A 276,247-nucleotide genomic window follows, 5' to 3' on the forward strand; every position below is an offset into this window, starting at 1 on the left:
ATAGCTTGTCTCTTTTTAATTTTTGAAGATAATCGCCTGAAACAGTTAAACAGGACAGGGTACGGATGAAATAAAGCAAACTCCGTTATTTTTGTTATTGTCCCTACATGTCATATCATGAAAGCTATATTTCAGTATATGAAATCAATGTTTAATCTATTCTGATCAAACCTTAGTATGTCATCACCATGTACAGTAAGAAAATTTACAAAGGAATCCTCGTATTTTTGACAATGTGAATCATCGATGGTTTTTAAAAGTTTACCAGGGATAGCTTAATATACATGTATTCTACTATCTGTTGCTTAGGTTTTCTTTGCTGTGGGTGTTCTTGTAATTTCAGTGCATGCGATTCTACTCTACCAAAAACAGATTTTATATTACTTTACTCATTAACAGCTAGAGTTTTGGTTTTATAGTTATTTTACCACGTGATTAACCATGTCCGTGATCTGATTGCTAACATTGCTAAGGTTTTACACTTTCAAAACAATTGGTGTTTGTATTTTATAGGTTTGTGGGCACTCGGAATTGTGCAGGTGTGACCTGTGGCACAGGCAAAGTCTGGTACGAGAGGGTTAACTGTGCTTCCGGGGCAGCCGTATCTTTCTCTAATTGTTTGACCGGTTTGACACCGTCCGATTCCGATGACCATTCTAAGGACCTGATTGTCCAGTGTCAAGGTAATATATATCCTGTAATGACCTAAAAAAAAAATTATATACGTGCTTAGATCATCAAGGAACACACTTGTACATGTAGTCAGAATGTCATCGTGAAAATATGTCATGTTGGACAACAATTACGGCGATCATAAAACACAATGGTTCGATTAGAGAATTAAAGCACAGCTATTCAGAGACACGCAATATCCATTACTTCTAGGCTATGACTAGCAAGTCATCTAATTAGAGGTTCTTAATTCAAAATTTCTAATGATGGAGCTCTTTGCAATTAATATTGTTCTTAGTGATCATATCAATATGAAGCAACCTCAGGAAGTGCAGATCAAGAGATTTGAATGACACCCCACCCCCACCCCCAGGGTAGTTATAAAAAGTTTGCTTTGGAATGGAATATATGGAAAAAAATATTTTTTTCCCTCAAGGACTATGATTAATCATATCTATATGCAAGCATCTTCAGGTAGTGCAGATTTAAGTTGTTCAAATCTTGGTCCAAGCAGGATGGAGCCACAATATATGGGGTACAATTTTTTTTATAAAATTATATAGGAGAAAAACATCTGTAATCAAGATAAGCAGGGCTAATGTGACTCAGGTGGACGTTGAGGTGCATGGGCCTCTTTTTATCCAATTTGTGTGTTTCCTATCCCCTCGCCAAAAGCTCTGGGATAAAAAAAAAAACATAACTCGTTTGATAAAAATCATATACAATCACAAAGTAGGGGGGGGGGGATAATGAGCAGAGGGTGGTTCTTCGTTGGAGAGTTTCGGTACTTTTATTTCTTCTGAATGTACTTATTGGGTTTGCATTTCAGCTCCGGAGCCAACAACCGCTCCAAACCCGATTTCAACGATGCCAATAACCTCTGACAATAACGTCACGGGCTGCAACTGCACTGTGACAGTTTACGTAACACCGGCGTCATCAGCATGCTTGACAGGTAAATAAAAGATGATTTTCTCAAATTTAAATGCATTTGAAATGGAACAATTCTTATAAATTTTGATTGCTTTCTGTTGATTAAGGTAATTCTATATTCGACACTTAATGGGCTCAATCTTTAAAAGACTTGCTTTTGTAAGAAAAACAAATTATTATAGAAATTTACATCATATAAAAAGGTGTCCGATTGCTAATAATATTCATTAAGACGTATTTTCAAGGTAGATAAACGCAACAAATTTAGGAAGTCAAAGTATTATGCTTCTTTTCACAGGTAACAATACAGCCAATCCTAACACCACCAAAGTTAGTGTCGTGTACGACGCCCTGCCAACCTTCAACGCAAAAGATACAGCCAAATATTCAATGAGGACGCGGTATGACAACCGAGCGTCTGCAAAAGCCATGGGATCATTCGGCATACTCATTATCATTGGACTCATGTCCTTCATTGTGGTGATAGATTTATGGAGTGTGGGAATGCGGACGCTTCGGCTGAGGGGACTTTGCAAAGGACTTTGTAAGAAGAAAAAGAGTGTAAACACGGTGTCTAAGAAAATTATCAGAATAGAAAGACTATTGGAACCCAAGAACAAAGATGCACGTAGTTCTTTGTCCACCAAAAAATCACTGACAAAAGCCAGCATTAACCACAAAGCCAAGACATCTTATGTAGAGAAAAATGTTAGCATTAATCAAACTGCTAAGACATCTGATGTAGAGAAAAATGTCAGCGATAACCAAACTGCTAAGACATCCGGTGTTGCAAAGACATCCGATGCTGTTAAAATATCCGATGTTGCTAAGACAGCCGATGTCAGCACTAACCCAAATCCAAATTCAACCGATTCTCAGAAAAATGACATGAAAATTGAATCTTCAGCTTAATACTACGGTTCTCTCAAACAATGATACCCAAAGTTGTGTGAATTTTTGCTACTAGAATCACAATGTTTCTTTGCCTGTTTTTATTTTATTTTATTTATCTTATTTTTTTTAAGTTATTGATTTTTTATGTTATTCATTGGGGAAGGCTTTAGATCTGCGGTCTTGTTGCACAGAAGGGCTAATCCATACCCCATTTGTTCATGTGTCATTATTTTGCGTTCGAACTTTTCGTGCAGTTAAACAGCAATACGTAATCCTTAAGCTAAGATCCCGGTAACATCCGAAAAAGACTTGAATTCCTAGCATATCATACCTCAATTCTTATACCTATGGAGCGCCATATTAAAATGAACTCAAATAACTAAGGTATCATTAATTATCTGAGGATATCATTAATTCAATTGCCCGCAAAAACTGAATTGATATGCGTATCATAGTGTAAAATTCACCGATTCACAAAAAAAACTTTTTGGTCTTTACTCGTCGGTATCCGGTCACATGCGCATCAAATAAATGAATGAGAGCAATAAATAATTTGATGCGCGCATTAAATGAATTGATGAGAGTAAAAAGAATGGAGGTGTACAAGGCGAGGACAATCCCCAACCCGTTCTGAGAAAAGACATTTCTCAATTCTAAAAGTTCACGAAAAGTTACTGTATATTATTTTCAAAAATTGTATTATCAATATCATCTTTTGCATATTTGATTCCTTTATTTTATTGAATAACTTATTAATAATTTATTTTTCAGTTATGTTTTTGATGTATATTAAAAGAAACAAGAGGCCCATGGGCCAAATCGCTCACCTGAGCACTGTGGCTTGGAAAAAAAGCAAAACTCAGTTCAGTATTGAAAAGCTTTAATGCAAAGGTGGTCCCGACCTACCCCTAAAAGAGGAGGGGGGGGGGTATGATTTGAACAAAATTGAATCTACATTAACTAAAGATGATTACATATTTCTTCGACTAACTGCGACTTTTTTCCCTACAAGTTTGAACTTCATTATGGTACCATCCTACCCCCAGGGGTCATGACTTGAACAAATCTGAATCTACACTATCTGAGGATGCTTCAAATAAATATGACCAATCATAGCTTTGCTGTTCTTGAGAAGAAGATTTTTAAAGATTTTTCCTATATATTCCTATGTAAAACTTCGATTGTCCATTGTGACCCCTGGGGGTCATGATTTGAAGAAACTACCTGAAGATGATTCCACCTGAGTTTCATCTTTCCTGGCCCAGTGGCTCTTGAGAAGAAGATTTTTAAAAGATGCCATTAATTTTCACTAATTTGTAATTATCTCCCCTACATTTGAATCCCCTTTACCCAAGGATACTCCGTGCCAAGTTTGGTTGAAATTGGCCCAGTAGTTCTTGAGAAGATGAAATTGTGAAATGTTTAAAACGAGCTTCACACTCTCTCCAAAGCTCAGCCTAAGACTAAACACGTTATCCACAACGCTACAAAGTCTTGAATTCAATTTATGACTTGAAAAGATCTTTGAATTGTTTCACACTTCAAATGAATTGATGATATGTCCAAATAATTAAAAATATCAAGTTTATTTTACAAAATCATGATATACAGCGTATAATATTTAACTTTTTCTTCAAATTCTTCTTGCCAGATTTTGCCTCTCCGAGCCATTCAGCACAGGAATACCATATTGTATTACTTAGTGGATCATTTAAGTAGCAAGTATAGTTGCACTTTTCTTGTTATATGATCTTTAATTTGCTGCTTTTCCTCCTTTTCCTGATCTGTTCCAATTACTTTTGCAAGAAGTCTGTGTTTCTACTGTATGCCCCCTTTCTTTGGGGATTTAGTACAATTTTCTGAGGGAAAAGGGTGCCAGCTTCTGCCAGTTATGTTGCCTTAACTTAGAGTTTCACTGATACTGGGATCACTTTTTCTTCTGTCTGAGAGGAACACACTTTACAAAAATAGCTGCATGCAACACATGTCTAACAGGATGATCATTTTCCTTCATCCGCCACTATTTCCACTTTCTGTGTGTAGTGTATTGAAAAATATAAATTTTACACTCAACGGTATTACAGATCTTTATATTTAACATTTACCAAACATTTAATGAAAATCCAATGAAAAAAAAAAACCCATTAAAATCTAAAAAGTAAAATGGAGAACAATACAATGAAAGAAATTTTCGAATTAGTAAAATGTAACAGAATGATGAAGAAATAAAGCATTTCTCAGGAATCCTCCTTTTCCTTTCCCTTCTGTAATTTCTTCTTGAGCTGTTTTATTTCATTCTCAAGTCTGAAATCATGTAAGGAGAAAACACTACAGAATAAAGCACTGGATAACAGATCTATGTTTATCACTGTACTAAGATCATTTAAAAATTATTAAATGTTTTAGCTATTTAATATACCTCATACTAGCTAATAAATAATAAATTGATAAAACTGTAGTTAGTCTTATAAGATGAAAAAAAATTAATTCTTGTCTGTAGGAAGTACTTATGTGTTGATAACCCTTGATCACAAATATAACTTCCAATAATATGATGCATCTTTTACATAGCAGTAAGAAATATTATGATATACAATATGAAATAAGAAATTTTGCACAGATCAAGCATGTATTTTTCAAATTTCTTGCTGGCATACAGGGGCCCGTTTTACAAAAGAACTTACGACTAAGGGTGCAACGATAAACCGTTTAACGGTATATCGCGGTATATTTTTCCACGGTTCAATTCACGATACATTAAACTGATATCGAGGTTCGTTTCAATCGGTCCAGAATTATCCATTTTGTGCGTTTTATTTCCTTCTTTACTATTTCAAAATGGCTTCCTCGCAAAACGTGAGGTCGCCGATAACGCATTTACGGCAGTAAAACTCCTCTCCAGCATCTTACAGACCTCAGATTTAACACGGAGAAGGACTTTATGTGATTATAAGTTATAGATGTTAAGACAAATGATAAACCCTTTAGATCTAAACGTATTCTTTGGTAATACACGATATTTCATCACGTGTGTATTTCGATGAAAATTCGCTGTCTTGTTGACTAAAACGTATTATCACGAGAAATATGACAACTGGTTTTCTACGTAAATAAAAGGTATGAAAGAATGAATATTTTCCTTTTTCATTCCAATTTAAAAGGAAGATTATTAGGTAAGGTTCCCGTAGTTCCCTGTAAATGTTGATAATTGGTTTAGAATGTTGTCACAACTCAGAGATCTATGTAACAATCCAATTCAAGTTAACAAAATGTTATTTTAATTATTTTTTAAAAAAATATGAACATTTTGTATAACCCTGTCAAGTTTTAAAAAATATATGATGACAAACTTGAAAGACTGTTTAACCTTGTCATGTATCGTGATACGTATCGTATCGTGAACTGAATACCGTGATACGTATCGTATCGTGAGGTTAGTGTATCGTTGCACCCCTACTTACGACTAAGACCAAAATAATTCTGCTTATAACTTTTTAATTTACGTTATATTGAAAATGGTTTTTATCTTTTTGAAAGGAAAGTAGTAAGAAATTATTGATTTTGCAAAATTTTACAATCAACTTAAGTTTTTGGTCTTGGTCTTAAGTTCTTTTGTAAAATGGGCCCAAGGATTTACTGGTGTTTTTTTCTATGTAAGAGTAACTTACCTTTGCACCTCTAGATGGCACTGTTCTTTGGTTTCCTGTCGTGTCAGGTGTGCTACTTCTATCATGCTGTACTATAACACACAAATTCTTTGAAAATTATTTTGTGTTGTTTTCATCACAAACCATCATGTGACAGCACCACTATCTTTATTGGGCCAGTTTAATTATTAAAAAATGGAGAAAAATACTTTCTCATTCCAATAAAACACTCTTTTCATCTATTGCTACTATTATGCTTTGGAAAAATACATCTCATTACCCTAACAAAAATGATAGAGATAACTTATACTTAATACATATCAGGGCTAGACAAATAGCATTGCCTGACGCTGGGACAACAATTTTGTTTGGCGGGCAAGTTATTGATAAGTGGTACCTGCCCATGGACAAGTGCTTGTCAATTTAACAGAAAATAATGTAGTTTGTTTTACCGCTGTTAAAATATAATGAATCACTGCAGAACACCTGTTTTCACTGCTGTTGACCACTACATCGAATACTCTGTCGGAACTCCTCTAGAATTTACCCATTTGTGTGTTGTTAAAATATACACAAGATCGTAAAACATGGCAGCTATTGATGCCATGTCCAAAAAGTTGAGGGTTTTAAACCTTTTAATTGTCAAAACATAAATTTCATGCCGCGAGTACAGACCGTGTTACTGGTATTAAAATTGGAGCTGTTGACTAGCGATCACACATGTAGTAATGAAGCTGATCGCTCAATTGGCATACAGTAGTGTTTTTCACAATGAAATAATCTATGTATTAATTTTGTTTTCATAAATTATTGAAAAAGATTTTTAAAGAGAATAGAATGAAACATTGACTTTTTAATTTTACTACTTAAATGAACCGTGATCATTTGTGCATATTATGCTAGTAATGAAATCCCGTTGATCATGTTTATATTTAGGTTGACAATGTGCACTTTTATTCTAATGCTAGATATTCATATGCCTTGCAATTCGAAATCATCAAATGATTTGACTTCTTCATTTTTTTTGTCTTTGAGTATTCTTGAAATGTTAAAGTATTACAGAGAAATGTAATTGTACATATTTATACACTGATGTGTACATGGATTTAAAATTTCATGTTTAATAATCAATGTGCACATCACATGCTAAAAGTCTCCCTAGAATTAGAATTCCCCCCCTAAATTTCTCCATGAGAGAAATGAGTGATTTTGGGTATAGGTAGGTCCCTGTATAGTGTCTCAGTGGAGAAATAATTTAAAGTTAGTGATAATGCTTTAATTTTGTGTTATTTATGAAAAAAGTGGGACAAGCATATTTTTTGGTAGGGCAAGTAATTTTACATGGTAACCTGTCCGAGGGCAAGTACTGCAAAATTCTATTTGTCTACCCCTGCATATTCTTTTTATTTACCATACATTAACATTGTTTATTGAAGAATCGCTGCACTGAGCTCAAATTAGACTTAACAAGAACCTCAGATCTGCTGCAATATAGTTTGGAGATTGTCAGAATTAAGATAAGAACAAAGTAGTAACCTGAACTAGGCTGGCCTGTCTTCTAAAATACACCATCCCTTCCTCATCTGCATGGAATGGGTGCATACTGACCAAGGTCCCACATGATACATCTGTATTTCTAGAGTCCATTGGGTCCCAGGGTTTTATGGTTATTTCTATCACATAGTCTGTGGCTAAGATACCCTGTAGAAAGAAACAAAAGTTTCTGCTTGTTATGAACTAAACTCATAATGACTTCTTGTAAGAGAATAACTTCCTTGTCTCTAATATTGCCTCACTTTACTTGAGCACTGGGAGTGTGACTTCTACATAGAGGTGAGGATTTAGCCGCCCACTCTTCCCATACATGAGTACAAGTTGATTTATACAAATTCCTTGTCATACCCTCCAACCCTCTTCCAGGCACCCAGTACCAGATTACTTACACAACTGTATTGAGAAAGTGACTCCTTGTCACACCAGCAGTAGAGATGAGTACGGAATTGATGGGGACGTTTTCTTTCCTCAGTCTCATAATACTCCCTACAATCAAAATACCTTACTGAATACTTAAATAAAGCTGTCAGACTTCATGATAAATTTGACCCCTCAATTATATCCCACTTTGGGGATTTTTTGACACTCACCCTGGGTCTGGCACACACTGAAGAAACCTCTCCTCCTCTGTACACTCCTTCTGTATTACGGGAACAAACTTGACCTTGTACCTGTGTGGGGCCACAGGAGGAGTGTATCTAGACATCAGGTCATCCAGACTCCCTATGACATGGTCTTTCTTCAAAATTGAAAAGAATAATCCAAAATCCACACAGACAGAAAAAAGGTACATGTAAGATTTTTGAGCATATCAAAGTTTGAGACAGTGCATTTGTTCCAAAAATAAAGAAACTTTAAGAAACTTCTCTATATATCTGCTACCTGGTATTGGGTTAATGTCAATCCACGAACTTCACCAGAGTCTATAATGCCGAGGTATATTGTTCCACCTTTCCCAGTGTTCACAAACCCATTCAAAGCTCTGTAAAAGTAGGAGGGGGCAGTTAAAGTGTGTATGGCCTATAATCATACAAGGAAAAGGATGACACAATTCCTGTGCGCTGAAGAATCTCTTAATCATTATGCACTTCTGTGTCTTTTTCAAACATCCTAACAATTTAATCAGTTACTTTTTACACACAAGCATATCAATCTGTTTATATCTTCTAGCCCATGCAATCTACCTGGATAAAAGATACTACCTAGATACAGCCTTTCTAGATGCTTTCTCTTTCAGTGTTTCTTTAGTCCAGGGAGGTAACTCTTCAACAGCTAAATTCCTGTGACCTTTAAATTCGTGATACATATCCTCCTCAAATGGAACAACCGAGTCTTTGATGTAGTATCTTAAAAGCTTCGGTTTGGATTGGGCCATTTTATTGCTGTCCAATCTTATCTATACAGAATTCTCTTCACTGCCTGATTAAAGTAAAATGTAATTAAAAGTATGTCTTTAATCAAAGTTTTTATAAGGCAACTTTCAAAGAAAAAAAAATGTCCAGGAAAAATGTTCATCAATTTTCATATTGGATTTTTCATGTTGTAGACAAAAAGTCAAATGCATCTACTGAAGGTCAAACGACAAGAAGGGGGCATGTCCATCTACAACACAATGAATGATAAGCTAATTTTAACAGGTCCAGCACATTCTCATGACCGAGATATATAGCTTGAATAACCTATCCAGATTTAATAAGTTTTTCAAAATAACTGGATTAGCAGATTTTTCACAAGTATACATTTTATATGAAATAAATAAAAACAAGTATTCACTGAAAAAAAAAAGTCAAAGATACTAAAGCTTTTAAAATAACTTTGAACAGTGTTGAATATACAGACATTTTTAAGGTAAAGTTCATTTTTGTTTCTAGAAATGTTTTATTTACAAAAATAATATATTTATGTGTTTTTAAATATATGATCTAGCATCACTTTAGAAAACTCAATCCCCTCTAGGGCTTGAGTAAAAATTACAAGGGAACGACTTTACTTTACCGCTCCCCAGAAAAACGCGCTATTATATAGTGTCGCCGTAGGTGACTTCAATATATATAAGATTGAGCAATCGAAAAAAATAAAATATATGAGGTTTTAAGCCTTTTTGACTCCAAAATCGAATTCTACGGTTAAAAGTTTATGATTTAGCATCACTTTAGAAAACTCAATCCCCTCTAGGGCTTGAGTAAAAATTACAAGAGAATGACTTTACTTTACCGGTCCCCAGAAAAACACACTAAAATATAGTGTTGCCGTAGGAGACTTCAATATGTGCGATCGAAAAAAATGAAAAATATGAGGTTTTAAGCCTTTTGACCCCAAAATCGAATTCTACGGTTAAAAGTTTAGTTTAAAACTTCATTTTTAAACGAAGTTTTTAACCTCATTCTCTGAAAAAAGTAATGAATATTGTTTATTCAGTGAAAAGGAGACAAAAAATAATTGTGAATGAAGCGCATGCGGCACATCCTTAGTGCCATATCTTTCGTACTTAGCAATTTTTTTTTATGCAAACAAACCAATGAGATGTCATTGAAGCTGAATGAAGATCTTGCAAAAAATACAGATGCAACTGATTTTCTTAATTAATCTAAAAGAACAAGACACTTACCCTAATCTCTCGGATAGTATGCGAGGACTAACCCAAATCTCCCAGGCGGGTGCTAGACCATGCTAGACTAACCCATGTGCGAGATTAACCCTAATCTCTCGGATGGATGCGAGACTAACCTTAATCAGTTGAAAACTTATGCAAGGACTAACCCTAATCTTTCAGGTGGGTGCAAGACTAACCCTAACCAGTCGAAAAATGTGCAAAACCAACCCTAATCAGTTGTGACATAAATCTTACGTCATAGTGCAATGAGCGCACGGATCTTGCGGACATGGGGAACGGTAAAGTAAAGTCTACCCATTACAAGTATATGTCACAGTGATGACAATGGATAGGTCCAGTTCAATCAGTACATTTAGCTACCTAGCTAAAATTACCTACCGTAGCTTTATTTAACACCTCAGGTAGCTTAATTTAGCTATTTCAAGGCAACTTTTCACAATTTTCCATTTTATTTCAAAAAAGACAAAAAATTGCAAATAAATGACTACTAATATTTTTATACTAGGGATTACTTAAAAAGTAATCCAAAGCAGAGATAGTTTTAACATTGCTGCATTTGAACACTTTTAAGGAAAAGATGCATTTCCATTTTTGAGTAACTGTACACCACCTTGTGTGCGATGAGGCGGTGATAAGTATGATTGCTTCTCATTGTGCTCATGTAACCAGAACTGGTTTTCTTTGTTATTTCATTCAAGAAGTAAACTTTGGTCACAAATTACTGTTACTGTTGTATATAGCCCTAAAACTTTTAGAACTTTGATTGAAATTGCGCAGAAGAAGACACATCTTCAAGAGTGATTTTTTCATGAATTGTTTTCAGATGAGTTCAAAGTTGAAAATTATCACTGCATCAAAGTGCAATTTTCTGCACTTTCTGGGGAAAATGCTTCTTCAAGAAATAAGTTTGATTTAGAAGTTAAATAAAGCTACTTCAGGTAAGTGAATATAAAGCTATGTAGGTAATTGAAGCTACGTAGCTAAATCTAGTGATTGTACCAGCCCTGATAGACAAACAGAAAAGGTTTAATTATATGTTTACAACCATTTGCTGATCACCTATTCAGCTATCTGAAAATTTGAATGAAAAATGCATGCATTTATTTAACTAAATATCCGATACATTCTTTTACCTCCTTCATCAACAGTAAACGCCCCAGTCCCAGATGGCAGATCCGGACCAACAAAATAAAATAAAAATTCCCGCAATAAACAAAGAAATGGAGAGATATCGAACCCGACTTAAATAGGGAATCTGAGCTCGATGTCTATATGTCTTCGATATATTCTTATCTACATCTACATAGTACAGCGTTCCATCAAACCTGATGATTATACGCTGGCCCTGCACAAACAGACCTCTAAATTTTAATTTAAAAAGTATAAATAAACTAAGTGCCATAGAAAGTATAAATAAGCTAAGTGTTATGGAAAACAATTTACATTGTGCATCAAAAAGGTGTATATCTATATATATATATTTACATTGTGCTCTCATTAGCTCTATAAATATAAGAGCTATGGAACATAGCTTTGGACCAGAGTTCTGAACTGGTCCAAAGAGGCTGCTGCCACGACTGAGTGTGGAAGAGAATTCCACAAAGTCACTGTATGGGGAAAGAAGCTTTTATAATAATCAGTACGTGTACTGTAGGTCTGAAAATGAAGAGGACTGGTATTACGTGTGATGGTTGTTGTCTGAGGTACTAGATAAAGGTTTTGATCTGTAGCCACTAATTTGTGTGTAATCTTATATAACATTATCAGTCTACATATTTTCCTTCTATGATCTAATGCTGGCCAATTTAGATGGTGTAATTAACATGTTGGAGACACTACTTGTATTATGGTATTTATGTGTGACATATCGTGCAGCTCGTCTTTGTACATTTTCTAGTTTATCTTTGAGTTTTTTTTTTGTATGTGGTGCCCAGACTGAAAAACAGTATTCAAGGTTAGACCTGACCATCGATTTATATGCCAAAGATTTTGTTTCTTCATTTTTTATCTGCAAATTTCTTTTTAAGAAACCCAATATCTTATTCGCCTTAGAAGTTATATTATTGATATGTGGTTCCCAGGACATGTTGTAGGATAATGTTATGCCTAAATATTTTGCTGTCTTTATAGATTCTAGTGTGTGTCCTTTTAAATTATAATTATATTTTATTGGTGTGCGAGATCTGGTGATACTGAATGAACTACATTTTTGAGGATGAAATTGCATTCCCCAGACATGTTCCCAATTAGCTAAGGAGTCGAGATCTTTTTGAAGGATTACACAGTCATTTTGATTATGAATGGGTCGATAAAGGATGCAGTCATCGGCAAAGAGCCTTGTTTTAGATGTAACAGATGATGGTAAATCATTTATAAAAATTAAAAATAGAAGGGGCCCAAGGACTGACCCTTGAGGAACCCCACTGACCACAGGCATTGGACTGGATACCTCACCATCAAGGACAACCTGTTGTACTCTGTTGCTGAGAAAAGCAGAAACCCACCTCCAGGTGTTACCACGTATCCCATAATTATCCAACTTCCTCAGCAACTTCTGGTGAGGCACCTTATCAAATGCCTTTGAGAAATCCAGAATGATCAGATCAGTCTGAGTATTTGAATGTAAATTTTCCAGTAAGTAAGTAGCTGAGTTTCGCAACTTCTCTTAGCTCGAAATCCATGTTGGCAGTCTACTAAAATATCATGTTGGTCTAAATGGTTCAAGACGTTTCTGACAACTATATGTTCTAATAGTTTACAACAAATACATGTTAATGAAACAGGTCTGTAATTACTTGCCAAATATTTTCCCCCTTTTTTGAATATAGGAATAACATTAGCTTGACGCCAGTCTGCAGGTACCTCCCTTTGCCAGTGAAATGTTAAAAATGTGTGCAAGATGCGGAGCAAATTCAAATGCTGGTTTCAGAATACGAGCTGGTATTTCATCTGGCCCTGTCGCTTTACTAGGATCTAAGTTATCTAGTAATTTTTGTGTATCATTTACAGTTATGTGTATTTCTTGCATAGACGGATAATTGTCATTCAATTGTGGTATCTGTTCATGTTCATTTTCAGGTGTGAAAACTGAATGGTATTATTTATTAAGAATTTCTGCTTTATGTTTAGTATCATCAATAAGTATCCCTTCAGATCTTAAAAGGGCTACTCCTGAACTGTCTTTTTTGGTATTGCTAATATAATTCCAAAACTTTTTCTGTTTTTGTGATGTCTCTATGTTTTCATCATAACAAATAATATTCTCCAAATAAGTCCAATATGCTCTCCTTGTTTCCCTTTGTAAATGTTGTTTTATGTCTTTATATTTCTTGGTGCTTGTGCTGTTTGTGTGTTTTTCATATTTTTAAAGAGTTTGTTTCTTTTTCTAATTAGTGATTTAATTTTCCTATTTATCCAAGGCAACCTTTTTTTTGAATTGTTTATCATTTTAGTTGGGATGTTTTCGTTCATGATATCCAATACTTTAGTTCTAAATTGATCCCACAGAAAGTCTATATTCTGATCTTGTAATGGATTTTGACTGGTTATGTTCATGTTTTGTATATTCTCTTTGATTTTCTCTATGTTTGCTTTATTGTAGAGATAGATTTTCCTAGGTGGTTTTTTAACTTTTCTTGGTTTTAAGCTAGCTTCTATATACACTATTTCATGGTCGGATATGCCAGGTATTACTTCTACTTTGTTCACAAGGGAACTGTTGGAGGTGAAGAAAAGATCAATTGTTGATTGTGATGTAGCTGTTATATGTGTTGGTTTAGTAACAACTTGTTCAAGATAAAAATCTATAACGCCAGTTACCTTTTTGTGATCTTTGATATTAAATCTTGCAAAAAATGTTTTCTTTTTGTCTTTTATGTGCGTTAGTATATTTAGGAAATGCAATTATTTCTTCTTTAATGTGAATTCTTAACAAAAGAAGAGAACAACACCATCTTGGGTCTTTCCTTTAAGCGCTCTGCCGGAAAGACCCGAGAAGACCATTTATTTTTAATCTGATTAAAATCAGATCCTTTGATCCGCTCACAGAGATCGCTACACAAGGATCGGAAGAATGATTTAATTTATTATAACTGGGCGAGATTTTAGATATGCATATTTTTTCATTGGGAAATATTAGTACTAAAAATTATGAAAAAGATTTCTAGTCGGAACAGATAATGGAGAATAAAGTACAAAAATATCAAGAGAATGTAAATTGATACCAAAACTTGAATTTCCCGGTAATGTTTCTGTCTTTCAAAAATTTCTATGCATCAAATTCCTATGATGTCGGCAAATTCAGAGCTAAATATCGTGTATTGCAAAAAACATAATATTTGCTGTTTTAAATCAGGAGTGGGTGGGAGGGGGACAACCAGTGCCTCATATCACCCCTCACAAAATTAAGAAAGTCTTGATAAAATAAATCCTATAAGACCCACCACCACCACCACCCAATAAACTTTATGGGAAGTCCAGTGGTGATTTTGACTGAATCGGGCTGCAAGAGGAGAAGTAAATTGTAACATACTTCAAGACACATCCACATTGTCCGAACTTTTCATAATCAAAACCAACAAATTAATTACAGGGGCGCATCCTGGAAATTCCACGGGGGCGGGGGGGGGGGACGGGGGTGGGGGTGGGGGTGGGGGGTTGAAGCCTATACTTTTTTAAAATGTTAAATGACAACAGGAACCAACGTTGGGGCGTGGAGATTTTCCACTTCCACGTGTTCCCTACTATAACATTTTTTACGATTAAAACAAAAGAAAGTGTCCAACACGAAACACTTACTTCGTGTGTGTTTCGAGCAGATTTAATAAAAGTTTGCTATATATACGGTATTAATCTTTGAAAAAAAAAATGGCTTAGTTAAAAGTCAAAGGCAGATCCAGCGCTGGCGCGCCGCTCCCATCTCCATTTGATTTTTTTTTGTTGTTGAAATTTTGTTTGTATAACAAGCATTTACCTTCAGTTTAGTCCAGTTTAGTACATAAATTACTACCCCCACCCCCCCCCCCCCCCGTTATGAAATTCCTGGATCCGCCACTTAACATGCTTAAAGTCACCACTAATACATCTTGCACATGCAGTTTCAAATGACTGATAGGGGTTCGCAGGCCAGGTAAATTTGAAGGCGGTGCTTATTTTCTATCCTTTTAATAGGTGCTGGTTAACGAGTTGGGAGGGGTTGTGGACTTTAAAAAATTAAACGACAACAAAAACTTGTAATATTTGTAGGTACTATGAGTTTTAGAGCAATTTTTTTTCCAAACATATTGCCTAAATGGGCGATAGCCCCCGACCCCAATCCACCACTGCTTAATTATTGCAGAATGCTATACATGTAAGTCTACTTTTACCAGTTGTTAACTTTAACAAGTTTAATAATGCTTTGTGGTGATATTAAGGAACTTAGAGTGAAAGTATTGAATGCATATAAGAAATTCGTCTTCATGTCTATGTATTTCTGTATTATTAAATCGAGGTAGGTCTTCGTCATTGTTTCAGGAATGTAAATCGAACGTAGCCAACTTTTCACACATCACGTGACAGGAACCCTGTATTTAAACAAAGCGATTACTGTAAATAGTGATCTGTATGATTTGTTTTGCCTAGAAGCGAGAGGCGATCCTTTTTAAATTGCAGATACTGAAATAGTCGTCAAGTGTAAGTATTTTTGTGATTGAGATATTGGACATAGGTTCACGGTCATAATAAACTTACTGACGCCAGTGACGGGCACAAAGTGAAACTACATTGTAACTTGTTTTCTTCTCCGTTGTCATTCAAGATTTGAGATTTATTGAGATCAATATTTATACTGAAATTGATACTGTATAAATGAATCAGAGATCGTATTTGAGATATTGCATATGTTATTTAATTCATTATTTTTGTCTAGCCTAAATCATATTGCTATACAAGTGTGTGAATGTGGGAGGGATGGAATCGCCAATCCTTTAGAAAAAAAAATTAGGGCCTACGACTAACAAAAGAGACATTGTCCTTGTTATGTTAAATTTTTTCAGCATCCTTTTCGACTGCTAAGATGGCTGCTTCTGTTGCAGTCAGCCAAACTCAACAGCAGCGGAATGTTGGTGGTAAGCAAAGAATGCTGTCCCATTTGGAGAGCAATAAGGAGAACCTGCCATTTGAGATGCAGTCCACTAAAAAGGAAAATCATTTGGAAAGGATGGATGTCAGTCCCTTAAACAGAGGGGAGGTCAAAGGCAAACATCTGTCACAGGTAAAAGGAAATCAGGAGAAAATAAGAAATAATTGAACAATATGTGCCCCTGTATAGCAAAAATAAAAAGGGTCGATTTTTAAATTTAGAATGTCTGTTATGATACTGAGAAATATGAGTTATCTGTACTTATCAGAGGTAGCCACAATACTAAGTTTTATTACATAGACAAAAGGTTCTAAAGACCTTTGACCTTGTGACCTCAATATCAATAGAGTTGATCAACTCCTTGGGGGAGGGACCAATTCTTATTTCTGTCAAGCAAAAGGTTCTCAAGATATTGAGCTGATGATCATATTCTTATGTCCAGAGTAGTTAAATCCCTGGCCTATGACCTTTGATCCAAAAATAAATAGGTATCATCTGCTTCTGAGAGTATACCAGTGAACCAAGTTTGATGTCTGTCATGCCAAGGGTTCTCAAGATTTTGAACAGACAATATCATCCTTTGGCCGGAGTAATTTAATCCCTGAACTTTGATCTAAGGGTGCATCTAGATTGATATCTGTCATGTCAAGCATTAATTCACATTTTGGATATTAAGCAGACAGTGTGGTACAGGTAGTGTAAGATACACGGCATCCTACTAGCTTGGGCTAGTGGGTTAACCCTTTAGCTCAGTCGGTAGAGCACTGGACCTGGATGCCAGAGGTACTTGGTTCAATTCCAAGCTTAAAGGCATATACACATCTCTGTTACAAATGCCTTCCTGTATACCGAGTAGCTGACCTTTAACTCTGTGAACTCAAAATCAAATAGGGATCATCTATCCTTAGTGGGTACCAGTGAACCAAGTTTAATGTCTTGCAAGCGAAGGGTCCTTAGGGTATTGATTGGACAACACGTGGTCTACTATCTACCATACTGACCTACTGTTGCAAACCTCTTTTTGTCAAAGGGAGACATAAAATTCAAAGAAGAAAATAGATGTATGTCAATTTATGATTAAACCCTGTTAAAGGCCATGACAGTGTGAAATGAAAGGAATTACATCTTATATGTAATTATATCTTAGAAAACAGGAAATTTAAAACCAAAAAAAAAATACCCGGTACCTATACAAGCATAGCAGTTGAATAATTTTGTATCAGGTCACAAGATGAAAGAAAAACACTTATTACAGTCAAAAAGAGATCATTCAAAGAATGTAAAATTGGTTTAACAGGGAAAATTTTTAGGTCAACATCTTCAATGGTAAGGACAGGTCAAACAAACTATCACATATAAGAAAATATCTGTTCATTTAGAATTGCTCATGTCACAGTTACCAAAAATTATATGTATATATGGAAATGTCTGCCATATGTAGAGGTACAGTATGTTGGAATTGTGGTGGTGGTCACAGGTGGGTGTAATGAATGATCAAAAGTCATACTGAAATATATACCTTATTGGAGGTAGTTAACAACCTTTTATAAGGAGGAGGGGTCAGGGGGCTTTACTTATTAAATATTATACATATTTTGTGTTTTTTGGTTGTAGGTATATATAAACCAAGAAGTATTATTCAGGATTTTTTTCAGCTATTTAGAAAAGTTTTATCCAAATTTCTTTACACCACTTGAAAGTCATGTTGTGACAAGTTAAAGCTATATATGGCGTATCTGAGCTAAAAAAACAAAAAAAACCGAAATTATGAGTAGATGAACATGATATTTGTTGTTTACATTCAGATTAAAATTTTCACCAATTTTGAACTTGAATAACCCCACGTTTCTATAGTTAAATTGACTTTAAACTGTGTCTGATATTTAAATGCGGAGTCACTAAAAAAAACGGTTATTGTTTTAAATTTTTAATATCTATGAAACGCAATTGATTTAAATTGTGTAATTTACGGGAAAGTCACATCTTTATATAAAGTAATGACACAAATAGAAAGATCTTTTTAATTTTAGTTAGTCTGAACTTATCAAAAATATGCCATGTATGACTTTAATTTATAATTAAAAAGAATTATTGTTACTTTCATGTGAATAAGATGTAATAACCAAATGTACTTTATGTCAAAGGTTAAATATGATATGTTCAACAGAGTGACAAGGTCAAGGAGAAAGTAGCACTGAGGGACAGAATCAATGCCCAGCAGTACAGCAAAGGAGGAAACCAGAAGGTCAAGGCCACATCAGGTAAGCCTTACAACTTATTTAAAGTCGAGAAATTGTCTGGTAAATTTTTTAAGCTACATGTATCCATTATCAGGTCACAACAAAAGAAAAATATTGAAGGCTTTTAATCATTCAACCTAAAAGGAAAAAAATAAGAAAAAGAGAAAACTTAAAAAAGAATCCAACTTTATTTAGATGATCATGATAAGTATACATGTGCTAGCTATTTTATTGATGGTAAAGTTCAAATAAAACAAGCATCAAGTTCACATCAAACAAACATCTGTATATTTTATCTTATGATAAAAACAAGATATTTTGTATTATATGATAAATATCATTTCCTGGTTGTAACATTGTACATTGCTCCATCTTCAGTACTTCAGAAATGTTTGATAGTTTAATAAGAATTGGATACATAGGCTTAGTAATTCATTGGTTAAAGTACCAGCATGGTTAGCAAGTCCTTGTTTGGCACACTCTTTTTCTGCTGGTTACTTTTTGACAACAAAAAAATACAAGTGGTTTATTAGAACTTCACTGTTCTCTGGGAGGAAAGTATCATGGGAGATATTGGGGTACCTATAATAACATTTCTGTGCTTTACAATTTATCATTGAATTTACTCAGCATCCTGGAGCAAGTCCATTCCCAAGTAACTATAAGCCTACCTCGATCAAACTTGCATGGATGATGCATCTAGGGATGGACACTACCACACTTGCTTTGGATGCTGGATTTGACCTAGATTTTCCACATGAGTGACCATGTTAAAGTTTTTGGAGCAGGTCCATTCCTAAGTAACTATAAACCCTATCTGGACCAAACTTGCATCGATGATGCATCTAGGGATGGACACTACCACCACACTTGCTTCGGAAGCTGGACCAAACTTGTTTCAATGATGCATCTAGGAATGGACACTCCACACTTGCTTCAGATGCTGGATCTGACCTAGATTTTCCACATGAGTGACCAGGTTAAAGTTTTTGGAGCAGGTCCATCCCCAAGTAAATATAAGCCCTACCTTGACCAAACTTGCTTCGATGATGCATCTAGGGATCGACACTACCACACTTGCTTCAGATGCTGGATCTGACCTAGATTTACCACATGAGTGACCAGGTTAAAGTTTTGGAGCATGTCCATTCCCAAGTATATATAAGCCCTACCTGGACCAAACTGGCATCGATGGTGCATCTAGGGATGGACACCAGACTTGCTTCGGATGCAGGATCTGGCCTAGATTTTCCACATGAGTGACCAGGTTAAACTTTTTGGAGTATGTCCATTCCCAAGTAACTATAAGCTCTACCTTGACCAAACTGGCATCGATGATGCATCTAGGGATGGATACTGCCACACTTGCTACGGATGCTGGATCTGACCAAGCTTATCCAGATGAGTGACTAGGTTAAAGTTTTTGGAGCAGGTCCATTCCCAGGTAACTTTAAGCCCTACCTTGACAAAACTTGCATGGATGATGCATCCAGGGATGGACAGTACCACACTTGGATGCTGGATCTGAGCTAGATTTTCCATATGAGTGATCAGGTCAAATTTTGGAGCAGGTCCATTCCCATGTAAATATAAGCCCTACCTGGCCCAGACTTTCATGGATGATGCATCTAGGGATGTACACTACCAGTGTGAGACTTGCTATAGATGCTAAATCTTACTTACATTTTCCAGATGATTGAACATAAATTTTTTTAGAGCAAGTCCATTAAATCCTAACCAGACCAAAATTGCATAAATTTTGCATCTATGGATGCACACTACCAGAACATTTGTTTGGTATCAGACTTTGCCTTAACTCATAGACAACGTCATTGAGATGAGTTCTGTAATTTTTGATTTCCTATGTTTTGGGGTTGTTTTCTTTTTTTGTCTGCAGATTCATTATGGGCCAAAAAAGGAGGATTATTGAAGAAGGGGAAGTCCCTTCAGAAGGCTGTGTTTAGTGTCAACAACCCAGAGCCCCTGGCTGTAATGGATGATGGTGAGTGGGTGTTTGTCTGCATCCAACATTCCTCTTTAACATCTATATGGGCTGGGGGAATGGGGATAATATTAAGGGGCACACACTATAAAGAACTATTATACAAAAAAAACTCAATCATTGAATTCCAGAATGTTATTTTTTTCGCAGATTCACATTCAAACATGTTTTTGACTGTTTATAGACTTCCTACCCATGGACATTGATTTTGTTGACCCTTTAGAAAAAATCCGTGAAGTCCAGGTGAAGATCCCAAAAGAAATCCAGGAAATTCAGAACAAACTTGAGGGTCCATTCAACAATCCTGACTATGCAGAGGATATATATGAGTACCTTCAAGTAAGCAATTGCCTCTATCAGAAACAAAACATTCACATCAAAACTCTTATTAGCCATGTAGTTTGAATCAGAGTATCTGCATATTAAATTTGTGTTTAATAGCGATTCTCTGTAACCACTTAAACTTCTTTGCCACGCATGGTCACTGATTTTGATGAAACTTTGCCCATTATTACAACTTGACACCAGAAACATATATCAAACAAAATTTCGTTGCTATGTGTCTTGGTTGCCATGGTAACAGCCAGAAAAGTTGAAAAAATTGAGATTTTCAGCTACTTTCAATCTTTATTAAGCCTTAATAAAGACTAAGAAAAACAAACAAACCATTCTCACAAAAGCATGACACCTTGTTGCCACTTATGCTATAAAGAAACTATTTAGAATTTATCTCTAAGTAAGTGGTAACCATGGGTACATTTGGAATACATTTTAGATGCTGAAAAATGCTGAAAAATGCTCAATATTCACAAATGATAGATGTTACATGATCAAACTCAATCAACAACTTAAGAAAAACAATAAAAAATATATGACCTTAAGTAATCAGGTATTGGGAATATTATTCTAAAAATAAATTTCATGGTTGCCATGGTAACACAGTGTTACCATGCAAAATCTGTTGCTATGATTGGGTTAATGCTACTATCTTGAGGAAAAACAATAAAATTCATGACGGGCACATACACATCCTTAGGACTTTGCAACACCGACAACATAAGAAAAATTGGAATTAATTGTTTTTCTGTAGTGTTACCATGGAAACAACATACTAGTTGTTTAAAGTGATATATTTTTGCTGCTTTAGGAATTTACTTACCATTTAATCAAGAAACATACTATTTGACTAACCTCTAATAGTACTTATCTGGTAGAGCTAAAGTTGAATATCATATATTGATAAAGTTTGTTGAAAAATACAACACTGTTGCTATGGTTACCAAGAAGTGAAAATGTTCGATTTTTATGCCCCGCCATGAATATGGCCGGGGCATATAGTGTTTGTCATGTCCGTCTTCCGTCCTTCCGTCCTTCTGTCCTCCCGTCCTTCCGTCTGTCCTTCCGTCACACTTTGCGTTTAGCTCTGTTCAAAGCTCAGTTTCAAAGAAACTATCCAAGATATTTTTATCAAACTTCATATGCTGATAGATATTGATGAGGGCTATGCAACTGCATCAACATTTTTTGACCTTGACCTTTCCTTTGACCTTGACCTCACTTTTCTTAAATTAGTGTTTAGCTCAGTTTTAAAGATACCATTCAAGATAGTGTAATCAAACTTCATATGTTGATACATACTGATGTAAGCTATTCAATTGCATCAACATTTTTTTGACCTTGACCTTTATTTTGACCTTGACCTCACTTTTCTTAAATTAATGTTTAGCTCTGTTTTAATGAAACCATTCAAGATATTTTTAACAAATTTCATATGCTGATACATACTGATGAGAGCTATTCAACTGCATCAATATTTTTTACCTTGACCTTTCCTTTGACCTTGACCTCACTTTTCTTAAATAAGTTTTTAGCTCAGTTTTAAAGATACCATTCAAGATAGTGTTATCAAACTTCATATGCTGATACATACTGATGAGAGCTATTCAACTGCATCAACATTTTTTGACCTTGACCTTTCCTTTGACCTTGACCTCACTTTTCTTAAATTAGTTTCAAACTTCATATGCTGATACATACTGATGAGAGCTATTCAACTGCATCAATATTTTTTGACCTTGACCTTTCCTTTGACCTTGACCTCACTTTTCTTAAATTAGTGTTTAGCTCAGTTTTAAAGAAACCATTCATAATATTTTCATCAAACTTCATATGCTAATACATACTGATGTAACCTTTTCAACTGCATCAACATTTTTTGACCTTGACCTTTCCTTTGACCTTGACCTCACTTTTCTTAAATTAGTGTCAAACTTCATATGCTGATACATACTGATGAGAGCTATTCAACTGCATCAATATTTTTTGACTTTGACCTTTCCTTTGACCTTGACCTCACTTTTCTTAAATTAGTGTTTAGCTCAGTTTTAAAGAAACCATTCATAATATTTTCATCAAACTTCATATGCTAATACATACTGATGTAACCTTTTCAACTACATCAACATTTTTTGATCTTGACCTTTCCTTTGATCTTGACCTCACTTTTCTTAAATTAGTTTCTGAATCAAACGTCATATGCTGATACATACTGATGTAAGCTATTCAACTGCAGCAATATTTTTTGACCTTGACCTTTCCTTTGACCTTGACCTCACTTTTCTCAATTTGTGTTAAAATGTTGCATTACTCATATACCCTTGGCGGGGCATTCATGTCCTATGGACATATTTCTAGTGTTAATTTTATATTAATAATAAACCCTATGTGCCAGCTTTTTGCATCCAGTTAGTGATTGGGTGGTAGTCAAAATTGAAAGTCAGGTTAGTTGTTCATAAATATCAATCATAAAAGTTTTGGGAATCTACATACAAGGGCATGTATCCAAGGAAACATAATATTTTTCACATTTTTATGCATATTTTTTCGGCTAATTTCCATAGCAACGCTCTATTTAAAGAATTAAATTTGAAATTTTTGAAATGTGAAAATTAGGGTCACACCAACGCCTGTAAAAATTGATCATCAGTTATATAGAAATATGTTTTTTAAAAAGATAGGATAAGATTGAAAACCTAAGAGAACAAATTAAAAATCCCTTCGTAGTATTAAAACTATGGCAACCATTGCCAACCCAAAAGAAATATCATACTTCAACCTTGGCATATGTTTCAAGGATCTTTTGTCTATTATTTGCTTGCATTTCTAGCTATAATTGTTTTTCTTCTTAAGTGTATGACTTTTTAAAATTAAATGAACAGAATTATTACTTTTGAATACTTTGTTTCCATAGTAACGTATATAATAGCTGGTTTACCAAACATGTTTATCAAACATTTAAGACATCAGACCTTCAACTTTCAGAAACAGTCATTGCCACTTCTTTGCTTTGCCGCAAACGTTAATTGTGGGACTCTGAACATGTTGAAAAATGCCATTTTTCAAACTTTAGGACGTGTTGCTATGGAAACCATGACACATAGCAACCAATTTTTGCCTGATTTGAGTTTAAGGTATCAAAGACTTTTATCATAGAGAGTTTGGAGAAATTCTGAGACTATACGTGCCACAGCTCCTATATAAAAGTTCAAGTCATTACAGAGAATGGCTCTTAAACACCATAATATGAAAATATTCTCTCAAGATTCTAAGGCCAATATGAAGTGTTAAGGTAATGGTGGTTCAAAAAAGAAATTCAATCCTGAAACCACAACAAATGTATTAAAATAGTTCCCTTTCCCTATTTTATATGATTTGCACAGCAGAGAAAATTATTGGTTACTGAACATGTAAATATAAAAAGTAAAGAGTAAGAATGTATAATTTATTGAATATTGATATAATTTATGATGTTGTGTTTTCTGTATCAGTTCCTGGAGAGAAGATTTATCTACCCTGATAACTTTCTAAACAACAGTGGGGAAGTTACCCCTCAGATGAGGAGCATACTGACAGACTGGTTCATACAAGTCCAGGTATCCACAAACTGACACACTGGTTCATACAAGTCCAGGTATCTGCATTCTGACAGACTGGTTCATAAAAGTCAAGCTATCCACATACTGACAGTCTGATTCGTAGAAGTTCTGGTATCCACATACTGACACTGACTGGCTCATACACATCCAGGTATCTACATACTGACAGACTGATTCATACAAGTCAAGTTATCCACAAACTGAGATACTGGTTCATACAAGTACAGGTAACCGTATCCATATACTGACAGTATGGTTCACACAAGTCCAGGTACATCTGTCGTGTGTTATGTGTTGTCTGTAAACTTTTCACATTTTCAACTTCTTCAGAACCACTGGGCCAATTTCAACCAAACTTACCCACAAAGCATTCATGGGTGAAGGGGATTCAAGTTTGTTCAATTAAAGTGCAACACCCTCTTTTAAGGGGAGATAGTTAAGAATTCATGAAAATTTGGTGGCATCTTTTAAAAATCATCGTCTTAAAAACCACTGGGCCAGAAAAGATGAAACTTATGTGAAAGCTTCATTGCATACTGTAGATTCAAATTTGTTCAAATCATGACCCAAGGGGATAGGTTGGGGCCACAATGGCAGATTAAAGTTTTACATAGGAATATATAGGAAATATATTTCAAAATCTTCTTCTCATGAACAGCAAAGCCATTACCAGTCATATTATTACAGAAACTTCCTCAAGTAGTGTAGACTCAAGTTTGTTCAAATCATGAACCCTGGGGGTAGGGTGGTGCCACAACAGGGGATCAAAGTTATGCATACTAATATGTAGGAAATATCTTTAAAATTCTTTATCTCAAGAACAGCAAAGCAATGGTCAGTAATATTTACAGGAAATCATTCTCAGACAGTATAAATTCAAATTTGTTCAAAACATGGCCCCTGGGAGTAGGATGGGGCCATAATGGGCAATCAAAGTTTTATAGAGGAATACATAGGAAAAAATCTTTAAAAGTCTTCTTCTCAGGAACAGCAAAGCCATGATTACTCGTATTTATATGCAAGCATCCTCAGGTGGTGTATATTGAAGTTTGTTCAAATCATGACCCCATGGGTAGGGTGAGGTCATAATATGTGAGCAAAGTTCTACATAAGAATATGTAGGGAAAAATCTGCTGATGAAGAACAGAAGAGCCATAGTTACTCAGGTGAGCATTGTGGCCCATGGTGCTCTTGTTTGTTGTATATTTACATTCTGTTTTAATTTTTAAAAAAAGAAATTTCACATTTTTTTCTAAAATTAATAATGGTTCTTTTTTTTAGCTCACCTAAACTGAGAGCTCAAGTGAGCATTTCTGATCACATTTTGTCTGTCTTCCCTCTGTCCTTCTGTCAACTATATTCACATTTTTGACTTCTTCTCCAGAACCACTGGGCCTATTTCAACCAAACTTACCACAAGGCATCCTTGGATGAATGGGGATTCAAGTTTGTTCAGGGCTTCTTTCAAGGGGAGATAATTATCAAGAATTTGTGAAATTTTGGTGGCATCTTTTAAAAGACTTCTTCTCAAAAACCAGAAAAGATGAAACTTATGTGAAAGTTTCATTATACTGTAGATTGAAATTTGTTCAATTCATGATCCAGGGGGGTAGGGTAGGGCCACAATGGCAGAATAAAGTTTTACATAGGAATATATAGGAAAAAAATCCTCAAAAATCTTATTCTCAAGAACAGCAATGCCATGATTAGTCATATTGATTTGGAAGCATCCTCAGGTAGTGTAGATTCAAGATTGTTCAAATCATGACTCCCTGGGGTTGGATGGGGTACAATAGGGGATCAAGCTTTTACAGAGGAATGTATAGATTAAAAATGTTTTTCTCAAGAACAGCAAAGTCATGATTAGTCCTATTGATATGGAAGCATCCTCAGGTAATGTAGACTCAATTTTTCCATAATCATGACCTGTGGGGTAGTGTTGGGCCACAAAGGGGGAATCAACATTTTACAAAGGAATATATGGAAGAACATCTTTAAAAGTCTTCTTTTCAAGAATAGCAAAGCCGTGATTACCCATGGCAAAGTGGAAGGCAGTTATTTAGCAGTTTCTTAGCTTTAACCATTTGAACTTTTTAGCAGTTCTGGAGCAGTTACTTAACCTTCCCTAGACTGCTAATGGATAAACAAATTGCTTTCAATCCTTTTGTAATCTATAAGCAGTTTTCTTAGACTTACCAGTTCGTAACCAGTTCGCAAGCAGTTTACAGGCAGTTTCTTAGCAGTTAATAGGCAGTTTCTTAGCAGTTATTTAGGCAGTTTTTGCTAACTGCTAGTGGACTTCCAGTAAACTATTATATACTGCTTATCTATTTCCCTTTTACAACATAAATACTAATTAGTCAGGAGGACATTTCCTATTATCCAGCCTGAAATAATATGCAATTATAATAGATCTACCTATATCAGAAATGCTTGTTACATTTTAATTTATTGTATTTTGTACAATTGTATACCACAGTCAAACAATTAGAGATTTCTGAAATGTTTAAAAAGTATCAAACACTGTTTTATGCATCTTTTATTATAATCAGCAGTCAGGGGTGAGACTGAAATCCGTCATTTTTAAAATGACGATTTTTAGTCATAAAATAAAATTTTTATTATGACTTAAACTCATCATTTTTAAGAAAATGACGAAAAACATGCAGTCATAAAAATTTAGAGTGTTTCTAGAATACCAAGTTACCTCTCTTTGAAAAATGTTAGATCCACCAACCGAAAAAAGGACAAAAAAAACATCGTAAACAAACTTCATTTCTCTTAAATACAGTTGACTTCAATACTGGTTATGTTGACAGTACAAATTTCCCAAGCAAAAATAAGAGTGGAAGAGTTATTGGTCAATTTATTTGCATTAAATAGGAAAGAAGACGAAAATGACGATATTCTGTCTTTTTTCAAAATGGAGGGTCTGGGCGCACTGAAATATCTCGCTTGTTTTACGCGGCGCACTACTTTTTTATGGCTTTAACTTTTTGTCGAGACTTTTCTCTACAAGTACATATTCTTCCAGACGGTGTACTATATGTTTTTATAGGGCTAAAAGCCATGTAAAAATGGCAAATTAGTTCTACCAAAATTCGACATTTTACCACTTAATATTTACATTTCCAATGTCTTTGTCCGAGATAAAATTACAAATTGTAAAATACTTTATTTCTACATAAATCTACTGGTTCATCGATAGGCGGTTAAAAAAAATCACTTGCGGGGCGGGACAAATAGAGACAGAAGCGGGGCTATTAGCATGGGAATTTGCAGAATCAGGAGCATGTAAATATAAGGAATAACTGTCAGATTTTTTGGATTCATGATGATGATCAATCGATTGGCTTGCGTGATAATTTTATGCATAAATGCCTTCGGCGTTTATGCAAATTATCACGCAAGCCACTCGATTGATCACATCATGAATCCAAAAAATTAGACAGTTATTCCTTAAGTAATAACTTTCACCTTCCATGTTGATGTTCTAATGCACGTGGTCGGCAGTAATTAGTGACCCAGATGAAATGAAACTTGCGTAAACACTCTTCTTTCAGCGGTGAATTCAAATTTCGCTTTTATGTAACCAGGATAGAAGAATTAAGTTGAAAAAGAAAATATGACGATAGTAAGTCATATTGACAAAAATGACGAAAATACGTAGTTAGTAAATATGACGATTATCCATCATTTTTCAGAAATGATGGATTTCAGTCTCACCCCTGACTGCTAAAGTACAGCAAATATTCACTTTATCCAAACACCACAAGGCCACAAATCAATAAATATATTGTACTTACCAATTGTTAAATGTCTACATCATTATTTCAATAAATCTAAAGCTTTGTGGCCAGCAGGCTCCCTCTTCATGATGCTTTATAGCATTTGTCCAACAATACAACATGGCAGCCAAAAATTGAATTTTGGCGGCCTGTTGTTGGGTTCCTGTTGTTTATATTTGTTGATCATTGAGCCCAACATTAAAATTTCTCTTGAACCCAAACAAATTGTACAAGGAAACTGCTCACAAACTGCTTACAAAACTGCTTAGGAAAACTGTCTTCTTCTCAAGCATAGGCGACCAAGATATAACTGCTAGGGAAACTGATTACTGCATGCTTAAAAACTGCTAAGGAAAACTGTTTACTCCAAAGGCACTAGCAGTCACAAAAGAACAGAAAAAGCCAAACTGCCCGAAACTGTTTGAAAACTGCTTAAAATTTTCAAAACTGCTAAAGAACTGCCTAATAACTGCCTATATAGGAAGTTCACTTTTCCATGGGTAGTCATATTGATATGGAAGCATCCTTAGGTAGTGTAGATTGAAGTTTTTTTTTCAGATCATGAGTCCTTGGGGTGGGGTGGGGCCACAATGGGTGATCAAAGTTTCACATAGGGATATATAACAAAATAAAATCTGCTGCTGAGGAACAGCAGGGCCATATTGACTAATTGAGCATTATGGGCCTCTAGATATTGTTTAGTTACGGACTTTTACACCTCCTGCTAGATCTTCCAAGTTGTTAAGGATGGAAAGCATATGAAATGTTCTAATACACTTACTGTTCTAACTCTACCATTCTACGCTCTTGTATACTTACATATACACTCTGTTTTCAACAGTTCTGATGCTATATTTGTCATTTGTAAAAGTCTTTGATGTGTTAGGTTCACCAGGAGCTATCCCAGCAGACCTTGCACCTGACTGTCGAGTTAGTGGATCGATTCCTCACTTTTCGCAGAATTCCTCTTAACACATTCCAACTTGTTGGCATCACATGTCTTCTGATTGCTGCTAAGTACAATGAAAGATTTGCCCCAGAGGTGGGTACTTTGTGTTCAATTCTCAATTTATTAATTTATTTAAGGATATTGCTTAAGTTGTCATAAACAAACATGATAAATCAAAACTAATGTCTTTCACATGAATGTCATCAACAATTTGGTGACAATTTTTTCTATCAAGATGACTCCAGTAGTCAAATATCTTGAGAAATATACAGTCACAACTATAATGTTGTTTTTCATTACGTGCCTCAAGATTCTATGACATTAGCAAAACTTACTGAGACTTTTAGGTTTATTTTATAAACAGGTGCAGACCCTATGTTACCTGACCGATAACACATATGACAAGGAACAAGTCCTAAGAATGGAGAGACAGATCCTAAAAACAATTGACTTTGACCTCAATATTGTGGATGTCACTGTTTTTATGGACAAACTCCTCCTGATTGAGAGTGACCTGCCAAAAGAGGTAGGACATCAGGGAAATATGGGGTTTGTTGGGTTTATATTTATTAAGCTAAGCCTATAAATCTAATTAGTAACTAAAATGAAGATTATCAAACAATGCAAAGAAATGCAAAGAAAGGGTTCTCATTAAAGCAGTTTTACAGTAATACTGAGTCTAGTGCTGAACAATATATAAGTATCTTCACTTAGTTCTCAGACAAATGACTCTCAAGCATTTTGTGTAAGATATTCATCACACATTTTTATTATGCCCTGGTAACTTTTGATTGGTTGGAGCTATGGCATTTATATTTCACATGTGTATTCCTTGACAAGACCTTTCTTTGGATACCATCATATTTGACCTTTTGACCTTGACCTTTGAGTTTGACTCAGTTTTTTGCAAAATTTTACCCAACTTTAATCTTGACCATAACTTTTGAACAGTTGAAGCTAGGGCTTTCATACTTCACATGTATAATTCTTGAGAGAAGACATTCCTTTAAATACCAACAACTTTGACCCTTTGACCTTGACCAAGGAGTTTGACCTTATTTTGAAAAACTTTAACCTTAGCCATAAATTTTGGACTGTTGGTGCTACATGTAGGGCTTTCATATTTCACATGTGTAATCCTTGTGACAATACCTTCCTTTGGATACCAAGAACTTTGACTCTTTGACCTTGACCTTGGAGTTTGACCTACTTTTTGAAAACTTTAATCTTGGCCATAACTTTTTAACAGTTAATGCTAGGGATTTTATACTTCACATGTGTATTCCTTGTGACAAGACCTTTACAGTGTTACCTCGCTATATTGCCAACTTTTGTCCAAGACAGATTTTGGCATTAAAGCGAGGGTGGCAATATAACGAGTGCTGTCATAAATTAGAATGCAATGAGCCTACCTGAAGCCAATCAAAACAAAATGAATACGTATTAATTATTTCAGTTACAATCAAATGTCATGCTTGTGCACATGTGTACATGCATGTATATTTAAGCACATCTTTCATTTCTTTCGGAAAAAGTCATTAATTTGTTTACAAAAATTTTGACTAAATTGAAATGAAAATCTGAGGATATTGAAACACTTATGAATTTTCTAATCTTACGCTCTTTTGTCATGGTCCAAATCTTAAGAATTTCTTAATAAGTTAAAACGTACATGTCTAAATCTTCATGAAGCTAACATAGTATACATGTATCAATTCTCACATCTGCTAGTACCTGAGTACTTTCTCTTCCCATTCTGTTTGATATTGAAACAGAATACGAAGCTATTTTCACGTGTGTGGTATTATAGTAGTCTAAAAATAGAGATGGGTTTTCCTTTCAATCTATAGATGATGGCCTGTTGATCTAAGTGGACAAAAATGAATTTTTGCATTTATTATGGTTAGGTGAATTATCTGTGATAAGCAAATATCGAAGTTTAAAAAAAATGTTGTACAATTATTTTTTTTATCTAAATTTGTTTGCTTTCTCTTCTCAAATTTTTCCATATTTGTGATGAAATAATACTGCCATCTTTTAAAAACAACACCAAGACATTGCTAATTTTGAGTTTTATACAACAATTATCTTTAATTTAGCTGAATTCCTTGTTCAGTCAGTCACACTTCATGCAACCACTGTCAAAGCATGGGTGTGTTGTCCAAATTACCGACACGCGCTAGATAATTGGCATTGTTACCGAGGGTTTTCCTTATATAATTTAAACTTTTGTTTCCCAAAACCTGTGGCGGATGGCAATAAGCGGGGTTGGCAATATAACGGGTGTATTAACACAGGGGAAAATCCGTTCTTGGAAATTTCCTGGCAATAAGTGAGGGTGGCAATATAACGGAGGGCAATATACCGAGGTAGCACTGTATTTGGATACCAACAATTATAGCCCCTTGACCTTGACCTTGGACTTCTTTTGGAAAACTTTAACATTGGCCATTACTTTTGAACAGTTGTTGTTGGGGCATTCATACTTCACGTTTGTAATCCTTACTTTGGATACCAACAACTTTGACCTTGGAGTTTGACCTACTTTTGAAAAACCATAACTTTTGAATGATTGGTGCTAGGGCCTTCATATTTCATATGTGCATTTCTTGTGAGAAGGCCTTTCCTTGGGCACCATTAACTTTGACCTTGATCTTGATGTTTGACTTGCTTTTGAAAAACTTTAACCTTTTCCATATCTTTTCAATGGTTGCTGCTAGGGCTTTCATATTTCACAGGTATATTCCTCGAGGCAAGACCTTACTTTGGGTACCAACATATGAGGGGTGATCAAAAAGTTCACGAACTATCTCTTTATTTAAAAAACCAAAATTCAGATCAGAATGAAATTTGGCACACACATAGTCATACACATGTTCTATAAATAGCAGATATTAAATAATGTTTTGCTCCATGTGTGTGACGTCACAATGTGAAAATGACCTCAGTATGTAGGTCACTTGTGACAAAAAATGGTTGACTTAGTCGTACTCGAGCAACGAATGGCTGTAAAGTTTAATGTATATCTCGGAAATTCCTTTGCAGTAGAATATGATAATTTGTACAAGGTTTATGAAGACAAAAGACTTACCAGAAGTTCAATCAGTAATTGGATTGAATGTTTTAGTGAAGGCAGGGAGATGGTTAAAAATGATGTTTGTTCTGTTGACCAGCGAAAGCAAGCCAGTAAAAAGATGTGTCCTTAGTTGAGCAATTTGTTTTGAAAGATCACCAAGTTACAGTAAGAAAAATAGTTGATAATCTGAGCAATAATATAATTATTAAATCCCTAAAATATCGTTTACTTTATACTTCAAACATATGAGATATGAAAAAAAGAAGGCGCCCATACTTTTTCCACATTGGATAATCGACGCTCCTGAGACAGAGGACTCGGGTTGTGATGGTCACCTTGCTAATTCTGGGAAGGGATATCCTTATCCACCCATCCTATTGCCGAGATTTGGCCATTTCTGACAGATGGTCTGTTCTTGTTATAAAAAATTACTTGCATGGTAAGAAATATAAGACTCGGAAAAATCCCTTAGCTTCTGTGAACAGACCACTACGAAGCATTCACGTGACCACCTGGATCACGTGATTCGCACATGGACAGAACAATGGCAGATGTGCATTAAAATTGGAGAGGACTACTTTAAAAGTAATGAACACTGAAACCTCATTTTATTTCTTTTAAGGAAGTTATTCAACTAGTTCGCGAACTTTTTGATCACCCCTCGTATTTGATTTGCATTTGAGAAAGTTTAACCTTCAATATAAGTTGCCATACAGGGGCATCAGTGTTTCACAAACACATCTTGATCAAATAAAAAAACAGAAATTCAAATTGTATACAAAACAGCAATGCAAGTGTGTCTTTGCCCCTTTAAGAGGAAGCATCAAAATATAATTATATATGCATACATCGCTTATTGGAAAGATTCTACTTTGAAGCAAATTTAGTATATGGCAGCCTTGAAAGTGAAATATTTTACAACTGAGGATGCACACAAATAGTCATTTCATTTCCCATTGTTTACTGGAGCATTTCTAACATAGCATTGCATTAGTTCATTTTACCATATTTTACTAGTAAGAACATTTCTAACATAGGCATGCCTAACATAGGCATTAATTGGATAAGACTTCATTTTGCCATATTTTACTGGAACATTTTAACATACTGTAAAATCACTAATTTTTGTTGGGCTTTGATTTCTCTTGTTTTCATGGTATGAAGAGACCCACAAATTCATGTCCCCCACGAAATGAAACATTTCAAATATATAACAACTCAGCACCCATGAACCAATATTTTTCACTCAAACCATGAAAATTTGACCCAGCAAAAAAATATAATTTTACAGTAGAAATTGCATTGCTTCCTTTTGTCATATTAACTTAGACATCTCTGACATAGCACAAAGCATTACATGACTTTCATTTTGCTGTTTACTAGATGAGACAGATGACCAAGTATATCCTGGACCTGACCCTGGTCTCAGATGAGTTTGTCTACAGTGTGCCCTCCATGATGGCCTCAGCAGCTGTTTGTCTGGCCAGAAAGATCCTGGTCCCTGTGGAGCCCAGCTGGACTCTGGGTCTGTCCTATTTCTCTAGATATGCAGAGAAGGACCTCATTCCCTGTATGAAGAAGATGTTGAGTCTGTTGATAAAGGCTCCAGACTGCAAATTTCAGGTGAGCCGTTATAGGGATTTTATCTTTCAAAACAGTTATTATTCTATTTAAAATCAAATGAGATGGTGTACATCTTTTTCTTTCATATTCTTACATTTTTAAAAATTCTGTAAAGATAAAACTTTATTGTTATTTGTCACATGTTACTTTGCCCAAACTTTAACCTAACAGCAGGCTATATTTACTGTTGACTGGTGAAGTGTAGTATTTCAATGTTTTGCTGAAGGTCAGAGTTATTTTTTCAAGTTGAATCAAGATGATTCTTATGCAGGGTTCTCAGCATTTAGTAGATCAGCCACTCTTGTGACTGATAACAAGACCTTTTAGTGATATTGTTCTTGATTAAGTGAAAGCTGCTCTCCACAAAAGGCGGTAAATAAAATACACATGCATCCAAGTTCGATATGCACAATGTCAAATATCATTTGCACACATAATGTTTTTTATGCAGCATTCTCTGTAATGAAAAAGTACTGCTTCATTAAGGACTAACTAATGTTGGTTTCCATTTATGGGTAGACTGTAGGTCTTGTTCTCTGAATGCATGCAGTTAGAGATGGTAAGAAATATTAAGCCATTTTTTTTTTCAAATGAAAGTACATCTTAACAATTGAAGATCAATTTAACATTAATGGCAATGTTCAGTTACTCTGTCTTCTGGATAGCTCAGTGGTTTATGGAGTTGGCTTTGTAAATTGCAAAGGCTTTGGGGCCATAAAACTTAGATTAGCTCACTTTTGATTTCAGTCTCACTTTTCCATTTATTTCTTTTGTAAAATGAGACTGAGATCAAAAGTGATTTCATCTAAGTTTTATGGCCCTGGACCCAGAAGTTTTGGTCCTAAGCAGGGATTTTTTTTCTGTTGTGATTATAACATTCTGGGGTTTTTGACAAATCATGTTTGTCTACAAGTTTTTTTTTGGCCCCAGCATGCATATGACAGGGGCATATAGTGTTTAACTGTTTGTCATGTCCATCTTCCATCTTTCTCTCCTTCTGTCCTTCAGTTTTTCCATCCATCACATTTTTCATTTAGCATTTTCATTTGTTTCAAAGAAACAAAGAAAGAAATCTTTATCAAAGTTCATGTGCTGATACATTTTGGTTATTGCTATTCAACTGCATCAAAGTTTTTTGACCTCAACGTTCCCTTTGACCTTGACCTCACTTTTTAAAAAAAAAATTTACATTTAGCCCAGTTACAAAGAAACTATTCAAGATATATTTGATACATATTGGTGAGAGCTATTCAACGGCATCAAAATTCTTTTGACCTTGGCCTCCTCTTTAACCTTACTGTTATAAATTTGTGTTGTCTCAATTTCAAAGAAACTGTTCAGGATATTTTTATCAAACTTCATATGCTGATACATATTGGTGAGAGCTATTCAGCTATTCAACGGTGTTAATTTTTTAAATTTGTCCTATACTATGACCTTGACCTTACTATTTTGATTAGAATTTTTTGCTTAGTTTCAAAGAAACTATTTAGGATAGTTTTATATTAATGCATAATACTGTGCATAATGATGAAAACTATTCAACTGTGTCCAAAATGTAAGACCTGGACCTTACTTTTCTTCATTTTGCATTATATAAGCTCAAGAAACTATAAAAGATATCTATTTCATCTAAGCACATGCACTGATACACAATGTTGAGAGCTTATCAACTGTGTTAATATTTTTTCTTAACCTTGCCTATGACTTTTGACTTTACTATTTGTTGCATTTAAAACTCAGTTTCAAGGAAACTATTCATTCAGATAATTTCATCACACATCATATACTAATTAATACACATTGGTGAGAACTATTCAGCCATGTCATAATTCTTAATTGTGACCTTGACCACATGTAGTGTTTTTCACCCTAATCTTAAACAAAGAAGCAAGGTACATTTCTATTCATGTTGCACTACTAATGAACCTTAGTTGGGGCATTCATGTCCTATGGACATATTTCTAGTTTTGTAATGAAAAGATTGTCAAATTTATCCATAACAATTTTTCCTCATTTGTTTATCCTCGCTCAGCAGAGCACCTGCAGACAAAGGGATACATGTATTAATTTTGAATTCAGGTCCTTTTTCTTCTTTTTTTTAGGGAGCCCAAGTGAAGTACTCCAGTGAATCATGTTGCAGAATCAGCCAACACCCAAATCTAAAGAACCACCCTGAAGACATACTACAGGAACTGACTGAGAAGGAGGAAAATTAGACCGGGTCATTGTAATGTCCAGTGGGTCAGGAGTCAGATCGAACAGTATCTCAAGGGTCAGGACTGACAGTTTCCTCAGCAAAACACCAGAAGGAGGATGAGAGATTTAACAAGTACCTGATATAGGGGTTGTTAGTAGCACAGAATGACTTCTCTGTAACAAAAGAAAAAAAATAATACAGGAGAATGAAAGACTAACAAAAAATATTTAGGATTTAAAATATTGAAATAATTGTTATTAGATCCAGTTAACAAATTCACAGAGTTTAGTATATCTTAATAAAAGAATCTACTATTTGTTCTAATAATGAATAGCATGACATTCTGGAAAGTTCAGATAGCAGTGAATTCATAGTAACATAGATTTGATATTAGATATTGTATTGCAAAGATCTCTAATGCTTCATGATGTAAATAATATATAATTTTTTATACAATATTTGAATGCATTATACATATATGAGCCCTTTTGCTCATCACTAGATTGATATGTTTACTTGCACTTATTTTCCTACATTTGTACAAGGTTTTTTTTTTCATTGATTTTGAATTGTTTTGATATGCAATATACATATGTTATAATTTTTTTTATGTTACCTTTCAAAATAAAAAATGGATGTTTGTTACATATTTTGTTGAATCAGTGCTTTAAAGTTGTGTCCATATAAAATTAAAACATTACGGTACGTATGCTAGCTGGCACATACAGAAATTGAAACATTGCTTTGAATTCATAGAATATCATTTCAATCGTGTATTAATTTTCATTGAAAAAATGGATTTCTTATTATACAGTCTTGATTTTGCTCTCATAAGTGATAGGAAATATTGAGAGGGAGATATCTCAGAATAAGACAGAATAGGAATTTTACTTTTGGAAAATTAACGAGCAGCTATAATCAAAATTTAAGATAAGGAACCCCAAACCCCTACCCTCATGATATTTTATTGGAAGGAGGGATAAAAATTTGTAAAACTATCACAGTTTGAACAGACCCTGGAATATGTAACATCACAAAACGCAGAGTGTACATGTAGAATGCCTAAATTTCGCTAAATGCTTGATATGGTATTTTGCCACCCCCAACAGAATTGCCACTGCCATTTATTTAACGAAATACTTTTATTTTTTTCTATTTTGATGAAAATAAAATTTACTCCAGATGTGAGGGTTTGTCCAGATATGACACTTGGGGGTCTGGAACCCCCCACCCCCACTCCACACTGATCCACACATGGAAAAAAAAATTAAAACCTGGTTTAAGATAGTTCAGAAAAGTGATTAATATTGCAACAAAACATATATTATTCTGCATGGTCTTATATAAAGTACCATTTTTTCTTTTTCATACTTACGAAATGACATTAAACAGTTAAATATTCTATTTAGCAATGTTTAGAGAAGACCTACATGTCCTGTCCATATTTCTGTAAAGAGAATATGGATACTACTGGACTTTATATCTTAAGCAAATTGTGTTCTTTAAAAAAAAGATGTGTACATTTTAAATTTTGTTCGTGGAAGATATGTAACTGAATTACAGACGTAGGTCAATGAACTGCCGAGGAAAGCTGCACGAGTCAATATAGAGTTCTCGCCCTTGAAACGCATTTTATTTTCAATCCGCAGAGCTTGTTTCTAAGGGAAATATAAATCCTCTTTTCTTATTCTTATGAATCAAAGTTTATAAATATATCATAGGGAAATTTATCTTCGTGATTCTAGCCAATTTTAACCAATTTTACATTATATAAAAATTTAAAATTCCGAAATTCCGTTTCGAATGGGTTTAAAGTTTAGGTGATCTTTTCAATATCCTGTGTAGAGGCATGGCTGGAAAACTTGACAATGCCAATCCACTGATTTTTGAACAGAGTAAGGAGAGACAGATCGTACCCGAAGAGGAAGACGACGATGTGGCCGATGGAATAGACGACAGAGAAGTGTTTGGTAAAGTAGAGTCATATAAATTTGTTAAACCAGAGTCAATAAGACTTGCTTTAAATGTAATCATTGGTAATATTGTTCTATTATAGGTTTTAATGTTTTTATGCAAAATATTTTTTTTTATTAAGAATATGTTTGCATCTTCATTAAATGGTTTGCAATTAAACAGAAGATCAAATGGTTGTGTAGAGTTTAAGAAGCCTGGGGATGAGTCTTTTCTGAATCTTCTATTACACTTGTGACATGTCATATTCACTACCAGATAGCTATGATCTGATGATGGTGTCATCTATCATGTTGTTCAAGGTGCCTCGTTTGAATCCTTGTCTGCTTCGTCAAATTTTTTCTTCATGTTGTTATAAACCACTTTAAGTTTATCATGAAAAATTTTATTTCTAGATATGATAAGAACCATCAATGATCCTGAACACCCTTTAACCTTGGAGGAGCTAAATGTGGTTGAAAATGCTCGAGTCAAGGTAAAAAAAAAAGTGATTTCCTTCTATGTCATAGATAATTGATTGAACTTGTATAAAATATATTAGATATTTTATGTGAAGAGGAATTTCTCAGCATAAATGACTTTTTGCTTACATTTGAATTGGCTGTTTGTAGGTAGATGATGAAAACAGTCATGTGGGTATAGAATTTACTCCCACAATTCCACATTGCAGTATGGCCACATTGATAGGGCTCTCCATACGAGTCAAACTACTCCGATCTTTGCCAGCCCGTTTTAAGGTATGATACTGGTATTAAATGATTGAATTCAAACTACATGTAAGAGAACATTTAAAGCATGTTTTATTCATTGAGAACCAGAAAACTGGAACTAGAAAGTAGATAGATAATCATAAACATAGCGTACTTCAGAATTTTGAGACCAAACACCTTATTTTTTCATCTTCATAATGTCTAGTCATCAAGACAGGGATTGAACTCGCGGTCATTTCAAAACCTTTATGTTTGTTTTATTAAAGAAAAAAAAATTAATATTACAATGTAATGGGCCACAGCATAGACATGATGTTGAAGTTTATATTCTTCAGGATTTTGGTAGAATTTCATGACTTACATATTGCCAGAGCTTTTTCTCAGACTGATATAAAAGCATGTTTAAAATGGGTTTGTGATTAATTAAGTCTCGATCAAATCCAAGATCTCCTTCTCAGGTACTGAAAATCTGCAGCTATTTGACCTGAGTTGTGTGAATCTGTATATACTACATTGATTTGCAATTTGAAATTTTTCTTGTAAAAAAGTTCTCATTGAATATGTGTTCAGTAGATTTTGCACAGGCAAGAAACTATATATATTTATACCTTTGAAATAGGTTGATGTATCCATTACCCCAGGAACCCACACATCTGAAGTTGCAGGTACTCTATCTAATTGGTTTTGTGTGGTCATAATGATTGTTAGCTAATATGTCTATGATCTTGTACTCATTATAGTTCTTTTCTTAATAACACACTATGCTAATGCCTTATGGCTTTAAAATAATAAATTGTCTAGAAATTAGTGCGGTGAATGTTTTATAAGCTATTGATTTGTGTCAGATATGTTAATTTTAATGATACACTGTAGAATCTTTATGCTAAAATTATTATTGCCATCACTATAAGGTTGCAATACTATTCTATGACACATTATTCAAAGTCATCAAATTTTAAAGTACTATCTTGCATGCTTTTTTACTGTAGTAATAATTATTGAATGTGGCAACAATTTTCACCCACATAATAATATACCGGTACTATACAGTGAATTTGTACATACATTTCAAATGAAGTATTTAATATTTTCTTGTTCTAACAGTAAACAAACAACTGGCAGACAAGGAGAGAGTAGCTGCTGCATTAGAGAACACCCATCTCTTAGAGGTGGTCAACCAGTGCTTAGCAACAAGGAAGTGACGTCACAGACACAAGGACAAAATATATTTCCTAAATATTTCCTAAGCCGTCATTTCCAAGGACTAGAAATTGAAGCTGTCTAGTAGTTATCATTGTTTCAAGTGTAGAGGCAGACTTAGCTAAGTATGGACACTATCTGATCTTATGTCATGTCATTTGGTACAAAAAAATGGAATTAAAACTGTGTGTCAACCCATATCTCTGATTCATGGAAAAGTATCTTGAACAGAAATGTTATACTCAAAGACAAATTATCGACATTAATCACCATTATGATTGTATTGGAATGTTATCCAATTACATATTGCTTTGACAACAAACAACCCAATATTTTGTCACTGTTTATAATATGTATGTATTATACATGTACATAATAAATGTATGTTCGTATTGCTTGGTCATACATTATTCAATATGAGGGATTTTTGATGCAGTGGAATTCTGTGCAGAGAGAGAGAGAGAGATCAATCACTTGAGCTGAAGGCTCAAGTGAGCTTTTCTAATCATAATTTGAACGATGTCTGGTGACGTCTAAACTTTTCACATTTTTGACTTCTTCTCTATAGCCACTCAGCACATTTCAACCAAACTTGTCAAAAAGCATCCTTTAATGAAGGGGATTCAAGTTTGTTCAATTTAAGAGCCAGGTCCTTTTTTAATAATTTGTAATTAAGAATTAAAGGAAAATTAGCATCTTTTACCAAACTTGTAAAAAACCTCTGGGCCAGAAAAGATGAAACTTATATTGTTATATGAGAGATTCATTGCATACCGATACATGTAGGGTAGATTCAAATTTGCTAACAGTTTGTGGCAAAAAAGTTTGACATAGGAATATATAAGAATGAATCTTAAAAAAAATTCTTCCAAAAAACAGCAAAGTATGATTAGTCATATTAATATTGAAGCATCCTAACGTAGTGTAGATTCAATTTTGTTCAGACACCCCTGGTGACAGGGTGGGGCAACAGTAGGCAATAAATGTTGACATAGGAATATATAGAAATGAATCTTAAAATAAAAACTTCCAAGAAACAGCAGAGCCATGATTAGAAATATTAATACTAAAGCTAGTGTTGTGTAGATTTAATTTTGCTCAAATCATGACCCCTAGGGTAGGGTGGGTCCACTGTTGGTAATCAAAGTTTTATTTAGGAATATAAAGGAATAAATCTTTAAAAATATTAAGAACAAGAAAGTCCTGATTAGTCATATTAATATGGAAGCATTCCCAGTTAGTGAAGAATCAAATTTGTTCAAATCATGACCCACAGGATTAGAGTGGGGCCACAATAGACAATAAAGTTTTCATAGGAATATATATATAGCAGTGTTTGAAATAACCAACCGTCCAAGACTCACAAAGGACAAGGTATGGTAACGAACGAATCTGGCCCCTTATTTGATGTAAAAATCAGAACACAGTTAAAATGATGCTTGTTTTAAAACCAGCACTAATTTTGATTCATAGCTTACATGGAGGCCACAAGAGGGTGCAGAAGTAGGACATTTTCCTGTATTTCCTCAATTCTGGTTGAATTAAATCTTCTCAAATTTGAGATACTTTTCACTTCGGGAAACATAGAGCACAAGCTTGCCTATTTAAGATTTTTATACATAAGAGGCATCTGATACTAGTGTATGAAATATATAAATTTGGTAGATAGGCAAGCTTGTGCTCTATTTTTTCTGAACCAAAATGTGTTGCAAAATCAATGAAAATTTGCATAAAAATGAGAAAATTAGGAAATTAACATATTTTCTGACCTTCCTGTGACATCTGTGTATTCCATAACTTCGAAACAATACTCATTTTGTGACAGGGGTGACAACAGGTTTTTAATTGATAAATTGTTGCATCATTCTAAAAGACACCCCAAACCAGGGGCCAAAGAGGGGTCTTGGCCTATCTTGTCCTTTTGCAGCGGGCTAACAGATTTGCACGTACATGTATCAACACCCGACTGGACTTGTACAATTTCCCATTAATTAAAATTTATTAATTTGATTAATCTCTCCTGAATCAACTAATGGTATTGGTTGCAAAGTGTTACAAGCAAAAATTGTAGAATTTGTCAGCCTATAGATTCAAGATCAAAGTTTTGATGATCTGACCCCTGTTCAAATTATTGCATCATTCTAAAAGACACCCCAAACCAGGGGCCAAAGAGGGGTCTTGGCCTATCTTGTCCTTTTGCAGCTGGCTAACAGATTTGCACATACATGTATCAACACCCGACTGGACTTGTACAATTATTTTCTCGGGCTAGTAGATTTTTGGCAGGTAGCAGTCAGCCATGCATGTCTAGCTAAATTTACGGTGAGTTTAAAACACTTATATATAGAAAAAATCTTTAAAATCTCGGTAAAATCCTGATTAGTCATATTAATATGGAAGCATCTTCAGGTATTGTAGATTCAAGATAATTCAAATTATGACCCTGGGGGTAGGGTTGGACCATAATAGATAAAAGTTTTACATGGGAATATATTGGAAAAAATATGTTGATGAAGAACAATGACTCAGGTGAGTGTTGTGGCCCATGGGTATCATTTCTCTATAAAACATTTTACTGTATCCCTAGAATTTGCATATACAGTTGAACTTTGTTATCTGGAATACAAGGGATATGTCGAAGTAGCAGTCCCAGTCACTTTTCTTTGTTTTTTACCCTTGTTATCTTGAATCCCAGTGTCATATAATATATTGAACCCCGTGATATTTTGAACCCGGGTTCAAAATATCGCTGCAAAATATTGAACCCCCCTATAAAATATTGAACCCAGGGTTCAATATACCGGTATTATAGCCTTGTGGCCATAATATTTTGAACCCCATTACAGACATTCTCTGTTTAAAGCATAGGGGTTCCTAAGATTATGGTGTTGAAATGTTGTACCTCCTAGTTTTAAATTTTTGTGTTTGTAGATTGGCGTGGAGGTTTAAGATAGGATTTATGGCTGTAAAATGTTGTACCCTCTATTAGAAATATATGTGTATAGGAGGGTGTTTAAAAATTATTGACCTAAAAATAATTTTTGAATGGTAAGAGGGGTTCAAGATATTATGGCAGTGAAATTAAAAGGGTAGGGGACTCAACATGGTCATATTGTCTTGAACCCCCTCCCTCTTAAATTAAAAGGGTAGGGGACTCAATATATTATGGTCATATTGTCTTGAACCCCCTCCCTCTTAAATTAAAAGGGTAGGGGGACTCAATATTTTATGGTCATACTATCTTGAACCCCCCTCCCTCTTAAATTATAAGGGTAGGGGGACTCAATATTTTATGGTCATCAAATCTTGAACCCCCCTACCTCTTAAATTAAAAGGGTAGGGGGACTCAGTATATTATAACCATAATATGATGAACCCCCTCCCTCTTAAAATTAAAAGGGTAGGGGGATTCAATATTTTATGGTCATAATATCTTGAACGCCCCTCCCTCTCAGATTATAAGGGTAGGGTGATCGACTCAATATTTTATGGTCATAATATCTTGAACCCCCCTCCCTCTTAAATTATAAAGGGTAGGGGGACTCAATATTTTATGGTCATAATATCTTGAACCCCCTCCCTCTTAAATTAAAAGGGTAGGGGACTCAATATATTATAACCATAATATGATGAACCCCCGGGTTCAATATTTTATAAGGGGGTTCATTATATCGCAGCGAGAAAATGAACCCGGATTCAAAATATTATGCGATATATAGAACCCGGGTTCAATATATCGCGGTATCAAAATATGATGCTACACCGGGACATCTCAAAGTTTAATAGTTCCAAGTATCAAGGTTTGTTTACTGTAAAATCACTCATTTTCATGGGGTCAAATTTTTGTGGTTTAAGGGAAAAAATGCCTTTTTTAGGAGATTTGGTTTCATGCTTGAAGAAGAAGATCATACTATAGTATGAAATTTCATCATTTCCTGGGGGACAAAAATTCCTGGATCTCTTCATACCATGAAAACAACACACATTAAACCCTCACAATTATAGAACCATAAGCAATCATGTGAATGTGTTTGAATTGGCTTGCTTTGTTGTACTAGAGAAAATACTATGTAAAATAAATGGATGATGAATGGTTCATTCTTTCTGGAGGTTTATATGGGAATTTTTTTAGTAACATAAATAATTTGAGCAATCAATAGTACATGTAGAAAAATACCCTTGTGCATCATGTACCACCACATAATTCTGTTCAAGTTTGTCTGGGCTGGCCACTAAAATTAGGGATCTAGAGGGGCCAAATTTTTTTAAAAAGAATTCTGAGTTCTACTCTGCTGTATCCAATTATATAAATTTCTCTAGAGATATAAAACCAAATCAATAAAAGATCATTCAGAAAGATTTTTATTCACATATAAAACAGGGAAAAGTGACAGTTTTGTAAAAATGGATTTTTTTAAGTGATGAAAAATAGTGACACCATGACAGTCCAAGTTAAATTAGATATATATTGTTAAAACAATTTGATAAAATACACAACACATTGGCAAACACTGACCACTGAGTGTATTAAGAAGATCAGAACATTTATACTTAACACAAAATATAAATACATGTATCATTTTTACTTTAACAAGTACAAAAATAAAGCATCATTGAAACCCTAACAAACACACAAAAAAACACGATAAAGGACTATATTCTGTAGTGGCCAGTATCTGCCCCCAAAATAAAACTTTGATGGAGAAGTCTTTAATTATGTTCTAAACCAGTGGATATTCTACAGACTTCAAAGCATTAAGTACTTTTATCAACTATGACATCATTAGTTAGATATGACGTCAATAAAATGACGTAAATTCCAAATTGCAATGATTTTGAGAGAAAATAGCGTATTTTACGTCGGTATTTTGATTGGAAATTACCGAGCGCAGGTCTGCTCAGACTAGATCTTTTGATATAATGTGTAGAATGATAATATCAATGAAATATGTGAATATGGCACCTGAGCAGGCTTGCGCTCTATAAATACTATAGTCAAAATTGAACAAACTCTGTGCATTTTGGCCTCTATTTTAAAAATAACGGAAATCCAAATAGTTTGTGACGTCACAGAGACAAGAAAAGCCAACTAATTTTTCCAATTTCATAATATATTGTCTTAATTTGGATTATTTTATACAATATATGCACTTTTTCTCATTTCAAGAGATTTTCAAAATTTGACTATTATGGGGGCAGGAATACGCCCTTACCGTATATAGTTCTTTGGTACGAAAAATGGAAGTATTATATTAATTATGTACATAGTCTTAGATGAGTAAAAATATAAAGCATCAGTGAATCCCATCACAAACAAAAAACTAGAAAATCATAATAAAGAAATAAACAGATGATGGTTGTATGTCTTATTTACACATGCACTTTGTATCACATTAAGTTTTTTTCAAACATAAGGGAGGGGGGTCACTTTTGTAAAGTTTGTCATCATTTGGCACATTGTAAGTACATGTAGTAATAAATGTAAGTTAGATGTATGAACAGCAAAAGAACAACATTAAAACAAAATTTATACAGACTATCAAACCATATCAAAACCTATTAACTACAGTGTATCAAACCATAATGGACAGTACTTTCAAAATTATGAAGACATCTTACTTCATGTTCACAGATTGAAGGAAGGTAACTGGAGGAACTTATGGAATGATCGACTGGATGCACATTAAGTGTGTGTTAGAACTATTCATGTTTAAGTTGTGAAGTTAATATTAGATATATTGAAATAAAGTAGATTGTCAGAAGAAAAATCCAAACCCAAACCAAACTTAAGTTACTGGTATATATCACAGATATGCTTGTAATATGCCATACAGTTTTGCATGACAGTAAACTAATATGCTATAACACACTTCTAGTAAAACTATATCAGCATTAACACCACACAACAACTGACAAACCCTAGAATACTTCAAAAGTTCAGATTTAGTGGATTAAAAAATGTCACACTAACATCTGATGTTAGGAAAATATACAAGTAAAAAATATAAGCTATAATGCCTGTTCCCTAATACATGTAACATGTTAAAAGATGCTGCTGTTCATTGCACTAAATTCAAAGATTACTCATAGCAATTTATATGTATGATGATAATTTAAAAGTTCTCCCTCACAATTAATATGAACATCTTTATATGTTCTTTTTCTTACTTATGACTTCAAGAAGTAGATATCCTAGCTCTGACTATATTGCTGTACAAAAACCAAATTAGTTAAATAACAGCTTAAGTGCAAAATGATTCAGGTTAAACACGGCTCAATAAATTAATTCACTGATTATGGAAAGAAAAAGAAAATATGTACATGAAAGGTACATAACGTATAAAGTATATATCTAATCAATCATCCATGCTCCAATCATACAGTACATCACAATTCACAAAATATTTTAAAGACAAAAAAAATGGTTATATTCATTTGTAAGCATAAATCCTCATAGCAAATCTGTATAAATGACTAGTGAAAAACATGCATGTTCCTTTTGAAGATAATACCAAAGTTTCCTTTGTAAACAGATAACATTAGCTTTCTCCCTCTGCTGGGACAGGATGTAGAGAACGTGAGGAATGCTGGGAGTCTAAGGAAATCTGACTGGCATTGAGGGGTGTCCCAGAATTCAGTGGTGTCCCTGACTGCCTGGGTGTGGTGGCCTGACGTGACCCCGAGGCTCGTGAAGATCTTCCAGTCAATCGACCGTCCTCTCCACCAATGTTTGATGTGGAACTCCTTGTGTTACTTTCGTCCCCAAAACTGATGAATGTGACTGGGCGATTATCATCGATTCCCATTGGACGATTTCCTATCAAGTTTGTTCTTCCCTCACTGTAAATTAAAGACAAAATGACCATGTTTGCTTTCTTCACAACTGGTCTTGCTGTAGTAATTTATTTTCAATGTCACATGTACAGCTATTGCTTTCACAATACCTTGCATTTATTATAATTAAAATATCTTTCCCTTTCTTATGTTCAAAAGTGCAAGTGTACTTACGGAATGGGTGGGAGTCCCACTTTTTTGTAGTGTTGCCATGCCTCCAGAAAAGCGGGGCTAATTTTGCTTCTTTTAGTATAGTGAAGCAGTATCCTCATCAGGTATGGGTCATTACGGCACCTAAAGAAAGGGACAACATTAACTTTCTAATCAGAGCCCCTCATCTGCGCAAACACCTCCAATTTCTTACTACCAATTTCTTTGTCCAACATATTGCAACACAATTCTTTGTTTTATAAGTTCCATAACTTTATGTATATACCGGTAATTGTAATAATTTTGAGGTGTTACATAATTTAGACTTATGAAATATACTTTTTCAATTCTTGAAGTACCAAACTTACTTGTTGAGAAGTTGTCGTTCCCCATTGTGATTGTAAGAGAGGTACCCTAAAGCAATAGCGGCTGATCCCCTTACTTGTTCTGCTGGGGACACCAGCAGCTTACACAGATGTTCTATCACATTGATGGAAATCATGGCAGCTGGCACACCTAGGAATCAGATAAATGGGGTAGATTCATACTAACATAGTCACTGTTATATACTGACATGAAATTGATTATGAATATATATACCAGTTTTAAGAATTTTAAATAAATTCAAAATAATTTTCTCTATATAAACAGTACTCAAATTATTTTGTGACATCTCATAGAAAATGCACTAGATCCAAATCTCTACTGTACACTGCAGCTTACCTGCCCTTGTGTGAGCCAGCCTAGCGATGCAGTCAGCAGCCAATGTCAGGGTCTCGCTTGAGGAGGAATCCTGGAGGAGGTCGACCAAAAGTTTGATTCCTGCTGCTGAGGACAAGGCCTGCTCCTCATCAGGGATAATTCTTGCTAGGACTACCACCTACAAAAATCACAGTCAATGAGTTCCTGGTACCGGTACATTGTATTTATTTTATTTTTTTTATCAGAAACTTACTCAGATAAACTAACTGACATAATGAGGAAGAGTAAAATTTGTAGTAAGAAAACTGATTTTAACATGCCCAATGCCCATTTTTAATAATGAAAAAAAAATAAATACTGAATTTTGAATTTGCACAAAATTTACTCTTTTTTGTAAGTACATAATGTTTCTGCATGTACAAGCATTATTTATGAACAGAAAAGCTTTCCATTTTTCTGAATGGTAATATTCAAGGACTAACCTGGAAAGCTGCCAAACATCTATAATATTCATCAGGAGACTGTAAAAATGGACAGAAGCAGTTAAATCGGACTCCGCCCTGGTCTGCAATCTCTTTCTGCTGGTTCACGTTGTTGTATGCGAAGGTGGCAAGGGCTAGTCCAGCGAGGAGACGGACATCGGGGTCCATGGAATACATCATCTTTAGGATCCTTACATAACTAAAATCTATGTTAGAATGGATGTCCTCTAGTATTGCCTGGTTACCTGTTATAAAACAAAGAAAATTAAGTTTCATTTAAAATTTTAACTTTTATCAGTTTAATATCAAAAACATTTTACAACTTAAATCAATATTTCTTTATGGTCTATTTGAAGGGATGTCTGGTAATTAACATAGAAGAAAGGCTGATTCAGATTAAACTATGCTGCTTGCATATTTAAGTTTTATTAATTTGCATAGTTATGTAGAAAACTACAATGTCAAGGATAAAAACCTTGTAAAATGTTGTTATATATGTATAAAATATAAAATTCTATCTTTAATACCATATGAATATTACTATTTAGCATATGTACGTGCTGAAATTTTTTTAAATCTTTGTCATGATCTATTACATTGTGATATAACCATTAACCTATTTCCATGCCTCTCAAATGTAATAATTAAATGTCAACTTATGCTTAATTTTTCAATATACAGTTAACATTTTAAACCTTTTTTCATAACCACAGTTTTATATAAGATATTAATGAGTCATTTAAACTTTCAAACTGCACTTCTTACAGGGACTTGGAGCTATGTCAAGTGATCTAATTCTGCTAAGATATGCAACAATCACTTGAGTATTTAGGATTATAACTTCAATCTTTTTTAATAAATCATTCACAGAGCACAGGGGCCAAGGCTTAAAATCTGCCATTTATTTTATCTAGCCAGCATGTACAGCACAACATTGTATTGTTAAAAAATCCCCACTATTGTTCTCGTAATAAAAGGTCTTCCTAGGCCAATGGATGTTTCAATCACAGCCAAGTATTAATCCAACCCCCCTTGAATGTTTCTTTGTCATTTCACAAAATTTAAATCTGACAATCGATTTCCGTTTACTTTATAAATTAGCTAATCAATTTGTTCCTGTATTCACTGCTTATAAAAAAGATCTAAAAGTTAGATTTAAATGTCAGAACTTATAAGTTCTGATGCATGAAGTATATTACATAGTAAGAAATTATATTTATTTTAAAGCATAAATATTATCAATTCCTCTTGTGAATATGGTAAAGAAATTCTCAGACTCTATGTTTAAAATTCACACTATGTAAAACATTAATTTAGTTTCCTTGGAGGTTGTTTAAATTACAGAACCTTTTTATGTGTCACTTTAAAAACACTTTATCATCCATTAAATCTCTCTTATATATTATCTTCAAAGAAAGGGTAATCATTGGCAAATGTACCGGTAATACTGACATATATTCATACCTTGGACTAAATTTCATTTCAGACAAATGTTGAATTCATAACCTTTATTAACTTTAGCATTCATCTCACAAACTCTTCTAGTAATTTTGATACCTTTACATTCCTTTCTTGATTGATTGTATCAATTTTTACAAAGTGTATTTTTGCATGCATAATATATCTACATTTTTAAGTATATTACAAAACCACACTGTGAGAAACTGGATTCCAATGCTAAATTAGATGGTGTAGTGTTTACTTCTACCAACTTTCTTACAAATAGCAATTTTGGTGTATTTGTCAGACTGTGGTACTTAGAATATTAACCCTCCTGACACTAGTATAAAGTTAGTGGAATGAGATAATATATGAACATAAGCATACAATGATAAAGTTCTATATTCCTTTTAATATAATGTGATGTATGACAACATGATAACGAATAATTCAAGAGCATTATAAAAAACACTATACAGACAATTCAAAATGGAATGTTTAAACCTATTTTGTGTGGAAACCATGGAAAACTTACTAGCAAAATTAAGGCTGCATGCACATAATCTTTGGTTAGGAAACTAGTACTTTGAACTGCATTATGCTCTTGTGAATAAATTTGATCTTTTGAATTTAATCTCCTACCAAGTGACCTCAATTTTTTTTTAAACAATTTAATCTTCCAGACCTGCTTTGTAATGAATATGAAGTCTTATAACTTGAAATATAATTGATCATCATATGGGTTACCAAACAGATAATATGGACATGTAAATCGCGATCATATATATGATGGATTTCTGACAAAATCCAAAGCTGTCCCCATTAAAACAGTTTTCACCTTAAAAGGAGAAATTAGGTTTGTATATTAAAAATGGTAACTACACCATGTTAATGTGTAATAGTTCAATCTATTGTCTTGCAAGACCTTGACCTTTGACCAAGTGACCTGTAAAATTCATAAATGACTATGATAATAGTAAATATGTCTATAAATTAAAAAAAAATACCTTAGTTATCTCAAAACATACAATGGTAATATTCACAAGTCAAAATCATTTAACTTGACCTTTAACAACTGGCCCTGTAATTTTCTCTCTAGCCATTTTTCCACCTCTATTATACACAAGGTACATTAAAGGTTAAAAATTCCAGGGTTTTATGGAACCTGTATGTAGAGTTTTAATTCATGGTGACCATATATGAATTTGCAATTGTCATAGATATACATTAAACCTTTGATCAAATGGTTCTAATCCCTCTAAATATACCTTAAGTTTGCTGAAAATATGAAAACTGTATGCTGAAACACATTTTTTTGCTTCTGTTATGCATAATGTATTGATGGACATAGGCTGACAGCAAGACAGTGGACACAACAGTGATTACTATGGGGCACCAATATTTTAATATGCCCTATTACGCTACAGACAGACAGGAGAACTAGTACATGCAGTTGTATAGTGCCTGAAGTTACATTAATATCTAATATAAATTTCTCACCTAGTGAAACACATGCTAATGTTAAAGCCGACTCCACCTGGATCATCTGATTTCTAGAATGCACCATAAGAGCCACAATCAGCTTGATTCCTCGGATGGTCATAATGGTATTTTGATTTTTCTTATGTGGCACATACCCCACTCCAACACACAAAAATCTGATGGCACGAATCACACTTAACACAATGTACTCCTTTTCTGATCGTATAAGTCGACCAAGAGGAGCTATACCATTAGCATTGGCTATGTCACTTTGATAGCTAAGTGGACCCTGTGCTAGGACCCCAAGTCCTTCTGAACCAATAAAATTCAAGTCTTCAGACATGCTGTTGATAAATTCTACGAGTGTCCCTACATCCATGCGTTCAGCTATGAACCGTTTTACATCAAACTCTCTCCCTGCAATGGCCCACAAGGCTAATGCAGTCTTTTCCTTCACAACTTCAGCACGGGTGGTGCCCAGCAGCTTCAGGAGGAGTTCTTGCACTTGGTCAGACAGCATGTGCTTTTGTGAGTATGGATTGTTTGCTGCCATTTTACGAATACTCTCCACAGCCGTCACTTGAATGTCTTTGTTTCTGAGGCGTGTAACTGCCAGCACGTGAGGAATAACTCCCGCATCCACAAAACTGTTCTGGTTGACCTCATTGTCATAAGAGATCTTACCAATTGTTCTGCAGGCGGAATTTAGGAAGTCCTTGTCTTTCTGGTCTTCCAGTAGCTGCACTATGGTTTGTACACATCCCTGCTGCTGTCCAACCAGGTCCTGGTATTTCTTTTCATGCTCTGCAATGTTACCCAAACAGTCTATTATCTGGACCAGTACCTCTGGATTGTGAATTGTCTGCATTGCCTTGATCAAGCTCTGCACCCCATTATTCTGTGATATTGCCTCAGCATAAACTTTGACTGTTGCCATTTCCTTTAGGATTTCTGCTGAGAGTTGAATCAGGTGATGGTTTGTGGACTTCAAAAGTTTGATGTACGTAGGAACTCCGCCAGAACTTAACACTTGCTCTTTGACCTCTTCCCTTTCTATGATGTTCAGCAGGGTCTGGAAAGCAGGAATTTTTGCCTCCTCTGAGATTGTGGACTTGGCAACCTTAATTATAATTGGAACTCCACCATGGTCATAAAATGGCTTCCAGTTTGGACTGATGCCGTCTGCTTGACTACCCTGGGTCAAAGTTCGCAGAGACTTTCCAGCAGCTTCTGCTTCTTCATCACTCTCTGATGAAACAAACCTCAACAAATTCTTCCATACTGGAATCTTTTCAAAATCTTTCTCTATGAAATAATTCAGTAGATCTATGAAACCCTTCATAGCACATATTTCCACTGCTCCATGATTCTGAGAATCTATGGCATTGATCTTCGAGCCCAGCTCTATCATCTGATGGACAGCTTCGATTTTCCCTCCTTCCACTGCACACAAAAATGGTGTGAGATTCTTTCCATCTGTGGTCTCCAGTTCCAGAAGAGAGGGGTCATCTTTGACAAAGAACTGTATGGATTTAAGGTAGCCCCTGTTGGCAGCCTGGTGGATCTGGGCCCACCCAGAGGCATCAAACTCATCAGCCATACTGATGGTACTGGACCTAAAATCACAGGCAAACAGTTATTAATGTTGTTTCAAATTTTGTCAAATGTTAAACAGATTATATGTGACATAATTATTATCTCAAAGATATACATGGAACACTACTAACACAACTCTAACACATTTTGTGTCTTAATATATTGAGGGACATGTTAAGACGGAATTTATGATCAAGTGTTTTTAGAAATCGATCTGCATGGTATAAACCTGCACAATTAATTCAGAATCAGTACCACGATGAAAATTATGAAATATATAAAAGTTCATTTTGATACATTAAAGGCAATATGATAGACAGTTTTTCTTTAATTAGTAATTGATTTTAGTGCCTGAAGATTTACAACTCACAGTTTAAAACAAGTAACAGCATTGTTACTTTAATTTCCCAAATGGCAAATATAAACAGAACAAATTGTTATACGCATGCAGGCCATAAATATAAGAATTGATTTAATTGGTAAAATGTTGGGAAATATTGACACATTTATTGTGACTAATTGGTCTGAATGAACTATGAAAAATTATCAATAGCTATATTGTAAGTCCAGCATTATAAATTAATGCGTCTGTCCCTTTTATGGAGCCAGAAAAGGATTTTTCATTTTGTGTACCTAAAACAACCCCATACACCAATTGCTCTTATTAACCACAACCAACATGAAGGAGCAGTTCCACAACATATAAAAGTTTCGATATTCTGCATGTTTGTAGCTTCAATATGTGTCAAAGTGTTAGGAAGTAGAAAATCAATATCAACAGATATTTGATAGGATCGAAACTCAGATATAAAACTAATATTCATAAAAAATAGAGCAAGACTTATGGTTTCTTTTGGTTTAAATGATTCTATAGATTCTGGGTAAATAAATCTGATTAATGGTGTACATCTACATATCAACTCAATGGTACATATGGTACATGTACTATAAATATATAAAATCACCTAAACCACAAAACACAGATATAATGATATACAGATTGATATATAATTTAGAAAGCACCTTATTAAAATTGACATGGACATCTAACCATTCCAAGTATAAGTTTCACACACATTGAAATGTAATTTGTTGGTTCTCTCTTACTTTTTTACTGTGTAAGGAATTGCATATCCATTTTTTTGTTTGGGAGGAGGATGGGGGGAGGGGATGTTTTCATTAATTTCTTCAAGAAATTCATTTGAAATTTTTGATATGTACTTGTGTTTTAAATTTTGGGGAAAATAGAGGAAAACCTTTTTTGATATTACATGAAGGTGGAGTATTATAAAGTTAAATTTCAATATCTTGAACACTGAAATCTTGAATACCAGGATATGTCAAAGTGATTTGGAAGTCTCAACCACATACCGTATATACTCGCCTATAAGTCGGTCCGCCTATAAGTCGGTTGTATTTTTTGAGGTTATTTTTGAGGGATTTGCCATTGACCCGCTAATAAGTCGGTACAACTTTTTATTAGAATCAGTTGACAATTTCAAACCAATGCTCTGATGTTTTATCTGGTTTCGGTTAATATTCTTAGAAATGACAACGATATTTAATTTTAAATCATTAAGAAAAATACATAATGCACACTTTAAATAAAAATAAAGTTATTAAAATATGAAAATACTTGTACTTTATGTATAATCTTAGAATGCATATATGATACGATATACTACATTTCAACGTCCAGATAATACTAATCTTTTATGACTCGCCTATAAGTCGGGCCTAGAGTTTGGGACCAAAATTTAACTCCCAAAAAAACCGACTTATAGGCGAGTATATACGGTATTCTTTAAGTATTTTATGCTTAATATCTCGAATCCTTGGATATATTGAATTTTTTTCTCAGTCCCATCAAGTTCAAGATTACACTGTTAGACCGTATCTATTGTTACTTAGTACAGTCAAACGTCATTATCTCGAACTCAACAGGACCAAGAAAAAACTTCGAGATATCCAAGGATTCAAGATATACAGGGTACAATACTTTAAAGAATAAGAGATTGGGACTTCCAAATCACTTCGACATTTCCATGGTACATGTATTTGAGATATTGGTGTTCAAGATGCCAAAGTTTAACTGTAATTATTATGCAATACCACAGAGTCACTAAATATGTGAAGTAGTTCTATAAATCCATGTTTATGCAAAGTATAACATTGGAGGTGGAAGAAAAAATCACTGTCAGTGACTGGATCTTTGCTAACCAAGTGTTTCTGATCCATTAGTTAATGTGAGGACTGTAGCCAATCAGAAACACTTAGCTAGTGAAGATGCCGTGACTGTGAAAACCAGTACTACTCGCCAGCATTTGAGTTGCATGTGCAGCAAATGCCGTGTTCTGACTGATTTATTGCACGGCTTTATTTTATTGTTTAATTTTCTTCGAACTTAAAACGTGAAGAAATGAAGACTTCCAGAACTGCAATAAATTAACTTTTATTTATGCAGAGCATGTTTTGGTGAAAAATTCATATGAACTTGCAGACATGAAAATTGCATCAGGCCATCAAATATAAATATTTGTACCATATATACACCTATAAAGCTGCTCCAAGCCACATATTTTATAATCACTTTCATATAAACACAGGGGACAATAACATACATGTTACATAATCACTATATATACACTCACTGTATACAAAATGACCTAAAATCAAGCAGAGTGCATGTTATTGCCCCAGTGCATATAGATATTTTTTTCAATAACAAGTTGATCGACCTTTAAATGAATACCAAATGTTTAGTGATCATCGTAAGAAATTCATTACATTGTATTTGTAAGAACACTAATTTGCATTGCTAGACTACTTTTCCTAAGAGGAAGGGTTGGACCTTACAAGATATACTTTTCAAATTATTATATCAATTAAATATGAACATCACTCAGTCCTGTTAAATATGAAACAGGTGAATATATCACCTAACGTGATTTAAAATTTATTCTTTAGTCTTCTTTAAATTATCTTATTCTACATAGATTATTTTCCCAATTTTTGTGTAATATATCATTGAGAAGCAACAATCAGAACACTCCGTATATATACTCCAAATTCTGTGATATACAGCATGTAATATGTTCATAAAGACAATGCACAATGATTTCACAGGAATTCAGGTTGTGCAGTTATACTCTTATATAACCATATGATCATAATTTCTTTTAAATTATTATTATTTTATTTTAAATGAGGTTTGAAATAATGTTAAACAATTGAAATCAGTGTACATTGTCAAGAATCCATCCAGTTGGCTAATATTTATATTTGCAAAACTGCACAATCTATATATTAAAGCTTTTAATAATTTACTTTATGCCAGATCGACTTGCCATCCTTATTAAACTTGTAACTCTGAAAGAATATCACAAATTGCAATCGGTATTTGCATCAGTATTGTAATCTGATGCACAGTGTAGTGTCATAAATTAATATTTTATAGTTATAACGTCAGATATAAAATTGGTCATAAAAAATGGAATTGTGAGACTTACGACAGTCGTAGTTAATTATGAAATTGGGTCAATAACAAATGACAATACAATATTTATGACATTTTTAAATAAGTGCATGAATTTGATGAAATATTTCCTTGTAATGAACAATTAAGATTAAATTGCTTATTTCATCTTTATTAATTGTTTGAAAGACTACCATTTTTTTTATTGTTAAAGACCGATTGTAAACTCTAAAACTGCAAGAAGACAGGAAGCTTTACCTTGCTAACTATGTTTACTTTCCAGCATCATTCAGAGACAATATTTACATCCACTTCCACTGCCCGAGTTTTCTAAAGCTGGTCGTGATTGGTTGCTAAGCGCGCACCTGCAAAGAGCTTATCAGGGCGAATAACTCCGTAGAAATCTTGAAGGACTCTTAGATTTCGTATAAAAAATAAGATTAGAATCTTTGGTCATTGAAATTATTAAGTAGGTGCCTTTTAAACGATAAAAAATTAATGACATTGCCTTTTATTATTGTATGATTAATAAAAATTATGTTCCGTATTTAATTACAATTTGGTTCTGTTTTTAGCGTCCTATAATTATTTCCTTCATTAGTTTACCATGTGAAGTTTTTTCTGCAACTTTTGTTAACACTTTATATGCAAGGTAATAGAATTTATCCCAGTAATTTTCTTCATAAGATACCTTACTTTAAGTATTTGAACAATATAACACGACAATTTTACAATTTTAATTATTATATATATTCATTATTCAATGTAGATTTGAGATTTTTAGAATCATGTGATATTGTGCAGGGGTAGTACTCAGTACTCGGACAGGTTACCATCGTAAAATTACTTGTCTTACAAAAATATGCTTGTCCCACCTTTTTCTTTAATAACACAAAATTAAAGCATTATCATGAAATATATGGAGATAACGAACAGTATTCAAGCTCAAAAGTCCATTAATCAATACAAAATAGGAGCAGAGCAAACACGGACCTCCAAACATCAGAGGTGGGATCAGGTGCCATGGAGGAGTGAGCATCCCCTGCCGACCGGTCACACCCGCGGTGTGCTCCTTGTCATGATCGGGAAATAACAGAAAAATCCGTCGACAATTCAGTGTGTAAATAATGGCCTAACAATTAGTATGAAAAACGTCAGTCAGCATTTGACTCAATGATGAATTGTATTTGCTGACCAGGTCATTGTATCGACCATAGAACTTACGAAATGATGACTTTATACGAGACAGCTGATATTCTTGTTTCATCAACTTATTTGTCAATAATTTACCTCGTTTTAGAAATTGTACATACATAGAGCATGCTCTTGCGTATCGAATCAACTGAGAGATATATACCCCGTATGCAGGTGATGAAGGTATATTGCTGCATAAGTAAGGGAAGTTGACGATTGAAAAGTTAAAGTCATCACGTTTATCATAAAGCTTGGTTGTTAGATTACCATTAACGTCTTTTTCAAGTAAAATATCCAAATATGAAACAGATGTGTCAGACTCTGTGGTATCTTTTATCTCAAGTTCACAAGGATATATCGTATCGACATAAGAATGGAAATAGCCATTGTTAATTGACAATACGTCGTCGATATATCTAAATGTTGAGTTGAAGGCCACAGCAAGTGTTTTCTTCTTTTCACGTACAAGATTTTGGACAAATTCTGCTTCATATGAATACAAAAAAAGGTCTGCTAATAATGGGGCGCAATTGGTACCCATGGGAATTCCAATAGATTGTTGGAAGACCTGGTCTCCAAAAACCACATAGATATTGTCAATCAGAAACTCAAGCATCTTTTTAATGTCAACTTCAGAGTAAAGCCTAGACCCAAAATCACTTAAATCTCCCAATGAGAAACTCTAATTCTTGGGAGACTTCTTAGCATGTGTGGTGCGTATTGATTATTAAACTTAAATTTTGAATACATGTCAATGTGTATACCTGTGCATATATATTTCTCTGTATGATTTAAATAAAAGAAATCTTCATTAGGCCAAATTTAAAATAATGTTTGTTTGCCCTCTCTGAATGCAGGATTAAAAAATTGGGTCAGTAGGTAGGTTAGATAGAATATTCTATCGTTAAAATGATAAATGTCCTACGGACCCAGTTTAACGATAGAATGCGTTCCGTGTATTGTCTATGTAGCAAAGTAAATACGGGAGATAACTCTAACTCGGTGCATTTACTATGAAAAATCCTGAGAGTTCCGAATGTCAACATGGTGTGTAATTTGAAACAAGTAAAAAACGGTGGTGAAAAAGTGTTGAATTCATTCTTCCATTATATGGTTTAGATTTTTAGATGAAAGGTATTTACAGTCTCAAAAAGGTTTGTTATGATTAATTTGACTGTTATTTTCAATGCAACTTCATTAATTTTCTCCAAAATCGTTTTGGAGCAATTCTGCAATTTTCTGCCACATTACGCGTATATGGGAGGCATTCTAACTGTGGTGAGGGCCTGTCCTGAGACACAGTTAGATTATTCTAACTATAGGTAGGTGAGAAAAAAAAATTTTCTCAGAAAATTTCAATACTTAATTTTTAAAATCTATTTTCCAGAATACATTAAAAAAAAAAATAATTGCTTCTTGGAGGTTAAAAAAAATCTTGAGTCGGGCCATTTTTAGCCAGTTGGTCGGGAGAGGGCAACCAAACAATTTTTTATAGGTCGCCTTATTTTGTAATGAAAAAACACTCCTGGATGTTTGTATTTTGTATTCATGGCATGCATTTTACATTTTGAGAATAAGAAGGTCTAAAATCCTCAGCTTTTTTTTACATTGATATACCTGCTATGTTTTACATCTTGTGTAAATTTTAACAATACATGAATGGGTTAATTCTAGAGGAGTTCCAACCAAGTATTAGATGTAGTGGTCAACTGCATTGAAACAGATACTCTGCTGTGATTCATTATATTTTAAAAGTGGTAAAACAAACAATATTTGAGTATGTGATTTTTTGTTAACTGGAAAAGCACTTGTCCATGGACAGGTACCATTGTTAACTGGAAAAGCACTTGTCCATGGGCAGGTTCCATTGTTAACTGGAAAAGCACATGTCCATGGGCAGGTACCACTTACCAAATAACTTGCCCACCAAACAAAATTGGTTGTCCCAGGCACCAGGCATTGCTATTTGTCTAACCCTGTTGTGTCTCATCTTGTGAAATATACATCTAATTTGAATTTTTCAATTAAATAAAGTAATCCAAAGGCAATGTGTGTGTTTTATTTGTGTATTTTTAATTACTGAATGAATTCACAGTGCATGGAAAGCCAGTGAGACAAATATGGTAAATTATGCTGCAATCTTTATGTGTTGTGGATAGGCCTAGTCGCTCTCTACTAATGCATGAATCTAAGGATTAAGGCTGAATTTTTAATTATATTAACCATCTTTACACTCATCTTCAGGTTTTCACAATCATGGTGCTATGTCCAGGATATCAAAAGAATGGTCGTCCTTGTACAAATATTTTAGAACAGAAAAGTAAATTCTGTAAGCTTTGTGGATGGAAGATCGACCCTGATATATTTTTGAAGGAGGCTATTTCTTGTCCTAATGTCCCACTGAACAGTGAGGAGAAGTGTGGAACTTGGATAGAGAGAGACCAAATGTTCTGTGACCAATGTGGATGGGAAGTTAATCATGATTTCTTCCCCAGAAAACATAGTAAAGATGATAAAGATATGCCTGGTGATAGTTATAGCAATCTAAAGACTCAGATGAAAAATCTTACACTCAAACAAGAACAGCCAGAAGCATGTGGTACTCAGCGGAGGTACTCCCCTGATTATCAGACTGATAGGTGTAAGTATACACACTTGTATCATAGTTATACATATGTAATGAAAATCAATGCATAGAAAGATCTGTCAAATGACCATTCATTTTCATGGTGTTTTTCAGTGTTTTTTTAAAATTAATAAGGAGATTGTGTGAAATTCATTTATTCGGAATATATTTTAAGTTTATTTACCATGATAAAATATTTACCAGTAATATTAAAGTACATTTAATTTATATTTTTGATATAAGCTTTATGATGTTGTGTTATATGGTATTTTCTTTTAAGATTTTTGGGGTATCCCTTTACAGATGTGAACCACAAGGAAGACCCTCACTCTCCTAGTTCATCCTCCCAAAATGGGACCTCATCTTCCGTCTCCCCAAGGGAAACCAGGGAGACAAAGATTGGGAAGGTTCTGTTTGTCCACAATTTAAATGAAGAGGTAACATATACCGGTACCTAAACTTGTTGTCCCAATCAGACCAAGATTATGTGATTTATTCTTACAGTTTAAAGGAACTTCAGTCAAACCTGTTATCTTGAACTTGATGGTGCCAAGAAAAAAACTTCAAGATATACCCACAGATTCGAGATATCAAGGTTTAAATACATTTAGAAATAGTGATTGGGACTTCCAAATCACTTAGACATATCCATGATATTCGAGATATCAGTGTTTGAGATACCAAAGTTAAACTGTAATTCAGAACTTTAGCCCTGGAATTGAAAATTAACCACAGGTTAATTTGTACAATATACTGACATTTTTTTCTTTATTTAAATAGAAGGTTGAATGTTATGAGAGATTGTCATAGGCTCTTACTACTAGAGTATGTATATCAAGAGATGTTGTTATACCTTTAAAAATTGTTTCCTACATAAATCTGTACTAAAAAAAAGTTTAACATTTCCAATGTTTTACTGAGCGGTCCAAAAAAAAAATCAGTGTTTGACCGCAGAGTGAGATTTTGGTCCTGTTGATGAGATATTGGACTGCTTAGGTCACACTTTGGGCAGGATCAGCTAAACCTTATTTGCAGTCGTTGGTGTTCGATAGTGACAGAATTGACTTACATTAACCGCAGTGCGGGTAAAGGAAATTTACATCATGGAAACCAGCACAAAATACATGTACAGTTGAACTTCAATATCTCGAACACTGATATCTCGAATACCATGGATATGTTGAAATGATTTGGAAGTCCCAACCACTTATTTTTTAAGTATTTTACCACTGTTATCTCGAATTCTTGGATATCTCGAAGCTTTTTCGCGGTCCCATCGAGTTTGAGATAATGAGGTTTGACTGTATGTCAAAAAAAAATATTTGTAAAAGGTATAACAAAACATTTATTGGCTGTGTTCTCGGGCAAAATGCATTTTGTCAACCCCTCTAACAAAACTGTTTGCCTTCGGCCTAACAGCCTCAGGCAAACAGTTTGATTCTTGGGTCTGACAAAATGCATGTTGCCCTCGAACCCAGTCAATAAATGTATAATATTGAATGTTTGGTTTTGAAAATTTACTTACATACATAAGTTTTTTCTTTATTTTTAGAAAGTGACTACAGAGGGTCTGTTTAATCTGTTTAGTAAGTATGGTCATTCAATGTTCTATACAGAATCCTTATCTCCTGATAGGGTCTTTTTAGGAAATATTTATATCATCTCCTGAGAGGGTCTATTTAATAAATGTTTATATCATCTCCTGAGAGGGTCTATTTAGTAAATGTTTATATCATCTCCTGAGAGGGTCTATTTTGTAAATGTTTACATCATCTCCTGGGAGGGGTCTATTTAGGAAATGTTTATATCATCTCCCGAGAGCGTCTATTTAGTAAATGTTTATATCATCTCCTGAGAGGGTCTATTTAGTAAATCTTTATACATGTATCATTACATCACTTTATCATGATATTGTATGGATATTTTAAATTCATACTTATATGTTTTGAGGAGATACTGGTATTGTTTGTAATGATGCTACATGTATATTCACAGATATTTCACTTTCACTGGGTGATACTTTGTATGAAAAATTAGAAACGAGAAAATTACAATATTTTAATGGAATAAAATTCCATGTTTTTTTCCCCCAAAATATTAGCCAAATTCAAATTTTAAGAAAGCTTCTAGCTCTATCTGAGTACACTATAAAAGAGGAACTTATGGCCATGCATATTTTGGTGCAGATAAGTTTTAGTACTAAATAAATTTCTCTGTCAAATATTTTGAAGTTCAAATAGATTAACAAAACATCATTATTAAAGTTTAAGAGATCAAGGCCCTATTACCGTATTTGGCCGAATATAATACGCATTGGTGTAAAATACGCACCCCCTTTTTGAGCCTGAAACTGGGGGAAAAAACGCAGTTCGGTTGTATTATACGCAGCAGAAAATTTTACCAAGCGGTGTTCTGAACTTTTGAAAATCGCGGTAATTTGCTATGAAAATCGGCGCGGAGATAAAGTGCCGAAAATTTACAGAACACGATATTTTATTCAAATGCGTTTTTAATCTTGACTTTCCATATCACGGCAATCTGGAGAAATTATTTATTTTCAACAAAGCACGAGATAATGTTGCATTAAAGAATTAACAGAGTTTATTATTAATTTTTTTAGCATACGGTTATATTGAAATTATACGTCGCCGTATACTATTCTTTGTAGAAATAATTTTATTTCAACAAAGCACGAGATATTGTTGCAAGTCTAACAGTTATCATATTATTTTTAGTTTAAGGTAATCATGTTGAAAATTACGTAAATTTAACAGGGCAAGCGATATTGCAACATCAAAGTATTCATAGACTACGATTTTCCTCCTTTGAACTTGAAATTAATTAATTAATTAATTAAATAGCTGATGTTATAAAAATAAAATCAAAATTTAACAAGCGTGTAAAGTTTTCAACACACCTCCAAAGCTGTGAAAAATGATGTACAAAGGTGGGATATATGTCTTCATACATCGAGGTAATCTTCGTAGATATCTTATTTTCTACAGAGCACGGGTAAATGATAACACTTAAGTTTCAACATACTTCTTATTTCCTTTTTTAACTCAATCATTTTAACACGAGGCCGATATAAGATAAAGTAAAATTACATTTAACAAGCGTTTAACTGTTTAACTAATGTGTCGTAATCACATACGAAAGATCATAAACCAACCCCCGATTTTTAGCAAAGAAAATAATCAAAGCCATTAATAAGGGCAGTAAATAATCAGTGCTCTAACTGTAAAAACAATGCTTTGGAGTTGGTAAACAATTTAATTGCCTGGAGGGGTGTTGAGGGGTAATTATCAAGTGACAAGCGCACGTGTTCACAGCCTTGGCTTCCATTCATTGGGACGTATAGAGGGGTGTTTATGTTGAAATGAATTTTTACTGAGTTATTTAAAACCTAAAATAAATTTTATTTTATTGTATTTCATTAAAAAATGACTTATTACTTTTTTGACCGGTGTCTGACAGATTAGGTACATGTGTACTATGATTACGGAAGCACGTGGCAAAGGAATGTGTGAACATCTATAAATAACATCGTTAATGGCGGCCTACATGGAGACGATGAACATGCAGCTCAAATTAATTTTGACTTGCTTTTAAATTTAATTTAACTATCAAAAGGTTATAAATATAACATTTTTAACAAGCCTACGTTCCAACAATAACTTTCCGAAGTTTTAAATACGGCGATAAACAGCAAGAAATTGCATAAGTCTCTAGGTAATACTACGGTATGTGCGTATGATAGCTGTGTTTCACATGAAAGAAAAACCTATCAAAATCCAATTGTGGTGTAAAATACGCACCCCTTTCTCACAGAAAATTATTTTGGGAAAAAAGTGCGTATTATATTCAGCCAAATACGGTATACAATAGAACTTAACAAATAAGACCAGAATTTAAGCTTGCATGCCTCACATCTTTCATGCTTAAAAATTCTGTGACAAATTGTTTGTCTAAAATAGATTTAAAGGTTTGTACAATATAGAATAATGCCTTTTTCAAAATACAAATAATTTAAAGAAGAAAATAATTTGGTGACATATAAGTTTTTAAAAGTTCTTTGGTAAAATGGGGCCCAGATATCATTTCTCAGCAACATGCAACCCACAGTTAATAATTCTTTTGATAAAAAAAATCAATAAATTTGCAGGTATTTATGGCAGAGTAGAAATTGTGAAATTGTTCTTCAAAAAGAAGAGTTCAGGATTAATACAAATGGATAGCCCAGAACATGCACTGTTAGGTTTGTATTTCAGTCTGTAGACGGCTTATGTATCTTTATCACTGTATGACTCTATCACTGTAATACCAGTTGAATCTTAAAGAAAGAGCAGAATTATACAGAAAGTTTCTTTAAAAATGTTGGGTATTTTTTTAACGAATGGACATTTCATGTATAATTGAAAGTAAAGATGTGTTCAATATTTGGTCATTGAGTCTCAATTTGTGATATCACCCATACCACATGGCACATGATATCACCTATACCACATGATATCACCTATACCACATGGCACATGATATCACCTGTACCACATGATATCACCTATACCACATGATATCACCTATACCACATGATATCACCTATACCACATGATATCACCTATACCACATGGCACATGATATCACCTGTACCACATGATATCACCTATACCACATGATATCACCTATACCACATGGCACATGATATCACCTGTACCACATGATATCACCTATACCACATGGCACATGATATCACCTGTACCACATGATATCACCTATACCACATGATATCACCTGTACCACATGATATCACCTATACCACATGATATCACCTATACCACATGGCACATGATATCACCTGTACCACATGATATCACCTATACCACATGATATCACCTGTACCACATGATATCACCTATACCACTATTTATTTAATTAACTGAATATTGTGTCTTGATTCCTTTTCAGAATAAATGATGGTTGTCTTACATGTCATGCTAAGGTGTCTGTAGATAATATGTACTTAATCTCTTTGTTTCAGCCATTGAAAATTTGGACAGAGTGACTGTTTGGGATTGCACTATGCATGTTCAGTTTTCCAAGGCAGGGACAATTTATTTGGAAGATCATTCACAGGTATGACATAAACAAGCATAGGCATAAAATTTTCACCATAATCTGGTTTTCTCTTCAAGGTATTTTTTTAATTTAGATATTTATCACTGGTCTTCAGATAAATTGTTTGGCACCATATTGAGGACCCTGAATACAATAGTTCAGAGTGTCAAATCTGTGCCCCAGCAACAGGGTCTAGAGTGTGGCTAAATTGATCATACATGTTTTGAAAAATCTTCTTTCCTCCTCAGCCTCTAAGAGACAAGCTTCATGAATATAATAGTGAATGTAACGTCCTAGCAAAGTTCTAAAATATGTTTCAGATGATTTAGGAGTTCCCGTTTCTGTGGGACGTCTACATCAATATTTCATAAAGTAGTTTTTTTTATCCCTATATCATACATTTTATATTTAACAAGGCCCAAGCTAGTTGATCTGTGCAGACGTTTTCACACAGTATTGTTTTATAGGCATCAGTCCCGTCACAATAGACTTGATTGTTATTTGTCACAATTGAATAAAATAACACAACAGTTAAAATAAATGTTGTCACAATTGAATAAAATAACACAACATTTAAAATAAATGTTGTCACAATTGAATAAAATAACACAACAGTTAAAATAATTTAAATGACAACATATTACACTAAAACATATCTCACAGTTCTTGCAAAGGTCTGAAATGTGCCTATAAGAAGACTTTATGGGTGCTTCTATCTAGAATTATTTTTTATATGAATAAATATGAAAAACTAACATAATTTCTTTTTGATTAATAATGCCCATTCCTGTGCACCACCAAAGAAATCTATAAAAAAAATTCCACACATTTATGCTTTTTTGCCTTTTAATGTCACAATTTTTACACACTATAATTCTCTCAATGTCCCAAAAATCTTTTCCTTTAGTGTATAAAGGGTCCTTAAATTTTCGTTATTGAAAAAAAAAAACTATTTTATATATTTCAGCTTTTATTTTCCATTTTGTGAAGATATACATGCATGTCATCCAACCAAAAATACCAATTTCAAGTTGCCTTTAGTGCCTATTCTTATTTTTTGTGTTTGTGAAAAAACTTAGATATCTTGATTTTCAGTTCACAAAAGATTTCAGAAACACAAAGCTCTTCAGGGGAGGACCAGCATTTGACTATTTGAAGACAGCTTGTGCTCCATCTCCCATAATTCATCTGTCCAATTTTGTGTGAGTGAAAGTTGTTAACTAGATATGTTTAATTAAAAATATGTATAATTTTATATCAAATAATTCTATGAATCTTTATTCATGGATATTTTGGGGTTTACAGTTGCCTTGGAATTCTTAGACACATTGTTAATACATATACATGTACAGTCAAATCTTGTTATCTCAAACTCAATGGGACCGATAAAAAACTTTGAGATATTTGAGGATTCGAAATATCCAGGGTAAAATACTTAAAGAATAAGGGGTTGGGACTTCCAAATCACTTCGACATATCCATGGTATTTGAAATATCAGTGTTCGAGATACCAAACTTCAACTGTATTTTAATAGATGCATTTTCTTTATTTTGAATAGGAGCACCATTACAAAAGCAGACATCAATGATGTATTTTCAGAATATGGAAACGTGTTGGACATTGTCATGTTTGAGTAATTAGAATTATTTTATTGTCTATTAAGCATTCTAACTTGTAATTCTAGCTTATATTTGATGATTTCAATTATAATTCTTTTTTTTAATTCAGATAATGAATTATTCAGTCTTGGCAAAAACTCTGCCTTTGCTCATTTGTCTCAAAATCTTGCTTCAAATATATGCATTGTATCTGATTCCTTAATTTGGGAGTATAGGATACAACATGGTACTTCCTTTTTACTTCCATTTTATGATAAAGACTACTAGTCCCAGGTATCAGGCTTTAAAGGGTCATAAACAAACATCCCTTTTCCATATTTATTTCATAAGATGATGATTTAGTGAAGTAATATATAATTTTGCAGATCAAAAGGGAAGAGAGGGGCTTTGGTCGAGTATGCTTCAATAGCACAGTCCATCTTGGCTGTTATGGTAATTACAATATTTTCAATCTGTTTCATGGATATTTTAGTTTATAAATTCACATCATTGATCACTTATTATGGAACCTTGCAGAAAAATTACATAAAGGGAATATGTAAAGAAAATTTCTGCAATGATTGAAAAAAAAAATGTAGCTCACGTGAGCTGAAGGCTCAAGTGAGCTTTTCTGATCGAAATTTGTCCGTTGTCAGTTGTCATCTTTGTTGTCATTGTTGTTGTTGTCGTCGATGTCCATCATCCCTCTATCCGTCTGTCCGTTTGTAAACTTTTCACAATTTCATCTTCTTCTCCAGAAATACTGGGCCAGTTTCAACCAAACTTGGCACAGAGTATTTTTTTGGTGAAGGGGATTCAAGTTTACTCAAATAAAGGGCCATGCCCTTTTCCAAGGGAGATAATTACAAATTAGTGAAAAATTAATAGCATTACAGTAAACTTCTTTTATAACGTACTTGGTTATAAAGTATCTCCGGATGTAAACTAGCCATTCCATAGTCCCGGCAAATTGTCTATATATTTCATTGGAAAAAACACCGCTTACAATGTATTTGTATATAACGTAGTATCGCCTATAAAGTATTAGAAATTTGGTCCCATTACATAATTACACCACTTATAACGTATTCTGACACCTGGTTTCACACCTTTTCTATCAGCTCAGTGACTGCGGATTAGGCACGGTTTGTTGACTTCATAGCTTCTCCGTAATGGGTGTTTTTCTAACGAGGTTTCTTTGTTGTTTCAGGTAGATTTATTTATAATAAATTGTTTGAATAAAGTTCATCGAGTAGATGTATACATAATAAAATTGTTTGAATAAAAAATCATCTTTGAGTCAGTAAATAGCAATATAACCAAAAATGATATAATTAAACTATAATAGTGAAAAAAATAGATTCAATATCAGTAAACCGCGAAGACAGCGAGGATGATGAGGCCGTGCCTGACACGTGCATACCATCTACCCAGACGATCAACGGACATTAGTCCGAAGTTTTCACGACTCTGGCAACTCTGGAGACTTTTGTAAAGAAATGTTGTCAGGCCAAACAGACAAACATTACGGATTTTTATATGATCTGACGATCAATATATAAAATGTTACGGAATATTAATCTTTCTTAATATAAGAAATGAAACCAAATATACTTGTAAATCATTTACAATCTATACATACTTTAAAATATCAATAACACACTAGCAGTTTGAAAACTGTTTACGGTAAAGGTGTACTGAGTACTTCCGGTCTCCCTTTATAACGTACACCGGTTATAACGTAGGATTTATCACAGTCCCTTGAGATACGTTATAAAAGATGTTTACTGTATTTAAAAATCTTCTCAAGAACCACTGGGCCAAGAAAAATGAAACTTATGTGGAATCATCCTCAGATAGTGTAGATTCAAGTTTGTTCAAATCATGACCCACGGGGGTAGGGTGGGGCTACAATGTGGGGATCAAAGTTTTACATAGGAATATATAGGAAAAATCTTTAAAAATCTTCTTCTCAAGAACAGCAAAGCCATGTTTATATAGTCATATTGATATGGAAGCATCCTCAGGTAGTGTGGATTCCAATTTCTTCAAATCATGACCCCTGGGGATAGGGTGGGGCCACAATGTGGGGATGAAAGTTTTACATAGGAATATTTAGGGACAAATCTTTAAAAATATTCTTCTCAAGAACAGCAAAGCCATGATTGGTCATATTTATATGGAAGCATTCTCAGGTAGTGTAGATTTAAAGAACAACTCTCAATAAGGCTTATCTGTGGTCTCCGGTTACTCGTCAAATTTCGAACATTTATTAACATTTTTAAAAATTAAATTTTATTGTTAACTAATGTCTTTATTAATTGAATCATCAGCTAAAAATGTCAAACAATAGATATAGGCAGCATACGAAGCTGTCCGTTGAAGGTAGGGTTCTTTGATTTTCATGAATATCAAAAGACATCAGTGACAGGTACACACTTCAAAGCTTTCGTAAACACCGAGCACAGGTTTGTTCAGAGTCGAGTTTGAAATATAATGTGTATATTATATGTGTAAAGGTTGAGTGAAAATATCTTTGTTGAACAACCTTGTGCTCTATGTTTTCTAATCAAAAGTATTGTGATTTTGAATCTCTTCGCTGACTTCATTTACATGCGATTAACCTCTTTATGACCTGTTTAGAATCATAACAAGCCACGTGGATTTGTATCGTTACGGGTAAATGCCCCCAGTAAACGTGCTAGTTCTCAGTTGAAACGTACTCAGTTTTATATTGATCAGCATGGACTTGTTTGGTTCATCTTGTTATAGCTTTTATTGCCAAAGTTTTGTTAATAGAAAATTGGATTTGTAGTTGATTGTGAATCTTGAACATATTATTCGTCTTTGAAAAAAAACTATCATACCAAGATCTTCTTTTTATAGTATCTAATCTAAATGTGTCTGCCCATTTCCATGTAATAGAGAAACCGTAGTCTGATCGGGGGAAAATGTTCCGGCATTTTTTAGTGCGATAGGTGTTAAAAATAGGCTTGTATTTTTTTGATATGTTTGATTATTCATTATAAATACACAATGTTTTAATTAGAAATACTTCGTTATACACAGTGAAAACAAACAAAATACCGTATGCTAGTATTCAACCGGTAAACCAAGGGTGTAAAAAGGGACCACACTACTATACTTAAGTAGAATACTCCTTTGTTCAAATCATGTCTCCGGCAGGGTTGGGCCACAACGGATTATCAAAGTTTAACATAGGAATATATGTATATATGAAAATCTTTAAAAATCTTCTTCTCAAGAACAGCAAAGCCATGTTTTGTCATATTGATATAGAAGCATTGTTCAAATCATTGCCCTGGGGGTTAGGATGTGGCCACAACAGGAGATCGAAGTTTTTCACTGGAATATATAGGAAAATATATTTTAAAATATTCTTCTCAAGAAAAGCAGAGCCATGAAAATAGATATTTATATACAAGCATCCTCAGGTAGAGTGCAGGATTAAGTTTGTTCAAATTATTGCCTCTTGAGGGTGGGTTGGGCAATAGCAGGGTATACACATTTTACATTGGAATATATAAGGAAAACCTTTAAAAATCTTCTCAAGAACAGAGTTCTGATTTATCATATTAATATGCCAGCATCATCAGAAATTGCAGATCAAGAGATTTGAATCAGGTCAGGCATTTTTCCTCTCCAGCTATTAGTTATCAGAGACTTTCTCTGCTTTTGTATAGGTTTGCATTATTTAATTTTTTAGTGCTAGACATGATTCCGTTTTTATTGATTTAGAATTATACAATTAATAAGTTGATATCTTGAAAACCAACAAATATTATTTGCATTATTTAATTTTTTAGCTCACCTGAGCCAAAGGCTCAAGTGAGCTTTTCTGATCACTTTTTGTCTGGCGTCCGTCTGTCTGTCCGTCTTGGGTAAAGGGGATTTAAGTTTGTCCAAATGAAGGGCCACGCCCTCTTTCAAGGGGAGATAATAAAGAATTAGTGAAAAATTAATAGCATCTTTTAAAAATCTTCTTCTCAAGAACCACAGGGCCAAAATAGATGAAACCCATGTGGAAGCATCCTCAGGTAGTGTAGATTCAAATTTCTTCAAATCATGACCCCTGGGGGAAGGGCGGGGCCACAATGGAGGATCAAAGTTTTACATACAAATATATAGGAAAAATCTTTAAAAATCTTCTTCTCAAGAACAGCAAAGCCATGATGAGTCATATTTATGTGGAAGCATCCTCAGGTTGTGAAGATTCAAGTTTGTTCAAATCATGACCCCCAGGGGTAGGGCGGGGCCACAATGGAGGATCAAAGTTTTACATTGAAATATATAGGAAAAACATTTAAAAATCTTCTCAAGAATAGCAAAGCCATGATGAATCATATTTATATGGAAGCATCCTCAGGTAGTGTAGATTCAAGTTTGTTCAAATCATGACCCCTTGGGATAGGGCGGGGCCACAGTGGAGGATCAAAGTTTTACATAGCAATATATAGGAAAAATCTTCTTCTCAAGAACAGCAAAGCCATGATCAGTCATATTTATATGGAAGCATCCTCAGGTAGTGTAGATTCAAGTTTGTACAAATCATGACCCCCGGGGGTAGGGCGGGGCCACATTGGAGGATCAAAGTCTTAAATAGAAATATGTAGGAAAATATCTTCTTCTGAAGAACGGCAAAGCCATGATTAGTCATTTTGATATGGAAGCATCCTGAGGTAGTGTAGATTCAAATTTATTCAAATCATGACCCCTGGGGATAGGGTCGGGCCACAATGGGGGATCGAAAATTTTACAGAGGAACGTATAGGAAAATATCTTCTTCTCAAGAACTGAAAATCAAGTTTAGTCATTTTGATCGGAAGCATCCTCAGGTAATGTAAATTCAATTTTGTTCAAATGATGACCCCTTGGGGAAGGGTAGGGCCCAATGGGGGATCGAAAGTATTACATAAGAACATATAGAAAAAAATATTTCTTCTCAAGAACAGAAAAGCTATGTTTAGTCATATTGATATGGAAGCATATTCAGGTATGTAGATTCAAGTTTGTTCAAATGATGACCCCTGGGATAGGGAGGAGCCACAATGGGGGATCAAATTTTTACAAAGGAATATATGGGAAATTTTTTAAAATCTTCTCAAGTATAACAAAGCCATTGCTTAGCAAATGTGCTCAGGTGAGCATTGTGGTCCATGGGCCTCTTGTTTGTGCTAGACATGATTTCATTGAATTATACAACTAATAATATGATATTTTAAAAACCAACAGATATTAAATTTTATTTCAAGTTTTTATAACAGCATATGTTACAGTCTGGTGTTAAAATACTGGATATTTTATGGGTGGAAAATCATTATAACTTGAGTAAATATTCTACTTTCCAGATGATCAATACATGTATTAGCATTATTGACTTTGTTAAATACTGCTTGGTTTTTAAATAATGATCACATTTCCCTGGTTCCACCCTTAATTAAAATAATTATGCTTTATTTGTTGATAGACTCCTAGAGCATGGTGTATCTGACAGTATAATAACTTGGAAACTAGACATCATGTGTGTTTTTTTTAAATTTTTTTTTGGGGGGGGGGGGGGGGTATAAAGATTTATCAACTTGTAATAAGAGCTCTTTTAGTACATTTTTTAGCTAACTGATCAATATTTATTCTAAGTCTGTCATATATTTTAAACTCTCCACATACATGTATTTGACTTCATCTTCAGATCTAAATATATAAACCTTGGCCACTAGACTGTTAAAATTAGTATTATTGCCTTCAGATCTCAGTATCTTCAGTTATAATTGCTGAAATTTATCTGAAAGGTTATGTGACTCAGATGAGCATTGTGACCCATGTTTAGTAAAACACCTGAAACAAAGACATGATTGAATGGATCTATACTAAATTTTAAATTGGCCCATTCATCTCTCTGTTCATGGGTGCATGGATTGGAGAGTTCAGTTTATTTTAGCCATAACCACACTGTGTTTTTAGCATTTGTACTTTGTCTTCTACAACATCAGGTGTTGAACCTTTATTTAACGCTTCAGAGTCTGTGGTTGAAGTTTATCAAAAATAGAAAACAAATCTGTGAATGTAATGTGCAACTTAATACATATATTTCCATCTATTTCAAATCATCACTGCTGTATTTATTGTGTTTTGCTTAGGATATTACTGATATATATTCCTAATTATTCTAGGAGATTTCATGGTAACATTTCAGCCATACTATTTTATTTTTTGAAGAATTAAAAGATTTAGGGTCACTATTTTGTTTGGTAAGAATAATATTACATTTTATTATATGATTGAATAATTCCCTTCTCTCTTATTAGCTGAAATCCAACAATGTTAGAAAAATACTATGCTATATTCATCTCCATGTGACCTTCCAGGTGAATATTATATAAATACTGCACGTAGTTGAGTGTAACATTGAAAATTTTCACCCCAAGAAAGCCATTGTCAACCGAGGCTGCACCTCAGTTGACAATGGTTTTCTTGGGGTGAAAATTTTCAATGTTACACTCAACTACGTGCAGTATTTATTATATTATACTGAATGTTTTACACAATTGCATATTACAGTGAACCTTGCGTGCATAAATTCTGTGCAGTCAATATTTTTTGGAATATCACACGTCATCAAGCAATGTCGACTGTTGCTATGCTGGAAGGCGTGGCTTCATTATTCAGAGGGTAATAGTGTTTTTTAGCAAATGCTTCTCGACGAATCAGATTTCACTAATTTACATGAAAGTATAATATAAGGATTTGTTTTTTCCACATTGGACTAAAAATAGATTGGGAAATTCCAAAGTGATACAAATAGGTTTGGAAAGTTATTTCACTTGCACCTGACTTCCTTTCAGGTGAACATATCATTCAGGCATGTAAAATCTGGAGTGAGGGGTGGGTATGGAGGGGGGAGGAAGAGGACTTACCCCCATCACACTTTTTTATGAAAGAAATTTTTTACATATGTAGTACATGTATAAAATGTTCATTGAAAGCCCCCCTGTTAATGGACTTTAATACACCCCCCTCCCCCCAAGGTAAAATTTGGATTTGAAAGATTTCTTTTTGGGGGAGGGGGGTGTCAAGGAATTTTTTTTCAGGTAAGTGATCTTTTTTTTTTTTTTTTTTTACATTATAATACCCCTGTTTTAAAAATTGATCCTCTATATGTGCCTGACATTTATTTTTTCCTACATCACACCTAAAATAGATTTAAGAATTCTAAATTAATACAAATGGTTATGTTTATTTTAACCCAGTTTCTCTCATTGCATTTTTCTATGACTTCTGCAAATGTAAAAAAGTAAGATGGCATGGATTGCTTAAAAAGAATCATTTATTAATGAATCATATAATAAAACAATTATTGCTGTTTTTTTAGTCAATACGATGATTTAGCCACCTTCAAAGTACAATATTCATCTTGCCCCTCTGGCTCGGTGAATATTGTACTCCTTAGGTGGCTAAATCATCGTACTGACTCAAACACAGCAATAATTGTGTAGTACATGTATGTGTACCTAGTGATTCTGCAGTGTTGAATTTACGTTTTAATATTTCCAGGACTATATAGTCATAATTGCTATTGTAATCTTTTGAGGTTGTAATACTAAAATAAACAAGAATGCTTGGGTCAGGGAGAAGGGAGCTTTTTTACATGTACATTATTGAATTGTAAATATTTGCCTATACATGTAATGCCTTTTTTTGTTTTTACCTTTTACAGGCCATGCACAACTTCCTGTTGCCAGATAACTCCAGACTGAATGTTACATTTTCCCATTTCAAATCCTTGAACAAAAAGTAGTTTGAAAGAAGAAAGCTTTGAACAGTTCCCACTGGCTGAGTCTGCTGTTATTTAGAAGAAATAAAAAAAAAAAAAGAACAGGAAGCATACTCAGTGTGGACCTGTAGATATTGATGTGGATTTTTTATTTTTAGTGAGTGTGTCATGATAAATGTATTTGTTTACAAGGTATGTAATTTTTTGTACTTTTTTTCTTATATATGTTACATATATTTTGTTTTATTATACCTGATATAGACAATATATTGCAGTACATATGTAGTCATAGTTTTGTTAAGTTGTAAAATTAGTAAGTGATTTGACATGCAATATTGTATACAAGTGATCACATCAGGATCAAATCTACATTTAATACTCTTATAGCAAGAAATCAAAACATACAGCCAAATATTTTAAAATCTTGAAAGAAAAGGAATGAAAATTTGATTGCGTGAATGTTTTGATTCATATGGTACCTAGCCAGACTTGCCTTTTTATTCAGTAAGTATAGATTTTTGAACTGAACACCCCTCTGTGTTCACATTGATTTTGTAGGAAATTACCCCTCTGTGTTCACATTTATTTTGTAGAAGAATTACTATGTTTATTCATTTTATTTTACCATATTATCACATTTATATTCACAAGTGTATGTGTAGTCTTTCAAATGGCCATAAAAGTGACAGTGAAGGTTAATAGCTCAGCTATTATTTTTATGTAACTCAGTTCTCTCTGCCTAGAAAAAAAAGTGCAGCCAAAATTATAATGAACTGTTTTTATGGACTTTGTGTAAAGTACACAGATCATAATTTTCATGTATTTTCTTCTAAGACTTCTTGTTTATAATGTGTTGTGTTCTCATGTAAAAGACTGCTTTCTAAAAGTATAACCTATTATGTGGAAATACAATCTCTTCTTCTGTACAACTATGCCCCCCTTTTTATGCCCCAAGATCGAAAGCTTTAACCTTGGCCATAACTTTTGAATGATTGGTGCTTCGTCTTTCTTATATGACCTGTGTATTTCTTGGGAGAAGGCCTTTCCTTTGGCACCATTAATTTTGACCATTTGACCTTGACCTTGATGTTTGACATACTTTTGAAAAAAACTTTAACCTTTTCCATATTTATTCAATGGTTGCTGCTAGGCCTTTCATATTTCACAGGTTTATTCCTCAAGACAAGACCTTACTTTGGATATCAACATATTTGATTTGCATTTGAGAAAGTTTAACCTTTGCTATAAGTTGCCATATGGGGGCATCACTGTTTCACAAACATATCTTGTTTTTTATTTAATTCTGATGATATCTGGAGACTAGCAGTAGTATGTTTCTTCATTTTAAAAAAAAAAAAATAGCATACCTCATTTTGTGCCTGTTATTTCTTTGCTTCCTCACTAATCCATCTTTGTCAAATTTATTCATGTTCATACAAGAAGCATCACCCCTAAGTCTTACAAATCTGCCCACTTGTTATCCAATGTTCCTCTTCATTTTTCTGGAGACAATTCACTCTGGAAGCAAGTTTGTGTGTATCTCAGTATCATGCAGACATTTTCTTCTTCTCTTAAATCTTCTGAAAATTGTTGATAGTTTACTTAATTGTTCTGGTTGTGATCTGAATTTTGTGTCTTTTTCTCTTTGATGCTTGAGACTGGTTGAGACCTTTTGCCGTTTGAGATGTACTATTTGAAAATCTTCTTAATTGACTTGTATTCATGAAGTCGTCTGTGTATTATTTTTTATTTTGTGCAGTCATCATTGCTCTCAAAATCAAGCACCTGTTTTGTTCATCATTCATTTTTTTTTTCGTGTTCCAAGAAGACAGTATTCATTTCTTGAAACTGAGTTTCCTGCACTTTATTTCTTAAGAGTCTTTTTTTCTGCTATATCTGTTTATTCCATAGCTCATGTTGATGTAACATTAATATATAGTGTTCTACATTGTTCTCTAGATACTTGTTCAAAGATGAGCTATTTTCTGATGACAACTTCAACAAAATCATATCACCTTGTAACAGTGCATTGATATCAGTATTTATGTATTGAGTTTGCAAACTTATCTGGTGCTTTTATAATTCAGGACCTTTGATCAGGGACCTATATACTAAGTATATAGGTCCCTGCTTTAATATAAGGTACTCATCTGTTTTATAAATTTTGCAGTTTGTTTTAAGCTTTCACATGTAACTCTTTTTAGAATGTCAATAAAAAAAAATCACTGAACAGTTTTGTTAGAGGTTGTTTGAGATGTTTTTGGTGAGGATAAAAACTCACTATAGGTGCTGCATTATTTGTGTTCTAAAATTTCAGTTCTTTTTTTCACATGTAGTTAACATGGTATTCAGAAATAAAATTCTGTTCAAATTTTATATTTTTTCCTTTTTTTAGCCAGAGGCTCAAAGAGCTTAAATGTATGCTGTTTCCATTTTTGTGGTGTGACAGACATTTTCTGAATGTGGACCATATCTCAAGAATCTCTTAGCCAATTTTTTTCAAATTTGTCACAGAGAATTCTTGGGCCAAAGGCTTCATTTATACTAAAATTGTGACCCTTAAACAAAGGGAAATAATAGATAGTTTTCATATGAGGTATTTTCTCTCCGAGTTATTTCCCTTGGCCGCCATCTTGGTGGTCAACATGTTTTTTCCTCTTTGTCTTACCAAATTTAAGAGGATGTAGCAGAAATATTTGGGGAAAATCTTTATAAAACAAAAATTATGAAATAAAGGGGGCTTTAACAAATGTATATTTTTCAGAAAAACAATGCTTCCTTCCTCACAATGGTCAGTATAAAAAGTTAAAGTTGGTTGAATAATGAAGGAATATGAGCATGTTGACCTCCAATATGGCGGCCTACGGGAAATAACTCCTGCTAATTCAGGCCTACTGAAAACCATCAGGGAAAGGTAAAATTAGTAGTAGTTGCTAATAAAATGCTGGGCAGATTATCACCAAACTCATGTATACATAAGAATGAGGACATCATACTACTTCAAAGGGGTGTGGTCCTAGGGTTAAATTGACCTAAAATGATACCCACTTTGAGGACTATACGGTCATCAAATCTTGTCAGTGGATGCATCTTAGGACCTTGTGATATGTGGACCCAAAAGTAGGTCACAGAGACTAACTTTTGAATTTGGCAGATATTCGTTTCAGATTGATTTAGATGCATATTTTTAACTTTGTGAAGCCTAGGATCTCCAAACCTAGTCTGCTGATGCATCTTGTAGTCTCGGGTGTGTCAAACAAAACCTAAGTCACAGTGACTTACTTTCTAAATTTTTTGTCCATTCATTTTCAAAACTTTTCAGTTAATTATTTTGGATACTAAGAGGCTTAGAATTATCGAACTTTTATGGCTAATGCATGTTGGGGCCTCTGTATGTGTCAGCTTAACGTCATGAACGTTTTTACAGTTAATTATGTGTGTATTGGACACATCTTTGATGCAGGTTCCCCAACATACTAATTCAGGTTTACAGGTGGTATAGGACTAAACGGTATCTTTTACTGCTGATTTAAAATTACAATATATTGCATTCCATTGAGATCTCTTTTTTACCTTGGGAAAGGGAAAAATTGCAATGTTGGAGAATTGATAGACGCTTCTATTTGCCGTCAAATCTTTCTGAAACCCTGAGCATGGATCATCTTTAATACTATTGTTCTTTTTGTCCCTGAACTGCTTATGCCATTTAGAAACTTAAAAGATTTGGACACAGGTCTTTCTTTGCCTGCTTGATTCAACAATTTACGTTTGCAATTTCCCGAGTTACATACAAAACTCAGAAATCTGCTAGGGTGCCAACATGGGGGTTACTGTAGGCACCATTAAACACAATGGTACCATTGATTACCAGTAAAACCCTGAATGGTTTGGCATACCGATAGTATAAATTTTACCAGTGTTACCAATGGAAAACCAGTTGCAACATAAGTAACACTGGCAGCACAATTTTGTATATATTTTAATAACAAATAGCTTATTGCAACACTAATTGTAATACAACAAATATTTTCTTTCACATTTTCCTCTGCTTTCACTGAAAGCGAGGATATTAATTTGGGTCTGTCTTTCCGTCTGTTATTCTGTCTGTGTGTAACATTTGTTTCTGAACAATATCTCAAAAAGCCTTTGAGCTTTTGCAATGAAATTTTATACCAAATCTCCTATGGCTTAAAAAAGACCCCTATTGATTTTGAGGTAAAAAGGTCAAGGTCAGAAATTCTGTCTGTGTGGAATATTTTCGTTTCCGGGTGGTATCTAAAACAGCCTTCGAGCTTTTTCAATGAAATTTTATATCACAAGTTCCTATGACCTAAAGAACACCCCTATTGAATTTAAGGTCAAAGGACAAGGTAAGAAATTTAAACATTGCAAAAATGGTTTTCAGATGAGCTTTTTCAAAGGAATTTTATATCATAACTCCTAGTGACTTAAAAAAAAAACCTATTGACTTGAGGTCGAAAAGTCAAGGTCAAAAATTTATTAACAACTGTGGTTCTTTGTTAGCTTTTGCGATGAAAGCTAAGAGGTCAAGGTCTACTTTTTTCTTTCTCCATCTGCATTTCTTGCAGGTCTCCCACCCTTTTCTTTTTTCCTTAAGTAGAGGACTCGAATTCCCTGAATTAGCTTGTTTTGGGTAAATTTTAAAAAGAATATGAGCTCAATTTTAGTAGATTTGACTAATTTATTTATTTTTTTTTTTTAATATAAAATTGATGCACAGTGCTTATTTGAAAATTTAGTAGAAATGAGAATTTTGTAACAATTTGTTTACATTGTTTATACTTATCTTCAATGAAGTTACCTAACGTAATTTGAGGTTGCTTCGGGTATAAAAAAAACACGGGTATATGAATAGTTGGTATTTTTTTTATTGCTTATCATTAGGTTGATTCAGTAATTAGAAATTATATATTTAATGCTTTTAATTAAGTTAGAAAGTGTGCCAAATTTGAAATCTATCATACATAATATTGATTTCAACATCAGTGGCGGATCCAGGAATCTTGAAAAGGGGGGGGGGCGACTAGTCTGGGGTCGGGGTAGGGGCCCACAGCCACACCAAAAAAAAATTGAATTATTAAATCTTATGTATATTTTGGACGCAAAGGGGGGGGGGGGGCTGGGCCCGCCCCTCTCTAATTCCGCCATTGATCATGCTAGTCCCGAACTTTTTGATCATCTCTCATATTTTAAGAATTTTATGAATATTGAATTTCAAAAATATTCAGCTAAAAATCTTGGATAATATTAAGATGCTTAGAATCATTAAACTTTATGACATTGCAATGTGTTGACCTTACATTTGGTCGATGTCACAGGGGCCCACTTTGTGGTTTTTAGCATTTTTTGAAAATTTTTAACCCATATAATTTCAGGACCATTTCTTTCTAAACTATACTTTCAGGTAGCTTTACAAGGAAGAAAATCTCTGGATCCATAAAATAATTCATTAAGGGACCTGTGTATACATGAAAGTCTTGATGTCTGATGAGGTTAACTATATTTGGTAACTAGATCCTATTGTGATAGATAGATTGAAAAAAATAATTAATTAATTTGGATGCTAGCATTCACTGGAAAAAAAAAGTCAGTACAGTTAGGCTTCTATAATAATGTATTTGGGAGGGGGTATGTCATATTGCTCATGCATGGTCTTGGTTTTTTGTCAAGACAAATTTCTATGAATTAAAATTCAACAAAAACAGAAGAGATTTGACATAACACTTGGATGGAATCTTCACAAGCAAGATGTTGTTATTACGACAGAGTAATATAGAACAACATATCCTGAGTTAACGTCATGACACGCATTTGAATTCGTTCCAATCAAGAGTTCCAGAGGTATGACTATTATTTGTCTTTCTCTTTACCAATTGATTTTGACTTGATTCAAGCTTTTTTTAAGATCATGAAATATTTGAAACAATTGTTGGAATCATATAAAAACTAGTTCAACTGCCATAATTCTAATAATTGAAAGCTCCAAATTAAAATTTTGTTACTTTATAAATATTTGTTAAGTATGTTGACATCGGGGAAACCATTTCACAATAGAAATAATTCAGAAACATAAGTAAGAGTAATTGGCCTTTACACCATTTTTTTTTTAAGTTAAAACTATGCATATTTTTAAAATTCTTTTACTAAAACATTATTATTACACCTATTGAAAAACATTCTTCCAAAAGAAACATTGATATTGGGCACCAAGTTTTAATGAAAAATTTTCCAAAACCGTGTGACGTCACGTGAGATTGGAGATACCTTAAATCAGCATCGGTTACACAATAATACATGAGAAAGAATGTCTTAAAGTCTGATCGAAGTCTTCCCAGCAAAAGGTTCGAGAGATGGCATAGACAGGAGTTCTGTGACAAGAAGATAGGAACTTTCATAATCCCATTTTTTTCTTCTTTTTGAATTTACCGGGTTAAATATAAAAAATACACGACAATATATTTTTTATATTTTCTGTTATCCGAAATAAAACAAGAGGCCCAAGGGCCTTAACGGTCACCTGAGTATAATACAACAATTTAGAGGATCCATAAAGTATAAAATGAACTGAAAGGTGAAGCTTTGTTGCCCAAAAGCAAGAAAAATAGGGTGATCAGGATCAACAAAATAATTAGTCTAGTATTCATTAACAGTTCATAAATTAGGTTCTAATCTGTTCCCCATTTATCACTCTCACCAGACAGTATATTAAGAAACTATCAGTGCTTCTGTACTCTTTTAATTCCTTGTGGAAATTTCTTACATTGGCCTGAGTAAGACTCTTGGTCTTTGATGAACATTTAAGGTACTGGTATTCCATCCCTAATAGCCTCAGATTCAATCAATTTGAATACATAACAGATGTGTATGGGTGGAATACTCAGTATATTTAGACATAATCTCCATTTATTACTATTAGCATGTAAGAATGGAAGTGTCCTAATTTATGACTTGACCTTTGTTGAAGAGTTATCTCCCTCTTTTTTTAAGTAATAAAAATCAATTTAAAAAAAATATACAGTAAAAAAATTGTTTTCAATTGTCATTCTATTTCTAATGATTTAATGGATCTTTCCACCACAGTATTTATTGATATTCTTATTATCTGAATTTTTATTTTAAAAAAATCGCTTGTCTCCATAGACTTCAATGCAATTTCTATTAATTAAATACTGCTTAGTTAATTACGTTTTTGAAACTTTCACTTGGTAAATCCTTTTCTACTGTAAAGTTCTTTGAATTAATATCAGAGTATTATATACGTGATTGATATTTAAGGATAGAGAATTAGTTCCTATTAGGGATGGAAAACCTTAATAAGACAAGTCAACCTGATCATTAAAACTGAAAGTACTTTTTGTATTATACAATAAAAATTCTTGCATAATTCTCTTATTCTATTAACCTTTCAAGTACCTTATTTACAGTGATTAATTATCACAAGTAAATGGCAAAGGGGAATAACTCCTCTCAGTAGAAAACAAATTAATAGAGCCCTGGCCTGGACTAGAACACTTGACCAAATGGTCTTGATGTTCAAAAAGCTGGTAAAAATACCCTTCCTTATTAAAACTTTTACTCTTTTTGCCTCTGATATGCCCAGGTGCAGAGAAGATTTTTAAAGCATTAATGCATTTTCACTATATAATAAATAGAGACCCGCCCTAACATCAGAACCTCTGATCCAGGGGTCATGAAATTCACAAATTTGGAAATGGCATCCTTGCTTATCATAACCATGTATTTGTTTAAATAATACCCAGGAGAAGAGAAGAAGCTTTTCAAAGAAATAATGCACTTTCACTATATGATCTATATAGCCCCGCCCTAGCACCAGAGCCCCTGACCCAGGGGCCATGAATTTCACAATTTTGGTAGAGTCACTCTTGCTCATCATAACTATGTATTCAATTTGTTTCAATAATACCAAGGAGTAGAGAAGAAGATTTTCAAAGAAATAATGCACTTTCACTATATGATCTATATAGCCCCGCCCTAGCACCAGAACCCCTGACCCTGGGGCCATGAATTTCACAGTTTTGGTAGAGTTACTCTTGCTTATCATAACTATGTATTCAATTTGTTTCAATAATACCCAGGAATAGAGAAGAAGATTTTCAAAGAAATAATGCACTTTCACTATATGATCTATATAGCCCCGCCCTAGCACCAGAACCCCTGACCCTGGGGCCATGAATTTCATAATTTTGGTAGAGGGCTCAATGCTTATTACAATCATTCCAACAGTTTGACTGCTTGATGTCCAGGAGTAAAGAAGAAGATTTTTAAAAATAGCACTAATTTTGATGGTTTTGGCCCCACCCCTCAGGCCCCAGGGGGGTAGGGGCCACGAATTTCACAATTTTTGTTCCCCTTCATCCATAGATGCTATATGCCAAAATTGGTTGAAATTGGTTCACTGGTTCCAGAGAAGAAGCTGAAAATGTTCAAAAGTTTACGACCGACGAACGACGGACGACGCACGACGACGGACGAAAAGAGATAGCAATAGGTCACCTGAGTGACTCAGGTGACCTAAAAATTCAAAAATTACATCTTGATACAACCATACCAGAACCAATATGCCTTCTGTTTAGAGAGCCATGAACAAATAAGATTCAACGTAGCAGACTACAGGCCTGATGAAGCTGGGATAACCTTTTCTTATTTCTGGACCCGCTACTGAAAAGTGTCAAATCCAGCCATGTTGTTTGTTGGCCAACTGACTTAGGAGGTGAGAACAACAGAATCGGGAAACAATTTGGACACAAAGTAACCATCTATATAAATTGAGACTTGTTTGAAAGACTTAAAACTTTGTAGACAAACAACTGTTTAATATATCGAATAGATGACTGTGTGTGTCTTATTTTTCGAAGGAGGAGGATGACGACGGAATACAGTTTAAATGATAAAGCGTAACATGTCAAGCCTCTTGCAAGGCCGATGTCAATAGAAAAAAAAATATGTGTCCGTCTAATTAATCGTCTGATTATAGCATATAAAACACTAAAGATGGGCTTTAGGTTAAAGAGACAAGTAGGCAAACCCCGCAAAAGTATGATAGGTAACACTGTTAGTACCTTGGAAATCAGCCTCAAAGCGGGGACCCCTCAAATGAGCTATCGTTGTCCGTCGTCCGTCTGTAAACGTTTTCACATTTTCAACTTCTTCTCAAGAACCACTAGGCCAATTTTAACCAAACACGGTACAAAGCATCCTTGGGTGAAGGGGAATTCAAATTGTCAAATAAAAAGCCAAGCCCCCTTCAAAGGGGAGATAATCAAGAAAAGTCAAAAATTGGATGGGGTCATTAAAAAATCTTCTTCTCAAGAACCACTGGGCCAGAAAAGCTGAAACTTGTGTGGAAGCATCCTGGGGAAATGTAGATTCTAAATTGTTCATATCATGACCCCAGGGGGTAGGGTGGGGCCACAATAGGTATTACAAGGAGGAAATCAGGTGAAGAACAGCAGGGATAAAGTTACTCAGGTGAGCGTTGTGGCCCATGGGCCTCTTGTTGTTTCTTACCTTGTGCATTTTTATTATACCATATACAGTATATAGTATTTAATATTATAAATAGGGGAGTTACTATATACCCGATTTTGCTAAAATTGTCTCAAGTCCCTGTGTTTTCGAGAAAATAAAGACTCTTAATATATTTTATTAGTTAGTTGGGGCAGAGACCTATATACTAACGGGATAGGCAACTCCTTCAGCGGCATGTTTATTTACCCAAAACGGCACACACAACACTGCAAGTTTTTCAAACTACGTTTTTCCCAGTAAAAAGCTTGCTTTCTGATTAATGTAATATGTTCTTTTTGTGTATCGGAATGGATATTTAATAAATTTTAAAGCACATATTATAAAACAATTCAGATATTAAGTAAACAACCACCGAAATCGGCGATTTCTCGGAAATACGGTATATAGGTCCCTGATGATATTGTATTATATAGAATAAAGTATGTTGTACTACATAGGACAGTACTGTTATTGCGTTCCACAGAGATTCATAAAAATATATTTAAATAATGAACAGGACCCCGGATCCGCCCTCTGAGCCATACGGGCTCGCAACTCAAGCGGGCTTTGGGTGTTCGAATTAGCGCGCGCACTTGTTTCGGTGACGTAGTACAGGTGTACAATTACATTTCGTGTCTACAGACGGATAAGTGCTAGGACGAAAGTTGACCTAAGCAAACAGGTGGATCTGGTGTAAAGTATCGACCCTAATTAATTATTTGAGAGAAACAATGAATTTTTAACTTTGACGACGATCGTTGGGATGTTGACCTGTTAGTGTGTCTTTGGGTCCACATATGAAGTTTTATTTACTTCATAGATGTTTACGTTTCACTCTTTGAGGACTTTTAAACTTTGAAATCTCTGTGCCGTTTGAACGAAATGACAGCTCGCCAGGTGAGTGTTTATAACATCTGTTCAATGTTATTTAGTTCTCACAGATTTTTATTTTTTTTTTTTACTTTTAATAGTTAATGGTCTGTTTTCACGAGAGTTTTTTTCACGATAACCAGAACTTCCGATAAATGTTAGACCCTAAGGGAGAAGTATGTTCAGGGCATGATCGGTTTGTGTAATGATTGTGTATTGCATCAACATTGAAATGGAACAGATTGAGGTCATTTTCCGAATATCTGAAATAAATTTACAGGAAAAAATATTAATGAAATAAATTTACAGGAAAAAATATTAAAAAAAAAAAAATACTGTAACAAAGAATTCAAAGAGTAATAAAGCAACAACAGTTGGAAAAAAAAGTATATTGTGAAGCCTTATCATTGATTTAAAAACTAAAGTGGTGAGACAATGTGGCTAGGAATGTCATCTTGGAAATAATATTGACAAAATTGACGAATGTTGAATGACTAATAATTATAGTCCTATTTTCACACTGACATCAATTTTTATCAATCTTGTTGAAGAACAATGTTTATAACTAGAAGACCTTCAAAGTTCCTCTCCTTTTTTTCTTCATCAATGTCTGTTATTTTTAAATTTGTATGTTATTCAGGCAGATGCTTTTTTTTCAAACTTATTTTGTTAACTTGCAACACAGGAAATACAAAGGTGCCTGTTGACCAAGAAAACAACCTGTTCATACAATTCAATTCAATTCAATTCAATTAGTTTATTTACCAATTAAGGGCCCTCATGGGGCAACAAGAAAGTACATTGTAAATTAACATTTATATATAGTCATATACATGTAATACAATATACATACACAAGAGAGAAAGAGTTGCATGATTGATAGGAGAAGACATAAAAAAAGGAATAAACCAGATAGTTTTTATACATACATGTACATAAATTCTGCACAAATAATATCATACATCATTATATATGCAAATTTACATATTTATATCATACACATATTAAAGTACATATTTTTGCATAATTTATCATAAAACAGTTCACATGCCTCAGACTTGACTTATGGTAATGCTTTTTGTAAAAATCTTCCAAGAGAATTCAAAATATCTAATTCCTCACAGTTTAAAATCCAGAATAATTTTTGTTTATCAGGCAGTTTTGTAAAATGTTTTACTTTGGATGAGATTAAGTTAAATAAGTCTTCTCTTTCCTTTGTGAATTTGCTACAGTGAATAAGGAAATGTTCTTCATCTTCAATTTGATTAAGCATACAATTTTTACATATTCTTTCTGTTCTAGGTATGTTATTATATCTGCCTAATTCTATAAAGAGTCTGTGTGCTGATACACGTAATCTACAAATTGGCTTTCTGTATTCAGGTTTTAATAAAATTAGATATTTTTCTTTCTAAAATTGTTCTTCAGAAACAAATAAGTGACAAGTTTACCCTCTTTTAGTGTTTCATTTAAGTACTGCCAATTCATAGAGTATTTTTTTATCTGGGATTGTTTTAATGAAGTTACAAATTTACATACAAGATTCAGGGCTCTTCATGATTCTGTATAACTGGAGCCATTCAAAGGCCCCATTCCCAATTCAAAAAAGGTTCCTTTTTTCCAACTGGATGTTTTAATTTTCACAATTGTCACCCCCCCCCCCCCAAATTATAGAACATTTAGTAACTGTAAGACAAGCAATATTACTAAACTTGCTATTCATATTCCTCTATATTGCAAAACACTTTCGATGATAACAAACACTAGAGACCCAATATATAATAGGGCTGGGACAATATATCAAGACATCAATAATATCGATTCAACATGAGGACGATACACATATCGATACATATGAAGAAATATTGAAATATCGCAAAAAAATTCTGACTTATGTTTTTTCTTTGTTTACTTAACATTTTGGATTAAATATATAAAATAAATATGCAAAATATGAATATGAAATACATAATGATAAACACCACTTATGTAAAATAATTTTGTTTTACAACAGATATACAACTTCTTTGAATAAATTATTCTTAATTGTGAAGAAATGTTTTGTTCATTTCAATACAAAAAAAAAAAAATTTTAAAGCCAGTTCAACATATCGTGATACATATCATATTGTGGCTCAAATATCATGATACGTGTAGGTATAGAAAATGTTGTATCGTCCCAGCCCTAATATATAATGATTTTAATGTATTATATTATATGTAATGATTTTCACAGAATTCCCAAAACATTGATAATTTTCCCAATTTTTTTGGCACTGGCACTCATGATAGTCCCAGTGGCCGGTGTGAAATCCCTGGGATTACATTACTAAATGATTGAGAATTGAACCTGCATAGATTTCTGAATAAAGGTATCAATAAAAAGTTTTAACTGAAGAAAAAACATATACATATTACATGCCACTGATTTATTGTGTTAAATGCATGCCAAAGATGCTATTAATTACAGGAAGTTTTAAATCAGCTATTAATTTAAAATAAGATCCTCATTAACAGATATGTCAAAATGATTTAAATGAAAGTTTGCACTTTAAATCTTCATGATCTTGAAATATATAATTTTATTTGACAGTTAGTTCCATAATTTGAGGCACTTTTTGCCATTTAATATCATATTTCATTCGTCATCAGGAATTAATTACGGAAGCTCGGAATCTCAGTTTCCCATGGAAAGCTATTTCTTATCACTATTAATCAAATAGAATTCTTTCTAAGATGGAACAAATTACAAAGTTCTCTTTCATATCATTGTAGAGTCTATTTGACATCATTTGAATTTACTTTGAATAAAATTAATTGTCCTTTAACATGTGCCACTTAAAATGACATTCTATATTAAGGATTAATATATATATATGAATTGAATTGAACATATTTTATTGACAAAGTCAAAAGGATCGGACACAAGTTCAGAAACTTAGATAGTCTTCTCCTAATACAACATTTTGTTAAAATTGCCAAAATAAAAAACATATATACATATGGTCTACTACATATACGTAGTTATAGAAAGAAAAAAAAAGTTTTAAGTGTACAAGTATAACTTGAATTGGTAAGAAGAAAATTTTTTTAAAAAGTAAGCTTATTTTGAAAAACGACCACATTCATTTAAGAAAGTTTGAATGGTTTTGAAAAGTTCAACATTTTGTTCAATAGTAAGAGAATCATCTCCCCATAACATTAAATGTACATCTATAACATATAAATAATTAAATGATAAAAGCTTATTCATTAAGGAATTCCTTGCTTTTACATAATATTTACAAGCAAAAAACAAATGATATGCATCTTCTAGTAGTCCACAAGAACAATTAGGACTGGTTATTAGGTTACAGCGATATAAGTCAGACTTTAAAATACAATTATGTCTTAATCTTGTATGAATTATGTTCAAAAACCTTTTTCCATATGAAAAATATTTCTGAGGTTTTGCAATACTGTTGTGCAGATAGTTTTTAAAAATTTTGATAGAAGTTGCCTCCCTTGTTTTAAGACTAAGGGAATTCCACTTTCTAACTGTATCAGGAATAAATGATTTATTATATAGTTCTAATCTGTATTTTGGCAAAGAATAATTTAAGAAATTCCTGGTAGTGTATCCTGAAATATTGCCTCTTGTATCAGGTACTAAATTTTGTAAATAATTAGGTACTAAATTATTGTGCATTTTATACATTGTTATTAATTTTGCTCTGTTTCTTCTGTATTCCAATGGTTCCCAACCTGTTTCCAAATATAATGAATTTCTTGAAGCAATAATTGTAAGCCCAGTAACTATTCTTGCAGCAAATAATTGTACTTTTTCAAGATTCTCAATGTCTGTTTTTGTGCATCCAGACCAAATTTCAACAGCATATTCAAGTTGTGGTCTAATAAAAGATATATACATCTGGGATAGAATATCTCTTGACACAGTAAATTTTAGTTTTTTAAGAAGCCCCAGTTTTTTTGTATGCTTTCTTTATAATGATATCAATATGATCAGACCATCCTAAATTGGACGACAGAAGTATCCCAAGATGTTTGTGTTCTGTAACATATTCCAATTGGCAATTGTCAAAATACATATATATATATATATGCACTTATCAGTTCTGAAATTCGGTTAAGTTTACTTACTACAGAAGCACTTGTATAGACCTGGCAATTACTTCAGAGCAGACAGACTGTAGAACTTTTAAAATATATATGTAGCTCATTATTATCAATTTGAAAAAAGAATACTTTTGCAAAATATTTGGGCGAAATTCACAAATGAATTAACAGTTAACATAATATTTAATTTTCATATAGTAATTCATGAACAGAATAGTAATTGTCAAAAATTAATAAACAGAGAATTTAAAGTTGACAGGTATTAATTAATAGATAAACTAGCATACTATCAAATAATCCATAGGCAGCTGCCTGGAGTTATTTCCCTTGGGACACTGGTTAATGTCCATTAATGTGACCATTATTATATTGCAAGTGATCTTATTCAATAACAAGATGTCATTTGTTTAATTTGACCATTTCAATAAATCAGCATTAGATGAACATGAATGAATACTAAACTGACAACCATGATTGGATTTTTATGTCACTGTTATGGACCCTTTCAGTAGGTCTCCTGGAACTGCCCATAAAATAAATAGCTTAATTAGGGAATCATTGCTGTAGATATCCTTATTGTAAAGAAAAAGGCCCACCTCTGTCAATGGTTAGAACCTAATTTCATTATATAGTTAATTATCAAAACTAGAAGTATCCTACGTACATCAGAAAAGTAGGATTGTTACTTAAATTTCTATCCTCATAGTGTTTGTAGCAAGGAGATACTTTAAAATCGACAGGTACTACTAGTAGCTGTATATCATGAAATAATGTACAGTTGAACTTCACTATCTCGAACACGGATATCTCGAATACCATGGATATGTCAAAGTGATTTGAAAGTCCCAACCCCTTATTCCTCAAGTATTTTACCCTGGATATCTTGAATCCTTGGCTATCTTGAAGTTTTTTGTTGGTCCCTTTGAGTTTGAGATAACGAGGTTTGACTGTATTTTATTTTGAACTTATCAGCATAAATTAGAACCAAATAAGCAAAGAGTGCTGATTGTATCGTTATGTAGTTGTTTTCCTTTGGAAGTGACCATGAGGTCTGACACATAGCTAGGTGTTGTGTCTGATTGATAAAATCATCAAAACAAAGTGTGTGACAACTTTGTTAAAGACTTTTCATGTAGTACACTAAACAAAGGGTGACAAGTCCTGCCCATTAATCAGGACTGCCCCAGAGGCAGGGAAGTGGTCAGCATGCATGGTCAGTGATGGACATTCAGTGACTGGGACCAGCATTTGCTTACTGACCTTGCAATGTGTCAATATGTATATATACACTGTGTGAACTTACTTATATACTGCGTTGAATGTTTTGAAATTTGAATTGTGTGATGGATTAATATCAAGAGAATAATTGTAGCCATTGTTTAGAAGATGTGGGAAATTCTGAAAATGAAGGTATTAATTTGATAAATTATTTTAAAATGTTAAAAATAATAAATATTTAAAGCTTTGCATCAAATTTTAGTGCCATGTAGTAGTCTTTGGGGAGTGGGATAACTTGATGATTCGAGGGACCTTTCAAAAAAGGGGGGTGCATGGTATATAGATTAAAAAAAAAAAGAAGACATCCACAGAATTTTTAGTCAGTTCTTAAAAGTTTTAAGGGACAAAAGGATTAAAATATTTTTCATGTGAGCTTTTAAGACGTCGGCCTGTATGACTTAGTTGTTTGTAAACAATTTATGGCAAATATGATTCTTAATACCTGGATAATGGACGTTTAAGTTCATAAATTTTATTTTATAAAACAAATATTTGAATGTACATTTAACTGATCAATTGGAACATTGTGCAAAGATAATAGTATTGATATTATTTTAAAAAAAAGTCATATTTAGGCAGATGTTGAAGGAATTTAAAACATTTTAATATGAATATAAATATGATTTGCCTTGTAAACAGCTTAACCGCTGTTGTCATTTACATAAGTTGTTAGTATAAAGGGAGAGAATGTACTGATGACCTTAAGGATGAGTCTGTTTTACGAGCCGTGAAATCACTTTTTCTACAAAGAAAGTGTGTTTAAATGTGTGTATTGACAGCTCTCTGTCTCTGCTAAGTAGTAAAATGTACTGAATTATGATTTATGAAGTAAGCATTTCATAAGTGGTTATTAAATAACCCGTGTTGACACAGAAATTCCTCAAACTTGAACAATAAGGAGCAACTTTGTCATATTTGGCAGGCCATGTATAGGTATTATTTTCATCTTTATTAAAATAAACTGTTTATGAAATGCATTAGCCATATACATGATATATTCAGCACAAAGCCTTGTATTTACATGAGTTGACGGCTAATCCCCTAATCTCTGTTACCCCTGATTAAGTACTTTGACACACCTGTGTTCCTGAATAGGTATATATTCTCGTAGTGCTTATAGTTAATAACAAGTTTGTCACTACTAGTACATAAACTACACATAGTGTTTAGAAATCAGTTATTGGTAAACAGATAGAGCTCAAAATTTCCTTTTGTAAAATGCAAATGCAAAATATCTACGTCATAATGGTTTTTCAGCTGTTTGCAAGAGGACTTTGAAATGTTATTCATACTATAGACCTTAAATCATTAAATTCTTGGGGTTCAAAACATGTAATAAACCATTTATGATAGTAATGAGTTTGAACTTGCATTTTGGAGGTGCATAAGTTTAAGATGTGACTCGTGCAAAAATATTTCATAATTCTTTACTGAAAGCTTATAATCAGCCAGCAATTTTATGAATGGACTTCCATTTTTCTGTTGTGGTTAAACAAGTTTAAATGGTCCTGTTCTATTTCATTTATATCCTGCATATTTGGTAAAATTTAGAGGTAGTTTTCATTTTACTGATAAAAATGGTTACACCTACATTTTCATAAGCTGTAACCATAAACAGGAAGACTGCCATTGGTTTAGGAAGCATTTAGTACTAAGTTGTGAGAAAGTTTACTTAGGCGGCAGTGAATGTTAAGTGGTCTAGCGTATATGCGATCTTAGAAAATCGTGATGCACTTGTAAATAGTTGACATATCTGGTCACCATATCATGTTTTCCAAATAGACCTTCTTGTTGATATCGTCCTTCATTTCCTAAGTAACCCAAAGATTTTTAGATGAGACAGCTACTTTTCTCATGGCCTAGCTAGGTTTAACTAAATCCATGTTGATGAAACTTGAAAAGTGATGGCTATTCAAAAGGATTACTAGTTGATACTCTAGTGCAACTTGGACACTTGGATCATTTGGATTTGCGTATATATTTTCATTTTAAAAAAAGCTTGAAAAATGGGCGTGATGGAAAATGCTGATGTAGCAGAGGTAAATTAATTTGAATTTTTTAAAAATATATATAAGCACAATTATTTACATTTTGCAGTTGTGAATCCAATGTTCAGTTAAACCAATGTCTGTATGAAAAAGATAACTGATATGGTTCAAATTACTTTGAACACTTGCAGAACAAATTAAGATAACCAGGTGCATTTAATATCATTCTTTAATAAATGCATGCATGTAAAACCTGATTTTCAATTCAACAGATTTTAAATAAGAAAATTTTAAATTTCTTTTATACACCGAGTGCATTCAAATGCATTTATAGAGGGGCAAGATTAGAAATTTATGTTTAGTTACATGACATAATCCCATACATCAATTGAAAGCAAATTAAGTGACTTGTGACAAAGATTTTGGAACTCTTTAAGTTAGCAAAGTATAGAAATTTCTTTAAAATGTCTTAATGTACTATTGAATGATGGTACATACTGTTGTGAAAATCAAGTACATCATCTAGTGAAATCTACAATTTTAAATCCTTTAAGGTGCCCTCTCATTTCTCAGGGGAAGTAATCATGTTTGAACAAACCTAAGACCAGTTCATCCTTAGATCCGTTGCCATTTCTTACGTGTACTGCATCCAACCTTCCCTTTTAAGCTTTTTTCAATTTTTTAACCTTTTAATATGGCCATGAATCTATCACATTGACAAATGGATTAAATATTTTTGCAGTACGTTGCATAATGACCACGGGAACAAATAGTATTAATTGAATATGTGCGTCACTGAAGCCATTATGTACATGTAGGATTACTGCACTGTTTAGTTACATTCGGTGACCTCTAGATTTTCTGTTAGATTGATTATAAAGTGATTTGCATTTCACGGTTCATGTTGGTTAAGTTCACTTATGGAATAGTATTAAATCGTCCATTATTTAGAGGAAGTGACCACAAATTGACCACTTAACTTGCATACAAAGTTTACTCTAGGCTTCTTGTTCAGAGGGCATTGAGACAGACACCATTCTTCAAATATTTAAACTTTCCCTTGCAATGTAAATAAATAGGACGAAAAACCCAGTTGAAGGAATTGTAAACTGGGGATCAATGCATGTAACAATTGATTTTGTGTGTTTATAGGAGTTACCAAAAGATAAACATTTATTTGACATATCTGTAATTTTGATTTACGTTACAATTTTAAGCTACATATATGGAAGACTGGCACTGCTTATATATAGACTTAGTAGTACCTATTAAAAACCTGATACTGTTTTCATGGTCATTGTAGAAAGTAGATACAAGTAATTCAGGGTGTTTTTTTTCCATTTTTAAACTGAGTCCAGGGTTTGTAGAATTGGGAAATCTTCAAATTGGGACAATTTTAGAAGGATTAATTTCATTATTTGTGGCAATTGCTAACCAAGGATTTTCGGTCCACTCCGCCCCCCATATGGGGAGCGGAGTGGACCAAAAAACCCTTGGCTAGCGAAGATGTATTTGTGCTCAATAACTGAAAAAAAAAGTAGAAAAAAAAACATTTTGAATTTTTATTGATCAGCAAAACATATTTAATCAAAGTAAAGTATTAAATGTCTTCCTCTTTTTTTGGCTCTGTAAATGTCTACAGCAGGCTTTATCCATAACTATTAAACCTGAGGTGCCCCCAAGTCATTCCATATTTCTGGTACCTGTACTTAAATGAAAATACTGTTGCAAGGAAAACATTAAATATCTTATTTCTGAACTCTCTTAAAGTTAAATGTTAAAGACCTTGTTTGATTAAAAAAAAAAATTAAAATTGGGAAATGGGGACAATTTTTGGATTGGGAATGTGTCCAATGTAACCTGAGACCCAAAAGCAAGCCAGGAAAACCATTTGAAATTGCAGAATCCTTCATCTGTCAACCTCAATTGAGGATAGAAGATCAATTCAATGATCATATAAAATGTTGAAATTAAGATGCTGCATGGTTGCATCCTCATTGTCTTAACTGGGCATATATTAACGTACAAAAATTTTTGTATAAAGGATACAGTTGAACTTCGTTATCTTGAATACCAATGTCTCCAATACAAGGAATATCTCAGAGTAGGTTGGCAGTCCCAACCACTTTAATATGTTATCTCGAATCCTCAGATATCTCAACGTTTAATCTTGGACCTAGTTAGAGATAACGAGGTTTGACTGTATTTAAAATTTAGAAAGTTAGTATAGGCTGTAGCTGAAAATATTGATGTTCCTCGCAAGGTTTTGGACATGGGTCTGAGTAATAAACATTATTTACATGGGGAGTTCAAACCAAGGAATTGCACATTTTACAACATTACTCTGTGTTTTGTTGATGATCACCTAGCTTGACCTTGATCTTGTTGCAGTCCTTGTCTTGAGTAAGATCTAGGAAGCATTGAGTGAACAACCTAATGGAGATTGTGTTTTCTAAGACAACTCTAAAGATGGAGAGATTTGATAACATATAGGTGTGATTAGGTCTGTCAAACAGCAATCTGTTCACTGTGTCCTATATCTAACAAGTCAAAAAATGTATCCCCAAGACCATGGGGGTTCAACAAACTGAACCTCTTAAATATCCTATTATCAAATCTGTTAAGCATTGTTCAACTTGAGATAAATAAGTTCACATGTATGAGAAATTTCAAAAAGAAGAGTTAGCATGACCAGCTTCACTTAATATCAATTACTTTTCAGGTCAATTTGATCAGGATGTTGAAAAAAAAAACTTTAAAAGGTTGCAAAAGCAGTAAAACTGACATTTAAAAACACCACCTGTGAAAAAAAAGTCTCTGTATTAATTTACCTGATGTCAAGGAACTGATAAGGGGGGTCAATGTGCTTTGCCTCCAAAATCTTCAATTTTTTTCTCTATTTTGACAAGAATCCTTATATTGTCTAATGGAAAATGATATGATTATAAATCCTACTGACTGTCATGCTCCTAAAGACTGCAGAGTTGTTTTTCAATTTTTTTTTTTCAAATTGTCCTGAAAAATCAGTTACTTGACAAATAAGAAAGAAGAGAGATAAAAGAAGAAAAATTTGTCCACAGCTACAAAAACCAAATTCTTAGCTTGCCTTGAATTGGAAAAAATCAGGAGGTTGCCAGGTGCAGCAGAAATTGCCCATTAGGACATCTTCTGGCTGAGTGGCAAGGAGACAGATAAAACACCTCCGTCTGGCAGTTGTTGTTGGATGATGGGGGCCATCAGACAGCTTCTGCCCAGCAGGTCATCTCTAACAGAGTCAAATTCTTCACCGAGCCTAGAAAGGGCCAATTAAAATTCTACACTTTTTTTGTTGGACAAAGATAATTTTTTCCAAATGGCACAGATTTTCTCTAGCTGAAAATTTAAATAAACTTCATTCATGATGCATATCAAGTCAGATGTTGACTGGGATATATCATGTTAACTAAGTTTAATGCAATTTCGAGTTTTGAAATTTATTTCACTTTTTTCACTCTAAATCACTCTTTATCATAAATATATCTTGAAAGAATCTGGAGAAAAAAAGAACTTTTGATCCCACAAGCAAAATACCTACATTCCAACCTTGGCTTTTTATAATGCCATCTTTTATTAGCTCTTTATATACTGCAGTGACTTGTGTAATGTAACATTCCCTTGTTCCTTTGTCAGGTATCTACATGCAGGTGTAATACTTCTTTATGACCCTCTTCATGCATTTGTCATCCCTGCCCCTTAGGAGGCTTTGTTCAATGTTGGTCAATGTGCAAGTTTTATAATCAAGATAACACCTTGTGTATGTGATCTACAGGCCTACTAGTCTTCAAAGGAGCCTTGGTACTCCCAGCTAAATTCTTACCTGTCACAGGTGTGATGTGAAAATGTTGATATTTATCTATCAGGTGCAAAGAGGACTTGTAAATAAAATGCAGGGTAAACAGTTATATGTTCATGCAATACATGCATGGTCTTTGGATCTTTGTATATTGTACAACTCAGTTCCACTTTTAAAGTGATTACTGTGGTACCTTGCCATATGATTGTTGCAAGCTAGGTTTTTGAGAAGGAAAATTCAAAATCTTTGGCATAAAGATTATTTATGCCAATTGTTTTAGATTTGCAGGGCATTGTACAAACTGTAAATGCTTTTTTTAAAATCAGGTCTATTTTCAGAACTTCTGGTGTTTATATTTTGCTGCAGTTTTGATTCGACTGTGCATACAGGGCTGTTCTGACGTGTGTTGTGTAATTTCATGATCGGCTTGAAATAATAATACCCTTGAACACAACTGATACTCCTTTGTCTTTGCCAAACTAATCTTGTCCTCACTGTTTGGGGGATTTATTCTTATTTTCTGGTCTTTAATGCTGCTTTCGTCATTTTCTTATCTGTCTGTCTAAAATCTGAAGACAAAAAGTATAATTATAATGCTTTATAAATTTCTGAACCTTATTGGCTCTTCTTAATATATAGTTTCAAACATTCAAGGAATTATATATATTTTCCCAAAATTAGTTGTCAACCAGGCAAGAAAACTTGGAACTGCTCTAGTCTTGGTAGATGATATAATCTATGAAATTTAATGCCAACAGCACTAAATGCATTTGCTTTCAACCCTAAATCTCTCCCTTAAAATAAACTAGAAAGAAAAACAGCAGACAGATTTGTTATTTAAAGTATTTATAAAATGTAAATTAATCTACCTTTTATCTTAGGTGAGTGATAGAAAGAAGGCAAATACACATGATTGGCAACTATTCTTTGTTGAAACTGTTCTCTGAATTCTGATTCCTTTAAATGTACTTAGTACCATGAATAAAAGCAAAAAAAAGATTAAATATGCTGGTCTTTCAAAGAAGAATTTGTTTTAGATTTATATAATATACATTTACTGAACTAGAAACATCATACAACTTTTAGTTTTATTTAGCAGTGAGTTCAGAATATATAGTACAGAGTGTAATTGGACCCAAAATATGTTTTTTTACCCATCTGTATAGACACACAAATCTTCATCGAGATATTTCCAGAACTGCATCAAAGACAGTTATTTTCCATGTTAAATATTGTTTCTGTCAGATGTAATTTAGCAAAGATTTATGGTAGTTAAGAATAAATACCATCACTATAATTCTTATAGAAGGTACAAAAATTTACTGTCACTATCCATTTGTCAACCTTAAACTGGTAGTAAATACTCCTGATATGCCATATTTTCTGGGATAAAAAAAAATGTCTTGACTTTGTTGCCTCAGTAAAATTATATAGCAGTTGATTAAATCTGTTGGCATCTGCCATAATTAACTCCAGAAACTTTCACCTTCAAAGATTGTTTTGTATATGTCAGTTATGATTGAATTTAGAGAAGTTGAGTATATTTCGCTGACAAAACCAGCAGATCGACTTCTCCTTCAGCCATTAAATGGTCCAGGGAAGGGAGATAACCACAAATCATAGATAACACACTGACATAGAGAACTCTGTATTGATTTGTGAGCCCTTTGGAAAATTTCAGAATATTGTCATGTCTTACAGCCTCAGAGGGCATTACCCTTCAGTAAAGGATGGGTGATTAGGAGGATCAGGTATCCAGGGGAGATCACTGCTGGCTTAGTGGGATCATTCTCCCTTCTTATCTCCCCTATAGAGATAGATTGTTGCAAAATGATCATCTATGTGTAGATGAAAGATGAGTTTTAATTACTATTTAAGCATATGGAAGATGATAGGGATTTATTTGATAGCTTAATTCTTCCTGATAAGAGATTTATCTTGTAGCTTTGACAAGGCTTTTGGTCCATCAGTGTTATGAGGTCATGATTCTAAAGGCCATTTAATCATAAATATCATTCAGCTACAATTTCATGTGCATCTTTTTCTTCTTTGCTTGGTACTCTGTTGATAATAAATAACTCATTGCTGTAATTCTCTTCACTGTTCTTTTACAAAATGTCTACTACTCAGCATTTCTTGTGTAAATTTAACATGTGTTTAATGAACACCATGCATTTAAAGAGTTTAAAAATTACTCATCAAAAGCTCAAGTATCAAAATGATGATGTGGAAGCAAGACTTTAACAGCTTTTTTATGAAGTAGAGCTGTACATCCAGCAAGCAGACTCCACATATAACCTAGGAACAAACCACAGTTATCTTCATCCTTGTTTCTGCATGATTATAGCCATCTTGCAGATGTATCTTTTATTTATCATTTTTAGTTTGGCAGGCATTTTTTATGAATGGTTGAGGAAGTTATTTATCAAATCATCTTTGTCTCTGCACCTGGGCTATAGATACTTCATAGGCTTATAATCCTATCCTATTCATATTTCTATATAAAATTTCCAGATGTAACCCGTCTATGTGTTCTGTATTAATATTTATTGATATAAAGATCTAATTTTGACAAAGAGTTTCAGTAGACAAATATTTAAGTCAAGAATCTCATTTCTTCATTGCATGTGTACTTTTATTTAAGGCCTTCTGCTTCAGAGGAAGAGGCAGTAGTCACCCTAGAATTGGGAATGCCTGGACTGGCAATGATCTCCAAGATCTATGAAGTACTAGCTGCTCTAGTTTACAAACACATGATTGACAAAGCAGGTTTCCTAAGCATTTGTCAGAGAAACACAACTGCTAACTTCCAAAACTTTTCTCAATTAACAGAAGAGTTCAGTTGTCATTATGAGGAGCTACACAAGGCCCTGCATGATGTGTGTATTCTTGTGTAGAACAGATCAGGCACAAGACAGGTGCACATGAGGGGTGATCTCAGAAGAAATAATCAAGATAGCTTTGTAAAAGCCAACATTTCTATAAAACCAAATGGCAAGATATGAAGCTGAATTGTTGATAAATTTCGAATATTATACATCATATGCTTTTTTTGAAAATTTAAGTTCTAAAGATTATTTCTTAGAATTTGGAGTTGGAAGACAAGATTATAAGGTTAAGTTTGATGACATATTATAATATAGACACCAAATAAGAGATTTTATATGCTCCCTGTAAAAATGAGATAAAAGATGTGTGCTTTTCTATAAATTGATTTGCTAAATAAAAAGGACTTATAATTTTCGACATAAAATTCAAAGATACAAGGATGATCTCATTTGGTTTGATGATTATGGGTGGGTGGGTGGGGGGGGGGGGGGGGTAAGGGGGATGCTCCTGGCACAAACCCTCTAAAACAAAAATTATTTTGCATTATAGTTTTCACTGTCATATGAGTATATTGATGTAATAAAGGTAAAATTACAGTAATTTATGTGTCAAAATAAGGCTAGTTGCTACTTTTCAAAACCCTACTAGGGATTTGCCCTCTAGGTTCCCCACTGGACATTGCATTTGACCCACTTGGGATGTAGGCTTTACCAAAACCCCTGGCCATCTAATAGTGTCTCCTCTTATGCAAAATTTTCAAGTTCTTCCCTGCATGTTCTTACCCTGAAATGCATATTAGGCACTAATTGACTTAAAAATAATTCTGAGGAAATGGTTAACTGTGTCCTGTACTGTTTTGGAATTCTGTGAAATGCGACAGCTGCAGAATGGATCTATCAGTATTAGCTCTTTAATTATCATGTCAATAAATAGGCTATGAAATTTATATAAACATGTATATGAAACTGTGACAAATGTTTAATTTCATACAAATATCAGAATTACTTTCTGAACATTTATGGTAATCATACTAATGGATCGTATTTACACAAACTCGATTTTATTGGAATTAAGAGTATGTTTTGGCATTACATGTTTACTAGCTGATACCCTAGGGAAACAGAAGGTCAATGACAATGTCTGAATAATTACAATTATAAGTGATGTAAAAGCATACTATTTCAATTTTTACAATTTTGAGCTAAGACATTTGAGAACCACTTGAAAGATTGAATCACTTTTTTTAAAGAGGAATAACTGTCAATTAAATAAAAGAATCGAATGTTTCAAAAATTGTTTTCAACACAGTTCTACATCCATTAGGTTGACAAAACATCACTGTGTTAGCTGTTTATGGAGAAAGTGCATTTTTAGCAGCTAGGGAATAAAAGTGCCATCTATATATTCACAAAACAAATAGACAATTTAATCTGTAAATTGCATTTAAGAAAAAAGAGTGAGTCCATGATGGCAGTTTGTTTAGCCAAATGATAAGATAAGAACACATATAGTGGCCAGTTTTTCCTAATGATGACTGGTAACTACTTAAATTGTATTTTTCTGGGTTATGACTCCTCTGCAGCTGTTGAAGGTGGATAATAATTTACTTTTTTATACAGTAATACTCCTGTCAGGTTAAGGTTAATGAATACAAGACCAGATGTTAAAACTTTTGTTAATTGATAATAGGTGCTTTCTTACTTTATTTTCTGGCTATTGGAATTGAATGCATGCTTCTGTATTACTTTTGCAGTCATATTTTGAAGTCATATTTTAGCATCTAATGTGTGTTCTCTTAAGTTCCCCAATTTATTAGTATGTCAATGTCAACACAGTGAGAGCTAATTTATAATTTTGCTAATTAGGCAATAACCTACAGTATACTGATGCTGCACTTAATTAATGGACATATATCTTTCTTTTCTTGATTTGTACTTAGAACTGCAATACATGTGAACTACCGGTACTCTCTCCCTCTTCCCTGCATGGCCTGGGTGATAATAAGCTGTTTTGTTCTAGAGTTGCAGAGACTGAATATTAGGAGCTGTATCCTTATGTCATGGGCTTGAATCATTGATCAATTCAGATGTCCTGATATTGTATAAACCTAGGTTCTGTGTTAAAGTATATTGCTAGCTGGCATGAAAAAGATCCCTCACTACTCAATGGCCATAGTGCACCAGCAATTATTTAGTAGCATTCCAACTTAAATGAAAAATTCTTGAAAGGAATTCAGCAAAAAACCAACCAACTCTCTCTCTCTCTCTCTCTTGATTCTCTCTCTCTCTTTGAATGACAACATACAAACTCTATCCAATCTTCTTATATGCTCAGCTTCCCATCTCGCCCCTCTTTTGTACTGTTATGCCCTGTGACACCTCTCTGACTCTGCTCTTACAAATTATTGTTTGAGGGACCAGGAGAGAAACAATAGTGTATTGTTGGCAGGATGTCCATCTGGCAGTCAGTGTGTAATCTTAGGGAGCTGTCAACAATGCATTCAGCAAGCCAATGCATGGACATCTGTGACCTTGAGAGGTTGACTAGTACATGCAAAATAGTTTTTTTTTTCAGAGAAAACCAACTGATCTTTTGAAGGGAAATATGGGAAGGTGGTGGTGTCATCAAACATACATTTTGAAAAAATTAAATGTTTTGTATTTATTTTGGTAATTTCTGAGTATACCTGCATGGAATTGGAAGACTAATGTACCTGGTATATGTTAAACAGCCTAGAATCATGCACTTTTATTGTGACTATACACCACCAACCACAAATATGCATATATTATGCAGCATTTGTTTTCAGACAATTTATTTTTGGCAAAACTATCGAGTGATAACCAAATATGGTATTTAATATTTCACTGACATTTAATCAAAACAGACCTGAATAGAAAATTTTCAGGTTTGCAAAAAAAGTCCATACCATTTGTACTCTAAAAGTAGTGGAACTGGTTACAAAGATGGTATTTGGGCCAATCCTGACAATAGGTTATTAAATGCAGACTTGCCCCTTGGGGGCCCCCCAACAATGCCTCTGATTACTAGGCTAGTACACCTCTAAGTGTGAATTGTCGTCAGCTTTTAGTATCAGGAGACTAAAGTCAGATTTAGGAAGAAAAGAAAACTTTTGTAGCAATGACAGCTTTATTAAAGAAAGCATGTGTATCTGAGATTAGGTAGAAGAAAAAGAGAGCATTAGAGGATATTTACATCTCTCTCGGTGTGCAGCTTGCCGTGAAATGTTTAAATATCTTTGTTGAGAGTCTTTTGAGTAAAAGAGTGGGCCTGTTAATCTTGACTGAGGGAAGATTGCGCCAAGCATTGTGTTCAAACACTGTGTTTATTGGACGTTTATTTAAAAAATACTCAACTATCCATGGAATGTGGACTTAATATAACCTAGTGTACACCCCAGATAGAAGTTTCTCTATCAAATGGACATTTCATAAATAAGGAATTATAAGTATACCTTATACTTATAGCAGGTGTTGTAAAAATTTTCAAAGACATTTGTGGAACCTGCCCATTTATGATATGCATGATTATGGTTCCACAGGACAGTGACTTTTATTATTTGCTGTTAATTTAATTGTGATCTGGTCTAATTGGATTTAGAGCAGCCAGGTTTCCCCAACGCTTCACCTTCTTTACCTGCACATCTATCTATTATTTATCTGGCTGAATGTGAAGTGTCTTGTCTGGAGTTAAACATTTATATATAGATCACTGGGGAGAGATATATTTGGCTGTACCTCTGACGTTTACTCTGTATTTACCACGGGAAATATGCTGAGCTCCAAAGCTTCTTTGTGTCAAAACTGGAAACATGATTTTACTCTGGGAATATAAAACTTTATTTTGGGAGTCTTAATTAACTTGTGAATTATTTTCCTGGATCCAAAATGTCATCTCTCTCTGAGGTATGTACCTTAATACTTAGGAATAGACTGTAGTATTTACAATTGAAGAATTAGAGACTGAAAGATGGAATAATTATGGGACATAATTAAATTCATATCATTATGAAAGGAATGTCTGAGAAATGCTATTCATAAAAAGTGTCAAATCAGGGATAATTTACCAATTAATATGAATTAGGGCCAAAGTAACCTTTGCCTAGGTGTATTACTGAATGTGTTTACTCTCTCATACCAATCATTCCTGACTGTGTTGTCCTTGGATATCCTGCTGATAAATTGACAAAATGATAAAACATGGGATCATAGCAATGACAGGGCAGTCGCAGAATCTCAGGGGATTGTGACTGATGTCATTGGGGGGATACCCTGTATCTGACAGTTTACACTGTCATTAATTATTCACTACACTGATGAGGTAATGATTGTGTAACTGTTTAATACAAAGGCACATATCTAATGTCACAACAATATGGTAATTTTTCTTATCAGTCCATTGTCTAAACACTGGAAGACTGCACGTGGAAATGTAAAATAGCAGAGTTATTTCCCTTTATAGGGAGCTAAATTTTTATTGATATTATTATTTTTTTTTTATTGATTAATCAAATTCAAAGACTTAAAATTTCATATTAAACTCAACTTACTCTTTAGCTGAGTAATTGTGATTTACATCATTGCATGACAAGAAATATTATACAGCCATCAAATGTTGAAACCAAGCATGGGACTATGAAGTAACCAGATCAAGTCTCCTAAAATACCATTAAAAATCAATTTTGTAATGGTGATCTGGTATCAGCTTGTAAAAATTATTTTTGTTGCCATTAAAATACATTGATTGTTCTTTTGAGATTTTCAACACTACAACTAATCCATACAACAACCTTTGGTAAATAAAATATTAACAAATAATGCAAAGTTCATATATTGATTATTAACACATGCTGTGCATGTACAGTTAGATATTTTTATGTAAATTTCTTTATGTTTTGATCAGATATCTCTGCATGTTCTCCATAAAATTTTGTCTTTTCTTTAAATTTTTTTGATTCTGTTTCTTAATCATCCAGGGAAAATAATGTTTTGTCTTAAAAGAGTTAAGAGTCATAAAGTCAGATTCCTCGTACCCATCCTTTGTATTAAAATAGTCAGTGATTGGCATTCTATCTGTGTTACGAATCAGGAAAAAAACAAAACAGATACTTTAACAGTGACTTGGTAGTAGCAGGTAAGTCTATGACCTCCTTAACTGATATGGTTAATACTCAATCCAGTTCTTCACATTCACCTTTTTACACCAAGTTTTTAGAAGAAAATCGGAGAAGGAATGTGCAATTTGATATTTTCTGTTTACCTGATGCCAGCTCACGAAGTTTAGAAGTTGCATAACCTGTTTGCTTCAGATTGAGTATATGCAAGAAATTAACATATGGAATTTGACATCACATTTCTTGGGGTTATATTAAATAAGTGCTTGTTATACGGGACCCTTAACAATGTGCTTGAAGATGAAGGGTATACATGTAACTTTTCATGCCAGAAATAAAACTGTTTTAGATTTCACTACATAATTGTTAGTCTTCAACATTTTAAGTACCATAGAAAGTTGATTTTTAGATAGAGAGAAATGCTTCTTGCTGTCACATATGATGTTAATTTAAATTCAGATTTTAAATATATATATATATTTACAAGATCATGTTCCCTTTTCAGACATTACTGGCAAAGGCTTTATATGACAACTTAGCAGAGACCCCTGATGAGCTGGCCTTCAAACGTGGGGATGTCCTGACCGTGCTAGAACAGGACTTCAATGGATTGGAGGGGTGGTGGTTCTGTTCCCTCCGGGGTAAACAGGGGATCGCTCCAGGAAACAGGCTCAAAATGTTGTCAGGGATGACTGAAAATGGACATCCAGAAAACCTGTACCAAACGCCACCATCGTCCAACAAGAATTGGCATCGCAGGAGTTGGGATGTCAGTCATAATCAGGTACGACTGGGGGTTGTGTCATGTAGTTCATTACCACGACATGAATGTACTTTGTTTGGAAAGAATAATATAACTATACTGAGCAAAATAAGTTTAGCAATTGTTTTACCATAGGTATAATTTTAAAAATATCTTTCAAAATTCTTTTATTTTGTTCCTCCTTAAAATCAATATAGAAAAAGGTAACAAAACACACACTTCTTTTTTTAACTAGACGCGCAGAAACCGCGTTGTCCAACGTTGTGACAATTGAACAATACAAAATGTTACGCTCGAATGCACATGGTCCTTGAAGAATTTTTTACTGGAAAAGCCCTTCGAGCACGCTTATAAAAGAAAACCGGTGAAAAATTTCAAAAACGTCAAATTGGGAAACATCCAGGACTTTTCAAAAATGAACGTCGAACGACTATAGAGATGCGAACGCCGGTTGCTCACAAAGAAATGTCGCTGAACACTTTCTTGTGCATCCGTTCACCATATGTTGACTTTTAAACCGATCCCGGACCACTTGACATGTTAGTAATTGTCGGTGCTCAGAACGTCCACGAAAAACGACGATTAGGCAAGATCGTTTTACTGTTACAACGTCGAGACGTAACCGTTTCATGACTGCCTCTAAAGTTGCACACGAATTATGCCGTGCAATTGGACTGAGGATATGTGGACAATGTGTAAAAAACCAGCTAGGTTTAGCAAATCCTCGAGCTCAAAAATCTCTCACAGCAGTACCACTAACTCAACGTCATCGACAGCCCCGCCTCACATGGACAATGCCCACACAACACACAAGCTGTCCTTCATCAGAATTATGTCAAGATCTTTGATTGGCCCGCGAGATCGCCAGGTTTGTCACCCATTGAACATTTGAGACATTCTTGGTCGTCGTTTAAGACAGCAACATAACGTCAACAACGTAGCAGAGCTGACCCTTGCCCTGCAACAGGAGTGGAACCAGATCACCATGCTTGAGATACAGAACCTTATAAGGAGCATGAGACGCCGTTGTGTTGTTGTCATTGCTGCAATTGGAGGCCTTACACAATATTAAAATTGAATCTGACTTTTCAAACCCGTATCTGTGATCAGTTTCACGATAATTCTTACAAAACAGCACACAATTGTCGATAAAATTTACCTTATTTTGTTATGTGATAACAAGCTCATATCACAATTTAATTGTAAGTGCTGTGTCTATTATTTCACTTTATTTTATAATAAATATCTTAAATTGCTAAACTTATTTTGCTCAGTATATTTGGCATTTGTTCTAGGGTACTTTTAGCAGATCCTTTCAAATTGCAGAAGAATTGTATCTGTGTTTTTACAGTTGTACTGGTCAGAGATAATCTTCTTGCTTGAGATTATAGGTAACCTTATCGGTAACCTTTTATAGTAATCTAAAATCTCATTGCTTGTTTACTGATCAGTACTACTTAAACAGTTAATCAAGGTCCATACCAGATTATTTAATGCTTAAATGCCAATTGATTAAAGCCAAAATAAACTCAGATTATTCCAAAAGGTTAACTGTAATCAGTTACATAAACATAATTTAGAACTGTTTTAGTGCAACTGCATGCAGTCAAAATTTCTATCATTCTGGAAGCATGTCAATTAAGGTGCCATATTATGAAGTATTTTGGCAATCCCAGATTTTCATTTCTTGTATAATAACTTGGACTTTATTCGAGAAATAATTATCATGCTTTTAATGGAGAGAACAGGATATGTTGCATATTCTTAGTAAAGTGAAATTTATGCTAACTTTTCAAAGATATAAGAATTTACAGTTATCTTAGAACTAATGCTATGGCACACAATAGCTACAGATTCTCAAAAATATATCTCCCCAGGGGACTGAGTGGTTTCATTTCGAAAAAATAATTCTGATGATGTAAAAAAGCACTTTTGAGTTTAATTTCGTCTTGGCTAATAGCATCAAAGCAATTTTTGATGAAAATGACAGGATAACTGCATCCTGGATATGCTGCTCTGTACCGTCTGCTAGATTGAGAACTGTGAAAACAAATTGCTGATTTTGTGAAAAATCGTCTTGATTGAGAATCACTTGACTGTTAATGTTTTAAGACAACTTTCTCTGCTTGATTAAATCCATTCAGAGGGTTTTTGTTAAGAATTATGGAGTTTTCAGCCTTTTTTATTTAATTTTCTGACGTCTGATTAGGGAGGTGTCATTATTTGTAACAGAGAACAGGGTATAGGGTTATATCTGATTTAGTTGATAGGATTTTGAGGAAATGATCTATGTTAGACTTTTAATTCCTCCTTTTGTAAGTAGGAGATTAGGATGAAGTCAGATCTGGATATCATGGTTAGTCAATTTAGTGACAATGAATTTATCAGGAAAACTGAACAGTATGCTTCAATTCATTTATGTAATAGCTAGACCACACAAACAAATTAACAATTCCTCATTCTGGCAGACCATCATTTGCTAGGGTGACACTAATCAGTGTCCCGAATTTGAATTAATTTCTTTATATTTTGAATTAATCTATGTGTTGAAGACAATGAATATTTAATGTGTCTGATACACAGTACATAAATCACAAACATTTTTTGGCATTTTGATTGCAATGTGGTATGGAATTGATTATGATTACTAATGTTAGAAGGTGTTAAGTTTTACACAGGGATTGGCAAAACATCAGCTGTAGTCTTGTTATATACTGTTATTACAAAACACAGTGGTTTGTGGTATTAGTATATGTTTTCAATGACATGCAGAGAGATTATATTTGCCAAAATCAGGTTTGTGAGAGAAATCTCATGAACTAAAAATATCATTTGTACCATTCAAGTATTAAAAGCAAAGGTAAAAAAAAAATGACATCAAGGATTAACTGAGAAGAAGAAAGATTTTTAAATGAAAATAAGCTTTTACATGATTTTTGCCATGCGATAAGTAGAAGTATACTGTCCAACTGTTGTACTTGATCCATCAATTATCATTGCAGGTTTCTTTAAAAAACAAGTTTTGACTGCAGTTGTATAGTGATATTGTTAACAGTTATAGATGTGACACCGAGTTTCTTGGTGGAAGCTCTTTGTAAATGTCTTAAGTGTAGATATAAATCCACCTGAGTTGACCTGAAAAATCATTCATCTTCTGTTGACAAAACTTGACCCACTTCCCTCAAACTGATTCTTAAAAATCGGCTAGTCCAACAAGGACCTTAGCTGTTCTTAAATCCCTTAATACCAATGATAAAGGCTTCTTTGTATTTACTACAGACATACTTACTATATGTCATACTTAAATTACCCTATTAAAAATATACATCAAAACTGCTGACAGCATTAATTGAAAATTTCATTTCTAAAAAGACATTTTCATGCAGATCGAGACAAAAACTTGCATGTGTTTGTAATTCATATAAAAACGTAAGTGTTCTCAAAATACATATCACATATGAAGATTGAGAGAGATAGGTCAGTATAATCCACAATTGAGACTGACAAGAAATATATCAAGAAATCTGATCGTGCCCCAAAAAATACATCAGAATATCAAAATTGCATGAAATGAATTCAGCACATGGTAGTGATTACATGGACAGACAGCATGAAACATTCCTCCATTCCACTAACAAAATATTTTTACCCTAGCTGACACCATGTTATCTTTATATAAAGAGGACATAGGGATTGCTTATAAACAAACTAGCTGTTATATTATTTGACTTAGAGACCTGATTGACATTTCCACTTTGTCATTAAACAAAGAGATTTAAATATTGGAATAGAGACATATTTTAAAAGCATCTGTCTGGCATGAGAAACGATTTTTAAAAATCTTGAAAAGGTGTAAATGAAAAGTTGTTGTATTGCAGTGTATGTTTATCTATTCAGTCCACCCGTTAGTCATACAGCATACCTGCAGGGCTGGGTTATGCAGATGTAAATGGTCAGGGTATTAAGGTTGGTCTAGTACAGATAAATGTATGCAAATCTGTGTATTGCATTTGTTTGATGAGGTACAGAAATCTCAGGTGTGTAATAAAGGAGTAATTGTGAGTCACATGACCTCTGTACTCCCACACGAACACTGTCCTATTATCCATGCAGCCTCTTATTCTTTAACAGGTACTCTGTATATCCATCCCCAACAGGTGCTTGACTCAGCCTCCATTCCAGTAAATGTCTTTCACCATGTTTATTTACATCTACAATAAATTCTTGGCATAAATGTTTATAGTTTAGCTTAGGTGGCATAGGATCATTGATAATTTGTGTATTGGGTAGATAAATTAATTTCTACATCTGTTATACTAGCACTCAGAGCAGAAGGATATTGGTGAATTTGATAGAATTGGTGTGGTAACTTTTCTCATCATTTCTATCCTAGTTATATCGTCCGTACTGGATTTTAATGTGAAGATGAGTTATACCATAATCATTTCATCAGTCAAATTTAATTTATTCAGACTTCGTTATTTCTGGTAAAGGAATGAGGGAAATTTGCTTTAATTTATATCTCTTAATTCTCAGAAAAATTGGTGTGACTGGCCATTTGTGCTTTATTAAAATGAAGTTCCAGTTTATTGTTAAATCACTTTTCTCATATGTGCAAAAATTGATGGTAATTTTATTGGTAATTTTATGGAAGGATCTGTTAATTTCATTGTTATAGTAGAGAAAAGCAACAGTTGTAACTAGGTGGATGACTGATGTTATAATTATAATAACTGATGATTTATATGATGTTATAGCAGTAACTGACAACTTGTAATCACAGACTGGCTTGTCACAGTTTCAATCAACTTCAATAATTGATTGAGCTTTCAATATCTTACAAACCACCCAGCCGATCTGGGGAGAATCTAGCTCATTGGAAAGTCCCGAGGGATACTATGATAGAATTGTCTAATCTTGTTATTTTTTATGGAGGATTTACTCAATAGTATTATCAGCATCAGTTGCCCCAGTAAATGGTTGTGTTTTGGAGGTCATTACTAGTTTGGGATGACTAAACCTTGCACATGAATCATACTAAACCTAGGTCATATTCCTCAAATGATTTTTTGATGGTGTATTTTATCTGGCCTAAAACAAATTTCCCAGTTTGCTCCAAAGCAAGAGAATTCAATTGAACGAGTTTGATATCTATCTTTTTGTATTGGTTTGTGTACAGCAAGAACGGGTTTTAATGCATTGCCATCAAAAATGGGATATTTTTTCTGTTCTGCACATACCCGTACCAAACATTCTAACAAATGCTCATGAGCAGCTCATGAGACTCACATGAGAATCTAGTAAGAAATGTATGCAAATTAGGTAGAATTGGATTTTGCTAATGTGCAGATTGTTAGTCTCTGTTAGGGAGGAAAATACTAACCAAAATGCACATGTGCAAAATTATGCTCACTTGGATGCTCATGAGCAAAAGTCTAATCATTTGCTCACGTATGAACAGCCTTATATAAAGATATAGCATTGGTAGTAATTTTTCTAAGTTCAGTTTTCTCACGTGAGCAAGAGGTTAGGAAATTGGACATAGTCAAAATTCAGTATTACAGGTAGAACCGCCAAAGAATTACAAGTCTCATTTCCTCATGTGAGCATTTCAAATGCTCACGTGAGGAAATACAATACTTTGTCAGTCTATGTGGTCCAAGCTTTTACAAGCCTTCATTACAATTGCCCATGTGTTAACTATTAATGCTACCTGATGACAGCATCACAAATAACTGGGGGCCAGGCAGGAATTTCTGAATTTCTTGAGCTTCTAATCTTCATCCCATCAATTTGCAAATGCTTTCCTCCACCTAAGCAACCTGTTGTGTCCCCCACAGCTGCTTAAAACTAGGGCAGTATCCAATTAGGGGAGCCAGTCAGGATTTGTGCGCGCTTTCAGACCAGTTCAAAATTTCAATCCAAAATGTTTGTGAGGGACATGAAAGTATATACCGGTAGATTTACAGTAAAGAAGTGAAATATGCTTTGGGAAATACTTGTCATCACCATATTGAACTTGATGTCAACATTTTAAAAGTTACAAATGTACATGTATCTTATGTCCATGAGATGAGGAAGTATTAAAGATCAATTACGAATAACCATGCAGCCACAATGAAAAAGAACTGTGATATATATTTAGGAAAATTTCAAAGATTTGCTGGTACATGTACTAAAGTATGCTGAGAAAAAGGTAAGTGCATGCATGGGCTTTACAATCCCCCTCTCATTTCAGATTACTAATTATAAAACATAGTATGTTTTTTGTTAATTATTAATTAATACTTATAATTTAGATAGAAATGCAGTATGTTATCAGTAATCACAGTTTAATATATGAACATGAATTTACATCATTACATAATGTAATAGATGTTTATATAATTATAGTTCTGAATATAGGATCAAACATAAAATCCTTAATGTATTGCAAATTCTCTATAGATTCTTTTAAGAACTATAAATATGGTAAGCTAGATAAGGTCAAAGTGTACATAACAGCTCAGTGCTGTAATCTATAATTTATCTATAATAAAATAAGTTGCTTAATATTGATGCATATGATTTTTTTATTGACTGGCCTTTCATGACCAATTGAACCATGAAAAATATAATAACTATAAATTCAAATTTTTTGCAGATAAAAGTTGCTGATCGAAGGATCTGCAGATTAACCCCAGCCCCTTACATATAGATGGAGTTGAGAAGTTGGCACTCATTTAAAGGAAATGCAAGGAAAAGGATGAAAATGATTATGATTCTTATGACTACTGGAATATTTATTTCATACCCAAGTATGATTGCCATGCATTCAGGAATTGGAAAAAAATCTACATAGTCTGACATATCAGAGACAACTTTAATCCATCTAGTGCAGTCCAAAACTGTTGACTGTACATTTACAGTGGATGTTCTAGTGTAAATCTACTGGAAATCTAACTTTTTGATAATTTATACAATAATGTGTATTGTACATAATTAATTAATTATACATGTATAATTAAGATTAATACAGAGAAATGTGTTCAATGTAGTATATACTAGTTGTTCGTTTAATTTAATTTTAATTTCATTTTAAGTTTGAAAAATGAAGTTCACTGAACATTTATGCATGTATTTACATGTTGCTCAAGAATATTTAAAATGTTCAATATTATTGACGAATCATATTTTACATGTATATATTATATTTGTAACCTAAATTTTATTCTATTGTTGTTTGTTCAAGTGAGCAATTGTTGCACATGAGACTAATGAGTCTCATGAGACTAATGAGCCTCATGTGAGCAATATTCTAGGTGAGCAAAATGATTCCTCACATTAGCAAAAAATGCTCATGTGCAGAATCTTGCTCATGTGAGCATTTCACCTAATTTGCATGTTAAATTGCACATGAGACTCGCATGAGCAACTCATGTGAGGAAATCTGGTTAGGCCTCATGTGAGCTGCTCATGAGCAAATTGTGAGAATGGTTTGGTATGGGTTAGCAGAACAGCATGAGGTGTTTTCTTCACAACATAACTATTAATTCATTCATTTAGTTCATTCTGTGAAAGCATAAAGATATTTACATGTTACCATTCTAAAGATAAGTGAAATGGCAAAATAAATTTGGAAAAGATCATCTGAAGATCATGCTGATGAATTTATAATATTTCTAAAAATAATCGCATCCGTTATCAGAGTTCTATATACTTTCGCCCTCGATGAAGGATTTTCCCACTGATGTTAAAGCCAGTTGGCCAAAATATACACAATTGCATCATTCTTATACAAACACTCCACCTTTCTGAATGTGATAAAGGTATCTAAAATTCAATCTCTTAATTTCTAAGTCTGAACCATTGGGTCGACAAAAAAATTTCTGTTGGATTCCAGTACACTTTAATAAAATCTGTGAAAATGATTGCTCTTTCCCACATGGTATATGTTAGATGTCATTTGTCATTGCTTTATTTTTGGGGTTTTAATGTTCAAAGTGCTGAGCTTGCACCAAGATTCAATCAAAGAGTTCAGAATTACTGCATTCACTTTTTATTAGTTGAAATTCTGCACCTAACAGCTCCACAGGAAGGTAACATTCATGTGCACTTTCGAGATTGACAGAATACCATACACAAGGATGGCAATGTGAGTGATGCCGAGTTGAGCATCTAGACAGGGCAAAAGTGAGTTTTAAAGTTGACAGTGTGGTGATATAATCTGTATACCAAGACTCACTCTAGAAGCATTTCAGAAGCTAATGGATGTCAACTGTTCATACTTTTAGGACAATGCTAATTTAATTAAAATTTTTACTTGTTGAAAATTTATGTTAAATACTACATTGTATTAAAAATCAGCGTCTGATCCATTGTTTCTTAAATGCATTTTTTCAGGGTTCAGAGCTATTAGAATTCTACAGTTTTAGAGAAATGGTAATGGAATGGTAATCATATTTTTAGAATTTCATTTGTCTCACAAAGAAAGAGAAATTGTCATTGAGTTACTTTAATGAAGTCCTGGACAGCAGTGTTCACCCTTTATTAATTGGGGAGAGCTGTTTGTCATTGTGTTTGTTTCTGAAGTGTTTCGACCTCTCTTACTGCATGGTCACCCAATGTGTAGAGGCGATAATTGGGTCGATGATTCGACCACTGTGGAAACCAATTGACCACTTCCAGCATGTAAATGGACTCAAAGACAGTGTAATGTTAATTTGTTCTAGGCAGATGGGTGGACTTAGCAAACTGTTCATTTCATTTGCAGAGACCTGATAAACTCTTATTTGTGCTTAAAATTGATTCAATCTTTGACAAAACATGACCAACAGCCTAATGTCTTCATGTTAATCAGACATTTACTGCCATTTTGTTACCTTTGTGTCCAGCCTCTGATTAGATTAAGATTGACAAGCTATTGGAGACTAGGGAGATTGGGGAAATCTATAGTAATATTATAAATCTCCAGACATTGATTTCATTGGACAATCGATGTCACTTTGGCCATGAGTATGGCATTATGGTAAAAGAAGCTTGGACTAATCAAATCAGAATTGATTTCTTGAATTCTATCCAATTAATTATTTTTAAAGGTAAATTGCAACAAATATTTCATATTTTTAAAGGGTATGACAAATTCCAAAAAAGATGATTTTTAACTTTCAGTTTAGTGACTTAGGGATATTATATTCATTTTGTGGTCTCTAGTCTAGAATTACAGTTCCTCTGCACTCATTAAAGATAAAATGATTCATGAAAAGTACAGATAAGATGTGTGTCTATCAACGTCAAGGATGTGTTTCAATCAAGGTCAAGAACAGTAAGCTTACACTGTGTGTGTAGAACCCTGGTTGTCCCAATTCTCCCTCTGACAAATGCATGTTGGCAAATATTGGGTGTAGCCCTCTGAGAGGACGATAAAGGTTTTCTTACATTCATCCTGTACATATCACTTAATAGCCTGTGTAATGTTGAACTTAATGCATGCAGACATACTTGAATGTTTTCTACATTATGTTTAATATTGCTTGTCTTACATGAATTATGCTGATATTTTAACCACCTGGAGTTGTACAATTGGATTAGTACAGTGATTTAATCAATGTAAGCACTGCATGGTCTTGTGTTTAGTATTACCTTAGCAGAATGGTTAAGAGAGATCTTTGAAAAATTGCTAATGTCTCTGTTTTTGTTTCCAAGGTCTAGTCAGCTATCCAATGTGCTGATACTAGTGTGTCTGTATGTCTGTTGTTTTGTGTCGGTAAATAAGAGTTTGTGACAGGGTCAGAAAGTTTGTTTATATATAAACAGCAGCTGGCAGGTGCCCTATGGTTCCTGACACAAATGTTTTGGTGTGTGACATTGTGTTCATCTGCCTCAGTAGCTCTCTATATAAATCTCTCACCTCACCAAAACCTCTCTGCTAACACCTATATTTATAACCTGTCTCATTGCAACATTCTGTCACTGAAAGTCACATCATGCACTCTTACCTTTTTTGTATTTGTATTTATATGGGGTAGACATGAAACTTTTGTAACATTATACACAAATTTGAATTTGTTATCCTTGTTTTTGTCTCTGCAAGGATCATGCAATCTTTTGATTGTTAAAGTAAATAAAAAAATAAAGGAAAAAGTTAAACTGCCAAAAATTTCCCTATTCCTAAGCTTCGTTTTCCTTATTTATGAGGAATCATTGAAATTGATAAAAATTGATGGATTTCTGACATTGGTGAAAAACAGCTGTTTGGCATAAAAATGTGTTTTATATTTCCCCACCATTTGGTGTATCTTGTCCATGAGCACAACCTCTTCTATATCTCTGGCAAAATTAATTGCTTTTCAACCATGGTTGCTCTCTCTGACTCCCTAGCTATCAGCACAGATGCCTTGTTTGATTATTGGTCGAAGATTTGAGGGAATTTCATTCATGTTTTATGATTTGTATATGTTGTATATTCCACATTGCCTATATGTAAATTCATTGATGAAACTTGGTTTAAAAAATCATGATAGGGAAGATTCACCCTATCAGACCTCCTACTTGAGGCAGCTTGAAAGAAAAAAAAAGATCATTCTTAAAATCTACATAAATCATTCTAAAAATTGTTTTTGAGATGTAAAATAAGAACAAGATGAGGTCATAATACAAAAAACTTATTAAAAAAAAAAAAAAAAGAAACAGTTGTAGGTCAAATTGTATATCCATTAATTTTTTGTTAACTATCTAAAGATGAATTAAAATTGAAAACCAAGGAAATTAGTCAAGTAGATTGTCTTTTTATGGAAAAACAAGCACTTAAAACACAGTTTGGAACACACATGATATTGTTAAAACATGCATGTTTCATTAAATACCAGACAGAATGGCTTCAAGTCTTCTACATCAAAGTCTACATTTAACTGCAGATTTATGTTGTAAATGACATTTTCAGTCCATGTAATTAAGTAATTTTGTATTTAGAAAGCTTAAAAATTTATATCAAGTAATGCTAATTTAAAGATAGATTACTGGAAGGATTGAAATGGCAGATTTTGTAGGAAAAAGCCAAGTTGTAAATGCATTTCAAAGCCGCAGATTGATTGATGCCAACATTCTGTGTCAAAGAATTTGTGAAACTTGAGATGTTGTAATGAGAGGTATTGTGTTGTCTCCACCCAGTTTATCTGATTTAAACTCTGATGAAAGGATAAAACAAAAATCATATAATTAGTCTCTTCTTTGAAGAACAGGGCATCAGTACTTGACATTTATACAGTAGTAGTGATTTTTGATTTATCCAACTTGCATTGTGCTGTGAATAGGAAAATTGATAAACCACAGTTAATATGAATATCAATCAGCCAATATATTCAAAAAGTCTTCATTTGTAAATTCATAATCGTATAACCTTTTGAAGTTTGTTATTATTTAGCAATAGCCTTTATAATAAGTGCAGAGTACATTCTTTGCCATCACAAAACACTCACTACATATTTTTAATTTTTCATTTAAAAGAATTTTTGCCGATTGATTACAGTAGTTTCCCGACTTAGTGTCGAGTTTTGTTAATTGTTGTGAGGTCCAGATGAACTTCCAAGGGCTGACTGAGCGGAGATTCATTCCGAGATGCCCTGGTTCAGTGAGATATTAACAGCATCATATCCGGTGATTAAATCCATTCAAATGACTCAGGCTGAAAATTATTTTTGGTGGTTTAATGCTCTTATAGAAAAAAGGGACTGCCAAATCATATATGAGGTTTTCAAACTATTTCTGTGTTCAATTTAGAATTAATCTTGAGTTTTGATAAATGTAGCATGAAATTAAGTGTCTGTTGGAGTTACTGAGGTCATAGATAAGAGTTATGGCATAGAGGTATAGTGCATCAAAGATAACTTGTCTGACATTTTATTTGTTAATGACTTCAGAATTTTTAATTGCCTCCTTTGGATAATTAATCAAATTAACATATTGCATTTAACAGCTGCTTTTGGTCCATTGCAAATTCTTTGAAAATTCTTAAATTGCAATCTGAATAAAATCTGCCACATGCCAAAAAGTAAATGTTTATGTTAAATAGACTCAGCTCATCAACAAACTAAAGTGTAAGAAATAAATACATTTAGTGTAGGATTGCCTTAAAGTGCATACTCATTTGCTAATGTTCTGATATTAGACATGTATGTATTGCATTTACAAAAGTCTACCTTTAATAACAGAAGAGTTACAGGATGGATGATTCCAAAAAGAATGCAATTGTTTGAATACAGTTATATTCCAAATCTTATGTGTACACTGAACAGACAGTATTAGGGGGGAGCTAGCATGTTTTGTCTGATTTTCTACAGATTTTATTGTGTTCTGTTAGAGGTCACATGGAGTGTATACTTCTAGGTCTGAATGAGAGAACATACAGACTTTGGATAAGGCTGGGCTTGGCAACTATTTCATTCATGTTTCCTCACTGAATAAAATGGATTTCTCACTGGTTGTAACATGTATTTTCTATCTTTGTGGCAAGATAGATAAGATATTAGGGGCAAAGTGACAGTCTTGCCATGGCTAATTTTGTACTGATGATATGAACAACCTTGCTTCATAAGCAGAAGGAATGATCATGGCTAATATTCTCCCATATAGAGGGGAAAATTCAAGGATTATAATGGAAACATTCAGACACAAGTCAAAGCAGAGTTTCTTAATCTTCTTTAATAGCTTTTAGATTTAATTTAGAGGTTTGATTGATGTTACAGAAGACTTGTATTGAGATTTTATTCTGGTAGCTAGTCTTTTGATTTGGCCCATTGAACTTCTAAGAAATGTCAGACAGATGTTACTTTGGAGGCTGGAGAAGGAAATTTTGCAGTCTGGAGGGTTTTGCAAATAAAGCAAACATTCACACACACAAATACTAATTTAAAAAAAAAATCGAACACAAATTAAATCCTCTGTTTTGAAGTAAACCCCCCCCCCCCCTTTTCTTTAACATGATCATCACTTGTAAAGTAAATTGACTGACTTGAGGCATATTGAATGATTTCATTAGTTGTATTAGCATTCAAAATTTTGCTATAAATTTTTGAGTGTCTATTCATGATGTCAAATTACTTGCTATTTTAAAAGCTCTATAGCAATAATTATAATTTACCAGGCCGATACGGCAATATTGACACTCAATTTCTCATTGAAGTTGTGAATTTCAAACGATTCTTTGCCCTAGAGGGTTCATTGACAATTGCCGTAATTATAGATTTTCTGCACTGAGCTAAGGACCAAGACAAACACATGCATACATTGGTTGTGCAGTGCCCAGAGTGAGAAAAACAGAAAATGTAATAATTTTGAAATTATGTAATGATATAAAAATGATTAATAGCCACAGCAATCTGGGTATATATTGATGTTTTGTGTTTTGTTTTGTGAGTCACTGCTTGCTCACCAAACATAGTGGAGATTGCGGAATTCTCTCTCAGATTACTGGCCAATACCTGGTCTCTCCGAGTCCAAAAAACCTAAAGAATGAACTGGAGTAACCTATGTTTGGCTGTCATGAAACGTGAAAATCAAAAGCGAAATGTAGGGTGCAATGTTTTGTAAATTGGGCTGTTTGTTAATTCCTAAATATTTGTGACCTTTTCTGTGTGAAAGAAAAAGACCTGATTACTAGCAATGTTGAGTCACCAAGTGTAACTGATGTAAACTGCAGAAAATAACAGGAAATAGATTTTGCTCATTAAGATGGGTTGTTAGCATATTTCATTGCAACTGCCCGTCTGACTGGGTAGAAATTTGTTGTTCATGAAGGAAGTGCTTTCTTCAGCAGGGATACCATTCAGACAATGGAAAAGAAGGCAAAATTGAGAGCTAAATGTCTCCTTTTTTTCAATCATCTGCAGTTACACAATGTGACCATTGTTAGCTAATCTCATTATCTGATGAAATTGTGAAATTTGATTCTCACTGAGGCCAAAGGACCATAAAGTTGTCAGTCACTTGTGTAATTTTGGTTTTATTTGTTTTACAGCCGAGGATAATTAAGTGATAGTAAATGATGTAAGAAATATAAGACTTTTTTTTATATTTGTAGGTTGTGACTCCAGTAAGACAAGGAGATATTTTCCAATTCAACACACCACCACAACATGACTATGATGTTCCTCCAGTAAGACACAGTCGTGGAAATTCTGTAGACAGGACAATTCCTGAAATGAGCTATGATACCCCTCCCTCAGTGAAAAACAATGCTGAAATAAACATGCCAGGATACTCTGTATATGATACACCCCCATCTGCTCAGAAGGATGGGAGAAGTATGTCATGCAATTCTGGAGGTGATGATGTGTATGATGTTCCTCAACCATCATCCAACAGATCAAGTATTGTGTCCAACATTTCTCATTTGTCAAACGAGTCTACCATGACAGTTTCAACCAGCAGTGCTTCAAACAAAAGTCGAGGAGGAAAGAATTCAGGTGCACACAGTTCTTGTGATTCTGCCCGATCGAGTATGGACATCACCCCACAGGACTTTTACGATGTTCCACCATCACAGTCCTCAGCTGTGTATCACCTGAAGCAGCCGTCTGCTGATTCTGGTTTAGATCTGTATGATTCTCCACCCAAATTGCGGGCTATGCTAGAAGAGCTACAAGACTATGATGTGCCAAAATCTGAATCTCCTGCAAAGAAACAGAAAGAACCAGAAGGAGAATTTATTAGAATTGGTGAAAATGCATATGACATTCCTGATGGAAAATCCATTGAACATGACATTGATGATGTGTATGATGTTCCAAAAAATAACACTCTAGTGAGGAAAGGAGAAAAATCTATTTTACATAAAACAGAGGAAAATTCAAAACCAGATCAGTTGGAGCTAACAAAATGTGAAGGGTCTGGTGGTGTGTATGACATTCCTCCACAAGTTACCCGTGATTCAATTCTGTCATCCAAATCGGATTCATCGGACAGTACAGATGGACAGAGAGTGTCTGGATGTAGTCTTGGATCCAGGGATTCTGATATTCCCATCTATGATGAACTTCCTCTGGATCTGGATGCTGCTATGGATCTCATGGTGAAGCTTCAGCAGGATGTTCAGAAATCTACAACTAAATTATGCAGCTTTGTGAGTAGCAACTGGAGAAAACGAGAAAATCTGGAATCCAAACTTTATGGAATCAAAATTGCCTGCAATGGTGTTAAACAGACTTTTGAGGAATTCTTGGATTTTGCACAAGGAACACTTGCGAACTCAGCACGTCTTCCAGATAGAAAACTCATTCATAAACTTCACAAACAGTTAAATCCACTACAACAGACTCTGTTACAAATCAAAATTTGCATCACTAACCTGGATGAGAACAATTGGCAAGTTTCAAGACTTGTGTCTGACGATCCTGCCAAAAATGATGACTTGGGAAAAATTGCAAATAGTGCAAAAGATCTAACAATAGATGTCCGAAAATTAGTGTCCATCATTCATGGGAATTCTTCACTCCTCTTCAAGCGAGCTAAAGATGGCACTCCGTTAAAAGGAGATGGCCCATCAGAATCCTTCAACACTCCTTCATCAAAACCACCACTGAGACCAAAACCAACCATGACCCCCAAAACAGCATTGACTCCTGAGAGAGTGTCTGATGTCCAACAAAGACCATTACCACAGCCTCCAGGTAAGGAGAGGCCTCTCCCACCCACACCAATTAAGGTGACCACTGCTTCCTCAGTGGAGGGATTGACCAAACCTGTACCGGACACCAGTGCCGAGACCAAGCACCTGTCTGGAGAGCTAAAAAATCTTTCCATTGATGCCAAGGAACAGAAAACTTACAATGATGAAGACATTGCTGATGAATATGATTATGTTGCTTTGGAGGCAAAAGATGGAGAAGAACATCAGAAAAATCTGAAAATGGAGATTGAGCAGGAAAAAAGAAAAGCAGTGATTCATGAGGACTTGGATGACAAACCAGTGAAAGAATCAGCTGTACCTGAATTATGTCCACTGAAATCTTTGACAGACATTCAGAATTCTCTTTGTGAGGACCAGGAAGCTTGTGATGAAATGGAGAGTGTGAAAACTCCAGTGAACAGGACGTTTGTGATTGATCCCGCTAAATGTATACCCAACATGATTAAGCTGGACCCTAATGATAAACAAGTGTTGAACTTTTACTCAGGACAGCTGGACACTCACACGACCTTACTTAACAATGCAATAGACGCTTTCTTCAACTGCATCGAGTGTGGCCAGGGACCCAAAATATTCATATCGCACAGTAAATTTGTGGTTGTGTCTGCTCACAAACTAGTGTACATTGGTGATAATTTGCATCGAAATCTCATGCACAATGAAGTAAAAACTAAAATTATGCACTGCGCAAATCACTTGTGTGATGCACTGAAATTGACAGTGAAAGCAACTAAAACAGCTGCACTGCAGTACCCCTCTGTTCCAGTGGTACAGGAAATGGTGGACCGAGTGGTGGACGTTTCACATGCTGCATATGAACTCAAGACTGTGATTGGACAAGCTTCAGCATTGTAAACTATACATATGTAGTTCAAATAATTAAGTGCTTTATATTTTTTGTTGATAATTTATTTTTAAAAAATTGACAGATAATTCTTTTTACCTCATTTGAGGTAATATATTTGCTACTGATGTACAAATTTAGCAGCATATAGATTATGAAGTGATTTTTTTTTGTCTTGTTCTTCAAATTTTTCATGGACGACATCCAAATTTTCTTGTACAAAAAAAAGGTTGTGCTGTATATAAATGTTTTATGAATTTGGTAGCACTTCTTGTAAGTGTTTGCACCATAAATAATATCAAATGATCTCATCCCTTTGGATATGGTGCTCAGAACAAAATCATCTTTTTTTGTTTCCCAGTTGAAATATTAGTAGCAAATATTGTATTTTTCTATGTGAATTATGAATGCACATTGTCACCTTGCCAAAAAAAAAAAAGGAAACCACACTCTAAGGGAAATTACTCTGGTATTGCACAATATTTGTATTGCAGATGTGCCTTAGAATCATCATGTACAGATTGCAGCATTGTAATTTTTTGTAGAGATATGCAAATCTTAAAATTTATTATTAGTATAAATTAAAATGTCAGAAAACAAATAACTGATTGTGTTCAACTTCACTCCTATTTTCTTAATTTTTTTCTTTTTGAATACACTCTGTGACTTTTTTTTGTTAATTTCATCTTTTATAATACTATAATTGTATTGTACAGAAAGTGACAATATACCAAACAATTCATAACCTGAAGAACCAATTTACCCCAAACTGTCACTTGCTCACTTATTTCAGTAACTACTAGGGAGTATATTTAGGTTACCAGGACGACACACACCAATCTCCTTGTGGTTAGAGAAATAGTTTGAATGTTGTTGAAAGGGAGAGAAGTGTGGGAATTCATTGTAATCCACTGTCTGTATGTGGTCTTACAAAGCAATAAAACAAATTATCTATAGTTCAGGTTTTCTGTTTTTATCTCCATGCAATACTGTGGAATCATCATTGTTCGTGGGGGACCAATGTTGACTTCATGGATTTCAGGAGTCACCCTTACCCTGCATGAATTTACATCCCCATGAACATTTATTTTGTAAACATTGATTAATTGAATCTACCATATTAATGAGTAACCCATGAAATTATGTCCCCAAGAACAAGTAAAATAGCCCACAAACATTGACCCCCACGAATTAAAATGATTCCACAGTATACCATCTGAAAATACATGTACAGGGAATAGATAGATTCACTAAGAAGGTACCATAAAATATACCCCCATACTTTTGTGTACATTGTAACTGGCATTTCATTCAACACAAATGATTCTGTGAAGATTTTTTTCAGACATATTTCCATGTAAATGTGCATCCTTACCATACCACAGGGGCAATCATTTGAACAAACTTACATCTGTGCTACCCAAGATTGATTGCATATCAATGCTATTATAATCATGACCCTGCTGTTCATGAGATTTTGAAATATTTTTTTTCTTTAATATATTCATATGTAAATCTTTGATCCCTAATAGTTGCCCAAACCCTACCCCCTAGGGTCATGATTTTAACAAACTTGAATAAGGACAATCTGAGAATGGTTGCATATTAATATCACTAGTCATGGCCTTGCTAATTTGCAGAGAAAGAGATTTTTTCCTCAAATATTCTCATGTAAAATGTGTATCCCTTGCTGCAGCCCTACCCTAGCCCCAGGGACAATTATTTAAGCAAACTTGATTCTGCATTACCTGAGGGTGCTTACCTTGAGATGTTTGATTTTTTTTTTTTTAATAATGCAAATCGTTAATCCCTTATTGTGGCTCCACCCTTATCCTGAAAGGCATAAACTGAACAGACTTGAATCGATGTGCATTTCCTGAGAATGCTTGCAATTATTTCTAATAATCATGGCTCTGAATTACTTTGATTTCCTCTTGTAGCCCAATCTACCCCTGGAAACCATTATTTGAACAAACTTGAATCTACATTGTATTAAAAAAACATTCACGTAAATTTTGTTTTTTTGTGGCCCAGCTAGTGGTTCTTGAGATAAAGAAATGCCAACAAATTTTCACTATTTCTTAATTATCTTCCCCTGAAATAGGATGTGGTTCCTTCCCCTAATTAGGATGTGGTTCTTCATCTGAACAAATCTGAACCCCCATCCCCCCTTTTACCTTAAGATGTTTTTGACAAGTTCTGTTGAAATTGGCACAGCCCACAATACAGAGACAGATGAATGCCAGACATTAAATACTCTTCAATCAGAAAAGCTCACTTAAACATTGGGCATAGGTGAGCTAAAAAGTGAGGAAATTAAAGTATCTGCATTGGAAAAACTAAACAATATTGTCCACATCTAGAGGTGATTATAAATGTTTTATGTATACATGTTTTTGTCTGGGATTGGATACGCAGCCAAGTACAGTGTATTAAATTCCACTCACCTTAGCAGTTTCATTTACAAAATCTACAGATATATTCTGTAGTTTTTCTTTTTTTTTTTTGGAAATTTAGGTTAACATTGTTGGCATAACATAATTGGTTTAGTCTAGAAGCATATTATACATTTGGGAAAGACTGGAGGATGTGCCATGTTTGCTGTAAACATTTAAAAGTGCAGATCTACAGAAATTAAATAATCCCACCACATAATTAATATCTAGAGCATTTGTAGATTGGTATTTACAGAAGGAAATTAAAACGACTGGGTGGGGAGCAGATCTCATTTAGAATCAGTATGACAAAGAGTAATGGCAATTATTTTCTGTTTATTCTTGATGAATCTAAGATATCAATACAATGTACACAGTAAAATAATATAAATAAATCTGAAAGACTGACAATGGAGAAGAAATTCTACAGTCAATGCCTGTATTCTTAATAATAGGTGAATTAATTTGAATTGAGAACTTTTGTTAAAACATATTGCACATCATGAGAAATTAGCTGTGACATCTGTTGTAAACAAGGCTATACATTTAAAATAAGTTAAAAAAAAAACATTACTACTTACACAATTAACATCACAAATTAAACTTTCTCAGATTATCTCAGTATCAATTAAAATGACCATACATCAGATGTACACTGTACACATCCAAAAAAAAAAAAAAGATTTATCAAAACAATATACCATATACATGTATTTAATAATATCTTTGAATTTACAATATTCCATTTGCTATAATAATTGGATCTATATCAGCAATACCTAGTCTTTTTTTTTTAATGCATGTACCGTTACATACATATACAATTCAATGTTGTGATTCAGAAGCCTAGTAATGTCACACTGAGCATGTCATTAAAAATAAGAAAAAGAAATAAAACACATTTATTAACATACATGTTGACTCTATGCTTTACTATGCTTTATGTGAAAGTCTATCTTTTTTTTTACTCCATCTCCACCTCATCTATACTCCTTTGTAAAATTTCAGTGTCCTATAAATGCACCTTCATGTGGTCCAATTACAGCAATGATTAAGACAAATTTCAGTCTACATTGTATTAAGGTATTTTCAATTAGAAATCTTGTTTTTGGGTGAAAATTTTCATGAACTTTGTAATACACCATGAAAAAAATACCCTGCTATTAAACTGACTTGATTCTGCACTGCATAACAATGACTACATATGAATGTGACATTTTGTTGCTTTGTACTTTGAAAAAGATTATAGTGATTTTTCCTTAACATTTCTTTGAAAAATTTTAAACTCCTTTTGCACCCCCTCCCTTTTCTATTTCTTGAAAATGTAAAATAGGTGTACAATGGCACTATAAAATAAAGATTCTCTGTTAGTCTCATTAAATTTTATTTAGTGGTATAGGATGGAGTTGTGGATAAGAGATGGGTTCCCCAATGTTAAATAAAGAATGTCAATGCATGTCCATGTTTTGCTATAGGAAACTAATATCTTTCATATCCAACAGGAAGTGCAAAATGGCCTTTATAATAGAAGTTCTGTGAAAATTTCATTAATATGCATTCATTAATTTAAGAGGAGTTGTGGATAAGTGATGGCTATACCCACAAGTGTACCACGACTGGCACAGTCGTTTTGATAAGGGAAACCCCAAATATCTGTCCAATCAAAATGTAAAATAGGAGGTGCACAATGGCACTATGTAATAAAAATTATGTGAATTTAAAGTCTCTTAAAATTTTATTCAGTGGTATAAGAAAAGTTGCTAATAAAAATGGGTACCCCCAGTACTAAAGAAAGAATAGTGTCCTTATTTTGCTATGGGAAAGCCCAAATATATATGTCTGATTGAAACGTAAAATAGAAGCTGCAGAATGCCACTTTGTAATAAAGATTTCGTGAAAGTTTCATTAAATTGCAAGAGGAGTTGGATAAGGGAAATGTAACAAATGTAACAGATGTACAGACATACAGACAGACATGTTAATCACTATATATATACCCCCACCTTTCAAGGGGGAGGGGGATATTGTATAATAAATGTACTGATGAAAAGTTAAATAATTTTCTTGTGTGAGTAAAATGAATTGTACAATATCTATATTGTTCATAGCCTACAGTATTGACTAGGACTGTTTGGACAAAATTGATGGTGTAAGTGTATCAAAATAAAGCATAATAAGACTATTATACTGCTATCATAGCGGTATTTATGTCTGTGCTCAACCTGCAAATGCACAATAACAGACATAAAGCAGAGCTAGAGCATCAGTTCAACTGAGTGATGCAAGTGATCTTTAGATATAACTTCCATCATCATTAAATACTGGTAGGTATTCTCTTTACACCAATTTAGTAAAGTTTGTTGTACTTTGAAATTGTGCATTGTCCTTCAAAATGCCCAAATATGTCTACTACCCTTGCACTACACATAAATAGTGAAAGTTTAAAGCTGGCGTATTTGATAGAAAAAAGGTCTTTCAAACACAGATGTGTGACATATCGATGATAAGACCTAATATTACTTATTCTCTCTTTCACAAAGAAGGGAACAATGAAGACATGCTCTTCTTTTTTAAAATTAATTCTGTTCAAAAAACATTTTCTCCCACTTTTTCCCCAGAAGGTGGGGGAGATAAAATGGCATATGGTATAACAACAATTTGAAAAAATATATGTACCCCTAAAAAAATCTTTCAGTGAAGGAATATTGAGCAGGAATGTAACTAAAACTATCTAAAATGCAATATTTTAACAATGCATTATAATAAATACAACATCAATTATACATGTTTTATAGAGACAACTAAAATAAATTAAAGCTGACTACATATGGCTATAAGTACTTGAACAAAAAACTATACTTGTACCATTATTTTATGACACTGTATAGTTTTCAGATCTTTTCATGTGCATTAATTAAACTTACTATCAATCTGAAATAGTCTTTATTCCTTAATTCTCTTAAAATATTCAACAAATCTGAAATAAAACTATGAACAGTTTATCTAATGGTCTAAAATCTATTCAATAAGAAAGGGTGTGTCCAGACAGGAGTATCCCGTACTTACACCCCCCTCGTTCACTCCTAAGTGTTTAGTCCGCATCAGATGTCCCACTTCTTCATTCTCCATCACTTCTTCGGCTGACCTTAAGGAGGGAAAACAAGAAGACTGTGAGCCAATACTCACTAGTAATACCCCCGCTTTGATGTGAATATACACTCTGATGTGAATGTACATAAGTTCAGTTAAGGACAGACACAGGGATAAACAAGAGGTTGACATTAGATTGACATTGGATTCAAACAAAAATAAATCCCACCAAATGGCATGCCTAAACAAACAGTGTGCTAAAATTTCATACATCTGCAATGAGTAATTGCTGAGAAAAGTGTGACAAAAATTTGTTATGTACGGTAGGGACAGACACACAGAAAAACAGGAAGTTGACATCGGATTTATATAAAAATATATCCCATCATATGGCATGCCTAAATAAAGAGTGTGCTAAAATTTCAAGCCTCTGCAATGAGTAGTTGCTAAGAAAAAAAGCGACAAAATTTGTTATGTATGATACGGACAGACACATTGATAAACAGGAAGTCGACATCGGATTCGTACAAAAATGAGTCCCACCATATGACATGCCTACACAAAGAGTGTGCTAAAATTTCAAGCCTCTGCAATGAGTAGTTGCTGAGAAAAAAGCGACAAAAATTAGTTATGTATGGTAAGGACAGACACACAGGTAAACAGGAAGTTGGCATCAGATTCGTATAAAACTGAATCCCATTATATGGCATGCCTAAACAAACAGTGTGCTAAGATTTCAAGTCTCTGCAATGAGCAGTTGCTGAGAAAACTGCGACGAAAATTATTTATGTATGGTACGGACAGACGCACAGAAAAATGGGAAGTTGACATCCGATTCATACAAAAATGAATCCCACCATATGGCATGCCTAAACAAAGAGTGTGCTAAATTTTCAAGTCTCTGCAATGAGCAGTTGCTGAGAAAACTCGACCAAAATTTGTTATGTATGGTACGGACAGATGCATGGATAAACAGGAAGTTGACATCAAATTAGTACAAAAATTAATCCCAACATATGGCATGCCTCAACAAAGTGTGTGCCAAAATTTCAAGCCTCTGCGATGAGTAGTTGCTGAGAAAACTGTGACGAAAAATTTGTTATGGACGGACAGACAGGGGGACAGCTAGACATTATACACACAGACAGACACACAAGGGTAAAATAGTAGACCCCCCTCTCCTTTGGAGCGGGGGTATAAATATAATGGTACATGTATATACAAAGCAAGATTGAAAGAAAAGTGAAGAAAAGAATCTGGACATACTGTAAATTTGTATTTTGCAAAATACAATGGATTTATTTAAATCTCAGATATCCTCCATACAATCAGTAATGATCGAGTCACATCTTTTGATTAAAGAAACATACCACAAACAAATTTTCTTATCTCCAACACAAAAGAGTTACATTGCTATTTTTTCAATATTTCTAATAAGGAAATTTTAACTGTGTAAAATGTAAAATATAGACTGTTGAAAATATTCCCAGTTACATTACAATAACAAAATTTTATAATATTTCTAAAACTTTTCAAAATTACATGTATGTTGGCTCGAACCATCAAAGTTACATTTTCACACTTTTCACCAAATTACTGTATGTGGCTTGGCCAAACATAAAGTTGTTTAACTGTTTAAACAGATAATGCTTTAGTTAGAGAGGCACCTTTTTAATTTGAGTTATTTACTCTCAAAGATCTTAATTGGCAGCAATCTCATGAAATTATGTGAAAATAAAGTTCTCTCAATAATTTTTTTTACAGGAAATGGATAAGGGATTTATTGCTGCTTTAATACAGGACTGTATAAGGTAATCTTGGATTAACTAGCAATCAAAATTTGATGTGAACTTTCCCTAATATGTAGACCTATTTGAATAGAGAGATTCTAGACTATAATTCAGTTCTACATGGCCATTATAAATCCCAATGTCAAAAGTCAAGGTCTTGATCATAAACAATTACGATAACTATAATTTACTTTCTGCCAATATTCCAGATGCACCTTTTACATGCCAAATTTCAGTTTTCATTAAGTTTCTATTTACATCTTGTCTTGGAAAAAAAAAATACCTTGACCTTCAAATCAGTAGCAAACTTTCAGTCAGTTTAAATTTAGTTTTCGATGAATTTTATGTTATACACAATGTTCTACCAATTTTATTTGAAGTAATAAGAAGTCAACATTTAAAATGTTAATGAATATGCATAAAAAAAAATTTCTCAATCAGTAATTGTAAAAGCTGTAAATATATACCCCAGTATGGTTCCATAGACTCCAATCTCACTGACCACCTTCCTTAGTACAGAGTTCTCTCCCACCTTGATAAGGTAATTCTCCTGTACCCAGGGGTAGATTTTTTCCATGAGAATGTATCCTGCTCGTTCCTCATCATTCCTCAGATCTGATAGCAGAGTTTTAATCTCATCATCATAATGGTTGTTCCCTTCAAAGTATACAGAAAAGCAGGCCTTTACATCCAGTTTCAATAAATAATCTATGTAAAATGAATTGAGTAAACCAGTTGTGTGAATTTACTCTTAAATTCACAGCTTTATAAATATATCTAATTTGCTGTTACCAGAGGTCTGTTTCTGCGGTGTTGTACACTATTATCTGATGTAGTAGAATTAGCATTACTTACCTCCACCCTCTCTCTGTGGCTTCAACACATAGTCTTGAGGATTGTTAATTGCCATCTCTGCATTGTTGTCTCCTTCAGGGTCCTTCAAAGTAAACAACATTGTTAATTTGGAACAATCAAAGAGAGATAACTCTAAATCATCACATATAACTTCCAGTATTTTCAAATCATCAAGGTAGCTCAGTCGGTGAAACACCTGCACCATGATTGGAAGGTTGAGGGTTTAAGCCCTGGCCATGACAGACCTAAGTTGATGAAAAATAGGTGGCAAATATTACTTCACCAAGTGCTTGGCATTTTCAAGTGAAATTGCGAGTCTTTCTGATGAAACCTTAAAGAGGTTTGATCCTGAGCTTTTGAGCAGATTTTTTTCAGGACCTCTATTTCTAAAATTCTGCATCATATTATTTTATTTCTTACAATAAATTTGGATTCTACAAGGTGGATTAAACTATATTCAATTAAAAACCCATGATTAAATTCCATACAAAAAGCATTGAGGAACTCCATGTGTATTTTGTGGCCGATGGTTTTTTTTTTTTTTTTTTTAGAAGAAAATGATCAATTTTTCCCTTTTGAAGTACTTACAGTACTGTTAAGTTTGGATTCCTACTTTTCCATGCAGGCTGCACACAGTTATTTTGTGCAGTGAAATGTTTTATGTTGGTTCCATATTATAGATTAAATTAACTACTATGAATTAATTCTATCACCATATTGTGACAAATATAGCAAATATATTGTGAAAAATGCAGAAAAAAATAACCTAAATTTTAACTTAAATTTTACACTTTTAAATATCTAAAAAAAAAAAAATTATCATAGAACCCCCACTTTCAATACTGAATATAAGATAACTTTGACCATTCTGCTTTAATTCAGTAAAAGCTTAATTAAGACTCTTATAAAATATTTTTATTGCTTTTTAAATTTTTAATGCCAGAAAAATGACATTATATGAGTGCAGAAAGATCAAATTGATTATACAAAGTAATTTGAAAAATTTCTTTGTCACAATTAATTATCAATGTGTCTATTCAAAATAGAATAAGACTGTATTTGGGCCCATGATTTATTTGGAAGAAAAATACTGGATGAAAAACTTTGAAACAATGCTTTATGTGTAAGACGAAATTACAGTGCAAAAGGTCATATTAAATATACCATAGCGCAAAAGAAGCATGTTGACCCTATTTTTGAATGGATTTTTAATTACTCTATGTGTGTAGATACTAAAAATATACTTGACAAAAACTTCTTCAGACTTTTATAGCAGGATCTAACCTAATTAAAAACCGAGCCCCCGTAATTGTCATGATAGGTGTTGGCACGATACAGATACTTCACTGCTCAATGGCCCTCAGTGCCAAGTAAATATCTGTATAAATTTGAAGCCCTTCCTCAGTATATACTGACATCTCTACGCGAGTGAAAAATTCTCGGATGGAACATAAAACAACATAGAATTAATCAATCCAGTATTTTCTTAAGGCTGTGTATCATGAGGGAAACAGATATATCACCATGACTCACAATATTTCCAAAAATATCACAATATATCAAGTTTTTTAAATTTAAGGAAAGCAAATGTAGTTTTCAGCATATTTTTTTCAAAAAGTTTTATAAGTTTCCTAATAGTTTTTGTACTCTCTGTAACCAAAATTAATGCAAAATAATGATTTACTTTTTAACTGCAATAAAAAGAAATCTCATTTTTTTTAATTGAATTTTTAATGTCATAGTTCCACCATTATTTATGTATATGCTCTATTTTCAAGATCAAATACCTTCGGAAAGTATAAAAAATATGGATATTTCAGTACAATATATATGTATCAATGTTACTCTGCATCACAATACATTGATCGTTATATGGATGTACTGGTACATGTATTGTTACACCGCTATATTTTCTGATGTCACAGAATTATAACCCTTTCCTTACCAGATCCAGACTGTATTGGCCTGCAAAAAATGATCGAATCTTTACTGCTTCTTTTTCATCACTGATGAACTTTTCAACAGCCCCTTGTTTTGCCAGTTCCTGCTGGATTTTTTTGGTCCCTGCCAGCTGATAGTGAACTGTAGGACACTTAATGGCTTTTGACCTTTCTATACTGAGCCTTACATCCCATTCCTATAAAAGATCAAAAATTCAAAATTAAACATACGCAAAATTTAAGACATATAACATACAAAAATTCACCAGTTTATTAGATAATTGTACCTTTTGACTAGGATAATGATTTGGGGAGTATCCTTCTCTAAAGTAGACAACAGCTATCTCTGTATTGTTACTGTAACAAAAATAATTTTATAGCTAGTTAGTGACCTAAAATGGAGTTATCCTGGGTTTGAAATGGAAATCCGTACTGGGCGAGGTGGATGACTCAGTATTAGGTACATCACTGACTGTGTAATAAATTAATCCCACTGAAGAGCTTTACAAGATTAGTTCTGAGGTCAGTAACATATCAAAAAAAAAAAATATGATTCAAAATATCATTGAACATCATATATTCTCAAAAATTACATTATCACAATTTAAGATACATACAACAAATTTCAAGAAACAAACTGTTTGGTTGCCGCCATTTGTTTACATCAGAAACATGTACAACAGAATCTCGCGTCCTATTTTTAATACACCTCCTGCTCAGAGATAGTGTATTAAAATGTCCTAGGGCATCATGTGATCTGTTTTTAGCCAATCAACATTCTACAAATTTGTCTGAAGTGGGATAATTATAGATCCAGTGAAACCTCATTATCTCAAACTCAATGGGACCGAGAAAAAACTTCGAGAAATCCGAGGATTCGAAATATCCAGGGTAAAATACTTAAAGAATAAGGGGTTGGGACTTCCAAAGCACTTTGACATATCCATAGTATTCGAGATATCAGTGTTCGAGATACCAAAGTTCAACTGTATTTACCCCATTTTATTTTGCACTCATCATGAGTGGGCAAAATTAAAATTTGGGAAAATTTAACAGAGACAAAGATATTTCTCTTCTAACATGTATGTTTCTGGGCAATTCAGAACGGTGCAAAATCTTTCCTATTGTGATTAAGTATAACTTACTACCCTTTATTACATTTTCAATAGTGAAATACTGTGAATTATTTATTGAATAAAAGTGATATTTTTTTCACAGTGTGAAAGGGTACAAAAATGGTATTCTGTCACAGTGTGAAAGGATATCAAAGTAAGTAGAAATGATTTCTGGCCTGTCATAAGATAGAGATAGTAACTAAACCATCTTGATAGAGACTAAAACTGTAAATTTCCTCCCAAATATATTGCTAAAATCAATGGTACAATGTTTTCAATCTCACAATTGCTAAGCTATGATGTCTCAACCACTCAACTATCACAGCCTATAACACTGTGTTAAGAAAAGACAGAGTCAAAGAGAAATCAAAGAAAATGTAATTAACAGAAAATTCAATGTTTTGTAGTTGGATATTTATTTCACTCGTGAGACAGGATTTTTTGATATTTTCACTCGTGCTTCGCACTCGTGAAATTATCAAAAAATCTTGTCCCACTCGTGAAATAAATCCCATATCCAACAATAAAACATTGAATATCCTCTATATACCCGAAAGGCATCACTGGCAGTAAGTAAATGTAAAAAAATGCAAAATAAGGCAAAAATAAACCACCTAGTATACAGTATTTCAGAAACTGATATGAAGTCATTTTTCATGCAATAATTAAATTAAAGTACATAAATTAAGACAATGGAAACAATGCTATCTTGCAAGATTCAGCATATAAGGAAAAAAAAAATTCATCAACTCATTGATGCAGTTTGGTCGTACTTGTACCTGATTCAACATATTACACAGCACCATACCTGCACCTCAGTACCTGATGAATAACACGTCAATGATTCTAATATTAAATATTGTGCTTCATTATTACATAAATACTTACACAAAGAGTTTTTTGTCTGGAGACACTGACATACTAGAGGATAGCGATTGTAAACTATAATAGACTACATCTATTGAGTGATCTATCTCTATGATTTTCTTCTCCAACCAAACTTGGTCCATGTGGTTCTGCTCAGGTACGCTGACCACAAACAAGATGGCTGCACTGAAAGATTTTATTAATTTGTCAACCAGATTAAAATTCATAGACATTTAAGACATCATACATGAATGATGAAGTTCCTAGCCAAGTCTTTCAGAAAGAAAGACAAACTAATTGTAGTTTCTAAAGGTGTTCTTTATGAATTTTAAGGACAAACTGATCCTATTATCAGATTTAATTGACAAAATTCTTAAAAGAGGGATACTTTTTGTTTCCATAGTGTTGCCATGCTTTAACTATTCCTCGACACAAACCAAGGGCTGGGTCATTTCTTGGTAACTAGAAATAATAAGTAAACATAAACTTCTTAGTATAATGATATATTTCTTGGAAACTAAAAATACAGATGTAAATTTGCTGGTAAAATTTTACAGTGAAATTTTTCATTGTGCAAATGTTTACCTGAGTTTTCGTATATTTAATCTTGGATTTAGCTATTGTGTATCTACAATGGAATAAAACAATATACATAAGTTATTAAAGAAATTTTTGAATAATTCTATACATACTTATTTCCTGATAAATCATTAAGGTGATTAAGTCATAAGTGAAAGGAGACATGGTTTTTAAATATTCTATTCCAAAAGCCCTTAACATCCTTTCCTTCAGATGTGAGCCACATGCAGTACGAAAAGTAAATCTTAATTTGATCATTCTATTCAAATCAATATTTGTCTTAAATCCCACAAGTTAAATATTCTAACACCCATCACTTGATTTCTTCTCCATTAAATCATTGAAAACTGACCTAAAAATCTATACAATGCATGTAAACCCTAGATTGTTGTACATGTACTAACTGAAGTAAATGATAAAAACTTTAAACAGTACATGTACATACACGTTAGATCTGAACCCTTAACATGTTGCAGAATGTGACTAACCTGTGTACATCTGACAGTGCCCCAACTAATCCAGCAAAACTTGATGCTATGGTGTTAAACTCAATCTGTTTTAGCTGAGCATGCTCGCCAATTTGAGACAATGAGCAGTCTGCATTCTTCTCTATTTTCTTAGTGTCCATCATAAAATCATTTCTGAACAGGCCTAGGGACACTGGCTATGACAAAATAAAATAAGACTTCATTGTTTAAAATTTGCTTAATCTCGATCCACAAGGAAAATTAAGTGTATTATGTTATATGTAAATCACAAATACAGTGTTGGTTTTAAAATGGATGTCTGCTCCTGATCAAAAATTTGATCCTTTATCCCTTAATTACTAAATACTCTTGTGAACCAATTAAAATTATCCAATTTCTTTCAGGCTGTGTCTAATTACAGCTGTTAAAGAATTAAAGCATGCTCTCTTTTAATTTTCTAACCCAGTACTACTGTGTGCACATACAATGAACAACTATAAGATCATATCTTTAATCAGTTTCTTGACTTTAAATGTTTTGATGAGATTAATTATATTACCAGTGCTATTTATTGCCTGTGATTACCTGTTTAAAGCCTTCTTCTCTAACAGTGTTGTAAATGTTCCATAGTTGTCTTGTAAAGTCATCTACTTTGATAACACTAAAATATAAAGTACAGTAAAACTCGTTTAGTGCGAACATGGATATTGCGAATTCACAGATATAGCGAAGTTTTCTTGGATCCCCCACTATGAAAATTTTAGGAATTCCTTATACGGATATAACGAATTAGGAGTGAAACGGTTCACCGCGGTATCGATTCACCGTGGTATTTTTTCTCGGTTTGATACACTGTGCAAAATCTCTAATTTTCGGTTCGGTTCATTTTTCGGTCGGGATCGTTATTCAGTCGGGTTTGGCATATTAAGGTAAAACACGTTACTTAGTATAAATAAGTATAGAAAACGTAAATTTTTTATGACTGATAGCTTGTAAAATAATTTTTGACAGTCAAATAATTTTAATCAATTTCTTCTAGTCAATTTGCAAATAAAATTCGTAAAATATGTGACTAGATTTAGAAAAAGTAAGCATAAAACAACGTTGAATTTGTTTCCTTCTATCAAAATGTATCGTATCGAAAATAACCGAACCGAGACAAAATTATACAATATGTATCGAACCGTGAAGGAGGTGTATCGTTTCACCCCTATAACGAATTACGGATATAGCGAAGTAATTTCACAGGTCCCAGTGACTTCGTTATAACCGAGTTTTACTGTAGTAGAGAGTATGGATATGTAAAACTATAAAGTACTAGTATGACAATCTTTTACATGAAATAGAAATTCCAATAAATTTGTCCAATCCTCTATTGTAGTGATGAGGAGGCAGGGAATAAAATTTTTAAAATAAACATACAGCCAAACCTCATTACTTCAAACTTGATAGGTCTAAAAAAATTATTTCAAGAAAAGAGGCCCATGGGCCACAGCACTCACCCGAGTCACTAATCATCCTTCATTCTTCATCAGCAGATTTTCCCCAAATATATTCCTTTGTAAAACTTTGATTGCCCATTGTGGTCCCTCCCTACCCCCAGATTTAAACAAACTTGAATCTACACTACCTGAGAATGTTTCCATATCAACATGACTAATCATGGATCTGCTGTTCTTGAGAAGACAAGATTTTTCAGTACATTCCTTTGTAAAACTTTGATCCCCCATTGTGGCCCCACCCTACCCACAGGGGACATAAATTTGAACAAATTTGAATTTACACTACCTGAGGATACTTCCATATAAATATGACTAATTATGACTTTGCTGTTCTTGAGATGAAGATTTTAAAAGATTTTTCCTATATAATCCTTTGTAAAATTTTGATCACCCATTGAGAAAAAGATTCTTAATGATTTTTCATATGTATTTCTATGTAAAACTTTGACTGCCTATTGTGGCCCCTCCCTTCCCCCTTGGGTGATGATTTGAACAAACTTGAACCTACACTACCTGAGGATGTTTCCATATAAATATGACCATGCAATCATCACTGCAAAAAAAGATTTTAATAATTTTCCCTATGTATTCTTATTTAAAACTTTGATCCCTCAATGTGGCCCCATTCTACCTCCTGAGGTCATGATTCAAAGAACTTGAATCTACACTATGTCAGGTAGTTTCATCTTTTCTGGCTAAGATTTTCTTCAAGTGACCCCACCCAATTTTCACTATTTCTTAATATCTCCCCTTGGAAGAGGGTGTGGCCCTTCATTTGAACAAAGCTGAATGCCTTTCACCCAAGGATACTCGATCTGTACCAAGTTTGATTGAAATTGGTCTAGTGTTCCTGGAGAAGAAGATGAAATTGTAAAAAGTTTATGACAACAACGACAACAACAACAATGACAGACAATAGACAAATTTTGATCAGAAAAGCTTTCATAAGTATAAAAGCAGCATATATAGAGTCAGAGGACATCCTTACTTCTGCAATGCTTGCTCCATGAACTGGTGGTCATGAGAAACTCTATGCATCAGAAGATTGAAGGACTTTTGGATGTCCTTGGCTTTTTCCAGTAAATTCTGAGGCACAACAGATGGAAATAAAGTGAAAGGAGAATGATTGACCACAGCAGATGACCCTGGGTTTTCTTTTGTCCTCATTAAAGCACCTGTAGTAAAATACATCAATTTACAGTACATGTTTATTATCATTAAATAAGTCCATTCACTGATGAACAAATACGAGGGCTGTTCGGAAATTATTGAGACATTGTGTATATTCTTCTTTCTAATGAACGTTTTTCGGTGAAAATTTGTATATACATTTGACAAACTCTAAGAAGTAATAAAAACAAGAAATATTTTAAAAATATTTTATTTCATCTTTTCAATGGAATATTAATGTGTCAGTGGTAGGGGTACCCGGCGCAGTCACGAAATCGGATATTGAAAATATGTAACACCAACGTTAAAACTCCCAGTGGATACATAGTAAGAGCGAAAATAATTCAAATTATGTATATAATATTTCAATTTAACTTTAAGTTCATTTTGTGCAAGTTTGTTAGAATTTCGATCAGAAATACGGAGATCATTAAAATATTTACGCGCGGTATAGCTATCTGATAATGACGACAAAACGGATTTTGACGTCAAGGCGGAGCAGCGATCATACCTAAAATTTTGTGTAGCGGTATTGAGAACTCTTGTCCAGACTAAACGACCTGCTAAAACAATAACAATGCAATAAAACAAGTCTAAGGGTTTTTTGTTTCATTGGTATATATCATTTTCTTACAAATAATTCAACCAGAGTAAAAATAAAAGCCCCGGACAACCATCAATTATTACGGACTAAATAACGTTGACCCGCGTTGCATAACTCGGTACTGCATGATGCTAAGTCAACCTGTATTTGACACTTTTTGTATATTTTACACTGGGGTAGCAACAGCATTGGTTTTTTTTTTTTTTTTTTTTTTTTTTTTTTAAGAATCGATTAAGAAAAATAAGACACAGTTTGATTTTTGAAATGTTATATGTAATGATAGAGGAAGTAGATTGAATGCTTTCTGGTCATTTCACAATGAGAATGACGTTAAAATGACGTAGCGATGCTGCTCCAGGTCAATAGACATATGCTTGTTTATAATTTCACCGGAACTTATTTAATTATCCTATAAATTAGAAATTTTGTACATTTGTTTTATTTGTTCTTTAAAAAACATTGACGAATTTTTATGAATTTATCTCTGTCCTTAGATAGAACGTTCTATCGTTAAAATGATATTGTCCTACGGACCCGGTTTGTGGTGAGGGCTTGTCCCGAGACACAGTTAGATTATTCTAACTACTCTGTCCTTTGTGGAGTAAAAGTATTTGTCTCAATAATTTTCGAACAGCCCTCGTACATGTACAAACATTTGTGACTTCCAAGTCCTCAATGAACTCAACATAACAGCAGAATACATGTATATAAAGAAAACTTGGTTTACAGTGCATTTCTTTTTGAACAATATTAATTTCTATGTAGTGACTGCAACACAAAACTAGAAGCTGTACGTATTTTATCATTTAATCATCTTGATCAAAATACTTAAGCATTACTTCATATCTACATGACATGTCCATTTATTTGCACAAAGTTTCACTTTTAAGCACTCTAAATTAATGTATTTATACATTTATTTAAGGGTTCTCTTTACTTTATAATATCTCTAGTTTTTGTTTTGTTTTTTTTGGGGGGGTGGGGGGGGGAGGTGGGTAAAAAATATGTGCAATTTAGAGCACAGGGTCACTTGCATCATACACAGTAAAGCTGTAAATGCATGAGTTACCACATGTCCCATATTCCAATAAACCCAAACAAAAGGTCCAAGGGCAACAATGGTCACCAGAGCCACCTTGGCCCTGCTGTTCTTAAAAAGAATTTTAAAATATTCCCTCATCATTCCACTGAAAAATTTTGACCCAAGTTCAGGTGAGCTTAAAAAAAACTATACAGTTAATAACTAATCATTTATGTAATGTAATATTATTTCTATATGTTTCAGGTATCAGTCATCCTTAGTTAATTAAAGAGTTACTCATTGGATGATGGTTATCATTTATGACTGATACCAGTTCTACACAATTTGACAATTTTGGTACAAAAGACGATCTATACTCCCCAACATGCCAACGTTAGAGTGCCCTGTATTTGGATGTGAGTGGCAGTCTCAGGACCTGGATGCAGCTTTTGCCGCAGCGATGACGGCAGCCCTCCAGATCCACGATAGAACTGTTCACCAGCCACAGGCCCAGCCAGCAGCTGCCGCAGCTCCCAAACTGAAGTTGGACCCACCCACCATAGCTGCTGGATGTGACCCAGACCAGTGGTCAGCGTTCACTCGACAATGGGAGATGTACAAGGTGGGTATGGCCATTGCCCAAAACGTCATACCCACTGCTCTGTTCTACTGCTGTGACTCAGACCTTCGGACCGACGTCATGCGTGACCAACGAGGTAACATCACAGACATGCCAGAGGCAGACCTGATGAATGTCATTAAATGGCTTGCTGTGAAGGATGAGAGCACATTGGTACAACGCATTAAGCTCAGTAAGATGACACAAGCACCTGGTACCAGCATCAGAACGTTTTTAGCCAGTCTCCGAGGTCAGGCGTCTCTCTGTCAGTACAAGGCCACATGCAAGGAGGAAGGGTGTAACCACATTTACGACTACAGTGATGAGATCATAAAGGACAATCTGGTTAGAGGAATTGCAGACCCTGAAATTTTGTCTGACCTGCTTGGTGATCCTAAGACAGACAGAACCTTGGAAGAGACTGTTTCCTTCATAGCACAGAAGGAACAAGGCAAAGTTACACGGAGTGCAGTTGGAGATTCAGCCGGTGCGATGTCGACAACGACCCATAGCCAAAAATCAGTACAAGGACCTGGAGGCAAGTGCTGGGCATGTGGTGGACCTGCCCACGGACAAAGAAACGATCGTCGAGTCAGACAAAGAAGTTGCGAGGCCTGGACATCTACATGTGCCAAGTGTAAAGTTAAGGGTCATTATACCAAGTCATGCAGCAAGTGTTCAACGTGTGGTGCCTGGGGACATTGTGATTCATCGTCAAGGGCTTGTACACAGGGACGAGGACAGAAACTCCGCAATCAGGGACCATCACAGGAACCGATGAAAGATGCTGACGACAAGGTTGGTTATGTCTACGACCAGCTATGTACCACATCAGAACAATATCAGAATACAGCACGTCTTGAACATCACATCTTCGAAGGAAAATGGATAGCTAGGCCGTCCAAACCTCATCCGATGCTACTGGTTAATATGACACCTTTGGCCGAGGACCATGCGTCATTTGGACATCCCATCAAAGATGTTACAAGGCTCAAAACGATACAACTGACCATGGTAGCTGACACCGGATGCCAGAGTACGATAATCCCATTGCAGACAGCCAACAACCTGGGAATTACCAGAAAGGACCTAATTCCAGTTAAGCTCGTTATGCGAGGTGCCATCAAAGAAAACCTTGGGGTTATTGGAGCGGTTGCAGTTGATGTGAGGGTCAGAGATGGTTCCAAATCTACACGCATATTATGTTATGTATCTGATGTCATGGAAAAAGCTTTCATCTGCAGGGAGGCACTGGTTTCTCTTGGAATAATTCATGCAGACTTCCCAAACCATCCCGTAGACACATCAGAGAGTTTTGCTTCTGTAGAAGATGAGACTACCTGCTCCTGTCCCAGACGTCAGCCTAATCCACCTCCACTGCCAACAACACTACCACCAGGCTTGGACGCTACTGAAGAAAATGTGGATGCATTAAAGGAATGGCTACTTGATTACTACAGTGCTACAACTTTTAACGTATGTGAACATCAACCTTTACCGCTGATGAACTGTGAGCCCCTAAAGCTTCACATAGATCCTGATGCCAGACCAGTTGCTGTTCACAAGCCAGCACTGGTACCCATCCATTGGCAGGATAAAGTCTATGCTGACCTGGAGAGAGACGTAAGGATTGGAGTCTTGGAGAAAGTTAGCCAGAATACCCCTACAACATGGTGTTCCAGGATGGTAGTTACAGGTAAAGCTGATGGTACGCCCAGAAGGACGGTAGATCTTCAACCACAAAACCGTCACTCCGTACGCCAGACCCATCATGTACCGAGTCCGTTTCATCTAGCAGACAGGGTACCTCAAGGTATGAAGAAGACCGTTACTGACGCTTGGAATGGATACCACTCTGTACCTATTCGAGAGGAGGACCGTCACTTTACCACTTTTATCACACCATGGGGACGGTACAGATACAAGGTAGCTCCACAGGGATTTATGGCCAGCGGAGATGCTTACAACCAACGATTTGATGCTGTCATTACGGACTTCAAGAACAAGGTCAAATGCGTGGATGACACTTGTATGTGGGCAGATTCTGTTAAAGCAGCATTCTTCCAGACGTGCGAATGGTTAAACCTCTGTGCTCGGAATGGTATTACCCTCAACCCGAAGAAGTTCCAGTTTGCTCAAGATATTGTAGATTTTGCTGGACTCACAATTACTCCTACAAATATACGACCAAGCACAAAGTTCCTAGATGCAATCAGCAACTTTCCCACACCATCCGACATTACCGGTGCAAGAGCATGGTTTGGATTGGTCAACCAAGGTGCCTACGCGTTTGCCATGACTAAACAGATGAAACCGTTCCGAGCTCTATTGAAACCATCTACACCGTTCCATTGGACGGATGAGCTAGATGAACTATTTACAAAGTCCAAAGAGGTCATTATCCAGGAGATGAAGGAAGGTGTTCGTCTGTTTGACCCAGCACGCATGACCTGTCTAGCCACAGACTGGTCCATTGATGGTATTGGCTTCTTCATGATGCAGAAGTATTGCAGCTGTGCCAGTAAGACCCCAGCATGCTGTAATGACGGATGGAAGCTTTGTTTGGTCGGCAGTAGATTCACCCACCCAGCAGAAAGTAGATACGCTCCAATCGAAGGCGAAGCCTTGGCTGTTGTGTACGCACTCCACCAGACAAGATACTATGTGCTCGGATGCGAAGATCTCATTGTCGCCACTGACCATAAACCACTACTCCAGATATTGAACGACCGATCACTCACTGAAATAGATAACAGGCGTCTCCTTAACCTGAAAGAAAAGACCCTTGGATACAAGTTTACGGTGGTTCATGTACCTGGGAAGAAGAACCTTGGTCCGGATGCAGCTTCCAGACATCCAGCTTGCCCCCCAGATCGACTGGTATTACCTGGTGATGCCACAGTAGACAAGTCCCTTGACAGTTGCTCTGCCAGTTGTCGTGATACACCCACCAGTTTCGGCCTATCTACTGAGGATCGAGATCAAGCTGATGATACCTCCACAGTTGCTGCCGCTACAACTGCATTAAATGCCAACATCATGGTTGTAACTTGGGATATGGTATGTGAAGCCACAGCATCAGATCCTACGTATATTAGCCTGCTTCAGCAGATAGAAGAAGGGTTCCCAGAGGATTATAGGGATTTGCCACTGGAGTTGCGCCCATTTCATCGTTTTTCTGGCAGTCTATGCTCTGTTGATGGTGTGGTTCTCTTGGGACAGCGTATAGTCATTCCACCTGCCTTACGTAAACCAGTACTCAATGCACTTCATGCAGCACACCAAGGAGTCTCGTCGATGCGTGCCAGAGCCATGGACTCGGTGTATTGGCCAGATATCACGGTGGATATTGCCAGGACGAGGGACCAGTGTGGACATTGTCACCAGATGGCTAAGTCAAACCCCATGCAGCCACCTACTGATATAGTTCCTCCTGAATATCCTTTCCAGAAGATCTGCAGCGACTACTTCACCTACAACAGTAAGGATTATGTTGTCGTTGTGGACAGGTACTCCAACTGGCCCATGGTATACAGATCGGAGTCTGGAGCGGATGGACTGGTGAAGCGCCTTCGTGAGACGTTTGTCACATTTGGTATCCCAGAGGAATTAACATCAGATGGAGGTCCTCAGTATACAGCTGGAAAGACACAGGAATTCCTGAAAGCCTGGGGAGTCAGACATAGAATCTCATCAGTTGCAAATCCACATGCCAACTGCAGAGCTGAAGTTGCAGTAAAGATGGTAAAACGTATGCTTGCGGACAACATCACAGCCAATGGTTCCTTAGACGTGGATAAGTTTCAGAGGGCTTTACTTATATACAGGAACTCCATTGATCCAGAGACGAAGGCATCCCCAGCCTTGATCCTGTTTGGTCGTCCGATCAGAGATGCCGTACCAATCGTAATGGGTAGATATTCGCCTCATGATACATGGAAGGAACTGATGTCAAGTAGAGAGTTAGCTCTTGCCAAACGCCACTCAAGAGAGCATGAAAGATGGAATGAGCATACCCATCAGCTACCACCACTGCAGGTTGGAGACCATGTGTATATCCAAAACTTAATGGGCAACCACCCAAGGAGATGGGAACGCACTGGAGTTGTTGTTGAGGTCCGCCAATACCACCAGTATGTGGTACGTGTAGATGGCACAGGAAGGGTGACGCTAAGAAATCGCCAGCATCTGAGGAAATTCACCCCGTTTAACAGCAATTCACCCAGTGCGATTGAAACGATGCCGAGAATGCCACAGCCTTCAGAAAAGACTGTTACAGATGGTTCATCCTCGACTCAGAAAACATTGACTCTAAATCCATTGAAATGTAGCACACCACAACCTTCGCATGTGACTCCCAGGGTGGATGGCCCTTCTGTTCCACCACCTGTTAACCATGGTTCACCTGCTACATCTGGAGAGGTCTCACCTGCAGTCGTGACCCCAAAATCAACCGCTAAGTCGCGTTTATCGCCAAGACGACTATTGACAGACAAGGACGAAGTCGCTCCTCCGACAGAACATGAAGACAAACCGAAGGTCACACGTTTACCCCGCGCTCTGGCTCGTCTTCAGCCGCACAATGCACCTGGAAAGAAAGAGTTGTTGACGCCTGGAAGACCACGCCGCAATACTAAACAGGATTCCATGGATTCTGCAGAGAATAACTGATTATTGGACAGTTCAATTGATCTTTAATTACTAGTGACTGAAGTACAGTTGTGATATGAAACATTCCGTAATTTGATATTTGATTTATACAGACCTTTTAAGTTTTATTAATGCCTAAAAAACTTGTCCCCGGGGGAGGAGATAACTAATCATTTATGTAATGTAATATTATTTCTATATGTTTCAGGTATCAGTCATCCTTAGTTAATTAAAGAGTTACTCATTGGATGATGGTTATCATTTAGTTAACTCCAACTTTATATTAAGAGTCAGTGCACCGAACTCTTAAATCAGTTCCCACAATCCCCTAATAATGACTACCCAAGCTACATTCTTATAACATTAAACAAAAATTCACAATTGAAATGAAAGTCACATTGCTTCAATGGAAATTTCAGAAAGAAAGTAGATAAAACACTCTCTATTAAAAAAAAAAATTGTTATTTTTAAACTTGTTACAGAAATGCAACTAACATATGGCGTTATGTGACATCACAGTCAAGACATTTCCAAATGTCTCGTGCGGTTTGGGGTTTAAAATGATTATGAATACAGCTGTCCTTTTCCAGTAGTCACACTGTCAAAATATTAATCAATGAAATAATTATATACCTGTGATGTCATATAGCTTGTATAAGGTTACATTCTCTTTCAGATCTAATGGCTAATTTTATTGCAATATTCATTACCATTAATAAGTGCAATGTCTTTTGCACTTTGAAGTAGATCTTGAAGTTTCTTCTCCTCGATTTTTGTGCCCTCCAGAACAGTTGCCATTTGACTAGCTTCTTATGATATTGTAATAAAAAATTGTAAAGATATTTTAAAAAGATATTTAGATTAATAAAATGCAGTTAATATGGTTAAAAATTGGAACATACGATCTGTCTGAAATAATTGATTCTTACCGGCAAAGTAACAATACCACGAAATCAGAGTCAATGACATTTATGCTTAAATCTTGTTTAAAAATCACATTTGATTTGGTAGACTGAACAAATATCAATATAAATTTACCTGAGCCTGAGGTTTATGCTACGGTTTATGCTACGGTCAAAATGAAAGTTGAAAGTGAAAACAAATTAACTCGTTCCAATATGAGTGCAATGTTTAGACGTGTAGAATATGAAATGTCTTAAATTCTAAAAATCGATTTTAAATGTGTGATCATATTTCAATTTAAAAAAAATGTTAGGTTTAATATGGTTATCATGATATCAAACTTTACGAAGTAAAATTTTTATTTGGTGTGCGAATTAAAGGGCCGATGATATATACACGACCGTCGTGCGCATAGTAAAGAAAGTCTATTTACACGACCGTCGTGCGAATAGCTATTGCAAATTGCTGAGATATATACACGACCGTCGTGCACATATGTAAGAAAAAAAACTATTTACACGACCGTCGTGCAAATAGCAATCACACATTGCCAGTGATATGCACACGACGGTAATAGCAATTAGTAGGCCATTACATATGTGTCGTGTGCTCGAAGCCACGACGTTGTTTGCACGATCACTTAGAATTATAATTTGACCCAATATGAACATTCATGTCATCATTTTTTTTTTGACATTAAATACTCTTATTAGATAAATGTTTGCATTTATGAACGGACATTTTACTTTAATTTGTTTTTTTTTTTACACACATTAAATTAGGAATTAGTAAAAAAATAAAAACTAATCGATAATTTAATTAATCCGATCCCGATCAGATTTTGTTTGAGCTGATAGACTTGCGTGTAGATGAGCCTGTCTCTGGCTTTATGTGACACGTACGTTTAATATTTTTTTCATTGACAGTTTTTTTTAATCATAGTAATTATTACATGTATGTTGCTATTTAATTACCTCAACTTTTTTTCAATTTAAATAATTTCAATTTCTAATTCAAATAAAAAAATTATAAAACATATGAGGGATTGACATCTGTGTAAGATCTACACTCCAACTTCAGATGAAAAAAGCTGTCTTAGGCACTCTCCTATCTGAATTGTAAAATACATAAGCTTAGAAACAGGACTAGGACATAAATATCATATTGCATTAGTCCTCATTAGTCTGAATGGACTGGAACATGATCGTGTCCCCTTTATGGTACTCTCTCATTTCTTTAAAGTCTTTCTATTTCTAATTTTTTCCCACTTGAAGGCTACTTCATTTTAATAGTACGTATTTCTATTTGAAGCTGAATTAAATATTATGACCCCACAGCCATTTCTTTTCACAACCCTCTCTTTTTACAGTACAGCTTCTTTTGTGGATAATTGATTAAAATTATTTTACATACCTGTATAAAATATGTGGACACATGAGGATAGGTATATTATGAGGTATTTAAGTGTGCCCAAAGGAATGCAAGAATGCAATCGAATCGTAATATAATTTCTATCAGTTTCATAAAAATGTAGATGAAGCAATTTATTAGCCAAAAAAAACAACAAATCTTTTAAAAAAAAATGAAGATTAGAGACCTAAAAAAAATCGGAAAGGGGGATGATCACTTAACATCCGCTCTAAAAGAGAAGATGTGCGGATCACCAGGGTTAGACACTAACTTTCACACTTGGCTAGCGAAGAAAGGAAAGGGGGAGGGGGTAAAAAGTTACATTACCCTCCTATATAGCCTTTTTGCCCTCAACCCACACAGTGTACTCACACATGTTGTATTCTGGATCTGCCACTGCATATTTCGACCCAATATTGATGACCAAATTAATTACAGAAAATTATAAAAATTGAATGTGTGCAGGGAAGCAATGAGCCATAGCTGTCTTACCGACGACAGGGCCGATTCAAGACTTTAAAAAGAAATGACCCTAAGCTTTTCTTTTTCAATTCAAGATCAACCAATGTAATATCATTTGCGGACGAGTATTATATTTTCATAGTTGCAAGTATGTCATATAACAATCATTTTACATGTTCATTACTCTAACTGGGTCAAAAGATTTAGAAAATTAATAAAAATAAAACAAGTAACTATGCAAAATTTAATAAAATAGTTTAGAACTGTCTTTTCCCGAGATACTTTCAAAGTGTAACGTGTATATTAATTATGACTTTCTGAAATTATGTTTATTTTAAAACATAGTAAAGAAAATGTAGAAAAAATATACAAAGAAAAAAAAATAAATAAAAGAGCACAACTGGAAAAAGCACTTGGATTCACCACATTTACATTTCAGCAATCATATCACTGCGCCACGAAGTCATAGATATTGAATACATAAATGTAAGAAAGGTTGCCAAATCCTAAAATAATATGAGATGAAAAATTGAGTATATATAAATTTCCACCATTTTCAACATGAATTAAGACCACCTTTAACCAAAATAAAGTGCCGTAATACACAAAATTATTCAAATGTTGTTTTTCTGGTTAAGGGTGGTCTCTGTCAACAGTTTGTCATCGTTTAGGTAGATACACTGTACATGTACCTCAATATTTACTATTTACCCCACCTCTGATGATTTTTCGATGAAATCCTTGCTTCCGATTGGTTGAAGTCTGTAACGTGAAGGGGGTGTATTACTTATACCTAGTCGCTTGAAAATCAATACATGGTTGATGCGGAGTTATCGTTCTTTTGTAACACTTCAAACAACTCGAGTTCACGAGGTTTGCGGGTGTCGGTTGATAAGTAAAAAGTTAATCAACGTAAGTAACGAGATTGAACCTTTTTCTCACTTTTGTCATGTTGTAAATTTTGAATTTACCGGGTGGCAGTAAATACAAAATTTAGTAAATTTAGTATTTACTGCCACCCGGTAAATTCAAAATTTACAACATGACACTTTACTAAAAAGTCTTCGAAACTGTCAGTACGTTATGAAACACTCGCAAAACAACATTACGTAACACAACGTGACGTCATAATAGGCATTGTATGAGTGATGAAACATATAGCGGAGAAAAACAATTTTACAAACCACAGACCATAAACATTTCATCGGTGGGGTAAATTCGTTACATAGTTTTGTAGTGACAGGGTACGGGATGATACCTGGTTAGTAAATTTCATACCTGGCGAGGCGAACGGGATGATACCTGGTTAGTAAATTTCATACCTGGCGAAGCCGAGCCAGGTATGAAATTTACTAACCAGGTATCATCCCGTACCCTGTCACTACAAAACTATGTAACTAATAATACTCCATACAAACTTGATGATTTTTATAATTATTATATAGGGGAACTATAAACGTATAAATATCATTATTGTTAAGTTTGAGATTACACGTGTATATATAAACTAAGGTTGTATCAGACAAAATTTTGGTTAAAAGTGTATTTAAGAAATCACTACTAATAGACAACAGAAGGCGAAAATGCCTATCAATGCACTATGGCTTTTTTTTAATTGGTGAGATTTGGTTTGAGGTGGATGGGGTAAAACCACAAGCCTACCAAAATAGTTAGTAAATATTCTGTTACAGTGAAATGTGAATATATACAAATACGAGGCTAGTTCTAAGAGAAATAGATTTACATTTAATTACAACGGCCGATGCCCATTGGACCTATATGTCACTTTAGCATATGGACAAACACCACCAAATGTTTTCCCATAGACTTCCATACAAAGTTGAGCCCCTGTCACTGATACATATATTGAATTTTGGGCAAATGACTTTCTTGCCGTGAAAGTTCGAGATCTTGTAAAACAAAACATGCCAGAAAAAATATACCGTGCCGCGGCACTTTTACTTTCAAATTCCATTTGTTTACAACTAGGTGCGTTCAGCACCAAATGAAAATCTCTAACCAAAGTGCATCCCTCCCTTCAAACTTTTACCTGTAACTCCTATATATCTCAAAGGAACCTAAGTCTTGATATGAGATTTTTATCATCTTTATTTCACTTGTCAAATACATAACTAGTCTTTTCTCTTAATGACCAATCACGTGCCAGGTAGCATTTTCTTCTCCGCACAACTTTGGGTGTCCAAAATGTCTGCGCCCATGTATTTGTTTATGTAGGAGTTTTTCCATATATATTAACATATTTTCATTTTTCAACAGAGAGCTAGGGCATATGTTTACAAATATTTTTGTCATACTGAAAAGATTAAATTTAAAGATTTTGACAGGTTGTCTTTGATTATTTTTCATTAAAGTGTTTAAATTATCAACTAGATCTACATATCTATTTAAATTAACATTATGAAAGAAAGTTTTTCTGATGTTTTCTTACGAAAATGCTTTTAGGCTTAAACCACTGCGTGCCGAACTTAACTGGGGACGAAACAACGAATGAAATAAAAACATAATGGTCGTGCGAATAAGTCAGCTACATGTATATAACACACAATACAATACACGACGGTCGTGCAAATAGTCACTGAAAATTATATACACGACGGTCGTGCAAATAGTCATTGAAAAATTATATACACGACGGTCGTGCGAATAGCCGATGAAAAAGTAAGTACACGACGGTCGTGCATATAGACACTGCCAATTAAAGATCGGGCTCGAGATGCGGTTTCGACTTCACGTGACTTCTGCTGAAGATTGCAGCCGGCTTGCTTGTAGGACACATTAAATTTTACTGTCATCTAGTCAAAGACATGTAAGTTTATTTTACAGAAATACTAAGTTGCGAATAAGGAAGCTGTGTCGGAAAGATATGAAGATTAACTTTCTGTTTAATTAATTAAAAACTTTCTTTTTGTTGTAGACAAGCAAACTGAAACTAGAAGTAGACTTTGTTATGACTCCTCTCTCCCCGTTTACAACGGGTAACTCGGGGGAATCGCTAACAAGTATGGGGGAGGCGTTTTCAGCGTATGGGGGAGTATATTTTCACGCCTTTTTTGGTATTTTTAAGTTGTATCAACAAAATAAAAAAGAAAAGAAAACAAACAAACAAACTTCACACAGAAGATAGCAATAGTTAAGCTTTGTCTTGGTCATTTGTCTGGCTATCATATAGTGTAGTATTCTCAAACACTTCAAAACTATTTGACAGATTTCATACGTAACAATTACTGTATGTGTTGTATTTGTATAACTATATACAAATATAAAAGAGACAGCTCACCTATGCACACCTATGCAGGTGAACTCAAAGAGCCGCAAAACCTCCCAGGTTATTTATGGTGTGTTAACACTGTCAGGTCTACGATGCAACTGAACTTATTGTTTATAGTTGACAACCACTCAGAGTAAGAATATTGGGATCTTGAGCCCGATCAATATTTACCACATTCCTCCCCCTCATATTTTAAAGTTTTTACCTATATTGTTGTAAATTTTGATAAAACACTAAAAATTATATCAAATTCTTTAAAATGATAAAAATATCAACATAAATTAAACATGATGCAAAATGACAACAATCAGACGATCCGACTGTATATCATCGGCATCAGTGTTCCCTAATCTATATTACAACATCCTAAAAATAAACTTACCAATCTTAAGTGTAAAATCTCTTAATAAAATATTTTCTAGATTTTAAAAGTATATTTTGATTAAGCTTTATTAAAGATGAATTATCAGAAACTCCTCCAACAAAAAACATCAGACTATCCGACGTCAGTGATGGAAAATTCTCCAACAATTCTTGACGATCATTAAAAAAAAAAATTGCATTACATAATTAAAAATTTCTAAAGAAATGAAATTTTCAGGGTGACTGTTAAAATCTCCAGATGTGATAGGTTTGACTGAAAAAAAAAAATAGGGGTTAAAGTTTAAATTTAGTATGGGGTTGTGGCCTTGGTGTATTGATGTGAGCTGAAGAATGGCCTACTTCCTCAGCTCTTGAAAGTTTAAATCTGATTGTGGGGATGATCTGTTTTGAAATGATACTTTTGATCTAGAGTATGTTTGATGTAAGCAGTTTCTTGCGTAGTGACCCATCTCACCACATTTGAAACATTCCACCGGTCTCTCTCTTTCAGGACTATATGATCTTGATTGACCATCTCTTGTAGGAGATTGTGATCTGTATCTTGGTCTTGATTCCCTCTCTGCCTCAGTCACCTTCAGTCTTTTTAAAATTTCCATAAGCATTCTCTTGAACTCTATGTTGTCATTTTCTAGAGCTGTCATTCTTGTCTCCAGTGAAGGTACAGTTTTAGGTATTGTTCTGTTGATAACCCTTATGCTCGCATCCTCTTGGTGTGTAATTATAGGTGGAATTTCTTCTGATTTCTCTTCAAAGGTAACTCTTCTGACTTCTTTTTTAGGCCCCATTATTAACTTCTGGTTAGTGATGGTACTTTTCATATGTTGTACTGCCTCATCTAGTGTTTTCGGATCTTTGTCTAATGTGACCAGTGCCGCTCTTTTCTCAGTACAGCCCCTTAGGAAGGCATCAATAGTTATGGTGCTCTTAAAGTACTCAGGGGTGTCTGGATAGCCTTCAGTTGTAAGCTCTTCAATTCTTTCAGCGAATTCCTCTAATGTTTCGTCTACATTCTGTTTTATTTCTTGTAACTGCCGCCTGATGATGTGGGGCTGATCTTGCTTGTCGAACCTCTCCTTCATTTTCTGGCATAAGATGTTATAATCTTTTTGTACATTTTCTGGTCTAGAACTGAAGAATTTTAAAGCTTTCTCTCTTAAACATTCTATCAATTTGTCTAATTTTTCTTTTTCATTCCACATGTATTTCTTTGCAATATGGTTAAACTGTACAAAATAGGGTTTCCACTCTGATTTCCCATCATAAGTTGACAATTTGGGAGTGGCTGGACTGCAAGGTGTTTTCGCATTACTTCTCTTATCTTCTGTTTTTTCACCGTTATGGTAAACATTTTGGGGAGCTAACCTATTTATGTGTGAAATGTATTCTTCCTGTTCTCTCTCTGCTTTCATTTGTCTTAAATCTCTTTCTCTCTTTTCAATTTCTTTTTCTCTAAGATCTAGTTCTCTCATTCTTATCCTGAATTGTTCCTCTTTCTCTGTTCTTTCTTTTTCATCTATTAATCTTTGTACCCTTTCTTTCTGATCTACAAATCTTTGCATTTGTTCATCTAACTCTCTTTCTCTAATAGAAAATTTCTCATTCATTTCTTTCTCTTTCATTTCAAACTTTTTTTGCATCTCTTCAAACATTCGGTCTGCTTTCTCTCGACTAGCAATTGTGCTCTTATGTAATAAAGTTAGTTCCTCGTCTTTCTTCTTAATTTCATCCTCTCTCTCTCTAATCAGAATCTCTCTTTCTCTGATCTTTCCATCCTTTGCCCATAACTCTCTCTCTAACTCTTGGATTTTTTCTAACAATTTATTTTGGGGATCTTCTGAGGCTTTTGTTGTTTGTATGTCTGATGTATTTGTTTGATCTGAAATTTGTTCTGTATTGTCAGAATGTCTAAGAATGGATGGTACAATAATTAATCCTTCTTCTACCAGAGGATCCCAGATTGTACTTGGGATATTGGGAATTAATTTTAGATCTTCCAAGGTTATCTCTCCCTTTCTATCTCTGATCTCTAATATTGCTTTTGCCCTTTTGTCTCCTATATTTCTGATTGTTTTTAATGTTTCTAGTGAAGCCTCATTGATATTAATGGGGGTAGTCATAATGCAGATGTAATTGCTTCTATACCTGTATACACCTGTTTTGTATGATTCCTAATGATGTTTATTTAACTAAATCATCAGACAATCCGACGATTTAGTCATGTTGGTTTGCATTGAAAAACATGTACGTGTATACTAGGAAAAATGAATTGGAAAAAATGAAAAAATATAAAGCACAAAAAATGAAAAATACAAAAATAGAAGGGAAAGAAAAAAAAATGTACAAACTATTTCTCAAAAAAAAATATTGTCTTCAAGGCTAGAAGACAAAGAGAAATAAGTTGCTTTCCCACCAAAAATCTATAAAAAATAAACAAATAGCTTTTCTCAAAAAAAATATTGTCTAGAAGAGACAAAGAGAAATTTCAAACGGACTAGTACAAAATCAATAAATATTATTTCTCAAAAAAAATATTATCTATAAGAGATAAAGAGAAAATTGAAAAAAACGTGTTTTATGAAAATAACAAATAGAGTTTCTCAAAAAAAATATTGTCTTTAAGAGACAAAGAGAAAAAGAATACTACAAAATAAACAAATAATGTTCCTCAAAATGAATATTGTCTTTAAGAGACAAAGAGAAAGTTCAAAAAATTCTACAAAATAAACAAAAAGGGTTTCTCAAAATAAATATTGTCTTTATGAGACAAAGAGAAATATTTTTAAAAACGGCGCCAAAATGCACGATCTTCTATGCGGGGTAATTTAATTGACAAACTACACTTCTGACACCAATGTTGTATTTGTATAACTATATACAAATATAAAAGAGACAGCTCACCTATGCACACCTATGCAGGTGAACTCAAAGAGCCGCAAAACCTCCCAGGTTATTTATGGTGTGTTAACACTGTCAGGTCTACGATGCAACTGAACTTATTGTTTATAGTTGACAACCACTCAGAGTAAGAATATTGGGATCTTGAGCCCGATCAATATTTACCACATATGAAGAGAAAATGTCCTAATTATTAATTTTTATAAAGTCTAGTCAAGTTTTAATTGTTGCATTTAAAAGATAAACGTTTGCTTTTGCTGTTTTAACTGTCAGAAGCCCTATGCAATTCGTAGATTGTGCAAATCATGCATGTTTTGATCACTCAATCATGAATATGAAATCTGTCAAATAGTTTTTAAGTTTTTGAGAATACTTGACATATATGATAGGCGAGCAAATGAACTATTGCTATCTTTCGTGGGATATTTGTATTTTTGAAAATACATCTTACAAATAGCGAAAAAAGATGTGACCTACATCCCTTCTGACTCTGAAGCGGTGAAAATATACTCCCCCATACGTTGATAACGCATCCCCCATACTTTATAGCCATTCCCCCCCCGTTACCCATTGCGTACAGTGTATCTGTGTACAATGAACATGGAATACATGTATATCCCATCCTTCAACATTTTATCGATTTATTATAGAAATTGAATTTATGATTCGATGTCAGAGACAGAAAGTAAACAGGTCCAGTCCAAAGACTATTTCTACCTATGTAGAAATTAATAGCTACCTAGGTATTTAAAGTTACTTGAAGTAGCTACTTCTACCTACTTTTACCTGTGTTTGAAAATAGAAATAATTAAAGTGCATCTTTAAAACAGGTCAGACTTTTTGTTTATCATGTTGTAGACTTGCACAGCAAAATTCTGGGTTTAATTTGAAAACTTTATGAGGATGGAGAATGGAGAAGAAATGCATGAAAAATCATCCCAAAAACCTTTTTATCTAAGAAAGTATGAAGTAAATATTTATAAATCCATGTAAGCAGCAAACTTGTCTTCAGTAAAAATTTTCATTACTTTAGAATTTATTTTACATTGCAGGATGATGCTTTGAAATACCATAAGAAGAATTGAGTAAATTATGCTACACAAGACACCCTTTCCTCACAGATACCAGCAGTGGGCATTCACAATTGCTGAATTCATCCTCAGGCCAGTTTTATGGAGCTTCAGTGAAATTGTGTCAATCTTCATTCCAACCACAAAAGAGAGGGCCAACATTGTGAAGCATTATGCAACCAATCTATTACTTCTTCCTTTGTATATCAGTATTTTGACCTGTCTCATTGTCCCAGCTATTGTGGCCTTTTTGTTGCGATGTTTTCTACACTTGGTCAGAAATTCCTATGTGCTTTCAGTAAAGGGGACTGATGGACAACTTTATGACTCAAAGAAGAAAACATATAATGTTACAACAATGAATATTTGCCTAATGCCCGAGTTTCTTTCTAGATTTAACAACCTATCTCATACAAAACAGCGAGCACAAATTATAGGACAAAGAATCATTGCAGATCAAATCCAAACTGAAAATATAGCTAATGGAACAAAACAATTTGGAGATATTCAGACAAACTTTTCAGAAATAGATTTTATGTGTATACAGGAAGGTTGGGATAGGGACCACAATAAAAGACTGGTTAAGGAGCTTCATAAATTGTATCCCTGGATAATATATGATGTAGGAGATACTAGTTTATTTAACAATTATTTTATTTTCAATAGTGGGTTGATGTTTGTTAGTAAATATGAAATCCTTCATGCTTGTTTTAAAACCTATAGTAATTCCTGCAAACAGTGCTTATTTTCTGGGAAAGGACTTCTTATGGTCAAGGTATTTATTACTCAATTATTGAAACATTTTATACAATTTTCCATACATGAATAAATACTTCATGAGAAAGTAAACTTGCTTCTTTTGATAATAAATCATACATGGGTATTGTATACCAAAATCATCAAAAAATTCTATTTGATACTGCAAATTGTTTAAAATCCCCCCCCCCCCCCAGCTTATTTTTGCTCTTTCATTTGATATTTTGCTTATATTTTTTACTTACAGGTTTTGCTTGGGAAGTTGGAGGGGAAATCCAAGGTGGGTTACATCTTCAACACACATCTACAGGCTTATCAAGGTAGTGTTTAACATACACCAAGTACACGACTTACTACTTACAATGTAGAATGAGTATAGAATTGTGTAGTGAATTCAATTTTAGAAAATATGTGCATCATGAGACATCATTTCATAAAAAAAAAAATCATTAGACAAATAGAATCTTCAGAAATTTAATTATTGTAAAAAAAAAAGTCAAAAAAGAAAAGTTTATATGCCTCAAAATTTCGGTTAACGTTTAATTGTTTTGCATTTTTGTTTTGATGTAGGTGAGACGCCAATTATCCAGAAACAGCTGGATGAAGTGTTGCTGTGGACCGAGGAATTCAGGACACTGACCAGTGACCAAAGGGACAGTGTGACCTTTGACATTCTTTGTGGTGACTTCAACTTTGATAACATATCCCCAGGTATCCAAGTGCTGGTTGTGTATACTTGATTATACAAGGGTTGTTCGGAAAGTTCGTGGACTTCTATCATATCTTTTTTATTTAACGTCATATTACATGTATATCCAAATTTAGTAGAAATATTTTAACAATAAATGTAAATGATTTGAATTAAAAAAATTAAAATATCTTGATTTATTTAAAACTTATTAGGAGTTAAAAACTGCAAAAATTGGTTCAAGGAGCAAGTCAAAATTTATTAATTTACAAACAATACACTAATTAATGCCTTAAGTCATTGCCTCTGTAAAAAGGCTCAACCCCCCCCCCCCCCCCCAAAAAAAATCTAGACGATCAAATTCAGAGATGTTATATCATTTCATATTCCAAATTATGAATTAATAGTTTGCTTCATGGAAAACAAATCAATTTCTGAAGATAGGTAGTCCTCAATGAAAAAGGCAAATAGGTGAGGTCGTAGAATGTGACGGAGCAGCAGTTTATGATACTATTTTCTGTTGTACTCTGGAAAATGTCAGAATAAAATCTAAAAATGTTGTAGGAAGCATGAAATATTTCAAAAGCGAGTCATGCATGAGTGTGTGTGCAAATGGCCCAGGCGGTATTTGAATGATATGGACTTTGTGTCAGAGGAGGACGATCTGTGAGGAAACAGATTATCTGTAAAAATCTAACCAAAAACGTTCAGTTAGTAAGTTCTTGGAAAGAGAAAGGCGCTTCATGGTTGCTGATCTTGTGAAAGCATAGTTAAGCAGTCAAAAAAAAAAACATTGACAAAGTTTCTCCAGTATGCTTCTGGAACAATTTTAACAAAATGAATTTCAATTGATAGAGACATGTTTTTAATGAGCAAATATTGGACCCGACTGTGTGAAATATATAGGAGAATATTTTGATAACCTCATGACGCTATATTTTTGACATTATGATGTTGTTAAGTGTGCTCCGGGGTTATCAAACATATTGTTAAAATGAAGTAAATTGATTTCTATTAAATCGAATGGATAAAACTTCAAACATCAATAAAATAAATATTCTTACATATAATAATGTGCTTATTTTAAATTTCTTGAAAGTAGTATGACGAAGATCGACTTTGTCAGTGAACTTTTTATGTATGTATGATGATATAATGTTTGTTATAAGAAATCTAATGTATGGTTTTGTATATTTTGGTATATGTACCTGATCATTAACACTATATATTCATGGTTATGTTAATACATGTCTTTGATAACATTATGATTTTTTTTTTCACAGTTTATCATAGTATATGTAACTGATTACACCTAGATTTTATGATATTTTGCTTAATTCACCTCAAGATACATTGCTAAATAATTAATAAATTGGGGTTTAATTTTCATTGTTTTTATGGTATAAAGAGACCAATGAATTCATCCTCCACAAAATGATAAAATTTCTTACTACAGTACAATGTTTTTTCTTTAAACACGAAATAACTTTTCTAAAGCATGAAAATTTGACCCCACGAAAATAAGTAATCATCTTATAATTAACTTTTTTCCTCATGAATGCTTGCCAATTTGCATTATATATATATATTTACATTTGCTATGTTTTTCTACTAAACCAACTGTGCAATTGATTTGAAGTTCATTTTTGTGTATACTCACGCGTAGAAATATAAACGGTGAAACTCGCGGTAAAGTGACGTCACAATGAGGCTACAGAGACGTTAATAAAAATGTAACGATATAGGGCAGCAAGAAATTCAAATATTGAGCATAATATTGCTGCTTTTGAACTTGTAAAATGTAAATATAAGGAATGTTTTTAAGTTTAGTGTGAATTATTTGTGTGTAAATCACACAGACTTGCACGTAGGCATATTTTTCATGAAGCGCTAGCGCGCTTCATGAAATATGCCTACGTGACAAGTCTGTGTGATTTACACATCAATAACTCACACAGAACTGAAAAACATTCCTTAAATATTGCTTAGATCAAGATGTTGTTATTGTTATTTTAGGAGATCAGTGTCTTTCAGACCACAAATTGTTTTCGATGTATATAGATCCAGCCCGGAAAAGTGCAGGCCAGGACCATGAATGGACTGTTGGTAAGTTGGTAGTGAACAACTAGAAAAAAAAATCATGTACCAAAAAGAAATGTCTTTGAATGACAAATACAAAATGAATCATTTAAATACATCAGAGACTTAGATTCCTTATAAAGTTGGCATAGAAGGTAGTAAAAGCATACAATTATTTTGAATGCTGCACTGAGTTCTTTTATGAGACTATAAGCAGAATGTAATGGAAGGTTGTCCTTTAATTTGAACAGGAACAGAAATGAGACAGGGTTGCTTTTGGGAGGAGGAGATTTCCTCCCCAGAGGGACTTAAGCGAGCACTAGAAAATCCAGTCATGCGACGGCGGTACATATTAGATGCTGATGTCGAAGTGGCCACACTCTCAAATCTTGTGTACAATGCTCATCCAAAGACCGGGGATGTAGACCAGAGGTGTGATGGAAAAAGGAGAATAGATTACATTCTGTACAACAAGGAAATGGACATTGTAAGCATAATCCCACAAAAGAGCATTTAGAAGAAATGACAAGTTACTGTAAAGTATGAATTCATTCTAAACACCAGGAGTTTCAACTTTATCTGGATATTGTTAGTGATACCTTTTTATATGTTGTAGGAGATCAGACAGTACAGTTTTGTGACAAGACTGGCTGAGCTGACAGACCACATTCCTGTCTCCATGACATTCAACACTTCCCAGTGGTGAGCACCCAGCTCTATGACCATAAAACTTACATGAACTCATTTTTGATCTCTGTCACTTTTTCAGTATAAATTCCTTTTGAAAAATTAAAATGGCCTCAGAGCCCAATGATTTGGCAAGATAATATCATTCAGGAGACAAAAATGCACCCAAAGTATGGAAGTATAGTGAGATTTGAGATTTTGTTATTTTTCTGGAAGATTATCGCTATGCTAAAATACATTACATTTCTGTTGGAAAATAAAACTTACTTGAACAATCTGATCATAAATATAATTTTACTTTGCAAAATTCTTTTCTTTGTTGAATATTTCTTGTCTTTGATTGAGTCTCAGGTTTACTGGAGTAGACTATACTCAGGCTGTAATATAATTTATATAAATATATGATTCATAATATATAATTTATTTTGTTTAAAAAAGTTCTTTATGAAGAATTATTGGTATTGACTATTGTTTGAGATGCTGAGAAATGATATTATTTACCCCAGTAAAGTCTGATTGTTAATATTTTTGATATACATGTACTTGTATGAGTGATTTTGACTTCTAATAAAAATTGTTGAGTGATTTTTGTATGATTTTTGCTTTGGTTAACTTTGGTTACTTTACCAATTTTTTGTCACTTATTCATGTAAAGAGCATTGTTCAAAGGTTTTGGAAAATTTAATTAGATGTCATCCAAAAATACGCGAGATGCAAAACAGAAGAATATGTATTAACAGCGTTTTGACTTGCCAGTAATATTCTGAGAAATTTAGATGTTTGGCATATTTCATTACTACCCAAAAGTGATTACGAGAAATGAAAATAGATTGGAGTGTGTTGGACATTAGGGTCCCAAACAAAAAATCTGACAAGCCAAAATAAAAAACAAAATTAATCAAATAAATAACTGTCCAAATCCAGGAATTTGCCCGTGCTCGACCTTACAGCAACAAAAAAAAAAGGGGGTTGGGGTGGCAACCAGCATCTAAAGGAAAATTTAATATAGCAAAATACTATACTCAGAAAAATTTGGGCTCCCGCGTTCTATGGGCCTGCTCATAGTGTATTAAATCACATGAAAATGAATCATTTGATGTATTATAACATACACATAGAGCTGCGGAGGGTATAACGTTTCTGCCTCATCTGTCAGTCCTATTCTTTTCATGGCAACTCCTCTGAAACTGTTATTGTGTAGATGTGCATATTTGCAGGAAAATCATTTTTTTTCTTGGAGTTATGGCCCTTTTGAACTTCAGTCAGTCCTGATCTTGTCAGTGCAATTCCTCCGAAACCGCTGAACAGTATTTTTGTGAAACATTGTAGTTAAAAAGATGTGCATAAATTCATTTTTTTCTGGGAGTTATTCCCCTTCTGAACCTAAAAGCTTGGCCAAAATTTAGTATACTTTTGCACCAGTTTATTAGTGCATCTCCTCTTAGACCGCAGAATAGAATTTCATGAAACTTTGTAGTTAATAAGGACACACTGTGTAGATGTGCATATTCACAGGAAATTTTTATTCATTTTTTTTCGGGGGGTTATGCCCCTTTTGAACTTAGAGGTTTGGCCTTTGTCGGCACAACTCTGCAACTGCTCAACAGAATATCCTGCAACTTTGTAGTTTAAAAATAAGAACATGCTGTGTAGATGTGCACATTCACAGGGAATATTGATTTATGTCTTTGGATGAGATTTGATTTTTACAAACATCTGCAAAAGGGGGGGGGGGATTGTTAACCATTGAATTGTTTTATTTAATTCATAGCATTGCCATTCATTATGTGTAGCAGTGTCAAACTACATATGTATGTTCGAGCGCGGAGAACTATAAGCAGGGTGATACATCGTTTTACAGCAGGTATCTATCAAAATTTTCATCCCCTTCAAAACCTTTTGTCATTTCCTCTCCATTGCACTCCACTGCAATGTCAAGTTGTTTAACATCCAAACTAGATAAGAGAGAAAAAAACTTTTTAGAAAATCACTGGTTTATTTTATGGCTTTTTGCTCCTCATTTTGCTATCTGCTATGTACGTTCCAAAGAGATCAAACAACTCAAATAAAGTCATGACACTAGCCCCGATAAACAGGCCTAAGGATCCTCCAATGTCACCTAAATGAAAACAAGATACAATGTATTACATAATAGATTTAAAGTCATAGGCATATCAAGAATTTAAGTACTTTAAGTAAATGATGCTAAAATTGATGAATTACTTACAAAGCAAGGCAAAAATATCATAGGCCTCTTGTTGTGTTATCTCTTCATAACTTAGCTGTCTGTAAAAAATATTTAGCTCCAAAAAGTTGTCCCTACAAAGATAAATTAAAAATTAGAAGCAGAATGTCGTACAGACCTGATACGTTTTCATACAATGTGATTTGTGAAATACGCCAATTTTAGAGAAAACTCCCTACTTTAAGACGTTCTCATCAAATATGGTGCTTCTTTGAAATTTCAGCAGTTCTGTTCGCAAGTTTTCCACTGCTTCAAATAATAAAACGTCTTTATTCCCGACAACGAACCGCAGATCGTCCTCGGCACGTACGTGTCTGAAGCTCCTCTCTATTTTATTCCTTACGTCTTCTACATCCCTTAGGAAGTTTGTGTAGTTTTTGAATTCGTAATATTCCTTCAAATCGCGATCATTGATTATGTCCCGCCAAATGTGTATTACTTTGGTTGCTAATGACGGCCACCTATCGAACAAAAGGGCACCGCGAGTTGCGATCTCTTGCAGAAACTGTCTCAGTTGGCTAACGTCAGACATGAATTCACTGGAGTGAAATAAATTACTAACAGATATTTTTGAGCGATTACTGTATCTAAAATATGCCAATGTCGCCTGTAAAATGGATTCCATTCTGACCAAAACGTCACCCCTCACAGCCGTAGAGGTATTTTGGAGATCGTGGAGAGTGTTCAACATACTGGACTTAATTCTAATCAAGTCAGCTTTCTGTTTCTCTGTATGTTCTAGTCTTTTTTTGAGAATTCGCTCCGGTCTATCCACCGTCTCGTAATACAGAGTACTTTTTGTATGGTAAAATCTCTCACAGGCATCTATAAAATTCCCACTGACTAGGTTCATTTTTGTGATATTAAGAGTCGCGTCGGTAAACACTTCCCAAGTTAAGTTCCTGTAGTTTGACAGCGCTTCCATTATACTCAAGATATCGTCCCCCAGCTTCCCACTGTATCCTCTCGCATATCTTCAATGTAAAAATCTTAAATAATAGCAGCCAGATTATATATTATTAAAGATTATAATTACATGTATACCACAATGGCAAATTCATTAAAAAAAAAACTTTTTTCGCTTATCAATACCACATAATTCTCTCAAAAAAATAAGGTGTGGCGAAAATTTTGTGATCTACAATAAAAATATTACATGTATTGATTTACCTTAGAGTAAATACCATAGAACCCAGAATTATTTTAAAAAAATCATACTGATAATTCTGGCAAAAGAAGGGTTTGGAAAAAATTACTTGATGAATTTAGTATAATTGGTAAGAGATAACTTACGCATTGTGGTAGGTGGACTCGTTCAATAGTGGTCTGGGTACAACATAATTATTATAACGTCTTGCAAATTTCTGGAATTTATATCTAAATATAGGAGTTCCTGTCACGTAAGCGTCATAGAGAACCGTGAAGTTAGCTAGTGCTCTCTTGGCGTTTTCTGTTCGGATGTCTACCATATTAATTGTACTCACATAAAATGTTCTCCTTATTGCCATATCATTTTCCGTGATCAGATTTCGCAGGTTCGTCTCATAAGCAAACACAAATTCATGGAAACTGTTACACAAGTGTGAGAGTGTTCGTTCCTCCATTGCGTCCCTCCCTCTCATAAAGTTTTTCTGCACATTGTAGATTTGAAATCTTAGCAGTAGTATCCTTCTGTTTGTGACTCTGATTGCACTAGTGTAATGTTCTGTTACATTTCTAATTTGATTCAAAATTCGCTTCTGAATAGTTTCTTCGATCAGTTGTTTTACATCTATAAATGTTTGTTCCATTTGTTTCACTTTTTCTTTGAATGTCTCAAGTTTTCGAGCGTCCATGCGATGTGTAATTTCCCGCGCTCGTTTGAGCTTTGAGTTGAGAGTGGTTACGTTTATTTTGTCCATGAATCTTTGGCCTGCGTATTCTGACGTTGTTGCATATGACATGACGGGGTCATACACGGTATAATCGCAGTCAGTCGGACAATTGCAGCTCTCCAACCAGAGCGAAAAATCATCTGCAAAAACAAAAAATAATCGTCTACACCATATATGAAAAAGTATGCATTTGTATGGAAAGCATGCTCGAATGCTTAATTGCCTCTAAAAGTATTATTTGAAATACTCATTTGTATTATATGCAAGACCTATTTTTGTATTCATATGAAGCAGAATTTATTCAAAAACTTCTACATGAGAAGAAGAAAACACTTGCTGTGGCCTTCAACTCGACATTTCGTTATATCGACGACGTATTATCAATTAATTCATTCATATGTCGACTCGATATATCCCAGTGAGCTTGAAATATTCTGACACATCTGTTTCATATTTGGATATTTTACTAGAAAAAGACGTTAATGGTAACCTAACAACAAAGCTTTATGATAAACGTGATGACCTCAACTTTTCATTCGTCAACTTCCTTTACTTATGTAGCAATATACCCTTATCACCTGCATATGGGGTTTATGCCTCTCAGATGACTCGATACACGAGAGCATGCTCTACGTATGAACAATTTCTAAAACGAGGCAAACTTTTGACAAACAAGTTGATGAAACAAGGATATCAACAGTCTCGTCTGAAGTCATCATTTCGCAAGTTTTACGGTCGATACAATGACCTTGTCAGGACATACAACCTATCATTAAGTCAAATGCTGATTGATGTTTTTCATACCAATTGTTAGGCCATTACTAATACACTGAACTGTCTACGGATTTTTCCGGTTTATTTCCCCGATCATGACAAGGAGCATACGGCGGGTGTGACCGGTCGGCAGGGGATGCTCACTCCTCCATGGTACCTGATCCCACCTCTAAATTTTTAGGTCCCTGTTTGCTCTGCTCCAAGTTTGTTTCGTTTCATTGGACTTTATAGATTGAATACTGTTCGTTATCTTCATATTTCATTCATTTTGTAAATTCTTATTCGATTTCAATCCAATTTGTACAGAACACTAGAAAGGTTCTACCGTAGAGAGGTTTAAGACAAGTGAAGTACTGCTCAAGGTTACAAGGAGGAGGAAAACCTGCAAGCAGAAAAAACAAAGATATTATTAAAACAGCAATACAAATAGATGTGTGGAGCATAAAAATCATTGTGACAGTTTACCAAGGATAAAAAGCTGGCCTAAAATTATGACTGTCACTATCAATCTGAAAGTAATTCTGGACGCTGTGTAACTCTATCAAATCCAAAGTTAGTTTACCAGCTCAAGTGCAAGGAATAAAGCATTAAGCTATAAAGCTGATTTCTGAAGTTCGATAGAGGACTTGTAAAAGGAGGCACATCCTTTTTAAATTGAAATGTCTTGCATCATTATTACAGCTTCAGGAACACAGAAACCAGGGATTTTGTACTATCAATGGATTATCGATAACAACAACACATTTACAAAAATATGTACAAACAGACGGATAATCAAACAATATAAAGAAAGAGTAAACAGAGATCCTGTTTGAGTTCATAAAAAATATATAGTGTTCTGTAAGCATTGTCAAGCAACTTAAACGGGCCTCTAAAGAACGATATTTCATAAATACATTGCTTCTGACTAGAAGGAATGAAATATATATTGAAAGTACATACATGTAGGTGAATTTAGTGTACATGTACGTCTGAAGTTTTCGAAATATTACGACAACAAACAACAAGATGACATGGTGCAAAACAAAATAGGTTTTTCTTTGTATTGTAAGGAATCAATTCTCCAATTTGTAAAATCATTCTTATAAAATATTTTCAAACCATATTTAAAACATATATTGTGTCATAAAAGATCGGGTTTTTGGTTTCAATAAGGGGTTAAAGGGGTTAAGAAAGATTAAAAATTCCCATGGAGGAACTAATATTTATATCTATCAATTTAATATGCAACTAGCAATATATGAGCTGTTTCAAAAGATTGTGATTACCATTAACTTTAATTGATTCATTTACGCCCGGAAGGATTTTAACGCATATTCAAATTTTCAGAGAGAGAGAGAGAGAGAGAGCAATTTGAACAGGGTGAGCATTGTAGCCCAGGGACCTTTAGTAATAAATTAATCAAATGTCAATTCTATAATAATAAACTGTCAATTTATTACTGGCGAGATTGTTTTTCATTTCATATAATTCCCTTATGACCATTAAGAAAAACACAAGATAATTTGAAAACAATTTACGCTTATTGCAAAACTAATAATGAATATAAGGGCGTAAATTGAATTGCACTGCAAAATATAAAGCATAAATTGAATTGCAGAAATAAATAGTCTAAATCTGAGATAAAGTTTTAATGGAGTCTAAGAGTTTCACGTGGAACATACAGATATCCTGTACTCCAGATACAATACGGTTCTAAATTTCAATTTTTATAAATAATTTACCATTTATGCTGGGCATGTAGTAATCCCGGCATCCACAATGTCTAGAAGACACCTCCGTATAGCATTCCACTAAACAAGAATCATACGAGTAATTGGGAAAGAACTTTAGAGACTTGTACTGACATTGACCGTGGGGTATTTCTAGATTTTGAACCTATAAAAAACATACCTTTCTGCTGAATGAAAAGTAGGTAAAACACATGAAATGAGGAAAGTAAGACGCTCTAGTTAACATTAATTGAAAAAAAACAGAAAACTATTCTTTCCAAAAAATGCATATGCATGTACACATATGCAAGCAAACTTAGTGCGAAAATAAGAAGTTAATTAAAGTCCTCAAATACTGAAAATTCTTGACAAACCTGATCCGGAAATTCAAATTATTTGAATGATTTTTTTTGCTTTGTTGTACTCTTACTAGTATGACTTGGAGTCCTATGAATGCCTGTGTTCCCGTAGGCACAGCGATCCCCAACTCACGAACTCTTGGATGGTCGTTTTGTACGTGAGTGAGTACTTTAACACCCGCGGCGTCATTAGGTCCTGGCATGTACTCATACTGTTCTACGTTTAACAGCAACTTCAAACCATTGTCTGCACCTTAATTGAAGAGTAACAAACCTTAAGTGAAATTGTAGCTTTACATATTTGAAACAACCGATTTTAGTGTCAATTCTAAAGCTTTCAACAACTTCTTATTTTTTTTTCTAAATGAAATAGGTGAAGATAACGAACAGTGTAGATCGATCTAAGTGAGGTTGTTGAAATTCCTGTAACATCAACTTAATTGTTAGTAGCCTGTTTTGGTTTTAAAAATTGATCGTACTCAGAGCATGCTCTTGGATATCGAATAAGATGGGAGACATAAACACCATATGCAGATGATAGTGGAATATTAGTACATAAATGAGGAAAGTTGACGATGGAAAAACTGAAGTCATCACTTTTGTCATATAGTTCAGATGTTAATTGGCCCTTATCGTCTATAGTCAGTAAAACATCCTAAAATGAAACAGATCTAACAGACTCTGTTGTGTCCTTTATTTCGAGTTCACTGGGATATACATGTATCAAGTCGACGTAAGAATGGAAGTAACTAATGTTAATTGATAATTAACGTCGTCATTATATCTGAATATCGAGTTAAGGAGCACAGCAAGTGTTTTCTTCTCTTCACATATAAGTTTTTGAATTAATTCTGCTCAGTGGGAACATAAAAACAGATCGACTAATAAAGTAGTATCGGTATTCCAGAAGATTGTGTGAAGACCTGGTCTACAAAGACTACGTAGATGTTGTTAATGAGGGACTCCAGCTTCCTTATATCAACCTCAGAGTACTTATATGAATCAAAGTGATTTTTAACAAAGTAAATTTGTAATGACCAATCACAAGATATAAAAATTTCCGAGTTCCATATTTATTGAAGAAGTAGTTGTCTATGATCTATTAAAAACGTTTAGTTTTTAATTTGTCATAAAAATGGTTGTATAAAGTGTAGAAAAGTCATACGTTTTGATGTTACTGACTTCTGAATTAAAAAAAAATGTAAAAGATCATTGGAGTTTTTGAGAATACACATATGATAAACACATCTGTTCGAATATGCTGTAGCACGTATGTCTGAAGTTTTTCCTTTACAGCAGTTAAATATTTTTATGAGGAGTGAAGATAGGAGCTTGGTGGAGCATTTGCTGGACCCAGCAATGTATCACTTTTTTGAAACTCTTCAAATTTGCATGTAAATCTACCACATTATTTGCTCCCTATGATTCAGCAACAAATCATAGTAGTTTATGGCATTTTTTTCTAAAAATATTTCATGCAAATACAATGCATACCTGTAGATCTGGCATTCTCAGGAGCCACGAATCTGTAACAGTTGCCATAGTCTGTCAATTGTTCTGTAAAGTTTTGGGGTCCACATGGTAAATCCGCCCACTGGCAACTAAAAAGAATATAATATATATGTATTTTAATTTATAAAGAACACAACGAAAAGCAAATAAAGTATGCAGTAACGAGCATTTTGATAAAAACAATTCCTCAAAAGATACTGGCTACTGGCTTGGATAAATGCAAAAATTAAATGTAAATTTCCCATTTACTTCCATCTAGTGAATAAAAAAATACAACATGATACATGTACATGCCAAAAAGCAATTTTCTTTGATGTCTTACAGTTGATTCTAAAAGCTACTCACATTACCTTACAATAAGATCCTCCTTTCTGTGTGAAGCCTGTTGGAAAAACTGGTTGAATGTTAGATTGGAGGCATGGAACCTATCTAAATCTTTCTGTGAGAAGAATTTAGAACTTCCATTGTACATAGTTTCTATAAGACGATACCACTTCCTTTTGGCTGCAGTTGTTGCTCTGTAAAGAAAACTGGTTTTTGCAAACATTTAATTATTCCAGACAATACTACATATACAAGAATGAAAAGGAAAATGTTATGGCCCAAAGATTAATAAATCTTTTTTTCCAGGCTCTTTGGTTCTATAAATTGGCCGCATAAATGAAATTGTACTATTTTTTTTTTTTAAATTATCTTTATGTGGCCACAAAACTTTTTGTTTTTATCTTTGAAATCCACGAGTGATACAAATAAATGTTTGATATGGATACACGTGTAGTGTTAAAATTGTTTGAAATAAATGCTGTTACCACGCGCGTGCGTGTGTGTATTTGTGTGAGAGGCTATGCCAAGTTTGCATAACAACATTTCACATGTCTTTGTCATTTATTTTCTCAGCAAGTGTATCTTCATTGTGTTTAGAGCTGTTGTACCTATTAATAATTCTGCGTATTTTTCTATACTCCATTAAACAATGTACATGTAGGTCTTGGTTACCAAAATTGTTATTTTTTTTAACTTCGCATATTCCTGTTTTTGTATTTACTGCAAAAATGCTATATGATCTACAGGTATTCAAATACATTGTAGTTTAATACATTAATCGCCCTTTTAAATCATTTATGAGTGTCTTTGTTTGGTAATAATCATCAAGTACATTCTTATTCGTTTCTTTTAAGATGCACTGTAATTAGATAAATTAATCACTTGGAACCATTCTACGTAAAAACTGGATCTGTTGCCCATGAAGCTCACGGGAATTAAGATTAATTAATAGTTTATTCGAATTAGATGAACCATTTTCAAATGAACTAATTGATTATCCCTTTTAAAAATTAGATTGGTTGCCACGTCCAAAGATCTTTTCATATTTAAAAAAGAATATCACTGAAAATTTAAATGATATAAAAACTTAAATGCAATTCAGTACTGGGGAATTCTGATTGTACACACAAGTACTCTGAAGTAGATATTAAAAAGATGCGTGAGTTTCTGATTTACAATATCTATGTAGTTTTTCGAGATCAGGTCTTCCAACAATCTGTCGGAAATCCCATTGGTACCAACTGCGTTCCGTTATTAGCAGACCTAGTTTTGTATTCATGTGAAGCAGAATTTATTCAAAAACTTCTACACGAGAAGAAGAAGACACCTGCTGTGGCCTTCAACTCGACATTTAGATATATCAACGAAGTATTATCAATTAACAATAGTTACTTCCATTCATATGTCAACTCGATATATCCTAGTGATCTTGAAATAAAAGATACCACAGAGTCTGACACAACTGTTTCATGTTTGGATATTTTACTAGAAAAAGGCATTAATGGTAACCTACATATAACAACAAAACTTTATGATAAACGTGATGACTTCAACTTTTCAATTGTCAACTTTCTTACTCATGTAGCAATCACCCTTATCACCTGCATATGGAGTTTTTGTCTCTCAGCTGATTCGATACACAAGAGCATGCTCCACGTACGAACAATATCTAAAACGAAGCAAGCTATTGACAAACAAGTTGATGAAACAAGGATATCAACAGTCTCGTTTAAAGCCAATATTTTGCAAGTTCTATGGTCGATACAATGACCTTGTCAGCAAATACAACCTATCAGTAAGTCAAATACTGTCTGACGTTTTTCATACTAATTCTTAGGCCATTATTAAAACAAAACACTGATTTGTCTACGGATTTTTTCGTTTGCCCGATCATGGCAACGAGCACACGGCGAGTATGACCGGTCGACAGGGGTTGCTTACTAGTACTCCTCCATGGCACCTGATCCCACCTCGATGTTTTTTAGAAGGTCTGTGTTTTCTCTGCTCCTGGTTTTTATTGTTTCATTGGACTTTTGAGCTTGACTACTGTTCGTTATCTCGATATTTCATGAAATGATATTTACAATTCACTGTTGTTTCCCTCATTAACTGTTTTAGTTCAGTTTCAAAGTCACACTGAGTTGATCTGAGACCAAAAGAATGATCAGTAGAGAGAGAGAGAGAGAGAGAGAGAGAGAGAGAGAGAGAGAGAGAGAGGATAACCTTCAGAAATTGGTAACAGAATGTGAATGTAAGTGCTAAATGAATTTTCTTTGCACACATTGTTATACCATTATATACATAAAAATACATATGATGAGTATAAAGCCTTAAAGCACCTTTAATCATTCAATGCTGAAATATACTAGTAATCATTAACAAATAAATTCCATTTTGGACATTTCATTCTGAACATGTATCCAATATCTTCATCACAAGTTGGTTTTTATCATCAAAAGCCGGTAATATACTATCCCATTAACTTACCACTGTTTGATAAAGTTCCTATATTACTAAATATAGCCAATACCTCTTACTAAAACTATTGTACATTGTCAATATTTTTTGTACAATATTCAACTTCATTAAGATTTACCTAGTACTTTGACCATTCTTTTAAAACATAGAAACAAAATGAGAAAAAAACTATACTTGAATGCGTTTTGGTTACATATAGTAACCGCCGGGAACGTCAGCGACTGGTTGTAGTTGATTTTGACGTTGACGTTGACCGGGTTACTGTGTAGATACAGGATTCTGTCTATGATCTGGTACGACATCAACGTTATACAAAACAACATCAGCAACGTCCACAGCAACCTAAATAGATAAATCTATTGATATTCACAGGCCCGTAGGAAGCAATTTCAGTTTGGGCGGGGGGGGGGGGGCACACCTTTACATTTTCAGTTGAGGGGGGCACTATCAACTACCAAAAATTTCTTGACAAGCAAAAAAAAAAAAAAAAAAAAAAGGGCATCAGACGTTTTTATTGAGGGGGCACAAGCATATAGTATCTATGTTTTCTATAGTAATCTATATATCGGCAAAATTATTGGGGGTTCCTACGGCCATGATTCAATAATCACCAGATGGAATATTCTGTTTAAATTAAAGTCATTTCATGGTCAATTCCTTAGTGCCCGGAAAGGGTGATTTATTGATCAGCTGAGATCATTTATAATTATTTCTGAAAAGGAAATTAATGTTTTACACTTGTCCTCGTCAGACAAAAGTTTTCTTAAGCTACTACAGGGGAATAGTCAAGTTTTGGCTTTACACCGCTCAAAGAATAAAAGATACAACTATAACACAGAACTCAGTTCTTCGTCGTTATATTATGTTTTATTAAATTATTTTTTTTCATTAAGCTTGATCAAATTTGTGATCAATGTTAAATACTTGATAATCTTTACTAATACATATGTTATTGACACATTCATGCACCAAATATCCGGATAAACCTTTAAACGAGGTCTGTATATATTAAATGGGGAATTCGCTGCAAGACAACATTTTTCCTTATGTGCTTTGCACACATTGCTATTGAAATCTTTCCCGAATTTTAAAGCTAAAATGTCCCAGACAGATATTTAAAACAGACATTTTGTACGAAGTTCCAGCTGACTTCATTGGCAAACATGTCTGCACTTAATTGTTATCAATGTTAACGTAAGAGCTTTTAGCTAAACATTCATGCTGAGTGAGTGATTAAATTTGTATTGTATTCTATCAACATGATAATTAATAATGATAATACGTTATGAAACTGCCTTTTTAAAAACCAAATCATTGAAAGCCACATTTAGTGTTAATTTGTAACCCTTGTTGTTGCTTAACTTGAAGAAAATAAATTTAATGACGCTCCCTATACTCATTCAACTTAAAACTCATATCGAGGCTAAACGTGATGAAAATGTTGATAACACCTTCAAAAATGTTAATTTTATTATTTTTAAAAATCAATTATGGCATTTTCAATTTTTAACGGGAACCAGATTACACTTGCCGGTAGGGAATTAGTATTCTCAGAATGCTTGTTTTGAATAAGAGTGTAATTCTGAGCTTTCATACTGATTAAACGATTTGATCTGTACAGTAATCAATGAACATGAAAGTTATATTTATAATGTATAAATGAAAGTTATGTCATTGCCGCTTAAATTCCACCGCCCCAAACCCACAATTCTTTCTAAAAGTAGGAGTGAATGTACGCTTATGTTAAAGACCAAATCTATTACATAGAGGTTTACACTAACTTTATTAACAATTTATTGTGCCATTGATATTGACAAATTATAACACTGACATTTTCAAACACAAATTTTCATGAGGTGTTCATTAAAAACTAGAAATGTCACGTAAATTACACTTGTAATTTTCTTAAAAACTGATTTTTGGTGACCTCATCGTATTATTAACTTTCAAGCTTATGAAAGAGGCATTCCTGAATACTGTATGAAGTAAACTGAAAAAAATATTCTAACTTTGAGACTAATCATATAAACTCTGCTACAGTCATATCTCACAAAAGTTCATCAATTTCACTTTACTGTAAAAAAGGGAACAAAACTTCAAAATAGTGATTTAGGAATGTATGTTATATGCATCATAAAATAAAGTTTCAATTCCAGAACAAGGAATATGTTTCAATCTTGTTAGTCTGCGAAAAATATCATTAATGTATACATTTCAATATATCTTGTTCCTGAGATTTTTTTTAAATAAACTGTCTTCTCATTACAAATTGACCAGTTATTTGCAGAATCACTCAAACATTTCTATATAATGCATTTACGGGGGAACGGGATCAAATGAAGCACTAATTGAGCTTCGGTGTCTAAATATTTATCTGTGTAAAAGTTCTTTCAATAGGTACCATAATCGATCCTTTAAAAAATCAGTTTAAAAGGCATTATGTGATATTGACGAAGAATTCACTCTTTTAGGACTTGTATTCTTTGAATTTTTATCTAAATTGAACCTTAATCTACACGCACTAATGGACTATATGTACGATGGACTAGCATACTTCTTAACCAGTTAAGTTTTGATGAGGATATCTCTCTATATACTGATATGTAGGTTAAGAGTATGAATATTGATGAAGAATCATGTTCTTCCCGGCATCTTTTATTGTTATTTCGAATTAAATAACAGGGAAACTAAACGTAGTTCAAAAGCAGTCTACGTTTTTATATGTTTTTCTAATTCTCGGTAGTATTTTATAGTATTTAAATAACATGATGTTAATGAGGAAAAAAAGATGCTGTATTAATATACATGTACGTATCCAAACCTAGCTTTATTCAATGACTATTGAAAGAATTGATGAAAATTTCACTAACTTTCAATCAGAATAGACTGTCTCTATAATTTCTTTCTGACATTAAAGCTTCAATAATTTTTTATCGCAGAGTCAGATCATACGCTGTTATCACATGACCGATATATCTCTCAGTTTAAATCAAACCTAGAAAACACGTGTTCTGATTCTTCTGATGGTGTAGTGTCTGATGGTGTAGTGTCTGATGGTGTAGTGTCTGATGGTGTAGTGTCTGATTTAAAATGCAGAATCACAAGTGTTCCCAAGATTACACATTCTAAAGGGTTTGTCTGGAAACTTGCGTGAAAACAGTTTTTGTTCAAGTTGGATCAGAAATATCCCCAACAGAGCAAAATCTATCAAAAGATCTCTGCCCTACTCCATCCACCATCCCCTTACCCACACACCCTCTGATCTTGACTGAAAGTTTAGGGAGGATACGGACTACGTTTTTTAATCACTTTGTTGGATTAAAATTGAATGATATTCCATTGCATAAATATATACACGTATATACATACATAAAAATTATTTTACGAAAAAAACATTATTTCTATAACATGTATACATAAGGATAAAAATTACCATGAAAAAAATACCCATGTAAATACACCAGTCATTCAACTGTGCATCTTTTATTGCCTTGAATCAAGAGTGCATTCTAACGTATATTGTTAAAAGTGTCATTTACTGACTATCAATTTATTCTTTTTAATAAGCATTAACAAAGTCCATCAATGCATGATCTCTGAAAACATTGGATTAAGAATAAAAATCACAGAATAAAATTTAAAAAATTACCTTCGTAATATATACGTTTCATGGTAGAATATGAATCGGATCCCATGGAGGGTAGTGGAGGAGACGAAATCTCTCCAAAGATGTGTCCATGTCGATTTGTGTTGTGTGGAGATTTCCTCGTCTTCAGAGGGTAAAACTCTAACCTCGCACGGATAATAATTATTTCTTAACTCTCCCGACTTTTTACTGGAAGACATCGCCCTTATTTGTAGCCTGTAATCTCACACATACTAAGTTTACGATCTGTTTGTTTTGCAAATAATTTTGAAATCCCGTAATATCCCCATGCCTTCAACAGTGAAACTATCAGGTCATGCAGACTATCTAAAATGTCGATATTTACTCTTATTACCGTATAATGTGCACCATTGTCGGATAATTTTAAAAATTAGTTGAAATTCCCAAACGAAGACAGTTCTTTCATTTAGTTTAAAGTATTTCTATACTTACTTCAGAAGCAGCTGATTTCTGTACGTTCTTAAATTTTTATGTGTTGAAAACAGAAATATTAAAGACGACAAATTTCAATACATTGTACACAGAAGTTTATCGATGGTACAATAGACATAAACACATTTAATTGATGAATTGATTCAAAGAAATCAAATCCTCGATCTTAAAAAGATGAAAAGTGGTGCTTTGTGTCTTTCTAGCATTATAACGCAAGGCACCAAAACTTGCGAACAATTAGTATACAATTAATTACAAGTGTATCGATTGACAAAGCGAAATTAGATGAGATCCCGTGAGAGGTGAGCAATGCTTATATATATATATATATATATATATATATATATATATATATATATATATATATATATATATATATATATATATATATATATATATATATCCATTTTGTTTTGATTTATCTTCCTTAATGATTCCTAGGTGAAAAAAATCAGATAGTTTACATGTATTGGTCCCAGTTGACTTCACTTTAGAGGAACTTGGATTTAAATCTATAAGTGGTAATCCAACTTTAGTTCCCTTTTAAAGAGGAAGTTCTTCAAAATGATATGTCCAGCTTTAAATATTGTTATATATTTTTTTTATATTCCCAACAACCAAATTGTATTTGAATCAAGATATAAATCGGGTTCTTGTAATTTTCTTCCGAATCTCTTTCTTTACGTCACAGGAAAATATTAATAGTAATGAAGGATAAACTTCAGGAGTACTGCAACAACATGTTTGAGAAGTGGTACGTGTTATTAAAATGTGGATACGTAAAAAATCCAAGGAACTTTCAGAAAATTTGAAATCACAAAATTTTACCAAATTCTATAGCATCAATACGTACGACATTTCAATAAACTATACAACCATTCCCATGACAAATAAAAGACCAGACTTTTTGGCATCATGGGCAACTGCTTAATTTGCTGTATTTGTATACATGTACCTTGTCATTAGTCATTTGCAAACTTATTTTATTAAAAAAACATTCTTATTCTACGTACACGTACTTCGAGATTTAAATTTAAAAGACGCTTGCCTTTTTCATTCATAACATCTATTTAGTTTTAGGAGACCAGGTCTTCCAAGAGTCTGTTGGAATTCCCATGGATATTTATTGTACCGTTATTAGCGGACCTGTATTCTCACGAAGCAGAAATTATTCAAAAACATCAAAAGAAAAAAGTCTCTTGTCGTGGCCTTCAATCAACATTTAGATATATCGACATTTTATCAATTAACAATAATTATTTTCAATCATACGATGATTCGATATATCCCATTGAACTCGAAATAAAAGACACCACAAAGTATGATACATCTGCTTCTTATTCGGATAATTTATCGTGCAGAGAAAGGCACTGATGGCAAAATAACGTCTAAATTAATCTTTATGATAAACGTGATAACTTCAACGTTTCAACTTCCCTATTAATATAGTAATATACCATCATCACCTGCATATTTGCAGTTTATGTCTCCCTGTTGATACGATACATGTTCTTCGTACGTGCGAATAATTTATAAAACGAGTCAGGCTTATGACAAATAGTTTGATGATACCATATCAACAATATCGTTTGGAGTCAACATTTCGGAAACTCTATGTTCGATACAATTCCTTGTTTGCAAATACAATCTGTCGTTAGGTCGAATGTTGACTGACGTCTTTTATAGAAATTGTTAAGGCATTATTTTAATCTGAATTTTCTTCGGATTTTTCTGTTTATTCGATCATGACGGTGGGTGTGACCTGCCGACAGGGGATACTTACTCCTCCATGGCACTTATGCCTTTGTTTTCAGAGGTCCGTGTAACTGTTGGCTCTGACCAAAATTTGTATTGTTTAAATTGACTTTAGAGCATGACCACTGTTCGTCATTTTTACATTTCATCCAAATCATTATCACAGTAAATAATATAATATTAGTAAAATAAAACCTTAGAAGAGGAAAAATATATATCAATAAAATAAAAACTTAACAAAGCAAATAATGTAATATCAGTAAAATAAAAGCTTAAGTGTGCAGTTAAATTTGTTTAAACTCCAAATTTAAGTTTTCATAAATACAGTAACATACTTTATTTGAGTTGAAGGTAACAAAAAATGTTTGTTAAATTTTGAAAAAAATTCCTATAAAGAAGATTCTTACGGCATATCCCTAAATAATTATTTGTTCTTTTCTGCTATCTCTTCCATATGCATAGGGTCACTCTCATCTAACCATAAAAAATTAACAGTGCATTCTTTTCAAAGAAAAAAAATCGAAGAGAGAATAAAGATAGTCTTTTCAATAATTGAAAAAAAAAATGAAGAAAATAAATCAAGCGAATTCTGCACTTGCTTTTCATTTGTTAACGGAGGTCGAAGTCTAAAATCCAAGTTTTCAATTGATAATGATCGTCTGATGCTTTCTATGATTGATATCTTTTTTGCTCTTGAATTTGGTGTATCTAATCCGAATGATTGCTCGATTTCAACAAATGTGGCCTGGTTGTTTGAAATTCTTTTTTGTTCTTGCTTAATGGGCGGGGTTTATAGAAAAGTGTGAGATATTTACAAATAACTCACACTAATCACACCTAACTATGGTACAAAAGTAAGACCTTATATAGAGCTTTCGGTGCAGTACTTCGATATTAAAAATAAATATAACGATAGGTAAAGGTAATTACGAAAGCCCATTGAGCTCATTTTCGTAGGTTAAAAAAATATTTTTCGCGTTATAACGCTAAACTTTCGCTAATGAATGCGTAACTTTCGCGTTATAACCCGAAACTTTCGCGAATAAACGCGTAACTTTCGCGTTTTAACGCGAAATTATACATATATAGTCATGTTACTCAGGAACCTGTGATCTTGACTGACAGATAAAAACATGAAGGTAGAGGGGGACTTCTATGAATTTATAAATGACATTTCTTCAGAAGATGTAAAAGAGAATTGATGCGAGAAATGGATAGATTAGTGTTGATTTTGGATTTAATCTCAAAACTCTACTCATTTATTAAATGAATATTCCTTTTAAGATTTTATTGTTTTTCACTTGATGAATCCAAGAAATTCTTTAGAAAGATCTCGATCCACTCGTTGCTTTCTTTGAATAAATTGTCAATGTTTTCGTAAGTAATGGTTATGACCAAGTGGCGCAACCTTAAAATACGATGTTGTATTTCTACAGTGAGTCTATCGGAGATGAATAATTTGATACAAATATTTGTCATCCAATTTCATCATTAGGTTACTCATGTGAAGTGACACAATTGTTCCGTAAAATATACAAATTTACCTCATTGTTGTCAATTTTCTGAGATCTTTTATTTCAAATTCTATAGAGAGTGTTAAAATGACACCGGAAAAAGGGATCATTTTCCCGAAAGTTTCACTTTGGAAGAACTCGCATTGACTTTGAAAATGCTTGTACAGCGTTGAGAAAGACAAAATGTGACGGCAAAAAGAGATTTAGAAAGAGGAGAGAAACAATCAATGACGAGAAAACATAAAATTTCAGCTTGTAATAATCCAAGTTCAAAATAGTCTTTCGTTTTTCATTGTAATGAATAAACTAGATCATTAAAAAGTAAAACAAACTGGAGACTTATGTAAATGTCTCTGTTTTACAGGAAACGTTTCGCTTTATAACGCGAAAGTTTCGCGTTTATTCGCGAAAGTTGCGTTAAAACGCGAAAGTTTCGCGTTATAAAGCGAAAAATATATATTTTTTTACCTACGAAAATGAGCTCAATGGGCTTTCGTAGGTAATAAATACATAAGAGAAAAAAAACATCGAGGATTCATTTTATTATGCCTGAGTCGTTTGTTTTTAAATTAATGTAAAATTAACTGAGTTGTTAATAAACAAAATGACTTTACTTACTCCAGTATTTGAGAGGGTTTTAAATTATTTTATTTCACAACGTAATTTGATAAAAGCACATTATCATATATGAAGTAAATATATTCATTCTTTGAATGTACAGTTGATTTTAACAAGAGGCCCAAGGGCCTTAACGGTCACCTGAGTACAATACAACAATTTAGAGGATCCATAAACTGAAAAATGAAGCTTTGTTGCCCAAAAGCAAGAAAAATAGTATGATTAGCATCAACAAAATAATTGGTATAGTATCTATCTGCCTATCTGACTTTCCAAGTCATTAAATCTATGAAAGTACATTTTCATTATACAATAAATTATCTTGCATAATTCTCTTATTCTATTAAGCTTTCAAATACATTATTTACATTGATTAATTATCAAAGGTGAATGGCAAAGGGGAATAACTTTGCTCAGCAGAATACAAGTTAATAGAGCCCTGGCCAGGACTAGAACACTTGACTAAATGGTCCAGGTGTTCAAAAATCTGGTAAAAATACCCTTGCATATTAAAACTTTTACTCTGTTTGCCTTGAACATCCCCAGAAGCATAGAAGATTTTCAAAGAAATGCATTTTCACCATAAAATTAAATAAATAAAGCCCCATCCTTACCCAGAACATCTGACCCATTGGCCACGAACTCACAATTCTGGAAGAAGCACCCTTTCTCATTATAACTATACACTTGTTTCTTTACTTTATAACCAGTAGTAGAAAAAATATTTTGAAAGAAATTATGCATTTTCACTATATATAATCAATAGAGCTCTTTCCCCCTCACCAGAACCCCTGACCCAAAGGCCATGAGGCATTCTTCCTTATCATAACCATGCACTTCCTTTGTTTGAAAAATACCCAGGCGCACACAAGATTTTGAAAGAATTCATGCCAATTCCCTATCTAATCAATAAAGCCCCGCCCTAACACCAGAACCCCTTACCCAGAGGCCATTAAATTCATAATTTCTGAGGCAGCCATGCTCATCATAACTATGTACTTAGTTTATTTAATATCCAGGAGCAGAGAAGATTTTCAAAGAATTAATGCAATTTTACTATATAATCAATGGAGCCCATCCCTAACACCAGAACCCCTGACCCAAGGGCCATGAAACAATTTCTGAAAAGGCAGTCATGCTCACCATAACTATGTTCTTAGTTAGTTTATTTAATACCCAGGAGCAGAGAAAAAGATTTTCAAAGAATTAATGCAATTCTACTATATAATCAATAGAGCCCTGCCCTAACACCAGAACCCCTGACCCAAGGGCCATGAAATTCAAAATTTTGGAAGAGGCACTCTTGCTCATCATAACTATGTACTAAGTTACTTTATTTAATGCCCAGGAGCAGAGAAGATTTTCAAAGAATTAATGCATTTTCACTATATAATCAATAGAGCCCCACCCTAACACCAGAACCTCTGACCCTGGGGCCATGAAATTCACAATTTTGAAAGAGGCACTCTTGTTCTTCATAACTATGTACTTAATACCCAGGAGCAGAGAAAATTATTGCAATTCTACTATATAATCAATAGAGCCCTGCCCTAACACCAGAACCCCTGATCCTGGGGCCATGAAATTCAAAATTTTGAAAGAGGCACTCTAGCTCATCATAACTATATACTAAGTTAGTTTATCTAATACCCAGGAGCAGAGAAGAAGATTTTCAAAGAATTAATGCCTTTTCACTATATAATCAATAGAGCCCCACCCTAACACCAGAATCCCTGACCCTGGGGCCATGAAATTCATAATTTCAGAAGAGGCACTCTTGCTCATCATAAATATGTACTAACTTAGTTCATTTAATATCCAGGAGCAGATAAGAAGATTTTCAAAGAATTAATGCATCTTCACTATATAATCAATAGAGCCCCGCCCTAACACCAGAACCCCTGATCCTGGGGCCATGAAATTCACAATTTTGGAAGAGGCACTCTTGCTCATCATAACTATGTACTAAATTAGTTCATTTAATACCCAGGAGCAGATAAGAAGATTTTCAAAGAATTAATGCATTTTAAGTAATGTATATAATCAATAAAGCCCTGCCCTAACACCAGAACCCCTGACCCTGGGGCCATGAAATTCACAATTTTGGAAGAGGCACTCTTGCTCATCATAAATATGTACTAAGTTACTTTATTTAATACCCAGGAGCAGAGAAGAAGATTTTCAAAGAATTAATACATTTTCACTATATACTCAATAGAGCCCTGCCCTAACACCAGAACCCCTGACCCTGGGGCCATGAAATTCATAATTTTGAAAGAGGCACTCTTGCTCATCATAACTATATACTTAGTAAATTTATTTAATACCCAGGAGCAGAGAAGAAGATTTTCAAAGAATTAATGCATTTTCTCTATATAATCAATAGAGCCCCGCCCTAACACCAGAACCCCTGATCCTGGGGCCATGAATTTCACAATTTTGAAAGAGGCACTCTTGTTCTTCATAACTATGTACTTAGTTACTTTATTTAATACCCAGGAGCAGAGAAGAAGATTTTCAAAGAAATAATGCACTTTCCCTATATGATCTATATAGCCCCACCCTAGCACCAGAACCCTTGACCCTGGGGCCATGAATTTCACAATTTTGGTAGAGGACTCAATGCTTATTACAATGATGCCAACAGTTTGACTGCTTGATGTCCAGGAGTAAAGAAGAAGATTTTTAAAGATTGCATTATTTTTGGTGGTTTTAGCCCCACCCCTCAGGCCCCAGGGGGGCAGGGACCATGGAATTCACAATTTTTGTTCCCCTTCACCCATAGGTGCTATATGCCAAATTTGGTTGAAATTGGTTAAGCGGTTTCAGAGAAGAAGCTAAAAATGTTCAAATGTTAACACACGACGCACACCGCACGACGCACGACGCACGCCGACGGACGAGAACGGATAGCAATAGGTCACCTGAGTGACTCAGGTGACCTAACTAGGAATGACACACCATAATTTTATTTAATAGACCTTTAAAACATCCCTTTTAAACTATAGTTTCAGCATTAAAAGACCGATATTAGCTCTTAAGTATTTTATACGATATATTTTGCTTTTTTTTTTTCAGAGAATAAAAAAGTGTTATATTTGCAAATAAGGTGTTTTATGGTTTAAAATTTGCTGTTAATAAAAGCATAATATGAATGTCTAATAAAATGTGTAAAGAAAGGCGGAATAGTCATTTTACTTTTTTAAAAAACATTATTGTGAATATTTTTTTAAACTTGTGGATAAAATCTCCATAAACCTAGTCACAACTAGGGAGAACATGTTAATCAATCACATTTTAAAAAGAAATTCAAATGAAATTGCGAAATTTTAAGGAAAATAACTATTTTATATGGACGAATCCCGATCAAAATTAAAGTGATCCCGAGGTCAAAATTAACACAAAATAAATAAAATAATAATTTATTGCCTTCTTTAGGTATTTACCACTAAGAAATCTATTTGATTGTCAAGATCTATTACTTTTTAACGCGTATTACACCTAAATAAAGTAGTATTCTTGTAAAAATGTTATTTATTCCCAATTATTATAAAATTCTGGATGGGATCAGTTGATTTCGATCGGGATTGGCCAAAATTAAGAAAAATAATTTCTCTAAAATTTCTCAATTTCATTTCAATTTCTTTTTAAATCATGATTGACTAAAATATGCTTTCAATTGTAGTTGTGACTTGTTATGTGAATATATTACCCATAGGTTTAGAAAATATTAAAAAATAATGTTTTATTTTCATAAATATTTTTGGAGTAAAAAAAAATCAAAATGTCTATCTGGCTTTTCTTTACATATTTTATTAGATATTCATATTATGCATTTATTAACTCTAATGTGTTTTATTTGCAAATAAAACATTTTTTTCATTTCTATGAAAAAAGGAAAAAAATCTTAATAAAATAATTGAGAGCTAATATCGGCCTTTCAATGCTGAAACCATAACTTAACAAGGATATCTTGAAGATCTATGAAATAAAATTTTGGTGTGGCGTTCCTCCTTAAATAAAATGTATTTATTCACTTATAATGTTTTAAAGTTAATTTATATGACATTGTAATTTGACGAGAATAGATTATAAAATTTGAATTAAATATTTGAATTCTTTTGAGATACAGTTAAAGATTATGTTTTAAAACTGCATGCATGTAGATGTGTCGTAATGCCACGAATGCTAAGTTCAAGTTGGATAACTCTGTCAAAAATTATCGAACCACGGCCAAATTCAAACTTGATCTGTAGTTTTGGTAAAATACCTGCACATGCATTTTCAACCTTATACATACATCCCTACGAATGTTAGAGAGCGGAAACTGAAAATTTCTGATTTTTTTTCTAAGTTCAAGAGGGATAACTCTGTCAAAAATCATCGGACCACATTCGAACTTGACCTGTGTATTCCTATGACGTATCCATATCAAATATGAGTTGAATGTGTGCAACTGTTGCTGAGATAATTAACGAAAGTCAATGATGACGGAATGACAGAATGACGGAACAGAGTAACAGTACTATATAGAAGATTCGTTGTTATCGTTCATGTCAAGGCCACACGACTTTTATTTTTAGTGTGAAACTTGACAACATGGAATTGGAGCAGGAGGAGGTGAAGAGCAAGTCCTAATTATCTTTTTTTAAAAATTATATCATCGAATTATATTTCATGCGACTCGAGACTATGGTAACCTCTTCAACTTTTCTGCTCAGGCGCTAAATAAAGAGGAAGAAGTGAAGCAATATTTTCGTCTTGGGGCAAACAATTTTTTCCATAAAAGTAGATTGTTTTAGGTCTTGAAACCTGTAATTTTTCTAAAACCTAATACTTTCAAGAATTGAAGAAAATTTGCATGGGTCATGCAAAACGTTTTTGCGTCAAGGTATCGCTTTATTTAAAAGAAAAAAAAGATAGCTGTTGTATTATAAAACTCTACTTACTTTATTAAATGCAAGATTTCCCATAACAATAAATGAAAACATCAGAGAGACTGACATATATCAGTTGATGATTTTTATAACTCAACAAGTAGAGGTCAACAAAACAGTTTATCATGTCAAGATATAACTACATATAACCATAGGGAATTGTTTCATATTTGGATATTTTACTACAAAAAGACGGCAATAGTAATCTAACAACAATACTTTATGACAAGCGTGATGACTTCAACTTTCCTATCTTCAACGTTCCTTATCATGTAGCAAAATACTATTATCACCTGCATATGGAGTTTATGTCTTCCAGTTGATTCGATACGGAAGAGCATACTCTACATACGATCACTTTCTAAAACGAGGCAAGCTATTGACAAGTAAGTTGATAATAAAGGATATCAACAGTCCCGTTTAAAGTCAATGTTGCGCAAATTCTATGGTCGATACAATGACCTTGTTAGCATTACAATCTATCGCTAAGTCGAATTTTGACTGAATGATGAATGATGAATGTTTTCATACAAATTGTGAGGCTATTTTTTTCACAAGGTATATTCTACGGATTTTCCCGCTTGCCCGATCAGTCATGATAAGGAGCACAATGAAGACTCAACATTAACGTTTGTCCCATTGACCAGTTCATTTCGTTATCAGACAACTCAATCTCCATACACACTTGTCCGATTTGACAAGTGACTCTTTAATCTTGATGGAATATTGTGAATAAGATTATTTTTCTTTAAATTCTACACAATTCATAAACCACTGTCATTGTTTTGAAATCGCAAATGTCGCATTCCTTAAGCTTTAGTTTCATTTCACCGGATATTGTTAACTCACTTAACTGACGAGGGTGATTGAGACTAGGTTACAGACAGTGCTACTGTATTTCATATCAATTATTTTTTTCATTTTTATGACTTACAAATCTCTATCAGTGAATACTTTCTACCATTACTTCACTTTTGAAAATAAGGTTCTACAAATTTCTTTTTATCTGTTCATAGTCGGACAAGTGACATTTGTTGGCAATTTTTCCGATGAACAAGTGGTTATTTAAGTCATTGTTGAGCCCTGACACAGTGGGTGTGACTGGTCGACAAGGGATGCTCACTCCTCCATGGGACCTGATCCCACCTCTGATGTTCTTAAAGGTCCGTGTTTTCTCCAATGAAGTATCGTAAGGAATCGTAAATATTTATGTTCTCTGCGTATATTTCTACGCATGAGTATACACAAATATTCAATTCAAATCAATTTCATAGTTGGTTTAGTAAAAGTTTAGTAAAAAAAAAACCAAAAAAAAAAAACCAAATAAATAATATATATAAATGCTTAAGATATGCCTAATTGAATGTATTTTCAAAAAACGAAAAGACTAGTGTTTTTCTTCAAAATACAGAGATATACCAGTTGTTTCCCGTTTCTGCTGGTAGACATAATAAACTGGGGGCAGGGAGGGTATGGGCTGACCGTAGTCAGTATCCCCCACCCACAGAGACCCAGTGTCATTTCTAGGTATCGTTATCTGGCTGTTGTCAATCTGTATACCTATGACAGACTGGGCCCGAGCTTTTGGAAACCTGGAATAAAAACATTACAAACTTGTTGTTAGAAAATAGATAAATAAAGAGAAAATAAATTACTAAATTTTCAAAAATAATATTTTTATTGATGGGGATACTGATTAAGAAATTTATCTAAGAAAACTCTGGTAAATTGCATCCTTTTTCGATTTCGTAATCAGAATATCCCCACTACATCAGAGTGTAGAATACGAAGTTTATGCCGAGTAAACCAAAAAGACTGTTGTCTCGATAACAAGTGTCACTCAAACTGCACTAAATAACAATATGTGATAACAATAAAAGATTTAGACTTAAACTCACTTTTTCTTTTTTATGAGAACGATTACTATCACAATAATAACTACTGCTACAGCAGTGAAACCTATAGCACCAGCAATGGCGGGAACGTTGACGGTAGACCCTACAATAGCAATCTTTATTGTCTATATGGTAAAGAAATTACAGTTGCACAAATCTGTGCTAATGCATTGTCTGTCTGTTGGTGAGCGGATAATCTCCGCCACCAAAAACCCTTAAAAATAATTTTAAAAAAAATACTTTAAATGGATGTGAACCTTAAATACAGGTATAATTACATTGATTTCAGATGGACATTTTAGCGTCTTCTTGTAAATGAACACTAGATATAAAAATGTATAACAAATTCTAACATACCTTTGGAGGAGGATCCACTGTCGCTTATCTAAAACATATTGTCAAAAACTTTAACAGATTCTTTTATATTTAAATTATATGAACTAGCTTTAATCTCTTGTTTTCTTTACAAAGATAAATGAAATTTCAATTTTATATTTCTGCTAATTAGATGTTTTAGATTATAAAAGCTTTCTTTGACATACCAGCTTTTTGCAAGTTAGGGTCTGCATATCACATGAGTATCTCTGACTTTCATATATCAACAAAGTCACATGATCACTGAAGGTTATACCATCATAACTTAGTGAAATATTCCAACCATGCACGTCATTCATCACTGAACGACGTCGACGTCGAGAAGACTCGGAAACAGAATGCAAGTTCACAGTAATCAGGTTGAAATGACGAAAAGTTGCATTTGTGGTCACAGAGAAAGGATTGGAGGGCTCCATTTCTTCTATCTTAAAAGCATTTTTTTAAAAATAAAATCTTCAAATAGTTACATGTAAAAATAGAATAAGTATACAGATTAAGATTTAAATACTTTACCTCAAAGTGAAGCAATTTTGCGACGACACTTTCAGAGTAGAATTTGCCAACAATATTTGTTTTTTGACATGATCGTTGTCTTGTGTCACAAATTCCACTGGACGGCAAAGAAAAGTCTGTAGGTGGCACTGACACACGGACCGAACAATCACTCCCAATGAATCCATCATGGCAGAAACACAAGGCTATTGATAAAACAAAATATAATCAAACGTCTAAACTAGCTGTCTCAGTAAAAATGTCACTAATTTTATTGATTCCAGCAATGCACTTCATTCTTATTACATATATAGATATAATAAAGGAAGGGAATGAATTTGTATATCCAAATACTTTAACGTTATAACATTGGATTTGCAATTAATTGTACAGACTGTAAATTGAACTAATAAGTAAAGCATGTCCCAACTGTACCATCCTTGCATTCTCCATTTCCAGAGCAGTTGGCGGGACAAAGTTGAGCTGTGATCAGCTGTATGATTGACAACTCAAAGGAGGAGTTAGAGGTGGAGTTTGTATAAAACACTTCCTGTTTCTTGGCCTCTGTAAGACACGCCCCTTTTAGTGTGTCCAGCGTGTCCTCTACCCATGTTGTATTACCAGACATCTGATATTAATTTCAGTAACTATTATTAAATGACTACATCCTGTTCAATCAATTGGATGTCTTTATGTACATTTCATCCTTTCACTTGGAATGTAAAATGCCTTAATTGATGCAAACAAATTAAAACATAGGACATGCATTCGGTTCCTTGATTTTTAAGCATTGCAATTTCGAACGTTCATGGTGTCATAAAACGGACTCTGCTGATAAATTGAATAACGCGCATACGCAAGTTATGAAAATTTGTCTGCACGGCTCTCCGTGTTATGACACACTAAACGTTCAATATTTACAATTCAATACTTATATTAAATTCATGAATTTCATGGTAGATTGATAAATTTTTTCTCTTCTTTGATACACTCGTATAACTGTGAATTTTGATTTTCGTTTATACGGCACTCAACGTTTTTGATGTCAAAATTAAAAGCATTATTTAATCTTTTGACCTCCATGTCGGTGCTATAGTTTATAATTTTTTCAGCACACTTTATAAGGAAATTACATATTGAATGTAAATTTTAAAAACAATATTCCTCAAAGGAAATGAAAAAGCACTGTGTAGGAATACAAGAAACAGTAAATGCGCTATTTTGAGTGCTAAATGTTACCTTGATATCCTCCACACAACTATCTATATAAGATTCTGAAGAGATGTTGACAAGGTCATTACACGTCTTCACAGCGGGGTCAAAGGTGAAAGAGTCATTACAGTACTTCCTGGCTGACGTGGCGTTCCACCCATTGATCCAGTCACTTACCTGTTAAAGATAAATTATATATTTTTAAGGAAAGGCATGGTTTGTTTCATGCCTTTGTACAACTTATTGAAAGGTATAGATATATAAAAAAACAAGTGAAGTCGAAATTCAACACAGACGTTTAAATAGGTCAAGTACTCATGAAAATAAATTGTTAAAAAATTAGATGCAATAGAGTCATATTTACTAGGAAAGCTTAAGACATGACATACGTTAAAAACAGCTGTTTCGTCGAAGTCAGTAGCATAGGTAAATTCAGTAGAGTCGCTGATGTCATCTGATTCAACAGAACGCTTTCGTCGACGTGAGGTAGTGCCACAGGAAGAAGTATCCATCACCATAGAAACCTGACTTCCACACACAGAACTCGGTGTCGTCTGGTTACAGTGGGCCTGATTCTGAGACTCAAAGTCTGGATTGTAAGGATCCAGTGGCTCATCGGACGGGCACGTACAGTAATTCTCTTCAGTTCTTTTGCTTTCCGTGGAATACCTTTTAGATAGAAATAATAACATTAATTTTTTTTAAAAATGTTAATAATCCACTTTTCAGCATTTATTTCAGGATGATTCGAACGTAGAAGTATTTTTGACTGCCCAGTAGAGATTGTCGATGATTTTTAATACACTAAAATAAAAATTGTGCTTACCTATTGTACATAAAAGACTCTCTTAAGATTTTAGGATTCTTCACAAATAAACTTTCATCAGTAGAAACCATTGGTATTCTGTACAAAAGAAATTTTAACAACAAAAGCAGATTAATATATTAGAGTAGTGACCAAAATTTTTAGAACCAGCCACAGCATTTATAGAAGTTACTGCCACATTAATTTAGAGCCAAAATATCTAACCTACCTCCATGATTCTACAAAACTATTTATATCTGTTGCATTCTGCCCATGTTGAGGAATAAAGTCATCTTTGGCGTCATCATTGAAAAGTCCACACAACCCTTCTGTTTTCCCAATATCTGAGACAGAGGCTCTAATTCTAATGCTACCCATCCAGTTACCCCACGATGAAACTGCAAATGACACATCTGTGCCACTCGGAAACGTTACCTATGGAATTGTTCTAACTGTAAAGTAGCTAATCTGTTGATAAATACAGTTTTGTTTAAGCAACTATTAATGCCAAACATTACCATGTAATATCGCCAAGACTTTTGAATTCTTAGGTCATCATCTTTACAAATTATGGTTTTTTCATCTGGTATTGCTAAAGTCTTGGTCCAGGTTGTAGATACTTCTGCGCAAGTGCGGACGGAGAAGAGGCTTCCGCCACTTCTAATGGCGACGCCACAGTTACACGTGGCACGTCCCCACACACATGCAGAATACAACACATGTACCTTAAATGATGTTGAAAAAATGAGAGCAAGAAACTCTAACTGTTTGATTTCTTAATTTAATAAGGAAAAAGGATACATACGTACCGTGAAAGGCAAATATTTATGTCTGTAAAACAAGAACTCCCCCGCCCGTTGGTTGGAGAAGCACGTCCCGTCGAATGTTCTTTGATGGGGATCCGTGTAGGAAGCACAATATTTACCTGAGACCAACCAGTCTTTGTCTTTCACAGTAACCTGTGCAATTACAGAGAAATCAAAATTCATACAAAGTATTTCGTAAGCATTTCGCCGCATAAAGACCCTCCTGACTACATGTATGTTAGTCAAAGATAACCCTTAGAAAAAGCAATTTCAGCATATAAGTATGTTTATTACATCTGTGATAATATTCCAATGTCTTTGAATCTTAATATAATTCCATATCTTTTACGTACCGTAATGTCAGGAATTCTTACACCGTTCCAAATCCCAGAGGCGTCCATTGGATTTCTGGTAGAAGCAATCCTCAAGGTAGATTTTCTTTCCCTGAAATTGACCATTCCGTCAATATAACCAGTGACACTGATAGATGCCGTTTTGTCTGTATAACCAAATGATATTCCACATGGGTTATCACTGAAAGCAACTCCATTGCTAGTAAGACCATTCACACATTGTCCCTCCCCCGGAGTCCAGATGTAGAATTGGAATCTACAGTGGGAGGCTTTCATTGCGTCATTTAGAACTGATGGACAACTGAAGGGCACTGTAACCTCCAGACTTATCTGAACTGTTTCTCCCTCAGTCACTAAATACCTGAGCTGACTCGGCTGCAATTTTGTATAAAGTTCAGAGTAATTGTAGAGGAAATTTAAGAATAACAAAAATAGTTCTGAATGAAAACATAAAAAAGTGCATGCAATATTATATGAAAAAGTATTTGTACCTTAATGCCTGCAAAAAATGAATAACTTTCGATGAATTCCCCTTTGACGCCAGAGGTTGTATTGTATGCTTTTACAGCACAAGATACCTACAAATAAGTAAAGCATGTAGACATAAATGCTGACTTTAAGTCCATAGTAACACAATTTTGCGATAGCAAAGTACATGTAAAACAACGTTAAATTAGTCAGTGTCCCGTACTCCATACCCTAAAACTCATTGTAAAGTTGTTGACCCAATGCTTCGTAAGGAGTGCCGTATCATTAATATTGCTGTAACTGATCCTTGTGAATTTGGCGTTGTTAAGCAGCATACCGTCAATATACCACTGGACGTCGTACAATATATTTCCGGATATAGGCTGGAATAGACACTTAAAGACCACCCCCATAGTTGTTTTCTCCTCTGTTTCTTCATGAAAACTCCTCACCTCAGGACACAAATCAAGGGCGTTATCTAAGTTATTAATATCATGACTACTCTTTAATGGTGCTAATGGTATTCGTTCGAGAAAACATATTTGACCAGAAACACTCTGATATTTCAAATCCAAAATTCTGAATTGTAAAAAAAAAAAAAAACCAAACTACTGTACGTGTACATAAATTGGCGTATTCAAAATTAAGCGCAATCACTGGGTATGGAGTTGTTGGCGAAATCATGAATTAGCGCTATACATGTCTGTGCCGTATATGGTATTTATTAGGGATGTCAACGAATATTCGACTATCAGTCGAATGGACCGACGATCGAATAATGAAGCGACATTCGAATATTATCATAATTTAATAAATGCAATAAAAGAGTGATAACGTAATGTAATTCTCATCACAAAATTGAGAAACCGTCTTTCCTCAGAGACAGTCGATAAGATAATTTTCCTCAACAAAAAAACGTTTGATTTTCCATGTAGGTATAGAAAGTACAGTAATTATAAGTGCTTCACTACTGCCACGTACTGCGGGAATTACAACTGCCTGTGTTGTTTTTGTAATTAATTACCAACCAATTTACTAGGCTTTGTTTGTAAAATTATAAATTGGACTTGATCTTAACCATGTACCAATTATTTCATGTTATTTTAAGATTGCTCAAGCACAAGGAAGAACCATAACTGTGACATGTTTTGACACTTCGATAATTATCAAAACAATTCGCTTACATTTTAAACTGTATAAGGACATTTTGATAGCCAGAGCAAACAATAATCGAATAAGCGGTAGCTAACTGTTTAACAATTTCACAGGCACTTGACGTGTGGATAGTGTGAGATTACCCCCCCCCCCCAATTTATTTCATAATAATCTTTAAAAAAATATCTCCTGGCAATTTTTTTCTTTGTTTACTTAAATAAAAACTGACTGCATGTACAAACCGATTTATGAATTCTATTGACGGGGAAATCATACATTTTGGAAAAATTAGGTTTTAAAATTCAAATAATCATGCTATCCACGCGTTACGTTGCATAAATTGTGATGTTACATTTAATAGATTTAAGTAAAAAGGTTTCTGAATTATAAATAAATCATGTACCAGAGAAGTTTCAAATACAATTTTATTTTCAGGAAATGTTCCGAATATATTCGACTATCGTTGGAATAATGCAATCGAATAATCGACTAAGGAAAATAAATATTTTGACATCCCTAGTATTTATAAATGATTTCTTAGCGGTATTCATGAATTAGCTCATCGTTGTCTGCGCCAAAGCCGCTAAAATATGAAGCCCGCTTTTTTAAGTACACATACAGTATTCCATCATGATATTTGGTGAATAATTTCAATGTTTTACCATTCAGCATGTCATTCGTCAAAATATATATGGAATACATTTAAATTATACATTCATATATATACATATACATATATATATAGATAGATAGATATATACATAGATAGATAGATAGATATCCAATTTCTGTGACAAGGTAATCAGTAGTAGAATAATTCGAGCAAGGATTCTCACATGTAATCCATAATTTTCGTTCTTTCACAATTGTTTTATATGTTACCACTCACCCATATCAGTGGAATCTTCCGGTTTCTTGCAAGAACCTCCGTATGGCGCTGTAGAGGAAATAATACCAAATGGTTAACAAGAGTAGAGACAGGTCTCACTGCAAAAATTATTCTGATGGACATACAATCATTATGGACAAGGATTGATCCAAATATAATGTCGCAGCTGCCATAAAATCTTTAATAATCAAATGTTACATGATATTACCCTACTGTATCTATTTTGATTTTTGCCTCAAAATTTCTTTCAGTAACATAAAATACTTTTTTAAAATATTAAGGTAAACACAATGTTATTGTTTATTGCCGCAGAGCAAGAACGCTAGCTAAAGTCGTTATTACATTACTTTTCGGCACTCATTTTCAGTTCATCCGTAGTCTTTTTAACCTCTCACAAGCTTCTTTTTAATAATCTTTACGCTCATTTTCCTATAAAGGGTCTTCTTCTGGGTTGAATTTATAAATTTATTTGAACTTTGTCCAGATGTTATTTCAACATCGGACTTGACGTTCGAAAAATTTACTACTAATAAGAGAAATAATTAACATTATAAAGATACAAATTTGCATTACATTCCAATATAAATGGAAATCAAAAGATCGACGGATGTTAGGAAGAAGAAAGTGCCTGGAGCCTTTCACGACAACTCTGAAATCCGACGCTACTCTTGATCTACATGTACGCGCATCGAAATAAATATGCAGATGCATTATGGAACGTTTAAATATATATATTTTTTTATGAAATAACTCAAAGTAGACGGCCAGCACAAGTTTGGAGTGTACACGAAATAAAACACGTATGTGAGAGATTTAATAGATTTATGGATGAACTGAAAATTTGCTGAAGACAAACGTCATTAAGACGTCGGTATATTCTTGCCGTGCTGCAAGACGACAGGTTCCGTTATGTTTATTTTAATATTTTAAAAAGTATTGCATATATCTGAATGAAATTTTAAGACAAAATAGATAGACGTATTTATATATAAAATTTTGATAACTTGATTACTTAAGATTAGCAGCATGGACATTACTTTTGGGTCAACCCAACGAGTCACTCTATATCTTTTTTTTTAAAGGTAGACATGCAATCAACATTCAAAATAACGCGTTGGGCAGAAAGGTATTATTTTCAAATAATTTAATATAAAACATAAAAAAGTTTGAACAATTATTACATGTTTATTAAAGGAATTGAACTTTATAATATTCTTTGTGTGTTCTCATCATGAATGCATTTTACTGATAACTTTAGAAAAGATTTTGAGGGCGATTGCAAATAAGTGAACATTTAATTTGAATCCTGCAATACTCATGTGTTTCAATAGGAATAATTGCGCGTCTTCGTCTGTGACTTTATATGTACAAACTTGGATAAAGGGAGGGGATATGTCCTTTCGTACGAAAAAAAAATAGTTCAGGTAAGAAAGTCATTCATATGCGATTTTAGCCGAAATTTTTTCACGGGAGTGATTTTGTGACTGTAGAATTAAAGAGATAGAGTAGACCCTTGTAACACCCGAAAAAATTGGAATGGTTACATTATTGCACTAGTTTTTTTTTTGTTTTTTTTTTGTTTTTTGTTTTTTGTAAAAAATATTTAAGATGGGAAAATAATTAGAAATGTATTGAATTCGATGTAAACTTACTACCAAACTGGTCATATACTTGTATGTACAAACATTTAAATAACCAATGCAAGTCGCCCTTTCTTTTTAAAGCCAAAGACCACAGCAAAGACAATATATTGCATTTTCTTCATACGGAGAGAAGTATTATTTAGTCAATTTTGAATTCACCAGGTGATGAGTTAATGCAAAATTTACAATATGAAAACTTGTAATCGTGTTGTAAATGTTACCTCCACCTAGTTATAATTAAAACTTTATATAACATGACAGCAATATCTCGCACATTGTACCGCATGTTTAAAAATAAGTGTTCGGTTGTAACACTAGTTACCTTCAAATAAATATAGGAGTATCAAATTCCTTTGCTCGAGGATATGTGTTTCCATTGAATTTTCTGTCTTGAAGTCATTTAAACTCTAGCTGTATTCTTTTACATATATACTGTAAAAATTTATTTCTTCACATTTGCAATCAATTGTTGCCAAATGATGTAGAGGTGTATTTCGGATCGTCAAACAACACGTTTCTTTTGCAAGGTAAAGCTAATACATGTATCACAGTCTGACGTTCAAATGTAAATATATATTTTCAACAAAACCTTGTCGTTATATGGCTTCAATAAATTCCTTCATAATTAATTCAGTGGCAATGTTTGAATTTAAAATGCATATATACCTGTAACCACAAGCCAATCTTTTTTATAATCTTTAATTAAGGTACATGTATATGTAATACATGTAGGTACACGATATACTAGATATCTGAAGATATCGTTTCCAAAAAAGTCTTATACTTTCGTTAACGTTTGTATCGAATTTTAACTGCAAAAATAAAAACACAAAAGAGAAAGAGAAAAAGAAATAGAAAAAGGAAAGAGAGAGTACATTAGAATGAGGTTTACCAACACCAAACTGATGGACCAATACACGAGGAAATAAAGCAACTTCAAAAAATAATGCATGGAAGGAAAAGAATTATCAACATAATTTTTACCGAGACAAAGTGTTTCACCCAGGAAAATAGAATAGTAATATATTAATGAGTAATCCAAGTAGAATACGAAAAACCCATCACATTTTCTGAGTTTCATCATATAATTTCCGTAACATTCCGCGGAGATATATGTGTCCTCCGTGCCATTAATTGGAAGTGTGTCTGAAAGAAAAAAAAATTACTGTACATATCGAAATAAAATATCATAAATAAATAAATAAATAAATAAATAAATATATATATATATATATATATATATATATATATATATATATATATATATATATATATATATATATATATATATATATATATATATATATATATATATATATATATATATATATATATATATATAATTTCAAAAACAAAATGAAGAACCGGTACAGTTCTGCTGGGTGTATTAAATATAAAAACAAAAATCCAAAAAATCACAAAATATTTTCTGCAAGCGCTTTCGCCATATTTTGTCAAGGCCTAAAAAAGTAAATGGTTGTGTTTTGCCGTTTTATCTTTTATATTCAAAATATGAATATTTTTCATATTTATTGAAAACGCCTTACCATTTAAGAACGAAGGACAAAAAGTACATGTACATTTGTCCGACGGTACCAGTGGTCGACCATCCAAGAGCTGGGGTCGAATCCAGACATTAGCATATTCCGAGATTTCATGTAGAAAGACGCACGAGGTATCTAGACTATGAACAACAACAGAGGTATTGTCTGACGTACAGGGTTCTGGATCGTAATAATTACCTAAATATTAAATAAAATTATAGGTTTGCATGCTTAGTGACTCATTTGATGAAAATTTAATTTAAAATACTTTGCAATTTTATGCATGCCTATATATACGTTAACCCAAAATAAATTGTATGCATTTATTTTCAGTATTGTTTTCATTTTGTAGTCAATAAACCTAGGATTTTCAGTGTAGGATTATTATCATCATTAACAAAATGGTAGAATACCTTTTAAAATGCAAAATATGATAAACAATATAACTATAATGAGCTGTATATACATATATATTCTTATTTCATTTATTTCCCCCCTTCAAATAGTAAATATTTTCATTCTTACCATTGGATCCATGGAATAGAAAAAAGAATATCAACCCAATCACCATCTTTCCGGCAAGTATTTTGTCAGCTCAGACACTTAGAAAATAACTTTGAAACATCTTCAGTTTATCTGTCGTTTAAAGCCAAAAGAATATTCTATTGAGCGTTCTCTTTATTGTAAACAGTAGATACCTGTGATACACATGATTGGCTTTGAGTAAAAGAATCTATCAGGAAGTAAATTTGTGGGTAACATTTTTGCAATACACAGTGATTTATTAAAGATTAACCTTAAGTAATTAAATAAAAAATCAACAAAGGTCTCGAGTGTATGTTTTTAATTTGTCGCAATTCTATTCCATGATGTTAAAAATAATCATTGTATATTTGGGAAAAACCCACTGTGACTGTAATAGAATAGCTTAATTTCATAAATGAAATATGTGGGGATAACGAACAGTATTCGAGCTCAAAAGTCCATTAAACATTACAAAATAGGAGCAGAGCAAACATGGATCTCTAAAACATCAGAGTTGGGATCAGGTGCCATGTACTTTATTGGTGTTGACCTAGGACCAATGCATGTGTCTTGGTCTTTGTGTAAATTTACTTCGACTTAAGACCGTAAAGAGAAGCATGCTAAGATTTGATATTATCAGGCTACCGGTAAAGATGACTTAAACACATGATAAGGCTTGCATTATAAGTCTAAAACCTTACGTTCTGCAGGCCGCACAGCTCTCATGTCCACACTCTAAGACAAGAAGTACAAGATTATAAACAACATTTCCATAAATCCATGTATTTTTCAGCTATAAACAGTGCATATAATATTTATTATAGGATAATAGCTTTCAAATGTAATTCTGGGCTGTAGAGAATCGATAATTATTAAATTGAAGGTGTACGGTGGTCAATTTTTAGACAATTAAAGTTTCACTAATTACAAAATGGATTAAAAGTATTAAGCGATTAAGGGGTAGTATGAAAACCATCTATCATTCTGTCTTCAATAATTCAGAAGGGAAAAAAGAATTAGATAGATTACACGATCAGTATATACTGGTCCCAATTTATAAATTAGGTAACAACATTGTCTTTGTTTGTAAGGCACAGTTTTTAATTAAATTGTAGTTTTACGAACTATGATTTAATTCTGCAAGTGGTAATCCAACTTATACCCATAGCTCTCTTTCTGAGGAGGAAAATCTTCAAAATTATGTCAGTTTTAAATATTTTTAATATTCCCAACAATCAAAATGAAATTAATTTACCATACTTATAGTGGATTCCTAACCTTCATAAAAATTCTTACAAAGATACATAGCGGGTTCCAGTAAATGTTCTACCAAGCCTCTTTCTTTACTTCTCACTAAAATTTTAACAGCAGTGTAGGAGAAACTTCATGAGTAATGTACAACAATATATTCGAGGGATGGTTTAAATCAGGTATGGATACTCAAAAACTCCAAGGATTTTTTTTATAGAAAATTTGAAATTACAAAATTTTACAAAAATCAATAACATCAAAACGTATACGACTTCTCAACACTTTATACAATCATTCCCCACAATAAATTAAAAGTCCAGGCATTTTGACAATCTAGACAGCCGCTTTCTCATTAAAAATGGAACTCGTAAATTTACTTACCTTGTCATTGGCCATTTGCAGACTTATTTTGTTAAAAATACTCTGATTGTACACACAAGTACTCTGACGTTTATATTAAAAAGATGCTTGAGTTTCTGATTGAAAATATCTATGTAGTTTTTGGAGACCAGGTCTTCCAACAATCTATCCGAATTTCCCATGGATACCAATTGTGCCCCATTATAAGCAGATCTATTTTGTATTCACATGAAGCAGAATTTATTCAAAATCTTATGCACGAGAAGAAAAAAACACCTGCTGTGGCCTTCAACTCTACATTTAGATATATATAGACGACGTATCATCATTTAATAATAGTTACTTCCACTCATATGTTAACTCGATATATATTCCACAGAACTAGCTTGAAATAAAAGATACCACAGGGTCTGACACATCTGTTTAATATTTGGATATTTTACTAGAAAAAGACGTGTCGCCCGCGTGGCGCAGTGGTTAGAGCGTCTGTTCTAGAGTCGCGAAGTAAGGAGTTGATCCTTACGTCGTGGGTTCGAATCCCACTGTGGGACGTGGAGACCGGTCCTTCGGATGAGACCGTATAAACCGAGGTCCCGTGTCGCAGTAGGTGCTGGCACGAAAAAGATCCCTCACTGCTCAATGGCTGCAAGTGCCGAGTATAGGACAAAAATTGCAGCTCTCCACCGGCAAGTGGTGGCGTCTCCTTATGAGTGAAAAAATTCTCGAGAGGGACGTTAAACAAAATACAATCAATAGAAAAAGACGTCGGTGGTAACCTAACATCAAAACATTATGTTTAACGTAATGACTAACTTTTCTATAGTTAACTTCCCTTTTTTATGTAGCAATATACCTTTGTCAATTGCATATAGAGTTTATGTCTCCCAGTTGATATTCGATACGCAAGAGCATGCTCTACGAACGAACAATTTCTAAATCGAGGCAAGCTATCATCAAACAAGTTGATGAAACATAAATTTCAACCGTCTCGTTTAAAGTCATCATTTTGCAAGTTCTATGGTCGACACAATGACCTTGTCAGCAAATACAATCTATCATTAAATCGAACGCTGACTGACGTTTTTCATACTTATTGTTAGGCCATTATTCTCACACTTAATTGTCTACAGATTTTTCTGTTTTCCCGATCATGACAAGGAGCAAACGGCGAATGTGACCGGTCGACAGGGGGATGCTTACTACTCCATGGCACCTGATCCCATCTGTTATGTTTTTAGAGGTCCGTGTTTGCTCTGCTCCTGATTCGTATTGTTTAAATGGACTTTTGAGTTTAATAACTGTTCGTTTTCTCCATATTTCATCTTTTCTAAATAGTAACAGCTCGTAATGGTATGTACGAGGGTTGTTCAGAAAATTCTAGGACTACCGTCATAACTTTTTTACTTAACGTCAAATCATATCCAAATTTGAAGAAAATATTTCAACAGTAAATTCAATTAATGTGTATTAAAAATTTCAAAATATCATGGTTTATATCAAACTTATTTAGACTTTAAAAATGCAAAAATCGGATCACGGAGCAGTTCAAAAATTTGTAATTTACAATCAAGACACTAAATAATACCTGAAGTCATATCATCTGTAAAATGACACAAAACGGACAAATTCTACACGTTCAATTTTAGAATTTATTCATCTTTTCTGATTCCAAATTATGACTTAATTCATTGAAAAAGGAAAAAAAAAGTCACGGAGCAGCAGTTAACCAAACAATTTTGTGTTGTACTCTCGAAAACTCCAGAAAAAAACTCTGAAAATGCCGGAGGAAGTAGGAAATATGTCAAAAGCGAGCCATGCATGTCTGTGTACATGGTACAAGAGGTACTTGAATGATAGACGATGGTGATCTGTGAGAAAACGGATTATCTGTAAAAATCTTATCAAAAACATTGAAAAGTTCGAAACATCATGCTAAGAGTTTGACACTTCACAATTGCTTAACTTGTAAAAGCAAACTTATGCAGTGAAAAAAATATAACATTGACAAACAAAATGATGCTACTAAAACAATTGTTAGCAAAATAGACTTCAAGTGATACAGAAACATTATAATGAGTGCACTTGTATTGGATAATACTGTGTGAAATGGATAGGGATAGTATTTTTGATAACCTCATGTCTCTATGTTTTTGACATTACTTTGTTGTTGAGTTTGCTCCGTGGTTACAAAACGTGTTGATTTTAAAATTAAATAACATGAATTCTATTAAATCACATGGAATGAAACTTCACACTTAAACAAAATAAATATTTTTACATATGAAAATGTGCTCATTTTAAGTTTCTTGAAGATAGTATAACGAAGATTGGCGTAGTCCACGAACTTTCCGAACAACACTCGTATTAGACGTGTAGGATTATATCGTAAACAAACCTCTAGATAAAAATTATTCACTAAGAATAAAAATTGTAGATTATTTGAGATTAACATTATTTCAGTTCAAATTTCCCAGAAAAATGATTGATTAAATGTAAACAAGTTACACGTTCAATCGTAACTTCATTAAATTCGATTTAATTTACTTTTATTTCTTGTTCATTTTTACGAAAATTAGTTTATACGAATGTAGTGCATGCACAAAATTGCTGAAAATTTATCGGTAGTAAAATTTTCTAGATTTGCGTGAATGGATGCTTCTAGATTCCAAACTGTCTAGCAGAAAAGTCCTTGAAATTAAAGTTAAAACATTAATGCCAGGTGTTGTCTTTGAGAGTGATTCGACATGTACAATAACCATGGACATTGGATATAAAGAGTTATTTGATATTTTCAAACTTAATTGTCTATCCTATTTTGCCAGCTCCCAGTAGGATAACGACGAGTCCCTAATCTAAATGTTTGCATATATTTGCATATATTTCAGCTTGTCTGTAAATATATGCCGTTATCAAAGCTTTTCTCCTCATAATTTTGCTTTAAGCTAATATTGATTGGGGTTTATGTATTGTGTAAATCTAAAATTTGGTTTGTTTTGTTGATAATTTTGTGTATCAGCCTGTTGCGTAATCCGGAAATTATAAGCATCTCGTGTATCACTCTGAAATTACAGCATCCGTACTTCCTTTAATCAAGGCCTGTTGAAGGACCTTTGAAGTTGTCAGATTTTTTTCATTTTTGCACCTGAGATTTCTTAAATAACTGTCACTAACATCCTGAAGTCTGGGGATCTAATTCCCATTATTGCTGGAGATATGATGCATTTATCTCCCTTACTCCAGAGCAGTCAAGAATACACACTGAGCACTCTGACAGAAGTTTTTTGTGCATATTTTGAAGCAGAATTTCATCCTTAATAGACTAAGCCTGGCAACCAATTTTGTATCCGTGGAGAGTATATGCATTGTTCTTCACAACAAACAAAAAATAATTCACAAGTCTGGGACCATTATGCAATTATTACATAACAAAATTGCATTTTACCCTTCTAAGAATGACAGAATTTACAGAAATTGTTAAATATTAGGCTGATAATAAAATCTGCATCTGGTCAATTTATGTTCCAAATAAAGCCTAGGTACTTGTCTACAACCTGCTATGCAGAAGTTTATCTAAAAGCTGTGTTGTAACACAGGGCAGTTCAAATGATATCAGCATCTGGGGAGGTTCTGGACAGCTCTGACACTCCATTAAGCTTGCTTTGATGATAAGAAAATGGAGAAAACAATTCAGATGTAATTTATTGTTGTGATTTATGTAACTAGCTTTCTCTGCAGACACAAATTAGCCATGAAATTCCAATTGAACATACATAATTATCCTCTTTTCATTGAATTACTCAAGAATTTTAAAGGTGTTGGATGAATATGCATGATTAATTCAAGATTACAGCTTTCTGTTTCACCAAATTAACATAAAAATTCAACATTTAAATTTAAAAATATAAATCTTAAACATTTTTATGGATCTTAACACTTTTATATGTGAATAAAAGCAACAAAGAAACTAACATCAGGCCATCCTCCCTGATTCTTGGAGGTGGGTGGGTGTACAAAAACTGCCGATAAAATTTATAGGAAGTGACAAAAGAAGAACAGGGCACTTTATTAGCTGAATTATGGTTATTCTGATATTTTGATTGTGTGAATATGTCAAATTTCTTCATCACTTTAATTTGTAATTTATTAATATTTCAATACATTAATGTGCTTAACAAATCATGCTAAAATAAACATCCTGACTGAGACTTAATTTAAAAGAGAGGGTCAACACCTACATAAAATTGGTAAAATGACAAAAAACATTCTCCGGCAAACTGAAAAATCTTGAATGTCAGCTGCGAAAGCATGGAAAAAGTCTAGAGAACCATAACAGGCATACCATGGTGCCAAGTGACATTCTGTACTATATGTGTGATGCATGGTTGGAACTCAGAATAAGTATTCACTCTCATGCCCTGACAGTATTTATGCATTTTTGGTCATAAGCTTCTTATTTTTGAAAAATTCTTAATAAATTTTATTTGTGCATTACTTTTATTAGACAAATTTAACTCATTTCATTATTTTTATTCCTCCACTCTAGTAATAAATGAATCACTTAAGGAGGTTGGATCCTGACATCAAAAGTAATGAGGATTTTTTATCAAGTATATTTTTAGAATTTATACACATAGCTTAATTAAAAACCAAAACAAAAAATGGGGGTCAATGCGCTTCTTTTGGCGCTACAGAGCATTTAGTTTGACCTTTTTGCACTGTAAAAACGTATTACACATAAATCAATTTTTTAAGTTTTTCCTCCGATATTTTTTATTCAAATAAGTTATGGGAACAAACACAGTTTTATTTCATCTTGAATAGACCCATTAAAATTTTTGACAACGAAAAAAATTTTTAAAGTACTCCGCACGTTCCATTTTTTGACCTTTTTGCACTCAAAAAATTTCATTTTGCTAGCATTACAAATTTAACAAGAAAAAAACTCATTTAAAAGTAATGTCATTTCACTGAATTTAAGAAGAATGATTAAAAGTATCTTGTATATTGAGAAAAGAAAGTTAAAAGTGGGGGTCTGTGATGTTATTTTTTAGATATTACTAAAATAGTGCTAATTTTGAGCTTAAATTAGGGCTATTTTTTCTCTTGATTTTCACAATATATTTGATTTATTTATCAAATATGATGATTGAATTCATGACAGTTTATTAAATATATAATTTAGGACCATTATAAAACAGTTCACTGCTCAAAATAATTCTGTGTGCAGACTGCATGTAAAAATAGGAATCCAAACTTAACATACTTCAAATACTTCGAAAGAGAAAAAATGATCATTTTCTTCTAAAAAACCTTCCGCCACAAAATATAGTTCCTCACTTAATGCTTTTGGTACGGAATTTAATCATGGAGTTTTAACTGAATATAGTTTATTTGGCATTGTAGAATCCAAATTTATTGTAAGAATTAAAACATTACGCAGATTTTTTTAAATATAGGTTAAAATAAAAATCTGCTCAAAAGCTCAGGAGCGAACCTCGTTAAGGTGAATAAAATGAAAGTAAACCCAGTCTCTGTAAAATTTAACACTTTAAAAACATGTTTTACTTCTTCACATTTTATTGCAGTTGTCGCTTTTGTTGAAAACTCATTCGCAAACCCAGAATTAGTCTTTTCTTGAAAAAATCAGCCTAAACTGCTTTTACGGCAAAGTCTGTAGACACTATAATTGACTGCGGTCAGGTGGTGCACAGAGTTTTAAGTCATCTAAAATAAAAAAACCAACATTTTCTAACTTCTTTCTACATGTCAGATGCATAATCCTACTTTGAAAGTCATAATTTGGAGTTTTGAGGGTAAAACATGACATATTATTAGTATTTTACATAGAAATCTGTATATATTAATGTCAACCCTGCTTCTAAATTTAAAAATATGTGCTTTCACACAGAAAGTTCATAAAATGACATATTTTGTTAAAATATGCCTTTATAAAATTAAAACTGCCTTTAATAGGGGTGTAGATGATTTTACACAATCACCTTCAAGGTATCACACCGGTAATTGTTTTCACTATGTAATTCTATATAGAATAAAAAATCATTAAAAATCAGGTATTCGAATTCATGAAAAAATATTTAGCAGGAAGTGTTAAACGTTACCAGTCACATCAGCTGACACCAAAAAATAGGGTACCTACACGGCATTTTCTGATTTTTTCCATCCGCAAACAGGAATACCCTCAAAACCACGTGTATTCAATGTGTTTATAAACATCCTGTGTGCACCCCAGGAAGTGGCCTCCTATGCCCCGAAAGAAATAGTTCCTGTCAAAAACCTTTAATATTTTACAAAGTACATAAAATGTCCTAAGCACAGATACCAAAAATGTAAAAATAGAATAAGGGAAATTAAAAAATTTCTCACAATAAAAAAAATATTTCTTTATTATGTATGGAACTACAATTGACTAAGTTCATTTTGATTGGTCAATTACCGGTGTGATACCTGTAACCAGCAGATGGTTTAGAAATTGAGAGTTAATTTAAAAAAAAAAAAATAACTGTTAAGTAACCGATAAAAACATCAGTTATATTAAAAAATTAGTCAAATCAATCGCATTAGGATACTTTTTATACCTGGAACGCTTTCGATGGCTTTATATTTTTAGGATATTCGGAGATTCTTGTATGACAATGTGCAGCATGCTCTAATGTGTCGGTATTGATATTATTCAGTTGTGGATTCATAACTTTCTTGAAATAACAAACTTAACTTTAATAAATTGTGTGAGGATGCCACCCATAAGGACAAAACGGAGAAGAGAGAGGAGTAAGAAACAGGTCGGAGGGGAGGCCCAGCCCCAGGTTCAGGATCCAGGGGAATCGGCGACAGGATAATTGCCATTGGCGACACAACAGGCGCCGACGTGCGACGGAATGGGGACCCAAAATTCCAACCAATCAACAGGTACAAATAATTTTCTGTCGCAAGACGGGGGTTCTATCCCCACACCGCTAAATTCAATTCAATTTTCATTGGGCCATAATGTAAACGAGACTATCAGAAAAAAATCATTGAAGGAAAATATGTAGATTTGTCACTATTACTAAGAAATTCAAATATTGAAGACTCAGCTAGTGAGCGAATTTTTATATTGGGTAATGATGGGCAAATGCAAAGCAAACCCAAGAATACTCACAACTATTGAGAAATGGACAGATGCCTTTCTCATTTATTTGAGCATATATACATCTGTCCATACAGGTAAATATCAGGGTTTACTAAAATACATGCACGATGTGCGTGCTGGGGCGGGTAGGTCCTCTGGGTGGAAACTTTACGACGAGCAGTTCCGTCTAAAATTGGCTATGGATCCCAGCAAATCTTGGTCAGCTGTAGATACAGAATTGTGGGTCATGTATATGACGGGTGGTCAAAATGTATCGCTTACGGGAACTCAAGGGGTAAACAAATGTTATGCATTTAATTTTCAGGGGTTTTGTGTGGGGAAACCATGCTCATACACGCACATTTGTATAAAGTGGTCAAGATCATTCCATGGTAAACTGCCCCTTCTCTGTAAATGTAGTTAACAAGCAAGCTTCTTATTTCAGCCCAAGACAGGCCTTCCGGCCAGGGGTCCATCAATCCAGTCGACTTTATGGAGCTTCCACCCCCCAGCTTACCCCTAGACATCCTCGATTCTCGGGACCCAAACATATGGGAACTAGGTTCAACCCCAATTAGGGTTTCTGCATTGGCAGCAATATCCAATAAGGAATGTAGCAAATGAAATATTTCAAGGATTCACTTACGGGTTTAAGTTAAATTATACAAGAACTAGATGAAATCCCGCGCAAGCACGGGGAATTGAATTTACACCACTACCAACAGAAAATATATTGTAGTTTCTACTGACGGCCTACAGGCTTATAGCAGGAAGAAATACTTTGTACAAAACCCCGCAGGAAGTAGATGTACGTCAGTCTCCAAACAACCCCCCCCCTCCTTTTTGTAAAAACTTTTCAGATGCTTTTATTTCATTTCCGTCAAGGATAAAAGCAGCGAATATGCACATTTTACTGATAAAATGATTTTTGTTTTTGGGAGGGGGAGTAAAAATTCACTGGCACTTGGGTCTTGGTTTATAAATATGTGTGTACCTTATTGATATGTAAAAAATGTACTTTACTTTCTTTTTACATATCAATAAGGTACATACATATTTATAAACCAAGACCCAAGTACATGTGTAAAAATCAGCTTTTAACGCCCTATGAATAGACCGAGTATTTGATACTGTATTCAGAAAAAAAACTGAAATGTATTGATTAAAGCACAGAATTTTACAGCTTTAATTGTATTTGAACAATACCTTATTTATTAATTTTCTCTTTTCATGTAAGCAACTTTATTAAGCAGTACAAATTGTTCTTCGGGTTCATTGCCACGATGCTCTCAGTCAGCAAGGAAATACATGTATACTAATTTTACCGATAAATTTATTAGGAAAACCTATTACATACATGTATATGTAATAGCCTTTCGATATATAACAACTTATAATGTTATCAATGGTTACCATTTTCTTCAATGACCATTCACACAAAGCATTTTTTTATGTTCATACAGCTATTATCGCCTCGTTTTTACTTTTTAACATCGGGCTCGATGCTGTATCTGATGTTCTAGAAGCTTCCGTCAATATTAAGATCGGTGAATGACGAAAATAATTCGCACATTCCCTTTTTAATCGGTTATCAAAACTTATTTCTTTTACATCATTTAGATCAAGTTTTGATTGAATAATTCAGTGATGACGTTTTATGAAATAAATAAACTATTGCTTGTTATCAGTTTCATTAAAAATTGCCAGTAACTTAGATCCGCCAACCGGAAACGCCACCGTACTCACGTTTTTGCTATTTCATGGCTGTTTATAGAAAAAGAAAGTAGACTTTTAATTTTATGTACGATACTTACTATGCGAGTGAAATCTAAATATAGTTTACGGACATCAGCTTGTATCTAGTGTATTGTTAGAGGAGTAAGTAAGAACTCTGGTGCACCCGTTTCGGAGTTTATTTGCAAAATTTATTAATTTATAAGTATAGATTTTTATTTTATCTGAGAATTTGCTTTCGACTCGGCAATTTCCAAATCAGTTGCAAGAAAAAATTGTTAAAGAAGTACAGGAGGGAAGGGTAATGGGCCCGTTTTCACACCCACCTATACCTAATATGCATATTTCTCCAACAGGTCTAGTGCCAAAGTCAAGCGGTGGTTGGAGGATGATTACCCTCCATCCCTTGGCATTAACTCATATATTGACCCAGATCAGTGCAGCGTTAAATATACAGCTTTTGATACAGTAGTCGATATGATAAATCAGTTAGGACCTGGTGCAGAGTTAGGAAAGATCGATATTAAAAGTGCATTTAGGTTAAATCCAATATACCCTGGGGATTTTGAACTGTTAGAATTTAGATTTAAGGATCAATACTATTTTGACAAGTGCTTACCCATGGGATGTTCCATTTCTTGTTCAATTTTTGAAAAGTTTTCAACATTTTTGCAGTGGGTTATAACAAATAAATCTGGTTTGAGTACAGTAGAGCACTCTTTAGACGATTTTATCTATGCGGGTAGGAGGGGATCAGGTGAATGTTTGCAACTAATGACACTATTCCAGGATGTGTGCAAAGAATTTGGGGTTCCTTTAGCAGTAGATAAAACACAAGGACCTGTTACTTGTTTAGTATTTTTAGGGTTGGAAATAGACACAGTGCTTAAAATTGTAAAGATCCCAAAGGACAAAATACAGGAACTCAAAGGTCTGCTTTGTATTCTAATGAAAAGGTCAAAGGTTAAGTTGAAAGAAATGGAATCACTAGTCGGAAAGCTCAATTTCTTTTGCAAGGCTATCAGGGGTAGTAGGGCATTCAAAAGAAGATTTTATGATTCTATGATTGGCATTTCTTGCCCCAATAGTCACATTAGAATCACTAGGGCACTGAAAGATGATATGTTAATGTGTAGCTTTCTTTCCATGTTCGGAATGGGTGAATTCAAGAGCAATCCAGCTCTACACAGACAGTGCAGGAGCTATTGGTTTTGGTTGTGGGTGCTATTTTAAAGGAAGGTGGGTTTATTATGAATGGCCTTTAGAATGGGAAAATCATGATATCATCAGGGATATAACATTTCTGGAGTTAGCTCCCATAGTGTTGTCAGTTATGATCTGGGGGGAGGAACTTAGCCGTCAAAAGGTTCAATTCCGTACAGAAAACATTGCCTTAGTAAGCATTCTGAACACTCAGTCCTCAAGGTCTCCACGAATTATGTTTTTAATTAGGAAGCTAGTTTTGATGCTTATGCAATATAATATCATATTTAAAGCCAAACATATTTCTGGCATTGATAATGGTATAGCGGATGCTCTCTCTCGTAAACAGTGGGGAAAATTCCGACAACTCGCTCCAACAGCAAACCAGATCCCAGATCCTATTCCATCCGCATTTCACAGTCTGATGTCCAAGGGGAAGTTTCTCGACTATTGATTGCACCCAATTCTTACAACACTGCAGTAACCTACAAAACAGGGCTCATAGCATTCCACAAGTTTAGAAATATGTCAGATGAAAACATTATCTGGCCTCCTCCTGTAGAGCAGATAGTCAACTTTATTGCTTACCTATCACTCAATGGCTATGCACAGTCTACAGCTAGGGCCTATGTAGGGGCTATTGGCTATAAGTGCAAGATAAAAGGATTTGAAGACTCAACTAACAGGTTCATTGTTTCCAAAGTGTTGGAGGGTTTCAGGCATCTCAATTCTAGGGTTGATACTAGATTGCCAATTACAGAAAAAAATTGGCTAAATTAATAGGGGCATTGGGCAGTGTGTGTTCAAGTTTTTATGAAGCTAAATTATTCACAGCAGCATATACATTAGCATTTTTCGCCTTTCTGAGAGTGGGAGAATTAGCTATATCTAAGGGCAACAACTCTCAAACCATTTTGGGCATTGGTGATGTGTACATACAAAATAATCAACTGTCATTGTGTATAAGGTGCTCTAAAACTGATCAATTGGGAAAGGGGGTAAAAGTTGTGATAAATAATCATGGTTCAATTATTTGCCCAGTGCAGGCAATGGCTAAGTTTTTGGAAGTAAGGCCAAACTTTCCGGGACCCTTATTTTGTCATTTTGGAGGAAAGCCACTTACAAGATATCAATTTTCAGCAGTTTTAGATAAAGTCATTGTAGCTATTGGACTAGAAAGCAAGCATTACAAGTCTCATTCTTTCAGGATAGGGACTGCAACAACGGCAGCAGACAAGGGTTTTTCAAATGAAGAAATTAAAATAGCTGGAAGATGGAAATCAACTGCCTTCCAGACTTATATAAGATCTCCACTTAGCCGAACATCTCCTTTAACATAATAAGTAGCTCATTTAATCTAACTGGCATGCATTTGTTAATTAATATTACAGGGTTCCCAAAGCCAGGCAGAATTACAGTTTGGATTGTTGGCTCATCGATTATAAAAAGGGCATCCATGGCAGCAAGATTAAGACCGGGGGGATGGAGCCTTGGGCTAAACCAAAGAGGGGTAGATATGTGGTGGCAAGGGTATGGGGGGTTAAAATTTATTGACCTAGTTCAGAAGGTTAGGTACTTAGCAACATTAGAGGATCCTCCAAGATATTTAATCATTCACTGTGGGGCCAATGATTTGGGTCAAATGAAACTGTCAAGATTACTCTATAGAATTAAGTGGGACATCCAGTTACTTTCAAGAATCTTCACCAACACGACTCTCGTTTGGTCTTTTCTCCTCCCCCGCATTTCATGGAGACACGCAAGTAACATTAGAGCAATGGAGCAGGCAAGGGATAGGCTAAACAGGTGGGCAGCAAAACAGGTATTTCAAAATGGGGGGAAAATTATCACGCATTCCCAATTTATAGGTAAACCTGTACAGTTGTATCATTCAGATGGAACACACTTGTCAAAGTTGGGGAATGACATTTTCCTCAACAACATTCAGAGGCCCTGGAGTATTTTGCCAGTGGGGGTAAAAGTAAAGAATTTCCTTGTAAATAATTAACTAAGTAATTTAGTCCATAAAGTAGGTATTCCTTTTTGGCAGAGGCACAGTGGTCATCTTGAAGGTTCCTACCCTCACCAGGTGGCGGTGGGCAACCTGATTGTATGTCTGCAAATGCACACTTTCATCAGGTGCCCATGTGGTCATATCGTCACCTTCAAGTTGGTTGTAGAAATATGATGTTGACTGTTGTTACGTTGATTTAATAATTTTTTCATATAGACAGTTTAAAGTAAAGAGTTGTATACTAAATGATATGTTGATTTGTCGGTAGCATGATTGTGATCAACCCAGCATGCTACTTGCCTTTTCGGACGACACATAAAATGTTGTTGTAGAGGGTGAGCCCTGTTGTCTGGCGACCCCAAACTTGATGTTGTAAATAAGTTTATTTGACCACTGTGGCCAATATCTGCCATACAATAAACAATAAATGTGTTTTTAATTCTAAAAATCCATAGGTAATGTTACAAATACAAGCATAGGACTTGTGTACTGTATTATGGGTGTCTGGGTAGGATAAGTCATTACTGTCTTTGATAATTGAGGACCTTTAATGTTGACCGATAGTCTAGTTAAATAAACTGCGGCTAATATTAAAAAACACGTATCAGACCACATTTGAATATATGTCATTTTCTTGATTTGCTGTTTTTTTTTATTAATTATCTATAAAATCTTAAGAAAATTACATTGATTTTCATAGAAGTTTTATAAAACTCTCCTTTTCTATATGAAAAGCACAACGTTTTATCAGATTTATCGAATTTTTTTTCATATTGGCATACAAACGGCGATATTTTAACAGCAACAAATCAACAGGTTGAAGTCCATCAGTGTTTTGTCAACGACAACGTATCACAAAATATTTTTTAGCTTATCTACTTGATGCAACTATCATACGTATCTCGACAAAAGTTAAATCTATTGACCAGTGCTGCACCAATCGCATCATCTCGGGTCTTTCCGTCGAAGATAGGAAAAACAACCTCGAATGTATTAACATCTCCAGATTTTAAAAATTTATACAGGATGGAGTCGCTTCCTATTTATTAAAGCATTGGAAAGACAGAGTTAGAAGTCACTCGTGTAGTATATTTTAGGTAATATCTTTACATTCAATAAAGTTGAGCTCCAAACTCTACAGACAAGAGGTCTCCTTACATTTATTTCAAAGTTTATGAAAAGGGAAGTTGTCATGAACGCCTACGTAACATATTCCGCTCGTCGGAAAGGCCCGAGAAGTTTCGATTGGTGCTGCACATGACATCCATACCAAAAATCTTGGTCAAGGTCAACTTGTAGTCAAAACTAATGATATAATACCCACTCTATGATATAATGCTGTTTTAGTGGATCACTTTGCATCATTAATCAACAACCATTTTCACTATTAATAATACAACTTAGGTCATATATGAATAACCATGACAGTCACTGATGATATTCCCTTGGTGATAAAAATGAGACTACAAACATCAAAAATGGATGTAGTCATCCACAAATGATTAAAATACCAATTCCTATTATCAAAATTTAAAGATATATGTCAGCTAGTGAGTGGAATTCATCAGGATCACACATACATGTATGTCTTCTTCCTTTAGTTCTGCATTTCATATATAAAAAACCACTTTCACGTCTTAAATATTTTATCACAAAAATAATCAAAACTTGACAAGAGGGTAAACCAACGATTCCTAAATAAAGTTCGATCACTTTGTCATAAATATTCGCAACAGTGCGATCTTCACGCTTCAGAGTTATCAAAATTAATGTCTTATTTCAAAATAAAGACTAATTATTATCTTTAAAATGCAGAGAGATATCAGTGCGTTCTCGTTTCTTTTGGTAGACATTAGAAGGTGGTGGTAAGGACGATATGGGCTGATTGTAATCAGTGTCCCTCACCCACAGAGTCCCAGTGTCATTTCTTGGTATCTTTTTCAAATCGTCGTCCATTTGTATACCTATGACAGACAGGGCCCGACCTTCTGGAAACCTGGAATACACAAAAATAAATATGTGGATAAAAGATGCATAAAACAAGTAAAATATTTTTTCAAAACAAAATCACCTGCGCACTTAAAGAGAAATTTATATATGGAATATCAGTTAAATTGCAAGCTCTTTGAAATTCATAATCTTAATATCTTCACAACATTACAGTATACAGTCAAAGTAAGCCAAAAATTGTCTCAATTTAATTGCACTTATCAACACTACCTGGTAATTTTCTGAAAATAATTTCATCACGACTAACCTTTTCTTTTTGATGAAAACAATGACAATTACAATTACAGCTACTGCTACGGTAGCAAAACCTGTAGCACCAGCGATGGCAGGGATGTTGACGTCAGGACCTACAATATAGTCAAGTATGTAGCTGAACATTATAGTAATCTTTTATGTAATTTCTTTAAGTAATGCAAGTTGTACAGATCTGATGTATAAACTTTCGTTGTCGTGTGTTTTTGTCAGTTTGTCTGTCCTGTCGGTAAGAGCATACCCCCCCCCCCTTTAAAAAGACATAAACGGTTCACAAAATTGAAAAAAATGCAAAGATTTGAGTAGGATAAACTAAGACGCACATTCTAGCTAATGTACCATAAATAAGAATGTAAAGCTAATTCTATCATACCTGATTTGGAGGAGGATCCAGGCTCGCTTATCTGAAATATATTTTACTCTCAACTACAAATTAAATATATTTAGAATTAATCTAAAACACATGTATTCAAATACATGTAATTTTAAATCCTTGTTTGCTAAAATATCAAAAATAAATGAGACTTAAATTTCACTTTCTTTCCCATACCACTTTCTGGCATATTAGAGTCTTCATGTCACACGAGTATCTCTGACTGTCATACACCAATAAAGTCACATGATCACTGAATGTTATACCATCATAACTAAGTGAGATATTCCATCCATGTACATCATCCATTACTGAGCGACGTCGACGTCGTGAAGACTCGGAAACGGTAGGCAACGTCACAGTGATCAGGTTGAAGTGACGGAAAGTTGCATTTGTGGTAACAGAGTAAAAATCAGAGGACTCCATTTCTCCTATCTTAGAAATATTTTTTTCTAGTTTAAATTGTATTATTAACCATTGTAAATAAGAAATAAATATATAGAGTAAGAATTAAATATCCTACCTCAAAATGAAACAATTTTGCGATGACATTTTCAGAGTAAAATTTGCCAACAATATTTGTTTTTTGACATGATCGTTGTCTTGTGTCGCAAATTCCATTGGATGGCAAAGAAAAGACGGTAGGTGGCACTGACACACGCACAGAACAATCACTTCCAATGAATCCATCATGACAGAAACACATGGCTTTTTAAAATATAAATAATACAAAATTCAAAAATCAGCTATAGAGCAATGTAAAGACAATGATTCTATCGAGTCCAAGCACGACTTTTATTTTCGGCGGATACCTTGATATAGAATAAAAGGGGTATGGTTATTTATATTTTAAACGTTAAACTAAATTATGTTGCATTTACAATTTATTGAATAGACTTTAAATAAACTAAGGGTAATAAATTAAGGCCCTTAATGTACCATCTTTGCATTCTCCATTTCCAGAACAGTTGGCGGGGCATAGTTGAGCTGTGATCAGTTGGATGATTGCCACTTCAGAGGAAGAGTTAGAGGTGGAGTTTGTATAAAACACTTCCCGTTTCTTGGCCTCTGTGAGACACGCCCCTTTCAGTGTGTCCAGCGTATCCTCTACCCATGTTGTATTACCAGACATCTGAAATCATTTTCAGCTTTCTTCAAGTATCTTATGATACTATGACCATATTTTGTACGATTTGTAATTTGAAATCATTCTGTAAAAACTCACATAGAATATAAATATTTGTTTACTGATGCAACAAACTGAGTTGTCTCGAAGATATATGTATATGGAAAAGGGCATGCTATGCAGTCGGTAATTTTGAAAATTAGTTATGTCAAATATACGTTACCAGAAATGAAAGAGAACAAAAGAATAAAAACCTTGATATCCTCCACACAACTGTCTATATAGGACTCTGAAGAGATGTTGACAAGTACATTACATGTCTCCACAGCGGTGTCAAAAGTGAACGCGTCTTTACAGTACTTCATGGCTGATGAGGCGTTCCATCCATTGATCCAGTTACTTACCTATTTTACATATATCTATCTATCTATCTATCTATCTATCTATATATATATATATATATATATATATATATATATATATATATATATATATATATATATATATATATATATATATATATATATAATTTATTCCAAGCTGAATTGACTGATTGGCTCAAACTTGATCACATGATCAAGTATATAACAACATAACGACTTGTGTTACTATTCAAAGATTCTTAAACGCATATCGACTTGATGTTTCTAAAATTTGAAACAATCTTCTGTAAACAACAAAATTGTTGACTTCACAATAGCTAATAAAGTGTATGACTTGAAGTTTCTGGAAAAAAGAATATATACTATACTTCAACTCCTATTTATAACTGTGATGTTCTGTAATCATTGGTAAGATGTAACAATGCCTTGAATCTACTTTATATTAAAACATATTAGACATGTTTTTCATAAATCGATACAAAACAATAAACAAATGTAGCTTTTTAAATGAGTAAATTCCCTAAGTTACTATATCAGAAGAAAGGAATCACAATCATATCTAACAGCTTAATTTTAAATGTTTCCATTATTTTCAAATTTTGTCTTTGTGAATCTCTTAAAAAATAATATAACAAATGTAGCCCTTTCATTCGGTCAATCCATAGATATATCGACTTCACAGAAAAGCATATCGACATCGCACTTCATGCTCGGTTGATATGCTTTTCTGTGAAGTCGATATTTCAATGGATCGACCTCATGAAAGTGCTATATTTGTAAAATATACAAGGAAAAAAAAAAGGCATGACTGATTTTAAACTTTTTTAGGTGTACAATAATAAAAGATAACAGATATAGGTTAAAGTTCAATATTCGCAACATATTTTTATGGACAGATGATACAAACTTTTTTCAAAAATTTTGAAAATAACAACTGAAGTCATAGTTGAATAAGTAAAATGAATAAGTTTAATCGTATAGAATTTAATTTTCCTTCAAAGTTTCAAAACAAAGGGATATAAAGTGACAAAATCTGCAGATTAATAAGGATGGTTGCAGAAAAGTAGAACTTTAAATACCATAGGAAGTTTACCATTTCTTACTAATTTAGAAATTTATTTACATCATTTACAAAATAGGTCAAAAATATATACCTATCCAGACTTCCTTTTTTTGTTTGCATCATCTGTCCTTAAATAAGTTTATATGTTTAGTAACATATTTATAATCATGACATACATTGAAAACAGCTGTTTCATCGAAGTCGCTGGTATAGGTAAGCACAGTAGAATCCCCAACATCATCCGATTCAACTGAACGCTTTCGTCTACGTGAGGTAGTGCCACAGGAAGAGGTATCCATCACCATGGAAACCTGACTTCCACACACAGAACTAGGTGTTGTCTGGTTACAGTGGGCCTGACTCTGAGACTCAAAGTCTGGATTGTAAGGATCCAGTGGCTCATCGGACGGGCACGTGCAATAATTCTCTTTGTTGCTCTGAGATGAATAGCTGTGGTACATGTAGAAATTGGTATCATGATTTGCAAAATTATAATCAAAATAATCTGAACATTAAAAAGATAATAAAATGAAGGATGGAACGTATCTTGATTCATAAACTTAAATATTAACTTACGAAAAGGACTGTCGTAAAATTTTGGGATTTTCTACAAACAAACTTTTACCAGGAGAGTCCCTTGGTATTCTGCAGAAAAAAGAAAATAGTTATATATTTATATATACTAAGATATAAAGATAGTTTACATGTCATCATGTTGATAAACTATTGGTGAAATTTAAAAAAAAGAAATAGATTAACTTTCATGTAACTGAATTACAAACCTCCACGATTCTGCAAAGGAATTTATATCTGTAGGAATTTGTCCATTTCTAGGAATAAAGTCATCTGTGGCATTACCATTAACAAGTCCACACAAACCCTCCGTTTCCCCCAAATCTGAAATAGAGGCTCTGATCCGAATACTACCCATCCAATTACTCCACCGGGAAATTGTGAATGACACTTCCGTACCGCTAGGAAGTGTAACCTATAATCAAACCATGTAATTTAATCATTTTCGCGAACTAATAGGTAAGAAGTCATGCATCTTCGCTAGCCAATGGTTTTCGGTCCGCTCTGCTCCCCATAAGGGGAACAGAGCGGACCGAAAACCCTTGGCTAGCGAAGATGGAAATCATGAAGAAAAGAAAAAAGAAATTGATTGGAGACAAGAAAAAAAGTTTTAAAAACTTGCTTCTCGTAATAAAAATTCAAAATTGCTGGAAGGTGTTCCAGTATTTAAAAAAAATTAAAATAATAATAATAATAATAAAAAAATAATAATAAAACTGTCTAAAGTCATATTTGACTAACCCCCGACAGAAACAAATGATGAGAAAGATGATGAAAACGACATCGATATCAAGATGATGAAAACGACATCATCGAGTTGGTTTAAACCAATTGTATACAAAATGAAAGATAAAATGTACATCTACATGTATATATAAAAATTTGGACGTAATCTTTTTATGATTTTTTGTTTAAATTTAATTTGGACATTTTATTCTTATTTAGTGAGTTAATGGTGTGTAAATCACACATACGTAGACATATTTCACTTTGAAAAACGAAGCTTGTATAATACAATGTAAGAGAAAATCTAAAGAAACAAAGTATACATTTTGTGGGAGGAACATTATGTAATCCATTAATTACCTTGTAATAAGGCCAATATTTTAGAATACGTAGATCGTCATCATTGCAAATTTCGGTTTTTTCCTCTGGAATTGATAAAGTTCTGGTCAGTGTTGTAGAGACTTGTGCACATGTGCGAACAGAAAAGAGGCTCCCGCCACTTCTAATAGCGATACCGCAGTTACACGTAGCGCGCCTCAAGATACAGGTGGAATACAAAGCGTGCACCTTAAATAATAATAAACAGAATATATTTACAGAATTTTCATGCATTTCGTTAAATTGCTAATAGAGGCAAAATGATAGACAATGATAGAGTTGTTTTCTTTAATGTGAATTTACATACGGTGTAGGGCAAAATCTTGTGTCTGTACAACAAGAACTCCCCGGCCCGTTGGTTGGAGAAGCGCATTCCGTCAAATGTTCTTTGATGGGGATCCGTGTAAGAAGCACAGTACTTACCAGATACCAATACGTCTTTGTCTTTTACAATAAACTTAAGAATAAAATGTAACATAATGTATTTCTTGAAAATAAAAGACATTTTCACAGCTAAGGAAATTATCCTTATAGACATGACTAAAAGAAAATTGAGGAACTTGCTGAAACCCAATGCATAAAACGGTACTCAAAGGAAAGTATAAAGTAACAGTGGATTCTCACGGCGGGGAAAAATGAAAATTGTAATGTGTACTTTTGAAGATAAAAAAAAAAGAAAAAAGAATAAAAAAAACCAAATGTTGAATTAAACCTACTATAATGTCTGGAATCTTTACTCCGTTCCATATTCCAGTGGAATCCATTGGATTTCTGGTAGAAGCAATCCTCAAGGTAGATTTTCTCTCCCTGAAATTGACCATTCCGTCAATATAACCAGTGACACTGATAGATGCCGTTTTGTCTTTATAACCAAATGTAACTCCACAAGGGTTATCCTTGAAGGCCACTCCATTACTAGTAAGACCATTCACACACTTTCCCTCCCCAGGGGTCCAGATGTAGAATTGGAAATTACAGTGGGAGGCTTTCATTGCGTCACTCAGAGTAGATGGACAACTGAATGGCACTGTAGCCTCCAGACTTATCTGAATTGTCTCCCCCTCAAACACAAAATACTGGAGCTGACTTGACTGTAAAATTGAATATTTTTGTTTAATAAAATAAGTATTGTTTTTGCAAACCATAGTGAATAATTACAATGAAAAGAACATTACTGTTACTGTACTTTAATGCCTGCAAAATATGGGTAACTTTCAGTAAAATCTCCCTGGACCACAGACGTTGAACTGTTAGCTTTAACAGCACAAGATACCTACAAAGAGGAAATGATTCAAGACATTCAGCAGCAGATTTCTTTCTACTTTTTACCAGTACTGGAGCAGCACATGGCGACACACTTGGAAGCTAAACGTGACATTTCTAATTATTTGTACCTGAAAACTCAGAGTGAAGTTGTTCACCCAGTGCTTTGTCCGTAGGGCTGTATCATTGATGTTACTGTAACTGATTCCTGTGAATTTGGCGTTATCGAGGAGCGTTCCGTCGATATACCACTGGACGTCGTACACAACGTTTCCAGGAATTTGTTGGAATAGACATTTAAAGACCGCCTCCATTGTTTTCTTATCGTCTGTTTCCTCGTGAAAACTCCCCACCTCGGGACACACATTCATAATGTCTTCGTTTTCAATGAAAATACAATACGCAAGTGAGTTAACGCTAGATATAGACGTTTCTATGCAAATGAGCTAAAATAAGCATAAGATGTATATGTTTTATACAGAGAAAGTTTAAATTTATTTTCTCATACATACTTAGTACCCACAACATTCTTTGTAAAAATCATGCAAATAGGTACGTAGGTGATATATTAGGATTCTCAGAATTTGATGATTTTCCACACATAGTTTTCTTTTGCCCTATGAACCATGTATGCAAAAAGAAAAATGTTTTGATTCACGGTTACCATGGAAACATGGGGAAAGAAATTTCCCTAGCAACCAGTCAATTTTCAGCTTCGATGCACCAAAAAAATCTCTTATATTTCAGGCTCAAATTAAATGTAAATACTAAAAGAATTTCTTTTTCATTGCTGTTATTCTCAAGATAGTGATCTTAACAGTTTTCACAATCAAAAATTTAGAAATAAGATTTAAATATATATCTGTGATAGATGCGGGAATATATGCACGTTTTTCCTTTTTTGCTGACTCAGCATTTTCTTGATTTTTGGAATTATTCAATGCCTAATTACTCCAGTGATGGACCTCATACAGACATCCTATGTATATAACATAAAAGCAGAGGATTTTGTCTTTTAGAATTTGAATTCAGAAGCGTATAATTTTTAAATATTCCCATCCGTTGCCTAGCAACAAAAATGGATGTTTTGATGAATTAAAAAAAAAAAGAAAAATGTAAAATGGTCATAAATCACACAACTTGTTATCTTTGAATACTCAAAACAAATTTTACAATGAATTAAAATTTTTGAGACCTCTCCGCAAACTATGGAATTATGTCATGTTATGACGTCATTGCTCTTCACCACTTGCGCGTCCGCGCAAGGGAATGTCCTATTTGATTGATTGTATGTAGTTTTACGTCCCATTCAAGAGTTTTTCACTCATATAGAGACGTCACCATATACCGGTGAAAATTTTGACCTTTACTCGGCACTCAGGGCCATTGAGCAATGGAATCTTTATCGTGCCAACGTCTGCCGTGACACGGGGCCTCGGTTTTTAAGGTCTTATCCGAAGGACCCTCAACTTTCACTTCAAAGTGCCGAACGCATGGCGAAGGAACAGTTGCTACCCATTTTTTATCGACCTAGGTCAGTCGCGGCCGAGATTCGAACTCAGGACCTCCCGATCACGGAGAGAGCGCTCTACCGACTGAGCTACCGTGAACGGTTATCCTATTTGATTTTAAATAAATAATGTAATAATAAGTAGAAAATTCTAAAAATTTATAAAATTTTTGCATAAATCCTATGCACTTTCTCATTTGATAATAAAAAATTGAGGAAACCTATACCGGACTATAAATTTTTACACTGTTTCCGCTGAAAACTGTATGAATAGTAACTAACAATTGCACTGTCGACATTTGTGCAGCAATATCATAAATCCTTGGAATATCTTGCTTTTATTTATACCTTGTTTTTGTAAAACAAAATAAGGTATGCTCTTGCGCCGAAGCTATTTTGTTGATGTTCCTTATCAACTTGTGTAGTAGAGAACGATGACGTCATAATATGATGTCATAATGTGAACTGGCTATCACATGTGGATACTAAGTTTGTATTAGAAAACCAGTTTTCACTTTTTCTGTACGACAAGAATAGCCTTTATGCGTTTTAATTAGTAAATTTGCATAGAAACGTCTATACTTAGCCTTAACTCACTTGCGTACTTAAGTAGTCAGAATAATTTTGAGATAATGTGGAGTATGTTTTCGAAAGAGACCATTGACTGTGAAAATGAGGATTAAACAAATGAAAAAGAAAATTAAAAAAAATGAAAAAGAAAATAAAAAAAAACATAAATGATTTAGGAAATAAGAAATAATGTTTTTGATTGAATAAACAGAGGTTTTGAGTTTTCTGATTCGTGATAATGTAACATGATATGTGTGATTATACGTAAACAGTGATCCGTAATACAGAACTCACCTGCGGCTTCAGAGTCTTCTGATTTCTTGCATGACCCCTGATACGGAGCTATTCAAATAAATGAAATTGTTATACTTTAATATTTATATATATATATATATAGAGAGAGAGAGAGAGAGAGAGAGAGAGAGAGAACATTAAAAATGACCAACGACACGAACAATAGAAGTTGTCAAATTTTCGGGACGCCTTGTCCCTTCCTCAGGGCAAAGAAAAAAAGTTAAGAAGTCATAAAAACAAAGGAAATAGAAAAAAAGAAACGGCTAGCACTACTACTCAACTACCAAACACTATTTATTTACAATGTTACATGTTTAATTTGAAGTTTATAATCAGTTGTAAAGAAAGAAATCCGGACCGCTTTGAAATACGTCCGGTTTCTCGGGTGTACTCTGGTGAAGTGCGATTTGACATAATTAAACGAATTAATAATCGCTAATTAACTACGGCCAAGCAGTAAATCGTACACTGTCTTATTCTCTCAAAATAGCGTAACTTTACATGATAAAAAGAAACCAAAGAAAGATAATTTAGATGTATTATACATGTCATTTGGATATGTTTTAGGACTGTTTATCGGATAAAAGAAATCCTATGCACTTTACTCATTACAAGGAGGTGTTCTAGACGACTGATGTCACTCTGTCTTTCTTGGGATATTCACAAGTTAGGACAATTTGAGAGTGATATCATGTCCTTAGAATCATCCCTCACTGATAGCATGTCCCAAGCTAACCTTGATGAAGCCCATAATATTATTGCCACCTACAATATGGCCCTAACCAAAGATCTCAACAAGACTCAAAAGAGGAAATTTCTCCGAGACAGTGTTCCACAGACCAGAAACAACCGGTCAGAGGTCAGAGTTAACCAATCATGTAAACCCCACTATAGATGCTTCAAGCGCAAAAAGACAATCACGGGGGACGGACCCTTACAAACTCCTGACATCTGTCAAGTGCTCAATAAATCTAGTGTTCCTCTCTCCGAATTGGAGACCTCACTTCTTTCTAAGGGGCTGAATTTCTGTCCCTCGCCACATGAGGTCGACGAAAACAAGTCAGAGAGGACCCGAGCATTCTTTCGGAGACGTCGCCTGAAGGAGCACTTCTGTAGAAATGACTCCGATGATGATTCATATGACTCTTCCCAGCCACAATTGCACGACCTAGAGAAACATAAACTCTATCGGCCAAAAGCAACTGGGAACCTGCATCAGGCAAATGTGGAGCCCTTGAGTCGTGCATTGACGCCGTTGAGTCAGACATTGAGAAACTCCTTTCCATGCCAGACAAGACCCCCGACAATTTAAGTAAGGAAGAGATATTCGCCTTACAATCATTAAAGAATCGGGATGACATCGTGATCAAGAAAGCAGACAAAGGCTCTACAGTAGTAGTACTTGACAAAGAGACGTATATAGCGGAGGTCCATAGACAACTTTCAGACGAACGTTTCTATAAAAAAAACTTGACTCTGAGCCTACTAAAGAATTCTCCACCGCTATCACCAAAACTCTCGATAAAATGTTTGAAAATAACGAGATTGGTATAAATGTCTATGAGACACTCAATCCTATTGACTGTAGACCAGAACAATTTTACCTGCTTCCTAAGATACATAAAGAAGGCATGCCAGGTCGCCCTATAGTTAGTGCAATCAGACACCCCACGGAGAAAATTTCTGAATACATTGATTTGCATCTCCGTCCACATGCAGAAAATTTGCCATCCCATCTCAAGGACACCACAGACTATATCAACAAGACGCCCTCGACTGGTCTTCCAGATCATACCCTTCTCGTGACTATGGACGTTACATTTTTGTACACCAACATTTCGCACGATGAGGGTATCGAGGCCTGTAGAGAAGTCTGATACAGTAGGTCAATACAAACTCCTTCCACTGAGTCCCTTACCAAGCTCCTTGAACATGTTCTCAAATGTAACAATTTCATGTTTAATGGAGAACATTACCTGCAGGTTAATGGCACTGCTATGGGTACGAGAATGGCCCCATCTTATGCCAATATTTTCATGGGCAGGCTTGAACGCAACTTGTTACTTCAAGCACCATTTAGGCCCCTTAGCTGGTTGAGTTTCATTGACGATATAGAGATGAAGTGGGTATAATGCCGCGAGGGCCTCGAAGCATTCATTTCGTTTGCCAACACCTTCCATCAGTCTATCAAATTTACTGTAGACGTATCTAATTCCAAAAACATATTCTTAAATACTACATCTACCCTGATTGATGGCGAAATCGAGATTAGTCTCCACACGAAACCCACCGGTTCCTACCTATATCTCATGCCGACTAGCTGTCATCCCCCACACACATTCAAGGGTGTGCCTAAGGGTCTGCCTACCAGAATTTGTCGCATCTGTTCATCCCCTGCCTTATATCAGGATCAGAGCAGTCTCCTAAAGTCCCATTTATGCAATAGAGGCTACAAAGCCCACAATGTACAAACTGCTATTGATGAGATGGCAGGACACGACAGACAAAACCTGTTACTCTACAAGGAGAAAGAAAATAACAGCAGGGTCCCTCTGGTAACCACATACCATCCCATCCTTAGGAACCTCAGCGGTATTTATAAAAAGAACCTGCCGAATCTCCACTCTAACAAAAGAACCTCCAATGGCTGCCTACAGGCGCCTGAGGAACTTAAAGGACATGGTAGTTAGAACCAGACTGGACAATCCATTACCTAACGGAGGCTTTAGAGCTTGATCTGACAGAAGATGTCTTCTCTGTAAGCACAGCTCTGACACAGACAGCTTTAAAAGCTCCGTTACAGGCCGCAGCTACAGAATTCTAGGGAATTTGTCTTGTCAAACAGAAAACTGCATATATCTCATCAGTGTAAAGTTTGTTCCAAACAGTACGTTGGGGAAACGGGAGATCTCCACAGGAGAATCAATAATCACTGTTCGACCATTAAGACCAAGAAACTCAATGAACCCGTTGGGGAACATTTTAACCTTGAAGGTCACAAATGGGAGGACATGACACTTGTGGTTATTGACCATAATCCAAATTGGACCGATGCTCAGAGAAAAAGCAAGAAAAAGTTCTGGATGCACAGACTGAAGTCATTCCGCCCTAATTGTATCAACAAACTAAATGATTTCACCAGGATGAACGTGAACTAGACCCAATTCCTGATTGTAACAAATTTATTCTCTCTATATAGTGTTAACTTTACCGTTAATTCGTGTTACCAACTCTGGAACAACCCACACACAGATTTTTTGCTTACATTTTTTGTTTATTATTTCTTTTATCCGATAAACAGTCCTAAAACATTTCCAAATGACATGTATAATACATCTAAATTATCTTTCTTTGGTTTCTTTTTATCATGTAAAGTTACGCTACTTTGAGAGAATAAGGCAGTGTACGATTTACTGCTTGGCCGTAGTTAATTAGCGATAATTCATTCGTTCAATTATGTCAAATCGCATTTCACCAGGGTGCACCCGAGAGACCGGACGTATTTCATAGCGGTCCGGATTTCTTTCTTTACAACTGATTATAAACTTCAAATTAAAAATGTAACATTGTAAATAAATAGTTTTTGGTAGTTTAGTAGTAGTGCTAGCCGTTTCTTTTTTTCTATTTCCTTTGTTTTTATGACTTCTTAACTTTTTTCTTTGTCCTGAGGAAGGGACAGGGCGTCCCGAAAATTTGACAATTTCTATTGTTCGTGTCGCTGGTCATTTTTAGTACTTTATATAAATTTCAATCCTTGACCTTGTATCTATATACTAGTAGATCCGACACTTAGGATATACAGTGTTGTTGGTTTTTGTCTATCTATCTATCTATCTATCTATCTATCTATCTATCTATCTATCTATCTATCTATCTATCTATCTACATGTATATATATGCGTGTGTGTGTGTATGTGTGTGTGTGTCATTGTATGCATAATTGATGGAACAAGCCTTGCAGATGGCTTACTAAGTGTTGTTTATGGACTGATTAACGGCAATGGGTTTTTTTTATAAGAAATAAAGGAAATAATATTCAGTGGATGTAAATATTTAAAAATTGACCTGGTCCCGAGAACATGAAGGAAGTTTTAGACTTAAGTCAGAATTGTACACTGAGAATTTTATTATTAATTCTAAATATGGATTGCAAAAGTATAACCGAACATCATCTGACTTTTGTAAAAATTATCTGTCAAAATTTCAAGGTCTGGTTCGTATTGTAACAAGAAAAGAAAACTCAATGCCATTGAGTCATTGTATAAGGGCTCAAAATGGACATTTCACTGGTTTATATTTTAAGTCTTAATTTCAAATCTTATATGCCATGTCACACGGATCCATATTCTTATAGTGCAGTGACAAGGCTAGAAAAAGACGCTTATTTTACGAGTTTAATGCACCGACAACCCTACGGCTGAAAGTTATATTTTATAAAAGAGACATCCCTTCTCATGCATTTTCGCCCGATCGTAGAGTTTTCTTGAGTCAAACTTTTTTTTAATTGCGAATAAAAGTGAAAAGGGGGTGGGGTAGTATATTTTGTCTGCCGATATTATTCTTCACAAGTTAACATTTGAATTACATAAAAAAGTAAATCTTTGTACCTGATAGGATACTTATAGCTATCTAAGTTAATATTGTCAAATTAAATATGAATATTATTGTTTGTTTTGTTTGTTTTTTAAGAAATTGTGTGTTTCAATTAAATACATTCCACGTAGTTACATAAAGTAATAAATTACGAACATTTAGCTAAATATTTTAAAGATAATTATTCAAATTATGTTTTACGATCAAATTAGACCTAAGGATATTTTTTTATTCTCCTTGATCTGAAATTTTAAACGTTTTCTGTAACCGGAAACGAATTATAGAATCCAGGCGCGTAGCCAGAATGGAAAAGAAGTGTACTCAGAGAACGGCAGGGCGTCTGGGGCAGCCTTGAACCCCCCCCCTCCAGTGGGGTCCAGGACGAAACCCTGTGGGGGCCCAGGGGCGAAGCCCCCGGAAGCTTCTGAGTTTTACCATATATTTCATTCATTTTCTTGCAAAATAAAAATTATGCCATTTCGCCTTTTAGAAAATTAAAGACATAGTAATATTGTTTTTACACAAAGTTTATACTTCCATGGAAATTTATTGTACGTGCAGTTGAGACTAAATATTTTACCGATATTTTGGTATCATATACTCTTTATTAACGTTCAACAACAAGTATAATAAATGTTAGTTATTAACAAAGAATACCGTATTTTAATCATATACGAGTAGATCATAGCATTCAACGAAATGTTTGAATTATGATTTCTCAAAGATCTTTAAAAAAAATATCCGTGTATTATAGAACAATTACATATTAATCAATGATTCATTTGAATTTGTCAATGATTTAATAAAAAAATTCATATTTGATTATACAGACATGATAATATTAAATTTGTTTCGAAACAGTATGACACAAAACAATTTGAAATACAAAAAATTGTTGGATAGTACTGAGATTTTTTTCAGAATAACCTTCCGTCTCTCTCTCTCTCTCTCTTTCTCTCTCTCTCTCGCTCTTCCAATTTTTAAAATTTTTTTATTCATTTATTTATTCATCTTATTTTATTTTTTGAAAATGATGTGTACGCACTTGCGTATTTGCGTATAGGCAGCTACGCGCCTGGAATCCCAGCACAACCTGTGATAATGGCTCCGATTGATTACCGATCAATATTAAATTGTCTTCTTCTCTTAATCAAAAAGGCTAAAAAGTTTCATTGTATTCACCTTAAAGTTTTAAAAAGACCAAATTCAAATCTAAATAAGCACTCAATTTCCGGAGAAAATATGCAAGTTTTGACAAACTTTCAATTTTTCTCCTTAAGACGCCAAATGAAGTCTGAATTTCAATCAATAAGCATTTGAATGTAATTATTCTGTTTTATTTTTCAATTAAAGAAGACGTAAAGGCCAAGCATGCTACTTTCATTTCATGTTTCTATTTGAACAGTGATTAGAGATTGCTTTCTGCATCGTAAGCAATGCAAATGCGATGTTAAGTTGTATGAAATAGAAAGAGAAGAACTATATAAAGTGCTATTGAAACATTCACAAAAAATGTAGGTAATATTTGAGTATATCATTGGAAAGACTATATTTCATTAAGATCATGCATCACATACTTTACTTACTCTTGAAAAGAGGGGGGGGGGGGGTACACAAGTGATTGGAGTATTGACCATCAGTATATCCGGCACACTCGGGGTGGACATCCCTTATTCGCAATTCCTCTTGCAAATTTATGGTATTTAATATAGAATCTTTAATACAAACTGCCTAATAATAAGCACCTGTTATTTTATGTTTCCATCGGAATCGGGGTTTCCCAATATCCATCTTTTATTCTGAATCCTATACAACTGAATAAAATTTTATTAGATTTTCACATATTTAATCTTTCTTTTAAACCGTTGTGTTGTGCACGTTTAATTTTACGTCTTGATCAGAAAGATATTTGGGATTTCTTATATCAAAACATGGATTTTGCCATTATTCTTGTCAAATGGGGTATCCATTTTGTTAACGCAGTTCCTTCTTAAACTCTGAATGAATATCGATGGTATTTTTAAAGAATCACCGACCGGACGAAAACTCCTTTTGGAGCGGGAGTATCGTTTTGTGAGCTCAATCAAGTTTCTATTCTGCTTTTCAAATGAAACATATCCTTGTAGAGTGACGTAATTGTGAACAAGATAGAGAAATTACAGCTCTAACAAATGCATATCGTCAATAAAATAAAAATGCTTTCTTTGTCCCGTTTCATAGAATGTCTACAATATCGCCGATACAATTCCAAAATCTTTCTGCTCTTAAATCCTCACATACGAGTACATAACAGGCAGAATTTACGAATTAACGCTTATTCGAAATCTCATCAGTTTATATTAATCTTTCGAAACATAGACAAGAATCAATATTTTTTTTTTTTGGCAATTTGTATGAGGGAGACGAAAAATATCAAGAGTTTTAGCACTCGGTTGGCTCTTGTATTGTGACCACAGGTGTGACCTCTAAAAGTACCCTATATGTCCAAAGGCCTTATGCAGCGAGCATACACCTGTATATTTCGAAGTATAAGGACCCTTGATAAAACTGCTTTCATATTCATAAAGTTGTTTAACGAATCTATAATTATAAACAAAACAAAAAACGTTAATTATTATGCTTTATTAACGTGTATGACGTCATATAGATGATTAATATGCTTCAGGAACAGAAAATGTCTTTTTAGAGTTCAATATATTCAAAACTTGATGTTTAATGTTTAAATAAAAATATTACTACAAAGCAACAAAACTCAAAATTTAGTCATATTTCGTACTTTAGGGGTTGAGGTGAAAGGGGGGGGGGGTATTGTCCTTTATGATTTCCTAATTACTGTTTATACTTGCACCTGTCTTAATATTGTCTGATTGTACAATATCATTACGGTTCGAATTTTCCTTCTTTTATATAATATTCATATTTTCACTGTAAGAATCAATTTTCCATACAAATTTCTTGCAAAATCTGGGAAAATTTACGAATTCCTTAAGCTTTTTAGATATGTTCATTATTATGGTCAGATTTCAATCAGTGATCTTTAACCTCCTATTATTTTAAATTTTGACCATAGATTTTTCTACGACCGGTGTAAAGACGAATAATGCCCCCCATAGAATAATGACCGGGGGGTCATATTTCAACGACAAAAAATGACCCCCCAGCCGTAGAAAAAATTATTTTTTTTGTAGAAAAAGAGACCTAAGGGTAATTTTTTTATGTGTGCGTCCTATAAAAAATTGACCCCCGTTGAAAAATGACCCCCTTTCCAACAGAGTGCATGATACAAAATTTATAACGGGTGATTGATGCCAAGGTTTGAACCTCAATGTTTGATATTCTTCTTTATGCCCTTTTTGACCAACACTGGACGAACGCGCAATTAAAATGGAATTACATTTACCTGCATATTTCTATCTTTTAAGCCTTTTCAGCACATATTGAAAATCGTAAAATGGCTACTATTGGTTATAACTGTTAACGCAATTTCCCTTTATGACTGTCTTCCATTTGTTTCATATTTAGATATTTGACAGATTATAGACATTCATAGCTAAATAACAGACAAGCGGGATGTTTTGGCTTTTCATTGGTAAACATGTCTCCCAAAGTAATCAGCATGCTTTGAGTAGGATCAACTTTTTAAAAAAAAATGAATGGAAAAAAAGAATGAAATAAGTTTTCAGAAATAAATACGGAAAGTTATGCAATGTAATACATATGTATATTTTGAATGACATAAAAAGTCGTGCAAATGAGGTAGAATGTATCGAAATAATTGACGTAATAACTCGTGTGAACGACATACTGGGGATATATATATTTTTTAATGAAAAAATGGTGAGGATAACGAAGAGTGGTGATTTTATAATGTCCACAAGCAGTACAATTCTGTTAACAAGGCATAAAAAAGGACCCCCGAAAATGGGATCAGGTGCCTAGAAAGAGTAAGCATTTCCTGTTGTCCCGTCACACCCGCCTTGAGCGCTATGAATAAGTCAGGTAAACGGGACATTCCGATGTCGAATTTAGTATAAAAACAAGGGCCAAACAATTGACCCAATTATAGGTTACATGTATATTTGTTGACAGGGTCATTGATACGACCATTGAATCTACGAAATGCTGTTGGTTGTTGAAACCCCTGTATCATCAACTTACATGTGTCTGTCAGTAGCCTGCCTCGATTTAAAAATTAATCGTGCTCTTGGGTATCGAAAAAGTTGGTAGACGTAAACATTACATGCAAATGATTGCAGAATATTACTTCATAAATAAGGAAAATTGACAATAGAAAAGGTTGAAGTCATCCCGTTTGTCAGACAATTTAGTTGTTAGTTGGTCTTTATCGTCTATAGTCAGTAGAACGTCCAAATATGAAGCAGACGTGACAAACATAAGAAGGACATAAAATTTCTCCATGTCTGAAATATATACAATCTTATAATGTGTCTTCAATTTTATTTATAAACAGTGGTCTACTCTATGGGAATTTCTTTTCAAGTATATAGAAGTAATACGTACAGGAGAATCCCAGTAAAATGTACATTCAAGTCTGTTACAATGTAACATGATCGCCTGAGAATATGATACATACATGTAAGAGGAATATTTTTTGATCCACTTCAAAACTGATACATTTGTCAAATCAATATGGAAACATTTTCAATACAGTGTATATTGAAATAGATTAATGTTTTCAATTTATAATTAAAGACAGACTTTTTTATTGACCTTCAAGGTGAATACATGTATAAGGATTTATTTTTCCTACATTGAACTAAAAATAGATTGAAAACAATTCTGAATAGTTATTTCACCTGCATCTGAATTCTACTCAAGTGAACATAATATTCAGGCACAAAGAATCGGAGGGATTGTTACCCCTTTTCTGAATGTAAATTTTAGCAATTTCTAATTTGAAAATGTTCATTGAAAGTCTTATACCCACCCCTTCTTTCTTATACAGTATAGTTAGAAAACCTCTCCTACTTGAGTGAACAAGATGAACATAACATTCAGGCACATAGAATCAGGGACGGGGTGTCCACCCCCTTCCATTTCCATGAACGTATTTTTTTTTTCCGCTTGAAAATAGTCATTGCAAGTCTGGTTGTCCTACCCCTAACTTTTGGATACAGTAGAGTAAAAGAAAATCCCACTTACATCAATAAACTTTTTGAGGGGTTCATCAAAGATATTTTTAACTAAAAGTACTTTTTGCCTCTTATAATGCGCCATTCTGCCTGACATTTATTTTTTTAAAAAACATTTTTACATTTATTTTATTTTTACATTGCACCAAAACTAGATTTCAAATGCAAAATTAATACTGGTTATGCTTATGTTAACTCCTATTCTTTCACTGTGTTTGGTTAGGACTTGAGCAAATGTAAACAAGAAACTTGACATGTCTGCTTAATCAGTTTGTATCAATTTATTCGTTGAATCATATAATAAAACAATTATTGCTGTTTTTTCTGTCAGGACGATCAGTGATTTTCCACCATCGAAAAACAATGCTCTCCTCGCCCTTTGGACTCGATAAATCTTTAAGTCCACTAGATTCTGAATCATTGAATTGACGTTAAAAACAGCAATGATTGTATAATGTAATGAGATCAATATATCATCGATTTATTTGCAATGAAGCTCAAGTGAGCATTTTGGCCAACAGGTCTCTTGATTTATTATTTTTATTTTGCCCCCTAAAAGTTTCAACTTTAATCCGCTTTAATTCACAAGGGGTCATTATTCTACGGGGGTCATTTTTCTTCACGTGGGGTATGCAGGTTTTTAGGGTGATGACACTCTTTCTATGGGCAAAAGGGTCATTTTTCGACGTTGAATAATGACCGGGGGTCATTTTTCGCCGTTGAATAATGACCGGGGGTCATTATTCGACGTCGAAAAATGACTCCCGGTCATTATTCTATGGGGGTCATTATTCGTCTTTACACCGGACGAAAATAATTGCTTAATAATATACCTTTCCAAAAAAGTACAAATTAGCCGTAGGGTAGGGTGGTGCATTGATTTCAAAATTTTGATGGTCTTGTCACTCCACTATTAGTCTTTATTTCAAAATCTCACATGCAGGTACTTCAAGTTGAAAAATTCATCTTACCTACACATACCGTTTCACCACTGATCGAGGAATAGAAATAAGACAATGAATCCAAGAACAACACGAAAAACCCGTCACATTTCCTGACTCTTAAGTACCATCCTCCATAACATTGAGAAGCCACTCTCAGCAATTTTGTTCCATTTGCCTGTAGTGTGTCTAAAAAGCAAAGTAAAAATAAACTTATTATTTCAAACAAGATGACTATTTATTTTAATTTTAAAATCAACTTACCGTTTAGAAACCATGCACATGTAGATGCACAAATACATTTGTCCGACAGTACAAGTGGTCGTCCATCCGCAAGCTGAAATCGAGTCCAAATATCCGACGTATTGAAGATTACATGTGGCAAAACACAGGACACATCTTGATCGACTACTGCCACAGACGTATTGTCTGACGTACAGGGTTCAGAGTCGTTTAGGTAACCTTAAATTTCACAAACATACAGGAAGTCAAAGTTCAAATTCGTTAATCAGCATCTCTTGCAGGGGTATATAAAAATTTGTCTATCATTATCAATTTTCAAACAAGAAGTGTTTATAAAACACTGATGCCCCCGTATGTCAATTAATGGCGAAGGTTAAAGTTTCTCAAATGCAAATAAAACTTCAAGGTTAAGAGATCAAATATTTTGGTACCCAAAGGAAGATCTTGTCACAAGGAATACACATGTGAAATATGAAAGCCCTTGCAGCATGGTCAAGGTTAAAGGTTTTCAAATCTAGGTGAAACTCAATGCCCAAGGTCATGAGATAAAAGAAAGGTCTTGTCACAAGTAATACCGGTACTTCTGTGAAATATGAAAGCCCTAGCACAAAACATTCAAAAGTTTTGACCAAAGTTTGTCTTTATATGTAGGTCAAATATATTTGTACCCAAGCAAAGGTCTTATCAAGGCCCGTAGAACGCCCGGGGGTGGTGGGTGGCAGACCCTATAATTATACTAGTTACTTTAAAATGGAAAGTTTCAGTTAGATGCTGGTTGCCCCCCCCCCCCTCCCCACTTTTTGCAATTGAAAAAAATGTATCAAAAGGTTAGAGACCCCCCCCCCCCCCACTCCAAATAGGATTTTTGAATTTAGGTAGTTTACTTTTTGTTTGCTTGTCAAGGAATACACAAGTGAAGTATAAAAGCACTATCAACAACCGTTCAGAAGTTATGGACAAGGTTAAATTTTGGTCAAATTTTGCGAAATTTAAGTGGGTCAAACTCCAAAGTCAAATATGCTGGTACACAACGAAAGGTGTTTTCACACAGAATACACGTTAAACATGATAGCCCTAGCTCTATCAGATCAAAAGTTATGGGGAAGGTTAAAGTTTTTGCGGGCAAACAGACAGACAGACATACGGGCAGAGCAAAAACTATATTCCCCCGAATGTTCGACTGCGAGGGTATAAGAAGAAAACATACAGAGTTTCGATTTTTTCCCTCGGTGATAAATTATTTACTTTAAAATGTTCAAAGTATCTAGTTTGACAGATCTTTAGGGTTTTTTGAAAGTTAAAAAAGCATCACTTTTCAAACCCGATTATTGATAAAAACAACGTACGTATACATTGGTCCGTTTCTTGAGAATGAAAATTATGAAAAAGATGTCTGAACTCGAAAGATATATTATTCTAGGTATGAAAATATTTAATCATCAAGCTTACCATTAGATCCGCGCAACAGAACAAGGAAAACCAGTCCTAACGGTATCACCATTATACATGTCTTGTATTGGCAGCTTAGGTCCAAATAATGTTACAATAAAACATTTAAGTATTTCATCTGTTTAAATATTCTACTGCCTATTCTTTTATCTAGAGTTTGAATAGTAATTTAATACATATGATTGGTGTCGAATGAAGGGATAAAGCAGGAAAAAACAGGTATCGTAAACTTTTAAATAAAGCCACATAACTTTAAAGTTTTCCATTTTGGCATTCTGTGTTTAAAATTCTATTTCCTATTCTTTTTTTTTAGAGTTTGAGCGGTAATTTAATACATATGATTGGTGTCGAATGAAAAGATATAGGAGGAAGAAAATATGTATTGTACACTTTTAAATAAAGCCACATAACTTTAAAGTTTTCCATTTTGACATTCTGATATATTGTTTACGCCCCCCCCCCCTTTAAAAAAAATCAAAAGTACATGTAAGTTACATTTTTAGGAAGAAGGAAACAATTAATCTGTATAAATGTATGCAAATATTGTAATATTCAAAATCTTTAACGGTTATGATTGTAACCCCTGTACATATCACTCAATTTATAAGAGGGAAACTTCAAAATAAAGTATGTTATAGTTATGCATTCTTTATTGAGTCCTAATTATACTAATATTTATGCCAAATTTGCCAAATATTTTCTTCCTTTCTTAAATACAACTACATGTACTTGTATTCTCCTCAAAGAGATACAGGGAGATGCCACTTCATTTGAATATAATTAAAGAATTTTCGTCTAAGGTATTAACTGATGTTGTAGAAAACGTTCAAAACTATTATCGAGCAATTGATGCAGATGGTGATGTGACACACTGGTTCAAAATCTACAGCGAAGGAAGTGGAGTTAAGATGCCCCTGTAATAATTAAGTATTCTAACAGAAAAACAAGAAATTTTCAAAAAATTATGACAAACATGAAAAACAAAATGCAGGACTGCAATACACCCCAACATCCAAATAAAAAGATAAAAAGTCCAGATGATTGCATTCGTTTATAAATGTTAAAAATGTCGCCATCTTTTATATTGCTCATAATTAATCATTCATAATGATTTTACCTACAATTAATATGTTTAAAGGGTGTATTTACAAAAGAATCAAGCAATATTTATCACCATGGAGGGTGGGATCGATGTAAAGTGAGAAGGAACAGACACTTTTTTCAGTATTCATTAGGGTATAGGACAAGAATTTTTTACAACATAATGTAGATAGGACATTCATAATTTTCCTTCATCAAACTGTAACAAAAGCTATCACTGAAATTTATTTAGCAAATCATGAAACATACAAGCACCTATCTGTGGAACCTTAATGAATTTTTCGAACATTTATATGAATGTAATTCATGATGAAATGAGGGAACCCTTTATAATCATACAATAGTGATTTATAACTCCAAACCCTCAAACCCCATGGTCAGGTTCCTCCTCTTCAATATTTTGACCAGGGTTACACTCGCATTTGAGTCCTTGTTCCGCTGCTACGGTGACCCTACGGCCTTTTCTGCTGCTTGTACGAGGGGTGATCAAAAAGTTCGCAAACTTATTGAATTACTTCCATAAAAGAAATGATATTAGGTTTCAGTGTTTATTATTTTTTAAAGTAGTCCTCTCCGATTTTAATGCACATTTGCCACCGTTCTGCCCATGCGCGAATCACGTGATCCAGGCTGTCACGTGACATGCTCCGTAGCGTTCTGTTCACAGAAGCGGAAAGATTTTTTCCGAGTCTTATATTTTTTTTCCATGCAAGTTATATTTTATAACAAAAACAGTCCATTTGTCAGAAATGGCCAGATCTCGGAAATAGGATGTGTGAATAAGGATATCCTTTTCCCGAGTTCTCTGTCTTAGGAACGTCGTTTATCAAAAATAGATATAGTGTGGGCGCCTTCTTTTTATAATACCTGATATGTTTAAAGTCTATAGTAAACGATAATTTAGGGATTTAATAATTATATTATTAAGATATTCAACTATTTTTCTAACTGTAACTTGGCGATCTTTCAAATCAAATTGCTAAGGATACATCTCTTCCTCAGCTTGCTTTCACATAGCAACAAAACAAACATCATTTTTAACCATCTCCCTTCTTTCACTAGAACAATCAATCCAATTATTGATTGAACCTCTGGCAAGTCTTTTGTCTTCGTAAACCTTGTACAAAATATTATATGCTACTGCAAAGGAATTTCCAAGATATACGTTAAACTTTACAGTCGTTCGTTGCTCGAACGACTGAGTGAACCATTTTTTGTAACAAGTCACCTACATATTGACGTCATTTTCACATTGTGACGTCACAAACATCGAGCAAAACATTACATACCATCTGCTATTTATAGAACATATGTATGACTATATGTGTGTCAAATTTCATTCTGATCTGAATTGTGGTTTTGTAATTATAGAGATAGTTTGCGAACTTTTAGATCACCCCTCGTATATCAGAACGCAGAGCTCAAAATGCGCACCACCGTGTGGCATTCTAGGCGACCCATCCGCGGTACTCGGGGATACCGAGTAACAGTTTCGGCGCTGTAGGAGACTCTATTGCGCACACATTTTCATAATGCAGAAGCCGACCCAATAATTTCGAAAAAAAGTGGTCGGGCAGAGAATCTAAAAACCGTAGTAGATCATATCCAACCGATAAAGTATATATACATATACGTGTATTATTCAATACAATTCAGTACAATGTATTCTTTTAATATTTAATATTCTAGCCCAATGAAAAGCAATATTATATACAATTATTGCTTTTTTGAGATCAATACGATGACTTAGCCATCCTAGGAGTACAATATCAATACTCACCAAGTCCGAAGGGTTCATTCAATATTCGATAAACTTGGCAGATGTCCTGGAGAAGGGGGGAGGGGGCAACCTATCATAATGTTGTGCACTCTGTTCTGGGTATAGGCAAAGAACAATAAGTCCTATTAATGGTTTTGAAGTAATCATGTAGATAAAATAGATTAAAGATGATTGGCTGTTTCTTTCATACCTTTATTAATTACACGTAATACACGAGAAAAATCATCAATACAATGATGTACATTAGGTAAATACTGATACATTCATATACAATGATAAATGGGCACAATGATAATTATGCAGTGTGTGTTTGATTGTTTGTTCGTTCGTTTGTTAAATGTCCCTTCGAGAATGTTTCACTCATATTGAGACGCCACCACTTACCAGTGGAGGGCTTCAAATTTAGACCTGTACTCGGCACTTAGGGCCTTTGAGCAGTGAGGGATCTTTTTCGTGCCAGCACCTACTACGACACAGGACCTCGGTTTATACGGTCTCATCCGAAGGACCAGCCTCCACGTCACACAGTGGATTCGAATCTCTCATCTCCTTACTCTGCGACTCTAGAGCAAACGTTCTAACTACTGCGTAACGCGTACGCGGTATGCAATGATAACTTGGCCTTTGTATAACAAGAAAGTGGTATTGATAAATGCACCTCATCGCAAGGCCCACAAATATCTTATACCCGGAATAACCTGCCTATAGCTACTTACTGGCAATGATTTAGCAAAAAATAGAATCTCCAAAAGGCAAAAATCTGAAAAGAGAACTGACAGTAGCTTAAAAGCACTTAACAAGTCCACCTTGCAAATCAATGCGCCTTTGCCCATCTTCTGAATTATTTCAATTGCCTGGTCAAATAATGTTTACGATACTGAACATATTGCTTGGTAAAAAAAGAGAACCCAACTCATTCACACTATAATTTAATAAATCTTCTATTACAGCAGAAAGATCTTTTATTAACTTCCCATCCGCATCTTTGTTTGGAAGTACATCACCAAGGTTGCACCGGAAATCTGATATTGGAGAAGCTTGGAAAGAAACAATTATGCGCCTTAATTGTATTTCTTCATGATTCTAAATAAATCATGCATACGTGTTTCTTCAGATTTCATGTTTCAAGATTGAAGGGGATATCGAGTCCTGTGGCCAGAATAATTTAAATGAATATCACTGCTTAATCCAGAAGAATATTGAGCAGTCTTTGTTTGAATTGCTTTTGCTACTAGTGGGCTGTTGAAATCAGAAATCGGATAGTGAAGACTGGAATTATTTAGGTTGTTTAATTTTTGTCTAATAGAGGTCGGAGGGAAAATATTAATCTTTTACCATCAATGTTTTCAAGGGTGGTTCTTTAGGTATTATATGCATAAATGCTGGTAGATTGAAGACTGTCTAGAAGACTATCCCTCGAAATTAAGGTTAAAACATTTAAGTGTCGGGTGTGGTTGTTGTGATGGGGAGCGATTCGACATTTATAGTAATTACGGCTAGGCATCTAGGGACATAGGATATACCTGGTAGAAGTATATTTTTGAAATTTTCAACCTAAATTGTTTATCACTAATCAGCCCCCAGAAGGATAACGTCTAGCCTCTTATATAACTGTTCGCTTTTATTTGAGGATGCCTAAAATATCGATAGAGAGCCTAGGCAGAAAAATGCTGAAAAGTATAAGAAATGCTCAGACCAAATTTGAATATATGTCATCTTCCTAGTGTTTTGCTTTGATTGAATGACTAGCTGGCTGGCAACAAGAATTTTGCCCGTTTCTGGCATCAGCTTCTGACTGTATAAATTTATATATGACGTTCTACTCACTGTCATTGCCATATTTCGTAATAGTATTTCCATAATACAATTATAAAGATGGCAAATTTCAATGCACTAAATAATATTGTCAGTTTTCTAACAGAAACGACGCTTTTGAAAACTCAACAAAACATTTTTGTCTTACTTTTTTCCAAGACAACCTTTCAAAAAAAATGTGTAAGATATTTGACTTGACGCTATACTTAACGTTTAAAAGTAAGTCTATTAAATGGATAAAAATATCGATCAATAAAAAATTTCTTTTGTTCTTTTTTCATTTAAATTTTGCCTCAGATTTAGAAAACTTATAGAAAAAAAGATAAATACGTACAAAAGATAATGGTTTTAACAACTCAACATGTAGCGGCCCAACAAATGTAAATTTCTATAAATTTCACCAAATATCTTTTATCACGTCACGATAACTTATCACAAAAATACTTCTAGACTTGACAAGATAATTTTAGGAATCTCAACAACAGTTAAATGCATTGACCATTGCTGCCATCCACATAAATTTTGGTCAAGGTATGTAGGAACAATCAATCATGTAATATCTACTTATAATGTTCACTAAAATGAAATTTTAATAGATCACTTTGCATCTATTGATTATACTGCATAGATAATTAACAACTGTGTGAACCATTAATGGTAGTATCTATGCAATATGTTGATAGTATTTTGTCCACTATGATAAAATGACGCAGGTACATGTAAATACATGTGAAGTCATCCCCTAAAAGACTAATTCATACATGAAAAAATTGAAGATAACATACGGTGATCGATCACTGTTCGTTATCTTCACCTTTTTCTTTTCTTTTTTTTTTTAAAACAAACAATACAAATCTGTGAACAGGGCGTAAAATACGGACCCCCGGAAATTCTGGAGGTGGGATCAGGTGTCTAGAAGGAGTAATCATCCCCTGTTAACCGGTCACACCCGCCGTGAGTCCTATGTATTGATCACGTAGACGGAACATTCCGTAGTCAAATTTAGTATAAAACAAAGGCTTAACAATTGGTATGAAACACGTCAGGCAAAATACGACCAAATGATTAAGGTATATTTGTTAATATCGACCATAGAATTTACGAAATGCTGACTAAAAACGAGGTTGTTGAAATCCCTGTAACATCAACTTATCTGTCAGAAGACTGCCTCGATTTAAGAATTGATCGTACTCAAAGCAAGTTGGGAGACCTAAACACCATGTACAGGTGATAGCGGATTGTTACCACATAAATAAGGAACATTAACGATGGAAAAACTGGAGTCATCTCGTTTGTCATTCAATTTATTTGTTAGTTGGCCCTTATCCTCTATAGTCAGTAAAACATCCAAATATGAAATAGATGCGGCAGACACTGTGGGGTCTTTTAATTTCAAGTTCACTGGAATATGTCAAATCGATCCGACATATGAATGGAAGTAAATTGTTAAATGATAAAATGTCGTCGATGAATCTGAATATCGAGTTTAAAACCACAGCAAGTGATTTCTTCTTTTTGGAGTTTTTGAATAAATTCTGCTTTATATGAATATAAAAACAGGTCAGCTAATAATGGAGCACAATTAGTGCCCATCTAAATTCGAACATCTTGTTGGAAGACCTGGTCTCCGAAGACTACGAAAATGTTCTCAATAAGGAACCCCAGCATCCTTCATATATCAACTTCAGTGTAGAATCAGAGTGATTTTTAACAAAGTAGTTTTGTTGATGAACAATCACAAGATACGAAAATTTCTGACTTTCATTTTTATTGAAGAAGCAGTTGTCTTTGCTATCTAGTTTTTAATTTATTGTGAGGAGTGGTTGTATAAAGTGTAGAAAAGTCGTATATATATATATATATATATATATATATATATATATATATATATATATATATATATATATATATATATATATATATATATATATATATATATATATATATATATATATATATATATATATATATATATATAAATATATATATATATATATATATATATATATATATATATATATATATATATATATATATATATATATATATATATATATATGTTATTGACTTTAGAAGAATGAATGCATTTAGCATTGATTTGGATTTTTTTCAAACAAAATGAGAATGAATCATGCACTTTTTTTAATGAATTAGGTCACACTGGTGATAGGTGTAAGCATTGCTCGGTCCCTAACTGGGCACTTCTTTTCTGTTTGAATTTTGACTGATAAAAGAAATTACAAACCTTTTTAAGTATATGAAAGTTATTTTAATAACTGTTTTTATGTAGACGAGTGAATCATTTTCATTTTATTCTATTTGTGATATTTCTTTTATGTAACCTCATTTATCGTGTAACCTGTGAGAAGCCCCAATGAATTAGATGTTTCTCTGATTTTTGAGTAGTCAATTCTATTTAGGCATCTTGTTACATTCTTAGCGTCCCTAATGTAAACACTGTAAAAGCTCTCCATGGTTTTTTAATATTGTACCAGTTTATCGACTTTTCATTCAATTTCTGAGTGTACCAGTAGTTAAAAAATGATTCCGGACACGGATTAATCCAGGAAGGTAATGTTTTGGCATGTGATGAATGAAAATTTGACGGATAACGAGAACTATGAAAACGTTCGCATGGGCGACGCCATGATAGTCCTCTCTGTTTTTGCTTTGTTAAAACATCTTGATAGCATTCGAGGAACTGGTATTTGAGGGAAAAAAAACTGAGCAAGACTTTGTTGTTATCTGTTTCACTAGATACATTATTAAAAAAACAAAAACAAAAAACGTACGTATTCTCTACTACCATTCTCCAGCCATAGGCGTATTACGTAATCAGCAAAGTGCATGGAGCAGCGCCGCGTCGCTCGCAGAGACGAGTTACAGATATGGACAAATGCACGAAAGTTTGAATTATAGGACATAGTTTTATTTCACGACTGGAAAGACTTTTAGGACAAAGTGATATATTACCGGCCGATATTAACCTTGCCCAGTGTGAAATCCGATGCCATGGAATAAGTGAGGGACGTGTAGATAGTTTGCTTCAGAACCAGGATCTACAGTATTGCATGCAATCCTTCAAACCAGTTGTGCTCATACTACAGACCGGTGGAGATGACATTTGTAGTTTATCTGCGAAACCAGATACTGTGGCATGTAAATTTCAGAAGTAATGGAAACGCTGGGAATGTTTGACTGTGTACAGGTCGGTGTTGTTTGTGAGGTTTCTATAAGACTTCGGCCTAGAAATATTTCAACACAAATGTATGAGGTAAAACGAAAGATAATCAACACCATGCTGCCAGTGTTGCTGGAAGATATAAACAATAAAAAGATAATGTTTTGGTGACATCTTCGCTTAATGAACAGTCCTCTGCATGTTCTTGGTAGTGATGGTGTGCATCTCTCTCCAGTTGGACATAAAAAAATTTACAGAAGCATCAGACTGGCTATCATGCATGCTTTAGATTTCATAGTTTGAACGAATTGCATGTTATTAGGGTTAGCTACTGAAGTGAATAGTTTCAGCATCCAAGGTAATATTCATTTGTAGAGTTCATCTTTGTGAATTGTTTAAAATTATAATTAATTGATTATGATTTTAACTTAAAAAAGCAATAGTCATGCATTTTAGTGTTATTATTCCTTAATTATCAGTCATGTATTTGACTGTTTATTATAATACTTCAATATACATCATGTTTTTGACTGCTTGGAAGTCAGACATGTATTTGTCTACATTGAAAATTTATCAGACATGTATTTGTCTACATTGGAAATTTATCAGACATGTATTTGTCTACATTGAAAATATATCAGACATGTATTTGTCTACATTTAAAAATTTATCAGACATGTATTTCTCTACTTTGGAAATTTGTCAGACATGTATTTGTCTATATTGAAAATTTACCAGACATGTATTTATCTACATTGAAAATTTATCAGACATGTATTTATCTACATTAAAATTTATCAGACATGTATTTGTCTACATGAAAATTATCAGACATATTTGTTTGCTTTGAAAATTTATCAGACATGTATTTGTCTACATTAAAAATTTATCAGACATGTATTTGTCTGCATTGAAAATTTATCAGACATGTAATTGTCTGCGTGAAAATTATCAAACATGTATTTGTCTGCATTTAAAATCTATCAGACATGTATTTGTCTGTATTGAAAATTTATCAGACATGTATTTGTCTGCATTGAAAATTTATCAGACATGTATTTGTCTGCAGTCAAGTCCTGCTTCAGGATTTCAGTCATGTATTTGAATGTTTTCATATTCCTTACTTAATTCAATAATTGTCTGTATTGTAAATGGATCAGTCATGTATTTGACTGTTTTTCAATTTATCATGATAAGTAGTCATGTATTTGACTTTTTCAATTAGTCATGAATTCACACATATGCCATGAAAGCATTTTTCTGCATTCAAAAAAAAAATCTCAAGTCTTCTGATCAGATGTTATTGACAAAGCAAGTGTTACCATTATAGATGTTCAAAGCCAGCAAATGATGGCAGTGGAGCCACTGCAACAGCAGTAACAGAAACATCAACCATGTGAAGTGACGGTATGCATGAAAAGAATAATAGCTCGAACACTATTCATATTCCAGCTCAAGATATTGTCTCTACTTTCGATGATAAGATCTAGTACAATTAGGTAGGCCTTTGTATTTAAAAATAAATACAAAATTGCAAGAGAAAATTAGAAGTAGAGAGTTCATCGATATGTCAGATGCAAATCTAAAATCTGCCTTAGAAAATCCAAAAGTAATTGAAGATAAAATTAAAAAAAGAATTAGAATGTAACAGGGTTGAGGGACCTTTAAAACAAAACCCTTCCATAACGTTCGAATTTCTCCCCTGGATCTTGTCCCTAAGAAATCAGAAGGACCTTTTGGCGTTGGATACACCATTTATCATACCCTGATTTAAAAAAAAAAAAAAAAAAAAAAAAAAAAAAAAAACCAGAACTTAATTCAATCAATGCAGGGATTTCAGATGAATCTGCTGCAGTTCAATATGTGGGTATTAATGAGGCAATCCTGATTTCTTAGTTGCAAAATATTTGAAGAATTTAGTACGGCTTTAGAATGGATAGCTAGGAATAAGTTGGGTATTTTTGGGATGGCGCATATATTAGATGACTTTTTGATATTAGAGAGTTCAAAAAATATGGCGATATCTAAGTTTAAAGCATTTATCAGCTTATGTGAGGATATAGGGGTCTCTGTTGCAAATTTTTACGGCGCATGTTCAATATGATGATGCATGTCTCTAATTCTGAGACACATATTTTGCTGAAGAAAGAGGCTAAGGAAGATATGAAAATGTGGCTTCATTTTTTATCCAATTTTAATGGAAAGTGTATATTCTTGAATGAAACATTCCTGTCAAGCTACAACCTAGAACTCTATACTGATGCGGCTCAGTCTTTGGGGTATGCAGGCATATACAAAGAAAGGTGGTTTTATGGTGCTTTTCCTTTAGAGAAGCGTAAAAATTAAATATTATGACTCTGGAGTTTAATCCGATTATTCTGGCAATACATATATATGTGGGGTCACTTGTGGAAAAATCATTCCATCTTGTTTTTTACAGATAATGAAACTTTAGTATTGGGACAAGTTAGTAGTCTTCCTTTATGGGTTTCAACCATATCATTGTTTGTTGCATATTTGTTTAAGAAGTCATTTTCACCATCTACTATTTCAACTTATTTATCAGCTTTGGGTCATGTACACAAAATTTTGTCTTTACTAGACAATACTCGAACTTGTTGAACTTATAACAGGTACTTACAGACTTTCACAAACAATTAACACAGGGTTTCCCAATACAGTACCCATATTGAATAAAATGTTGCTGGCATTGCCAGTCATTTCGAATTCGTTATGAACAGTGCCTGTTTAAAGCAATGTTCCTTTTTTGCCTTTTCAACCTTTGCTAGAATTGGCGAATTGGTTGCTGTGAGAGATATACCTTAAGAACATATTTTGCAACTGAACGATATAAGTCTGACATATGTTCAGGGTGAGGCTAAAGAAGTAGAAGTAAGCTTAGGAAATTCAAACATAACATTAAACAAGGGGCAAAAGTCATTAGGTTTACGGATGAGAATACTGGTACCTCTGAATCACAGGTACTTGTGGACAGGACCCCCCCCCCCCAATATACCCCACAGGTCAAAAAATATATTTATGTATTTTTTTCATAAATTATTCTTCTAGTACACATTTACAATGTATACCATAAGAAAAATCCAAAAAATAACGCAGAATTAACGTTTTACTAAAAAATCATACTCGCGGTATTATGATTTTTTAGTAAAACGTTAATTCTGCGTTATTTTTTGGATTTTTCTTATGGAATACATTGTAAATGTGTACTAGAAGAATAATTTATGAAAAAAATACATAAAAATATTTTTTGACCTGTGGGGTATATTCGGGGGGGGGGGGGGGTCCTGTCCACAAGTACCTGTGCTCTGAATCAGCCATCAAAAGGCTAGTAAGGTTCTTACAACTTAGACCCAAATTACCAGGACCTTTGTTTTGCTTTACCACTGGACATCCAGTTGCTAGATCATATTTTGATAAGATATTACACAAATGTATCGATTTCTGTCACTTGGATAGTTCCAAATACAAAGGCCACAGCTTCCGCATTGGGGCTGCCACAGCAGCAGCAGAGAGAGGCTGGTCTGATTCTAGAATAAGAGAAGCAGGTCGCTGGAAGTCCAATGCATTTCGAAAATACGTAAGGCCATAAAATGTTAATTCATAGCTCAATTGGTCCATCTATGAAAGACTCTAATCTATATGTGATACATTAATAATCTCCCAAAGGCTAATAGAACAATATTCTGCAAGAACTTTTTCTCAAAGGTACCTGCTTGGGCCGGTACCTTGCATATGAAGTTTTTCGCAGACAGCCTTTTCAGTTTCCAGGTCAATGTGTCATCAGGTATCAAAGAGTACATGTGCATTTCTTAATTGCTTTGCTTTTATGTCAACAATACCTGCTGGGGTCGGTATTGCATGTGTGTTTTCACTGATTATAATTTTATTTATAGAGTACACCTGCACTGAAATGTAGAGATGTTTTTGGACTTGGATGTAAAATGTTTCTTATCCTTAAAGTACATTATGTCACAGGTGATTATGTTAGAAGATGTCTGCTTGGGCCGGCTTCTATACATTTAGATTGACTCCCTTTTTTCACTTGCACTTGTTTTCAGATTGGGATAGCTATTGTATATACGGGTATCAAGCCTGTAGGTTGTGATTTTAGTCTCCTTTGTGTTATATTTCATATCTTTGTGTTTATTTAGCCAATGCTTGGCCTCGGTGGGGTAGGAAAGAGTTCTCTTTCCTGGTGGGCTGTTGACCCCTTACAAGGCCAAGCTTACTTTGTATTTTTGTATTATGATGATTATGTATTTGTTACCTTTAAAGGTGCTTAGACACAGATTTGAAGTTAATATTTTCTCAAATTTTCTGTATAATATCACGACTTATATATTGCAATAGTATTTCGCACGAAAATATAATTAAAAACTTATGTTATCTAGAAATTATTTGAACTACGAATTCCTAGACGCGTTTGATTAACACATTATTGCACTTTCACAAATTTTATCTTTTTCCTTAATATTTAAGAAAAGAAGCGATTTTGTTGTGTATTAATGAAAAACATTACATCTATAATTCAGAAAATTCAGAGTAGAAATGTGCGAAAGCAAACCCTCTCACTAATATCGTTAGCCCATGCTCAGTGTTGTGTACAGAGTTTAACAAATTGAATACACCCGTGAAACGTAAACTGTTTTTGTACACAGGGCACGAGCTCTGTTATTGTTAATGTATACGATTCACCGGGTGTGTTCAATTGTTAAAGTCTGCACACACCACTGAGCACGGACTGACAATACTGTGAGTGGGTTTTGCTTTCGAACATTTCTACTCTGAATTTTCTGGATTATAGTTCTAATATTTTTCATTAATACACAACAAAATTGCCACTTTTCTTAAGTATTAAGAATAAAATTAAAATTTGTGAAAGTGCAAGGATGTGTCAATCAAACGCGTCCAGAAATTTGAAGTTTCAATGACTTCGAGATGAAATAAGATTTTCATTTTATTTTAGTATGAAATGCTATAGCAACATACAAGTCATGAAATTATACAGAAAATTTCAGAAAATATTAACGTCAAATCTGTGTCCAAGCACCTTTAAAGGTGTTTTACATGTTTTTTGTCTTTTTAGTAATAGTTCATTATGTAATCATATATTTTTTTGTATTTTACATGTATGTATTTTACATGTTTTTTAATTTTAAAAATTTTTACCTCAATTTGAGTAAAAAATTTTTCGCGATATAATCTGTTGTTTTGTCTTTTTTGCTCCTTCATAAACAGGGGAAATTATATACAGGGTGAAATTTCTGTTTGTCCTGATGAAAGAGGAAGACCTAAATGGTTATTATATAATTACCACCAAAAAGATCCACAGGTGATTATCTCGTTATATGTGACATCAATTTCATTTTGAAGGGGTGGATAGTCATATAAAATTGCATTAAATAATTTAGCTAGAAACATGTAAGTTTTTTTCCATTACTAAATAAAATTGTACGGCTAGAAAAATTATATTTCTTATTTTTATGTGGAATTGTGTTTGGTAATTTGTTGACCACTCAGCCTCCTTAATATGCATTATTTACAAGCGACCTGATTGATAAAAAAAGAACTTTGTTAAATGATCAATGAGTCAAAACATCAGTTAGGGTACCTGAGCTGAATGTTCATTCGTGATATGTCTTCTTTAATGCTATCACAATTCCACATGAACTTCTTTGCGCAGCTTTAGATCATGTCAATTCCTGATGATACTGCAACATCTCAATGATGCACGGATCGTTTCCAATGGTTTACAGTTAAGGTCATAAAGATATATTTACATTTACAAATATTTTTCCTCAAGATTTGTTTGCAAATTAGAAAAAGTTCATGTTCTCATGAACTACCGTGGGATGAGTAAGAATATTTCCATTGTGATGTGATTGAAGTCAAAAAGTAGAGCAAACTTTTTTTTTCAAGAACGATCGTAGAATAATAAAAAAAATGTAGCAAGTCATCAGAAAAAATAATGTTAATATAAGATATGAATTCATTTTTGAGAATTCATGAGGTACATGAACTACAATGCTTCACGCCTGCATATTTATCATGAAGCGCTAAAGCGCTTTATGAAATATGCAGGCGTGAAGCATCGTAGTTCATGTCCTCATGAATTCTCAAAAATTAAATTGATCTCTTAAATTGAATGTATTCAATTGATGAATAATGTTCATGTTAATTTGAATTCTGAAATGGCCTATCAAATGATCTGAAACGTTCATTTCATCATTTTGAAGGTGTTTTCGTAAAAATACCGTAATAGAGCATTTCCCATTTCTTTGTCTAGAATGAATATTTTTACTAATGGGCGGTGTACCTGTCAAAAAATTGGTTCCGTCGACAGAAAGACATAATATATCTGTAATATAAGGAAAATTAAAAACATTGTCTGTGAAAAGATTTTTGTTTATTTTAAAAGAATCATTGTTATCTCACACAAACAACACATGAATGAGCCAGTATACATTACAAAAGTGCAGACCCCAACAAAGTTCACAAATCATCATACAGCAGTAGTCTCATCAATATTCATATACATGTATATTTCAACGTTTATAGTCATTAAATATTCAAAGTTCGCCAGCAATCATAACAAACTATTCCTTTTTAAAATTATTCAGCATCAACAATGGTTTTTTGATGTTTCATTAATGCCCCATGGACAATACTTTTGAAGATACTTGAATCTATACTACATGAGGGTATGTATTTACTTACTAGAATGACTTAATTCTTTGTAATTTTTTTTCCCTGCGATTTTTAAATATTAAACTGTGACCCTCTTTTTGACCCGTTCCTGCCTAACGAACCATGACTTGCATAATCTAGAATATCTATCATTAAATAATGAATATCATATTCATGCTTGCTTTTTACCTAAATTTACTTAATTCGCCACTGTCCTTACGTTCATGGTATCTCACCCGCCTTCGATATCACACAAAATGCAAAGTAAAACAGATCGAACACACTTTCGCCTGGTCTGACAGACAGCAATTGCGAACATTTTCTGTAAACAGTGAAGAAGCCTAGCATGATTGGTATCGATATGTCCATTTCTTTTGTCTTAGTCCGAGGAGAATATCTGTTCTTTGGGTAACAGATTCTTGCTTGTTAACTCCCTCAGTGATATAAAGCAACATTCTACATAAAATATGAAATTACTAAGTAAGAACACAAACGAAAAATTCAAAATTCATTTGTAATTCATTGGCCGATGAAACTTGCAGGGAAAAATGTGATAGCAAGAAACGCCCATGATGCAGAAAGGACTGTTCCAGAGGAAATTGATGCGCATTTAGCCTTAACGGCTGCATCAGGATATCCTTCTATGAAAACCTTTACTTTTCCGTCTAAAGGGAAGTTAATGTTTTTCAATTCAGTTTGTATTTTTTGTTCGTCTCCTGGAGTTGCAGTTACATTGTAGTTTTTGGAAATATGTAGTCTTGTGTTACTTTTCAGCAAAACTTCGTCTTCCTCCAAAAAGGCAGAATATGCAGAAATACTCAAACCATGACTAACTGGAACATTTCTAAAGACAACGAGTACTTGGCAAACACCATCACAGAAGCCAAATTGAAAAGCTTTGCTTACTTCGCGGCTTGTACTTAAAAATTCTGGGAAAATATGAATATTTTTGTTCGTGTTTATTTCATCACAACATTTCATACCTCTAAACACTCGATTGTAACAGTCTACCTTAGATTTTGAAGAGAGTATTGAAATTGCTTTATTTAAAAGATTTGCAAAGTTGTTAATCAACGACTTAGGATTTCCCTCTCGCAGTTGTGCATTAAGGTTTCTGTAGATCTGCTTTGAGGAATCCCCTCCCATATCCTGCGTATAGAGATTGACGAGAACAACTGCATCCCTTTCATCCTGACTATATGTGGCAAAAATTTTAGCATTGGATTTCCTTTCAGCATTAGTAAGACAGGCTGGACAATAAACCGGGGGAACTTTACTGTTCTTATATTCTGCTACCCATGACAAATACTGGCTGTGAAAGGTATCTGAAAGAAATGAAGGTTAAAATTTTACGATTCATAGCGTTAAGAAATATCACAAATACTTGGATAAAGTCTTTAAAGTGAAGTTGAACAAACATCGGAAAGGGCACGTTCCTTGGGTAAAATAGAAATAAAATCAACTTATAAGTCAGAAAACACATCTCTATATTAAGGTCTAGAGAAGGAACATATTTTTTCTTAAATATCTTTTTTAAAAACTCTCTTTTTACCCGTTGTCGATGAGAACTTTGAAGAATAGTCAAACGTCTAGTTGTCCAAATAATTCAAAATTCAAAGCTCAAAAGCAAACACAATTAAACAACGACGGAAGGACCCATAAAAACAATATCTCACTACATGAAAAATAAAGGTCATTACAAGTGATTATGACATAGTTTTTCAAGACTGTATTTAACATTTTCTTTTAGTATACTGTATAGGGATTAATTTCACGGGTTGTAATTTTCACGTTTTTCTCTCCTCTGACACGATCGCGGTTTGTTGAATTCGCGGAATCGGCATATAATGAAAGTTACCTCCCTTGTCTATATCCGTTTAATCCATAGCGTAGCTAGAACGACATTAATCAGCGTTATATATTCACTTCACGAAGGATAGCTTTTTATAAAATAGTTAGATTTGATAATTAATTGAAGACTAATAAAAACAAGTGCAGTTATTAAACGTCCCTGACTATAATTCCTATATGCTATTACGATTAGAGCATGTACACCCCGAGATCTTCTTTCCGAGGGGATAATACATCGCGGCGAAAAACCACCGGACGGTATGAAATATGTTATTGTAGGTCGACGAAATAATATCCTTCCACTTCTTCAGCAAGTTCAATAGTTATTTGAATTATTTTTTAAAACCACAATCTCGATAAAAACATGATAATGCAGGTAACAAATACACGTGGTAACATAGTTAAGCACGGGTAATTAAAACCCATGACCCACGTGTTTTTATTGTTTAAACATGTAGCGTTGGCTATTAAAACAGCTTTTTTACAAAGCAAAGCGTGATAATTAAAATAAGTGAATGACAAGTACTACTCGAAATTACTGAAATGACCATGTACTGCACGTATATATACCTATCGTAGTCTATTCTCAAATTTCCAAATATAACATGGAGATTATTGAAAACTTATTCACTGTTTCTTGAAGTCACGGATTTATTCACTCTCTACCATCGGCTCATACATTCACCTCTGTCTTTGGCTCGCGTATACCACAGTGATAAGCACGAGAAATAGTGCGTTTCTTTTAATTCATTGTAATTAAATGTCTAAGCTAATGATAGTCCTTAAGGATGGATATTTACAAAATAGATCTAAAACTATTAGTTTAATTTGAAATAATCCATGAAATGTTATGTTTTTAACGTTATGTCAAAAATCTTGACGCGAGCCCATTGCAGAGGTGTCTGAGAGAGGAACGAACGACAACTCTACATAGGAGATTGGGATTTATTAATGCCGTGAATATAGGGAATATTATCACCGCGAATTATTTTCCCCCTATACAGTAATTAATGATTGATTGATTGTATGTTGTTTTACGTCCCATTCTAGAATTTTTTACTCATATAAATGTACTGGTGAAGGGCTTGAAACTTAGACCTTTATTCGGCACTCAGGGCCATTGAGCAGTGAGGGATCTTAATTGTGCCAACGCCTACCGTGATGCGGGACCTCGGTTTTTAAGGTCTTACCCGAAGGACCCGCAACTTTCACTTCAAATTGTCGAGCGCATGGAAAAGGAATGAACAGTTGCTACATGTACCTATTTTTAATATATTCGATCAGTGCATACTATTTTTTCAAGATATATTACTAAAGTCAGGTACTCTTCACACAGTTGCTTTGAAAATATATAGTTCCATATTCATGATCAGAAGAACCGACATTACGACAAATGTTTAGAATATTGATGTATATGTAATACGTGAAAGAAAACAAAATTACCGTAAAATGATTTTAAGAAAATCACTTATCTCCCAAAAATGTAAATAAGAAGTATGAATTCGTATTCCTACGTTAGCTGCCTACTCAGTCTTTTTCACGAAAATATATAGATCATTCTTCGATTGACAATTTTTCACCAATTATATAACTTTCATGATTATTGTTCGTTAAATATCATACAATTTCTTCTGAAAGAGAATGTTAATCATTAATTGTGTGCGTGTGTTTGATTTGTTTTTCTTTTGTTGTTTAATGACGGAGTGGTTACACAACACCTGCACAGATTTCTGATCGCACAAGTGTAGACCTAGGCTATTTGGTCTTGCAAGCACAGGTATGTGCACAGTTTGCTAGTGACGCAAGGGTGGTGACAGTATTTCCTACGGACACGAACTATGCACCAGTTTCATAGCCAGTTTTTTTTCCCTTAGAGATCAGCTGAGCAGTGAAAATTCAAGTAAATTAAAAGTCGAATATCTTGGATGTGGGGTAACCCATATCTATTCTTGTTATCGACTTAGGTCAGTCGCGGCCGAGATTCGAACTTACGACCTTCCGATCACCAAGCTGGCGTTCTTTTAAATCATGTTAAATCATAAGTGTATAACCTTTAAAAGAGCATTACCTTCAACAGCTTGCAAGTCTGTGAAAAGGAAGGACAACACCACTAAAACAATGAACTTCATGGCGGATAAACACTGTAATTCTTTGGAATTCAAAAATGAAGTACTGTAAAAAAAAAAAAAAAGATCGACGTCATTATTATTTATCTGGGTTGAAAAGATGAAGATAACGAACACTGATTGACCTCCTAAAAATCTACAAACAATACAAAGGGGGAGTTTCGATAAGGCCGCTCAGCGGCCCACTTTTTTCATAAAAATAAATTTCAATTTCTTTTTTCAAAACTAGCTTAGAATTCAAGATAAATATGTTAACTTTTGTTATTTTTATTTCAAAAGTTAATATGAGATGAATTCACACCGTAGCTGATACATACTTAGATGTACCCTCAAATCCGTTAACATAAGGCTTATGGGAAAATGTAAGAGGGTGGCATTTATAAATCGATGTTTAGAATATGAAGTGCATGAGGGACACTCACCTAAATTTGTTCAGTAATTAGATATACTCTGCACCTAATTTCTTGAAATATGATGAGTGTCGCGTGTGCACTTCATATCCAAAAATTGAAAATTCATAAAATTTGCATATCTAAAATTAGAACCTCCTGGTTTCTTGATCTGACTCTGCATTAAAATACCAAGCCAGAAGTAGCATATTTGTTTAAATCAAAGAAGATTCTCGATTATTTTAACAATAGAAAACATTATCGTATCCTATCTTCATTTCGATACTCTTTTGTCGCCAACGTATAACGTTAACGTCACATTTTTAGCTCACCTCCTCGAAGTTGGGGGAACTTTTGTAATTCCGTCGGCATCCGTGTTCCAGGTTAAAGTTTTTGAAGATTTTTTTTTCAAATATATGTATGCCCTAATAGATATTAATCAGAGTCACCTGATCCAGCGTGTTTCCTTGTCACCAGTCAGGTTTCAGATGCTGGATTTTCAGCCAAACAATGTCCAGGTAAATGTTTTAAAAGCAGGTTTAAATTTTCGGAGAGAGCATCTGTAAGCACTTGTTGACCAGACTTGCTTCATGATGCATCTTCGGATGCACAGTACTAGATTGCTTCAGATGCTGGATATGACCTACATTTCCTTAATGAGTGAGCAGGTTAAAGATTTTGAAGCGGGTATCGGTCTTACATAATTATAAGCCCTATCGTGACCAAACTTGCACTGATGATGCATCTAGGATTGCTCACTACCAAGCATGGTTCCGATGCTGGATCTTTCTTATATTTTCCGACTGACTGAACAAATATGTATTTCCTTGTAAATAGAAATCCACGCTCCAACATGCTAGAGAAGTGCCCATATATTTCCGTGTGGTTGATATAGGGAACGTGGGTTGTTTTAAGTCTGGGTGTCTAGGCGCATATGTCTGCCTGATTAAGGATTAAACACATATCTTTGGCGTTTACACATGTATTTTGAACTGCGCTCTGGTATAGCAAATCATGAATAACGAATTCTAAAACTCTCTAAATCAATGTGAAGCAACTTAAGTATCTATGGAGAGTTTGGAAGCGAGAGGAAATTAGTCCTGGCTGGGATTCTCTCAGTTATGCTGAAAACATATAATGCTTATCTATGTGGGCAAATACTTCTAAGTTTCATAATCATTATATAATCATTTCATAATTATCAAATACATTGCAATATACTGAAGCCGGTAGGTGCTAGGTAAAAAAATGTATTATCTGACGGTCGCGATAAGTTTCTAGCGCCTGCCATTGAAATATCTAGCGACCGTAGGATAAAATTGTAGTGTTTTTGCCAATCAAGTTGTAGCACCCAATGATATACCTTAATGCTCTTGATTGACAGAGGTACACAGACCAAGTATTTTTGAAGGCGGTGCTTAAAATCTCTGCCTTTAACGACATCATCAACTTAGTCAAATTGGGAGTTTCAAGCCTTATTATTAAAGATCAAATCTACACTTTATACAAAAATTCACTTCATAAGGTCTTCACCTCATAACTTTAAATTTATTTTTTTTATTAGATTACATGTCTACAGCACAAGAAACTTATTTGTCGGCTTCTAGTTATTTATGTGGCGGTCGCCAGATAAGTTTCTGGTCGCCGCCAGTTATTTATGTTGTGGCCGCAAGAAAACTATTTGGCAGCCGCCAGATATATTTTTCTTGCGGCTGCCATATAATTATGTGGCGGCCACCAGATAAAATATTTTCTTACCTTTCACGTACAATGTACCAGCTTACGTAGCAATATGATGCTTTTAAATAAACTAAAATTTATTTGTGTATGTATTTAAAGTTGCATTCATTGTTTAATCTTTTTATTTCAAAATATTTTATTTAATTTCAATTTTATGATATTAAGGTATATTTTCATAAAACATGTAGTTGTATAACCTCATTGATGAAAATGTATTGCATATACCTGTATATGACGTTTTTACATTTACCTATCTCATGTCTACATATCTTTTATTTGCATTTTTCGTAAGGGAAAATGTTAAATATTGATTATAAAATTTATGTATAAACTGTCGATTAATTATGATGTTAAAACTTTCTATATATGTTTACGTTTTATATGTTAAATTCATCCTCCTTTAAAGAAAAGTAACATTTAACACATCAGAAAAATATCGCACCTTAAAAAACATTCGCATAAGAGAATTACCATTTTCCGTATAAAAAAAATGTTGAAATTGGTTAATTTTTGTCTTTATTCATATTAATCCTATTTCATTTACGATTTTGACGGTTAAACAAATCCACTTTCCCCCTATAAAAATGTCTACTCCAAAAATATACGACAGGCGGTATACTCGAATTTCAATTATCACGTGACCGGAAAATGCGTAACATAAATTATTGTCATACACTAGACAAAATTGCTAACGCACCACTTATTATTCTTATTTGTGAATTGATCATTTTCCTGATTGGTACTAGTATATAAAATATGCAATCTTTTCCAAAACAGTTGGATTGACAAATGTCTTGGTGTCATTTCAAGACCCTTAAAGGATCTTCTTGTCCGAAAATCAATTTCCCGACGTGTACTGCGCACCGTTTTTGCCAAGATATGAAGTTGGTGATTACCGATGGTGGTCCGTGACGTTGCTACAGGAGCAGTCTCCCACTTAAAAATCAAATGATATACCCTGATTGACTACCATATTAAAACTTGGATGCTTAGCAGTCATCCAGTGCCTTGGTTCCCTACCAAATCCACCCAACTTCCGGTTGCCCGAATTTTGTGGAACAATCTTGAAATTATTGTGTGGTGCTCACTTAATGCCGTCGATATATTTTGTAATTATTTTTATAATCGTTAATTCATTTTCAACAATTTTTCATCAGAGAAATTCATAATCATTTAATTCTTTTAATTTTTCACAAATTTCTTCAAAGGAACCCCCTGCAGACACCATACTGGCTGCCTTAGCACGCTCTTCTAGAGTCAAACGCCGAATACGGTGTAACCTTTTTTCTGAGTTTTTAATTAGTACAACTATAAAGAACACAACCACAAAGAAAAATTAGAAATTTATTCCACCAAAAAAGTATGGATATGATTTTATTTTTTTCTATGAAGTGGTTACGCTTCAGTAAACATTGTTGTTATTTATCAGTTAAAGCATTTAAATGTCTCATTTTTTTTTTATTAAAGTAACATAATTATATATCAAAAACATGGTAAACAAGTTTTGAAAAGAAAAATGTTAATTTATTTAGGTGGTGCGTTAGCAATTTTGTCTAGTGTATTTTTAGGAAGATAAGGAGTTTTTCTACAAAATATCAAAATTTCATAAAATTTCGTGAGGGGCCGAAAAACGGCCTTATCGAAACTCCCCCTTTATTAGCAGGGCATACAATACGGATCTCTGGAAATTCCAGAGTTTGGATCACGTGCCTATGAGTCGAATCCCCTGTTGACCGTTTTAATATAATTTAGAGATCTAGATTTATGAAACACCATGACTGCTTTATGTTATGTGTTTTATTATATGCTGTTGGTCTATTATTATATGCTCTGGATCTATTATTATATGCTGTGGGTTCATAATTATATGATGTGGGTTCAAAATTATATGCTATGGATCTATTATTATATGCATTGGGTTTATAATAATATGCTGTGAGTCTATTATTATATGCTGTGGGCTCATAATTATATGCTATGAGTCTTTTTTAAATATCCTGTGGGTCTTTTATATGTTGTGGTTTAATAAATATACACTTAACAAAACTTATAAGTGTTCACTCTAATAAAAGTATTTATTTAAAACCTACAAGATAGAATGGTAAATGATATTTTCAAATTATTATAACCAACGAGTCTTCTCAACAATTGTTGAAAGAAAATCAATTATCACCGATGAAAACCAATGTACCGTGACGAAGCGTAAAAACAATAAATCTGTACTTTGCGGCAAGTGTTTTGTGTGATCAGCATCTTTTTGTGACCATTTTCAATTTTTGAAAACTGGTTTAACTAAAAAACACAAAACCTTGGCAAAATGACCATTGAAAAAGGAGGGAGAGCCGTTGGAATGTTGTTATCCGGATCATCCTTGCACCATGTTTTACTCACTTTTATTTTAGTGTTTATTTGTCCTTGATATTACTTTTAAAAATTAACAACAAGTATAAAAACCCATTTAAACACATTTTTCTATAGGTCCTGCGTCATTTTCATCGCCAACTTGTCACAATTTGAAAGTTTTGGACAAAATTTCATCAAACCGGAAGTGATTTGGATCTTCGTCTGAGACCAACGTTTCGCATCACAACTAGGTTAAAAGTTTGTTACATTATCCAGAAACAATTTTAGAAACATTAAAACAAACGACTTAAATGGTAAGAAAATGATAAGAAATTGGTGCTGGTGGCAGTCTAATATCATCTCAAACAGTCTGAATCATCCTTAAATAGGTACACTTACGTGCGAAACGCCCAAGAATATTGACCAAAAGGTATCTGTGGTGATGCACTGTCAAATTCCTGTCAGATTCCCGGATCTGAATCCTATTGAATACATTTGGGATTTTGGTAAGGAATGTCAAAGCATCCCCCCCTCCACACAATTTCAACGGTTTAGAGAGATCCATACAGTAGGTGTGGCAGCAGATGGGTCAATATCCTATTCAGGGGTACATAGTATCCATGAGAAAAGAATATGCCTTGCAGTAATTTAAGCGAGTGGTGGTCTTATTCCTTAGAGATTATTTTATGTGAATTTCATTTTGAGGGCACATCATGTCCTTGACAAGATACTTACACGAAATTTACGCAACATCGAACTGAAATATGCATCATTAACCATGAATTAAAGAAATTATTTATTGTATGCATTTGTTTTTTAAAACTTAAAAAATGTTAGGTGAACACTTAGAAGTTTGGTTCAGTGTATGCTGTGGTATACTTAAATTATATGCAGTGCAGTGGTTGTTATTATAAATGTCCCTAAAATCAAATGGCGGAAGATTCCTCAAGGTTGATTGAAAAGGTATTGGTAGATTCAGAGCTGAAAAAAATAACTGCAGATATCTGCACATGAATTCCAGGCATTGGGGATCTCAAATACAAGAGATATGGTTAGATTGAGAAACAGATGTGTTAAGTATGGAACTGTAAAGCCGAAAAGGGTATGGCCTTAGTGTGGTCCTCCAGTGTATGATATTCCAAGAACAGTACTGGGAAAGGTCCTTGAAAACGGATGCACAATTGCTTACATTTTTTAACCTTCTCTCAGTATCTAAATGAACTACCGGTATTTACAGAAGAATGGCACAGTATGGATTAAGTAAAATGAATTTTTCAGAAATATCCGGCAATGACCTCGATTTAAAACTCGGGGAAGTTTTAAAAAAATTTCCCCTCTATGGAGAAGATCTCTACAGACAGATGATAATTTTTAAAGGAATAAGGGTTCCTAGATGGAGACTAAGAGAAAGCATACATCGAATGGATGCACATGGTGTTTGTGAGAGACACAAACAACTTATTTTATCATATGGGAACCTTTATATTCTGTATCCAGTCTCAACCCAATTCATTTAGCTGTTCTCCATTATTTATTCTGTTCAGAAATCAACAGAAAGCTTGTATTTTGGAGTGATGCATGGGCTAGGCATAGATTGCGCACAGTTAAGTCTATTCCATTAATTTTATGGACTTCAGTTGGTCTGGTTGAACATGAAAATATGCAGAACTATGGGGTTGAGGGATTTGTAGATGAATTCACTGTTGAAGAAGGCAGACCAATATTTGAATCCCTTTCCACAATAATCTGTCAAGAATCCCAAAATGCTTTAAACCAGGAATTTTACAGGGATGGTCAAAGTGTTGGAATAGATGATTTTTCAAAGATGTTTGGATATTGTTGAAAGGTACACTTGGAAACTGTGACAGTTAAGAGATATACATGTACATTTACTAGATGTTAAAACATAACTACGATTGTTTAACGTTATTATATAAATACTGCACGTTTTTGAGGGTAACAGTTGAAATTGAAACCCCAAGGAAAACCATTGTCAACCGACGCGTCAGCGGAGGTTGACAATGGTTTTCCGAGGGATGTCAATTTCAACTGTTATCCTCAAAAACGTGCACTATTTATTTTATTATACTGAATGTCTTATTGATTTCGGATGTCATGAAAAAAAACCGGAGATCGTCGTTAAGTTCACGCTTAGAAAGCTTTCAAACACCCCGCTTCTATTTTATCAATAAGAAAGCTTCGGAAAAGATTTACCAACCTCTTTATTGTTTGTTTGCTACTCAAAAAGTCCTTTATCATCTAAAGTTTGCACTCCCAAGGATGTTTCGTCTGTGGTTTGATGTTTTCAAGTAAGCTACATCGGACGCAAGCTTTTATTGACGTCGTTTATTCGGCTTCTTTCAAACGCACAACTGACGTTTCAGAATTCTACGGTGAACCGTACGCGCATGATTTTGAACGCATGTGACATTTTCGAAATGTTACCCGTTGTCAAGTCTGTTGCTAACGCTGAGGGTAACATTACGGATTGTTAAATGCTTCTAAACCAATCAGATTTTAGTATTTAACATGAAAGTATAATAAACACATATACTGTTTAATTTTTTTACCCGACTTTTGCTTTTGGACAAAATCGCTATAAATTAAGCCAGGACTATCTACACAATGTTGTGTGAACCTAATAATCTCATTTTGTATTACATTGCCTAGACATTTTCCGTAACATGCACAAAATGTTGAAAACAATATCTTTTGTTATTTATTTGAGGAACTAAAAGGTATTAAAACATCAACAATTAATCGTAGAGCTTAAGAACCTAATCTATTTGCTACAGTTGATATATATAGTAAATAAAACTGGAAAATAAGTTTACATTATTTTTTATCAATTTGTTTTTATTGAATTAAAAAAATAATCAAACATTTAGAAAAAAAAAAAAACACATTTTCTCTTTTGTCTGGAAGTATGGATAAATAAAAAAGTTTTATTGGAATAAAACATAGTTCACCTTTTATCTTAAAAATGAATTAATGTTTTTCATGTTAAGGATTCATAATAAAAGACAACATGTATATTTGTAAAAGATTGAACAAGAGGACCAATGGGACACATCGCTCGCTTCAGCTTCTTGTTCTACTAAGAAATATTAGAAAAGGGTAGAGACAAGTGTTAACATTTGTGAAATTTCCAATATGTATGCATAATATTTATGAAAACGAAATAGAAAATGTATGGTATTGAATTATGGAATCTCAATTAATTTCAATATATTAGAAAATATATTAAAGGGTCAGGCTTGACCCCAGAGACCCTCCTCATATGTACCATCAAGCTTGTTGTGACAAAAGGTACAAGAAAATATATGGTCCGAGGGTGGGAATCTTTATAATTTTCAAGATACAAGATTACATATGACTGGTCAGGGTCAGGTTTGACCCCAGGGGCACTTCTTATGGGTACATGAAAATAGACGACTTGGGGGTGGGAATCTCAACAGTTTTTAAGATCTTAAACAATATATAAGGAGCATTCAACCTTGACCCCAGGGGCCCACATCACATGTACAATAGAACTTGTTTTGACATAACCTTGGAACAAGAAAATATATGATTTGAGAAGGTGGGGATCTCTTGACAGATTTTAGATAATTAGTGATTTTAAAGGAAAAGGGGCCCTTCCTGTAGATCTTTTTGCCCCGAGGGTGGGGGTGGGGTGGAGGGTGCTGTTCAAAGAAAACAACATATTTAACCTAATTCAGATACTTGCCTGTGACCATGGCTTGAACAAACTTGAATCTTTAATGTATAATGAATATATAATGCGCAAGATTTGTGATGTTGAAATTGATCCAGTGGTTCTGCAGAAGAAGTAGAAAATGTGAAAAGTTTACAGACAAAAAGACAAACAGCCAGATGAACTGGAAATGGATAAAATCCGGATTCGAATAGCTTGTTTCTAATCATCAAAATAATATTTAATAAACCAACAGAATATAATTATGAAACCACAACATATAAAAATATACCAACAGCATATAATTATAAACCCACAGCATACAATTATGAAACCACAGCATACAATTATGAACCCACAACATATAATAATAGACCCACAAGATATAACAAAATCATCAAACATAAGGCAGCCATGGCGTTCCATAGAAATCATCTACATGTACATGGTCTTTAAATAACAGTTAAAGCCCCTGTCAAACCAGGGCTGCGTTCCGAAATAGTTGCCACGGTGTGTTAAATTTCTGGGATCGCCATTGGAAGTCAGAAAAATTATGCTTTTTTATTTGCAATTTTCAAAAGATGAAGTCGCAGCTTCCTGACAACGACCGAGGCGTTTCTATATGCAGCTCACGCGGTTTGCAACTGGAATAGTAACTAACGTTCCGCTGAGTATTTATGACGTCCTATGAGTTGTCAATTAGCGTTCACTGCGTGCACAACGCGCTGACAGCTAGCACAAAAAATTCGTTTGTACACTGTGACATCCCATAGGACTCCGAGAGGTCTTTGTGCAAGCAGCGTTGACTACCATTATGTCTAATTTCGATCTTGTGTGTCACTTGAACGCGTCACTGGAGTTCCTGTGCCACTGTTGGATGACTTACCGCGCTGTTAGGGTAACCCTACGGAGTTTCTTCTGCCTGTTAATCAGAACGCTTCAGCGCAAAGTGCGTGCCATTGCATTCTAGGCGACTCATCTGCGTTACTCGGAGATGCAACTGTGTTTTGATGTGCGATAGAAGATTCTGCTACGTGCACCTCAGCGTTCTGCTTTTTTCATGGCTTTTATCGATTTCCGTGAATTAGCAGCTCAGGTGTAACATGAGATTACAGAAGCATGTACATGTTTTCATTTTACAAACATTTATAACAGCAATAGTGCAAAAATACATATCAACTCTTGGCTACCACTGACATGTTTCATTGGTGTGTCAAAGAAATGTTTATTTATATGCAAGATTTTTAAATGGTTTAGGGCATATCTTTGCATGGTTTATAATGGTATCACTATGTAAACAACTCTATACAGTTTTCAAGCTTTACCATTCCTTTCGAATTAGCTTCTATTGAATTAAAATCTCTATAAAGTCTTACCAAATATTATTTGTAGAAAAGGAATCTTGAACAAATGCCTCCGAAAAAGACCTTCTGTATGAATATGTTTTTTTCTTATTTTTCGGAAAATCCAATCGAAACCAAAAGCAGTAAGCAGTCTGACTAACTGTGATGTAAACTAATTGCTTAGTGGCTTGGTGAAGAAAAGAATCACGGAGTGGATTTATGATAGACATTGTATTACTTATTATTTACATTTTATATGTATTTAATTCAAGCATAGACTAATCCATCTTTGAACAAGCATTCATTTTCTGACTAATTTATGTTGTGTACATACATAGACTAATTTTTAAATAGTCCTTATCCCTTTCAAAGCATGCAATTATTACAAGAATTTCATCCTTTTATTTTATATTTTTATCAGAATGTAAGCACAATTCTAAAGTTTTCATGCTTTGCCATTCCTCTAGAATTAGCTTCCACTGAATTATATTGTCGACAGTCATACAAAATATTATTTGTAGAAAAGAAATCCTGATTAAATGCGTCTGAAAAGATCTTCGGTATGAATGTACTTTTTCTTATTTTTGAGAACAACGAAACGGATCAGTCATTGTTGCTGGTGTAGAATAAAATCATGGAATTGATTTATGACATATATTGTATCATGTACATTTTATTCATATTGTTCTATTTTGAACAGCTGCACTTTATAATTTCAGATAATTTATTTACAAAATATAAACAAAAATGAAATGAATAGACAAATTGTGATATAAATATATAAATAGCTGAAAAAGGCCAGTAAAAGACAAAAAGGATAGTTATTTATACATGATAGTCAATGAATAAATTAACAATATACTAAATTTTAAAATTGTGAAAAAGAATACTAGAACAGAAACATGACATATAATAAAATATTGAAAACATCATATACTAATTAATATCGTACCTATAAATCACAAACCCTGTGTCAAAAGAATGCTATTAAATATAGAATTATTTTTTACATGTGTCTATGATACTGAAACAGACTATAGCCTATCTATAATTAAATTCTTTTGTTCTCCACCTGCACCGTAGTCTTAGATAGCCAATAAAGATTAATCTTTATTTTTTCAGAATGTTGGTTAAGTTGGAAGACACCCCCATAAACTTGGCTCAGAGTCAGTCATGACACATCCATTTTTGTGTCATGTTTTGATGTATCCGTATTGTTTACTTGTTATGAGCCACGTCAAAGTTTCAAACCGTGCATACATACGGATTAAAATTAATATTCTAAAATATTAATTGTTAGGTCATTATTTAAACAATGAATTGTCTAGTGATTTTTTCTGTTTGTCCGATCATGACAATGAACACACGGCGAGTGTGACCTGTCGACAGGGTATGCTTACTCGGCTATGGTACCTGATCCCACCTCTGATGGTTTTAGCGGTTTGTATCTGCTCTGCTTCCGATTTGTATTGTTTCAATGGATTTTTAAGCTTCATTGCTGTTCGTTATTTCCACATTCCATTCTTCCATCTTCGAAATCTGGAGCATAAAAAAATTGAATTATTTTATAGTTTTAATGCATTTATTTCACAATCTATAGTATCAAATGAATGATTTAAGGAATGACTGTGTAGTTTGTTGGGTTTGCCAGGGCATCAACGATAGTTGGAAACGTGGGATAATTTGCATGTAAATTATCCCACGTTTCCAACTGTCGTTGGTGTTCCTGGCATACCCAATAAACTAAACAGTGATTCCTTATATTTACATTTATATGTGAAATAAAATTGTAAATATAAATTTCAAAATGCCTCAGTCAGGAAATTACTTTATGCCATTTGAAAAAAAAACCAAATTACGTAACGGAAGTAAATAATTGGAAGAATAGCCCAAGGACATAAATGCACCGCGTTATTCTCATGCAGAAGCCGACAATTTCGAATAAGAGGGGAAGGTAGACATAGAATCTAAAAGTAGTAGATTATACATGTTATAACAACCAATAAAATTACCAAACGTGTATTATTCATTACTAGTTGTTCTTTTAATGTTTAATATTCTAAGCCAATAAGTAGGAAATATTTTACAATTATTGCTGTTTGGGGTTTATACAACGATTTAGAAACATAACAAGTTGAATATCCACCAAGGCCGAAGGGATATACAATAATTTAAATTAATTGAAAGTACTTATCACACTATAAAATTCGACTAAGCAGATGTCGTGGAGAGGGGGTTGGGTGAAAAGTCCCTCTTATAATGTAGTGCTTTCTGTATAGGCAGAAACCTGCACTATTTGTGGTTCTGAAGTATAAATGTCGGTGAAATCGAATAACAATGAGTGGCAGTTTCTTTTGTGGCTTTGCTAATTACATGTTTTACACGAGAAAAATCATCAATACGTATAATGATTTACATTAAGTGAATAGTGAATCAATGGCGTGTTCCTCGAAGTTTTACTCGCCAACACAAACATCTAATTAAGGGGTCCTCTAAGGGGTACAGGTAAAGTTTTCCTATGTGACCTAACTATACCTACACTAAAATGTATTTTAGGAGGAATACTACATCAAAATTTATTCAATGAATCTTTAAAACATCTCTTTAAAACAGGCTTACAGGATTGAAAGATGAAAAAAGCTCTTTATCATTTTATTTGTATGTATTTTTTAGAGAAAATATATATTAAAAAAATCCATCAGGCTTAAAAATTAACATTTTTTTTTTTAACATTTTCTCCTACAGAATACAAAAATAAATTAATTCAAAGATAACATCTTTCCATGCAGAAACTAATTTTCAGAAGAGAAGTCTTAAAGATCGGTTAATAAAATTTCGGTGTAAGTAGCATTCCTCCTTAAAAAGAAACTTATCTAACTTGTCATTTTCTTTTTCAATTCATCCTGTTAAATGATATATATTTTTCATATTATTAGTATTATGCAGTAATAATTTTTATTAACATGCATTTTTATTCAAGGTTTCAAAGCATTAACTCTAAATTTCAAAATAATAAATGATTTTAAAATCATTTTTAGTTCACATTGTAAAACCCAAAGGATAAATAGGCACAATGTTATGCAATGATAGTTTGGCCTTTGTATATCAAGAAAGTTGTACTAAAAATACACACCAATCACAAGGCCCACAGATATCTAATACCCGAAATAACTTTTACTCAATGGTAAGATTTCTCATTGCCTAGGGTTGCGTTGTAAAATCTTTGACTTAATGCCATTCTTCCTGGCAAAGATATATATATATATATATATATATATATATATATATATATATATATATATATATATATATATATATATATATATATATATATATATATCACTTTTACAAGAATACCCATTTCCGCCCCAACCCGGGGTTGAACTCTCGACCTACGGAATATGTCTCCTAGCAGTACAAGAACAGCGTGCTAGACCTCTTGGCCATCTAGACAAGTCAAAAAACTTGATTTTGATGCCGATGAAATTCTTGCGGCGCTGTCCCACACTACACGATCATGAGAATGGAAGTGAGATACAGTTATTTGAACATAAGTATGGACTTTTGAGCTTGAATACTGTTCGTTATTTCCATATATTTCATTTCATCAGCAATCAATCAATAAGCGACACTCACTCAGTAATCATCAAGCTATTAATAAATACGGGCTCAATGATGTCAAAGCAATAATTTAATCTAGTATTTATATTTTATTATCATTTCAATCAATAATAGCTAGAAATAAAATGAATTTATTAATTACAACACAATGATTTACAACACAAAGATCTTCAAATGTTAATGTTCACTTTGAACTTGAATGTTGATACAAACATGATGTAGTAGAGGTACTTTTATTAAAAATAATAAAAGTTGAAATGATTTTAAATAAAATAAATATTAGATATAAATTAAATAAACTAAATAAACTATTAAATATGTTATAAATGCATAAATGATAAGTTTTCTATTAAAGTTTCATTCTGTTCATTCTTTACTATAACATGGGTATTTAGTGACATAGATATACACCCCTTTGGATCCACACCTGTACATATACTTTTACATGACCACACACACATCTATTGGTCAGATTTTGAAATGGTTAGATTTCATTGGTTGTAAATTTGGTCTTTGTGGGGTACTGAGTTTTATTCAGAATTAGCTCAAGATTTAGAATGGAGAAGACATAGTTATATTGCTGCTAACTTACTTTATTCAAAGACCTAAGACAGTTCCTAAAAATGTAAGTTTTTATCTTTTTTTATGCCTTAAGATATGTTTTCCATAATTTATGAGAAATAGGTGAAAAACAGAATATTTCACTTTTAAATGTTAACATATTGAATTATCTGTCTGTATAATCAGATGTAGATAAATCTGATGGAGTTTTCTTATTAATTAATTTGTATATGTACCTAGAAATATTTTGATGTGAATATTTTGGTAATCAAACTAATTTAAATATATATTGGTTATGAGAAAGGTATTTGTAAAGAACAAATCCTGATTATTTTATTTATTGTACATAGGTAACACCATAAGTAAACCATATAAATAATTGAAATTGGAGAAAGTTCAATTCCATAAATTGGTATGTCTATCTGTATATATATTTTTATGATTTGTACAGAAACATAAAAGAAAGATAACTCTTCACAAGACTGTTAAGAGTAATTATGTTGTAAGAGTTAACTCCCTTATATAGAATTTCTCTATTTTATCATATCGAGTGAAATAGATAAATATGATAATTAATTGTAAAAGGGAAGACAGATAATTTGTTATATTTTTATGATCAGAATATTAGATAATTGATATATTGTTTGTACATATTTTTATGACGCAATTTGTATATTGCAGGACATATCCATTTTCCATAAATTCCATAAATTCCGTATTATCTATTATCCATTTATCTATCATCAACCATGTCACCATAATAAAAGAATAATTTAAAAGTTACAACAACTGTGTTTCCATCATTGCCGGGAATACCCGCTACAATGACATAATGTAAATCAAAATTTAAATGAAATATGTGGAGATAACGAACAGTATTCGAGCTCAAAAGTCCATTAAACAATACAAAATAGGAGCAGAGCAAACACGGACATCTTCGACATCAGAGGTGGGATCAGGTGCCATGGAGGAGTGAGCATCCCCTGCCGACCGGTCACACCCGCCGTGTGCTCCTTGTCATGATCTGGAAATAACGGAAAAATCCGTCGACAATTCAGTGTGTAAATAATGGCCTAACAATTAGTATGAAAAACGTCAATCAGCATTAGACTTAATGATAGATTGTATTTGCTGACAAGGTCATTGTATCGACCATAGCACTTACAAAATGATGACTTTAAACGAGACTGCTAATATTCTTGTTTCATCAACTTGTTTGTCAATAACTTACCTCTTTTTAGGAATTGTTCGTACGTAGCGCATGCTCTGGCGTATCGAATCAACAGAGAGATATAAACCCCGTATGCAGGTGATAAGGGTATATTGCTGCATAAGTAAGGGAAGTTGACGATTGAAAAGTTAAAATCATCACGTTTATCATAAAGCTTTGTTGTTGGACTACCATTAACGTTTTTTCTAATAAAATATCTAAATATGGAACAGATGTGTCAGACTCTGTGGTATCTTTTATCTCAAGCTCATCGGGATATATCGTGTCGACATAAGAATGGAAATAACCACTGTCGTCGATGTATCTAAATGTCGAGTTGAAGGCCACGGCTAGCGTTTTCTTCTTTTCACGTAAAAGATTTTGAACAAATTCTGCTTCATATGAATACAAAAATAGGTCTGCTAATAACGGGGCCCAAATGGTAGCCATGGAAATTCCTATAGATTGTTGAAAGACCTGGTTTCCAACAACCACATAGATATTGTCAATCAAAAACTCGACCATCTTTTTAATGTCAACTTCAGGGTACTTGTGTGTACTATCAGATTGTTTTTTTAACAAAGTAATTTTGCAAATGACCAATGACAAGGTAAGTAAATTTACGAGTTCCATTTTTATTGAAAACGCAGCCGTAAACACAATGTCAGAAAGTCTGGACTTTAATTTATCGTGGGGAATAGTTGTATACAAAGTTGAAAAGTCGTAAGTTTTTATGTTGTTGATTCTGGTAAAATTTTGTGATTTCAAATGTTCCAAAAGTTCCCTGGGATTTTTTAGTTTCCACATCTGATTTACACCACTTCCGAATATACTGTTGCATAGTATTCTTGAAGTTTCTCCTTCACTACTGTTAATATCTAAGTGAGGAGTAAAGAAAGAGGCTTGGTAGGACATTTACTGGAACCCGCTATGTATCTTTGTAAGGATTTTTATGAAGTTTCGGAATCCAATATAGATATGGTAATTCAAATTCAATTTGGTTGTTGGAAATTTTTAAAATATTCAAAACTGACATATGATTTTGAAGAATTTCCTCCTTAGAAAGGAAGCTATAAGTTGGATTACCACTTGTAGAATTAAATCCCAGTTCCTCTAAAATACAATTTATATAATGAGCCTTACAAACAAAAACAATGTTGTTACCTGCTTTGTCAGCAGGATCCAGTACGTACTGATCGTGTAATCTATCTACAGTTTTTTCACTTCTGAATTATTGAGTACAAAAGGATAGATGGTTTTCATACTGCCCGGTCTGAACAAAATAAAACAAAATTAATAGACAAATATCGATCACTTAAAAAACCTCGTCTGTTTTTTTCTTTTAAATAAAAAACAATATTATCTCAAAAGATGTGTCCAGAATTACATAAATAGATATCGACATACAAAGGGTTATGGTTTTAAGAACTCTACAACTAGTGGCCCATCAATAGTAAATATCTGTAAATTTCAACCAAAAAATTGTATCACCTCTCTATTAATTGTCAAAAAATAATCTCGACTTGACACTATAATTTTATGAATCTCAACAAGAGTTCAATTCACAGACCGATTCTGACATCTACATAAATTTTGGTCACGATATTTGCATGATGTAGGAACAATCACTTATTATAATGTGCACTGTAATACAACATCAATGGATCACTTTGCATCTATCTATCATAAAATTGTTTCATTACTCATCAACCATTTATGATCGTAATTATACATTTGTTGATATAGCATTCTGTCCGCTCTGGTAAGTGATACAAATACGCATACATGTATCAGCTTGGGCAACGAAGTTAAGAAAGTGAAACTGAAAAACTGCGAGTCTTATAAATCAGTGTATATAAAAAGCAGCAAATCCGGAATCCAGCGTCTTATTGAAAGCAATGCACGTGCAATACTCCATAGTTTGCCACAAGCGCAGAGAAGATTACTCCTGTTGGATGCAAACAGACGCATTACACACCGCAACCTAACCCAACAAATTGATGACGTAGACGATGAAGCATACATGTAGTAACAAACCCTGATTTGCCACCAGATCTAGAGTCATATTTGTCTGAGTTGTGATAGTGATGATGTATAATTTTCAATTGCATCATGGTTCACTTTAGATCTTATACTTTAATGGACAATGATGAAAGTCCACTGGACTTTCTAAAATCATGTCATTGACTGTATTTTTGGCAGAATTTTCTATTCAAATTATATTCACTATGGACCATGGACCACTGTAATGATAAAATTTAAAGACCTTTATCCAAGTAAAAAAGAAACAGGCAATATAAGTACAAGTTTAGAAACGTGAGATGTATATTTAAGCTAGTCTAAGATGTCAGTATAATTTTAAATATTGATTTATTAAAAATTTAAAAAATATAAATAAAGTTTTATTTATTGATTTATGAAAAAAATAAAAATACAAATGAAGGTTCAGTTGCAACGAGAGCGATAGCAATTCTTCCAACTACTGAAACTTAAATATATACCCTGTTATCTTATAGATTGTTATTATTTATTTATTGTTTTATGTTATCGTAACTATTAAGATAAACGGACAATTAAAAATTGACAAGGTATATGTATTTTAATGCAAATGTTACTGTTTCCTTAGTATGTAACTTTGTAAAGGCTATTCAGCTGTGGTCAGCCGACCAAATCGCGGACTTTTAAATTAAACTATAAATGTTTCGTACACATGATTCCTGCAGATCACATTCCAAATACGCCCATCTTATTTACTTATCTCACAAAATATGAAAATATCAAAATTAATTTGACACAGTAACGAGTCATATACTAGTATAGTTTGGTCATTAAATCATAACTATTCAGAATGATTCAAAGTAATACAATCTTCACATTTAAGCCGTATCAAATTGATCGTCCTTTTAAGAAATAGAAAATAGCTAATTCTTTTCTTCAAAATGCAGAGATATATCAGTGGGTTCCCGTTTCTGCTGGTAGACATAAGAAGCTGGGGGTAGGGATGGTATGGGCTGACCGTAGTCAGTATCCCCCACCCACAAAGACCCAGCGTCATTTCTTGGTATCGTTTTCTGATCGTCTTCCTTCTGTATACCTATAACAGACTGAGCTCGACCTTCTGGAAACCTGAAATACATGAATAGTATAATTGTGGATAAAAGATGCATAAAACAAGTGAACTATATTTTTTTCCAAACAAAATCACCTGTGCGTTTAAAAAGAAATTTATATTTGGAATCTTAGCTAAATTGCAAGCTCTTTGGAATTCATAATCTTAATATCCTCACAACATTACAGTATACAGTCAAAACAGGCATGTCTCATTTTCAATTGTTCTCATTAATTTTAAAAGGGTAATTGTCTTGAAAGAATCGCATCACGACTAACCTTTTCTTTTTGATGAGAACAATGACAATTACAATTACAGCAACTGCTACAGTAGCAAAACCTGTAGCAGCAGCAATGGCGGGAATATTGACGTCAGGACCTACAATATAGTCAAGTATGTAATTGTTTTATAGTAATCTTTTAAGTAATTTCTTTAAGTAATGTACACATCTGATGTATAAACTCTTGTCCTCGTGTGTATTTCTCAGTTTGTCTGTCTAAAAGAACATACCTCCCTCCCCCCCCCCCCCAAAAAAAAAGAGACATAAACGATGGCAATTATATATTTTATGAATGTAAGTAACCCTTCAACATAGGTAAACTTGAAAAGATTTAAGTTGAATAAACTAATAAGTGCATTCTAGCTAATGTACCAGAAATAAGGATGTAAAGCGAATTCTAACATACCTGACGTGGAGGAGAATCCTGCCTCGCTTATCTGAAAAAAAATTGTACACTCAACTGTATATTAAATATATCTAAAATATATCTGAAAATAATATATATTCAACTTCTTTTAAATCCTGATTTGCTTTACAAAGATAAATGAGACTTGGATTTCGCAGCTATGTTAAGGCTTCCCGAAGCTTTAAAATGCGCTCAAAACATAATATGTCATTGCGAGGTCGGTTTTGGTTTTAATTTATAAGTATTTAACTTTAGTACTTCCAATTTATATAAAGGGTTTCCTCAGCTATATATTAGCATATTTGTTATGATATCACATGACTTTGTTGATCACGTGACGGTCATTTATGCTTTTTTGAAGTGTTTCATATAAATCGCTTCGGCGCAGCTGATTAACACAATAATTATTAACATTTTGTTATATAAATAAACTCATCGTATCCTTGTGTATCCGAAATGTGCTTGGGAAAAGTCATAGTATTACTTGGGTACAAAATATTTCGTGAAAAATTCAACTTACCTACAAATTTGAGGGTATTTTCCACACAATATCGTAATCTGTATTAAAACAAAGCCAACACACATTTTTCCCAAGCGAGATTCAGTTAGAGAACAACCTCTTCTTACAGATTTCCACAAAAATTCTCAGACTAATCCTCATTAATCACCTGCGCCAGACTCTTTTATACACACAAAATAAATTCTACCTCCAACCACGGGTATAAAACAGAGTACATTTCAAAAGTATATTTTTCATAAGCATTTTGAACATAATGAATTTCAATCAAGGGTAGGTAAGCGGTGTATTTTTAAAATATTCGGACATATAAGACTTAAAAAACCTTTAACGACCCGTGAATTTTGCAATAGCTATCTAGCATTTTACATGCAGTTTGAAATAAAGTGTAAAGTTCATGACACTCTCCCCGTCATAACACCTCAAGTTTGCAGTGACCTGACGTCATTTTCCATTATGACGTCATATTTTGGTAGTTCAGAGATGTGAAGGCACAGAGTGCACTGTCATATTCTACGGGAAGCCTTAACCTACCTGCGTTCATTTTCTTTTACATACCACCTTCTTGCACGTTAGAGTCTGCATATCACACGAGTATCTCTGACTATCATAAACCAATAAAGTCACATGATCACTGAAGGTTATACCATCATAACTAAGTGAAATATTCCAACCATGTACACCATCCATCACTGAGCGACGTCGACGTCGAGAAGACTTGGAAACGGAAGGCAACGTCACAATGATCAGGTTGAAGTGACGGAAAGTTGCATTTGAAGTCACAGAAAAAGACTCCGACACATCCATTTCTTCCATCTTAGAAATACATTATTTTACTTCAAATAGTTTTATTGACCATTGTATTTTGAAAAACGTATGATATATTATACAATTTTTAGATGAAATATTTGGAGATAACGAACAGTATTCAAGCTCAAAAGTCCAATAAACATTTCAAAATAATAGTAGAGCAAACACGGACCTCTAAGACATCAGAGGTGGGATCAGGTGCCATGGAGGAGTGAGCATCCCCTGCCGACCGGTCACACCCACCGTGTGCTCCTTATCATGATCGGGAAATAACGGAAAAATCCGTCGACAATTCAGTGTGTAAATAATGGCCTAACAATTAGTATGAAAAAAGTCAGTCAGCTTTTGACTTAATGATAGATTGTATTTCCTGACAAGATCATTGTATCGACCATAGAACTTACGAAATGATGACTTTAAACGAGACTGCTGATATTCTTGTTTCATCAACTTGTTTGTCAATAACTTACTTCGTTTTAGAAATGGTTCATACGTAGAGCATGCTCCGGCGTATCGAATCAACAGAGAGATATAAACCCCGTATGCAGATTTAAACTTAAATATCCTACCTCAAAATAAAACATCTTTGCAACGACGTTTTCAGAGTAGAATTTGCCTGCAATATTTGTTTTTTGACATGATCGTTTTCTTGTATCACATATTCCACTGGACGGCAAAGAAAAGTCGGTAGGTGGCACTGACACACGGACAGAGCAATCACTCCCAATAAACCCGTTACGGCAAAAACATACAGCTTTTTTAAAAGAAAAAATAATGTAACTCAAAGAAAACCAAAACATATCTATGTAAATGAACCTGTCAATGATAAATTAGGATTCAATCATGAACTTGATTTAATATTTTTGCATTGCAATAATGCAGAATGGTTATGATAATCTAAATTCTATATATTAATTTCGTTAGATTTGCCAATTTAATGTGCAGACTTTTTAATGAACTGATTCGTGTTAAATAGATACCATCTTTGCATTCTCCATTTCCAGAGCAGTTGGCGGGACAAAGTTGAGCTGTGATCAGCTGGATGATTGACAACCCAGAGGAGGAGTTAGAGGTGGAATTAGTATAAAACACTTCCTGTTTCTTGGCCTCTGTAAGACACGCCCCTTTTAATGTGTCCAGTGTGTCCCCTACCCACGTTGTATTACCAGACATCTTAAATGATTACCAGCTTTTTTACAAGAAACTATTTGATTCATTGAATACATTATGTATATTTGCACACCATTCTATAATAACTCAGGATATAAAATGGTTTAATTGTTAATTGATGCAAAAAATGAGGAGTCCTGAAGATATATATTTGCATGTAGGGCATTCAGCGGTACGTCGATTTTTAATTTTTTTTAAAAACTATTTAAATAAAAATATACCTCTATTAAAATTAAAAAAAGACTGTGTAATAAAAGAAGATGTGCTATTTAGTGATAAAAATTAAATACCTTGATATCCTCCACACAACTGTCTATGTAAGACTCTGAAGAGATGTTGACAAGTGAATTACAGGTCTCCACAGCGGGGTCAAAGGTAAACGCGTCAGTGCAATATTTCCTAGCTGACGTGGCGTTCCATCCATTGATCCAGTCACTTACCTATTTTGGATATTTATGTTCAAGGAAATGTATGATTTGATTTATCAAAACACTATTTATTGAGAGTGTAATAATAATTCTAAAAACAGTAATAGGTAATAGTCAACGCAGAAGAATACTTAACATACTTGAAAATAAATTGTCAAAAATACGGTCAAAAATTAAATTAACTATCATATTTACATTGAAGACAGCTGTTTCATCGTAATCGGTAGCATAGGTAAGTACAGTAGAGTCCCCAACATCATCTGATTCACTTGAACGCTTTCGTCGACGTGAGGTGGTGGCACATGAAGAGATATCCATCACCATGGAAACCTGACTGCCACACACAGAGCTTGGTGTCGTCTGGTTACAGTGGGCCTGATTCCGAGACTCAAAGTCTGGATTGTAAGAATCAAGTGGCTCATCAGACGGGCACGTACAATAATTCTCTTTGTCTTTGTTGCCCTCGGAGGAATAGCTGTGGTACATGTAGAGGTATAGATCTTTGTAATATGATATACTAAATTTAAAACAGACACATATAAATATCTAAAAAATATATATAAATGGATAGGCATCTTTAATGTTTCATAGGATTAAATTTTTACTTACGAAAAGGTCTCCGTTAAGAGTTTTGGATTTTTCACAAATAGACTTTCGTCAGCAGAATTCCATGGTATTCTGCACAATAAATTATTAGACTGTATCCTCATGTGAAGTATATATTTAAAGTTGACAGGTCGACAGACTACTTAAAAATAGATTTACTACTCAATAATTTAAGGTCCTACCTCCATGATTCTGCGAAGCTATTTACATCAGTAGCACTCTGTCCATTTCTAGGAATAAAGTCATCTGTGACATCATTATTGGCAAGCCCGCACAAGCCCTCTGTTTGCCCAATATCTGAAACTGATGCTCTAATTCGAATACTACCCACCCAGTTACTCCACCAGGAAATCGAGAACGACACCTCCGTACCGCTCGGAAAAGTAACCTACAGAAAAGATATTGAACCATTAAATTTATTCGTTTTCTCAAACAACAATTAGTAAATAAGAAAATGCTTAAAGTATGATATACACGTACGTTTTGTGTGAGTAATATTGCTTCATTCAATTTTTTCTTACCGTGTAATAGCGCCAAAATTTTTCAATGCGAAGATCATTATCATTACATATTTCGGTTTTTTCCTCTGGTATTGTCAAAGTCTTTGTCCAAGTTGTAGAGACCTCGGCGCATGTGCGAACAGAAAGGAGGCTCCCACCACTTCTTATGGCGATACCACAATTACACGTGGCGCGTCTCCAAACACATGCAGAAAACAAAACATGCACCTGAAAAAAATTATGAGGTGACCATATTTAGAGAATGACCATTCAGTTGAAATCTCTAAAGGTAAAATGTTCATACTTTTTTTTTATTTATTATTTTTTGTATTTTAATTGACATACTGTGTAAGGCAACGTTTTGTGTCTGTACAGCAAAAACTCTCCAGCCCTTTGGTTGGAGAAGTACATCCCGTCGAACGTTCTTTGATGAGGATCCGTGTAGGAAGCACATAACTTACCCGATACCAAAAAGTCTTTGTCTTTCACGGTAACCTTTAGGATATGAATAAAATTCATTATATTTTCAAGTAAAGTATCAGTCACATTATCGAGCGATGGGGTATACGATGGGCAACCGATGCTTTTTATGATAAATATGCCGTGGTTGCCGGCCCGACACCCATAGTAATCGGACGGTGACTGAGGCCATCGGGCGAATCGGTGGGGGTCATCGGGGGAAAATAATTTGTAGCTAAAAATCCGCGATGTCTCCACCGATGTCCCACATCGCTCCTCATCGGCAACCAATCATTATCACATCTTTCAAGGAATGGCCCATGTATGGCCGAGCATCGTCCAGTGTCCGTTGAATCTGAGGTCATCGGGGGTGAGTGGTGGGCAACAGACATCGGCCGATTATTGGTCAATGTTCGACCAAACATTGGCCCATAGTCGACCGATGTACGAACGATGTTCACCAATGTATGAGCGATGTAATATATATCAGCCGATTACTGCTCGAACATCGGACTATGATTATCGATGCATCGCTGGGCCTTTATAAGCACGTCATTTTTCGCATGTACAACATTCATTCAGTAGACTACAACAATGCCAAGACTGCACAAAGGTAAGGAACCCGAGGGGAGTGACAAGGGCAATGACAAGGCGAGTGACAAGGGATCCGACAACCGGAGAAACAGTCACCACATTCGGAAACATAGATGAATCCCCTTATCTACGTCAGTCACAGAGAAGGCATATATTAAGCACATATTACAAGAAATAGATAAGTACGGCTTCACATCAATTGTCTTATGCTGTAATAAAGCATCCATGGTCTTTCTTGACTATAATTCTTAATGAAATTGAGTGAAAAGAAAAAAAAACGAAAAAAAAATTAATGTTGATAAAAGTAAGGTAACTTGAAAGAAATTAAATCATTTCAAGGTCAAATGGTACAGGTCAAATAATTGAATGGTCAAATTATTATTGATAGTAGATCACATAATTTAAAGGTCAAGAGACTAAAGAAAAAGATACCAATAGTAAAAACCATAGTAAAAATAGACTTTTCCTGATATTTTTACAATGCCTCTTCTTGTTAAAAGTCCAATGACTGGAAATAATAAACACTCTGAGGTTTTTGACTAGTTTTAAGTGAACGGGCATTATTTCAACCATACTATTTTTTTCTGAGATCTATACATTTTATTAGTGTTCTTACATAAAAAATACAAAGGAAATGTTTTATATTTATTAAACAACTCTTTTATATTTCAATGTAAAAAAATCTTCATCAAATCTTAAAAACAACATATTTATACACACGTGAGAAGGCAAAGATACGAAAGAGTCAATTGTCTATCACAAACATGGATGTAATATAAAAGTCAATTGTCTATGACAAATCCTTCCAGGAGACACTTCCTGCAGGGCTATTAAAGTTATTCTTCAGATCCTTGCCAGCCGCAGTGGTCCTTGGTCCGCCGCATGCTGCCTGCACGTCTTGCATGACAGCGTTGTCTCCCCAAGCCCCTGGGAGGAGTTGACTCTGGTCGTCCTCGCGGTCGAAGTCCACATTCTGGATCCCTGGATAGCGTATCCTCATTATGTGGTGGAGGGTCAGGCATGCTTTGGCCACACGCATAACGTTCGCCGGCCTCAGTCTCATGGTGGTCAGCAGGCATCTAAATTGGGTGGCCAGGATCCCACGTGCGTTCTCCACGATGCGGCACCCTCGGGAAAAACTGTAGTTGCTGGCCCTCTCCTGCCTTGACAGGTAGCGTGCGAATACGGCTTCATCGGGTATGTGCAAAAAGGGAAAGTGTCATCCCCAACAATGAAGTATGGAGTGTTTTGGTCGTCGTTGGGCAGCGGGTCCGGCGGGGGGAGACCGAGAGTGCCCTAGCGTAGTGAGGGTTCCAGCCCTGAGCGATTGAAGATTACAGCGTCTGATGATGCACATTTGGCTCCCACATCGACCCGGAGGAAATTGTAGTCAGCGTGCACAAGCGCAAGCATCACCATGGAGAAGAACCCCTTGAAGTCGTAGTACAGTGTGCCGCTCTTTGACGGCTTCTGAATGGCGATGTGTCCAAGGCCCTGCAGCAATGAGGAAAGTTCCACTTGTTCTGGAACTGTTGTGCACTTCCCGCCACTCTCACACCTCAGCCTGGTACTCTTCGACGGTGGCGTTGCAGACCTCCGCCACAAACAATGGTGTTGTGGGGGACTCGAAACTCGAAGGACAGGTCGTGGTAACTGGCGCCAGTGTCCAGGAAGCGGAGCGTGATCACCAAATTGAGACCAGGTTCCAAGCGAGCCCTCTGCCTGAAACACAAAAAGGAGGAAATATACCATTAAAACCTCTCAGTAGAAAATAAATTTGGAACATATGTTTTTGCAAAATTTGAAGTAAATTCACCAGAATTTCAGGTAAACTTACGTTTATCTTCTTGGCGATGAGTGGCTCCATTCATGCCAGACGCTCTTGGAACATCTCCGGTTCCATGCGGGGAAAAGACTTGAAGTCTGACGAATGCTCCGCTTCAAGCTCCCTCATAAGAGTTTCGTACTGTCCAAACAGGGCTCTTTTCAAGATCCAGTCTCGGACCCACCACCTTCTTCTTCGTCCTGGGGCTCTTTGTCGCTCTCTTTCTGCTTCTTCTAACAACGCTACTAAGATGACATCGTGTTGAAGCCGGGCTTGTGCGAGTTGTTGCTGCAGCATGGCCAATCTCAGATGTTTC

General features: G+C 34.0%; 13 protein-coding genes and 1 pseudogene across 20 annotated transcripts in view; 7 read left to right on the forward strand and 7 right to left on the reverse strand.

Moving 5' to 3' along the window:
- LOC133204935 (uncharacterized) overlaps positions 1–2,517 on the forward strand; it is a 5,198-nt gene extending 2,681 nt beyond the window's left edge. Inside the window, exons 5-7 of the mRNA XM_061340676.1 lie at positions 514–683; positions 1,502–1,627; positions 1,904–2,517. Of these exons, the coding sequence (XP_061196660.1) occupies positions 514–683; positions 1,502–1,627; positions 1,904–2,517 (910 nt within the window). The remainder of the gene's footprint in view (positions 1–513; positions 684–1,501; positions 1,628–1,903) is intronic.
- A 1,547-nt stretch (positions 2,518–4,064) lies between these two features.
- On the reverse strand, positions 4,065–11,549 carry LOC133205542 (uncharacterized). Of its 2 annotated transcripts, none has more exons than XM_061341378.1 (8): positions 11,448–11,549; positions 8,903–9,115; positions 8,583–8,682; positions 8,291–8,439; positions 8,090–8,186; positions 7,683–7,847; positions 6,168–6,238; positions 4,065–4,803 (listed from the first exon to the last, which is right to left on the reverse strand). In XM_061341378.1, exons 2-8 carry the CDS (start codon positions 9,073–9,075, stop codon positions 4,737–4,739), a joined length of 822 nt encoding a protein of 273 aa, XP_061197362.1. In that variant the 5' UTR covers positions 9,076–9,115; positions 11,448–11,549; the 3' UTR covers positions 4,065–4,736. The 2 variants fall into 2 exon arrangements, with proteins under 2 accessions (XP_061197362.1, XP_061197361.1); XM_061341377.1 differs by having other exon boundaries at positions 8,903–9,119.
- A 4,374-nt stretch (positions 11,550–15,923) lies between these two features.
- Positions 15,924–36,801, forward strand: LOC133205782 (G2/mitotic-specific cyclin-B-like). Its single transcript, XM_061341653.1, has 10 exons — positions 15,924–15,987; positions 16,350–16,567; positions 18,603–18,696; positions 20,573–20,677; positions 20,862–21,016; positions 24,505–24,609; positions 29,287–29,442; positions 29,714–29,875; positions 33,809–34,048; positions 36,154–36,801. The coding sequence occupies exons 2-10, from the start codon at positions 16,370–16,372 to the stop codon at positions 36,265–36,267; spliced, it is 1,329 nt and encodes a 442-aa protein (XP_061197637.1). The 5' UTR covers positions 15,924–15,987; positions 16,350–16,369; the 3' UTR covers positions 36,268–36,801.
- A 1,260-nt stretch (positions 36,802–38,061) lies between these two features.
- Positions 38,062–40,521, forward strand: LOC133205367 (cytosolic iron-sulfur assembly component 2B-like). Its single transcript, XM_061341166.1, has 5 exons — positions 38,062–38,218; positions 38,615–38,694; positions 38,831–38,956; positions 39,549–39,594; positions 40,034–40,521. Exons 1-5 carry the CDS (start codon positions 38,098–38,100, stop codon positions 40,129–40,131), a joined length of 471 nt encoding a protein of 156 aa, XP_061197150.1. The 5' UTR covers positions 38,062–38,097; the 3' UTR covers positions 40,132–40,521.
- A 3,978-nt stretch (positions 40,522–44,499) lies between these two features.
- Positions 44,500–56,646, reverse strand: LOC133206298 (ankyrin and armadillo repeat-containing protein-like). 2 transcript variants are annotated; one of them, XM_061342247.1, is made up of 8 exons: positions 56,549–56,646; positions 56,143–56,184; positions 51,238–52,835; positions 48,298–48,542; positions 47,837–47,993; positions 47,482–47,629; positions 47,138–47,257; positions 44,500–46,969 (listed from the first exon to the last, which is right to left on the reverse strand). In XM_061342247.1, exons 2-8 carry the CDS (start codon positions 56,163–56,165, stop codon positions 46,669–46,671), a joined length of 2,592 nt encoding a protein of 863 aa, XP_061198231.1. In that variant the 5' UTR covers positions 56,166–56,184; positions 56,549–56,646; the 3' UTR covers positions 44,500–46,668. The 2 variants fall into 2 exon arrangements, with proteins under 2 accessions (XP_061198231.1, XP_061198232.1); XM_061342248.1 differs by lacking the exon at positions 56,143–56,184.
- Positions 56,647–56,898: 252 nt separating this feature from the next.
- LOC133172712 (polypyrimidine tract-binding protein 2-like) lies at positions 56,899–76,992 on the forward strand. The gene is made up of 10 exons (XM_061307664.1): positions 56,899–56,942; positions 59,729–60,125; positions 60,414–60,547; positions 61,663–61,696; positions 64,276–64,368; positions 65,149–65,243; positions 66,321–66,427; positions 66,785–66,859; positions 67,211–67,277; positions 74,560–76,992. Exons 2-10 carry the CDS (start codon positions 59,741–59,743, stop codon positions 74,638–74,640), a joined length of 1,071 nt encoding a protein of 356 aa, XP_061163648.1. The 5' UTR covers positions 56,899–56,942; positions 59,729–59,740; the 3' UTR covers positions 74,641–76,992.
- Positions 76,993–84,813: 7,821 nt separating this feature from the next.
- LOC133171659 (breast cancer anti-estrogen resistance protein 1-like) lies at positions 84,814–122,439 on the forward strand. Of its 6 annotated transcripts, none has more exons than XM_061306444.1 (3): positions 84,814–85,062; positions 104,718–104,996; positions 119,032–122,439. In XM_061306444.1, the coding sequence occupies exons 1-3, from the start codon at positions 85,048–85,050 to the stop codon at positions 121,492–121,494; spliced, it is 2,757 nt and encodes a 918-aa protein (XP_061162428.1). In that variant the 5' UTR covers positions 84,814–85,047; the 3' UTR covers positions 121,495–122,439. The 6 variants fall into 6 exon arrangements, with proteins under 6 accessions (XP_061162428.1, XP_061162430.1, XP_061162426.1 ...); XM_061306446.1 differs by lacking the exon at positions 84,814–85,062 and adding an exon at positions 90,545–90,561; XM_061306442.1 differs by lacking the exon at positions 84,814–85,062 and adding an exon at positions 92,379–92,468.
- A 1,798-nt stretch (positions 122,440–124,237) lies between these two features.
- On the reverse strand, positions 124,238–144,993 carry LOC133172551 (glutathione synthetase-like). Its single transcript, XM_061307465.1, has 12 exons — positions 144,898–144,993; positions 137,112–137,298; positions 135,207–135,282; positions 134,643–134,818; positions 134,161–134,203; positions 133,964–134,037; positions 133,597–133,761; positions 131,881–131,950; positions 131,599–131,790; positions 129,654–129,735; positions 129,266–129,455; positions 124,238–127,063 (listed from the first exon to the last, which is right to left on the reverse strand). The coding sequence occupies exons 1-12, from the start codon at positions 144,983–144,985 to the stop codon at positions 126,937–126,939; spliced, it is 1,470 nt and encodes a 489-aa protein (XP_061163449.1). The 5' UTR covers positions 144,986–144,993; the 3' UTR covers positions 124,238–126,936.
- A 4,748-nt stretch (positions 144,994–149,741) lies between these two features.
- LOC133172676 (sphingomyelin phosphodiesterase 5-like) lies at positions 149,742–159,182 on the forward strand. The gene is made up of 7 exons (XM_061307625.1): positions 149,742–149,789; positions 154,583–155,375; positions 155,604–155,676; positions 155,927–156,067; positions 158,061–158,150; positions 158,375–158,610; positions 158,740–159,182. Exons 2-7 carry the CDS (start codon positions 154,623–154,625, stop codon positions 158,827–158,829), a joined length of 1,383 nt encoding a protein of 460 aa, XP_061163609.1. The 5' UTR covers positions 149,742–149,789; positions 154,583–154,622; the 3' UTR covers positions 158,830–159,182.
- Positions 159,183–160,792: 1,610 nt separating this feature from the next.
- LOC133206334 (uncharacterized) lies at positions 160,793–174,004 on the reverse strand. Its single transcript, XM_061342289.1, has 11 exons — positions 173,738–174,004; positions 170,263–170,430; positions 167,637–167,804; positions 167,269–167,375; positions 165,846–166,027; positions 165,428–165,581; positions 164,029–164,085; positions 162,349–163,069; positions 161,235–162,029; positions 161,038–161,129; positions 160,793–160,929 (listed from the first exon to the last, which is right to left on the reverse strand). The coding sequence occupies exons 1-11, from the start codon at positions 173,932–173,934 to the stop codon at positions 160,811–160,813; spliced, it is 2,760 nt and encodes a 919-aa protein (XP_061198273.1). The 5' UTR covers positions 173,935–174,004; the 3' UTR covers positions 160,793–160,810.
- Positions 174,005–184,398: 10,394 nt separating this feature from the next.
- On the reverse strand, positions 184,399–230,525 carry LOC133204936 (von Willebrand factor D and EGF domain-containing protein-like). Its single transcript, XM_061340677.1, has 18 exons — positions 230,337–230,525; positions 230,103–230,261; positions 219,386–219,433; positions 217,143–217,387; positions 216,935–217,021; positions 216,465–216,839; positions 216,056–216,205; positions 215,731–215,937; positions 214,854–215,059; positions 214,648–214,716; positions 214,248–214,521; positions 187,013–187,162; positions 186,209–186,401; positions 185,795–185,979; positions 185,449–185,706; positions 185,264–185,291; positions 184,910–185,009; positions 184,399–184,603 (listed from the first exon to the last, which is right to left on the reverse strand). Exons 4-18 carry the CDS (start codon positions 217,380–217,382, stop codon positions 184,399–184,401), a joined length of 2,727 nt encoding a protein of 908 aa, XP_061196661.1. The 5' UTR covers positions 217,383–217,387; positions 219,386–219,433; positions 230,103–230,261; positions 230,337–230,525.
- On the reverse strand, positions 188,383–189,884 carry LOC133172019 (uncharacterized). The gene is made up of 5 exons (XM_061306822.1): positions 189,648–189,884; positions 189,441–189,527; positions 188,950–189,324; positions 188,727–188,749; positions 188,383–188,515 (listed from the first exon to the last, which is right to left on the reverse strand). The coding sequence occupies exons 1-5, from the start codon at positions 189,828–189,830 to the stop codon at positions 188,383–188,385; spliced, it is 801 nt and encodes a 266-aa protein (XP_061162806.1). The 5' UTR covers positions 189,831–189,884.
- On the forward strand, positions 207,605–208,854 carry LOC133172020 (uncharacterized; annotated as a pseudogene).
- Positions 230,526–246,072: 15,547 nt separating the features above from the next.
- LOC133206280 (uncharacterized) lies at positions 246,073–259,939 on the reverse strand. The gene is made up of 3 exons (XM_061342232.1): positions 259,869–259,939; positions 250,269–250,372; positions 246,073–247,674 (listed from the first exon to the last, which is right to left on the reverse strand). The coding sequence occupies exons 2-3, from the start codon at positions 250,327–250,329 to the stop codon at positions 246,869–246,871; spliced, it is 867 nt and encodes a 288-aa protein (XP_061198216.1). The 5' UTR covers positions 250,330–250,372; positions 259,869–259,939; the 3' UTR covers positions 246,073–246,868.
- Between the last annotated feature and the right edge of the window lie 16,308 nt (positions 259,940–276,247).

Source organism: Saccostrea echinata, unplaced genomic scaffold (genome assembly GCF_033153115.1).
Source record: "Saccostrea echinata isolate AGI-Se365-2 ecotype Australia unplaced genomic scaffold, CSIRO_AGI_Sech_v1 ptg000054l, whole genome shotgun sequence".
Classification (NCBI taxonomy): Eukaryota; Metazoa; Mollusca; class Bivalvia; order Ostreida; family Ostreidae; genus Saccostrea; species Saccostrea echinata.

Excerpts from the sequence above, each read along its gene's own strand:
- LOC133205367 (XM_061341166.1), top strand. The coding sequence starts at position 38,098 with ATGGCTGGAAAACTTGACAATGCCAATCCACTGATTTTTGAACAGAGT. Across the intron at positions 38,695-38,830 it reads TTGAAAATGCTCGAGTCAAG|GTAGATGATGAAAACAGTCA; the intron begins GTAAAAAAAAAA and ends GGCTGTTTGTAG. Across the intron at positions 39,595-40,033 it reads CCACACATCTGAAGTTGCAG|TAAACAAACAACTGGCAGAC; the intron begins GTACTCTATCTA and ends TTGTTCTAACAG.
- LOC133205782 (XM_061341653.1), top strand. The coding sequence starts at position 16,370 with ATGGCTGCTTCTGTTGCAGTCAGCCAAACTCAACAGCAGCGGAATGTT. Across the intron at positions 21,017-24,504 it reads ATATATATGAGTACCTTCAA|TTCCTGGAGAGAAGATTTAT; the intron begins GTAAGCAATTGC and ends TTTCTGTATCAG. Across the intron at positions 29,876-33,808 it reads AGAGTGACCTGCCAAAAGAG|ATGAGACAGATGACCAAGTA; the intron begins GTAGGACATCAG and ends GCTGTTTACTAG.
- LOC133206334 (XM_061342289.1), bottom strand. The coding sequence starts at position 173,934 with ATGTCTTCCAGTAAAAAGTCGGGAGAGTTAAGAAATAATTATTATCCG. Across the intron at positions 167,376-167,636 it reads AAGGAGGATCTTATTGTAAG|TTGCCAGTGGGCGGATTTAC; the intron begins GTAATGTGAGTA and ends TATTCTTTTTAG. Across the intron at positions 165,582-165,845 it reads TAGGACTCCAAGTCATACTA|GTTCAAAATCTAGAAATACC; the intron begins GTAAGAGTACAA and ends TGTTTTTTATAG.
- LOC133204936 (XM_061340677.1), bottom strand. The coding sequence starts at position 217,382 with ATGAATGTGTGTCCCGAGGTGGGGAGTTTTCACGAGGAAACAGACGAT. Across the intron at positions 217,022-217,142 it reads ACTTCACTCTGAGTTTTCAG|GTATCTTGTGCTGTTAAAGC; the intron begins GTACAAATAATT and ends TCCTCTTTGTAG. Across the intron at positions 186,402-187,012 it reads GTTGTGTGGAGGATATCAAG|ATGTCTGGTAATACAACATG; the intron begins GTAACATTTAGC and ends AATTAATATCAG.
- LOC133206280 (XM_061342232.1), bottom strand. The coding sequence starts at position 250,329 with ATGAAGTTCATTGTTTTAGTGGTGTTGTCCTTCCTTTTCACAGACTTG. Across the intron at positions 247,675-250,268 it reads AGACTTGCAAGCTGTTGAAG|ATACCTTTCACAGCCAGTAT; the intron begins GTAATGCTCTTT and ends CATTTCTTTCAG.
- LOC133171659 (XM_061306442.1), top strand. The coding sequence starts at position 92,436 with ATGGGCGTGATGGAAAATGCTGATGTAGCAGAG. Across the intron at positions 92,469-104,717 it reads AAAATGCTGATGTAGCAGAG|ACATTACTGGCAAAGGCTTT; the intron begins GTAAATTAATTT and ends TTCCCTTTTCAG. Across the intron at positions 104,997-119,031 it reads GGGATGTCAGTCATAATCAG|GTTGTGACTCCAGTAAGACA; the intron begins GTACGACTGGGG and ends TTATATTTGTAG.
- LOC133172019 (XM_061306822.1), bottom strand. The coding sequence starts at position 189,830 with ATGGGGGTGGTCTTTAAGTGTCTATTCCAGCCTATATCCGGAAATATA. Across the intron at positions 189,325-189,440 it reads CATTTTTTGCAGGCATTAAG|CCGAGTCAGCTCAGGTATTT; the intron begins GTACAAATACTT and ends ACAAAATTGCAG. Across the intron at positions 188,750-188,949 it reads TAAGAATTCCTGACATTACG|GTTACTGTGAAAGACAAAGA; the intron begins GTACGTAAAAGA and ends GTAATTGCACAG.
- LOC133172676 (XM_061307625.1), top strand. The coding sequence starts at position 154,623 with ATGCTACACAAGACACCCTTTCCTCACAGATACCAGCAGTGGGCATTC. Across the intron at positions 155,677-155,926 it reads ACATCTACAGGCTTATCAAG|GTGAGACGCCAATTATCCAG; the intron begins GTAGTGTTTAAC and ends GTTTTGATGTAG. Across the intron at positions 158,611-158,739 it reads ACAACAAGGAAATGGACATT|GAGATCAGACAGTACAGTTT; the intron begins GTAAGCATAATC and ends TATATGTTGTAG.
- LOC133172551 (XM_061307465.1), bottom strand. The coding sequence starts at position 144,985 with ATGGCAACTGTTCTGGAGGGCACAAAAATCGAGGAGAAGAAACTTCAA. Across the intron at positions 137,299-144,897 it reads AGACATTGCACTTATTAATG|GTGCTTTAATGAGGACAAAA; the intron begins GTAATGAATATT and ends ATTTTACTACAG. Across the intron at positions 134,204-134,642 it reads GCACTGTCAGATGTACACAG|ATACACAATAGCTAAATCCA; the intron begins GTTAGTCACATT and ends ATTCCATTGTAG.
- LOC133206298 (XM_061342247.1), bottom strand. The coding sequence starts at position 56,165 with ATGGCAAGTCGATCTGGCATAAA. Across the intron at positions 52,836-56,142 it reads GCAAGTCGATCTGGCATAAA|GTCCAGTACCATCAGTATGG; the intron begins GTAAATTATTAA and ends CTGTGATTTTAG. Across the intron at positions 48,543-51,237 it reads ATTAGCATGTGTTTCACTAG|GTAACCAGGCAATACTAGAG; the intron begins GTGAGAAATTTA and ends GTTTTATAACAG.
- LOC133172712 (XM_061307664.1), top strand. The coding sequence starts at position 59,741 with ATGGTGCTATGTCCAGGATATCAAAAGAATGGTCGTCCTTGTACAAAT. Across the intron at positions 60,548-61,662 it reads TCCACAATTTAAATGAAGAG|AAAGTGACTACAGAGGGTCT; the intron begins GTAACATATACC and ends CTTTATTTTTAG. Across the intron at positions 64,369-65,148 it reads CCCAGAACATGCACTGTTAG|CCATTGAAAATTTGGACAGA; the intron begins GTTTGTATTTCA and ends TCTTTGTTTCAG.
- LOC133205542 (XM_061341378.1), bottom strand. The coding sequence starts at position 9,075 with ATGGCCCAATCCAAACCGAAGCTTTTAAGATACTACATCAAAGACTCG. Across the intron at positions 8,187-8,290 it reads CAGTGTGTGCCAGACCCAGG|GGAGTATTATGAGACTGAGG; the intron begins GTGAGTGTCAAA and ends TTTTGATTGTAG. Across the intron at positions 7,848-8,089 it reads CACTTTCTCAATACAGTTGT|GGTATCTTAGCCACAGACTA; the intron begins GTAAGTAATCTG and ends TTCTTTCTACAG.